Source organism: Triturus cristatus, chromosome 3_2 (genome assembly GCF_964204655.1).
Source record: "Triturus cristatus chromosome 3_2, aTriCri1.1, whole genome shotgun sequence".
NCBI lineage: Eukaryota > Metazoa > Chordata > Amphibia > Caudata > Salamandridae > Triturus > Triturus cristatus.
This window is the reverse complement of record NC_140584.1, coordinates 989,656,188-989,897,095: the sequence shown is the minus strand read 5'-3', so window position 1 is coordinate 989,897,095 and position 240,908 is coordinate 989,656,188. Positions and strand designations below refer to the sequence as shown.

At 45.3% G+C, this 240,908-nt stretch overlaps 1 protein-coding gene across 2 annotated transcripts; it reads right to left on the bottom strand.

The window, feature by feature from the left end:
• Positions 1-43,756: 43,756 nt before the first annotated feature.
• Positions 43,757-205,388, bottom strand: LOC146858945 (zinc finger protein 135-like). Of its 2 annotated transcripts, XM_085649596.1 has the most exons (7): positions 205,220-205,388; positions 140,607-140,733; positions 120,978-121,088; positions 105,299-105,391; positions 98,963-99,073; positions 49,649-49,744; positions 43,757-46,381 (listed from the first exon to the last, which is right to left on the bottom strand). In XM_085649596.1, the coding sequence occupies exons 1-7, from the start codon at positions 205,241-205,243 to the stop codon at positions 45,666-45,668; spliced, it is 1,278 nt and encodes a 425-aa protein (XP_085505722.1). In that variant the 5' UTR covers positions 205,244-205,388; the 3' UTR covers positions 43,757-45,665. The 2 variants fall into 2 exon arrangements, with proteins under 2 accessions (XP_085505722.1, XP_085505723.1); XM_085649597.1 differs by lacking the exon at positions 98,963-99,073.
• Positions 205,389-240,908: the final 35,520 nt, after the last annotated feature.

Here is a 240,908-nt window from a genome sequence, read left to right as displayed (position 1 = left end):
TACCTTGGCGAGAATTTTGGGCTCCGCATTCAGTAGTGAGATAGGCCGATAGGAAGTAACCCGGTCCCGAGGTCTCCCTTCCTTGTGGATCACCACGATTGTAGCCAGACGCTGGTCAAGCGGGAGGGAGCCCAGCGAGTGGGCCACCAGGAACATTGCGCGGAGGTGGGGCGCCAGTGTATCCGGTCGCAACTTATACAACTCGATAGGGATACCATTTGGGCCCATGGCCTTGCCAGAAGCGACCGAGCGTATGGCGAGGGCGATTTCGTCGGAGGTGGGAGCGGCGTCCAGCGACACCCTGTCCTCCCCGGAAAGGGACGGCAGCGCGATATCCCTGAGCAGGGCACGGGAATCCTCTTCAGAGCAGGAAGAGACCGGGGAATACACCTCGCGGAAATAATCCGCGAAACAGGAGACAATTTCTTCTGGCTCAGTTACACACACACCATTCGTTTTCTCAATCAGCGGGACCACACGATTCGCTCTCTCCTTTTTATCCAACCACGCTATCAGTTTACCAGCCTTATCACCCACATCATGCAGTCGCCCCTGTTGCTCTCTACTAAGGCCCCTGGCCGCCTCCGTGACGAGGGCCCTATAGGCCGCTTGTTTGAGTTGGAGGACATGTAGTGCAGCATCCGTCACCCCATCTTCTAGATTACCCTCCAACTCCGCTATTTCAGCCTCCACCCGGGTCACCTCCTCCCGCTCGCGCCTCCAGGCGTGGGAGATAAGGGATAGGGCCTCCCCTCTGAGTACTGTCTTGAAGGCCTCCCACAGGGAGATAGCCGAAGGCACTGACCCCACATTCTCCTCAAAATATCGCTGGAGGGATTTAATCAAGTCAGCGCGAATGGTGGGGTCGCGCAGGTACCAGGAATTGATTGGGACCACCCTGCCCTCACCCCTCGGAAAGACATCGAAATGTAACAGGAGCGGGGAGTGGTCCGAGATACCCCGTGCCAAATGGCGCACCTCCCCCACCCTCCCGACATAGGCCGCCGGGACAAGGACATAATCAAGCCGTGAGAGACTACCATGGGCCCCCGAGTGGAAAGTATATTGCAGCTGCGTGGGATGTTTTAAGCGCCAGCAGTCCACCAATCCCAGTGTATCCAAGAGGCCGGATAGCCACGCCTGTGCCCGGGGGAGGTCCCTAGGGGGTGACGATCCACAGTCCCAGAAACCACCGCATTGAAATCCCCCCCCACCACCAGAAGCCCCCCCGGAAGGCCAAGGAGGAGGCGCCCCAGGTCTGCAAAGGTGGTCGACTGCAGCCCCGGTGGGACGTATACTGACACAAAGACAACCACTTTGCCCTCCATTCTCCCCACCAAGACAGTGTAACGTCCCCTATCATCGTGGAGCACCTCATCAATTTCTAATGGGAGCGAGTTCTTTACCTCCACGCTATTCTTACTCTTTTAGAGGCCCATATAAAACCATTGATTTCACTTTGAATCTTTTTTATCCATTGGGACTTAAACTCCAATGGAATGGGGTTGAATAATAAGGTAAACTTTGGCAAAATAGCCATTTTAATAATGTTGGATCTCCCCAAGAAGGAAAGAGACGGGCAGCTCCATGATTTTAACAACTTCAGCATTTCCTTTACTTTTAAGTTTAGGTTTACTTGAGCAATTTCGTCGATTGTTTTTTAAAACTTCTATCCCCAGGTATTTGATTCTTTTTTGATTCCTGCTGATGGTAGTTCCATATTCCAATGCATAATCTCTGTCTTTTGGTGATTGACTTGGTATCCAGAAATTTTCCCAAAGTCTGTTAATAATCTTGTTAGAATGGGGAGAGATTTTTTTAAGTCACTAGAATAGACCATTAAATCATCGGTGTATAACGCCACTTTCTAAACCCATTATTTGGATTTTAAAGGGATAATTTCCTGGGATCTCCTAATCATGTTGGCCAGAGGTTATATGTATAAATTAAAAAGGTGGGGAGAGAGCGGACACCCTTGTCTCATACCTCTTCTAATTTGAATTCCTTTTGTTAGGCTACCGTTTTTTAGAATTTTTGCTACCGGAGCCTCATATATAGCCATTATAGCTCTCAAAAAATTCTCTCCTAAGCCATAATAAGTAATGGCCTCCTGTAGGAATTATCAATGATTAATAGGTTACCTGCACAACCTATTAAAACAAAAGTAATATGACATGTAATAATAATTGTAACCTCTTATATAATAGCGGTGCTGCCCTCAGCAAAACCTGACTAGCCCCTGTCAGGCAACAAATAAATTCAATGAAATTTCAAACAGATAACTGTCTGAACCTGTGGGCGCGCTTTTCACAAGCCCAATTCGGTGCTTAAAACTTCATTTGAATCTCAAAATATTCCCTCTACACTTTAAACATCAATGTGTGTTAATAAAACAAATTTTCTTCATTGAATTCTCAACATAATGTAAACAGTGTCATTCCATGAGAATGTATGCGGCCAGATAAAGCCGATGATACAAAAGAAAACGTAATTATATAATCCAAAACAGTGGAAGCGTCAAAACCAATTATCAACAGTTCATATCATTGTATCTGAGATGAACTGTTGATAATTGGTTTTGACGCTTTCACTGTTTTGGATTATTAAATTACGCTTTCTTTTGTATCATCGGCTTTATCTGGCCGCATGCATTTTCATGGAATGACACTGTTTACATTATGTTGAGAATTCAATGAAGAAAATTTGTTTCATTAACACACATTGATGTTTTAAGTGTAGAGGGAATATTTTGAGATTCAAATGAAGTTTTAAGCACCGCATTGAGCTTGTGAAAAGTGCGCCCACAGGTTCAGACAGTTATCTGTTTGAAATTTCATTGAATTCTCCTGTAGGAATTGCCAGTTCACTCAATCGAACGCTTTAGCGGCGTCAAAGGTGAGAACTGCAAGTGGAAGCTTTTCCTGGGTTGCAATGTCGATAGCTCTGATAAGTTTTTTTATTTATTTATTTATTTATTGATATATGTTTATTGATTTCAGAGATACAAAAAAACAGTCATGTAATGCAAGTTGGTACAGGGTAATAAGATCACACAAACCCACCATACCCTCCCCCCCCCCTCCCAGGCAGAACGAGATCACAATTCTAGTACATTCGGAGATTACCTGCACGCCAATAGAGTGTTGTATGCAAGGCAATAACAATGATGGCAATGAATAAGCTCTTACATGTAATCTGCTACTATGAACAGAGAGAACTAGCACACAAGATCCAAGGTAACATTCAGGGAGTGGCATAGACCGGAACAGTGGGCGGGCACCTCCACAGAATCTGTTGAGCTAGAGAAATAAGGGGTACAACAATTCTAGAGATTTACAGTAGGTCTGGGTGGGATAGCAGCTATGCTGTAAGCGGGGCCCAAAAGTCTTTGGGACGGGAAGTCTCTGGTAACTCCTCTTTATATATCTGCAACTGATTCCTACAATAGATCAAGTCATGGAGCCATTTCTTCACTGTAGGAATTGCCTTGGCACCCCAACACTGCGCAACGGCCATTTTCGCAAATCGAGTAGAGACTGCAACAATTCGCCTATTACAGGGTTTAAGGCGTTTAACAAAACCCAACAAGCCTATTTCAGCAGTGCAGTGCACGGGCTCCAGCACGATATCAGTAAGCATTGTCACCACAGCAGTCCAGAAAGCAAATACACCCGCACACATCCATGCCACGTGTGAGAAGTCTGCATCCGCCATTCCACACCGCACACAGTTGGCAGTTTCCCGCAGACCATACCTATGTAGTTGTGAAGGGGAGTAGTACACCTGATGTAAGAATTGATGGCTCTGATAAGTTGATGAGTGAGATCGTGTAGCTGTCTCCCTGTAATAAAGCCCTTTTGGTCGTTATGAATAAGTATGTCTGTTATAATTCCAAGTCTTGTGGCCAGTATTTGGGTAAATATTTTATAGTCCTTATTTAAAAGGGATATGGGCCTATACGACTCACACTTTAGGGGATCTTGACCTGGTTTCGGAATCAAGCTAATAGTAGCCTCATTCCACGATTTTGGGAGTGATAGGCCTTGTAAATAGATGGAGTTAAAGAGGTCCACTAGTCTAGGAGCCAAAGTTTATTTTAGGGCTAAGTAGAGCTCATTTGGAATGGCATCTGGGCCAGCTGCTTTCCCTTTTTTCAATCTTTTTATTGCCTTAAGAACCTCTTCAGTTGTAATTTCTGCATTTAGTGATTCACATGAGTCAGCCTCCAATTTAGGGATCTGTGATTCCCTTAGGTAGGAGTCTGCTACGGGCCTGAAGGTATTAGGTCCTCGTCATATAGAGATTGAAAGAAGTCTACACACGCCCCTTCTATTCCTAGCCTATTTTCTACCTTTCCACCTCCCAGGCCACAGTAAACTGCCATAATTTCATTCCTATTACAGTCGGTTTTGAGTTTCCACGCCAAAAGTTTCCATCTATTTTCCCCATACTCGTAGTTTGACAAGCTACTCGCCTCCCATCTTCTCCTTATCCTTCCTTCCAGAAAGATTGATAGATTGCACTTCTTTTTTTAAATTTCTTCTTTCGCCCATTCTTGCTCTTCCTTGGAGGTTGCAGCTTCGTATGTCTTATACTTCTCGAATATGTCCGACTCTAACTGACTTATTATATATCTATTCTCCTTGTTCCTTTTTACTGCTAAACCAATCAGGGTTCCTCTAACTACCGCCTTATAGGCATCCCAAACTACTTGAGTGGATACATCTCCATTATTGTTAACTTGAAAGTAGTTCTCAGTTGTAACCTTCAGATTTTCAATGATTTGTTCATCTAGCAGAAGTGTACGGTCTGAAGTCCACCTTGCTTCGCCCTGAATGAAACTTTTGACTTATCTCCATCCTAACTGGGGAATGATCAGAGAAGTCAGCAGGTAGATGTTCTATTTATATCACATTTTTGCTTAACAGTCTATCTATTAAAATAAAGTCCATTCTTTTTTCTTTTTTTGTAAATATTTTTTATTGAATTTTTAAACATAAAGCAACACACATTGGCATCCAGTTCAGCAGTATACCAACCCATCGAGAGTGCAACTAAACTTTCAGGACATTTTCGAAAAACAATTAGTTCCTTTCGGCTTCGCATGACAGTGTCCATCTCATTCTGCAGACCAGCGATAGATCGTCTAATCGTGGTCACTTAAGTCAGTCTGAAGTATCGCTCGGGGGTTCACATATATTTCCTCTATAGGCATTCCACCCACCCCACACCTGAGTCCATTTTTTGGGGCAATCTCTATGAATATATACAGTTTTTTCGACCACCATTGTGGAGTCCATATCCCGGGACCATTGAGCGAGGGTCGGTGTTTGCCTAGATCCCCATCCCTGGGCTATATTGCGTTTCGCCAACATGAGTCCCAGTGTTACCCAGAGTTGTGCCACCCTATTGAGATCTGTCAGTTCCCAGACGTTGAGGAGACACCTCCGCGGCTCCGGGAGCATCGGAACCTTGGTCACCTGGGAGAGTGTGCGCATTATTCCCTTCCAGTACAGAGTGATGACAGGGCATTCCCATAGGGTATGTATAAGGGTTCCCACCATACCACACTGCCTGAGACATAGTGGGGAGTCCGCTCGGTTAAGTTTAAATAGGAGTGTACGGGTGTAGTATGTGCAGTGCAGAATTTTTAGTTGGACCAGCCGCAGTTTAGATGATTTGCCCACTTCCCTAGGGGAGGAAAGCGCTGCCTGCCAGTCTGCTTCGTCAAAGTCCCCCAGCTCAGTCTCCCATCTACATTTAAGGGCTGCAAATGGTTCTGGCCGATTGTTTATCATTTTTCGGTATGTCAGGGAGGTCGCCCTCTGTGTCAGATGTTCCGTGAGGAGCCGATCTTCCGATGGCGACGACTCCGGAAGCCGGGTCCCGGGCGGGACCGCCGCCTGGAGTGCGTGACGGATTTGCATGGACCTGAAATGTTCGGTGTCGGCCAGGTCGAAATCTGCTTGTAATTGGGCGAATGTGACCAGTTCTCCCTTCTTCCAAAGGTCACCCACCCTGGAGATGCCAATTAGATCCCATTGATGGAACCCCTTGGTATTGCGCAGCACCCCCAACTGGTTCGCCTCCCATAAAGGTGTGGCCCGGGTTATTTTCCCGGCCCAGCCCAGAGCTCGCTGTGCCGCAAACCATATCTGGAGGGTATGCGTTGTGGGGCCCGAGGGTCAGTGGCCCCTCCTGTGGTTGTAGAGCGCTCCCATGACCCCCCCAGCCCCCAGCAGCTGCCGATCCATACGATACGCCGGGTCCTCCCCAGGCACATGCAGCCACTGATTTATCACCGTAAGTATAAAGTCCATTCTTGATGCGTGGCCGTAGTTTTGATTTTTTGTAAGTAAATATAGCGGTGCAGCTTGGTTCATTATTGCTGGCTACAGGGAATTCAGCTGCGCAAATTAAGCAAAGCGGTGGGCCTTTTTTAGCTAATGGTATGGGTGAAAGGGGAGTTAATGCTTTCCCTAGTGTCTCTGAGGGCGGGAGGGTTGTAAAAAAAAAACAACAAATGGGCCACCAAACACACACAATGCGATAACATCACTCTAATTCCCCCTGACCACAGAAAATTGCACTAACCACTTAACGGCGCCACCAGTTATGGCACCTGGCCAAGATGGGACCTATAAGGGGGAACAAGGGGCTATCATTTTTAGGTCTCGCTGAGCCAAAGGCTCGAAGAGACATTTTATATGTGGGATTTTCAAAGTGCTACCCACAGTTTTGGCTTGCCTAAACCTTGAGTGCACGATCACATGCACGTGCACAGCTGCTCCCACTCCCCCCTCCCTTCTCTATAGCTTTCTTTCACTTTAGCCGCTTTGACCCTTGCATTCCCCCCTCCCTTCTCACCCAGCCCTTTGATGCTCTGCTCGATTACTTTCACTTTCGCCGCTACAAACTTTTAAAGCCTTTTACCGCCTTTGATTTTCTTTTATTTTGCTGAGCCTTGATTCATACGCGCTTGTTACGATTTCAAGGGAAGTCTTACCCATCTTCAACTAACAGCATGCAGCCAAGCGTGAAGGATTATCGCTTGTACTTTCATTTCATATCATCTACAGCGCGTGTCCTCTAACGCATGTAAATAAATGTAAAGGCACGATCAGACAAATGGTAAGGATAATCGCTTGTGCTTCCATTCAACTTTGTCTTCAGCACGTTTGTTTGTCAGCGCGCAGCAGATTTTCATGTTTCCTCGCTCATGACTATACATCGACGCTTGGATCATGTTTCTCCATCTCTCCCTTCCTCTTATGTTGTCCTTAGTTAACTTTACATCACTCTCTGCTCCTTTGCCACACACTCATTTGTCCTCAGTGTATCGCCTTCACGCTTTGCTTCCACTGATCTCGCTATTCCCTCTTCTTCTCTCACTCATCCCGCAGACAGCCTTTCTCACTGCCTCCCGTTCAAGCTCATTGCTTTCAATTCTATCTCTTCGCTCTCGCCCACTGCCAGTTTGTGTCGCATTCACCCTTCCAGTTCCTCTGACTCTGCTTTCCTCTGATTCTCTCCTTGCGCCGGCTCCCTCTTTATCTCGCCTCTTTTTCTTTATCTCTCTGCCCTCTCCTGCTTCACCCCATCCTGCTCTATCGCAGCTGTTCTTTCCTCATTCTCCCCGTCCTGTAGCCCTGCTTCCCCCCCCCCCCCCCGAACGCAGCGTTTTTAGACGTCCTCGCCTTTCACTTTCCGACTTGGCCGTTCTTATTTCCCTTCCATCCCTACTCTCTGCCTTGCACCCCTCTCCCTCCCTTGCAATCCGTCCGCACCGAGGCCCTTTTCCCTCGTGCTCCTCCTTCCTGTTTCTCTCTGCTGCTCTCCTCTGGCTCGCGCCCCTGCCTTATTTATCAGCCTTCCACTCTTCCTCTGCCGCACTTCCCTTTTCTTCCGTGCTTCTAGGTCATTGTTTGTCCTGTTCGTGTCTCTTACTCTCTTCTCCTGTAGTTTCCCTATTCCCTTTCCTCATTGCTGGTCTCCCTCCAGCACCTCTATTTAACAGCTCTAAAACAAGAACACATCATGGGGGATGATCACAGGACTCGTGATGTGCGGAAGATGCATTCATTTTTTTATCTCCGATTTCAGAACATTTCACAGCCTTGTTTTAAAGTGTTACCAATTTGGATTATTTTGTTATTTCAAAAGAATAAAAAAACACCTCGAATGACACACAGATTCGGTGTAGTTAAACACCTTCCCAAAGTCTAAATGCTCACGTATTTCCTACACACACAAACATCTCTAGCAGATGATTCTCTGTAATAAATAAACTAATACCTTGAATTTGGAGATCGTAATTCCGCCGCAGCAGGATAACCCGCTGTGCTGCTCAGATACTGGGAGCCAAATCATTACCAGAGGCATTACAAACAAGAGAGAAGCAGCACTCGTCTCAGACTGCACAAGTGCCTGGACCTACAAGATCACCACCAAGACCTTCACCCCCCTCCCCCCAATACCCGACGAGTATCCGGCCGACGAGCGGCATACCGCTAATAGCGCCTACATTAATAAATGCCAACCTGAATATAATTGTTATTAGAGTTTCCTGGCCAGATAATGTGATAGCTGCCTATCGATATGCTCGCGAACAGTTTGTGCTAATTTTGACCAGTCTCTTGTGAAATTCACGATGCGCCGTTGCACTGTGGTATCAGATGCGCAAATGTATTCTACTTCGCACGCACTTCGCCCTCCCAGCTCTGAGTCATGCGGAAAAATGCCTGCACTTGTGTGGTCTGAGTACAGATTCATTTTTGTAATCCTACGCAATGCGCGGTTCGTCTAAAATTAACCATGCACTAGTCTCCGGAGGTGACGCGCAGCAGAATTCTATAGCGCTTAACAGTTTTTCCCAGTTTTTATTTAGCGCGAATTCGAACCGAGGGTATTGGAGCGCGTTACATGAGCATCAGTTGTATTACACAAGGAGACATTCATTTTTTTTGTAGGCACAGGGAGAGGAAGTGATTTGCCCAGAATCACAAGATTCTATCCGACGCCGAGATTCGAACCGAATTTCCCAGTTCCGAAGTCAGCACCGCTGGAGTATCCCAACGAATCCTAGTTAGATGTGGCAGAGATTTTTTTCTTCTTCAGTGTTGTGGTCTTTTCGAGGGGTTGCGAAAATGTGTGGGCACATTTAAGCCCTTCTAATGTGCAGTTCTTTATTTTTTGCAAATGGGTGACAATTATGGCAATCATAAAGTCGTTTGCAAACATTTCATTGTATTATTTCTCAAGTGTACACGACTCTGCTCTGAAAACAACTCACGTGATTACGTTCACGCAGATAGCCCAACCAGAGAAGATAAGCACATTTACAAAGATAACACAACGCTGGAAGCCGGGGCTCCGCGAGGAAGAGCCCTCCCTGATTTGTGATTGGTGAAACAGAGTGAAGGTGTGAAAGGTGCGCGCAGTACAGCTCGGCGTCCCCTTCAGGATGACCTGCGACACTTATTTTGTGATTGGCCGGCAAATGCCTGTTAGTTCTGGGAGTTTTTTAGGCTCCCTTCATTGTTTGTCACTTGTGAGAGCGGCGTGGTTGATTGTGGCTTGGCAGCCTGCGTGATCATTTCACGGCCGCTTTGATGTTCTCAGTGAGCCACGCGGCCACTGAGACCATCAAAGCGGCCGCGAAAGTGCTCACCATTTGCCAGCCTGAATGTCTCCAACTCCCCCCCCCCCCCCCCCCCCCCCCCCTGTCTCTTCACGAGCTGGAAAGGTCGGGCTTAAAGACTGCCTTTTTTAAAGCACCGTTCCTGAATGGAGGTACATAATATATTCTGCATATTATAGCGCCGCATGGTACAGCACAGAATAGCAGCACCTCAGCACTATATTATTTACTTTGGTACGGCGTAAGAATTACTCAGATGTGGAGCTGCAAATGGATTGCCCCTTCAACAAGCATTTGCAATGCAATAGGTCTCGCATTTACACGAGTTTAAGCAATTGGCAATGTAAATGGCAATGCCTTTTATTTATGTTCAAAAATCAAAAATAAAAGGCATTGTCATTTGAAATGTCAATAGCTCAAACTTGCGTAAATGCGAGACCTATTGCATTGCAAATACTTGTTTTAAGATCCGATAGGCATAGCGGGGAGAACCAATTGAAAGGAAAAATGCCCACAACTGGCTCTGCGCCTGGTCCGGTAAGCAGGCAGGGCGAGAATACCATTTTAAACCTACCCCCGGAGTGTGCATCCTATACTCTTATCTTGACAGGGGTCCCGTATCTCTCACCTGGACAACAGGAAAACTGCTAGAGCCTTATTAATAAATCTACCCATTGGTGCACTAGTAAAATCCAGTCCCAGATAAATTGACGTAAACATATCATCATGGCAGGGCGGGTGAGTTGGCTCGACAAAACACCTAAAAACGGAGAAGGGGATTGTGTAGTGCTGAATTTTAACAATAGGATGTGCACTGACTTTGCCACTGAGCCAATACAGGCCCGCCCCTTGGGTTTCTTCTACCCCTGATATCAAGGGGCTCTTAAGACCCAACAGCCCAATAGATACCCCCACCCACAGCCCCCCACATGGCTTCACCCTAACCGCTTTGAGGTACTTTCCGGCCTAACAGATATAGATTGACTACCCACCCATCCGAGTAGTTTAGATAAGATGGCAATAATAAGCGGTCAACCAGGGAGAGACCCTAATGCATTTGCTAGTATAGCAGGGAATAGGTTGGCTGAAAATTCCTTGGGTCTTTCTTCTCATAGTACAACCATTATCCATACTTATACATTTGAAATTGAGACCGGAGTTGACCCACCTATTCCATCTTCTACACATAATTCTGGAGGGGTAGGGCTTGACTTGGACACTGCCTGCCAGGCCTGTCACTACTATAACAGGGAGGACACAGTGACAAGGAGCCATAAAACCCGCCCTCTTAGAATTGTCTCCTGGAACATTGCAGGCATTCACCCAAAACTATCAGATGAGGATTGGCTAGAGTATATCAATACCTTGGATATCATTTGTGTTCAGGAAACATGGTCTAAGGAGAATATCGAGTTAGATGGCTATTGCTCTTTTAATGTCCATGCAACCCCTTCGCCAGCAGGAAGGGCAAAAGGAGGGCTGGTGACATTGATTTCAGTCAAATATGGGTCTATTAAGGCAAAGACTGCAATTGATGGGGGGAGGAGCCTAGCCTGCAGCCGAGATGGCCGCCTAGCTCTTCGGCTCCGCCGACCCTTTCGCCCTTCGTCGATATCCTGGCAAGAATCCTGCGCCTCCGAGCCCTACGCGTACCTGCGCCACGTTCCTGACCACGATACTTTGACTCCGGTCGAAAACGGAGCTGCCCCGGCGGAGTTGGGCCCCGGTTTCCATTCCGGCCTTCCAAGCGGTCGCAGCCGGGCCATTGCTTAGTGGGGACGGCCGGCGGCGACAACGATAGCAGCGGCCGCTGTGGAGAGGGAGGAGCCTGTGCACCGGACCTGGAGCGCGGCGCTGGGATTCTCACAGCAGCCTTTTCCATGCTCGGCTGCCCAGCGCGCCCCGCTCGCAACATTGTATCCAGCTCCCGTATACTGTATCCCGGCCCAGCTGGGAGAGGGCCGGGATCGCTTCTTTGTTGCAGCCTACAGCAGCGGACGCCATCTTCCGCATCGGAAGCCCTGGTCTCGCCGGTGGGTTTCCCTGCACCACAGATTCCCCTGTCCTTGAAGCCTTTCCACGACCGGCTGCCTCCACGTTTCCTGCACCGCCGGGGCCCCGCAGAGAGCTTATCACCTTCCAGATACCGATGGCCGGTGAAGGGGGCTTGCTTCCCGGGGCGCTCGATGGTTGCTTGCCTAAGATGGCGGACGCAACAGCACCCTCCATCCTTGATCCACCGCTGGGGCTTCGCGACATCCTGGCAGCTCTGGAGGACCTGTGGTTGGCCTTCCGCGACTCTGCCACTGGTTTGGAGGACCGGTTTGATCGGACTTTTTCAGCTGGCCATGATGATTCTCCAGTGCGGCATGTTAAGCCACATCTTCAGCCGACTGTCGGTGGATCACCCGAGTTGAGGTATGTGGCAGTGACGGGGGGACGTGTCCCAGTGCCCGCTGCGGTACTCCTCGGCCCTGCCCTGGAGGAGTCTGACAATCCTGCTCCCTTGGTATGGCCGGAGCTTGTGCCTCAGCCGCCGTTTTGCCCATCTCCTTTGTCCTTTGGTGCCACGTTTCTGAGCGTCCTCCTGGACTTGCTTCCTGTACATCGGCCGGCCGCTACTCTGGGATTTATGCATCGTCCTGCTCCCTGTTGTACTAGCCACCGCATAGCAGTGGCGCATTCTGTGGTCCTTTACTATCGAGCTTCGCTCCAGTTTGACTTGTCTCTTACCCCTCGATTGCTGCAACGGACTCCATGGTGGCCCATCCCGTCCAGGTTGGCTGTACTGCAATTGGATTCTGTTGGACTGCAGATTCGAAGGGGCCAAGGCTGAGGAAGGGGGTTTTTCTTGTTGCACATTGATACGTATATGGCTGGGACTAGGACTTGTGACTGTTGGAGGTACATGTAGCAGGGTGTTAGGTCGGGGCCTGGGGTTGGGTGACCGCGGGTAACGATTTTGCTTGTATTGAATAGATCCTTGGCCCTCCTCCGATCAACCGCGACATTCTTTTTCTTTTTCTTCTCTTTCTCTTCTCCTACATTTCGGGTACTCTTTTGGGGCGACAGACACACTGCTAGGGGGGGTAGGCCGTAGCCTCTGCATGCGTGTAGGGTGGGGGGTATATTTCCTTGTTGGTTTTTTTTTTCTATGGGCCTCCTTTTCCTTTCTTTCTTTTCTCTCTTTCTCTTCTCCCTTTCTACTCTTTACCTTTCTCGTTTGCTCCTTCCTTTCTTATTTCTGGGGTCGAGGGGAGGATTGGGAACTTGTGGGTAGTGCCTGGGGATCGTCATGTGATATGCTTCTTTCTATCCTGATTTCATGGAGTGCGATTGATTACCTTACGGATAATGCTTGCTGACTCTTCTGATGATCGTTGCCCACTATAGTCCTAACTGCATTGCTCTGATTCGGATCCTTCCAGACCTGTTGCTATGGACTTATTTCAAAACTTTATAAAACTTAAACCTCATCATCCTGGCGCTCGGCGGCACAATTGTGTATAAACGTAATCTGGTCTATTCGTGCTTGTACTGCTATGCTGCTGAATCGTATAATTGCTTGCTGATGTGCCCTTTATTGTCGAGGCCGGCCTGAGGGTTGTAGGCCCGTATCTGTCTGCGCATACTGTTAAATAAAGGTTTTCCAAAAAAAAAAAAAAAAGACTGCAATTGATTCTCCTTGGTATCAACTTATTCTGATTTCCAACTTGATTCAGGCTAAAATATTACTGATCAATTGGTATAACATTTTTGATCAAAACAGCTGTGATATTATCGACGCTCTCAAGGAAGAAATTAATAAGATAGCGGGAAGTGGCAGCCCCTGTGTATTTTTTGGGTGGGAGATTTCAATTGTACTCTGTCGGTATAGCCCAGACCAAATGTGCGGGCTACTGGACACTGAGGGTCAACCTGTCGCATTTTATTTATACACCGCAGGGTGAAGCCTTAAACGCCATTATTGTTGTAAATGATCTGTGCTTGGTTGATACCCTGGTCAGCAGCCCCCCAATACAGTACCCTACTTATATGGGTGGAGGAAGGGAAAGTGTTATTGACTTTATGTTAATATCTAGAAAGTTTGGTTTTCTTGTTGATAGCTTCGAGGTGGAGCCAAATAAGGCACGCGACCATAACCCCCTCACTGCCTCCCTATGTGTAACAGCCCAGGAGGAGACAGGAGATAGCTGCCTTCTCCGGTATAACTCCAACCAAGGGGTGAGATTGAAATGGAGCAACATAAATCCCCTCCAATTCGGGAGGAATATTGTCAAAGCTAACTTAAGTTCCATTCTGAAATGCCTACACCATGACTCCCCCATATATGGTTATACAGGGCTTCAAATTAATCTGTAAGGATGTATCCAAAAGCTTGATAAAGTCAGTAGGAGAAAGGGAAGCCCAGGAGACAAAATGGTTTAACGCGAGTGTTCAAGGGCTCAAAAGGACCTCGAGAAGGCACTGCATGCAATCCCCCTTGATAAAATCCTAATAAAAAATGCGAGACAGGATTATAAAAGTACAAATAACCAGAGGAAAGATGAATTGAGAAGGTTAGCCTGAGAAGGCCAGCGTGCTTAAAGACACCAAGAGCTTTTGGGAGGTCATAAATCGCAAGGGGTATGGATTCAATGATACCGGTGGAAGTTTGGGAATCTCATTTCTCAAACATATTTAACCTAAACGGTATTTCACCTCCGGAACCATGCGAAGACGCCCCAATAGATTCAATTGCCACATACCAACTTAGCCCTTCCCTGACAGTGTGTGAGGTTGAGGATGCCCTATTGAAGGGAATTTGCTTGAAAGCCCCAGGTCCTGATGGGTTCCCTTTAGATCCATTTAAAAGTAATCCTCAACTTTGGGCACCCCTGTTGACCAGTGTCTTTAGAGCAGTAATAACTGGTTCAATCCCATCATCTTGGAAAAAGCCCATAGTGGTACCAGTGTACAAAAAGGGTAACAAGAACGATCCGGCTTGCTACAGGCCAATTTCTTTAATTGACACCACCGTCAAGGTGTTGGGAAGGGTTATTTTCGAGCGCCTCGAGATCTGGGCAGATACTTCCGGGTTTCTGTCCCAAAAACAATATGGCTTTAGGAGGGGCATGGGGACGAATGAACAGTGCCTCAATTTGTCTCTGATTATGGGCGAGCACATGAGGGCAAGGAAGGGGTCTATCCACCTTGCCTTCATGGACTTATCCAGTGCCTTTGATACGGTTAATCGGTAGAAATTGTGGGCACAGATGGAAAAAATGGGCTTTGAGGATGCTCTCATCACCCTCCTGCTTAGGTTGCACACGTCCACCACTGTTGCCAAACAATTTGACCCTAGGGGAGAGAAGACTAGGCTCTTTGTCTCTACAGAAGGAGTTCGACAGGGGTGCATCCTGGCCCCATTTCTTTTTCTTCTGTATACAAATGGCCTAGAGTCATCCCGTAAGGGAGCAGGCATTAGACTGCCCTAGAATAGGAGGTAACCCGGTCCCCTTGTTGTCGTATGCGGATGACACAGTTTTAATGGCCTTAACTCAGGATTCCTGTATTTCTTTCTGCCACAACCTCTCCTGCCCTGAATTCTAAACATCAGGACTGACCGGGCCAAGTCATCCTAGTTGTACCAGATTGGGTGAGGAGAGTGGTTTCCCGAACTGTTGGGCATGACCATCTGTCCCCCGATCAAGCTGTTGCTTCAGGAGGATCTTCTGCTGCAGCAGCAGGGAAGGATGTGGTACCTGGGCCTATGTGTGTTCATGCTTGGAGTTTGAGTGGCAACAGTTGACCTCCTTCGACCTACATCCTGAGGCTGTTGATATCATCTTAGCAGCGACGTTCAACCCTAGCTCAGTTGGCACCTGGGAAACCTTGCAAACTTATAAAACAATTTAAACCTCCACAAAATCAGTCTACTCCTGCTGTTGGGACAAATTTGTGGATTGGTGTAGCACCCAACAACCTGGCCCTTTGCACACAAAGTTGTCTGAAGCATTATTGTTTATTCTCTCTAGCCCTGGCAAGACTAGGCTTGGTCCCTGTTAAGGGTTACTTGACAGCTCTTTTGGCCTTCTTGCGGTTGCCGGACCAGTCTTCATAATTGAAATTGCCTGATGCGATGAGGGTTTTGAAAGATTTACAACATTTCTTTCCTAGTATGACTTTAATTTAGTCCTCACTTTCTTGTGCACCCCTTTTATCTGCTGCACAGTTGTGCCTTGAGACTTCTGGCTTTAAGAACTGTCTTTTTCATTGCTATACCTTTGGCTAAACATGTGGAGAACTTCAGGCTCACTCCACCTTGATTTTAAGGAACCAGGATTCTTTTTTACCCAAAGTGATCCTTTTCATGTCAGTCAGGTTGTCATGCTTCCAGCCTTCTTTATTCCACCTAATCCCACTAAGGAGGAATAGTTGCTCCATCGTCTGGATTCTAAAACAGCATTGAGTTTCTATATCGATTGGACCTGGAAACGTAGAGTGGACAATCAGCTCTTTGTAGGGTTTTCAGGCGCAAAGAAGGGCAAGGCAGTGCAAAAACGAACCATCTCTCGATGGATTGTTCTCTGCATAAAGATCTGCTACACACTGGGGGAGATGCAGCCTCCAGAAGGCTTGTAGGGACATTAGACCAGGGCCAAAGCTGCTACTACTGGATTAGCAAGCAGCGTGTCTGTACTTGACATACATCCGGTAGCTACATGGACATTGGTACTTACATTAACAAATAGCTGGATTTGCCTGTTAAGGATTCACCACTACCAAAAGCTGCCAATGGAGTGACGCCTTGTGGTTACAATTCGAGTCCCTGCAGTACAGTAGGTGTTACCGGCCATAGACCCAAATACTCTGGTGAATGGGAGTAGAAAAATGATTGCAATATAATGTGCTCACCAACGTAATCTCCGTCTTAGCCCAAGTAAGTGCTAACATACCATGTCCCATCCATGCCTGTATCTCTACCAGGAAGTCAAAGATGGCATTCACACTCCACCTCTCCACGTGCACTATTACCATGGATTTGTTATAGGGTACATGTCAAGTTTTCATTGGTGTGTCCTCTGTAGTCCAGCCACCTGTAGTTATCTCTAGAGCGTAAATAAAGGGGAGAGTGGGTAAACCACCCTGTAGGCTATGCCAACCAAATCGGAAAAATTGGACACACAACCTTCGGCTCGACCTAAGGACAGAAAAACTAAGCTTGGCGAGGCCAGAGCAACTAGCTATCTTCACCAGATCAGTGGCTGATTGGCTGTGTCTGAGGCAGATGTTGAACAAAATAAGAGTACTGGTGGCCGTCCTTCTTCTCTGTCCCTGGGCAGCTATCTTTGAGGTCTCCGGGCTTGGTTGTGTGTCCAGGACAGAATCTGACTGGACTCTTTGATCGCAGGTAGCCTCAGATGGTTTGTCATTGCTGGTACAGTATGGCCTTCCTGCCTTTACTGATGCTAGCTTGCTCAGATACGGGTTGGCAGATATTCTGCTGCAGGATTATTCTGTAAAAGCATCAACACTTTAATTGTTGTTGACACCCCCCCCCAGCTCAGACACCCTGTTGAGAATCGGGATGATTGCTGGGCTGCTGTTTCTGCCAGGATCATCTTAATCAGGGCAGAACAAGGGCCCGAGAGAGATAGTGCTTCACTGCAGCTACTAGGTGCCTTTCCTCATCAGCTGAGCCGATTCGCTGTAGGGATGGATTTTCATTGGAGGGTGGGTGAGTTATTTCTGTACAGTGGCTATGACATTGCACGCCTCTTCTGACCCGCCTCTGCTATCTCCTGAAAACGTGCTGCGGTTTTCAACTAGAAGACGCGAGGCAGCGGGAGTCACCTCCACGACGCATGGTCTTCAGTCAGATCTTAAAGAGTTGTGTATTCTCAGGCCCTCACCCGAGGCATGGGCGTAGTTCGTGGTGTTTTGCTATGCAGAACTCCACGAAGTTCCGCGAGAGGCATTGTGCAGTGTGAACTGCAGTTTGTGCTGGTATTCCTGCCGCTTGGGTAGAAATTCTACCCGAGCGGCAGCTCGCTCTCACGAACTTACCGTTCGCGATCGCGGAAAAAACTCCGCTGCACATCGCGAAGTGGAGTTTTCTGCACTCCGCGAGCTCCGTGGAGTGCAGAAAACTCTGCAAATGGATGCAGTTCACCGCCCAGGCCCAGCGTGGAGTAGCTTCCTGGGCTCTGCTTTATGAACTCACCTCCACGCTCCATCTTATCTACTTGTGTCGCCTATATTTATGACACTCCTTTTCGATTGTCTAAACCCTCTGGTTCTCATTGGCTAAAGCTCTGCCATGAACTGGCTTCTCTTCCAAGCATCAGGCTGTTTGCCAGCAGCATCACCGAGAGGGAACCTCGCTTTTAAGGAGAAATAAAGCGCCCAGTAGCATCTTTTCTTAAAGCTTCCTTGTGCATTACCGCTCACCAAGCGGCCTGTTTCAGAACGGCAATGGGATAAGTCGGCAAAGGGCTGTTGGAACCACCACTTGCATACCCTCATTCCTTGCGTTAGCTCTAGATGGCCTCAAAGGGGCAAAAAAGCAACAAGTCCCAACTTCTAGCACTTTCAGAAGACGGCACATTAAATTACCCTTCAAGAATTCAGATGAATATCCTACACATTATATGCATGAACGACCGAGGAGCACATTTACTATTCTTTCCCGCAGCGCTGCGCCACATTGTGGAAAGAAATGCAGCTGAAATGCTCCATATTTGCAGAGATATGGAGCATTTTTAGTCTCTCCTTGCACTAACGCACTGTGTGCTGTCTAGCGCCAACGCAGGTACACCTGAACCATAGTGTACATGTGTTGCAGGATTGATTTTGTGCAGGAAAGCACACCTTCCTGCACAAAAACAACCCTTCAAGTCATTTTCCTTTCTATGTGTGCAGCAAAAATGAGAAGAGGAAGTAATCAGGAGAAATAAAAATATTTCTCCTTGTTACATTTGTCAGATAGTCGCACCATTTTGACACAAACTCAGCTTTACAAGTCTTTGTGAATCTAGGCTTGTGTCAAAATACACAGGTGGATGCATGGGAACGCCAATGCTTTACAACGCCAATAACTTTCTCACAGAAGCGAGACGTATTGGCTTTGCCAACGCTTGTTTTATTTGCTTGCTCTTTGATGGCTTTCCTTGTATTAGCCTGTCCATCTTGAATTCGCCCCTTCCCTGGAGCATAGCCTCTTTTCCATCGCTGATTGGCTTGATTGGCTTCAATCCTTTCACTGCTCATTTATAGGGAACTGCGTTTTCAGGTGCGCTGTCTCGAATATACATTTTGTATCTTGAATATTGGTTTAAAAACACGCCCATCTTGTTCACTGGTTCCTCTTACTGTCCTTAAATACCGGCGTTTTCCATTTGTGAATGCACTTAGTAGTCCCTTCTTTTGGAATTTCGTATCCTCCCATGAGGACTGGCCAATCTTGCATGTGTTCTTACTGTTCAGGTTATTTATACTTGGAGAGAACTTTTTTTTTTTTTTGTTGGTTTGCCTCTGTGCTTGTTAACTGTTAAGATAACTTGGGAAATGAAACTTCATTTGCTTGCGTCCATAATCACCTGTGCCTCGCCTCCCCTCACCACTCCCACAACACTGCACGACCCCTCCAAGGCTGCTGTTTTGCTTGTTTTTTGGTTACTTTAGGCATAATGTGCAATGTAGTGCCCTCATTTAATATCCCTTTGCGGTTCACCCCCAACCGCCTGCACGACACTGTGTGCCTGCCCACAAGATCCCTGCATTGAATTCTCATCTCATTTTACATTTAATGGTTTTATTTATATAGGGCTCAGGGAAATTAAACAATCGGCCCATTATCAACGGATGCTGAGCGGACAGCAGACTCGAACACAGAACCACAGATCACCAGACAGCAACTCTCACCGCGGCTCCATATCCTTTGCCTAACTGTTTCAGGACCAAGTACCAAATGTGGCCGAAAGAGATCCCAAAGGGACACTTAGTGACAGCCTGTGGTACTGCACCCCCACAATACTGCTTGTTTTCCATGCAGAACGTTGCAGGCTGTGATAATGTTTTCCATATCTTGGATATTAAAGTTAGCAAATCAGTATTAGAAATATCTGCTGTCATGCTTTGCATCAACTCATTGTAGATCATGGTCTTTTTGTTTAATCAGCTTGTTCAAGCTACAATACCTGTTAAAAATAAGTGTTTCAAAACGACACCATGACTGGAACACCGATGAAATTGAAAGCTTTCCTCCGCCTTACAACAGCGGTTAGTGAGATGTGGCCAACAAAGTAACATAAGAATAGTTTTGCTTATGGAAGAAAATACATTCTTTGCTGCTATTAAGCATTTTGCGTGTAAGCGTTATTTGCGCTGTAATTGCACATTCTCTCTGGAGAGCTGGGTAACATCAGTGAAGAGCTACATGCTGACCTAGGGGCAGATTTACAAGCGCTTTGTGACACTTTTGCTAAGAGTGATGTTTCTCTCCCAGCACGTGCAGTGGTTGATTAAAATACTCGCTCTTTGTGCCATCTCGCTCTCTTGCGTTGCAAAATGCTTCCATGTATTTCTCTGAAGCTACCAGTCCCTCCTAACAAACTACTCATAGGTGCAAAATCATTCTCACTGTAATCCAATTATGCCTTCAACTCTCGATAGCCAAACTCTACCTTCGAAGAACTGCTTCAAAATCTTTACCTACATCCCTCACTTGTTCCAAACTGTGTTAGATAGTGCCATAGTTAATCATGATTCACAAGGACCGCATCAACAAACCGGGTGGAGGCATCGCCATCGTACACAAAAGAACCCTCCACTTCACCACCCGTTCAGACGACCACTCACCCAACATGGAGCACTTCCAGGTTCAGACCAACCCGAACACCACCCTCTGCGGCAGCCTCGTCTACAGACCCCACCCAGACCCTGTTCACCCTTCATCGACTCCATCATTGACCCCCACGCTCTCGCCTCCATAGACTACATGCTTCTCGGCGACCTCAACTTTTACCTGGACAACTCCAACGACAAGAACACCTCGTTGCTGCTGAAGAATCTCGCCACCGTCTGACTCAAACAATTGGTCACCTCCTCAAGCCACTCGGCAGGACACAAGATCGACCCCATCTTCTCTGCCAGCGACAACATCACCTTGAGTCACACATCCGAGCTCCTTTGGACCGATCACCACTGCGTCCACTTCTCCTTCACCAAACCCACCGTACACCACCATGCCCACCGTTCGCTTGCAGAAGTTGGAACTAGGTTACCGAAGATCAGCTCTCCACCTCCCTCAGCAAATCCCCACTACAGACTTCCACAGACGTGAATACCTCAGCACGCAATCTCCATCAATGGATTTCCAACTGCGCCAACACACTGGTGCCTACAAACAATCCAAGAAAGCCAGCTGGTTCTCTCTCACCCTTCTTGTGTCCAGACGCACCAGTAGACTGTTCAAGAAGAAATGGAGGAGCAGCAAGAACCCAAAGGATCACTCAGCTTTCAAAACCACTGTCGCTACATACCACCCCCTCATTACAACAACAAAGAAAGTGCCCTACAAGAAAGGATTAACATCAATGCACTCAATAGCGAAGAACATTTCGCAGTATTCAAAGAATTTGCCAAACCCATTACAGACAGCAGACATCCAAAGACCTCTGCAACAACCTGGGCACCTTCTTTCCCCGCAAGATTAGGGAGATATATGATGGCTTTGACAGCCTCGAACCCCAAGACCCACTCACTACACCCGCAACAACTGCACCCAAAGACACCGGACCCCAGCAGACCCAGCTCAGATAGTCTTCACTGCCGACGACAACCTCAAGATCATGAAGAGCATCCAGTCTGGAGCACCTTCGGACCCCTGCCTGCACAACATCTTCAACAGAGCTGGCACCTCCATCACCCTCGAACTCTCCAGCCAAGGTCATCGAGAAGGCCATCAACGCCCAAATTTCGGAGTTCATTAAAGCAAACCACATCCTGGACCTCTCCCAATCCAGCTTCTACAGCAAACACAGCACCAAGACCGCCCTCCTTGCTGCTACAGGCGAGTTCTCCCACCGCACCCTATGCACAAGACTCCACAATGCAGGCATCCGCGACAAAGCCCTGGAATGGATTTGCACCTTCCTCACTGGCTGAACACAGATAATCAGACGACCACCGTCCCACTCTGAACCCACAGAGATCAGCTGCAGAGTGTCTCAGTACTCCTCCCTGAGCACCACTCTCTTCAAAATCTACATGGCCAAACTTGCAGCCATCGTCAGGAACCACAGACTCAACATCGTCTCCTACGGCGATGACACCCAGCTGATTCTCTACCTCACCATTGAACCCATAGTCTCCAAGAACAACTTCCACGACGGGATGAAGGCTGTCACCACCTGGATGAAGAACAGCTGCCTCAAGCTCAACTCAGAGAAGACCGAAGTCCTCATCCTGGGCTCCACCTCCTCTGCCTGGGAAGACTACTGGTGGCCCGCAGCAGTTGGAACCTCTCCCCCCCCCCCCCCCACCACACACAAAACCTTGGCATCACCCTGGACTCCTCAACCACCATGAACCTCTAGATCAACGCAGTCTCATCATCCCGCTTCCACACGCTACGCCTGCTCCGAAAAACTTCAAGTGGATCCCCACTGAGTCCAGAAAGATGGTGACCCACGCATTCATCAGCAGCAGACTCTATTATGGCAACGCACTCTACATCAGCATCACCCAGAAACTCAACAAACTGCAGAACATTCACAACGCCTTTGCTAGACTCCTCCTCAACATACCCCACCGCAGCCACACCAGCTTCATCCTGAGCGACCTCCACTGGCTCTGTCAAAAAAAAAAAACACCTTTAAGCTCCTCACACATGCCTACACAACGCAGGACCTGCGTACCTTAACCACTGCCTTGCATTCCACGCACCCACCAGAGACCTCCACTCTGCCTAATTGGCCCTTGTCACCGTCCCACGTATCCACAAGACAACTGCTGGAGGAAGATCCTTCTCCTACCTCGCAGCAATGACCTAGAACACCCTGCCTCTCCACCTCAGGCAATCACTGTCACTGCCTCAATTTAGGAAGGACCTCAAGACCTGGCTCTTCGAATGAACCGCAGTGCCTTCGACAGATCAGCAGTCCCGCCTCACCCCTGCGCCTTGAGATCCTTGTGGACGAGTTGTCATGCATTACAAGACACCTGATGAATTGATTGATACTACCAAATAAACCCTACTTATTTAAATGTGTATTCTAGAAACTCCTGCCATTTTCCATGTTGTTCCCAGCTATTATTATGAGATGGTTCCAAACAAAAGTAAAAAACATTGTCATTTACAACACCAGTAGCTCTAACGTTCACAAATGCGAGACCGATTGCATTGAAAATGCATGTTTTTTGCTTAAGCATTCCATGAAGAATGCATTTGTTTTCAATCTCTCTCCTTCTGTCCACTCTGTACGCCCCAGAATTCAGCCCCACCACCTACAGCCATCCTCCACTGTGTTTACCAGTGTCACTACAAATGTCCCTCGGCTCAAAAAACAAACTAATTGACAAGCCAATATTAAACATCTCTCATGTCTGACAGTGAGGGAAAAAAACTCCAGGATAATTGAAGCAGCAATCTCAAAAAGTGAATTACTCTTTCTTTAATGTGCTGAATGGCTAATCATAGACACCGCATTTCAATACTCCGCTGTTAACCAGCTGCAACTCAAGACTGCAACTCTTCTCTATACATCTAGGTGAAATTCTGCTTTTTCACCACTTTCCCTATATGCTGTATTTTTTCCTGACGCTCTTGCAGAAAACTATCAAAAGGCAGAGATCAACTACAGCTGCCAGCACGATTACTTTTGATGTGTAAACAGCTGATAAGCACAGAGGTTTCCCCGTGGCTTTCCATCATAAACCAGCTGAAGACAAAGCTGTAAATCACTGCAGTTAACATGTAATGAAATGGGCCTCACAACAAGAACTCTTCAAAACACTTGTCATGTCTCCAATTACAGCCTTGGTGCCTAGATCCAAACTGCTTACTGTGCAGATTAGTGCTACGATTCTTATCACAGGACTTTACTGATCGTTATTAGGACACCTTCATTAAGTGATCAATAAATCAGTCTTATAAAGTGCGACTACTCACCCGTTTCAAGGCGCTGAGTCTGCAGTTGAGTCGAAGATCCAGGTCTTTTGGTCCTTCCTGAATTGCGGCAGCGATGGTGATTGCCGGTGGTGCAGAGGCAGGGATTCCAGGTCTTCGCAGCGAGGTAGGATAAGGATCTTCCTCCAGATGGGGTTTTGGTGATCCATGGGACGGTGGCCAGGGCCAGTGGGGCGGAAATGTCTGGTGGGATTGTAGAAGACGCAGTGTTGAGGGATGCAGGTCTGGCATTGTGGAGGGCTTTGTAGGCGTGCGTGAGATGCTTGAAGGTGATTCTCTTGTTGAGAGGTAGCCAGTGAAGGTCTCTCAGTGGCCGGTGATGTGGTTGCGGTTGCGGTGTGGGATGTTCACAATGAGTCTGGTGGAATCATTCTTGATAGTCTGCAGCTTTTTTTTCTTCCATTCTTCCAGTTTCTGGGTACCACAGCCAACACCTCTAGTTGAAGCGCCATATAATCCTAGGCAGAGGGACAGGCCAATGGTTGCTTTTTCATTTTTAACTCCTATCTGATATCTTTTTCATTTTTCACTTAGCGCCACAGCAATGCGCTGCACTCCTCACCTTTGGGCTGCAAGATGAAGGTATTGGTGTGGTTCACAACTTTTCGATAAATGCTCACTGCTCGCAGTAGGACGTTGCGGGCTCTTTCAATGTTAAAGTGAGTCAATGTGTGCTTACATCCCATTAACAATTGCTTCCACACCGTGAACCTCTCTCAACCTTAAAAGAGCTGCTGCAAACAAGATAACATGTTTTTAGGTCTCACTTTGAGACAGCTTTGTTTTGCCAGCCTAATGTTTTTTTTTTTTTAAATTAAGGAAACAATATATGCATTTGTTTACAGGGTGTCTCTTCGACCATTGGGCTTTCACATTTTGCTTCCGCCCATCACAATACATAGCACGGAGTAATGGATCTGCCCACTTCACTGTATGTGAAATTAAATTTTGCTTCTGCACATTTGTAGCTCCAAGGATAATAGGTCAAACTTTGCTTTTATTTCATACATTTATTTTTGTAAAGGGTTATTATTATTTTTTTAACAAGCATATACTCCCCACATTCAGACTATGGTACTGTCTTTCTTTTTCTTATTTTTACATTTGTAATACCTGCTGCATATGTTTATAAAACAACACCTGCCCACAACGCAGCATTATTTTTATTTTATCTGTCTCCCCACATTGCTTCTCCACCATTGCTCTCCTACACTTGCTGACCTATCACTTTTTAAAATGTATTTATTTGATTTGACTGGCTCAGCAGGTGCTGTTTATTGATCGGCCACGCCACAGTACTGGAAGTATTTTCACACTAAATACATTTTTTATTTTCAGATTTAATTTGTGTGGGCCAACTTGGATCAGTTAATAAAATACTAAAACTTTGCACGCTTCATGACGTGGGAGCGGGCATACATCATTACGGATGTGCACACCAATGGAATGATAGTGGCCTCATCCTTTGCAATTTTTTAGGTCGTACCTAGCAGCGCACATGCGCTGCTCTGCGAGGCTTCTTGTATCTACTCTGTGTGGATCTGACTACTCCCACGTATTGGGTTCGCTTTTGCGTGTGTCTTTTTCTAATCAAAGCCTGCAAATGGCTAAAGATGGGTGCATGTCCCACCTCTTCTGAAAGGTTCACTCCCATGGCGTTTTGCCGCGGGAGCGAGCAGCAGCGCACAGGGTGGCAGCTGCAGTGCCTCCTTGTCTCCGTGTGCCCGCCCCCACAGATCCTCTGTGTCCCTGTGCCATCTTTGCCTGCCTGTACCACCCCCTCATGTCTCCCTTTGCCCGCCCCCACCATTCCTCTTGAGCTGCTTGTTAATGTTTACGTGTAACAGCAGCAGCTGGAAAGCGGTCATTTATTCATACACCAGGAGGTTCTTCTGACTGCTCCAGTCAACTGTGTCGGACGCCGCCAGTAGTTTGACATTACTGAAGATTGTCCGTCACAGTTGTGCATACAGGTGCGTCTGTCGTGCAGTGAGTGGCATGCCACCAGTAACGGCACGTATTTAACTACTGAGGAAGACAGTACGCAGAGGTGCCAGTGTCAGGGCAGCTGACGAGGAGGATCAATATGTTGCATTCGTGGTAATGATTTTAAGATGATGCATGGCTGTGTTTGTAAGTACACTGATAATGCCACAGAACTGCACACGATGGCAACACAAAGGTCCCTGGTTGCAGATTGAATGAATCAATGACCTGGTATTCACCTATGATACAGGGAAAATATCATTCTGCTAAAATGTGAATGGTCTCTGGCCATGAGACATCTCCACAGTAGTCAATTTTCTAACCGGTTAACTCTCAACCACTCAGTTTGGCCCTCAAAATGAAATTATATATTTTTCCTGTGCCTCTATCTACCACCAAGCCGTTCTGCCTATGCTGCAGGTGAAAGGGCGGGGGTAGAACTGGTCCACCATGTAGCAGAGAATAACACAAAGAACAGGCAGCAGTCACAAAGTATAGGGTACTGTCACCACAGTAATGAGGTGCAACTCTCACACCCTACTGTTTTTAGGTCTCGCCTGAGCCAGCTCATGCGCTGCTCTGCGTGACATTTGGTAGGTGGGTTTTCAAAGTGCTACCCCACGCTTTAGCTGGCCTAGCGCTTGCGATCACGCACGCAACTGCCAGCTTTCAGCGCCCGATCAGGCGCCATCTGTCTTTCCTCTCGCTTGCTCTCTGAACGCTCCTCTGCCCCTCCCCCGCCGCGTCTCTTGTTAATTCGCGCTTACAAGCGTTCGAGATTCTCCCAGTGGGTGCATCTTTACTAAACTGCACGCGATATCTCGAAAAGATGCTTACATTAACTGTTTAAGTTGCCTCTCTACTTTTTAGATCTGGAAAAAAAAACCTCCTTGTGAGGACTTTTACGAGGAAGTCCTGTTTTCTTGGCCTTTCAAATACGACCTTTGAGATGCATCAAACACAGCTTGTGTATATTTTTATAGCGCCTCTAACAGCACTTACCTTGTTAATTGCAGTAGATGGCTGAAGGTCTTAAGTCGAGTAAAAAGTAGTATTAAGTACAAAACTCGTACGATAAATACGTTCAACCCGTCTCTAACCACAATGCCACGGTGTCCGCTGCTGTATGTCTGACCCAAGACTTTCGTGGGCAGTGGCGCTACATATGCTGGGGCCCCTACAGAGAGCAGCGAGTCTCCTCTAAGACGTTGTAAATAAAAAATCACAAATACTCCGAGGTTCAGTGTGGACTGTGTTACGTCCTGGCTCGAGCAGTCAGACAATCACTCAGGTCTCGTTCGTTCTGATCCCACCTGACCAGTGGTTTAGTCGCCGCTGATTTTTCGAACACAGTGGTTGATCGGTACACAGATACTGCATGTAAGGATTACCACATACATAGTACCTTAAACGGACCAGACAACACTCCTCAAACTCGGTCATTGGAATGTATTTATTTATTTAATGCATTTTTATATAGCGCGCACTTTACCCAAAGGTATCAGAGCGCTTCACAAGAGAACCAAGTACGTTACATGAGGAAAATTTACATATTTACACAAATGGTATGAAGTCACCGGTCACCTGCGCTACGATGCCGCACCAATGGCGGGTTGCACTATAAAATACTGATATCCCAAATATGGCGCTTCCATGTAGCGTGGTCCCCAGCGCAGACCGTCCTGGGGACACGACGCGCATCCTTCCCGCTCCTCTGATGACGTTGCCCGGTGGCCTGTGGTAACCCTTCACCCAGTCATGGTTAAACACCCTTCTTTCTCAATCGGCTGTTCGAAGGGGCATGCCCGCCCGCGGTGCGGCTCGTCTTAAAGGGCGGTTCCTTCTCCTGCCGTGCAGGTTCTTCGGGCTGGCTTTTGAGGAAGAGGATCTCTGGTGAGCTGGCTGCACGCTGCTTGCTTTGCACGACATCTAATATGCATTTATTTGGGCACGCGGTGGTTGAAAAGTTAAGTGTTTTTCCTTGGTTGTAAGCAGTATACATTGCACAGGTGTGCCGTGGAATGACCCCTCCCCAACCCCTGCACCTCAGGACTGCCCCATTGCTCCAGCAATTTAGAAGCGATCTAAAGACCGGGATATAGGAGTGTTCCAAACCTCCACGCAGCATCAGATAGCTCCAGCGCTCCGAGACCCCTACGAGTGATTTGCCGTGCTTTAAACATGTTTGGGTTTATTGGGGCCTGTTAACTCCTGGACTGCAGGTGACTGTCGGAAAAGGTTATTTTATCGTTCGTGGGTGTTACTTGCTATTGAATAAAAGTGCTTTGTTGTGTCTTAATGAACGTGTGCGATGGTCAGAAAGTTGGTTATTTATTGCATTTTTTGTATTGCGCAGACTTTACCGAAAGATGTGTCGGAGCGCTTTACAATGGAACCAAGTACATTACATACAGAGATTGACATAATTACACATTACAAATACAATCGGGATAGTTGCAAAGTATAATAAAATAAAAGGTTCTCGTTGTTTCCATTTCGTTAGTGGCAGTCTGTTGAGCGGCCACGTCTTGTGAGGGAGGGAGTGGCACGTGATTTGACATTACTACGATGCACGCGTCCTTTTACGTGTTGTGTGCCGTTTCTATCCCAGGTGCCGAGCTCAGTCCAGCAGTGTGTGGGTTTACTGCGTGCTGTTGTGTCGGTCATTACAACTCGAAGGTTTCTGTCCAGTCTAGTTAGAAATGTGAAAAAACCTGTAACTACTTTTTTTTTAATGTGAAGTTGAAGCATAGTTCTGACAAAGCGGGTTAAGCTGAGACAGGCAGGAGCTGCTAGACTGGGCTCTTGCATGTAACCTTCTCCTGGCCTCCACCTGAAGCAGGCAGTTTACTTCTTCCACCCATAGCCCAGTTACTCTGCCGCTGCTCTGGGCATGTGTCGGGAGGTGCTGGGCATTGCTGTCAAGTCTCTTGTAACTACTGAAATGCGGCAGTGAATGTTTAGTGACTGGTCTTTAGAGCTTCCTGAAATGGGGTGCTATTTCGAAAATTTCAAATGTAAGCTTTGTGTTATGTTTTTTTATGACCATGTCGCTCACAGTGTATGTTTAGATTAAAGTTAACATGTACAGATAACTGTTCCAAGTTTCAGACATTCCCCACCTTGAGTATATTACTGATGAGTAACTGAGTTAAAGGTACAATTTTGGCGAGCGTTAGGAAATCCTGGTGTATTAGCGGGACTTCATAATGGATGGTTGAGGTATCCAGTGACAGGCTGAACTCAGGGCTGTCAGCAGAGGGCGATTTGTATTATGTAGCAGAACATGAGAGAGGGACTAACCAATCAGAAAAGCATACATAATCAGTCATATCACATCCATGCTCATTATTGATACCGATGCAGTACAAGTGGCATTCTTTTAACTGGTTGTAGAGCATCCTTAGATGCCTGTGGGTGGCGCTAAAGTACTCCTTAATATCCGTGGTTAGAGATGTAACCCAATTCATGTATGTCCTGGGAGATAAAGTCCAACTTCTTAGTGGTATTTAAAAACATGAGAAACCATTCACATTAAAACAAGCACTAGCAAACCCAATAGGTCTGGCTCTGCTACCACCTTTTTGGCTGTCAGTTCTTGGTTTGTGTAGAACTTCAGTTTTAGGGAAGCTGTCAAGCATTCACTAATATAAACAAGCATTGGCATAGCGAATAGGTCTTGCCTTTGGAACCTTAATAGTGTTTAGCCAGGCAACAGTTGATGTTGTTGCACCAAGGATATTGTGCTGGATAACTAAACACTTATAAGGTCCCAAAAGCGAGACCTATTGGCTATGCCAAATGCTTGTTTTATAGAGTGATTCATATTGAAGTTCTACCATTTCGAAGCACTGTTACCAACAGGTTTTTTTTCCCCCACATAATAATACTTGGTTTATCTAATATGACCATATAGGCCCTCAGAAGGGGCTCATCTTGCCAGTGGATAAATCTCAGGAGGCGAAGAGGGTAGCAACCAATGGCACTAGAGTTTAGCATCAGTGTCTGATGCTTGTCAGGCAATGGGGAGTGCACTAAATGGAGTCCCAGTTATTTCCCGAGCGATGCCTTCGCCGCCACCTTCTGGATGGAGGGGAAGTTGCTGCCTGAGAGCTTGGAACAGAGATGCTGGTGATGGAACAAGTGTGTGGACTGAGCTGGCAGAGAGAGATGGGTTTGCTGTTAATGTTCAACCACGCAGTCTCCCATCCAACATTAGAAAGATGTGAAATCCTTGGTAGGGGCGTCTGGTGAAGCCTGGACACTGACAGTAGTAGTAACGCTGGCCTTGGGTATCAATGGCGGCTCCCTTAATGACTGAGGATAGTGCAGTGTTGTGACAAGGATTTCAGAAGCTGCTTGAGATTTTGCATGAGATTTTTTGGGCGGGGTGTGATTATGGAGTATTGAATGCTGTGAAATAAGTGCCACTCCCCAAAAATAAGTGCTAGTGGCCCCCCCACTAGAAACCACTGGCTCAAATTAAGCACTGCTCATACCACTCTTTAACCGTGGCTTCTTCCTGGCTCCCACAAGTGGAGCACTAGGGGTGTTGAATTGCTGCTAATAAACCAGACAAAACACTTCCATGGTCGCCCTGTAGCTCTGGGCAGAGGAAATCCTTCTGTCGGTTTCAAGGTCGTCAAATATCATTATAGTAGAACATTAAATATTTCAAAGGCAGTATGTTTGATTTATAGAACAATCATCCCTTTTTAGCTCGAACTTCTCTTTGGCATTGGCTTTGCAAGCATTTGGAAATGAAACCCACTTTATATGGCACAGGGAGGTATTATCTTGCAGGAAATGATAATTAAACACATGTGAAGACTGCTTGAACAAAGGATGTCGTTACCAAATGCTTGCTGTTGTAGTTTTAGTTCAGCATAATGTATTAGGGTGGGAGCGGGAACTTTGAGAGATTCCATAGAAACATCAGTGAGCTGAGCTGGCAGGGAGTAAAGGAAGGGGGAGGGCAGGGCCCCCCTAGCGAGGGACATGTTTGGGTCAAGTCGAGAGTGAGCGAGCATGAAGCTGCTCCGCGACGCATGCTATATTCTCTGTGAGGTTTTAACTCGTCAACTTAGCTAACAAGCATTAGAAAAATCAATAGCTCTAGCTAAACACTTATAAAGCCCCAAAGGCGAGACCTATTGGCTATGCCAATGCTTGTTTTTTTTTCTTTTTTCCTCCGATGCTTCACAGATCAGTAGGAAACATTTTGCCATTACCTGTTGCTGCACAGCATCAATAAATGTGTCTTACAGATAGATTACAACTAGAATGTTGTGTTCATGTAGCTCTTACCTGTCAAATGTACCGCACGTTTGGAAATCTTGACTTGGTGGCAGAGTTTTTTCCTCCCATAGCGCCTGCTGTCTGGAATCGCTTTCCTCAGACTCCAAGATCCAATACCATTCTATCATCATTTAGAAATAATGATAGAACCCGTATTTTTGCCTCACTATAAAATATATGTAATGATACAAGGTGCCTAAAAGGTAGAATTCTGTTCACTTTCTTCCTAGCGCAGAGAATCCCTGCAGGTAATGTTGTATAGTTTACAAAATCAAAGAAAATGTCTAGTACGTCTTTGCATGTCTAATAATTTATATCCAGATGATACTGAGCATTCTCTTTGACTGAAAAATGTAGTTCATTTTTCGCCATCATTAATGTAGTGTACTAGAGCATATGTAATAAATGCATCAACAGGGTAGATAGCCTCTTTGTGCCATACTGATCTGTTCCTTTGATGTACAGTACACAGTTTACATTAATAATTGAGAAGCAGAGGCAAATATGATCTTGTCTTGCAGAATCATTTGGCCTATTGAAATTATGTCTCTTAACAACCAACCTAGCTCAATATTGTCAGTCACCTAAACATGATTTATTTTACTATTGTTTCTCTTTGTAGTTCCTAGCTCTCATGTATGTGTGCCAAATCCTGTTACACATTACAATATATTGTGAGGCTTTCCTTTGTTTTCATTTTTAGGGAATGATAGTTTCTGTTTGGAAGGCAATGTCTTTCCTGTTACTTGCATAATGTTGCTAAGTTCTTTCATGGTTTGCAGCAATGTGGACACAGAGCCGAAGAAATTAGATAACAAATGAAATGTATTTGAATGTATTATTTCCTTAATTCTATGTTACGTTATAAATGTGTAATATACAGATTAACAAGCCTTTGTGTTCCAGAATAGCATTTTCCATTTTATTTCAAATTCTTTATTTGTCTATGCCAAGAGAAATCCATCATATACTTTTCAATTAGTTTAAATTACCAATCTACCTACTCGTGATTTTCTCTAAAATGTTATTGTATTTTCATCAGCACTGTTTGTAGTGTGCAGTGCTTAAATTGAGGCAGTGGTTTCCAGTGCTCGCCACCGGCACTTCATTGTCAACACCAATGCTTAGGGCAGTCTTCCAAATGGTGGCAATGTCAGCCTATTTTAGAGATGAGCACAACCGTTGTTTATTAATTCAGTATACATTGCCAATGACTAATACCTGCCACCCAAGCCATTTATATAGCTCTAGGGGGTGTGGAATAGTCTAAATTCTCACACTTAAAGAAGTGTTATGGTTAGTAGTTGTGCTGGTACTGTCATTGGCAGTGCTGGCAGGGGCAATGGGTGGAGCAAGCTGCAGTGGCCTCCCGACAAAGGCCCTGGCACTAAAAGGTTCAAATAAACTTTATCTGGTTTGTGGCATAATAAACCTTAAAATATTCACATCGTACAATAAAACATTATTAAAATGCTTATGCTCACATGAAATTAAAAGAATGATGAAAAGAAATTCATATATTTGAAGTAGCAATAGTCATATATATCTATCAATCAATATCAAAAAATATAAGGAAATAAAACATTACATAAAATGAATTATTCAAATTTTAGAATAAAAGGTTCCAGTGATCTCGTTGACCCAACAGTGATCAATTTCGTTCATACTATGCAAGAATTTAACATTCCAGCTAAGCGACTTTAGTTTCCACATGGGTCAGAATTCCTTGTGCGTAGCACCTTTATAAAATTAACATTAATACATGATGGCATACTGTTGCATCCTTTAACTCAAGTAAATACTGAAAAGCCTCGTGGTGGTTATACAGGTTTTCTTTTACAGAAAGAGTTATTTTAAATATTGCCTCCTGTGAACTAGATAAAATCTACAAAAAAGTGACAAGTTCTGGGTTGATTGTTTGGATATATTGTTACAGGGACGTTTTGGGGTCAAAGGGATCAAACCTCCACTCTTCGGGAATGCTAAAAGATGGTAACTTATGAGAAAACAAAAACAGGTTAGCAGATGTCTATGGTAAGATTTAGGAACTAAGTTGATATATAATTGACACCCGAAATGATTGTTCAATGACATATATCTCGTAACATTTGATTTGTTTTGATCAAGCAGATTTCTTTTCTATGCACAAGCTCTAATGTGTGATCTTTAAGATCCCTTTTGGAATATCCTATTATATTCTTGGGGTATAACCAGAGGTCCCCATCGATCTGTTCAAGCCTCCTTAAAGCATTTTTTTTAACAAGCATTAACCAAGGAATTTTGTGAGCATGGTCCAGCACTAAGCAGTCTTTCAATACCATTTTTGTAAATTCTGTCTTAATTTTTGACCAGCCCGAATACGATAAGAGAAGTGGTTTACATTCCAATATCCGATAGAAACAAATTCCCAGTTCTCTATAAATATTAGTTTCCGGCAGTAAGTGAGGTACTGCTACGAGTCTTTTTAAAAACATTCTCTTGTTTTTGTATTTTATCATTATCTCCAACACTCCAACTGATTTAGCATTATATAAGGTCAGTATCTCTTTGATCGGCTCAGTACTTAACTTAGAGATGAACCTAAACATACCCTCATTATTTGTTAACATATTTGAGGTACTAATCTCTCTATGGTATTTCCCGCCCTCATCGGAGAACTGTGTCCCTAAAAAGCTAAAAACACAATTGTGATTTGAATATTGTTGCCCTTTATATAAAAAAAGGAACTAGACCTCTCCCTACTTTGGCCACAGCTCATAATTAAGGTTTTCCCTTGTCTTAATGTTCCTAGCTGATACCTGGGACATTTATTTGCATGTGATTAATATAATTTTACCTGCCCTCGTTCGCTCTCCTTCTTGGATTTCATGATAATTAATGATGTTGCCATGTGTTGTTAATCACTATTTATGTGGGAATGGTGTGAGGGGATAGATGGATATTTTTACGGTGAACTTCTATGGAAAAACGCTGTCTATCGGATTCTCAAAATGCCAATTTTTTTTTTTTTTTTATAAAGGGTTTTCTTAAATTAATTTTAAATTTGTTTTCTTCCATGTGTTGTGTAAAAGTGTTAATCAGATTCCGCTGACATTTTGGAGTGAAGGCCAATAGGGCGACATCATCAGCATACAAGAGAACTGGTATTGAGCTGAACGCTACCCAACCCTCGGGATATCAGCACCAAGGGATTGTAGTCTATCATTGACACCCTTTACATAGAAGGGGAAGAGGAAAGGCGCAATGAAACATCCCTGATGGACCCCCCCCTCCCTATCTTAAACAGTTGTGTTAATTCCCCCTGAGGCCCATATTGTACTTTCAATGTTAAAATACTATACAGATATGCCAGAAGCGAAATTAGATCCTTAAGGGCCCCTAGTGAATCCATACACTTCCACAATTTATTGTGGTCAACACGACAAATGCACAGCTAAGATCTATGAAGCACATATGTAAACTACCTTCTTTAGCCATAGTACATTTCCACACCAGGAGGTTTAAATTAAGGCAGTGTTCGACCATAACCAGACATTTCTTAATACCATATTGGGCATTTGTTAAAATATTATTTTCTTCAGCCCATACTTCCAGTCTTTCTAAAATGACCCTTCCCAATAGCTTAGCTGAGGAATCAAGCAGAGCGATGGGTTGATACAATTTTGGGTAATTCCTGGAGCTTTTCTTAAAAATAGGCATGATTAATGAATGACTAGGATAAAACCAGCCACCGCTGCATTTAAAACCTTGGTTAAGATGGGAGCCCATACTGCAGGAAGAGACTTGTAAATATCCATCAGGACACTATCAGGGTCCGGGGCCTTCCTCAATGGACTTTCATTCAATGCCCTCGAAACCTCCTCCAAGGTACAGACCCAAAAGTTGACAGTAATGTCAAATGAGTCATAATCCCTTTGTCTAGTGCCTTGGTTGAAGAGAAAACTGAAGCAAAATGGTCCATCCAGTCTACCGCCTTTATTGAAGATCCAAGGTTGGGCCCGATGCCCTCAGAAGAGGCTACTATCCTTGGTCTCTGCCGCCTCTACTAATTTTTCCCCTTCTTCTCCTTGAATTGTTTTTCCTATCACCTAATGCCTTCTTATATTTAGACCTACGGAACCAAATAGCCTGTAAGTCCCCAAGATTCAACTGTAATAATTTAATGAGATTATTACGGGCCTGGGTACAATACTGATTAAATCATCTTTTGTTCTTTGTCCCTTTACTCGTAGTCAAAAATTGGCTTGTGGAATTGGAGATAGTTATATGGGTTTCCATCGTCTCCTCATAGTTATCTTCTGAAACCAAGCCACTCATAAAAAAAATCCATATTCCTAAATATTAAGTCACTTAAAAATCCGGAGGGGTTCACACCTGTCAATTTCATTTTGGTACCACTCTGCCCTACTGCGATAATGTTTGATATTTTAGCTGTCGCAGATACTGGTTGCAGCTTAATTTGTATTATTAAAATCACTGGGTTATGGTTGCTAATGCAATTTCCTCCCACTTGATAACTGTAGGGTATAATTATTTCGCCGTTCGAGGTGGGAATATGATCAATATTGCTGTTACAACCTCTCCCACTAAAAGTTGAGGGTTTAGTTTCACAAATGGGGCTATAATAATCTGCCATGTTTAGATTATATTTAAGCATCAAATGGTTTAGAGCTGTTCCATATGAGCAGTGTTTAAACTGATCAATTTCTTGGTGTCTGTGAAGCCACACATTTGTTTGGAAGGAAAAAACATGTAGTGACATTAAATCACCAGCCTAAATCAGGTAGACATCCTTGGACTAATGATCAATGAAATAATCCATATCTTTTACCAACACTTTAATCACCTCAACCCTTGAGGAATTAAAGATAATGTTATAAAAATGTATTACTATAATATCAGGTTTGGCATTCTAAGTTAATAGCAAGAATTGATAATAAAGCGACAGTAGAAATGTTTTGCTTACTGTTAATGTTACTCTGGTAGAGACCAGTACGAGAAGACCGCCTTTGGCCCTACCCATATTCGATTGGCTGGCTGCAGTACAATAAGATGTTAATACAACATTGTCAAATGATTTAGTGAGCCAGATTTCTTGGATACACTTCATCTGGGCCTCATTCACAACTTTACCCAATGAACTAGATTTGGTTTATTGGCCGCTCCAGCAATGTTCCATGATTCTATAAATATTTAGGATAGACCAGGACCATCAATGGTGAATATGTCTTCACCAAAGGCTCCCTGGACACCATTTATCAGTTGTGCACTATAGGATGTTGGAACCCCCAAACTCCCCAAAAGGCTTTGGCACTTATTTTTCTGCAAATTAAGCTCTGGCAGTATAAGTTTAGTAATTTCAATAGTCATATTTTCCTTGCATCCCCAAGGTGCTCTTCATTTTCCTATATAATGTTTATTTCTCACTTTTATGTACTATTTAGGACAAAGCTCAAAATTATTCTTTAATGTATGCTTGCAAAACACAGTCTGTGATTTTATAGAGGTATCATCTTTCTAGGTGTAAACTGATGATATGCTGCAGGCAGTGCAGATAGATGGACTAGGATGGGGGTATCAGTCAATTATTGCCTAAGTGATGCCAGAATGAGAGAAATGCACTTTAAGCCCAATAGGTGCCAAGACAGAAATGATGTTTTTGGGCTCAAACATCAACACCATCTTTTAAATAGTCACAACCTTTGATCTATCACTCAAGATACCACACTAAGTCAAAACTCTGGGGTTTCAGTGTGACCAAGAGCTCTTACTACAGAGGCAAATATCAAAAGTCAACAAAAGCTGAGGGCAAAAAAATAAATCTTATGCTATTCTTGAATGTCCCCCCACCAGTAATCAAAGCTTCCATTCTCTATTTCAGATAAATTACGGCAATAGTCTATCATTTTCCCAGTCAACTTTTCTGCCACACTCACACAAGTACAGATAATATCAGACAATATGCCAACTGGAGACCAAAAGACCTATTTCTTCAAGACTCACTCACTTGCATTGGCTGCCGCTGGAGTGGAATATACAGTTTAATAAATTGATACTGGCAAGAGAAGAGGTTTGTGGTAAAGAGCTGACTACATCCAGAAGGCTCTACTGCAGGTGTCCCCAACCAGTCGATCGTAAACTACCAGTAGCTCGCAGACACCATCAGAGTAGCTAACAGCCTTGAATTCATTTTAAAATAAGCACAAAGTCATATTTTCCCTTTAAATTTAATGGAAGGCTGTGTTAACTTTATATTATCATCAAACTTTAGATAGCAAGGCCTGATAATGAGCAGTGCTCAGTCATATTTATGAGCCCTGCTGCGGGACAGAGGTGAACAGAAGCACGGAGGTATTTAACTCAATACAAGTCTTTTTCAATTCAATATTGGAGCTGAGAACAAAATCATGTTTTTGAGCTTTTAAATGGAAGAACATTTTAAATTAAAAGTTACCTTCATGCTTAACTTAAACTCTTCATTTTAATTTTCTCACATTTCAAAGGGTCATATTTACAAATAGCAGGCTTCTTGCTCCCTGTGGCCATTAGCCACTGTGCCATTAGTATAACCAGGGCCAATGGAATTATGCAATTGTGGGTCCGCATGTTTTTCGCATAATAAAAGACCTGCCGCATTTGCCATATAATCTGTCACCTTCTGCATAATCTACAGATTTTAACAAAATAAAATGTTTCTAGCTCCAATGGTTCAAAAGTTACTAAAATTTGAGTAACGCGTGTTCCAGCGCAATGGAATGCCATTTGCAAAGTTTGACTGGTCAAATTTTCTATTGCTTATTGGTATGTTTGCGAGTTAAACTGGTATGTTTGCGAGTTAAACTGGTACTATGCTCAGATAGTAAAACTATCAAACAAATTGTGCATCATGCTGCATAATTTGCATCTTCTTGTCGCATAATTTTGCCCTCTCCCGTCGAATAATTCCAGTGGCCCGAGTATAACTGAAAAATACAGCCATTTTTTTAAATGTAGAAATTTAAAGTGCAGGCAAATGTTCCATAAAATGAATGCAGAAAATCTTTCTGCACTTTAAATTTCTCCCATTTAAAAAGAATTATTGTATGTTTATGTTATATGTGTAACGGTGCCACATATTGTCGAAAGGCATGTCCTGTGCTGCAAGTATCTATGACACAGGCTCTCAGTCACCTTTACAAATATATCCTATTTATAAGCTCACATGTTCATACATCCCCAAAGATCACACCCTCACTGACGCACATGGTAGACCTGGTATAGTGCCTCTTGTTCAAAGTATTTTGTTCAAACTATAGTATCTCCCTCTGTGGACATTAGACTTAAAATCAATGTAGCTGGGCTTAGGGGTGACCTTCAGTAGCTAACGGTGGTTTTCACTGATCAGAAGTAGCTCTCACTACAGAAAAGGTTGGAGACCCCTGCTCCACTGAGATACAAAATACAATGCAATATGAAACCTGCAGTTGATGTTGATGCCCAGCATCTGCTCCCTAGGGCCAGCTCTGTGAAACAGAGATTGTATCAAGGGTAGATAAGAGCCAAAAATCCCTGCAGCCTTAGTAGCTGAAGAAAATTATCCTTGTATTAGACGGTGTCTGACAACTTATCTACGAGCGAGAGTTCTGTGGTATTTCTGAGTGAGACAGATCTCTTTGGAAGCAGTTCTATTGTTGGACAAACCATTAGGTGTGGGTGACAAATTCAGAAACACACTCCAGGTCACAAGCACTGCAGGTCAGAAAAATAATAATATACATTGAACCTTGAACTATTTCGCCAGCGTAAGTTTTTTTTTTTGTAGACATTATTGTATCAATCAACCATGTGGGGGCGTGGCCAGCTAAGATGGCGGAGCAGACGTAATCCTCTCGGCTCAGTCGCAAGTAATTTTAAAATATGTAAGAAATTACCTGAGAACTGGATTCAAAAGGGCCACAACAGAAGCACGTATACCCTCGATTTCAGAAGAAAGCAAATTCGGTAGTATCGGGAGACGCGAGCCTCCAATGCAGCAGGATAAGCGAGGGCCGAGGTTCGGCGTGGCTGGTGTGGCGAGGTGAGCACACTGCCGGTCGGGGAGTGAGGGAAGCAATGGCAGCGGAGAGCAGACACCGAGGGTCTTGAGGGGCATCGCCGCACCATAATCATTAACACGAGCACCACCGACACCACATCGCGGCAACTCTACTCTGCTTCTGAGCCCACATAAGGAGCAGCAAGTGTCAGCGAGAGACGGGGACGAGCACACATCGACGCAAACTGAGGACCCCAGGGGAGGGAATAAGAGCCGCGGGCAGGGTCGGGAGCAGTGGCGTGGATGGGGCACTCTACCCCCCAGCACTGATGCCGGGGGGGGGGGGGGACAGCCCGGTTCACAGAGGACTGTTGCAGTGGGCTGCCTGAACTTAATAAGGCACCCGACTAACACAAGAATTAATAAGAAATAAGGCTCTCTCGGGAATGAGAGTTAAAAAAACGTAAGGCAGAAGTTTTTCTGGACCTGGAAGGTTCCACCACTGAAGGAGGGGTAGACCCAAGTGAGAGGCCCAGCAAGCAGCGGTATCTGAGCAGTAATGATAAAGTAGGCCCTCTCCTGACCCTGAGATTGTGACCAACTGAAACTGTGAGAAGCACATGAGAGCACAGAGATAAGGAGCTCACAGGGCAGCCTGGGGCCTTGACAAGAAGAACTATACTCTGTTCAAACTTATCTGACCCAGCTCATAAGGGAGAGTCAGAGAACGAAGAAAGATGAGATAAGCTATCACCCAGGTGACCCAATATACAGAGAGAGGCTGTTGGACAACGCACATAGAAAGCTGGGAGAGCCAAGACGTGACTCCACTTGAGTGGGATGCCCTACACCAGACCACACACAGTCCAAAACTCCTGCCTCAATTATGCCTCCAAAAAAACAGCAAGGTAACAGGGTCTCCAACTACTTTGCCCCAGCAGAAGCAGACGAAAACTCCCACAGCAAAGCAGACGCCGACCCAATGGCCCTCAATCAAGAGATTCTTTTATCCTCCCTGAATGATTTCAAAAAGGAGTTACAGGAAGAACTAAAGGCTGATATGGCCTCCTCTATGGCTGCACTGAAAGCAGATCTCTCAGAGAAACTATTGGCCCTCCAGAATGGCGTAGACTTGGCAGAAAGCAAGGTAATGTACTTGGAAACCAAAACAGTGTAATTGGAACAAACAGCTGAATGCAATAAGGAAACTACGGCTTCCCTTCAGGCACAACTACAGGAGACTATACTCAAAAGGGAAGACTTGGACAATAGGTCACGTAGGAAAAACATAAGGATTCGGCACTTGGAAGAAGGAGCGGAGGGACCTGACTTGGAAGCCTTTGTGAAGGGACTATTTGCGGAACTACTAAACACCCCCACAACAGACATTAAAATCGACAGGATTCATAGAGTGGGGAGAGCGGCACCAGGGGAGAAACAGCGGCCAAGAGACGTTCTCGCCAAAATGCACTCATTTAAAACTAAAGAGGCAATGTTACAAGCGGTATTGAAAAAGGAGACAGTGTCCTTTCAGGGAGCCTCTTGTTCATTGATCCAAGATGTGCCCCAGGCCACGCTGGCTCGTCGTCAGCAATTCCGCTCCGTTACGGATAAACTTAGGTCTGACTATATCAGCTATAGATTGACTTATCCGTTCTGGATATCCTTTGAATCCCGGAACAGAAACCACCACTTCACAGACGAGTCCAGCGGGACCTGGCCCATGGCTCTCTCAACGATCCCCTAAGCAAAAGAGGCATTGAACGGAGCCTATCAGACAGGGACAGTATCAGGAGAAGGCAAGGTCCCAACGGGCAGCACCAAGGCCCATTCCACTAGCCCAGCGCTGGTTAACCTACGAACTCAACAAGAGACAATCCAATACCATAGACAATCAAGTCACGAACTCTTACATTAAGCTTGGACTCTATGAAGAGTTGCAACGTCACTGGCCCGATTCGCCCACCATGGACAAGGAGGTCGACTCGCTAAGCCTAACACAGGGACCTGATGTACCTGTTTTGTTATTTTTTTTTTTTTCCTTTATTTTGTTTCTCGGTTAACAGGTACTCAGGGGCTTTATAATGCAACACAAGGGGGTTTCTCAACACTCAATCGGCAGCAGGCAGGAGAAAAGGGCATAGGGGAAGGGGAGGGGCTGTAGAGGAGGGGTTTGGCTCAACAGGGCAGTCCCACACGGCCACAAGAACTTATAAGGAGGGAGGGTCCCTTACAACAGTGGATATGACATAAGGGGTCTTAACTACCCGAATAAGCGGCACAAACTTTGGAAATATCTCAATGACCAGTACTATGATTTAGTGGCCTTACAGGAAACGCATCTAAAACTATCAGATGACCATAGGTTGAAACACAAGTCATTCACCCCGATATACAAATTGTAGGCATGGACGAAACACAATGGGGTGGCACTATTATTCCACTCCACTACAAAATTTCAACCTAAAGATTAAAAAAGAAGATAAAGAGGGTAGAACCGTAATGATGAAGGGGGACCTACAGGGACGATTGTGTACAGTGATAGCCACCTATGCTCCCAACACAAATCATGAATCACACTTTAGCAACTTGTTAACCCTCATAGGGGGCTTTGTGGAGGGAGATTTCATCCTTATTTTAACCTTACATGGCATTCGGACAGCACACACCCGCATAGGAAGCAAACAGGTACATTCGCCAAAGGCATTAAGCAGGGCTGCCACGATCTAGGTTTGATAGATGTATGGATAACACAACACCCTCAAGATAAAGTCTATACGTTCTTTTCCCACGTACACTGCACATACTCCACGTTGGACCATATATTCTTAAGCCAAGCTTTGTTTCAGCATATTAGGCGTACCGAAATACAACCGATTACCATGTTAGATCACGCACCAGTTCTCCTCTCCCTCGATTGGCACTAACCCACGCAGAAAGGGAAACAGTGGTTCTTCCCTCAAGCATTACTTAGAGATCACCCCTCGCTAGATGAACTGCGTAGATCTATCAGAGATTTCTTTCAGGATAATAAGGCCCAGGACACAACGCCCTCAAATAATTGGGATGCCTTTAAGGCAATAATTGGAGGCCAGTATATGGCACTCAACTTGGCCCTAATTAAACAAAAGACAAAGGAACATCTAACCTTTGAGGAGGTATTAAGTGCTGCAGAGAAGGCCCACAACTGACACCTACACTAGTCCTCCAAAGGAAAGTGACGGCCTTGCGAGGGAAACTAAACACTATATACAATAACAGGGCGGAGCGGACACTTCTTAGACTCAAACACAACACATATTCATAGGGCAACAAAACAGGAACATACTTGGCCAGGCAACTCATGATACAGAGGGAGAGAGAATATATAGGAGAGTTGCAGCTACCCTCAGGGGAGTGTGTGTCTGCGGAACAGGAGAAGGCTAAGGCCATGGGGAAATTCTATGCAAATCTGTACACAGCAGAAATATCCGATCCGAGGGTTCAACAGGAATACCTACAAGAGGTACAGTTACCACGAGTGAACCAGACACAAAATGGCATTTTGGGAGACTCCATCATAGAAGAAGTTAAAATGGAAATTACCTCTCTAAAACTACATAAAACTCCAGGGCCAGATGGCCGCACTGCACACTTATATAAAATGTACATCCAGGAATTGGTCCCCCACCTGACTATTCTTTTCAGCCACATAGCAACATCAGGGAAGGTTACACCAACCATGGGTAAAGCGGTGATTTCGGTACTACTAAAACCAGGCAAAGAGCCTCGACATTGCAGGTCCTACTGCACCATTGCGCTACTAAATCTAGGCGACAAACTTTACTCTGGAATTATAGCAACACGATTAGAGAGCTTACTACCCGAGCTCATCCGCCCTGATCAATCAGGCTTTATTAAGGAACGCCAAATGCATGACAACATGCTAAGTGTAATCTACCTTATTGAGAAGGTCAATAAGAGAAAGGTCCCGGCAGTCCTACTGTGTTTGGATGCCGAGAAAGCGTTCAATCGCGTGGATTAGCCCTTTTTATTTAGTACCTTCAATCAATTTTTTTGTGCAATTCCTTCATTAAAATGATCTCTGCAAATTATTTGGCGCCATCCTCTAGAGTAATGGTTAATGGGGTGGGCTCTGACATTTTCAGCCTTTAAAGGGGGATCGAGACAGGAATTCCTCTACCCCCCTCTTTTATTTGCATTGAGCATAGAACTACTGGCGGCAAAGATTAGAGCTAACCAAGCCATCAAAGGCATTTTATTAGAGCGGACAGAGCATTAGATATCCCTCTTTGCCGATGATATTTTAATGAATCTTTCAAACCCTCCGAACTCACTGCAGAAAGAACTCAAACTAATTGAACCTATCACAGTCTTTCACAATAACCTGACCAAATCTTTCATTCTGAATTTGACCCTGAAACGGGGAGAAGTGGAACACTTAAGGCCCCTCACCCCCTTCAAATGGGCCCAAAAAGAGCTCACCTATTTAGGAATCAACTTAACACCCCAAATATCTAATTTATTCTCGGCCAACTTCCCCCCTCAATTACAGGAACTGCAAGGGGATCTGAAGCACTGGGCACCTTTATATCCATCTTAGATGGGCAGGGTTCAATCAATTAAAATGTTAGTATTACCTAAGTTTTTGCACATCTTTCAAAGTCTACCAAACCCTATAGAGAGGGAATACGTTAACTCCCTGCTATCCCTCTTAACGAGATTCGTATGGCAAAAAAACAAATCCCTGTTACCCTATAAACTTCTTAGATGGCCAAAGGACGAGGGTGGACTTTCCTGTGTTACCACAAAACCTCTCAAGTACGGGTCATAACTGAATGGTCACAGAGGGAATCGGACAAACACTGGCTACTTATGACTCGGGCGATAGCGGGCAGGATCATATGTGATCTTTTATGGAAACCAAAGGAGGACTGACCATACAACACCTATCTCAGCACCCCAACATGAACAACTTCAAAAGTTTGGGATGAAGTGGTTAGGGCAGCGGAGTGGACCACGTTCACCTCTCCTTATACCCAGATATATTTTAACCATGCCTTTCCCCCAGCTCACCAGCAAGAGCCAGTTGAGGTAAGGCGGGGGGCGGTTTGTCAGATTCTCTCACAGCTCTTCCATAACTGGGAATTCCTCACCTCTGAAGATTGCAAAAGAGAGTTTGGCGTAACAGATAATGAACACTATCATTACCTACAATTGCCACACTGGGCCCCACAACCAAAGGAAAGAGAAGCGACCACAAGAGATCTGACACAAATTGAACAATTCTTGAAAGGGGCAAGGGGAGCAGAGACAATCTCATTTGCTTCTACTATATACTCTACCCTTCCGTTGGCCACGCTACATGTCCTTTTTGGAATAAACACGTGGGCACGAAATACGAGATAGTTAGTGGAAGGTGCTATGGAAAGATATAGTACGACACATCCGCCATATGGATATGAGAACTGCCCACTATAAATTGCTTTATGACTGGTACCTTTATCCCTCGAAGATACATAAACATTTCCCCAGTACATCAGAGCTCTGCTGGCGGGGATGCGGGCTATGAGGGGACTCCCAGCATATATGTTGGGACTGCCCTACGATTCGGCCTTTCTGGGCTGAGATTCTGGCCCAGCTCTAAGATATGCTCGGCTACCCTCTACCGCTCACCCAGGAATATGTCCTTCTGCATGACTCCTTATGTCACCAGGCATGATCAGATCAAGCAGTAATTTGGCTAAGCCTGGGAGCAGCTAAGCTGAAACTTGCAGGGATATGGAAGAAAAGAGTCTCCCTCTCTAACACAATGGCACGCAAAACTCTGGCATGCCATCACAATGGAGGGAATGAGCTCCATCTTCCTGAATGAGTTTAAGAATTTTGAATATGTCTGGGGCCCACTAGTTTACGGTCTCCCGCTTATCGCTTGCCCCACTAAGACCCGTGCATTACACCTATTCCAGATTTGAGGTGACACATCACTATGGGTAAACCCCATCAATAACGTCGTAATAGATACCACTCCTGAGTACACTGTATTTATTTTCTTTTCTTATCTCCTCCTTTACTCTCTTGTACTTTCTGGGGGTTTATCTTGGAATTAAGGAGGTGTGGGGGAGGGAAGGATGGGAAGTAAAAGTGAGGCTTTTAATGGGAGTTAGATATGTTGATATTGTTGTTACAGGGAGCAAATTGAAATTGAAACGTGACATCCTGTGATATGACTAATGCTGTAACCAGTAGTAGATTCTCAACAGAAATTCATGAGACACATTTGAGATGCAACGTGTCTCCCAACATTAAATGTTTGTTGTTGTATTTTTCATAAATGGCAATAAAAAAGTTTCTTGAGAAAAAAATAATCCACATTGTGCTTCTTCTGCATGCACCTTGTTCCAACCCATGCATAGATGGTTGCACAGCATCCTTTTTTCCCCACTCTGGAAAGTATCCTTTACAAGACGTCTCACTGGATGAAGGCATTCTACTCAGACATGAGAACAGAGTTCAAATTATTTAGTTGTCCTCCATTTCAGGATTGTCTCTCACTATTCGAGCTCCTTCTCTCTCATGTGTGTTCGCTGATGTTTCATAAGGTGTGGAATCTGTCTGAAGTTTCTCCCACATGTACTGCATGTGTATGGTTTATCGCCAGTATGAAGTAACTGATGTGTCATTAATGTTTGTGGACGTCTAAAACTCTTCCCACACTGAATACATATGTATGGTCTCTCTCCAGTATGAATTCGCCGATGTCTTATCAATGTTTGCGATGTTTTGAAACTTTTCCCACAATCACTACAATTATACGGCCTCTCTTGATCTTTGTTCATATTTGACGAGAAGCGGACAACCTTCATGCAGTCACTGCATAAATTTGGTTGCTGATGGTTGCTTATTAGCTGATCTGAAATCATGCTAGTTGGCTGGTTAGAACACTTCCCACACTGGCTACAGATGCACATTTGTAATGCAGTGTTTATTCCTTGATTGCACTCCATCTTAGATGATTTGTTGAGACCCGTCCCACATTCGCTCACTGTATATGGATTCTGACATTTTTTGTTATCATTATATTCAGGAATGTTTGACTTCTGGTTTAAGCTGCTTTTATATTCGGTGTAGGCATATGAATTTTCCAGTGGGCACATCTTCTGATGACTCTTTGGTTTCAGACTCGTGCTTCTCCCAAAATCCCAAGTGAGTTTTCTTTCCCAATCATTTGCTTCCTGCTGTTTAGTAGAATTGATTGGTCTGTTCAGTCCTTAGAAAAGATAAGAAAGTAGCAATATTGAAACAATCACCTTATAAATATCACTGAACCTACTATTATTGAAAGAATTCAAATCTGTTTAGTGTATACAACAAATCCAGACATGAAGTGCAGTACTAGCAGGGGAGGAAAAAGTGAAAACGGGACAAAAACTGCTCCATACGAGCTGTCCACTTTAATCCATGTGCTCACCAATGTGTCTAAAAGCAATTATTTTTGCAAATAGTGTTCAGAACACATATTTGTGGGAAGTTTCACCTAACAGATGTGTGAAGTCACACAGTTTGGGAACTGGGAGGCCAGGAACACATCGAGAAATCGTAGTTCATTGTTTATGACAAAGTGACTTACAAGTGGATCTTTGCAAGTTCTTTTTCTTGAACATAAAATATTTACATATGAACAAATATCATTGTGCACCATGAAAATAAAAATGAAAGGTAAGGCATGCCGAATACACACACTAACCAATGAAAGGGCAGCAGAAAGACCCTGGCACCAGTGGGGTTGGGGTAAGCGAGTTACAGCTTCTAAAATGCAAAATGGGAGTGGTTTGTTCCAGTCATAGTGAAGTTTACAAAAGATCAGCAGGAGTGATTTCCAAGGGACAGATTCAGGTAAGTTAGACTACATTTTGGAGCCAGGGGTAAGCAGTAACCATTTGATATAAAACGATTTTCATTGAATATAAATATAGTTAACGGTTAAACAACCAAATTTAAAGGATTTAGAACAAGAAATACGTCACAAGTGATTGAGGAAATCAGCAAAATCTTGAGAACAAAGTTACTACTGATTTATGTGCACAAGATATAGTGCTGATGAGTCCTCAATCAGATAAATAAGATGTAAAGGATAGCAAAAGAAAACTAGAATGAAATGGTAAAGAAAAAACAAATACTTCCCACCAGGTATCAAATGCTATAAAACAGGGGTGTCCAAGGTAAGCCTTTGTTGGCAGAATTCACGCCAATGTTTCAGGATACAATGAATTTATATGGAGCTCATTTATTTAGTCCTTGATTATTCTGGAAAACTAGCATGGATACCTATGCTGAACAACAATGTCAATGTCGAATGACTATGGTGAAGAAACATCTAGGTCAGTTGCAATGGCACCTAAATACACAGATTTCTCAGTAGACTAATGTAATCTGAAGGTCACAGATTTAAATCTTGCTCGTACTACTCAACCTTTTATCTTTCTGAGGCTCATTAAATGAGTAATTTTGAATTGAATAATGGTAACACCAACAATAATTAAAGACCTGGATGATAAAGTGCTATCTAAGCGACCGTTTTTATTAATATTGTTATCAATCAAACCATTTACACATCCAGCTAAAACACTGAGCAGGTACTGAATCCAGGGTCCTTTCGGCTGGTATCGGCAGGAGTATTTTCATTAACCATACTCTCTAAGGCCCGCGGAGTGCCTGTTGTAAAAATAACTACATTGACTATATTGGTTTATAATTAGGCTGCAGTTTTTAGGCCACATGAGTTTACATGTGCAGTTTCTATCAAGACTGTAATGCACACACTGTATATGGTGTTAATAGTTACATGCTGCTCAATCAGAATGTTTACAACACTGACACAGAAGTAACGTTCCCATTTGTTTTAGAATGCAAAATTGATTCTTTATTTTTCTCATTTCAGTTTAAGGTTTTAGTATTAAATCATACTGGTGCACAGGCAAGAGAGTTCAAGGTGGGTAGAGGCACTGTGATAAGTAAATATACCCATCGCAAGGCTTATGTCTTTCTGCTACACACCAACTCATGATGATACGCCATCTTGGAGTTAAGATGGGGAACTACAATGTGTAGGGCTCCAGGGTCTGTGTGGTGTTCCAACTCTGGACCTAATGTAGATATCAACGGACTGGCTACTTCGTCAAAACAGGGATGGATATCCCGTCTGGCGAATTCTAAATCCCACAAGATATTATGGGATTTATATTTCGGCAGACAGGATATCCGTCCTTGTTGTGACTAAGCAACCATCTGCCGATATCTGAATCTGGCCCTCAGGTACATAATTCACCCTCTTTACACCACAGCTGAGAACCAGTCTCAAACAAAGGCCAACAAGTTCAAATCGTGGCACTAGGGAGGGCTGTTTTGCAACCATATAACACTCACTGACAACAATTTGTCTTCTTGAAGAGCCTTTAAGGAATCTGTTTCCAAACTGTCTTATCCAACTTGGCATTCTACAGTGAACTGACTGCGCAAAAGGATCAAATGGCCTTTGGTAAATAATGTGCTTAATAAACCTTTTAACATAACATAAATACACTGACTGTCTTTCCACGACATACTATTTTACAGAATGTGACTAGTGGGTTTAGATATCATGTGATATGGAAGGGTACATCGGATATAAATATTTATGTGTAGCCAATTTACCAGCCTTCGAATAACCACACATATCAGCAATGACAACCACAATGGACTGATTATTAAAAAAAGATCAATAGGCAAGAGTAACTCTGTACCTCAAACTGAAAGGCTTAAACAACTCTACATTTCAAGTATAGGTTTGCCTGCTAACTCTCTCGGCCCATTTTCAAAGGTCTTCCCATTAACAGCACCCTTTTTTTGCTTAGTCTCTCTTATCTTAATTTTTTCTCTCTCTGTTCCCCATTTTCCTGGCTTGATGTTAGTCAAAGCTGCCATTATGTGACTCATTCAGCGCTGAAGAAGTCATGTAGTTAACCTCATATACCACTGTACAAATGATTGAATACATACATTTAATGCATTCACTTTCTAGGTGAGCTAGTAATCGTTAGCCTTCATTGAGTATGCATGCCATTACACTTTCTACCACTGTGGTTTACAAATCGATATTACAAAACGTCACGCCTAATTGAGCTTCTATGGCACCAAAATGAATGACCCAGATAAAGCAAACATTGGAGAGGTCAAATCCTAGATCAAAGACATTACTGGCTCTTTGAATTCACTGAGAATAGAAAATAGATACAACAAACAACTCTCTTGCAAAAGATTACAATTTTATACAACTTAGATTTTCTATTGTTCTTATTATACAATATATGTAAGAAGCCCTTCCTGTGTGAATGTGAAAACAGAGAACAGTTAAAAGATAAAGGCAACAAGATGTCATCTTATAGTCCTTCTCCTTCTCACTGGTCAGAAGTTCTCACAGAGAAGATAGTTAACATTGAGGGAACTTTATTGATCATCAATGACATCCACAGAACTACTGTTAAAAGATATTACTCACCCAAGTTCATGCTCTCAATCCGTCCAGCTTCCCAGAAATATTTTATTTCTTCATTTAAACATCTGTGCACAACTGGAGGTCTAACAGTTGCATTATCTGATGGCGAAAATGAACAAAAATTATCATGTATTAAAAAAGCCGACCAATTTCAACAAGGTGATCTAACTTAAAAGATTTTAATGTGGCCTTCAGACTGTTCTATAGGAATGATTGCAGGGGATAGGAAATCCCCATCTACTCAAGTTAATACACAGAGCTTCAGTAGCATGATGTTGCATCAAGTTACATTGTATTTCAAGGTCACTATTTCATACTTTGGCTTGTTTCAACCGTCATTATTAATTAGAGGCTACATTATGCATTAATCCTTTAATGCAGTCACACAGACAGCCGCACTACATCATAAACAAGAAAAGTTCTAGAATGTAGAGAGTAGGATACAAGTGGCATGAGGCACAAACAGACTGCCTCTTTTAAATGCGGCTCACAGGCAGATAAGTAGCATATTTTATTATCTCCTTACTTATTGACTTAAGATGGCTTTTTCTTGATATTTAACCTTAACAACGAGAAAGCCCGATATCTATGGTTTTTTCTCAACATTCTTCTGCTCTCCTTGACTTACTTCCGTTTTTTATGCCTGCCATAACTTATACTTTGTTTTAGCCTTTAATCTACATCCCCCGTATTTCTATACTTTTTGTGTCTATGCCTTCTCCCCCCCCCCTCTTCACCCTTTACACCGACTTCCTATTAAGGTTGTCGATCTTAATTAACTCGCGCGCGCGAATTTCTATTTTCCCCTTTACTCATATAATGTCGTAACTCGACGGATAACCTTCTTTAATTCCAGAACAATTCCACAACCTTACCCGTATCCCTTTCACCGCCCCTTGCACCGGTTCGTCGCGCTCACCCGGTCCGTGCGAGCGCGTTATGATCATTCAAGGAATGCACCTTGGCAACGGCGCACGCTTCAATGTCTTCCCCCAGGGCTCTTTCCTTTAATTTGACGCTTCCTCGGTTGCAGCTGACCTCGAGGGAACGGGTCAGTTACTCCACTCGGGTCAGCTGCTGCCGGAGATTGCTTCTTTTAACGAACAATTTTACTCCTTGAGTTTAATCTTAAAGTCGTTTTACTTAAATCTGCCCCTATCAACCTGTAAAATATATATACATATCCTTACCATTTAAATTCAATATTATTTATAATATCCTTATAATTTTGAAGAGGTGAAAATTTTGAATTTCATATTCATCCTAATCTAACCAAAAAAAAAAAATATATATATATAATTAAACCTTTAAAAAAAAAAAAAAAAGAGAAAAGGGGAGATATACATGATATTAGATTTCCTTATTAAATACATATTGAATTATTTTATCTTCCTATCCCCCACACAATGTCAGACCTTGACTCTGACGATGCTACAGCCAGCTCTCCCCTCCATTATAATGATAACTTTAAGGAATTCTTGCAAAAGGAAATGCGTTCCTGCATGCTCTCAACCTTAAAAGAGGTGATGTCTACCAAAAGACCTTTTCCCTCTGATCTAGATGCTCGCTCCTCCGACACTGTAACCGAGGGCAAAAAAAGTAAAAAAACCAAAAACTGCGAACATCCCTTACCTATGAGAGGTCGTGGCACCTCAATTGATATGGGAGGTCCTAGTACCTCATTTACGTTGGGAGGCCCTCGCGCCTCGAATGGAAAGGTTGCCCCTCGCGGCACGAATCTGACCGGTGTCCATAGCGACACAACTTTGACTAATACGCTCGGCGACTCAAGCCGCTATGCTACTAAGGATGTCGCAGATACAAACTCTGACTCAGAGGAAGAATTTTTGGATAATCCCCTTGACGAGTTTGTCTTAGACTTAAACGACCCAAACCAAGACATAGATTTTAACTTTCCTGGTGAGGGTGAATCCCCCTCCTCCTCTGACAGTATTATTTTGAATCCTCTGGGGGAAGAAATGTTCTCTCCCCTAACTCTTTCCCATCCTAACAGTTCTAAATGGTTCCCTCAGGAACATGTCTCAAAGTTTATTAAAAGATGGTTAAGGAATTCTTTGGAAAGGGAGACAAGGAACACACTCAGATCAGAGTGCCCAAGACCTACTATTCACGAAAAGGTCTCGCAAACCCCCAACCTTGATCCGGACTTGATCAAATTCCTATTCAAGCTAGGCAAAGACCCTAGAAGAGGTCTGGAGAGAGCACTTAAGGGCTGCCAGGACCGCCTTTTGGATGTCCTAGGCCCACTCACCAGAATCCTCGACCTGGCTGAGGAATCTCACATTTCCAGAACGCCTCTTGACATTAACCTCATCCGCGGATGGAGTCAAAGGGCTATTGTCTTTCTGGGTAATGCCAATTCGAGCTTGAACACCGAAAGGAGGAGAACTATTCTTTCGAAAATCAACCCCAAGCTTAGTGACTTGGCCGTTAAGGAACCATCAGACAATCCCAAAGGCCTTCTCTTTGGTGAAGACGTCATCAAATCGATTGGAAAATATGTTTCTACTTTTACCGCCCTTGACAGGGCCCAATCCAATATGAGACGTGTTTTTTACACAAACCTTTTTGGTCAGGCTGGAAGAAGGGGCCGTTCTTCCGGCCGTGGTATCCAGCGGCCCTTCTCGTCCTACAGAGGTTCCGGTAGAGGCTTCTACCCCTCAAATCAGCAGTTTTTCCCTCATCGAGCAAGAGGACCACGCAACAGAGGCTTCAGGTCCCGAGGAAATCCAAACTCCTCCAGCCCTTCAAGTAAGTCTTCCCCTTCCTCTTCATCCTTCCTCTTCTTCCCAAGTTGGGGGCAGACTGAAACACTTCTATCATGTTTGGGCATCACTAACTCAAGACCCCTGGGTTCTTCAAACTGTCCAGGGTTTCAAAATAGACTTTATCGAGACTCCCTTCCAATCTCATCCCCCAAAACCCCTAACTCTTTCGCTCGATCACGAAAAAATTGTCCAAGAGGAAATCTCTTCAATGCTCACGAAGGGAGCTATTATACAGGTGCCCTGGTCCTCAAAGACCTTTATCAGTACCCTTTTCTTAGTTCAAAAGAAAGACAAAGGTTGGAGACCAGTAATAAACCTTCGAGAAGTGAACAAATACTTAATTTACAGACACTTCAAAATGGAGGGCATTCACCTCCTAAGGGATCTTCTTCTAGAAGGAGATTGGTTAGTGAAACTAGATCTCAAAGATGCTTACTTCACCATCCCTATGGCACGAGAACACCAGTGTTTTCTACAATTCAGCTGGAAGGATCTCCTATATCAATTCCAAGCTCTTCCCTTCGGTCTCTCCTCCGCCCCTTGGTGTTTCACCAAAATTATGAGGACTATCGTTTCTATCCTCAGAGAGAGAGGTATTCGCCTTATTATTTACCTAGACGACATTCTCATAATGTCCCAATCTTTTTCTCAAATTCAGAGAGACCTAAATGTCTCCATACACCTCATCGAGAGCCTCGGTTTTGTTCTAAACAGGGAGAAATCCATCCTCACCCCCTCCAAATCTCTAGAGTTTCTCGGATTCACGGTGGATACCTCCCGCTCTCTCCTCCTTCTCCCTTCCAAGAAAATCGCCAAAATTAGGAAGGAAATCAGATATGTCTTAAAGAAAGATTCTTTAACCCTAAGGGAATTAGCCCGCCTTATAGGCCTCCTCTCTTCCAGCATTCAAGCTATCTTCCCGGGCCCTCTGAACTACCGTGCTCTTCAGAGAATAAAAGGGAAGGCTCTCAATTCTGGTCTCTGGTACGAGGACCTTGTGACCTTGGACGAAGAAGGGAGATCAGAACTTTCTTGGTGGCTAGAGAATCTCGACGCCTGGAACGGGAGAGCGATTTTTGGCTCTGCCCCGGAATTCACCCTGGAATCAGACGCCAGCCTTCACGTTTGGGGCGCTCGCCTCCTCGACCAAGATACTGGTGGCGCATGGTCACTTGCGGAGTCCTCCCACCACATAAACTTCCTAGAACTCACTGCAGGTTTATACGCCCTAATGAGTTTCAAACAATGTCTTCAGGGCAGCTCCCTTCTCCTCAAAATGGACAACATTTCCGCAGTATCCTATATCAATCGCCTCGGCGGTACGAAATCAGCGGACTTGTCGGCTTTAGCCAAAAAACTCTGGATGTTCTGCTTAGAACACAAGATTTCTCTGAAGGCAGAATACCTCCCTGGCAAGTCGAATATCTCAGCGGACTGGAACTCGAGATTCCTCTCAGACAGGACCGACTGGAAACTCAATGCAAACATCTTCAATACTCTCTCTCTCTTTTGGGGTCCTCTAGAAGTGGACTTGTTTGCCAGCAGACTGTCTTTCCAGCTCCCAAAATATTTCAGCTGGATGCCAGACCCGGGTGCTCTGGCAGTAAACGCATTTCTTCAATGTTGGTCGAACCTCCAGGGTTACGCTTTTCCCCCCTTTGCCATGATTCAAAGAGTCCTCCAGAAAGTCAGATCGGACCAGTGCTCCCTGATTCTGATAACTCCATTCTGGCCGTCTCAGGTATGGTTTCCGACCACCCTGGAACTTTCTTGCGACTTTCCCTTCCTCATTCCTGCGAGCAAGGGTCTTCTCACCAACGCGGACGGAGAAGATCACCACCTAATCTCTTCAGGGAATTTGAACCTTCTTGCTTGGAAAGTGTCAGGCAATCCAACGAACTGTCTGGCCTTTCGACATCAGCTTTTTCTCTCCTCGGGGAATCTTGGGCACCCGGAACACACTACAGATATAACAACATCTGGAAGAAATGGGTTTGTTGGTGCATGGAAAGGAACTTTGATCCCTTGGAGGCTCCTATCGTCAATATGGTTAATTTCCTTGTCGAACAATTCGATAGAGGTTTAGCCTATAGGTCGATTAACTGCTACAGATCAGCTATCTCTGCTGGACATTCCCTTGTCAACGGTAAGACGGTAGGTAAGAACAATATCGTTTGTAGAGTGATGAAAAGTATTAGACTTAAAAGACCACCCAAACCAAAGTACCAATACATGTGGGATGTGAAAGCTATCCTAGATCTTTTCTCCTCTTGGCCAGATAATGCCCTCCTAAACAGGAAATATCTATCGTTTAAACTCGCTACCCTTCTTTGTTTAATCTCCTGTCGTAGAGTTTCAGATGTGAGATGCCTTGATATTTCTTATAGATCCTATGATATGTTTGGAGTTAAGTTTGACTTGTTCAGAAGGACTAAAACCATGTCTGATTCGATTTATTATCCCCGCTTCGACCTTTGTAAGAAATTGTGCGTCATAGACTGCATGAGAGAATATGACTTGAGAATGAAAGACCTTCGCCCTTTTGATGCAAACCAACTCCTTTTATCTTTCGTTAAACCCTTTAGACCAGTTTCTTCCTCCTCTATAGCTAGATGGGTCAAGTCTGTTATGAATGTGGCCGGCATTGATCTCTCTAAATTCCAAGCTCATTCTCTCAGAGGTGCTATGGCAAGCAAATCCTTTTGGTCTGGTGGCAACTTGGATCTTATTCTTAAAGCTGCTGATTGGTCTAATGCTTCAACCTTTGCTCGTCATTATTGTAAACCTGTAGAACATATGTCTAATGTGGTACTTCGTGGCTACCAACATGCATAATGTAGCCTCCGGTCTTGTAATGAAATTGCGATTCTCCTATTAACATGACCAGAGAATCTGGATTTCATTAAAGACACGGAGGCTATCATTATCCCACCCTTAGCCACACCCTTTTGAGGTTTGATTTACGATTTGTATGTTTACAATTTGCAGTTTGATTTGCTGATATCAGTTCATGCTTTGCAATTACATTTGCTTTTTATTTCATTTTTTGACATTTATTCTCTTTTCAGATAATTCTGGATAATCTCCATCCTCCAGTCTTCTTCGCTTCGGACCGATTGTTTCCTTCATCTTCTGGTTCATCATGGATCTCATCTTTGGACTTTTATCTACTCGTTTGCATTTAAAAGAGGCAGTCTGTTTGTGCCTCATGCCACTTGTATCCTACTCTGTACATTCTATAACTTTTCTTGTTTATGATGTAGTGCGGCTGTCTGTGTGACTGCATTAAAGGATTAATGCATAATGATAGCCTCCGTGTCTTTAATGAAATCCAGATTCTCTGGTCATGTTAATAGGAGAATCGAAATTCCAAGACACAAGTCCATGCGAAATGAGTAAGCAGTAGCATTCCATTTCATGAACTTTTTCAGCTTGCTGAGATCAGAAGGCAGAAATAACATGAAATGCTAAATATTGCAGACAGTCTCTCAGATGTTTTGAATAGCAGCCACAGTAGTACTCTGACACATATGGGAGTACTGTAAGGGATCATCAACACTGCTGTACATGATCTTAAGTGGAAGGAAGTCTTTAGGCTTCTTCTCTGGGAATCTGACATCGGCTGTGCCTTTCACATAATGTATTGTACCTGCTCTGCATTATATGCAATGCAGCTTCTTCATTCGGACTTTATATAACTAAATGTGGTGACATTACCAGTGATGTGGAGGTGAAAACAAACATACATTACATTAAGAAGCCAATTAATGTGACAAAAGGTACCATACTCCTATGTCCCAACCTCTCTTCCTCCTCGGTAACGGTCAGAGAACATGTGAACAAATCAAGCATATGCGTGATCACATCCATGCTTAGGCCCTCCACCCCTCCTGAAACACACCCATTTACTGCATCCCTTTTTTTTTTAAATTGAGGATATTGAACGATGTTTTTTGTAATGCAGTGGCCTCATTTGTTTTGCTCTTACTCATGGGCCTCACTCATGTACAAGTCATTAGAAGCAAGTAATGTGTCTGCCGATCTCATTTCTTGAACATCCGCAGATTTACCAACAGTATCAGAACCCCAGTCATTGCTGCCATATTATAGGACTGATTTCTTTTCAGCTTGGGGCTATGACTGTTATAGTGGTGGGCATAGCACATCCATTTCATGAATTGCAGGACTTTATATAATGTAAGCAAATAAAGATCTATTTCAAAGCTCACTATTCCCAAGATCTGTTTTGTCCAGACACCTAGCCCCAATATAGAAGTACTCTCAGTTGAAGGATGGATCGCTCTAGTGAGTGCTCTAATGGGGATACCCACACCTTACACAGTCAAAGGCCAGGACCTCTGTCAAGATGATCTCAAAACCCAACAGCAGAAGTCATGATGAAACAGTTTCCCTCCAAGGTTTGCTCCAAAGCCTAAAACCAACATTTGTCTTGATACAGACTTATAGTAGCAATACAGGGGGGCTTCCAAGAGACAAAGCTCTGCTGGTGCCACAGCCAAAGCAATTCGTTTTCCCTACAAAAATTTAAATTAAAATGTCTGAGGGAAATTCTTAGGATAGTAGTAGGACCTCATGTGAGCAAGAAATGGTAAGGGAGGCTAACATACAACACAGCTGTGGAGTATGGCTGTGTGAAAGCACTAATCTCTAAAGTATTTTGTGTGACAACCTCCAAAGTGCATTGTGACTAACCCCTATGCGTAAATGATGCCTCTCTAGCTAGGGTTTGTGCCATGATTCCGCTAGGGCTCACGTTACTGGTGATCGTCTTTGGTTGCATTCACAAACATGAAAGGTCTTGGGGCAAATTACTGCTCAAACTTTGGCCCCAAAAGCGACGGTGAAATCTGGGTCCTTAAAAGGTTGTGCAGATCTGCTCACCTGGTGAGCTTTCACTGCACTTACAATTATCTCATTTTTATTTGGTAAATGTGAATCATGATGACCACCTGTAACTATAAGTGCCTTAAAAAAGTTGTGTTGCTTCTGTACATAATACCACCAGGATTATTTGACCTACTGTTATTACACTGACTTAAGATCTACCTCGAACTATAAACAATGTTTATTGATACAATCTTCCAAAAAGATTAACAATATATCATGGTCAAATACTATAGGTTAACATCCAGTGACAAATATGACTGAAATACCATACAGCATTCGAGAAACGCATTTAATATATAATGAACAGATTAAAATTGTGTAGCCTTTAACAATAAGTTACCATTGCCGGCAGACATACATACAGTACAGTCTCCTGTGGATAATTTTAGTATTTCGTTTAAACATTTTCTTTAGAAAAACAGCACAATATTTTATTTTATTTGGACAAATGAACAGGACATGCTTAAGAGGATTTACAAAAGCAACACAATAAATACAGTTCGATCAGATCCATGATCTTCATACCACTTGCCTTTATAAGGGTTCAATGGTAAATAATCAGCATGTAAATTGAGACAGAATGTTTTCATATAATAATTTATGAACAATAAAATGTATGGTTGTTTGATAACTAGAATAGCTGAGTCACTAACTCATTTCATACTTTTTAGACAAACACAGTGTTCTTTATTCTGGTTATAACTCAGATCCTGCACACATGACTTAACCTGCAGTACGTCATAACAACCTGCAATTATCTCATATGCAGTTTAAAGGACTTCAAAGCAAAGCTCATGTTTTTACTAAAGGTGTATTGAGAAAATGTATGAAGTTCCAATTCATGTTTAATCAAGTCACTGAGAGCATTTTGATTGGATTGGCTTGTTTCGAACATAAACTTCAACATTTCACAACCTCAAGTGATGTAGATGAAATTAAAATTAAGCCTAATTCTAATGTTACAACTGGTGTTGGGAGGCTATTCCTTACTGAGACAAAGAACTTGAGAAGTTTATCCTCAGTTTTGTTTCAAAATTCATGATCCATGTAAGAGAATTGAGGGTATTTTCAAGTGAATACATCTGCAAGAAGGCATCTAAATTGTTTTTCCGGTGGCACAATAGAGTGCTCTCAGGCTGGCTAAGTGACATTTTATTTGACTAACCACGTGATTTGTGGCCAACATAACAAATTCTCGAAAAATACCATCTCAAGATAGGTAACAAGTTTAACCCTTTTGATTGAAGATGGACCTTCAGACAATTGGAAGGTTTCCTTTTTATGAAAAGATGCAATAATAACTATTACCATTGTAAACCTGTTTTTTCAGACAATATTTTTGGGAATATTTCTGTAGATCTTTAAGGTTTGTAATTGATTTGTTATTACTACATCATCCGCATATAATAAAACGTTTAATTGGTGCCTACTGACTGGTGGAGGAAATGTCTAGCTCTTTGAAAAATTACAGAAAGGTCAATAGTATAGAGGGAGAATAGCAACATTGCCAATATGCATTGCTGCATAAGGACATTCTGCTAACACTTGTTTATGAACCTCTATGTGAACCCACAAATATTAGATACTATGTACCCATGTATACACATAACACACAAACACAACCAAGCACACACAGAAAACAGCAGTGTCTTTCATCACTCACCCATACACACAAAGATCTTTGTAGCAATAAATGAATTGTACATTCACATCAACCAACAAGAACCATTACTAAACTAGACACTCTCATACACAACAAAGCAATGATACACATCAGATGGATGGAAATCCCAGAACCATACACTAATTGGAAAAATAATTAACCTGCAAACACTCCAAGGTAACCGTCAACTTGAGACTGTCACCCTTAAACATTTAAGAGTAAATTTCCCGAAAATGTTTTTCTGGGTCCAGTAATTAAATTCTGCTTAGGAGAAATAAAAAGGGAGATTTTCTGGTTTATATGAAAAGTGAAAATTTAAAAAAGGCATAAGCTCTGCCCTCTGCTTTATCTCATGAAAACAAAATATAGGGTTCAGCAGAGAAGCAAGACTACAGGTTCCTTAACCTGTTAGGATTACAAACATGGTCCTGCGCTTTTCCAGGATGCCACTGAATGCCAATGTTTTATCAGTTCTAGCTGAAACAGCACTTAAAACAATGTTTCCATCTCAAATCGGGTGCGGAAGCACACCTAGATGAATTTAAAAAATTGTTTTTTTACCAATGACATATAGTCATTATTGGTGCCAGGGTCCAGCATATGGGATCCACATAGCGCCACCTCAATGCAAAACGTAACTCTGCAGAAAGCAGAAGACAACACATAGTTTAGGATGCCTGTAAGTTGGCTAACGTTTCGTTTTAGATTACAGAACAGAACTTAAAACATTATCTTGCGTATTGGTGGCTGGTTGGTTCCTTTCAGGGAGCTTTGGTTATCTCAATACAACCAATGTGATTGTAGGCTTGTGCCTAAGGAGTCAGGAGGTCCACATCTACAATTAAAGGTGTCGTTGGTACAACAGACCCGTTGCCTGAAAAAAAAAACTCCCCACCAATATAAAAGTAAATGGGTCAAACATTGCCTCTATCAGCTGTCAACTCCTTCTACCAATAGTTTAGGTCCTTGTCCATCCATGACATGAGACAATAGCACTGCGTGCTGTTCATCGAAGGTGAAGCCTGAACTGGCTCAAAGAGCATCACCACTACTTCACCCAGCACATACATTGTAGACAGCAGCTAGAGGCATGGTGAACAGCCAGCTGTTGTGGCCCACATTCACAAAGACAATGATAGCATAGCTGTTGTGAGAGGTGCATGAGTATCAAAATACAAAAGGGGTCTAGTGGGAGTTCACAACCCAACTATCTATGTACCGCTCCCTATCAGTATTATTCACAAAAAAGTACGTCTAGTCAGAGAAGTAGAGGAAAGTCCGTGAATGTGAAAAATGCTTTTCATAGGACAATAGCCCTTAACCACCCGAAAGTGGGTTCTCTCCTCACACCAAGACCAATGGTACTTGGTGTGGGCTTCTAAGGGCAGACACATGTTGACCCTATAAGGGAGTATTTCCAAACTCCACCATCCCTACTTTTATATCTATTCACTGGGGGTGCCAAAATAAACCTAACATGGCGCCCACCAGGAGATAGTTTTAACCTACTACAATTCAATATATAGCACTCTGCCTCTCACCCATACCTGGCTCTCACCTTTAAAACAAAACACCAGGTACCATTGGTTCTGGTGAGGAGGAAACCCAGTGATGCCACCTTTGGGTGTGTGAGGGTTCTTGTCCTAAACAAAAACTTATTTTTTTTTCAGACACACTGACACTCCTCTACCTCTCTGAGAAGACATCTTTTTTTGTGATTAAAGGTACATAAGCATCCCATGCTTATTTTTGTAAAATATTACAGTGGTTATGTCAGTGTAGACTAAGAGAGTTTTGCTCAGCACCAGGAAGACCACATCCACCTTGAGAACGTAGATATGAAGGAATATGCATATAAGGGTCAGAAGTTTGTGAATCAGTAAAAGACCTAAGTTGGCTCCACGGACATTTTCAGAGGGGTCCGTTGTCATGCTAGTCCCTGCTTCCGGGATGAGGCAGTGTGCTCTCACCACACGGTAAATCAGGTTTGCCCACCACTCCAGGTCAAGATCAAATTCCTTGAAGGGTTCCAGAGAAGGTTCAGTGTCCATCTTACAATGCTCCTGTTGCAATAGCTACATTTGTATATAGCACATTTTGAGAAGGGTACATCGGTAAAATAGCTGAATACTGGAGTTACATTGGAGAAGTCTGGAAACAAATAGTCATGTTTAGGAATTGCTATGCAAGAAAGTACACTGTGTCTTAAGGAACTGCTATCATCTCTGGCAGAGGTGTCGCTCCCTCTTCTGTTATGTTCATCTGGAGCTAAATGTGAGCTAGTCCCCGGATTGGAACCACAAAAGAGATGCTTCATTTAACAACAGCTATGGGTTGAAGAGGATACTACTTGCCTCTTGCAAACAGCCTTTGGCACTCTAGAGAAGGGAAAATGAACCACAGTCCTCCACTGATGTGGGGGCCTGGCATCTCCACTGAAAGGCCCAACAACTGCAAGCAGTGGGCAATCCAGCAGGTACCTGGCAGAATGAGGAAGCTTAAATTGTTCAACTGCATCATAAAAGCAGATAGAACCAGAGCAAATGTACTTGAGAGTGTACTAGTTGAACTAGCTCAAGGTATAATGGAGGCAACAAGGTACAAGTTGACATCTTTGGAACCACAAAACCATGATACTCATGGAAGGTCATTGCTTTGTCTTTGTCCGCCAGGGCCTCAGAGAACTTGGGGGAGGTTGGCGAGTGATCTACCTTCACTGTCTACATCTTACACTATCAAAACCTTGTCTTCAGTGCACTGAAAAAGTACATTCCTATCAAGTAGAAGACCAATCATACTGCCCTGTACCTCCTTCCCAATTTTAATTAGTTAGCCTTCAAGTGTTCAAATAGCTTCAGCAAAAACTCGTAGCCAACACGTTTCATCAAAACACGTGTTGCCTAAGAGTTATTGCAGAAGCTATTTGAACAAGTGGAAGCGACGGAAGAAAAAGAAAAGAAGAAGAAATACTAACTTCAGAGTGACCTTTGAACATTTTTGGAGACAGAGGGTTGCTCAGGAGACTCATTGTTTATTTGGGGGCAGTTTGTCTCCAGCACTAGGAGTGACGGTGGCCGCTTTTTTTCCTTGGAGCACCCAAGAAAAACTTTAAGCTTTATGAGGGGGTACACTCAGTTTGCACAATTAATAACCTAGTCACATGGTTTTGTATATGAATGTGTTTTTTTAATTCCGTTAAGTTTGTTGGCCCACGTAAAAGTGGGCAATTAAAAACAAAAATCTCTTAAGAACTCCTGCAAGAACCAGACGCAGTGTTTGCGTCAAGTATATAAGCCATATAGAAAAGTTCAATTTTATGGCTGATATTTGCTAAACCAAGTAATCTTCAATTTCCCCCAGCTATATAGATCCTTGAAAAAGGTATTCAGAAACAATGGGTTATTAGTGCCATGCTAATGCTGGAGCTGTGGAGTTAGTCTCTTACATATTTCAATCATTCGGTTTCCGTAAACTCACAAGTGATGATTGTGGTTGATATGTCAGGTGTTTTCTCTGGTATTGCAAGGCCCAATGATTTAGAGTAAATGATTTTACCTGATACTACAGAGAAGTGATTTCATTCTTGAATTAGATGTGGAAGTGAGTGAGCTGGGTCACCTATTAAGCCTAGTATATCGTCTGCGCAGAGTATAATTTTATAGATATTACAGCCTTCCTCTAACCCACGGATCTCAGGATTGGCAATAATCTTTTGGACCAAGGGAAATATTGACACACACAAGGGCCTCCCTATCTCATAACCTGGCAGATTGATGTTTGGGTTTTGGTTTTATATGATTTTTGAGACTGGGTGCACAAAATGTGATAAAATATATTTTTTAATGGTGGGGCAACCGTTATTTTTTCTAACATTTTGTGAAAGGATCTCCTATCTAGCCTATCAAAAACTTGCTCTTCGATGTTTGCTGGATTCTTAATTTATGAGCCAGAAGCCTGCCAGCTTTCTCGCCTCTCTCATAGTAGAGCTGTTATGCCTAACAAAATCGTTTCAACTAATTTCTAATTGTCATTAATTATATATATATATATATATATATATCCAACTCGATTGCTTCCCTTTCCTCACCCTCCTTGTGGCAGAAATGAAAGCACGAACTCCTATGCAATTAGGCGAGATATTTATTTTATTCCTCACAAGTAACAGTCATTACGCGTTTCGGCCGATAAAACGGCCTTGATCACATGTGGAAATACATTGCAGTAACTTTTTATATACCACCCTAAAGTGTCACGTGACCCCCAGTTGACATGAAAAAAAGACTTTGAAACTCATTATTACGTTTGTTGAAAAAGCAGCACAATACATTTCAAGGTATCATAAATAATGCCGGCAGTAATTTACATTATGGAGTATAAAAACTAAGACCATACTAAATTAGGACCTTCTGGTGTGATCCAACCAATAATTTGATATAAAAACACCAATATGGCATGTATTCATATATGCTCATACAAATATTTAAATAAATACTTAGATAGGTATGCATCCATAAATATTAAATACTATAAAAAACCAGATTAAAAAACATTTAGATGAAATAGATAAAACCATCATACATTGATTTTCTATCTGCATAAATGCATCATCGAATGTTCAGACTCGTAACCTGATTTAATCATTTTAACAGGGTTCATCTGTATTTAGTACTCTTTGTAATGCCTTATAGTATTGGTCCTGAGATCTTATAAATAATACACCGACTGTAAACATAATATTATTTTCTATAGTCCACCTAAAGTGACCGATGCCTTATAGCTGGCAGTATTGTGTAAAAGGTGCAAATGAAAGTGCTATGTGCAAAACAGTACTACTTAATTATTATTATTTTTTTTAAATATTTTATTGATTTTCAACTCACACAAACCCCCACTTATAAGGCACATTGTCATTGGGAGGCACTTTCCTTGTTACATTGCAAAATTATTAATTGTCGACCATTTGGGTAGCATCCTCAGCTTAATCAATGCTACAATAAACTACCCATCGTCCTCACTTCCTGTTGATATTAACATCAATATTTGCATTCGATACCCTCCCAGTAAATCAAGGCTCTCAAACGTGGTGCCCCCTGCATGCTCTCGCCCCTCCCTCCCCCTTCCCCCTAACCCCATCCACCGGTGTGCTCCAAGTAAGTTAACCTAGGATAATCAATCGTCATCATCGTGCTAGGGTGTGCAGACGTCTGATTGTATTAGGGTCGAGCTCCCATTCCCGCTGGCTCCGTACCTGCTCCTTTTCCCCTGTAGTCCACCCAAACCTATCTATACTCTGTGTGCTCCATCATTGTCCCTAGAAGCCTCCAGGGAATCTGTATCCGAGTCCGGCTCTGGGAGCTTCAGCTAGGTTACCAATGCTTCCCATGCCTGTGCTGTTTCCATTGCTTTTTCATTATTCGCTCTCCTGGCCTGTTGTAGCCGAACCATACTCTCACTAGCTGCCCAGTTTGTGAACTCCGCCCTCCATCGCGCTACTCTAGGGCCCTGCTTTGATTTCCACTGCCTTGTCAGTTCCCGTTTAGCTAATAAGAGCCCCAGGTCAATGAACTTACTCGTGATCTTAGTTCACGCTGTGTGCGGAAACCAGTGCAGTATGCATGCCCCCATATCGGGCTCTATCTGCCTATCCGTCACTTCACCCAGTACCTCTACCACCTCCTCCCAGTACGTTCCAAGCTGCGGGCAGCTCCACAGCATATGTTGAAAGTCTGCCGCATTCATGTTGCACCTTGGACAACATGCTGAATCCACCTGAAAATATTTATTTATCTGCTCTGGGGTTAAATACGCCCTATGTATAATGTAACAAGCATTTGCAATGCAATAGGTCTCGCATTTATAAGAGTTTGAGCTATTGGCATTGTAAAATTACAATGCCTTTTATTTATGTTTTGGTTTTAAAACAAATAAAAGGCATTGTCATTTACAATGTCAGTAGCATAAACTCGCATAAAAGCAGTGTGTGGAGTGCAGCAGTGTGCGGCGTGCAGCAGTGTGCGGCGTGCAGCAGTGTGCGGCGTGCAGCAGTGTGCGGCGTGCAGCAGTGTGCGGCGTGCAGCAGTGTGCAGTGTGCGGCGTGCAGCAGTGTGCGGCGTGCAGCAGTGTGCGGCGTGCAGCAGTATGTGGCGTGCAGCAGTGTGCGGCGTGCAGCAGTGTGCGGCATGCAGCAGTGTGCGGCGTGCAGCAGTGTGCGGCATGCAGCAGTGTGTGGCGTGCAGCAGTGTTTCGTGTAGCAGTGTGAGGCATGCAGCACTGTGTGGCGTGCAGCGGCGTGCAGCAGAGTGCGGCGTGCAGCAGTGTGCTGCGTGCAGCAGTGTCGTGCAGCATGCAACAAGAGTAATGCAGCAGTGTGCAGCAGTGTGTGGCGTGCAGCAGTGTGCGGCGTGCAGCAGTGAGTGGCGTGCAGCAGTGAGTGGCGTGCAGCAGTGTTTCGTGTAGCATTGTGCGGTGTGCAGCAGTGTGTGGTGTGCAGCAGTGTGTGGCATGCAGCAGTGTGTGGCATGCAGCAGTGTGTGGCGTGCAGCAGTGTGTGGCGTGCAGCAGTGTTTCGTGTAGCAGTGTGCGGCGTGCAGCAGTGTGCGGCGTGCAGCAGTGTGTGGCATGCAGCGGCATGCAGCAGTGTGTGGCGTGCAGCATTGTGTGGCGTACAGCAGTGTGTGGCATGCAGCAGTGTTTCGTGTAGCAGTGTGCGGCGTGCAGCAGTGTGCGGCGTGCAGCAGTGTGCGGCGTGCAGCAGTGTGCGGCGTGCAGCAGTGTGCGGCGTGCAGCGGCATGCAGCAGTGTGTGGCGTGCAGCAGTATGTGGCGTGCAGCATTGTGTGGCGTGCAGCAGTGTGAGGCATGCAGCAGTGTGTGGCGTGCAGCGGCATGCAGCAGTGTGCGGCGTGCAGCAGTGTGCGGCGTGCAGCAGTGTGCGGCATGCAGCAGTGTGCGGTGTGCAGCAGTGTGTGGCGTGCAGCAGTGTGCTGCGTGCAGCATGCAGCAGTGAGTAATGCAGCAGTGTGCAGCAGTGTGCGGCGTGCAGCAGTGTTTCGTGTAGCAGTGTGCGGCGTGCAGCAGTGTGTGGCGTGCAGCAATGTGTGGCGTGCAGCAGTGTGTGGCATGCAGCGGCATGCAGCAGTGTGTGGCGTGCAGCATTGTGTGGCGTGCAGCAGTGTGAGGCATGCAGCAATGTGTGGCGTGCAGCGGCATGCAGCAGTGTGCGGCGTGCAGCAGTGTGCGGCGTGCAGCAGTGTGCGGCATGCAGCAGTGTGTGGCGTGCAGCAGTGTGCTGCGTGCAGCATGCAGCAGTGAGTAATGAAGCAGTGTGCAGCAGTGTGTGGCGTGCAGCAGTGTGCGGCGTGCAGCAGTGTGTGGCGTGCAGCAGTGTGCGGCGTGCAGCAGTGTGCGGCGTGCAGCAGTGTGTGGCGTGCAGCAGTGTGTGGCATGCAGCGGCATGCAGCAGTGTGTGGCGTGCAGCAGTGTGTGGCGTGCAGCATTGTGTGGCGTGCAGCAGTGTGTGGCATGCAGCGGCATGCAGCAGTGTGCGGCGTTCAGCAGTGTGCGGCGTGCAGCAGTGTGCGGCATGCAGCAGTGTGCAGCATGCAGCAGTGTGTGACGTGCAGCAGTGTGCTGCGTGCAGCATGCAGCAGTGAGTAATGCAGCAGTGTGCAGCAGTGTGCGGCGTGCAGCAGTGTGTGGCGTGCAGCAGTGTGTGGAGTGCAGCAGTGTGTGGCGTGCAGCAGTGTTTCGTGTAGCAGTGTGCGGCATGCAGCAGTGTGTGGCATGCAGCAGTGTGTGGCATGCAGCAGTGTGTGGCGTGCAGCAGTGTGTGGCGTGCAGCAGTGTTTCGTGTAGCAGTGTGCGGCGTGCAGCAGTGTGTGGCGTGCAGCAGTGTGCGGCGTGCAGCAGTGTGCGGCGTGCAGCAGTGTGAGGTGTGCAGCAGTGTGAGGCGTGCAGCAGCGTGCAGCAGTGTGATGCGTGCAGCAGTGTGAGGCGTGCAGCAGTGTGTGGCGTGCAGCAGTGTGTGGCGTGCAGCATTGTGTGTCGTGCAGCAGAGTGTGGCGTGCAGCAGTGTGAGGCGTGCAGCAGTGTTTCGTGTGGCATTGTGCGGCATGCAGCAGTGTGTGGCGTGCAGCAGTGTGGCGTGCAGCAGTGTGTGGCGTGTAGCAGTGTGCGGCATGCAGCAGTGTGTGGCGTGCAGCAGTGTGTGGCGTGCAGCAGTGTGTGGCGAGTAGCAGTGTGCGGCGTGCAGCAGTGTGCGGCGTGGAGCAGTGTGCAGCGTGCAGCAGTGTGAGGCGTGCAGCGGCATGCAGCAGTGTGTGGCTTGCAGCAGTGTGCGGCGTGCAGCAGTGTGCGGCGTGCAGCAGTGTGCGGCGTGCAGCAGTGTGCGGCGTGCAGCAGTGTGAGGCGTGCAGCAGTGTGAGGCGTGCAGCAGTGTGAGGCGTGCAGCAGTGTGTGGCGTGCAGCAGTGTGAGGCGTGCAGCAGTGTGAGGCATGCAGCAGTGTGTGGCGTGCAGCAGTGTGAGGCGTGCAGCAGTGTGAGGCGTGCAGCAGTGTGAGGCGTGCAGCAGTGTGAGGCGTGCAGCAGTGTGAGGCGTGCAGCAGTGTGTGGTGTGCAGCAGTGTGTGGTGTGCAGCAGTGTGTGGCGTGCAGCAGTGTTTCGTGTAGCAGTGTGAGGCGAGCAGCAGTGTGCGGCATGCAGCAGTGTGTAATGCAGCAGTGTGCGCAGCAGTGTGTGGCGTGCGGTAGTGTGCGGCGTGCAGCAGCGTGCGGCGTGCAGCAGCGTGTGGCGTGCAGCAGTGTGTGGCGTGCAGCAGTGTGTGGCGTGGTTTGTAAACAACAAGACAAGCGGACATCAAAGAAAGGGTGGGAGGGAATGAGCATATGGGGTGTGAGTTATAACGAAAGTTAATTGTTGTAAGAGGGGATGCAGGAAGTGAGGCCGAGCGTGCGCTGGCGAAAGCAGTCTGCTGCTTTCAAGTCCGAAGCCAGATGCCAGCTTCGCGCTTGAATGCCTCACATGCACTGGCCATAAACCGCATTCCTAAGGTCTTGTGCCCCTTACTAAATCTCTCTGAATGCGTGAGGCAGCCACGCACAGGAAGTAGCTGGTGGCAAATGGAATGCGCGTGGTTGTGCGCGTAACCGCCACCCGATCCGCCTGGGAAGCCTTTGGGAGCATTTTCTGAAGCCCCGACATAAGTCTCGCTGAGCGATCGCTTACGCGATAGCCAGGCGAGACCTAAGAATAGATACGTTGGAACCTGGCGTTCCGCGTGCCTTTCCATGCCCTTTCCACTATTTTAGTCCAGGTCGTCTCAGGGATATCCTTTCCCAGGTCCGCCTCCCATTTCTCATGCAACTGAGTCAGTGGCTGCAGTCCCTCCGTCACCAGTCGTCTACCCAGACATGTTACTGCCTTTATCGTCCCCGCTGCCATTACCACTTATTGACAAGTCAGAGATATCTGTGGCTCCGAAAGCCCTTCACCCCAATGTTTCTGAATCGCAGACACCAGTGCGGCAGGCAGCAAAAAGGCACTCCTAGGCCAACCATACCTATCCTGTAATGCTTGAAAAGGCAAGAGGGCCCCCTCCTCATATAGGTCCCCGATCATTTGCAGCCCCATCTCCTCCCATTCTGCTAGCGCTGACCAGTCTCCTCCATGCGGTAAGGCCGTGCACATGCCCAGGGGAATCTCCGGTGCGTATGGGTGAGTGATTCCACCCCTACGCTTGCATCTATTCCGACACGCTCTTAATGTTTTCTCCTCAGTCATTAATGAATCCACTCGCAATCGCTGATTGAGAACTATAAACGATAAAACATGCCTCGGTAGCCAACGGTCCTCTGAGCCAACCGGTCCCCTAAATTCCCGAGCCACCGCCTGCGTGAGCCACTGCAGCTGGGCCACTAAATAATACACTTCGAAGTCCGGGACGGCCCATCCTCCTTCCGCTCTAGGCCTCATCATCGTGGCCAGTGCCACTTGCCGCCTGCCACCCCCCCACAGAAATCCGCCTACCATGGCTCTAAGCATCTTAAGCACTGCACCCGGGATCCAAATCGGCAGCGTCCTGAAATAATATAAGAGTCTAGGCAGTGCCACCATTTTCAGTAATGCTACTCTACCCGCCACTGAAAGTGGCAAAGTACTCCAAAATGCCATGCTCCCTTTGACCACTCGCACTGCTCTGTACACATTGCCCTCCAAAAGGTCCGCCTGCTCATGGTAGATGTTAGTCCCCAAATATTACAGGCAACAGGGCTCCCATCTTATTCTCTCCAGTCTAGTAGGAGCGTCCATCGCCCGGCATGCCGGGAACAAGCAAGTCTTCTCCCAGTTCACGCACAACCCCGATACCTCCCCAAATATCTGCAACAGCTCCCTCGCTCCTGTAAGCTCCTCGTCGGGGCCGGCCAAAAACACCAGCAGATCATCAGCGTAAAGCGATATGTAATGCACTTCTCCCCGCAACTCCAGCCCAGCATAATGCCTCCCTGATCTAGCTCGCATCGCCAGTGGTTCAATCGCCAGTGCAAACAGGAGCGGAGACAACAAGCAGCCCTGACGCGTCCCTCTTCCCACAGAGCAGGGCGGTGACACCATCCCCCCCGTTCGTACTCTGGCCGTCGCTGAGTTATATAGTATTCGGGCCCACCTCATGAATGCCTTGCCAAATCCATCTTGCGCATTACCTGAAAGAGATATGGCCACTCCAGGCTATCAAACGCCTTTTCTATGTCCACAGAAAGAATCAAGGCAGTCGATGTCGGATCCTGGTATTCCTCCAAAATTCGCAACAATCGTCTCACATTAATAGCCGTGTTACGCTTGGGTATAAAACCTGATTGATCCCGGTGCACCAACCGCGACATATATGGGAGTAGACGGGATGCCAGGATCCTGCTCAGAATTTTGTAGTCGGTCGTCAATATTGAAAGCGGACGGTAAGCCTTCATATCCGTGGCTTCCCTCCCAGGTTTCAAGAGGGGGATGATAATAGCCTCCCTAGTCGTCTCAGGCAGCCTCCCTACTTTATGTGCTTCCTTATAAACCACCTGTAAGCGCGGAGCCAGACATTCCACGTACTTGGAATAAAATTCAATGGGAATGCCATCCACCCCAGGCGTCTTGTTACGGGCCATGTGCTTGATCGCGCTCTTGATCTCTCCCACCGTGATCTCACTGCCCAGCACGTCTCCCTGCTCCTTACTCAAGCTTGGCAGGGCCACCTCCTCAAGATACACCCCTATGCCATCGGCATCCCTAGTCAGTTGGGTACTGTAGAGCTCAGCGTAGTATTCCAAGAACAATCTGTTTATCCCTGTCTGCGTATTCACCACTTCTCCTGTTGGAGATGTCAAGCCCAATATCGTCGCTCCCATGGGCACCGGATTAGCCAGCCATGCCAACAAAGCGCTCTATTTGTCCCCCTCCCCATTCATCCGTGCTCTATAATTCTTATAGTCATAGGAGCGCAGTCTCTCCACCTGTACCGCCACTGCCTCTCTAGCCTCCAATACCTCAGTCTGCGCCCCGGGCCTCCCTGGTCGATCTCTCTCCGCTTCCCGCAATCGGCGTTCCGCTTTCTCCAGGTCGGCCAATAACGTTTTCCTTACTCCCACCACCTTGCTAATGCACATACCCCTAACCACAAGCTTAAACGCATCCCATTCAAATGATGCCGATGTCGCCGTCCCCTCGTTCTTCTCAAAGTATTGTTCAATTCCCGCCCCCAGCTCCTCGCTAAAGACCGGATCCTCCAGCGCCTCCGGTCTGAGCCGCCAAGTCGGTACAGGTGACCTCTCTCGGTTCCATCGTATCCGCACTAATAGCGTGTTGTGGTCCGAGATCGTTCTCGCTAAATACTCGCTACCTATCACCTTGGTGTGAACATCAGGGGTACATAATATTGCGTCCAATCGCACATGCAGGTCATGGAGGCCAGAATAATAAGAGTGATCACTCTCCTCCACATGCTAGGCATGTGAAGTGTCGACCAGTCCCCAATTAGCTTGCCATGCTCGCCTTAGAGATCTTATGTACTGGGGCACCAGGAAGCGGAGGGTGGGATCTATCCCTATCCGCATCTTCTATTGAGTTGAAATCTCCCCCCAATATTGCCGCACCAGTTAAGTATGGCACCAGGCTCCCTGACAAGCTCTCATAAAAGGAGGATTGGCCAACATTGGGAGCATACACACTGCACAGGGCCACTTCTACCCCATTTAGCCTCCGAATCACCGCTACAAACCGTCCCTCAGGGTCAATCAATTGTTGCGTTGGCTGAAAAGGGATACCCGCTCTGAACCACACAAGGGCGCCCCTGGCAAAAGCCGAGTAAGTCGTGTAAAATAATTGCCCCCTCCATCTCTTCTTCAATGCTGCTCCCTCAGATCGGTTGAGATGTGTTTCTTGAAGGAGCGCCACCTGCACCCCCGTCTCACTAGGTAGGCATGCACTTTATGGCGCCTGTGCATTGTGTGAAGCCCCCGCACATTCCATGTAATACATTTCAAATCATGTATCGACCCCATGTGTCAAACAATCCCCCCCTGCACACATTCCCCATCTAAGAGCACACCGGTGTCCCTAACTCTCCCCAACCGCCCCTCAACCCCTCCCCAACTCCCTCCCCCCAGAACAGGCGCTACAACATTAGAACCCATCCAAACTACTTCTCAACTGCTCCCTCGATACCCTTAGGGAGCTACAGCCACACAAACTTACGGGAGGTACGCCCTTAGCTTCAGAGATTCGGACACCTAATAGGCCTCCAACCTGCGCCCAACCCCAGTAATAACGAACCAGCCCCCTCAGGAGCCTCACATCAACTAAACTTCTTCCCCAAATTTTTCACAGCCCCTGCATTGCCCCCGGGTCGAAATAAGCAAGTCCTAGCCACCCTAGTCCCCATCTAACCCCCTCCCAATCTTCCCCCACTGGTTTACTGCCCTTCCCATGTCCGGCCAGAGCATACATCAACCATCCACAAGCTCATCCGCCGTCCCGGCATTTTCAAGCTTCCGGCATCCGATTGTTCATCATCCTCTTCCGAGGACCCCCCCCTTCCGAGTCAGTTTTCGCAGGGGGCGTACCCCTTTCTACTTGAGAGATAGCCGTGACGGCCTGCAAAGCGGCCGCTCTCTCCCTGTCCGTTTGTGTCTCTGTCGGCTTCTGAGCCGCAGGTTGACGTCGCCGGAGGCGCCTCAGTCTGCGCGGGCGAGGCCCCATCACTCCTGCTCCCACTCCACTCCCTGCTACTCCAATACCCGCTTTATACCTCTCCAGCCAGTCCCAGGTCTCTTCTGGGCTGTCCTGAAAGGACATCTTGCCATCCACTGTAATCTTCAAGCGCGCTGGAAACATCAGAGAGTATTAGATACCCTCATCCTGAAGTGCCCTTTTGACTGCCACAAACGACACTCTGCGGCGCTGGACCTCAAGCGTATAATCCGGGAAAAATGTCACCCTACTATTGTCCACTGTATATGGGCCCGCCGTCCTTGCCTTGTGCAGTAGGAGATCCCTGTCCTTGTAATGAAGCAGCCTGGCCACCACTGGCCTTGGCGGCCTCCCGGGTGCTATGGGCCTGGCCGGCACTCTGTGGGCCCTCTCCAGCGTAAAGAATGATGACAATCCTTCTGGCGCGACAGTCCCTTTTAGCCACTCCTCCAGATAGTCCACCATGCTGGATCCTTCCACCCCTTCAGGTAGCCCCACCACCCGGATGTTATTCCTCCGATTTCCCCCTTCAGCATCCTCTGTTCGCCTCTCCAGGGTCTGCAGCCTACTTTGAATATCTGTCATCTTCGCTGCCATCGACTTTTGAGCTGGTTCCAGGACTTCTATGGCAGTCTCCGCTTGTTTTACCCTGTCGGCCAGTTTGGCGTGGTCTGCTCGGAGCAACCCTAAGCCCTGCGTCACATGCGCAATGTCCAGCTGCAGGGCCTCCCTAGTGTCTGTTATGGCCTTTAGTATTTGATCGACCTGCTGCTGGGGCAACCCCTCTGGACGCTGCTGCAGACCCTCTCGCACCTCCCTAGAGGTAGTGTCCTCTTCCTGGTCAGTGGGCGCTCCCGCCTGCTTCCCTCTCAGTTTCCCCATGTTCCCTCAGGTCGCTAGCTCCGCAAATCCTCCGGGTGGGCGTCGATGCGTTGCGGCCTCTCGGCGGGTCCCCACTATGCGGCCACCCCTCGGGTGGGCAAGCCGTCCTCTCAGCAACTCTCTGCGCTCTTCACCTTCTATCTTCACCACCTTTATGGGTGCCTGCGGCCCCAGGATTCCAGTTCTCGTGCAGCCCCGCCTGGCCGCCCCACCTGGTTCCACAGCAGCTGCCCCCTATGTCCAGCCATCTCCACCGCACCGATCCACCGCAAGCTGGGCACCTCTCCAGCCGGCTCCGGCCACCTGCGCGGGCACTGTCGCAGTCCCCACCCCACAACTTGGGGCAGTCCTCTCAATGTCCGCTATTGCCTCCGGGGCCTCCGCAGTCCAGCTAAGCGATCAGGCGATCAGGATGAGCCCGTGCCGCTCGCTGACCTCCGGGGGGGGCCCAAGCTGCCCCCAGCTGCGCCAGCTTGTTCCCGCCGGTTACCATCATGCCACCAGTGCCGCCCTCAGGGATAGAAAGATGGGGGGGGGGCGCCCGCCGCTCTCCGCACTCTGCTTCCAGACGCGCTTTAGCACAACCTGCCCTCTCACTCCGCGGTCTCTACAGCCGCCACGCAATCCTCAAGTCCCACTCACAGCAGCAGCCCCCTCACCATCTGGAGTTCTTTGCTGGTCGCTCCCGCCACCATTTTGCGTCCTCGCAGCCTCCGGTGTCGTTCGTGCCCCAGGCGCTCGGCCGTCCGATGTCCCCAGTCTCTCTCAGTAAAGTTCAGTCAGGGCTTCCACTGGGGGAGTCTGTCCTCGTCGGTTGCCCCTGCCAGTCCTCTCAGGCCACGCCGCTTCCGCCACCAGTCGGAGCTTGGAGCCCTCATACCGCCATCTTGGGTCTGCTTCCCCCGGCTTAGTCGTCTCTCGACGGTGCCCCCGTCTACGCTGCCTCTATATCCGCTTTTCCTGGGTGCTAGTGCGTCGGATCCTTTTCTCCTTCTTCCCGGGGGTCTCATATATTGCCTCTAATCAGGATAAAAGACGGGGTCGGGCGCGGAGCTCTTCACTCACGCGTCCGTTCCCATCCGCCTCGTGGCCACGCCCCCAACAGTACTACTTAATGTGTGTGCAAATTATTAGCAAAAGAAATTCATATCAACACATCTAAAAACATATTTTTATGGGGTTTTATATTTTAATAAAATCACTTATTTAAAATATGGAACTATATATAATAGGTTGTGAAGCTGCAGTTAAATGCTTGTAACCATATGTAGCATCCTGTCCTCACTCAAGACATGTAGAGACTTATACTGACGCTGACCCTCAATGTATGTTTAAGTCCCATAAGCCACCAAGGGGAACCATATTAGTTATAAAAAAATTATTATAAAAAGTTATGGAGGTCCTCTGTGGTATTGAGTCCTGTTGGGGCTTTGCTATCGAACTCCATGATCATTCGTGTTTCTAACTGCCTTAGCATACGTTCTCTGTTGCCACCACGTCGTTGTGTAGGAATTGCGTCTACCCCAAAGTATTTAAGACAGTTCAAGTTGTTATTGTGCGCTATTTTGAAATGTCGAGCCACTGGATAATTGGCATCATTATGGACTATAGCACGTAAGTAACTATTTACCATAAAATACATGTATTAGAGGGGGTGTAACACCCTAAACATCCCCCCTGAAGCTATGCCCCTGGTGGCCAGTGTATTTCTGTAAGCTAAATAAGGAAGTGGTCAATGCTTAGTGAAGCCCTACATACGTCTGAGTAAAATATATAGTGTCTGCCAATTCACCATCCACAAATGTTGATACATATGTCTTTTAACTATCCTTAGAAGCATATATACATGCCAAGGTCAATTCACGTATCCTCAATTGCATGCCTGACCAATAAAATATGCCCATCCCTGTCTCAATGCATTTCAGTCATTTCAACTGGAATTCCTTTTCTAATGAATTTTGACGATCCCTTTGCCTTGGTGTGAGTTGATTACAGAAGTTGTAGGGGGTAGAGTGGGGATTTTAGTTTGTATGTATTTTTTGAGAGTAGGTGTGTTTCATGTAAATATTCGATCCCCACTTCTTTTGAGCTAAGCCATTTCAAAAGAGATTTCCTTTTTAAAGGTGCATTCAGTCCTTGTGCGTTGAAGGATAAAAATGTGAGTGGAGCCATCTATTGTATTTCTGTGTTCTGCTTCTGGGTTTTATTCGTTGTTCTCCCTCTGTAAATGAAGAGGACATGTGCTTAAGTCCATTAAGTGGGTGTCTGCCTTGTTGTGGTTGTGTATAATCTCTATACTCAACGGTACAACAATAAACAAAAAAAATCCTACAATAGATGATTTTTCCAACCTCATGATCACATTTTTGTAACTTAGTTGGCCGGTCAAGGCAAGTTATGAACAGGATAGGACAGCTTCCATCCTAATGTTGAAAACTAAAACAGCGATATGATTAAGCATTCACTGAAGACACAAATTCTCTACAGTCAAAATGTGTTTCTTGTCTTATGTTGACTACTGTCCGGACTCCATTTTGTATTGTCATGTCTCCACGTGCTTTGCACGAGAAGAGTCCTACCTCTTCGCTAGTTGTTCTTGTAATCTGCCTAGTAACAGTCTATAAATAGCTCCTTTGTCCGTCTGGCGCATGCCCAGACTTGACCACATCTGTTATCAGTTAGTCCTTGTTTGACCATGTTTTCGCGGGCTCAGGAAATTGTTAACTCCGCCCACATATTGATCCTGTATCGAAAATGTCCATAAATGGTAATGAATTCTGCTCTATGTTGTATCCACCCACTTATGAGCCCCTCTGTTGTGTATAAAAGGGGACCATGTACGCAAGTTCTTTGTGCTACCCTATGCAATACTGAAGAGTGTTGTGTGGGTTGTAGGACCACCCTTAAGGGTTAATAAACTCTGTCTTTGTATTTGCAGTTTCCGTGCCAACTTTCTTCTAGTTTTCGTACACAGGAGGGCGAACCCTTGTACTTGCGGGCCTAGCTGGGGCCTGTATTCTTCAATTGGCGCCCGTCACGTGGGGCTCATCGGCGACTCGGATGCTCGAAGGACTGGTCGTGACGAAGGTGAGGAATTTGGCCGGGGATGTGATCACTGCCAGCGGCGTCTTTTAGTCCTGGCATCCCGAGGTTTTTCTTCCTTCCCTTCCGAGCTGACCATCTGGGTGGCGCCGGTCCTCGACTGAGACCTCTTCTGTCGGTTTGCCGTGTGATAGCCGTTTGGGCGAATTTTGGAACTTGGCAGTTGGAATCTGGACACTCTTGATTGGTAAGAACCGTTGTACGGTACTTGCTCCGAGTTTTTGAAGCCTGGGTTGGCTATTTGAGTTTGATTTGTGATGACGGTCATATTTTGTATTGATTACTGTGGGAATATATGCGTTGCAACACATATAGGCAGGTAATGTGGAGATATTTCTCCGGAGTTGTTTAAATTTGAACGGCGCAACGTTTAAGTGCCATTTTTGATAATACTGCATATTTTGCATTATTTTTGCGCACTCCGTAAGTGGTGCTGCTGCTTTGGAAACCGGTTAAATCTTGAGGAATCTGCTCCAGCTCCCCCAGAGGGGACTCCTAATAGGGATATGTATGTGAAGCATGGTCTTTCCTCTATAATGTACAGCACAGTGTGGAGGAAATACACCAAAAAGGATCCTGAGTTACGATGGCCTTTGTATGGATCGTTTGATATGCGTAAGATTGAGTATGTGGAACAGTGTATGTGTAAACGGCGTGCTCGGCAAGACATGTTTGAATGTGTGCGGTTATGGGTGAAGGAAGTGCGTGAGCGGGAGAAACGTGAGAAAGCGCTGATTGATAAAGAGCAACGGAAAAATGATCATGTGAGAGCGCAGGAAGCGAAGCGTCGGGAGGAAAGAGAATTGGTGGAGAAACATGAGAAGGAACGTAGGTTGCAGGTATCGGGTCAATATGCTGTCCGTCAGCCGCTCTATCCTGTCCTTACTAATCTTGAAGATGATTTTCATTTATTAGATCGCTCTCCACCCTCTTACGTTGGCGCGTCTGCCCCGAGGTCACAGGATTCTGGATCGGTTCCGGATAACGTAGCCACGCGGTCCATGTTATCGACTGAGCGTATGGGTGAGCTTCGGAGGGTTTCTTTACGTGCGCTCACCAATAAAATATCTATGGTAGAATTATTGCCGTCCTTGGAAGGATGGGAGGATAGGGAAAAGTTATATTTTGCTGAAACGTTTTCTGACGAAGTGGTAGATGCTTTTCGGAAATATTCTGATGTTCTTGAACCTGAGGATGTAGTATCTGACTCTAAAGCATTACGAACGGGTGCTTTATCTCCTTCCCAGGTACCTGGTGCGGTCCGACGGCTGTTTGCGTTGCGGGATGAGATGCTTCGGCTGAAAGAAAAAGCGCGCCAACGGAGAGAGGAGGAGCGGTTAACTTCGCAGGCGGACGGACAACAGTCTTCTACCTCCCATTCAGATAAGAGTGAACTAGTGCATGTTAAACCGATGTGAGAGGCGGCACCTTTGTATGTTCCTCCTAAAGGAGCGGGAACTAATTCAGACACGTCTTCCCCCGATGCTAGGGGATATTTCGTGTATAATTGGGTTTATACTCCCTGGCATAGGGCTGATGTTATGGCATTAAAGAATGCATTGCCTGACCCCCGCAAGAATCCAGCGGCCTTTTATGAGGAGGTCGAAGGGGCCTTGAATTCTTGTACTATGACTTTAGCAGATATAGATTTGTTCTTTGGGCTTATCTTACCACCGGATATGTGGCGATCTGTGCGGAAGGTGGATGATCAAGCCGTTTTTAAGGCCAAATGGTCTGAGATTGAGGATGAAGATAGGGAAAGAAAGCCCGCGCAAAAACCGCCCCAGCTTATTTTAGATCTTCCCGCTGCTATCTTGACTAAGTTGAAAACGATTATTCCCCCTAAAAAGATTAACTGGAATATGTTAGCGTCGTGTAAACAGAAGGTTGATGAATCAGTTTCAGACTTCTTTACGCGCTTTGAGGAAACATTTCATGATTTCAGTGGTCAGTCTCTTACAGATGATACGGGTCGACATCTTTTCGTTGATAAATATGTGGCGAATTTATTACCGGGAGTAGCAGCTCGATTAAAACGAGTGAACGCTCTTGGTCTACCTCGTCTCCGGCATCCCTCCTGACTATGGCTCAGTATTATGAGCGTCAGGAACAAGAAGCGAAGGGTAATGAAGAGAAGAAATCGAAAGATTTGAAAACCAAGGTGATGTTAGCGCAAGTATATGGTCCGCCTCGTCGGGGTAATGACAGAGGTAGAGGAGGATTTTATGGTCCTCCTTCGGGTCGGTCAGATGTTAATAGAAATCAATGTGCGTATTGCAAACAGTTGGGTCATTGGGCCAGGGATTGCCCAGTATTAAATGCATCCCGTCAGGGGCATGGTCAGGGGCCGCCGAGAGGTAGAGGGGGCTTTTCGAATTTTAGAGGGAATTCCAATGATCGTGCTCGCTTTGAGCCTAACGTGCAGCAACGAGATAGACCTAATGTGTTTGATCGGCAGCATCAGTATCAAATGTCTGGGAATGACCGCTCTGGGTACCATGATTCGCAGCATGCGTAGGATTGCGTTGGGTGGGGGTTGGAACCAGTTGAAGTGCCAGTTGATCAGAAGGGTCCTTATGTTACAGCAAATGTTCTGGGTTCTACTGATCGGTTCCTAGTTGATACAGGAGCTACTCGCAGTGCGCTGTCCAAACAATTAGTTCCGAGGGCTCCCCCATCTGGCTTAATGGTTACATCGGTAGGGTTTGATGGTACACTCTCTCGAAGCCCTCTATCCCAACCCCTTGCATTTCATGTCGACCAACTTTCTGCACCCTGTCCGTTTTTGCTTGCCCTAACACGCCTGACAACATTATGGGTCTTGATATGCTTAAGTACTTTAGAGCTACGATCCGCTGCTCCCCTACTGGAGTACGTGTGATATTAAATGATAATCACCCCATGGCAGAACGGATGTGTGTGGTTGCAGAGGATACTGTATTAGCTTCTCTCCCTCGTACTTTGTGGGCCACTTCGGATACTGATGTGGGACAGATGGTGATTCCGCCTGTACACATTAGTGTCAAGGAGGGGGCTGTGTTACCACGCCTCCCTCAATATCGTATTTCCCAGGAGGGGGAGGAGGCACTTCTACAGATTGTGCAGGATTTAATTAAGGTGGGAGTAGTGGAGGAAGTTCCATACAATGTCTGCAACAGTCCTATTCTACCCATTTTAAAGAAAGACACTGATGCGAGGATTTATCGTTTTATTATTGACTTAAGGGAGGTGAATAAGATAGTGATACCTCAGTATCCAGTGGTTTCTGATATTACGACATTGCTTACTCTGGTCCCGCCAACGGCGACCACATTCTCGGTTATCGATTTGAAAAATGCTTTCTTTTCGATTCCTATTCATCCTGATAGCCGGTACCTTTTCGGCTTCACTTTGAATAATCGGTCCTACAGATTTTGTAGAGTCCCTCAGGGTTATACAGAGAGTCCTAGTATTTACAGTCAAGCATTGAAAAGACAATTGGATTCCTTTGTTCTGCCTGATGGTGTAGCCCTTATACAATATGTCGATGACATCTTGTTGGCGGCCGACACTCCTGAGCTGTGTGAGAAGTGCACGTTATCCTTGCTTTCCTTTTTGGCATCTCACAATCACAAAGTGTCGAAGAAGAAATTGCAATTTTGTAGACCAAAGGTGACTTACTTGGGTCACCTTTTGTCTAAGGAGGGGCGTGCACTCACACCAGATCGTATTCAAGCAATTTTGGACACGCCAGTACCTTCCACACAGAAGGACGTGCGTGTATTTTTGGGTCTTGCTTCTTTTTGTAGGCAGTGGATATTGGGGTTTTCATATATAGTTAAACCATTTTTAGCACTTTTGACAAAAGATACCCCAATTCCTCTTCCCTGGTCGAATGAGTGTGAAATTGCCTTTCAGCAATTGCGACAAGCCCTTTGCTCAGCACCAGTGTTAGGTACCCCTGATTATATGAAGCCCTTTACATTGTATGTACATGAGAGAGATGGATGTGCATTATCAGTTTTAGTGCAGATGCACGGCGATAAGCAGCGCCCATGTGCATATTTTTCGGCCGTACTTGATCCTGTTGCCCGAGCATTGCCTGGTTGTTTTCGCTCGGTTGCGGCGACAGCTGTGTCAATACGCCAAAGTGAGGGAATTGTGATATCTCATAAGCTGTTGGTATTAGTTCCCCATGCTGTTGATGCCCTGCTTAATCAGACAAAGACGCAGCATTTGACCAGTGCTCGTTTAACGGGATATGAGTTGACGCTTTTGGCTCCTCATATTACGTTGAAGAGGTGTGCAACGTTAAATCCAGCCACATTGTTGCCGTTCCCGGAAACTCAGTCTGAAGCACGGAAAGCACATGACTGTATCCTTGTGACTGAGGAACAGACAAAGGGTCGTATTGATCTCCAGGATACGCCCTTTCCAGATGTTGATGGAGAACTATGGGTGGACGGATCATGCCTGAAGCTACCAGATGGTACGACTTCAGCAGCGTATGCAATTACCACATTACAAACAATAGTGGAGACAGCACGCATACCACAGAAATCAGCTCAAGCAGCGGAACTAATAGCATTAACACAAGCATGTGAGCTCAGTACAGTATTGTGTGTGAATGTTTATACAGATAGCCGCTATGCCTTCGGATTAGCGCACGATTTTGGCCTACTCTGGAAGGAGAGAGGGTTTCTAACGTCACATGGAGCACAGATAATGTATGGAGAGTTAGTTCACAACCTTTTGACTGCATTAACATACCCGAAGAAGATTGCTATAGTCAAATGTAGTGCCCATAAAAAGGTGGTTGATAAAGTTGGAAAAGGGAATGCTTTGGCAGACCGGGTGGCACGAGAGACTGCGATGCAGCCTGACACTACTGCAATGTATGTTGTAAAGTCACAGGCAGAAAGATGGCACGATGCTAGGAGAGAAGTGCTAGAGATACAGAGGATCGCTTCCGATAAGGAACGGGAGCAATGGTCCAATGATGGAGAGTTAGATGATGAAGGGTGTTGGAGAAATAAGCAGATGGATAAATGGAAGTTACCCACAGCTTTCGTACAACCTATGGTTCAGATGGCACATGGGCTAGCACATGTCGGAGCTTCCGCAATTGTAAAATTACTCACACGAGTTTGGGAGCATCCGGAGATTGCTAGCACGGCAAAGAGGGTAGTGCAAACTTGCATGATTTGCCTGAAGTATAACCCAGGAAAGGGTACACGAACTCCAGAAGGAGGATTTGCAACACCTACTGCACCTTTTGAGGTTTTGCAGATGGATTACATTCAGCTTGAACGCTGTAACAATCTGAAGTATGTTCTAGTAGTGGTTTGTGCCTTCAGTAAGTGGGTTGAGGCATACCCTACGAAAGATAATACTGCAATGACTACAGCCAAGATGCTATTGAAGGAGTTTTTCCCTCGATATGGTGTTTGTAGATTGTTGTGGAGTGATAACGGACCTCATTTTATAGCAGACGTTATCAAGCATGTCCTGAAAGGACTGGGAATTACCCAGAAGTTTCATGCAGTGTTTCACCCTCAATCTGCGGGATTGGTTGAGAAATATAACGGTACCTTGAAGCTCAAGATCGCTAAGATCCAAGCTTCAACTTCTTTGACTTGGCCAGACGCTTTACCGCTGGCATTATTGTCAATTAGATCGATACCGCATTCTCGGACTGGTCTCACGCCATATGAGATCGTGTTCGGACGCCCAATGAATATTTGGGGTCCACCGAAACCGAAGTCAGTGTATGATGTACCTTGTGTAATGATGAATGATTATCTGGCACAGTTAACTGATAACTTGGTTTCTATTCATCAACAGGTTCGAGAAGCGCTCCCTGATCGGTCCACAGGTGAAGGACATAATCTCCGGCCTGGAGACTATGTTATGGTCAAGGTGTTTGAAAGGACGAATAGCCTGGAGCCGAGATGGGTTGGTCCTGAGCAAGTCTTGCTCGCAACGAGGACAGCAGTGCGAGTCTCCAATCGGAAGAACTGGATCCACTCCCAGCACTGTCGTAAAGTGCCGCCAGGGTTAGTTGTGCCTGCTGGATTGACCGACCATCGAGAAATCTTGACTGCAGAGAAAGGCCGTGCTGTGGAACTGAACGACACTGAGGAGCTCTTCCCGGACCAAGCGATTCCTGGAGCAAGAAGATATCATCTCAGACCGAGGAAGTGATTTTTTTTTTCCCAGTATCAGGACACGTTGTCAGAACGGCCCTTAGGTTAGTGAAACGGAGAGCCAATGAGGCAAGGTGGGGGATCAGCCCTGCATTAGTGTAGTGACACCCGTCTTGGCCCGCTGGTGAAGAAATCAACGGCTGCTTAAGGGGAAGAGTTCTGACAATCTTTTTTTTTTTTAGTTTCAGGAAGATATTGACGTTTACTACAAAATGGAGAAGAAGATTTTTTGCGCGACAAGTTTTATTATCATTGTAGCTATCATTGGTATAACCACGTGGTTTGGTGAGAATGTGACTCCTGTCCGTGAGTCGTTTGTTTTGACTACTCCAGTGCCTGAAGAGCACTACTTTTACACCCTTCCGTATCAAGAATTGAAGCATCGTCAGTCTTATTTGAACAATACTTTCATCCAGATGTTGCATCATACCCATGTTGCTACAAATGCTACGAACTGTTGGATATGTGGTATGATGCCGGCTCATCAGAAGAAAGGAGGAACGCCATTTATACCTCTTCCTTTCTCTCATAATGGCTCTTGTAGAGCATGGTATACTTTGCTTTTTGCCACACGGAAACCTACAGTGGGACGATTACTTTTTAGACTTAATAAAGAATGCCATCAAGATAAAGAAGGCTATCCACAAGCGAATGGGACAATATGGGAGTGGGAAGAATATCGACCAGATAATGAATCAACCCCCTACATCTTCACGAACACCAGAGACATTGTCGGAAATGAAAGATTCGTAATTCAAGTGGCACAAGCTCAAGCGGACCTGTGTGTCCAGAGTGTGGGTCATATTCCTGTTGGTGTTAGTGATTGTATTATTGTTCTGAATATAGACGGATTAAATAATAGTACTTTCTTAGCTTCCCATAATACGTACTTCGTATGTGGGAATAAGGGTTATTATCGCTTGCCTGCCGCATGGTCCGGAGTATGTTATGTAGCGTTCCTATTACCCCCTGTATTCTTAGCACCTGCATCCTATCGTAAAGATTTTAAATTATTGAACAATGTAACTGTAAATAGGTATAAACGTACTCTATCTATTGATGATGTTGACCAAACCGACACTAGCTTACAGCAGTATGTTGATTTTAACTTAGGATTGTTTTTCTTTGTTGGAGCTGCCCTAAATAGTAGGAAGGTTCTGTGGTAAATATTCAAATTACCTGTACTATTTTTATGCGGTAAAGTCTAGTAAGAATAACTCAGTCAAAATAAGAGGCAGAATCCGTGGTATTAGAGGTTCTGAAAAGGGCTTTATTCCTTACAAAGGAATCATAGTTCGAACTAGGCAATCTTATTCCATCACCACGAAGGTTCAGGAAGGGATAGGCAATACATTATTGACAAGTAAATATATATATATGAAAAGCATTGCATTAAGACAGATGCAGGAGGCGTAACAGCTGATAATACAGATAAGAATACACGTACGTAATGAAAATAGGCGTAAATACAGGCGTATACTAGAAACGTCATTTAAAATGATGTCACAAGTGGGTGGATCCATAAGAGAATCCTGCAGTGTCAGCAGAAATATTTGGCAGAGATGCGCGCGCAGCCGCATGACGTGTGATTGACGTTCAACTAGAGGGTGAAGGGGAATTGACATTTAGCTCTACATGTGGAGACAGAAGTCTGGGGGGTCAGGTCAACCTAATCCCAAATCGTATCTAATATCTTTGTTTAAGGAACTGTGTTATCCAGAAGGAAAGGTTTCTCGGACGGAATCTATTCTATACTGACTGTTAGTGCATGTACAAGTGTCTATGTGTCTACGTGAGATGCGAGGGGGCAGGAATCTTCCATGGTAACAGGGGCTATGAATTATTTGCAAAAAGACAGCGAGGCCAAGCTCTTTGCTCGGTAGCTGGAAGGATGTTTACCTAAACTACTAGACAGGAATGCATTGGATGAGGAGCGGAGCAGATAACTCGAAGGCTGAATACAGTTTTTGGCAGTTAACAGGCCGCGTCAGGCACCGTTAGCCGCGCAAGGAGTAGGACAAAGTTCATGGATACGGATGCAGGTCCAGGCTGGAGCATTTCAGAGGCAAAAGCATGAAATGGCTTGATGACAGAATTCAGGGCCTACTCGCCTGAACTGGAAAACTAGAAAAGTGAACCATATAAAGTCGGTGGCCAATCATACTTAGGAATGGAATATTTGACCCATTCATGGTGGATCTGAAAGAGGACATGCTGACGTTGGACGCACATGTATTTGCGTCTTCATAGCTGGAACTGGAGGGAACATACATGTACTTGTAGCATGTACATGGAGCCGTTGGGGTCTAAGATAGGGGACACAATTGACCATAAAAATTCATATTTCCTCATTCCCTCCTTGTCCCCTACGGACCCTTATGAAATATCCATCTTCATCAATCCATCAATCTGTTCATATAGCATCATTTGTTCTTCTTTCTTCTTCCGGGATCTTGAGTGAAAATTCGAAGGCGGGATACACGATGTGGCACACAGACCACAAATCGCTGGCCCACATTGTAGACACAAGCAGCAACTGAATAGAATGAGAAAGCCAATACCTAGGAAGGATAGGATCCTCCATCCCCAGGCTGACAACACGCTCCAGAACCAACCGGACCAAGTCCAGGTGCCTGGATTCTGGTGTATCTGGCTTACGATCTTATGAAGTCGAGTTATGGCTTTATATACTGATGGCGCGTTTTCTGGTATGAAAACACAGCAACTTGATCCGATGACCCTACAAGCTCCACCCCTATCGGCCAGGATGACGTCAAGGACAAGACGATTTTGAAGAACAACAATCCGCATCGCAGACTGCTCCTCTGTTAAGTTGCCTAAGGCGGAAGTAGTTTCATTCACTACTGCTTCAAGGGTTCTAGTTAATCTACAAATCAACTTACTATTAGTGACTGTACCTATGTAGGGAAAGAAACCTTTATTGAAATCTGTGTATTGCTCCCATGCTGTTTCGGTGTAGTCGACGATCGGGAGATCTCTCTGCTGTCTATTGTGTACTAAATGGGTATTCCTATGGTAATCAGGCGGGGCTAGGAAAACAGGTGGCAGAAGGAATGCAATGTAACAGGTACCATCCCAATCTAGGGGTAGGCGTATGTATGCGGTGTGACCACAGATGAAATAGGAATGACGAGAAGCTCTAAACGTAGATTTGCCTTTATCACTGAATTCTATTACAGTGGTACATTTGCTATGGCCCATGTGAATTGAACCATTCTTTCTTACACATAATTCGCCTCTAACTGGAAATACTGACATAGCGGGCAAGATTGGTATAGCTTCGGATTCAACATTCAAGATCATGAGATTAAGTGTAAAGTTACCTAATCCATATACTTCATTTTCTAGATCAGTTCCGGTTCTTTTGGGAAGTCCCTCCTTGTTAGGGTAGCAGACTTTAAGTAAAACTAGGTTCAGGTTTCCCCAAACCCAGTTGTCTTGATAAACTACTGAATTTGAATCTAGGGAATTAATCAAACTAAACCATGCTCCACAGGAGCCATTGTGGGTGAATGGATACGGGAAGAGAGGTAGAACTCCCTTGTATTTCTGATAGGGGGGGAGTTGGCCACATATCCAACAATTTGTAGCATTGCTGGTCTGATGAGAATGATGTAACATACTAATGAATGTGTTGTTGCGCAGCGCAAATCTATAGGACAACTCATGCGGGGGTAGTTCGCTAAAAGAATGTTCGGCAGTAACATTGAAAGCACGCTTGGAAATAGGGTAATACATGTGTAATAACATACTAGTAATAATAATCAGAAGACTTAGAAAAAACATAATTAACAATGTCACTATGCAGTGACTACGAAGTGATTTACAGTACGCATATTTTTTTAGCTGTTTCTGTCTATTTCTCTCTCTATTTCGGTCTAGAGGATACATGTCAGAGACAAATTCAACCGATTCACCTTGAAGAGGACTTAAACAATCAAATTGTCTGACTTGCTAGACCTTAGTTTCAGTTTATAGTTTTCTTTTTCAGTTTGTTCAACCAGGGGGAGTTTCGAGTCAATCTGTGAGGGAATGCAGGGCGGATAATTCAAGTCGGATGATAGTCCATGAAATTTTTTGATATGGCTCGAGTGCAACCACCCTTTTCGTCCCTCAATCTTCACAGCTGTCCTTGTGGTTAATAAGACGAGTTTAGGCGACTGCCAGCGAGGCTCCAGCGGGTTCCTTCTGTCGAAGTTCCTTATCAGCACCAGGTCTCCCGGAACCACGTCATGGGGCTTCACCTCAGTGTTATCGGGAAAAGCTGCAGCTACCTGTGAACGACAAGATTGTAGTGCAGACATCAAGGAAGCCAGATAATCTGTCAGCATATTACAATCAACATCAGTTATTTTACGGGGTATAGGCGTCCCCCACATATTTGGTGGTCTACCGAAGATCACCTCATACGGGGATAGCCCTGTTCGAGAGTGTGTTACCATTCTCATGTAAAAGAGCGCAACTGGTAAAGCTACTATCCAGTCAACACCTTTTTCTCTACATACTTTGGACAGTCTAATTTTCAAAGTTTGATTATGCCGCTCCACGAGACCTGCTGCCTCGGGATGTCGGACACAGTGGAATTTCCATTGATAGCCTAACAAAAGTGAAACATGTTTCATTAACTCGGATGAGAACGGTTGGCCATTATCTGAGTACACGACACGGGGCAAACCATACCGTGGGAAGAATTCTCGAACTAACTGTTTGGCAGTAGTCGGGGCAGTGTAATCTGAGACGGGATACGCCTCTGTCCATCGGGAAAGAGCGCATACAACTACGAGGACATATTTGAATCCTCGACATCGTTCCATCTGGATATAATCCATCTGGAGGACTTCAAAAGGGTGATCGGGGGTTTGAAATCCACCCTGTTCTACAGGTACGCCTTTTCCTGGATTGAACTGACAGCAAATCATACAGGTACGTACTTTCTGTTTAGCTGCTGTTCGCAAGTGTTTATTGAACCAAATGTGTTGAATACTGTCTAGCATAGCTTTCTCTCCTAGGTGCGCTGGACTATGTATTGTGTTAATGATGACTTGAACCATTGAGTCGGGGAGAAACCATATAGATTTTCCCTTTGTCATCCATCCTTGATCCGTTTGGATCCCTCCTAATTCAGTCCATTTCTTTATTTCTTCTGGTGTAGCATGTGTCTGTATGTCAATTACATCAAGGGCAGGATCCTTAACTGTCATGCAGCGTGTTGTTGTCGGAACTATTGTCTTTGTCGTGTCAGTTGTATGAGTCTGATTCTGAGCAGTCTGTTTAGCTGTTCTGTCAGCTAGGTCGTTACCCTGAGAAATAATGTCAGTCACTTTTGTATGGGCTTTACACTTCATAATCGATATTGCAGTCGGCAGATGTATTGCATCTAATAGAGCTTGAATAAGGGGACCGTGCTGGATGTGGGCACCGTGAGAAGTTAAATAACCTCTCTCTCGCCAAAGCACGCCGAAGTCATGGACGACTCCGAATGCATAACGTGAATCTGTGTATATGTTGACTTTCTTATTTTTGGCTTGAATACAGGCTTGTGTCAGAGCGATGAGCTCTGCTGCTTGAGCTGACAGGGTGTCTATACAATTTGTTTCAATAACTTCAGTGTCTGTTGTGACTGCATAAGCGGCCACTAACTCTCCTGTACTTGTTCTCATGCATGAACCATCTACATACAATGTCAGGTCTGGATCTGATAATGGAATATCGGTCAAGTCTTGTCTGGGTTTCGTCGTAATAGTAATGACTTCAATACAATCATGTGCCAATGGGTCTGTTCCACTTACTGGCAAAAGTGTGGCAGGATTTAATGTACTACAACGTCTGATTTCTATGTGTGGCTGGAACAATGTTAATTCATAACCCGTCAGTCTTGCTATGGTCAAGTGTTGTGTTTGGGTCCGGTTCAAGAGAACCTCTACTGCATGTGGTACTTGTACTGTCAATTGATGTCCTAACACTATGGCATCGCTTTGTCGGATTGCTAAAGCTGTTGCTGCGACTGATTTCAGGCACGCAGGAAGAGCCTGAGCTACGGGATCTAATGTACTGGAAAAATAAGCACATGGCTTATGTGATCCTGCTTGTTCCTGCGTGAGTACTGACAAAGCAGTACCTTCTCGTTCTGTAACAAAAAGTGTAAAACGTTTGCTGTAACATGGTGTTGCTAAAACAGGTGCTTGACATAAAGCTTTCTTTAAGCTTTCAAAAGCTTGCGTATGTTCCTGAGTCCAAGGGAGGACAGTTGATGTCGCTGCCTCCTGTGTTGTCAACTGAATGAGTGGTTTTGCTAGAAATGCATATTGAGGGATCCACTGCCTACAGTACGAAGTGAGGCCTATGAATGCCCGTACCTCCTTTTGTGTCTTGGGTATCGGCATGTTAACAATTAACTGGATACGGTCGGGTGTAAGCTGTCTTCCCCCCTTGGACAGCAAGTGCCCAAGGTACACAACTTGCTGGACACAGAATTGCAGCTTTGAAGGGGACACCTTGTGCCCCTTGTCGGCTAGGAAATGTAAAACCGTCAGTGATGCTTTTTCGCATTCAGGTTCGCTTCGGGCGGTGATCAGCAGATCATCGACGTATTGAAGCAAGGCAGTGTTAGCTGGCATGTGGATACTGTCAAGTTCTCTTTTCAATGCTTGGCTATAGATGCTGGGGCTTTCTGTGAATCCTTGAGGTGCGCGTGTGAATTTAAAACTTCGTCCATTTAAACTGAATCCGAACAAATATTGACTTTCTGGATCAATTGGGACACTAAAGAAAGCGTTCTTGAGATCAATTACAGTAAAGAACGTTGCTTCTGAATCTATGGCTGTTAGCAATGAAGAGATATCTGGGACCACAGGGTATTGTGGTACAATGCATTTATTTAATTCTCGCAGATCAATAACCAATCGATATACTGGTGGTGCCTTTGGATCAGTTCGTTTAAGAATCGGAATTATCGGGGAATTACATATATTGGAGTCCGTTTCTGCAACCACTCCTTGTGCAATGAGCTCGTCAATGATTTGCAGTAAAGCCACAACAGCATCTGGCGGTAACTTGTATTGTCGTATTCGTGGTAATACTACTGTTTTGAGTGTAACTCGATATGGTGTAATGTGCATACAACCTACATCAGTGGGGCCTTGTGCCCATAAATGTGCAGGTAGATTCTGTAACCGATGATCCATGTCTCTAGACACATAGTGACCTTTAAAGTCACGCAAAAATAGTCGTACTCCTTCCGGAGAACAACATATTACAGCTCCTAGAGCTTTCAATGTTTTTATACCTAACAAGTTTTTTGGGCATGATTTTGTGAGCAATAGATCTGTAGTCTGTGTTAATGGACCGACCGATAATGCAAGCGGTTGCGATACTTCATTAATAGTGGGCTTTCCTGAAAAACCAAGGGAAATATTTTGTGAGCCTGAGAGGGGTACCCCTGGGACTTCGCTGTGACGGATAGTGGTTCTGCTTGCCCCTGTATCGAGTAGAAACTTTCTGTCTTTCCCTAATACTTGACTCTGTACGTAAGGACCTTCTTGATCTACGGGGACCTCAATAAGGGGTGGGCCAACTTCCCTCTCTAGGCTATTTCATGTGTAGCGCTGATACTCTGGATAGTCATTTTGTGCATACTGGTACATCTGTTGTGTCGTGTTTTGTGTTGCAGCAATAGGCTGGGGCTGTTGTTGTGGTTGTTGTTGTTGTTGTTGTGGTGCGTTCTGTTGTGGAACTGGCATAGGCTGTGTATTCTGAGGTACTTGTTGTTGGATCTGATCCTGTCTAGGCGGACGTGGTCTCTCCTTGGTTCTACCCGTAGAGATATTATGTTTTAGAACTGCGCAATCGTGTATATAATGACCTGGCTGTTTACAATAGTTGCATGTTCCTCTAACAGGATCTACTGAATCATTGGACTGTGTTGTACCCCTTTTATGACCATCAGCTGGAACTGACTGTGCAACAAGCATTTTCATTTTCGTGTCCTTCATACGTCTTTGTTCATTTTCTTGTTCTTCTCTAATTCTATTGTGATGATATTGTAACATTTGTAACATCTGTGACGGTGTGTTACCTTGCCAGGTACTCTCGAATTTTAGTACTCTACCTTTAACTTGGGGCAGGGAATTCTCAACTAATTTTGTCACAAACAGATGTGGATACGACTCACTACTTGCTTTTATGCCACTATTAATACCAAAACATTTTTCAAATCGGGAATAGAAATCACTAGTGTCTTCATCTTGTTTTTGTTTACAGGCTGAAATTGCACCCCAGTCTTCCTTTTTTGTAGTTAATAAACGTGGTAGTACCTGCACTAATAATCCTGGTAACGCTGTAGTCTTTTTCCCCAAGCCCTGAACCTGCAGCTCGGGCTTTTTCTTCGTTTTCTAATGCTGCCCACTCTATCTTTTGGTCTCCCACCTCCCATTCCTTTTCTTTGAGTTTCTCGTAAATACCGGCAGGCAATAAAACTTTTAATATTTTCATAATGTCCGGATAAGTATACTCTCCCATGAGTAACATGTCTTTTATCTCACGGTGGAAACCTGCTGGGTCTTTGTCATGGCTAGGTACTACTTTCTTCATTTCTAATAATTCAATTTTAGTTATGGGCGTGTACACAAACACGCGTTTAAAAGTATTGTCTTCGCCTCTGATTGGGTGCACTTCGCGTAAGGGATTCTGTCTGTCTATGTGATATGTTTTTCTTTCCAACTTGGGGGGAACTGAAACATGTTCTGGGCATACGAAGACAGTGTACTGGTGTCGATGTTCTAGAATTTCTTTAATTAAATCAGTACCCGAACCTCTCCATGTATTCGTGAGTAGTTCTATCAATATATCAGGTAGGGGACCAGGATCGGAACGTTGGCTTCTATACAATATAACGAGGTGCTGTATCATGTATATACCAGCTAAACGCTGTTCTTCTGGGGTAAGATTCAAAAACGTGTGTGCTAACGCATCATCACTGTATTTTTCAGAACTGTCAGCCCATTGTACTGCTGACCTGGCTAATTCTTGTTCATCCATAGAATCGAGCATACGATACCCCCTTCGGTCTCGGAGTAATTTATCAGCAGCCTGGAATAAGTGTTCAGGGGACTTCGCATTTAGCATAGGGGCTTGAAAATGTCTGTTACATTCTGGACGTATCGGACGTATCGGGTCATTAAAGTATCGGGTATTGTTACAAGGTCTTCCCCTACCTACATAAGCAATCGTTTCTAATTGTCCTGTGGGCATTTCTGATTCTTCCTCCTCCTCTCCCTCTGATTCAGTTTTGTCTGCCTCCGATCTGGCTTTATGTGTTCGTTCTACTTCCTTGCGGATCTTTCGGCACATAGCTACTATACATGTCTGTTTATCGTGTTTTCCCTCTGATATATTCTGACCCCATCTGGTAAGGACTTGCATTTCATCCTGATCTACCTCGGACCTATCTCTGTCTCTGATCAAGCAGTTTATGAAGAAGCGTAACAATAGTCTCTGTACATCCACTTTCTGGTATTCCATGGCTTCGTCAATACTTTCAGGGCCTTGCCCTGTTTGGACAAGGCGATATATATTGTCTAAATGTTTAATCATTCCTGGTAATGTCGTTAAATACGTTGAAGCTCGTCGTATACGTAGTGATGATAGCAGCATTCTGTAATTTTTACCGGGCACTGGATCATATCTACAATCTATAAGATGTTCCTTAAACATGTCGGACGTTGCTATTTGTGGTGTACGTTGGTTTGCTAAATCCCTAAGAGACGCTTTACTTCGTAATGGTGGTGTGGCAAAAATTGCTGCCGCACCTCCTGTCGCACCTTCTGAGGTGCTAGGCATAAAAGGGTTTGTGGGATGTAAGGTAGAAACTGCGGATGCAGGAAAAGTTGGATTGTGCGGAGGAGTTTGTAGTTGCGGAGTTGGGGGCGGATGATCTCGGCGTTGAGCACCATCGACAGGTGGTGTGTGTGGCGGAACATTAACATATTCGGGAGCTACATCGTCTAAATAGGAGGAAAGGAAAATATCCTTTGCGGTCTTGGGATGTGCTTTAGTCGGGAGTAATGGGGGCGGCAAATCTTTCGGTATTTCCGGGGTGGCCTTAGGTAAACCTTCGGCCAAGAGAGGATACATACCATTCATAAGAGTGTTTCGTTGCCTGTCTACTTGTTCTGTTTTTACTCGGGTACCTTCCTCAATTAATATATTTTCTCGGGCTTTATTTGAGTTCTCCCTACTTTTCTCTTCCAGTCTGAGCGCTTTCTCTGTGCGCCTATGCGATTCTTTACGCCATAGTTCAATGGCATCTTTCTGTGACTGTCTGGCTTTCTTTTTCCATAATTCTTCTTCTACTCTCATGATGCAATCTGCATCCCATGTCCCAGCTGCGGGCCATCTCTGACTTTCTGCTAGATCCTTGGTGTAGTCCACCCATAAGTCAAGATATAACACGGCATCTAAGCCATGTTTATGATACATAAAATACCCTGGAGTATCCCTAGGTGGAATAGGAACAGCTTCTTCGAGTACTCCTTTTCTAGTTTTGATCTGTCTTAATTTTGAAAAGAACGGCGTTTTTAAACCTTGCTACTTGATTCTTACTTGAACTGGACTTGAACACAATTAATACGAAAAACACAATAATGAACACTCATTCATACCAAAATTTTTGAACACAGTAAAACATTTAATATTTACCATTTAACGAACAATGATAATTAAGAGAAAACTAACTACTGACATAATACTAATACTAGATTATATATATATGAACATACTGGATATACTGCTAAACAGTACAGATACACTGCTAAAACAGTGCAGACCGGATTTGTGTACCCAAACCCGTCAGGACCGGCACAAACCAATGTGCACGTCTAACTGCCTCCCCAGCAATGGTACTCACCGGGTAGCACGGAACGGAAGGCCTCGGAACTGAACTGAACTGGACCGGACTGGACTGGACTCGACTCGGAACTTCGGAACCTGGTGGGCCTCTGTATACCTCGGATCTTGCTCTCTCAGCTAGGCTCTGGTCGGGATACTTCGCACTTCTCACCGCCTCGTCTGGGTGTTGATCGCAGCCTCAGTCACCCCCGCTTGGCCGGAGGGAGATACAGGAAATCCTGCGGGTACGCGTTTTTGTCCGTTCAGCTGTGGCAGAGGACCGGGCCTGCAACGCACCTCCGGCGCGTGAGATGAGAAAGTGTCCCTGTTCGGGCGCCAATTTATGTGGTAAATATTCAAATTACCTGTACTATTTTTATGCGGTAAAGTCTAGTAAGAATAACTCAGTCAAAATAAGAGGCAGAATCCGTGGTATTAGAGGTTCTGAAAAGGGCTTTATTCCTTACAAAGGAATCATAGTTCGAACTAGGCAATCTTATTCCATCACCACGAAGGTTCAGGAAGGGATAGGCAATACATTATTGACAAGTAAATATATATATATGAAAAGCATTGCATTAAGACAGATGCAGGAGGCGTAACAGCTGATAATACAGATAAGAATACACGTACGTAATGAAAATAGGCGTAAATACAGGCGTATACTAGAAACGTCATTTAAAATGATGTCACAAGTGGGTGGATCCATAAGAGAATCCTGCAGTGTCAGCAGAAATATTTGGCAGAGATGCGCGCACAGCCGCATGACGTGTGATTGACGTTCAACTAGAGGGTGAAGGGGAATTGACATTTAGCTCTACATGTGGAGACAGAAGTCTGGGGGGTCAGGTCAACCTAATCCCAAATCGTATCTAATATCTTTGTTTAAGGAACTGTGTTATCCAGAAGGAAAGGTTTCTTGGACGGAATCTATTCTATACTGACTGTTAGTGCATGTACAAGCGTCTATGTGTCTACGTGAGATGCGAGGGGGCAGGAATCTTCCATGGTAACAGGGGCTATGAATTATTTGCAAAAAGACAGCGAGGCCAAGCTCTTTGCTCGGTAGCTGGAAGGATGTTTACCTAAACTACTAGACAGGAATGCATTGGATGAGGAGCGGAGCAGATAACTCGAAGGCTGAATACAGTTTTTGGCAGGTAACAGGCTGCGTCAGGCACCGTTAGCCGCGCAGGGAGTAGGACAAAGTTCATGGATACGGATGCAGGTCCAGGCTGGAGCATTTCAGAGGCAGAAGCATGAAATGGCTTGATGACAGAATTCAGGGCCTACTCGCCTGAACTGGAAAACTAGAAAAGTGAACCATATAAAGTCGGTGGCCAATCATACTTAGGAATGGAATATTTGACCCATTCATGGTGGATCTGAAAGAGGACATGCTGACGTTGGACGCACATGTATTTGCGTCTTCATAGCTGGAACTGGAGGGAACATACATGTACTTGTAGCATGTACATGGAGCCGTTGGGGTCTAAGATAGGGGACACAATTGACCATAAAAATTCATATTTCCTCAGTTCGACGATTAACGAGAGTTGTAGAGGCTGTAACGAATCAAGCTGCTGCTGCTCTTGGGAATCTTACGGAAGAATTGCAAATCACTAGAATTGTTGCGTTACAGAATCGCATGGTATTAGATGTTATGTTAGCAGACAGAGGTGGAGCATGTAGAATTATCGGAAGTAGTTGTTGTGTATTTATTACTGACCACACGCCATCTGTCTATAACGCTATTAATAAATTGCATAAAATTGCAGCTGAGATCCACACAGAAAATGGTACTTGGACCTTTTCTGGATGGTTTTGGGCATTGATCACTACATGGGGATGGAAAGTTTTAACTGGTCTCTGTATTATTGTAGCAGTTTTGTCTTCCTGCTGCATCTGTGTTCAGTGTGGTCCCTTAGTTTGTTCTTTATGTGTGTCATTTTGTATTCCTGATAAGAAAGCTATTGCCAATATCACCTATCAGAAAAATTTAAACAAGGAGGTGGAACAGATGATGAAAATTGACATATATGATGATTATCCTAATAAGCCGAATGTCTTCAGTAAATGCTGAAAGGGTCGTCTGTTGAAAACTAAAACAGAGATATGATTAAGCATTCACTGAAGACACGAATTCTCTACAGTCAAAATGTGTTTCTTGTCTTATGTTGACTACTGTCCGGACTCCATTTTGTATTGTCATGTCTCCACGTGCTTTGCACGAGAAGAGTCCTACCTCTTCGCTAGTTGTTCTTGGAATCTGCCTAGTAACAGTCTATAAATAGCTCCTTTGTCCGTCTGGCGCATGCCCAGACTTGACCACATCTGTTATCAGTTAGTCCTTGTTTGACCATGTTTTCGCGGGCTCAGGAAATTGTTAACTCCGCCCACATATTGATCCTGTATCGAAAATGTCCATAAATGGTAATGAATTCTGCTCTATGTTGTATCCACCCACTTATGAGCCCCTCTGTTGTGTATAAAAGGGGACCATGTACGCAAGTTCTTTGTGCTACCCTATGCAATACTGAAGAGTGTTGTGTGGGTTGTAGGACCACCCTTAAGGGTTAATAAACTCTGTCTTTGTATTTGCAGTTTCCGTGCCAACTTTCTTCTAGTTTTCGTACACAGGAGGGCGAACCCTTGTACTTGCGGTCCTAGCTGGGGCCTGTATTCTTCACTAATCTGAGCCCACGTGTGTGAGATGTGTGCTGCTGTCTGTTAATGCTGTATGTGAGACAAAATGGAAACTGCTATGGGATTTTCTTGCATCTATGATGGAATGTGACTTTTTTGTCTTCCATTGAGTATACACAGCAACTTTTTGAAAGATTGTTATAGTATTGCCTTTCAATATGATATTGTCCATGTCTCTGATTGTAACAAATATTTCCTCTTTGAGACAGTCCAAATAAATTCTTGTCAAAACGTCTGGGGAGATGGTTCATTGTTTTTGGAAGACTGCGTAGACACTATAAGTTCAGTCCAACATTATACTCTGGAGTTTTCAGTAAGGATCTGATGAGCTTCTGTACACTGGTTCCTAATTCGGATTCTGGAAGGTCTGACTATATACCTTGGATTCATTTAAAATATATATATATATTATTGTTTTTTCATTTGTAACAACATCAATTGGCACATTGTACATTAGTGTTCAGGATCATCAACCTTGTTACAGCACTTGTACTTTTTAGTCATTACAGTGTCACAGTTGCTTATACAGTGGGTATTAATGAGTGGTACGCACAATAATACTCATAGTATACATCAGAAACAACTGGACTATCATTGTTTGGGGTTTTTAGAGACATGTGAAAAGTATTCCACAATGGATAGGAGTTTATCGTACAATGGGTGACTACAAAAGGAAAATTATTTTTGATTTCTGACGAGGCAGAAGCCTGCCTTGGGGTGCAGTGGACTTCATTTTCTTTAAATATTGCCAGTTTTTTGGGCCTATACATTTCACATGGAATGAATTCCCAGATAGATCTTCCGAAACACGCTGTACTTGCTGTGGAACAGTGGCAGAGTTCCTTCAATGCTCTTTATAGTGTTCAGTAGAGTTCCTCCAGATTCTGCAGAAATCGTCCAGATTTAGAATGGCGAAAAGTACTCTTATAAACCAAGTCAATTACCAGCAATGCTAATTTCTTATATACACAGTACAGATCTAATCATAGAACTAATCTCACTCAAGTTCAGTGCAAAAAAATTTATTTTCTCTAATATGATTCCGATCAGGGGGGGGTCAGCTTCAAACACAGATTTCTTACATATGATTTGGAGATGTTGTTTTGTGGGTGTGTTTTTTGGGACAGAACTCTGATGCAGCTGTGAAATGCAATTGGAGGGCTAGGTGAGATGAAACTCAATTACTGTATGTTGGACCCTAGTCCTACATATGGTAAAATGGTAAATACAAATTTGGCACTGTCACTGTTAGCAAGGACATGGGTTGGCACACATTAGCTATAAGAAGGAGCCATCCTATGAAAAATGGAAATGTGACTTGGAGGGGTGGATACTTGCGGAGGAATTGTACATGGTAAGAGTGAACACAGATGACAAGAGGACTAATAACCTTAGATTTTGGAGGGAGAGGGATAGAGATAGGGATAAAGATAGATAATGTTTGCTGAGAGATAGGAAGATAATAGTGCTTTCCCACTAATGTGTTTATGCATAGTTTAGCTGCATTGTGCTCGTCCTGATGTGATCGATTACAATTTTATTTTCATTATGATGAAACAACTGTGGTCCTCCTTTTAGAAATGCAAATTCATTTAGTCCACCAATGTCGTTTTTTGCTTTTGTTAGCTGACAATTTATAAAATCATTATAAACAAAAGTAGTAGTGCTAGCGCACTACATAATAACAAAAATGTGGTGATGTCATGTAGTCAGATGACTGTCAGAACTTCCATATGTCATCTGAAGTGTTGGTAGACTTCTGATTTCCAATGTTCTGATACTGTCAGTTACCACCTGTGCCTTGGTCATACCAGGGACAGCTCTCTGTACTTTCCAATAAACCTTTGGCATCTACTTACTCTACGTTCCCTATCATCATTTCATTGGCGACAGAAGATGGGATTTGGAGCTACAATCTACTTTCATACTACAAGATGCGAGTCCACTGCAACTCTACTTTAATGTGAATTCCTTATGCCCAGGTACCGCATCTTCGCACTGTTTCCACTGGACTACTGGACTTTTCTTCCACAAACCAACAGTGAGTACATTTTTTTTTTATTAATGATCAAGGCACTCGAGTTTGGGATCGTTCATATACAGAGAGCCGTGCCCTTTTCAAGTTCAAATTCAAATTTGAATATTACTTTATTGACACTCTCATTATTTCCCCTACACGTATTGGCGCTCGCACCGCACTGGGAGGAAATGTAAAGTTTAAAGTTAATTATGGAGAAATTATACGGAGCCCAACTGTGAGACGCTCACGCGCTCTGCTTCGCTCGAGCCATCTCCGCGCTCTGTTTCGCTCAAGCTATCTCCCCGCGCGCAATTGAGCACTCACCGGCTCGTGAAACTGCCACTGTTCTCCTCCCACATTGACTTCAAGATTTATGACGTACCGCGTCAACACGGAACGTATTCACGTTTTGAACCTGTGGAGCGCAGCGTACACCATCGAAGCCACAAAAGTTATTTACTTTGCTTCGCGCTGACGCGCACAGCGTTTGCGTGTCAAATTCACCTAACAGAAGGAATCTCTTTCGTATCGCGCTGAAGCGCACAGCATTTGCGTATCAAATTCACCTCCCTGAAGTAATTTCTTTTCTATCGCGCTGACATCTCACAAACTTCAACTAGCTTGAAACATTTTCAGAAGACACTATTCATCATTAGTCCAAAGATGAAACCTGAAGAAGGAATGGTCAGAGAAAAACCAGCAAAATGAAATCCCAACAGTGCCAATAGCTAGACTTTATATCTTTATAACTTCCAGTGAAGAAACACTAAAACTGATAATTAAATTGCAAAAGAACAGCAAGTGAAAGAGACATAGCTGAGAGAGCAAGCAAGCTAGAGTGTAAGAAAGGAGAAAAAGAGAGACAAATACCCAGAAATATTGAGATGCTTCAACTCCTCTTGACTAAGCAGAAAAACATTATTTACTCACTTGTGGGATAAAGGGAGTTTTCTTTTGCACCAGAGTCTTCAAGGGGCATGAAACAAGCATCATCCTCTTCTTTCAATTTGAATGAAACTACTGAACCGATGACCAAGTCTCCTTCATTAAAAGAACAATCTAAGTGTTAATAACTCCGGTCTGAATTTAAGTGACTCTGCCTTTTTGCAAATTGTAACTTATTCTTCTGTTCAATTAATGAATGAAACCCATAGAAAGGTAACAGAGTTAGTTATTGAAACCGCATAAGGAATATGCAAATTAAGAGCACCTCCTTTATCTCACCCTTTTAGAGAATCGATTACTAAATTAGGTTGGATGGGCGTCCACCACAACAAATAAGGCCACAAACTTGTTGAGGTCAAACACCGCTCCAAATAGATAAACCTGGGCTGATCTTCTGGTAGCTACAGAACAGAGCACACAAGCTTAAAGTGTAAATCATTTAGCAGTTACAAAACAGTTTTAAAAGTCAAAATACAACACAATGAAAATCCCCCAAACAATTTATAAAAACAGAGAAATGTGTAATGAGTAAAATGACAAAGAATTCATGAAGGGTAACCAGAGATATAAACTTTTAAAGGTTTAAGGCAAAAACTGCAAAGAAAAAGTAAAGTACCAATCAGTAGTCACTGTTCATGGTTAAAAGTCACCTTGGTGTGATTTCAGGCTGACCATAATGGAGGGTGGGTTGGATACATCAAGCGGGTTTGTCTGGGTCCAAGATTGTACCTTCTGACTGTCTAAAATCAATCAATCATTCAATCAAGAGTTTATATAGCGCGGCTACTCAACCGTTAGGGTCTCAAGGTGCTAGGGGGAGGTGGGAGCTACTGAACCGTCTAGGTGTGGAGGTTCAGTCAAAGAGCCAGGTCTATAGATCCTTCCTGAATTGGATCATCGACAGGGATTGCCTGAGGTGGAGGGGCAGGGTGTTCCAGGTCTTGGCAGTGAGGTAGGAGACGGATCTTCCTCCTGTTCTGGTCTTGTGGATCCATGGAACGAAGGCCAGGGCAAGTTGGGCGGAGCGGAGTTGTCTCGCAGGTACGTGGAATGCGAGGCGGTGGTTCAGATATTCTGGTCCTGCGTCATGGAGAGCCTTGTAGGCTTGTGTGAGGAGCTTGAGGGTGATTCTCTAGTTGATTGGGAGCCAGTGGAGGTGTCGGAGGTGTTGTGTTATGTGGCTGCGACGGGGGATGTAGAGGACCAGTCTGTAGTTTCCTGAGCTGTTTCTGGGTGACACAGCGTAGAGTGTGTTGCCGTAGTCAAGTCGACTGGTGATGAATGCATGGGTGACCGTCTTTCTGGATTCTGTGGGGATTCGTCTGAATGTCTTTCGAAGCAGGTGAAGTGTGTGGAAGTAGGATGAGGATACTTCGTTGATCAGACGGTTCATTTTGAGTGAGGAGTCCAGTATGATGCAGAGGTTGCGTGCGTGGTCCATAGGGGTGGGAGGGCTTCCTAGTGCAGCGGGTCACCAGGAGTCGTCCCAGGCTGAGGAGGCGGGCCCCAGGATGAGTACCTTGGTCTTGTCCGAGCTGAGCTTGAGGCAGCTGTCTTTGATACAGGTAGCAATGACCTTCATTCCGCTGTGAAAGTTGATTCTGTCGTCTGTGGGTTCGTGGTGAGGGTGAGGATCAGCTGTGTGTCGTCCACATAGGAGACGATGTTGAGTCCATGGTTTCTGGCAATGGCAGCGAGGGGGGCCATGTAGACGTTGAAGAGGTTGGGGCTCAGGGAGGAGCCCTGGGGCACTCTGCAGCTGATCTATGTAGGTTCTGAGAGGAACAGGGTTAGTCTGACTTGCTGTGCTCAGCCAGTAAGAAGGAGAGGATCCAGTCCAGTGCCTTGTCATAGATGCCGGCGTCGTGGAGTCTCGTGATTAGAGTGCGTTGGGAGACAGTGTAGAAGGCGGCCGAGAGGTCCAGTAGGATGAGGGCTGCGGTTTCGCCCTGGTTGAGGAGGAAGCGGATTTCCCTGGTGGCGGCAAGGAGTGTGGTCTCGATGCTGTGGTTCTTTGTAAGCCAGATTGGAAGGTGTCCAGGACGTGGTACTCTTCGATGAACTTGGAGAGTTGGACGTTGAGGCTTTTTCGAGGACCTTGGCTGGCAAGGGGAGGAGGGAGATGAGACAAGTTCTTGAGGTCTGTCGGGTCGGTGGATGGCTTCCTCAGCAGGGGTGTTGATCTCAGCGTGTTTCCAGTCATTGTGGAAGGTGGTCGTTTCGATGGAGTAGTTGATGATGCTGCAAAGCTCGGGGGCGATGGAGGCTGCTGCTCTATGGAAGATGTGGTAAGGGCAAGGATCCATCTCCTGAGTGGATGCTCGTTAGGGTCTTATGTTTGTCATCTGTGGTGAGCGGAGTCCAGTTGAGCATGATCTGTTGGGGTGCGGCATGGTTGCGTGTGGTGGTGGCAAGCATTGTGGCAGGGTTTTGGGTGATGAACCTGTTGAAGATCTGCTGGATCTTTGTGGTGCAAGAAGGTGCAGAATTTGATGCGGAGGACTTGGGAGGGTGGGACATCTGTGGTCTTGCTGTTGTTCCAGGCAAACTCCTTGACAATGGTGAAAAGTTCTTTGCTGTTGTGTGCGTTGGCATTGATTGTCTTGGAGGGCCAAGACAATCAATTTGTTGCCAGGGTATGCTCAGACGTGAGTCCCTTGCTCACTTTGCCACTGGATTCAAGCAAGCCTGGCTGAAGATGGCTGAAATGCCACAAACCGGTCCTAGGAAGCTTGTTTCCGGTCCAGGGAAGACATGGCTTGGCAGTTCGGGCTGGACTGTTCCCATGAGGCACAGAGTCAGACTGATTTGCATATGGCCATGTCTGAACTGAGGTGGCAGAGTGGGCTAAAGAACGGTGATGGATTAAACCCAGATCAGTTGACTGGGGGTGAGTGCTTGCAATGTTTAACACTCCGTCCATCATTTCCTTTGGTTTTTGCTTTGTTCAACATAAGTTGGCAGGGTATGCTCAGACGTGAGTCCCTTGCTCACTTTGCCACTGAATTCAAGCAAGCCTGGCTGAAGACTGCTGAAATGCCAGAAACCGGTCCTAGGAAGCTTGTTTCCGGTCCAGGGAAGACATGGCTTGGCAGTTCGGGCTGGACTGTTCCCATGAGGCACAGGGTCAGACTGATTTGCATATGGCCATGTCTGAACTGGGGTGGCAGAGTGGGCTAAAGAACGGTGATGGATTAAACCCAGATCAGTTGACTGGGGGTGAGTGCTTGCAATGTTCAACACTCCGTCCATCATTTCCTTTGGTTTTTGCTTTGTTCGCCATAAGTTGGCAGGGTATGCTCAGACGTGAGTCCCTTGCTCACTTTGCCACTGGATTCAAGCAAGCCTGGCTGAAGACGGCTGAAATGCCAGAAACCGGTCCTAGGAAGCTTGTTTCCGGTCCAGGAAAGACATGGCTTGGCAGTTCGGGCTGGACTGTTCCCATGAGGCACAGGGTCAGACTGATTTGCATATGGCCATGTCTGAACTGGGGTGGCAGAGTGGGCTAAAGAACGGTGATGGATTAAACCCAGATCAGTTGACTGGGGGTGAGTGCTTCCAATGTTCAACACTCCGTCCATCATTTCCTTTGGTTTTTGCTTTGTTTGTCTGTAAAAGTAATATACATTACACTGCATCCCAAATGGTCTCCAATCAAAATCATATGAATTTAGTCTCTGCCCAATATATGACAGACAGTAATATCCGTGCGCAGATACCAGCATGAGTCAGACTGCAGGCTTCCTTGCTCAGCTTGCACACATGTTCACATGCATGTGTGCATGTGTTCACATTTATACTGCGTAGAGCTTCTCAAGCAGCTACCAAGGAGCTGAACGTACTTTAACATTTTTTAAAGGTGTCTACTGAATGTTACAGCTAATAGGCATTTTTAATAAGAGCTTACAGTGGGTGAGATTTGATGAAGAGGTCCATACACTGTAAAAGTCCAATAGAAGTGGATTCTTACCTGTGAATCCACTTCTTTGCAATGGCGTTCCAGAGTTGCCTTAGGTATAGTTGGCAACACTTTGGAAAATATCACAAGAGGACTGGTAGTTACTTGGGGCCAGCAACTTTAATGGCAATCAATCTGGACATCAATAGGTGGTAACTGAATGTGCTGATAAAGTTTACATTCCCTGATGATGTCACACAGGATGTGTCAGTTGAATCCAATGTGTATATACGTTCCCCATGTATGTGATAAAATAGCATAACTATTCTTTAAATAACCTCTACCTCCTCTTCCTGGGAATTCAGTGCTGTCTGGATTTACAAACCACTTACTACTGCTTACAATGCTGGCATTTTAGTGAATTCTTTTCATTGTAGACATCCCTTTATACTTTGCTGAACCTGCTTTCACTTGCTGTTAGATAGTGCAAAGCAGCCCTGTTTTCACGTTTTTTTCTCTTTTCTCTAAGTTCATATTTTATTGTGAGCGTGACCCATAACTCTCTAATTAATTTTTCAAATATTGCATAGCCACAAAACAAAAACACTAGAACTTATTTCACTGTGAATTCTCTACTGTTCTGCTGTTGCATATTGTGAATATGGCAATTAATTTTTAATAACCTCATTGCAATTAAACAAACGTTCAAACTAAGTTCATGAGTACAGGGCGGAGCGTCTAACACCTATTACTCTTGGCGAGTGATATTTGATATTCTCTACAACCCTGCCAAGTACCACACATCAGGCGTTAGTCTAACACATTTCAGTGTGGTGGTCCGCATCATGTACTGAAATGCAACCTCACATTTATAGCGCATCAGCTATCAAGCCGTAGTGCTGTTACCTGCACTCTCAAAAAGCCAGGCTGCAGCGCGGGCTCCGCTCTGCCTGTGGTAGGGTTGGGGGCGGCTGGCTCAGCTAAAGAATGGGCTGGTTTAGGCAGGCTGAGTGGCTGGCTACACGGTTACGAAAAAGTACATTCACCACCGCGGCAATGGATTCAGATTTACGGTCTGTACGTGTCATCACGTGAAGGGGAGCCCGTGCAGGGGGAGTCATGGCAGAGGGAGGGGCTGGCCCGTAAGACCGGCACTTCAGCTGTGCTCACCAATAGTGTCACTACCGGTCCTTCAATTCTCAAATAACGTGGTAGGCTGGTTTAGGTTACAGCTGCCTCAGAGGTCTGGGTTGTTGTGTTAAAGGTATGCCATAATTATATTGCACTTTAAATTCTGAAGCGCTTCGTACATCCGTTGTGACAGGGATGTAATTTTGGTGAATGGCAGCACTCTACTCTCTACATTTTGGACCACTGAAATATATTTGGATTTAGATTCTCTGCCACATTTGGACAAATATTACTCTGTATGCACCTCCAGGCTGAGTTATGTGGCAGCATATGTATCTTGCACACTGACTAAATCACATTTATGTAAATAGATGAGCAGTGGCAGTGTGGGGCCCTGAAAGTAGAGGGGTCTGCGTCATATGGCCCCGGCTGCTCCCTCCCCTTGTGACGGCCCAGCCCTTTAGCCCTTGCTCCGCAGATTGAAGGCAAGTCATATAAACTCTGCATTTTTTCATGAATCCTGAGAATCCATCGCTTTCCCCCTCTCTCATTGCAGAGAACAGGCACATGGAGACTATTGACAACACAACACAGGACTAGTGTATGGTCTGGATGTCCGCTTTCTCTGCTTATTGAAGAATCAGTCACCTTACCCTCAGATTAGAAATTCAGTATAGAGCTCCTATGGACATTGCCCAGAGCCCTGACACAAACAACACTGTGTGTATTCTTGTACTTAAAATCAAATTACCAATCTGATCCTCTGGACGAGGTACTGTCGCTTTAGTAAAGTAGCTGTGCACAAAGAAGGCACCACTCATAGTGATTTGAGTTGGTGAAACAAGAATGATCATGCAGCACAAAGTTACCAACATGAATCAAAAAGCATGTGGTTTGGAGGTGTTCGTATTGCAAGGCTTTACATTTGTCTGGCCTGGACAGGTTTTCAGTGGTTAACTACAGAAGCTGGGTTTTTAACCTTGCATAATAATCGCAAATTCACAGTAACGCACAAAAATACTAGTTACTGCTTTGATTTACTTGTGAGAAAGGGTCACAGTAGAATGCCACTCACACACACACACTCTGAAACCATAGTCGTTGAAATGTCACTCAAAAGTCAACTGAAATTATTCAAATGTCACACATAGCAATCTGAAACCTTGGCTGCTGTCTCCATATATAACTCGCATGTTAGGTGTAAGTATATTCAGGGGTTTCTTGTAAAAGATGAATCTGGTGAGTTCAACATTAATATAATTTATTCTGGTTGATGTTAAGATGGTAATTACCTTCGTTTCTCTGTGTTGACTGATGATTCTTCATAGATTTGTTTTTTTCTTGATCTATACCTAGCACCACATCAAACTCGTCCACAGCATCATCTGTAATTAAAAACAACATTTGTGACTTTCATTCTCACATTAAAGTGTATGTGTGGTGTCCTGAGCACTCTCCTGTGGCTTACATCTTACATGTTCTGGAATGTGGGGTGTGTTGCTAGGCACTGTGTTAGAACTGCTTCTGTGGCAGTTAAGCTGGTCCTTTGACTGGATGGGGTCTCTGCAACTCTTTGTCCCAAGACTTGGCGGTGAAGATGGTGATTTGATAAATGATAGGGAGCTGTTTGCTAGTGAGAAGTCAGTGTTTGCCTTATCAGTGAAGGTTTGATTTCTGAGAGTGTATGGGGAGAATATTTGGTGTGTGATGATGTGTTGTAGAAAGTTATCTCCATTGTTACTGGTGGTTGGTGTGAGAAGAAAGACTGTGAGGACGTGCTTAAGGGGTTTTGGAATATTAGAGAAGATCTTGCTGTTGTAGACGGTCTCCTTATGCGTGGTAGCAAACTCATTCCGCCACTTGCCTTCAGAGACAAGTTGATTGAAAGTGCTCATGCTTCACACATGGGGATCGTAAAAACAAAGGAGAGAGTCAGGGAAGCTTATTGGTGGCCAGCTATGGATGTGCATATGGAAAGACTAGTACGCGCTTGCTCAGAGTGTTACTTCGGTAACGATGTATCTGGTAGAGACGATTCTAGCCACAGATTCCTTAACGTAGAATTATCCCCAGGCGTGAGACTGGACCCGGAAAACTTTCTTTGCCCCAGCATCTCTGCATGCTGGGTGGCAGTACCACGTGACTCGCCCTGACGTCGTCCGCGGGCATGACATCAGCAAGGTCACATAACTTTTCCGCGCCATAACACGGAGCCATCACAAACAAAACTGTGGAGAGTATGGGAACAGTGTGCGAAAAAATCAGTGAAACAGAAAAGAGAGAAACGAAAGGCGAGGAGCATCACCAGTTGGAAAAGTGCCAAGCACTAAGGTACAAAAAGGGCAAGCGGGGAAAGCCATAGCAGTGAAAGAGCAGAGCACCGCTCCGAGGAACATCCTTGCAAGGCAAGGCGACATCCTCCCAGGAGGTAGAAAGCATGTGAAAAATGTCAAAGCAGAAGAGAGAGAGATAGAGAGAGACTGCAATTACAATCCACAACAGTTAAGGGCAACAAGCCCAGAACAGAGGAATAACAGCAATTCATCTCCAGACGACACCATCAAGGAGGGCCTTATCCCCTGAAAGGAGCGAAAAGACCGAGGTACAGGGAAAACAAAAACAATGTAGAGGACTGCAAAGGAATCAGAAACCCCAAACTAGTAAAGGGAGAAGAGTAAAAGTAGGTCCCTACACTGGAGAGAAAACCAGGGGGGAGGGATGCAGAAGCACACATGAACCAACCGACCACGTATCATAAAAGAAGGGGCGGGACAATCAAGCAGAACGAAGCATCCTGTCTGGGAGGAAGCGAAACGGACAGCCACAGAAGACAAGCCACCCGGAGGGAGGTGAGTGCAGAAAACCAAACTGAAGGACCTCCCAGAACGTGGAGGAAGGGCGGGCCGTGAAGGAATCTGCGACTAGAATCGTCTCTACCAGATACTTCATTACCGAAGGTAAGTAACTTGTACATCTGATAGAGACTACTAACCGCAGATTCCTTAATGTAGAATAGATACCCTAGCCATACCTAGAGGGGAGGAGAGCCTGCGAGAGAACCTCCCCAGTAGGAAGAAACACAGGGCCCCAGCAGGGACGTGCCAAGGGGACAAGAAGGGCGGCCCAGCCCCCACCAAGCAGAAGCAAGCAAGAACAAGGCGAAGGGAAGACTAAGAGACCCCAAGCCCATTCACGGTACAATGGCCACAAACCGTAGGGACAGACAGCCACCTAGGAGCATCCAGAAGGAAAAGAACGACCCCAACTCCAGGGAGAAGAGATAGAACCGGAGGCAGGGCCTGCCGTATGAAAACACACAACGACAGTGGACAGCTGAACAGGCATCAGCCGCAAGGAAGCAGGCAAGGCAGGAACGGCTCCACAGCCAAGAAACGCAGGCATAAGAAGAAAGGCACAGGTGCGCAAAGCCCCAGCAGAACAAGAGGCCGGGGCACATGGGAACACAATAAGGCCCACGGCGGCAGACCAGAACGAGCAGGCGTGCGCAGCCGGCAGCTGACAGTACCATGGAGCAGTATACCCAGGACAAGCCAGGCACAGGCCGAGGGCAGAGGCCAGGGAAATTCAGAACAATCCCCAAAGAAGGATCGTTCAAAAGACACACACAGACCCATGAAGAGAAGTGGGACCAGCCAAAAGAGAAAAGGGAAAGACACGGAGGACGGACCCAAGCCGTCAACCAGAATACAGGAAAGCCAGGAGAAATCTAGCCCCTTGGAACACCAGACAGAGGGTCAGGCCAAAAAGACGGATAGGAAGGCGGAAACGCTACAACACGACACTGAAGACAGCATGCCAGACTGGTCGAGCGATGTAGCGAACACCGAGAATGACAGAACCTGGGTCAGCGCAAGCTGCGCCCGGACACAACACAAGAGACCGCACCAGTGGTATACAGTGATGCCAGGAAAGGCCGGGAACCCGAAAAAGGGCGACCATACCTCCCCAGCACAGGACAGAGCAATGCAATAGCTACAAGTACCCCACATAGGGTATGATATGTCCCAAGAAAACATGAGAACACCTCTTAGGGAAAAAGCCTGCAGCAGAGGACAAGAACATAAAGGACCTGCAGATAGAACCACAGACGGCTTGCCAATCAGCCAAACAAAAAACACAAAGAAGGTTCAACCTGAGGACACATACGGGCGTACCAACAACCAAAGAAACACAAAAGCCGAAGGGGCTGAACCAACAGCCAACAGTACAAAGGGGTCAACCTAAGGACCTAAGGACCCCGAAGGCACGCTAACCCACACAGAATACGCAGACGGTCCAACCGAGCCACCAGACCCCCGAAAAAAAAGGGTGGGATAACGCCGTCCAGAAAGCAGTAGAGGACCGACAAGCCAAGTTTACGGAGGAGGAGGACGGAGCCCGGCAAGGAGCCGCTGAATGGAGGCATCCGCATGGGTGTTAAACAAAAACACCCCATCAAAGGGCTGGTCAACCAGACGCTCCCTAACATTCTCAGGAAAAACACTATCTCTCAACCAAGCATGGCGACGGAGAGCTACTGAACTTGCCATAGTGCGGCAGAGAGCATCAGAAACATCCAGGGCCGAACGAAGAATAAACACGGGCAACTCCCGGCCCTCCATCACATGGTGCCGCAGAACAGCGCACACACCTTCTTGAGTGGCACAAGACAGAAGGGACTCCACGGAATCCCACAAGCTGGAAGTAGCCCTGGCCAACACACAAAGCGTGTTGAGCGCTCGCAAAGCAGCACTAGAGAAAGCGAAGATGTTACACCCCCATGAATCCAGCCACCGGGCCTCCCGTGACTGAGGAAACACCACCAAAGGTAAGGAAGGGAAAGCAGTCTGCAAAAGAGGACCCTGGGTAGAAGGGTTTAAAGAAAGGCAGACTGGATCATGCGGGGCAGGACGGTGGTGGTGGAGGAGCGACTGGGGCACCGGATCCCCCGTGACAGGACGCCCCTAGGCCCTCAGAAGAGAATTATGGAGCGAAGCTTCGAAGGGAAGAAGCAGCTACCGTCCACCAGAGCCCTGATGGAGAACCTCAAGCAAATGGTCTATAGGGAATGGGGTGGCAGGGTCGCCCATGCGCAGAATAACAGCGGCCGTGGAAATGGCCCGGGCAAAGGCTGCACTCGCCTCCGTAGGGCGTCGCGAGGGGGAAAGCAATTCCTCCGTGGGTGACGGCTGTAAACTAAGCCAGCCATCCCCGAGCCCAGCTGGAGGAAGAAATGGCCAGCCCTGGAATGGTGGGAGATGCACGAACGAGTGGGAGACCTGTGGTGCCTCTGGGGAAGGCTGTGGCCGCAGGGACGTCCAAGAGCCCTCCCTGGAAGACGTGGGGGAAAAGGCCACGATGTGGCGTCCCGTCTCCGGGTAAGAAGAGACAAAATATCGACGAACCGCTGGAGAGGAAGGGGCCTCTGGAGACGAGTCAACGACCAGACGCCGGCACAGCGCCGTGGAGTCAGCCACAGGCGCCGGCGTGACGTTGACCGGCGCCGGAGGGGATGCCGAGATGACCTCCTGCACCCCTTGTGCCCTAGGAGAATGGGGCGGGTCCGGGTCGGCGAAAGAACGGCACCGAAAAAAGCAGCCGCCTGCGTGGAGAGTCGATAGGGACCCGAGGACGCACCCCGGCCCCTAGCCAGCCTCCGCGGTGCCGACAGCCGTCGGTGCCCGAGCGGCATCAGCTCGGCTTCTGGCAAGGCCGTCGCCTGCCCAGAAGACCGAGGAGGACTCTGGAGCGAGTCACGAGTCCCGGCGACCTCCCGCGAAACCACATGGACCCCCCTCGGGGGGTTTCGGTGAGGCAGAGGCGCCGTGGGCCGAAGAGGGGAACCCCATAGGACCACACCCAGACGGCACCACATCTCCAAGACCTGAAGCCGAATCAGTCAGCGCCGGAGCCGCTGGCGACTCCACGGAAGGCCCCACACGTGGCAAGGGATCCGTGGAAGCCTGCAGAGCTGCAGCATTGCATCCATTTGGCCTCCATTTGGGAAAACTGCGGGTAGGGTGGTGACGAATGAGGCCGCATGTCCCGCGGAGAACCCGCGCCCTCCGCAGAGCGGGGACCAGGCCTCGGGGATACGCTGTAAGACTTACCGACGGGCAAGCGACGCCCTAGGGGCCTCGGTGACAGGCGATGTCGAAATCCAAAGTGGCGATTCTTGGACCCTTCCACGGGGGACGGACGCAGAGACGACACCGATCTGGAAAACCGGGCCAAAAGGAGCTTCATCCGGCGCTCCCACCGGGACTTAGGCTTCAGATGCTGGCAAGCGTCGCAGTCCGTGGAATCATGGGTGCTCGCCCAAACACCACATGCAAATAGGATGAGGGTCCGTCACCGACATCTGACGTGCGCAAGATGAGCACGCCTTAAAGCCCAAAGGCATTCGCACACTGTCCCACCATGCAAAGCGTGAAAAGAAGGCCTGAAAAAAGGTCAGGGACACGATCCGCGTTGCACGCGGAAAATAAGAACACTGATGTCAGCGCGCCAGGGTGGGGATTATGTGATCTCGCTGACATCACGCCCGCGGACGACGTCAGGGCGGAGTCCCGTGATACCGCCCCCCCCCCCCCCGGCGCGCAGTGATGCAGGGGCAAAGAAAGTTTTCCAGGTCCAGCCTCACGCCTGGGGATAGTTCTACGTTAAGGAATCTGCGGCTAGTAGTCTCTATCAGATATGCAGAACACAACCCATGGTCTTTAGAGAACAAGCTTCTGGTCCATGGACAGACATTTCTATTGACATCTTGGGTCCTGTGTGTCTAAAAACTCAAAATCCCTATATCATCGCTTGCATTGACATGTTTTCAAGATGGCCTAACATCAAAATAGTTAATTCTGTTGAGTCTTCTGTGGTGATTGAGTTCCAACAGACAACGGAGTCCAATTCACGTTGAGGGTCATGGAAGAATTTTTGCAATCCAAGAGAATTAGGCACAAGATGGCTGCTCTCTATCACCCAGAATGTATTGGGGTTGTGGAGGGATTTATTGAAGTTCTCAAGGAGTCTATGCAGCAAGCTGTTGCCTGTGGTGATAGTTGGGAGTTGGCCGTTAAAAGAAAGGTGCGTGAGTATCGGTTCACTTCCCATTCTTCCACTAGGGTAGCGCCATTTCGCTTGTTCAAAGGAAGGGTTCCCAACATAGTAGTTACCCCTTTGTGGGTCACGTCTAAGAGGGTGCTTGTGGACAGTGAAGTAGGAAAAACTGGAGGTTGGATGGAAAAAGAAAGAGAGGTGATGAATAAAAGGAAGATTTGGTTTGATGAAAAGAAGGGTGTGAAAAATACTATCGTCAATGCGGGTGACTGGGTTAAAATTAAGTCTCCCAGGAAAAGTGGTGGTACTTCTAAATTCAGTATGCCCTTTGAGGTAATTAAAGTTTTCAAAAATGCAATAAAGACCAGTGACCATAGAATATGGAATTTGGGTAGAGTGGCGAAATGTCCTGTTAGATCTAACGCTGCATCAGCCTCTAATGCTCGTGCTGTGGCGCAAAATCCAATTCCAGAGGATGCCATGGTTAATTAAAGAAGTGGTAGGCCTTATCGTGTGAGGCGTACTCCTTGCCACTAGCAAGATTATGTTTATTAGGTATGCTCGCTAGTATATGATTTGTGTTGCACTTCAGTTGTACTCTTTTGCCGATTCTCTATTCTGTATCTTTATCCCTTGCTTTCACATTTATGTAATTTTGTTGAGGAAAGTTTATATAAAGTTTTGACCTTATTTTGAATGGTGGAGGGGGGAGGATGTGTGGTGTCCTGAGCACTCTCCTGTGGCTTAGATCTTACATGTTCTGTAATGTGGGGTGCGTTGCCAGGCACTGGGTTAGAACTGCTTCTGTGGCAGTTAAGCTGGTCCTTTGACTGGATGGGGTCTCTGCAACTCTTTGTCCTAATAAACTACTCTACAAGTCAGCCCTGGTGTCTCCTGCTCTTCTTATTGAAGGAACCTACTTCTACAGTCAGCTTTTTAATATCAGCTTTTTAGTCCTATTTATTTCAAAAATATATTCATCAGTCACTGTGATTTACTTGCAGAGTCATCTTAGAAAGCGAAGAACAAACTGCACTTTACTACAAATAGCACTGCTGAAGCTTAAATCCATTCAACTGGTTTCCTATTTTCCTCACTACTTGAGAGCTACAAGGCACATTCAAAATACGTATTACCACGTATGAAAGCATAAATGGTACTGCAAATGTTGCCTTGAAGAGGAACTAGTGCTCCAAGTCCTTAGGATTGCTCGCTAATGCTGTGTGTTCACATACTATTTGCCACCGTTCAACTGTGGCTCTCAAATATTCCTTGCTAATGATTGTTTTTAATGTATCATGCCACTAACAAAGTAGTGCCTCTGTTTTATATACTATGATATAGTGCACAACAAATAGCCATTGTCACCTCACTAACAGAGGCACAAATGTTTGTATATAGAGGTGGACGAGCCAACAAATTAAAAGAGAGAGTGGAGCCAGTTGTCGGTTCCGGCTGTAAGGGCCAGTGCATTAGCGGAGCCTTGAAAATATTTGGCATGTAAATCATTCAACAAACGTGTTAGAATATGATAAGGTGTCTTTAAAAAGAAGTGTAATTCTTTAACATGTGTTTCATCGTAGTATTCTATTGTATTGTACTGCACTTACATCAAACCATATCTCTACATTGAAAAGTATTAATTAAAATTGAGGGTTTTTAAACATGAACAGAGAATCAGTTTTACCCACGCCCTGATGACAATGCTATTAGAGAACCAAGAGGCAAGTCAGTTGTCATGTGTACCTTATATGTGGCCTAAATTCCTATTATAGATGGTGAAATATTATAAGCTATTAAATAAAACACGAGGCATTTTTCTGCAGCGCACATCCTGAAATCATGTATTTGAAGGTGCTATTGTATGTACTATAGAAAAAAAGGAGGCTTGGTGAAATAATATTTGCCAACGATCACACAATTAGATCACGCAGAGAAGCTGGGATTGATCTCAGATTTTCCAGTTTCACACTGTGCAATTCAGCTACCAGATGGGTCTTTCTTTCTGACATAATTTAATGCTTTGTCCTTAATGCTTGGATAATGAGAGTAATGCATGAATGACAGACAGAATCCACATTTTATTTTGGCAGTTCTACAAACAGAACATAGCTTCACGACAGACACAGACTACTTTACACGTCTGTGGTGCGAGGAGATTGCCTGGATTCACAGGATGTTCAGCCAAGGCCAGGATTTGAACCTGGTTCCCATGTTACATGGTCACCAGATGTAGCCATTAGGCCACATCATTTCATGTGAAAAACTCAGCTCGTCTGGGCTTAAGATTCAAAGTGGACCTCAAGCAAAATCAAAACCAGGCATCTAGCTCGAGCTTTCAGTAGCTTGCCCACCTCTACGTGTATACTGGGAGCACATTTCTTAAAGCACACTGGCTGATCACATGCTACGCTCTCACAAATAGGAACAGACCTTGAAAGGAGAAATCAGCTTGCCCTTACCAAATAGGTATGCAATTATGTATTCCACCTCTTATGATGGGAGAACTTTTAAGATGCTAATTCTTATTAGCAGAGACTCCGTAGGAAAGAGAATTTGAGAATACAATGTTGTCTCAATTCATAATTTTTACATACTCCATATTGTGCACTGCCACAGTAAGTGTGATTTTTGCTACAATTATTGTGCATATGTTCTGTAATATGATGGCCTTCCAAATTAAGCCTCTAATAATTCTAGTGCAGATTTTCTGTGAGTGTGTTCATTCTGGGGAAACAGTAAAGGCAACCCAGCAAAATATACTTATCACTGGCAGATTCATCTGTGCCAAACATGAATCCTTTTAAAGTACGTTTTGGGGAAGCTCACAAGACACTTGTACATTTCTCGCAAACCGAATGGTGACCAACACTAGCTTGGGGGCACAACAATAGAACTGCCTCCACCTTGCAATGGGATATGAAACTAACTCAGTGCAGGTCTTAAATTATTCTGGTGTGTGACCCATCAGACGTAAGCTCACATCTTCTGTAATAGGCCCCTCTTGCAAAAGCCTCTCGATTTACAAAAAAATTATTTGGGTACTCTTTATTTACAATCGCAGCTCTGGTCCAAAACTGCCACCACCAAAACGAACTCTCAAAGCTCAAAAAAGTAACAAGCATGCTATTTACAGCAATCATACCTTGTGTGGTTGGCCTACTAATGTTACCCTGAATTCCTTGCATTATCCTCGTCAAATAGTATCTCCTTGGTTAATGTCCAGGTTCTAGGCATTGGTGTTTCATAAAGGTACTAGGAACGGCTGAAAGTCCTCTCTGGGTGAAGTATTCAAACAATAGAACAAGCGAAATATGTAAGGAGTATTTCAAAAAGTATCCCTAAAAATCCAAGAACAAGTCTGAAGAAAGTGACAGTGCTCTATAACACTCTAACACGAGGCAGAGATACATGATGCACATAGGATTCCTTGAATGAGTCTCTCTTTCTGGTGATAAATGTCTTTGCATACTTTAAAATGATGCAACACTTTCCAAACTTTATCTTAAACAGTACCCTATGTTAGCCAAACCATGGAAGGATAGGTTATAGAGCCGAAACTCAACACAAGATGACACAATTGGAAACTGGCTTAGTTTCATTACAAATTCAATAGGTTCAAAAGTGGGGAAATTATTCAAATAGCCGTAACTTGACTGAGGTGATTTTTATTCTGCCCCCACCAAGATGTAATGCAAAAAGAGCAATTGATGGGCAGACTGCAGAACAATGTCATACATTCACCCCAGTACAGAGATCTGGGCCTAAATCCATTGGTTTTTGGCCACCATGCCATTCCAGTTTGAACCCAGCCATATGCAAATCAGTCTTGACCCTGTGCCCAATGAGAACAGTCCAGCCCAAACTGCCAGGCCAGTTCCTCCATGGACTGGAAACAAGCATCCTAGGACCGGTTTCAGGGTTTCACCCCTCATCAGCCAGGATAGCTTGACTCCAGTGGCATGAAGAGCACAGGACCCACGTCTTGGCATACCCGTCCCACTCAGGGGGACAAATGCAAAAAAAAAAACGGCTGATGGACAGAATGCAGAACAATGTCATACATTCACCCCAGTACAGAGATCTGGGCCTAAATCCATTGTTTTGTTTTGCTCCCCATGCCATTGCAGTTTGAACCCAGCCACTGGATTCAAGCTAGCCTGGCTGATGAGGGCTGTTAGCCCGAAACCGGACCCAGGATGCTTGTTTCCAGTCCAGGGAAGACATGGCTTGGCAGTTCGGGCTGGACTGTTCCCATGAGGCACAGGGTCAAGACTGATTTGCATATAGCTGTGTCTGAACAGGGGTGGCGAAGTGAGCTAAAGAACGATGATGGATTCAACCCAGATCTGTGATTGGGGTGAGTGTCTGAAAAATTTCAGCGCTCCGTCCATCATCTCCTTGTGTTTCCTCCAGGATGTAAGACACAGACAAACATAAAAGATTTTTTGTGGCCAAAGAAAAATCAACTAAGAAAGCTACATCCATAGTGGAGAAGGACAGCACAGTCTTTAGTCAATCACATAGGTATTCTTAACCAATCAATTTGAGCCAACGCAATGACTGCATAAGAGAAGCAAACACCCAAAGTCTGTAAATAAAGGCTTAAATCACTCTCCCAACTGACTTTCAGCTGGGATTACACATTCCCATTATGTGTAATCCAGAGTAGCCCCCACATGCAGTGTGCTGAAATTACTTATAAAAGCGTTTGGTTCAGATTGATCGCCCATCTAGACAGATAAAGTTAATTCAATAACCAACCCATTTAATTCCTGAAGGATCACCACCATAGCCCGAGTTGGTGTCACTTAATTTAAATTTGACAAGAACACTTAAATCTGAATCAAAACTATTTGACCAAGACCCAGATCAAGGAATAGGCCGGAGGAGGTGTGGCGGAATAACTGAAGGTAAATTAAAAGAAAAGCACCCAGAATTCCCTGCTGCCCAAATGCCAGCGGATTAATCTTAATTCACAAGGGAGCAGCAACACATCACACTGATGATTTTTTTCACAGATCTTTGCTAATGTATGGTTGTTGTATGGTAAAGCAGGACTGCTAGACCCAGAAAAAGCATGAACACCCAAAGCTAACCCTTTCCACTAAATTGAAGTGCAGTGTGCTTCCAGCAGATGCACAACCACTAAGATTAGCCCAACCCCCAGGCAAAGTATTCCCCTGCCATGGTGGCTCGAACCAATCATACTAGAAGAAGTGCATTCAAAGCCGCCCCTAAACTGATAAAACAGATAAGCAAGTCTTTAAAACTCAGATCCTCCTTCAAATAGGCACTATCCTCTCATAATTTCAAGAAATGAAACGGCAATGAGGGTATCAAGGAAAACACATGCTGCGCAGGCCACTGCCAGGGATCCCATGTGGGTAAATGCCCACATTCTTTAAAGTAAGTTGCACAGGAGCCACTGTGGCTTATCCTACTGCTCTGGGAGCGGGGTCTGAGATCAGGACAGAATAGGGCCTAGCAAAAATCGATCTTTCTAAGGACCCTTAAACATAGTGTGGAATACATAATTTAATGATGCCTTGTGCCTGAGAAGAAGCATGAACCAGCCAATAATCTATATAAGAGATAAACCTGCTTTTTTCAAACATGGATCTTGGTAATTAAGTAGAGAAAACAGCCACATAATTTTCTCTGATACCTTATTTCATCCTTATCTGCGGCAATGTTCTCCTCCGTAGGGTCTAATGCAGGGCACAGAAGTGAATGAAATGCCTTAAATATTATTTATTCATCTAATTACTTTGGGAGCTGTACTCCGTTGTATGCTTTCTCTTACCAAATACATTGCCATAGGCGGTTGGTTATCATTGCTGTGTAAACATGTTATATTCCTATTGAGTGGATAAGGCAGCCTAGTACCACTGATGTTGAAGAGACAATTCCAAGATGTCTCTTACAAGAAGAGTCATTAACCTTTTTCAATTTGACATCTTTTTTCCATGAAGATTTTGGAGCTCGCTGGCGAGTGTTTGTATTCACCCCACGGATATTTGGGTATTTTTAGAAAGTCATTAGTGATGTTAAATCCACCTTGATTAGTCCCCCATATATTACAATCCCAGATCCAGAAGAATATATCCTCTCCAGGATCTGCTCACTAAATTGTTGGACTTGGCTGCATCCCTTAACTGCATATAGTAGCACTGCACACTCTTTCTAGCAGACGTGTCAGACAGGTGAACTTCTAATAGTGTACTCCGTGGCAAATAATTTTTCCAAATGTCTTTTTTTGTAGGAACCTAGAAGTTTGACACTGCAATCCAAACCTCGCACTTCTGCTCCAAATGCCACAAGGCTTACAATTTTTTTGTGGAGTAAAAGCATTTAAAGGCTTCCTCAAAAATGTTGCAATAGTAATGAAAGCTTTCTTCGCTTGGCTAGCAATTGGATTTCCAAGACAAACTATTTGTGATTTGAATACATTTTTTGGAACGCCGCATGAAAGTTATAATATACTAAAATACAATCAGAATTTGACTGTCTCTTACTGCTGGGACAGCTTGGAAAGTCTTCAAACCAATATCATGCATGTTGATCTAAAAGGTAAGGAGAACCACTGCAAGCAAGAACCCTTGTTTCTCCTCTCTGTATAGGCTTGAAGTCCTGGATCACTTTTCTCACTGTGAAATCCTCTTTAGGGTGAAGTTTTTTTTATTAAGACACAATATAACTACCACAAAACAATTATCGCTGTTAATTATGGACAGTTTACTCTAGTGTTTCTTACAGGAGTAGACCGAATCCAGATGTAAACACAACAAACTGTAGCAACATAGGTATCGGCTTCAAATGCTTTTTCATAAGAAACATACAGAAACTAGATTTGTCATTTAAAACCTGGGTGAAATCCTGCCTGAAGTGCTTTCCAGGTTTTCTTTTCCACTACCACGTCCTCCAAGGCTATGAGGTTCATTTTGCACTAAGTTTTGCAATCAATGTCGATTAGACTTGGAGGCCTCAGGGGGTGACTTAATTTAATGGAACGACCAAGATTTTTAAATTCAAGCCAGAATAATGAATTGGGCAGAAAAATTTCATAGCAATGTATCAACAGATGCATTCGATAATTTCAGAAGTGCTTGAAAATCTGTAGTGGAACAATACCAGATCCCTGAACTTTACCATTGTTTGTTTCAGACGTTATAAAGGAACAGAATATCAAATCCAGCATTTGAGCAAAATCCTAAATCCTGTTCCTTTGTAGAAAATGTTTTTGGAGAACGGATCTGAAGTGGCAACTTTAAGGATGAATACATTTAAACAGTAGCTTGTGGTGGAATACATAACCAGATGATGGAAGCTGGAGGTCCTTCTGCATATAGGTTGCACATGGCTTAGATGCAGAGAGAAAGGAGGGAAAAGTTATTATTCAGAAGCATTCCCATAGTTTACTCTCCAATTGCTATAGGAATTAAGTAGTTGCTATCCAGTTACCTGATATGAAACATGACTGAAAAAACATCCTAACCTTGCAGACACAGTAGAAACGAGTTACAACACTAATAAAGTGTAGCTGAACTCTAGCAGTCTGCTGCACCAATTCCTGCCTTCCTCACACCAGAGAGTGGGGACACAAAGAGTAGTCAGGTGGTTTCCACAGCTATACACAACAGGTCAATGAAGTTAGCATTTTGGACACTGGAACTTAATAACGAGAACTTCATCTGAACGGAATCCAGAGTTCACCAAGGCAGCTAACATTAGTGAGTTGTGTTTGTTCGGCAGTTATAGTGCTGGTTTACTCTGGTGAAATAAAATAAACTTAGCCTCAATTATTTCCCACCTGGACAAAACTTCAGACAAGATTTTCTGAAGGTGAAAGTTTTTTTTCACTTGTGAATGCTATTAATCTAGGTAAAGTCTTCTGTTCGTTTTTCAACAAGGTTGTCCTACATCCCTCTGAGTCCACCTCAGTCTCTCTTCCCATGTCCTTCCTGCCTCTCTGTGACATTTCTACTTTGCTTTAGTATTGAATTAGTATTGCCTCCTTGCGTTTAGCCACATGGTCTAAAAAAAAATGTTCTTTTGAAAACTTTTTTTTAATTATTTTTTTTTTTTTTACAAAATTAATATTAACCTTGTCTTTCTATTTTTTTTTTTAACTGCAGTGTTATTAAATATTTGGATCAATAAATGAGGTTGTTTCTTATTTGGATTCTCAGAAATAGGTAACAATTATTTTAATTTCCTATATTTACATACTGCATCTCTGAACCCACACTACAGAGAATCTTGGCTTGAAAGCGCAAATTAATTCTCTCTGTAGCAGAAAGTCATGTTACGAAAGTAAATCAATGTTGCTGTGATAAAACAAAATAAAATAGATTGAACCAGAGCTGAATTAGGCAAGTTAATGGAGAAAAATAAGCTACGCAGAACATTAGTTTCTATCCAGCAACTACGAAGTGTACAACTCTTTCAAGGCAAGTTGCTCCTTGGAGCGAAACATCAAGGTATGTTTTGGAATTGTCGTGGTGGGTCTCAAGGGTGATCTACAACTATAGCCAGCATGTTGGTCCTCTATTGTTTAGGGTTGATACCCCACTAAAATATAAGGTACTTCCAAAGGAGAACCTTAAATGGAAGGTGGAAATGATCATCGACTAAGCTCAGCTGATCACATGCTAAACTGCAGACAAAAAAACACTAACAACATTTCAAACCACTTTAGGAAAAAAACTGATTTGGGAATTAAAGATTCAACATAGGTATTTTGTACCTGATTTCTTTGGTCATTAGAAACAGTTAGTAGCCCCCCTTAACCATGCAACTCCGATGGTATCTACACCAAGGTTCACCAATCTGTTCTTATAGTGCTCAAAACCAAATAAAACAGTGTGGGGGAAAAGTGGGTGCCTCTCCCACCTGTTCTTTGACCTTTATGGGTAGAACACCGAAAGATGTCAACTAGAATCAAATCGGGTTGCAGTCATTTTACAAACTAATATAACTAACAGTGGATTATATTGATGTCACAAAGTTCAGGGAAATAGATACATATTAAAATACCCAGTAAGGTGGTGAGGGCTATTAAATGAATGATAAATAACAATTCTTAAGAATGTTTCAATATGAAATTCCTCAAAACTAAATCTCGCACATATGCTCCTTAACTAAAACACTGTTTCTGGAATAATAGGGTATGCATTAATGAACAAGTTACTTGCTTTCGGTAACAATATATCTGTAAGAAATAGGAGTTAGTTATAGATTCCTTACCTTAGAATTACCCCCAGCTATGTGGGCATCGCTGCACACGTTTACGAAACACTACTGTCTGGACAGCCAAGTCCGGAGAGACAACCTTTTTGGCCGTTCTGTTATCCAGGACTTTCTGGTGTGATCTTGGTTCGCAGACCCACCACCGCTGTTGGTATTGCTGGGGTATCTAATCTAAGGTAAGGAATCTATAACTAACGTGTTTCTTTCAGATTAACAAGTTACTTACCTTCGGTAACGAAATATCTGTAAGAAACATTAGTTAGTTATAGATTCCTTACCGCCCTACCCATCCTCCCCGTTCTGCGAATTGATTTCTAGGGTTAAGGACATCCCTTCAGGGCCCTAAGTTTGTGCACCAGTGGTCAGTGTCTTGCATGACGCTGCGTTTCTGGTGCGGAAATTCGTGTACAGAACTGACGCAAGAACGGCGTCTAAGTAGCTGTCTGACGCCTGGGGGTAATTCTAAGGTAAGGAATCTATAACTAACGTGTTTCTTTCAGATATGACTACAATTACTAGAGACGACTTGTATGTGTGTATGTTATGCACATTAATATGTGTGCCTCTGTTTTAGAGAGAGAGAGTGCGAGTGTGTATGTAAAAACGTGTTAAATATAATGACATTTTTATTGTCAGATACTTCTGTAAAGTCGTTTCACTCACTCAGACAACAATCATCACTGTATCTTCTCTTAGAGTCCTTGCTGTTCACGGGATACACATCTTTCTTTTCTTTAGCTCTTGACAATAAAACAGAGGTAGCAATAAGGGGACCTGGAATTAAAATAAAAGAGAATTGTTACCACATAGCACAGAGTAAGATAAAATGAATGTGATTAGAATTTAATGCATGGCTGACATTTCTACAAATATTATTGTGAAAACAATATTAAGATCAGTAATGTCCATTGTTGATCATACATACTAACCATAGATGCCAGAAATTTTGCGTGACAGAAAAATAGAGCTACCTTTAGAGTCACTTCACAAGTCCTTCTTGTAGGCTCTGCCCTATTATGACTTTATGGGACTCCAGACACCTAGATAAAAAATATAATGGTGAACAGCTCGGTACAGTGCAGCATTTGATGTAGTTTCACAACTTCAGTTAACTGCTTAGAAGAGCAAGTTATAAAATGCTATTATTAAAATATGAAAGTCTTTCCATGCTTTTGGAAGTCTAAATAATGCCAAGTCAACTAAAAATGGAAGTTGATATTTCTAAGAGGATCAAGTTTGGATTCTCAAATCCCAAAACAAAAACCGAAGGGAGGTAGCCATCTGAAGGGGGGGGCGGACGAAGAGTGGAACTAATGAAGGCATTTAAGGGGGAAACTGGGACCCGACAGTCTAAGAATACTTTTGGTGTACCACAGCTGGTACTGATGTTTTAAACGCTCTAAAACATGAAAGTCTCTAACTTACTGGCTCTTATTTGTTAAAGTTATTTTACCATTTTAGGACCTTAAAATGTCTCCCATTATCACATATACAGTGCACCATTAGCCGTTTCAAAAGATACTAACAGCTGGCTCAAACAAGTCAACCATGAAAGGGGTGGGGGTGGATGTTGGCAATAGGAGGGAGCTTAGGAATGGCGGTCACCTCTGCAGGTAATACATAATGGATTTTAATCCTAATATCTCTTGACTATAAAGAGCATGGACTCGATAAGATGCATCAAGAGCTTAGTGTTGCCAAATGATACGTTGGTGAGATGAGGGCACAAAGATGCATATAAGTGGAAGGTGACAAAGACACAGTAGAGTACACTCTAGAGAAGAGGATCTATGCATCCTGTAGCAGTGAGAAATACAGAACAATCTGCTCTTTGTAGAAGTCTATCTGGAGACAATAGCTATTGTCATAATCAAAAGATAGAGGAAAAATGCTGAAGTACATAATCCTCTTTAAGTATAATAGTATCGCTGTCAAATTTCCTTATTGTAAGAACATTCTTAGCAAATGAGTGCAGATGTAGAAGAATGATGGTGGCACATTTCCTAAATTTAACAGAAACCTTAATGAACAAATAGAGCAAAATATGGATCACAACTCCCATCTTGTTTGAATGAGGGGTTTAGAGGATGGCTTGTATTACGGTTATTATTACCTGAATTTTTTTTAAAAAGAGACAGTAGGAGTATTTCTCATGTCCTTGAGAAGGCTTTCTAGAATTTAAACGGAAGGCAGGTGAATACATGTCCACAAGAATGGCTACGATAAACGTAGTTTACCACGAATACTTTTCCCCACAGGGAATAACAACGCAGTCGTTACAACAACCGCGTTGTAACAACGCATACCATTACTCCGCAAGTCGGAACAACGACTTGTGGAGGGGGCAGTAGGAGTTCGATTTAAAATCCAGCACCTTCCCTACTGTTGCACATACTGGAGTTGGAATAGCAAATTATACTATTCCAACATCCAGCACCCCCCCAGAGCAAGTCATTGTTACGACTTGCAGGGTAATGGTATGCGTTGTTACAATGCGGTCGTTGTAACGACCGCGTTGTAATTCCCTGCGGGGAAAAAGCATGCGGAAAAAAGAGGTTTATTCACAGCTACAACTTATACAAGAAATAAGCAAGAGAATAAGAAATGATAACCATAGAGGTCTTTATGGTTGATGGCAGATACGTTTATCAGACAGATAAGAGGGGCAAGAGTTATGAAGAACCTTATAGAACAGGCATATGGATTTAAAAATAAGGTGTTTGGCTGTCAGTTGAGTTCCTTAAGATGGAAGGAAATAGATGAAGATCGGGGGCAGACATACAATGGCGCTAGCTTAGAGTTTTGAACCATTTGAAAGTGCTGAATGAGATGGGTGAAGCAACTCAAGTATACAGAATTACAATAATCAAGTATAGAAGGGACTAGTGCATGAGACACTGATCTCCAGGTATCCAATGTGAGAAATTCATAGATCTTTTTCATCATTTTGAAAAGAGAGAACCAGATTGCTACAACTTGATTAATTTGAAAGGAGAAGGATAACTTGTGAATGAATCGGAATTTGCCAAGCATCGTGAGTGTAAGTTCCAATTCTATTAAGGACACGGAGGCAAGAATTATGCTTTTTCTCTCTCTTCGCTTTATTATCATGAAAACATCAAGCAGCCAGAAAGATACTCAAGTCATAGAAAATCAACAAAAAACTACAACTCCCTACAACCAGGGAGGAATCCAGGAATACAGTCCTTCAACAATGTCCATCATCCTTTGCACATAATCCTCTGTCAGTCTCTCCCCTTCCTCTTTCTTCGCGCGAGTTACTCCAAATCCTTACTGGTCTTGTTTTGAACCATCGTTTCCTGGAAGACAAAGACAACATCAGGGTACTGAAAAAACCCCCACTGTGTCATACAACTTACAAGAGAAAACGTTTCACAAGAACTACATCAAGAGCAATGAACATTTCTCAATATCACCATGACAAGAAATTGAGGGATTACTTACTACAATACGGGTGGGTTCGCAACGGAGGGCCCTGGGAGGGATAATACTTGCCTCCTTGTCCTTAACAGAGTTGGAACTTACCCTCACAATGCTTGGCAAATTCCGATTCTATGTCAGGACCGGAGGCTTCAGATTATGCTAGTTCAAAGCTTACTTACTACTAACTGAGCCACATCCAGGACCGGTTTAAAATAAAACCGTTTGAAAGTAGAGTCCGAAGACCAATCAGCCGCACGCATTAAAACTTCTAGGCGCGCCCCCAGCGCAAACGCCTTAGAGGCCATGGCGCGCCTGGCTGAATGAGCACCAAATTGCTTGGTGTCAATGTCCGCTTCTAGCATGACCCAAAGTACCCATCTGGCGATGGTGGGGGATGAAACAGCTTTGTGTGGCTTTTTTAATGCTATTAAGAGTTCACGTTCGCCTGGAGGGCAAATTTCCTGGGTCAGGCCCTCCTACCCTTTCAGGCAATCAACCACATAGTTTCGGAGTGTCCCGAAAAGCGGGATACGAAACCGTACAAGTATGAGATTTAGTCCGTCGTCCTACAGTGAAGACTACCCCATCAGGGGAAAAAGTTCTCACAGAAATGTCTAAGGCACAGACATCTGGAACTCTCCTGCAGGAGATTAAACATAGAAGCATAGCCAGCTTAGAAGATAACTCCTTTAATGAAAGAAACTTATTCGGTTGCCAAGACAAGAAAAGATTCCATACGATATTGACGTCCCACAGGACCGAATACCGGGTTCCGGAGGCAAAGAGAGCCTGATACCACGCACGTGGCAAGAGCCATCAGGTCCGGCCTCCAACTGAAGAATCGAGGAACCTGATTGTCCAGGCGGGAGGCAAAAAGATCTATTGAAAAAGGTCCCCATAGGGAGTTCACCCATTGGAAGATGCGAGAGTCCAATTTCCAAAGGCTGGAGTCGTAAAGATTTCGCGAGTGCCAATCTGCAACCTGATTGCTCCGGCCCGGAAGGTACTCTGCTGTGACCGAAATATGATAGTCTAGACAGAAGCCCCAAAAATTCTTTGCCAAATTCGCCAGCGCCCGGGAACGGGAGCCTCCCAGTGGGTTGACGTACCGCACTGTGGTGACTTTGTCCATTTTTAAAAGGATGCAGGATTGTACTCTGTCCTTGGTCCAACAGCGCACCGCAAAAGGCCCCGCTAGGAGCTCTAGGCAATTGATGTGGAAAATTCCCCGCACCCAGCCGGATCTGCTGGCGTCAGACTCTATGATCAGGTCTGGAAATGAGCCAAAGATCACTCGCCCGTTCCAAGCCTCCATATGGGCCAACCACCAAGCGATTTCCTCCTTGGCTTCTGCGAGATGGGAACCGAGTGATCGTGCGACCTCCCTCTCCTCAGATGATACGCCTTGAGGCGCTGGAGAGTCCTATAATGAAGGGTCCCGGGAAAATCGCCTGAATTGACGATGACAGAAGACCCACTACATGGGCCAGATGCCACAATGGCCTGGAAATCGTCTGGTGCAAATTGTGACGAATTTGCGCCATTTTCCGCGATGTGAGGCTTAAAGTCGCGTGGACAGAATCCACCACAAACCCGAGAAAGGTCACACTCTGGAAAGGTGTGAGAACTGACTTGGTCTCGTTGATTACGAAGCCCAGGTCCTGCAAAAGCGACACCGTCTGCTGGAGCTGAGTGGACAAGGTCCGAGGACACTGAGCCATAAGAAGAATGTCGTCCAAGTAGACGATCATCCGAATCCCTTGAGCCCGGAGGAACTCCACTGCCGGATGGAGCACCTTGGTGAAACACCAAGGGGCTGAGGAAAGACCGAATGGAAGGGTGGTGAACTCGTATACCAGATCCTTCCAACAAAACTGCAGGAACCGTCGATGCGGTGGGTGGATGGGAACCACCAAATAAGCATCTTTTAAATCCAACCGTGCCATCCAATCGTTCGGAAGGAGGACATCGTGGAGCAGATGGATCCCTTCCATCTTGAAGTGGCGGTAAACCAGCCACCCGTTGAACTCCTTGAGGTTGATGACTGGACATCGACCCCCATCGGTCTTGTACACTACAAAAATATTGCTGAGAAATCCGTGAGGGTGCAGAGTTGATCGGCAAATGGCTCCTTTGCTGAGCAATTCGGAGACCTCGTCGCCGATTAACAGTGGGCGAGGACGAACCTCTTGCTGGGGAGTCCCGTAAAACTCTGTATGAAACCCTCAAACGGTCTGAAGGACCCAAACATCGGAAGTAATGTCCGCCCATTCATCTCGAAAGGCCACTAGGCGACCCCTGATATGACTCTGTGACATTGGAAGGACACTTACCATTGGTATTTCCGCCACCGGCGTTGGCCTTGAAGCCTCCTCGGCCCCTGAAGCATTGTCCTCGCGTGGGATAAAAGTTTGTGTAGTTTGCGGTAGAGTTATACTGCCCGCGACCAGAGCCTTGTCCCCTTGAGGAGTTTTGCTGGAAACCACGGCCGGGCGAGCGGCCCCTGCCTCGCCCGGCCCTGCGGAAAACCCGTTGGTTAAAGAGTCTCTTAATACTGGACTGGGCCTTGTCCAACAAAGTAAATGTTGCCACAAACTTCCCCAGCTCCTTAACAAAGGGGTCGCCGAAGAGGCCCCCCTGAGCCACTGCCCCCACCTCTGAAGATGCCAAATCCCCAAGTTTAGGGTCGAGTTTAATCAACAGCGAGCGACGACGCTCGGTTGACAGAGCGCAATTAGCGGTGCCCATGAAGAGGATCGCTCGTTGGGCCCAATTAGAAAGGACTTCTGGGAATATGGGGGAACCAGAGACTTTGGCTTCCTCGGCCATGTCTAAGATCTTCGTCATTGGTCCTATAGCGTCCAGGAGTTTGTCCTGACAGGAGCGCCAGGACCTATCTATACCTCTCCTAGGATCCTTCATGTACTTGGCCAGAACGGTGGCTATCTTAGGGTCCAACTCTGGTGTGAAGGCAATCTTATCGTCCAAGGAGGGTCTAGGGCTCTCCGCCCATAGGCAACCTCGAGCCTCCTTCTCGAGAGGCTTGCGGAGTCGTCCCGCGACAAACCTGGCCACCTTGTCGCCGGGAACCCAGACGGCAGACTGGGGATGCATAATGTCATCGGGCTTAAGTATGTCCGAGTCTTCGTCTGTCACTGTGGAAGTGGACGGGGCAGAGACCAGACGCCAAGGCCGCGAGGACCCTGCTTCGTCGTCCATATCGTCGTGGTTGTCGTCATTGTCGGTCACAGGGGAAGGTGGGTCTGGGATATCCTGGGGGGTGGTTGACGGAAGAGGAGCGGGGATTGTCGGGGACACTGTAGCCAGAAACGCAGTCTTTAGACACGCAAAGGCATCCGCATCCACCCCCTCAGGTCGTTGCTTTTAAGGCGGGGGAGGGCCCTCCCCAGTACGCTCTACCGGGGGCAAAGGTGGCTGTGCACGCGTCGCCAATTTTGCGCATTCCTGAACTTTCCTATCGGAGAGACATTGCTCCATAGGGCCGACTACCTCATTAACAACCCTGTAAATGGAGGAGTCCCCAGCCTCATAAAAATCATCATCCCAGGGTAAGTAAACCTGGACCTCTTCCTCATAGTATTCCGATTGTGTCTCCATATTCACTGTCAAGGGAAAAAAGGGGAAGGAAAAACTGTGCCAGTTTGTACAAAGTGCCCAATGTAGCACTAGCAAGATTGATACACAGACTAAGTGGGCAGACTGACAGACTGCGCAGCTTTGAGCAGCCCCATGGGCCACAATAGGGCAGCACCAGCCCCAAACATGCTATTGCCTTCAGGAAGAACCCTGACCAGGCTACTGCCTCCCAGCAGTTCAGAAATAATGATGCGTGCAAATAAACGGAGCGTTTCCCGCTGTAAACACTGTGCGCGATCGCGCTTCAACTGCGGGTAAACCCGCAATCCGGACCCCCGCTGGGGCGTAGATAATGAAAAATATGGGAGGAATACAACCCGCCAACCGGGCGTCAAGGTGAGGTAGTTGGGGACAAGGCTCAATCGCTCCTTACTCTCGCTGCGCGGCTCCTCGTCTGAGGAAACCGCGACACGAGAGCAACGAGACGAGCGAGTCCCTCTAGCGGCCGCTAAAGCACCGCACCAGCAGGGGGGCCGGCCGCGTTAGGAGCGGAAAACGTTCCCGTGGCCGGCTTGGGAATCTGAAACACAATCAGAATGCCTGCAATAAAGAGCACTTACACAGTGCCCAAAGTCAAAATACTACTAAAGTTTCATCAAGAACTCAATCACCACATATACAGGAAGACTTAACTGGCTGCGAAGCAGCAAAGAAAGAGGAAAGGGAGAGACAGAGGACTATGTGCAAAGGATGATGGACATTGTTGAAGGACTGTATTCCTGGATTCCTCCCTGGTTGTAGGGAGTTGTTTTTTTGTTGATTTTCTATGGTTTGAGTATCTTTCTGGCTGCTTGATGTTTTCATGATAATAAAGCGAAGAGAGATAAAAAGCATAATCTGAAGCCTCCGGTCCCGATATAGAATTAGAAAACACGTTGTCGGACACCTAGGGCGTGTAAAGGTGGGGATCCCAGTTCAGAGGGCTTCCATGCTGTGGACCAATTGGAAGGTTGATTGCCACATAGAATGATTTTAGTTTTCTTGGTATTCAGCTTTAAAAAATGCAATATCATCCAACTGGCAAAAGAATTCCTTCAATATATCAAAGCAGATTGTGTAGGAGAGGAGTTGGCTGAGACACTCAGAATGGTTAGCATATCATCCACATATGAGAAAATGTCAAACCCAAAGGATCAAAGTAATGGAGCCAGAGACATTTAACAAAGATGGACTCAGTAAGGAGACCTGAGGAACTCCATAGCTGGTGGGTGTTGCAGCAAACAGAAAAGCAGATTACTATGACAATGATCTGGGATCCGTCACTGAGAAAAGAAGCTAGTTAGTTTATTAAGGGCTTTCATTCAAATGCCTAACTCATTATACCGAATAATGAGAGTAGTAGGCAGATGCAGTAATGTCGTTCTAAGAGCGAGAAAAAAAGATCATGGACCATATTCAGCCCTTTGTACTAGGTAAATTGCTTTCTAGACCCTTAGCCTGCAGGCTTTTAGGTTTCACGTCTAGCGTTGCACTGTGTAGCAGTGCTCGCGCAGCGCGAGACATTTAGTAGGTGAAAACGGGGATTTGAAGCTGACCTAGGAATGGCACAAGCACGAGCGTGTGCCTTTCCTTCTGTGGCGCGTTATTGGCTTTTGCGTGCGTGTTTTTTTTAAAGCCAGCACGCAGTAGGCCAAAGGTGGGCGCATTGCTCCGCCCATGGCCTATTGGTGTCTATTACGCGCTTGGTACGCGTAATAGACACCAATAGGCCATGTGGTTTCAATTATCGTGCCCAGACACGGGCGTGATAATTGAAAGCACATGCTTTGCTGTGGCGCGCGTGCGCACCACTCGTTTGGATAAGTACTGGTTTGCCAGGTTACAAATGTCGGAGACAAATGGGAGCACCTGGTGCTAGAACTACAGCTTTAATGGAGTGAAAAGCTGTTTCAGGAACGAATTCCACGTTTCTTCATTACCTCAGCGAGTCCTCGTGTCTGAAAACCCTTCAGCAGAGATTCCGATGTATAGGTTACATACATTCTGGCCGTCATAGCAGAGTTAAAACCAGACTTTATATTTAAGAGGCCGGTCCATCCTTTTGCCAGCAGTGCTGGAAGGTAAACCTGCTGACTAAAAACCACGGGGGCTCAGGAACAAAGAACCCACCTATAGAAAAGTGGGATTACGGCTTCGGCGCCGACGGTTCAAGACTTTACAGGAGGCCCCGCCCACCGCCGATTATCAGACTGGCACCCGAAGTGTCCTTGGGCCCCGGCAGCTGCTGGTGCTGCAGGGGCAGTGGGGTGGAGCGAGCCTGCAGGACAGCCAGGGTGGAGCCACCTTGCCTCACCTCACCTCAGCCCTGTCAGCCAGTGTCTCTAGGCGACGCAACCCCGCAGAGGAGTCCTTCTGGGGACCTCAGCTCAATCTGTCTCTAAGTGACCGAACCCCACAGAGGAGCCCTTCTGAGGACAAGGGTTTTTATAAAGGGGGGATTTTTGCGAAAAGAAGAACGCCAATCCAGGAGGTACCACGGAAGAAAGGACGAGAAAGTTTCTATGGATTGATTGTATATATGTGGTATTTGCATATTTGTGATTTCCTGTTTCACTCTGAGAAGCAGGCACACTTGTAGTGGCGACCAAGCACATTCAGGCACATTTGGAGGTGTTGTCAGACGACTTCCTTCCGTGCCAAGTACCAGCTCTCACTTGCCAACGGTCCACGCACTGACGTCACCTGGCGCATTCCAGCTGCAGTGTGTCACCTGCATGCTCAGAGCGGGGGTAGGGTGTGAGAGCATTCATATCTGCCAGTTCAAGGGTATGCTAGAGCTTCATTTGTAAACCAGCATTGGCATAGCCAATAGTTCTCGCTTTTGGGACCTTATAATTATTTAGTTATGCAACTGTTGTGTGTGTGTGGTTGTGGTTGAGTGTGGTTGTGTGTGTGTTATTGTGTTTGTGGTTGTGTGTGTGTGATTGTAGTTGTGTGTGTGGTTGTGTGTGCTTGTGTGTGTGTGGTTGTGTGTGTGGTTGTGGGTGTGTGGGTGTGGTTGTGTGTGTGGTTGTGTGTGGTTGTGTGTGGTTGTGTGTGTGTGGTTGTGTGTGTGTGGTTGTGTGTGTGTGGTTGTGTGTGTGTGGTTGTGTATGTGAGGGTGTGTATGTGAGGGTGTGTATGTGAGGGTGTGTGTGTGTGGTTGTGTGTGTGGTTTGTGTGGTTGTGTGTGGCCGTGTTTGGTTCTGTGTGTGTGTGGCGTGTGTGTGTGGTGTGTGTGTGGGTTTGTGTGTGTGGTTGTGTGAGGGTATGTGTGTGTGGTTGTGTGTGTGGTTGTGGTTGTGTGTGTGGTTGTATGTGTGTGGTTGTGTGTCTGTGGTTCTGTGTGTGTGTGGTTGTGGGTTGTGGTTGTGTGTGTAGTTGTGGTTGTGTGTGTGGTTGTGTGTGTGGTTGTGGGTGGTTGTGGGTGTGTGGTTGTGTGTGTGGTTGTGGGTGGTTGTGGGTGTGTGTGTGGGGGTGTGTGGTTGTGTGTGTGTGTGGTTGTGTGTGTGGGGGTGTGTGCAGGGGTGGGGGTGTGGAGGGGTGTGGGGGGGTGTGGTTGTGTGTGTGTGGTTCAGGTTGTGTGTGGTTGGTTGTGGTTGTGTGTGATTGTAGTTATGTGTGTGTGGCTGTGTGTGTGTGTGGTTGTGTGGGTGTGTGTATTTGTGGTTGTGTATGGGGTTGTGCGTGGTTGTGTATGTGGCTGTGTGTGGTTGTGTGTGAGATTGTGGTTGTGTGTGTGGTTGTGGGTGTGTGTAGTTGTGGTTGTATGTGTGGTTGTGTGTGTGGTTGTGTGTGCATGTGTTGTGTGTGTGGGTGTAGGTGTGTGTGTGGGGTTGTGTGTGTGGGTGTAGGTGTGTTTGTGTGTGTGGTTGTGGGTGTGTGGGTGTGGTTGTGGGTGTGGTTGTGGGTGTGTGCGCGGTTGAGGGTGTGTGTGTGGTTGTGTGTGTGTGTGTGTGGTTGTGTGGTTGTGGGTTTGTGTGGTTGTGTGTGCATGTGGTTGTGTGTGGTTGTGTGTGTGGGGGGGGGTTGTGGTTGTGTGTGTGTGGTTGTGGTTCTGAGTGGTTGTGGTTGTGTGTGTGCTTGTGGTTGTGGGTTGTTGTGGTTGTGTGTGTGGTTGTGTGTGTAGTGGTGTGTGTCATTGTGTGTGGTTGTGTGTAGTTGTGGTTGTGTGTTATTGTGTGTGGTTGTGTGTAGTTGTGGTTGTGTGTGGTTGTGTGTTATTGTGTGTGTGTGTGGTTGTGTATGTGAGGGTGTGTATGTGAGGGTGTGTGTGTGTGGTTGTGTGTGTGGTTTGTGTGGTTGTGTGTGGCCGTGTTTGGTTCTGTGTGTGTGTGGCGTGTGTGTGTGGTGTGTGTGTGGGTTTGTGTGTGTGGTTGTGTGAGGGTATGTGTGTGTGGTTGTGTGTGTGGTTGTGGTTGTGTGTGTGGTTGTATGTGTGTGGTTGTGTGTCTGTGGTTCTGTGTGTGTGTGGTTGTGGGTTGTGGTTGTGTGTGTAGTTGTGGTTGTGTGTGTGGTTGTGTGTGTGGTTGTGGGTGGTTGTGGGTGTGTGTGTGGGGGTGTGTGGTTGTGTGGTTGTGTGTGTGGGGGTGTGTGCAGGGGTGGGGGTGTGGAGGGGTGTGGGGGGGTGTGGTTGTGTGTGTGTGGTTCAGGTTGTGTGTGGTTGGTTGTGGTTGTGTGTGATTGTAGTTATGTGTGTGTGGCTGTGTGTGTGTGTGGTTGTGATTGTGTGTGGGTGTGTGTATTTGTGGTTGTGTATGGGGTTGTGCGTGGTTGTGTATGTGGCTGTGTGTGGTTGTGTGTGAGATTGTGGTTGTGTGTGTGGTTGTGTGTGTGGTTGTGGGTGTGTGTAGTTGTGGTTGTATGTGTGGTTGTGTGTGTGGTTGTGTGTGCATGTGTTGTGTGTGTGGGTGTAGGTGTGGGTGTGGGGTTGTGTGTGTGGGTGTAGGTGTGTTTGTGTGTGTGGTTGTGGGTGTGTGGGTGTGGTTGTGGGTGTGGTTGTGGGTGTGTGCGCGGTTGAGGGTGTGTGTGTGGTTGTGTGTGTGTGTGTGTGGTTGTGTGGTTGTGGGTTTGTGTGGTTGTGGTTGTGTGTGGGGGGGTGGTTGTGTGTGCATGTGGTTGTGTGTGGTTGTGTGTGTGGGGGGGGTTGTGGTTGTGTGTGTGTGTGTGTGTGTGTGTGTGTGTGTGTGGTTGTGGTTCTGAGTGGTTGTGGTTGTGTGTGTGCTTGTGGTTGTGGGTTGTTGTGGTTGTGTGTGTGGTTGTGTGTGTAGTGGTGTGTGTCATTGTGTGTGGTTGTGTGTAGTTGTGGTTGTGTGTTATTGTGTGTGGTTGTGTGTAGTTGTGGTTGTGTGTGGTTGTGTGTTATTGTGTGTGTGGGGGGTTGTGTGTGGTTGTGTTTGTAGATGTGTGTGTGTGTGTGGTTGTGTGGGTGTGTGTGTGGTATGTGTGGGTGGTGTGTGTGTGGTTGTGTGTGTGGTTGTGTGTCTGTCGTTCTGTGTGTGTGTGGTTGTGTGTTGTAGGTGTGTGTGTGTAGTTGAGTGTGTAGTTGTGGTTGTGTGTGTTATTGTGTGTGTGTGGTTGTGTGTGTGTGTGTGTGGTTGTGTGTAGTTGTGTGTGTGGTTGTGGGTGTGTGTGGTTGTGGGTGTGTGTGGTTTTGTGTGGGGGGGGGGGTGGAGGGGTATGTGTGTGGAGGGGTGTGGGGGGGTTATGGTTGTGTGTGATTGTAGTTATGTGTGTGTGGCTGTGTGTGATTGTGTGTTTGTGATTGTGTGCGGGTGGCTGTGTGTGTGGTTCTGTGTTATTGTATGTGTGGTTGTGTGTGTGTGGTTGTGTGGGTCTTTGGTTGTGTGTGTGTGTGTGTGTCTTTGGTTGTGTGTGTGTGTGTGTGTGTGTGTGTGTGTCTGTGGTTGTGTGTGTGTGTATGTGTGTGGGTGTGTGGTTGTGTGTGTTTGGTTGTGTGTGCATGTGTGGTTGTGTGTGTCTGTGGTTGTGTATGTGTGTGGTTGTGTGTGTTTGGTTGTGTGTGCATGTGTGGTTGTGTGGGTGTAGGTGTGGTTGTGTGTGTAGGTGTGGTTGTGTATGTGGTTGTGGGTGTGTGTGTGGTTGCGTGTGGTTGTGGTAGTGTGGGTGTGGTAGTGTGTGGTTGTGTGTGTGTGGGGGTGGTTGTGGTTGTGTGTGTAGTTGTGTGTGTGCTTGAGGTTGTGTGTGTGGTTGTGTGTGTGGTTGTGTGTGTGTGGTTGTGTGTGTGTGGTTGTGTGTGTGTGGTTGTGTGTGTGGTTGTGGTTGCGTGTGGTTGTGGTTGTGTGTGTGGTTCTGAGTGGTTGTGCTTGTGGTTGTGCGTTGTTGTGGTTGTGTGTAGTTGTGGTTGTGTGTGTGTTATTGTGTGTGTTAATGTGTGTGGTTGTGTGTGTGTCATTGTGTTTGGTTGTGTGTGTGTGGTTGTGTGTGAGTGTGGCTGTGGTTGTGGTTGCGAGTAGTTGTGGTTGTGTGGGTGGTTGTGTGGGTGTGTGTGGTTGTGTGTGGTTGTGTTTGTGTGTGTGGTTGTGTTTGTGTGTGTGGTTGTGTTTGTGTGTGTGTGGTTGTGTTTGTGTGTGTGTGGTTGTGTTTGTGTGTGTGGTTGTGTTTGTGTGTGTGTGGTTGTGTGTGTGTGTGTGTGGTTGTGTGTGTGTGTGTGTGGTGTCTGTGTGGTTGTGTGTGTAGGTGTGGTTGTGTGTGTGGGTGTGGTTGTGGGTGTGTGTGGTTGCGTGTGGTTGTGGTTGTGTGTGTGGTTGCGTGTGGTTGTGGTAGTGTGGGTGTGGTAGTGTGTGGTTGTGTGTGTGTGGGGGTGGTTGTGGTTGTGTGTGTAGTTGTGTGTGTGCTTGAGGTTGTGTGTGTGGTTGTGTGTGTGGTTGTGTGTGTGTGGTTGTGTGTGTGTGGTTGTGTGTGTGTGGTTGTGTGTGTGTGGTTGTGTGTGTGTGGTTGTGTGTGTGTGGTTGTGTGTGTGTGTGGTTGTGTGTGTCTGTGGTTGTGTGTGTGTGTCTGTCTGTGGTTGTGTGTGTGTATGTGTGTGGGTGTGTGGTTGTGTGTGGGTGTGTGGTTGTGTGTGCATGTGTGGTTGTGTGTGTGGGTGTAGGTGTGGTTGTGTGTGTATGTGTTATTGTGTGTGTTAATGTGTGTGGTTGTGTGTGTGTGGAGAAGTGTGGCTCAATGGTTAGAGCGGCAGACCTCGATGCAGAGCACTGGTCCGGGACCAGGGTTCGGTTCCCGTCGCGGCAGGGTCTTGGGCTATAAATTCCGCGGACTGGATATTCTCGCCTCAGTGCCTATTCTAATCATGGGTCCCACGCTGCAACTCTGGGCAATAGCTTGCTTAATCTCCACAACGGCCCCCCGCGGCGGGATGCCTGGCTTTCACCTTGGGGATGCCCAGTATGGGTTATCTCACAGGGAAAAACCAGGACGGGTTCCCAAGGCAAGCGCCAAGATGCCCAAGGATAGTTGAGCGCTATATAAGAACATATAATAATAATAATAATATGTGGTTGTGGGTATGTGTGTGGTTGTGGGTGTGTGTGGTTGTGGGTGTGTGTGGTTGTGGGTGTGTGGTTGTGGGTGTGTGTGGTGGTGTGTGTGTGCTTGTGTGTGGTTGTGTGGGTGTGTGGTTGTGTGTGTGGTTGTGGTTGGTTGTGGTTGTGTGTGTGTGTGTGGTTGTGGTTGTCTGTGTGTGTGCTTGTGTGTGTGGTTGTGGTTGCGTGTGGTTGTGGTCGTGTGTGTGGTTATGGTTGTGTGTGTGTTATTGTGTGTGTTAATGTGTGTGGTTGTGTGTGTGTCATTGTGTGTGGTTGTGTGTATGTGGTTGTGTGTGTGGTTGTGTGTGTGTGGTTGTGTGTGTGTGGCTGTGGTTGTGGTTGCGAGTAGTTGTGGTTGTGTGTGTGGTTGTGTGTGGTTGTGGGTGTGGTTGTGTGTTATTGTGTGTGGGTGTGTGTGGTTGTGTGTGGGTGTGTGTGGGTGTGTGTGGTTGTGTGTGGTTGTGTTTGTGTGTGTGGTTGTGTTTGTGTGTGTGGTTGTGGTTGTGTGGGTGTGTGTGTGTGGTTGTGGGTGTGTGTGTGGTGTCTGTGTGGTTGTGTGTGTAGGTGTGGTTGTGTGTGTGGTTGTGGGGGTGTGGTTGTGGGTGTGTGTGGTTGCATGTGGTTGTGTGTGTGGTTGTGTGTAGGTGTGGTTGTGTGTGTGGTTGTGGGGGTGTGGTTGTGTGTGTGTGGTTGCGTGTGGTTGTGGTAGTGTGGGTGTGGTAGTGTGTGGTTGTGTGTGTGTGGGGGTGGTTGTGGTTGTGTGTGTGGTTGTGTGTGTGCTTGAGGTTGTGTGTGTGGTTGTGTGTGGGTGTGGTTGTGAGTGTGAGTGTGTGTGTGTGGTTGTGTGTGGGTGTGGTTGTGAGTGTGAGTGTGTGTGTGTGGTTGTGTGTGTGTGGTTGTATGTGTGTGGTTCTGAGTGGTTGTGGTTGTGGTTGTGGTTGTGTGTTGTGGTTGTGTGTGTAGCATGGTTGTGTGTGTGGTTGTGTGTGTAGTGTGTAGTTATGTGTGTGTGGTTATGTGTGTGTGGTTGTGTGTGCGTGTGGTTGTGTGCATGTGGTTGTGTGTGTGTGGTTGTGGTGGTGTGGGTGTGTGTGTGTGTGTGGTTAGGTGCGTGTGGTTGTGTGTGTGTGTGTATGTGTGTGGTTGTGTGTGCGTGTGGTTGTGTGCGTGTGGTTGTGCGTGTGGTTGTGTGTGTGTGGGTGTGTGTGTGTGTGTGTGTGGGGTTTGGTGCGTGTGGTTGTGTGTGTGTGTGTGGTTGTTTGTGTGTGTGGTTAAAGTTTTAGTCACTACTCAAAATGAAATCCATTCTATCAGCGTTGCCAGTGCTCCTTTATGTTTAATGCCCTAAATGAAACACAATGTTATAAGCATCAAAGGGCTGGTCGAGAAGGGAGGGGGGAATGCGAGGAGGGGGTGGGGGGGGGGGGGAATGCGAAGAGTCAGAATGAAAGTGACGAAAAGGAACCAGAATGAAAGTGACGAAAAGGGAGGAGGGAGATGCTAGCAAAGCATCAAAGGGCTGGGCGAAAAGGGAGGGGTGAATGCAAGGAGCCACAGGGAGGGGTGAATGCAAGGAGCCACAATGAAACTGACGAAAAGGGAGGAGGGAGATGCAAGCAGAGCAAGGGAGGGGGGAATGCGGGGAGCAGCTGTGCATGTGCATGCCATCGTGCACTCAAACTTGTAGCCAGCAAAAAAATGTGAGTAGCACTTTGAAAACTCACCTACTAAAGTCTATTGAGCAGCACATGCAAGCTGACTCAGCGAGACCTAAAAATAAATGTCAGCGCTCTCATCTGCAGCTTGCGCCTCACATTGCCCTGCCCAGCGCTGCCAATAATAGTAACAACACAACTACTAACCATAACATTCCTAGAAGTGACACAATTCAGACCATTTCAGGCCCCCAAAGCTATAAGAATGGCTTAGGTGGCAAGCCATAGTCAGTTTTAATGTATATTGAATTTAAAATTAACTGTTGTTGTGGTCATCTCTAAATTAACTAGACAGCGCCACCTTGTGGCAGACTGTTGCAAGCCCTGGTGTTGACAATTTAGTTTGAAGCACATGGAACCACCTGCTCGAATTAAGCACTACTCCCCACACGTTTCCACAGGATCTTTGAAGCTCCTGTGGCACACCTGTAGATCTAGCTCTTTGAGACTGAAAGCGGCTGAGGATGTGCAGGCTTAGACGTACACTCATTTGACAGTCCCCTCTTTCACCCAGCTACAAGACCCTCGTTTCACAATTGCGCAATAAGGGCACCTTTTGCTCACCTGGCAGAGTTTAGTGCACAGGGACAGGCCGTGTGAGTAGCTGAAGAGCTTGTGTAAAGAGGGAAGCATCGGGGACGTGCACAGACTTGAGGATGCGTTGGGCACTTGTACAGAACACATGAGGAGCTTAGATTAAATGGCAGACCGTGTGAAGAGCTCATGGTGTATGGGTTGAATGTTGGAGGATCTTGGTTCCAAAGATGAAGATGTTTCAAGTCCTTGTTTTTTACTGAGCAGCGGGTAAGAAGAGCTTGGAGCACAAACAACCTTTGGGTGCCTTTAGCCTCCAACATCTTCAATTCATAACCTTTTACTAGCCCAGCGCCTTGACGCAGTCAGCTCAGTTTACACTAAAGCATATCTCTACCCGTTTATACTGGGTAGTGTGGCTATGCTAGATTGACATCAGTTCATCCAGGTGACTTCTTGTCTCCTCTGTAGGCCTGAACTGCACAGTCCCTCTCACCCGGCATGTCCTCACTCTTCACAGTCCTTGGTCTAATGAGTCAGGATGAATTATAAGGGACGAGCCCCAGGCACAAGTAACACACCACCAGAACCAGCCCGGTTGGGCGCCAGCCCTTGCTCTTCAGTTCAGGCTGGAGTTGTTGTTCAAGCTTTTAAAGGAATTTCAGAACAACAATGAAGCTGGACCATATCCTCACTCGCCTCCCCGATAACTCCATTAATAAACAGCCCTTAGCCTTTTATAAACATATTTATTTATATAAACCTGTGCTAGCTTTCTGTTACACCCTGCCCTCCTTACCCCCCACGCACTCCAAGCCATGCTCACCCCTCGACCTACAACCAATATGCAGAGTTAACGAAGGTCACCGTACATTTTTGCTAGGCTACAAGCTCCGCCTTGCGCGCCGCACAGGTATGGAGAACTTGGCTTATTAAGAGAGATGGGGAGGGGAGCTGGACGCACTATAAGGGGGGGTCGTGGATTACTATGGGGGTCTTATGAACCTATATGTGGAATATCTGTCTCCTGGGAGTCGTGTAATATGACGGGGAAGGGGTGAGAATATTCTGTGCTTGTGGGTTTGGTGACAGAGCTGGCTGGTGCACACAGCACAGTGATGAGCAGCTTATTGCACCCCCTTCCCCACCCGTGTTCATTGTATCAACAGGGAAAGATTTTAATGTTTTTAAACCGACTCTTCCTTGCTTGCCCTGTCCCCCTTCTCACCACTTCTGGCCTGGTACCCTCCTTACCCGTGAGACGTGTAGCCTCCACACCACCCTATCTCCCCCACACCCCCAGTGGGTACCTTCTCACCCCTGCCATCCGAGGGACTTGTGCCTTTTTCACCAGCTTCAGCCAGTGGGGCTTCTCGTAACCCTGGTCAGGTGCCACCTGTGGCATGCCAACTGCTCTTTCACAGGCTGGTCTTTACCCTCCCTTGGCACCTACAGTGTTTCTTAACCCATAGAAACCCTGGTGTTTCTCCTTCCCTTTTACATTGTTTTTTACTTTTGTTTTTTCATACCAATGGCAATAGCAGTATGCAAATATAACTACTACACTGCAAAAAAAAAAGAGAAAAAAGTAAAACACCAAATTTTCAATGCCAACAACTCTACAAATGCGAGACCTATTGCATTGCAAATGCTTGTTTAACTTTTACTTGAAAAAAATGCAAGCAAGGAAAACACCTGACAGTTTCCCACCCTGTTATTAATGATATCTTATTGCATTCTGCATTGTCTCAGGAAGCAGTGCTGGAGGTGCGCAGGGGAAGCAGTCCTCAAAACAGGATTGCGCTGAGTTCCTTGCAACAAGAAAAAGATGGCGGCCATCGGGAATTGCCAGTGGTGTCAGGATATTGACTGCACACACACACTTAGACTATGTGCTATGTGGCAGCATGCTGCCAATTAACTATCATTCCCAGCAGGTCCCAAACTCTTCAACTATCAGGCCGAAGGTTTGTAATGTTTTACTGTACAGCATTCTTTCCCGCGCAATCATGATATAGTGTTGAAGCAGCCCGGACCTCACTACATGGACTTTCCTTATCAAGACCTATTGTGTCCTAACGGATTGTTTTAAAGGACATTAGGAATACTGAATAGTGTGTCGTTCAAAATAGCAAACTTTGATCCATTTATCTGAACTCTTGAGACGAGATTTTACATTCTACCGTGAACTACTTTGTGACAACACACGAAGGATTCGTAGGTTGGAAAATAGCTATGCATAACATACAGATACCGACGAAGGTCATGCACACGTTCTACTGAAGCCAAGTAGAAACTATAACTCATCTTACACAAAAGCGCGTAGAGTGACGAATCTTGAGGTCATTATTCTATACATAGGGAGGAGTGCTAGTGTACATGTATAGGTATATTTGAATATTTGTATATTTAGCCTTTATGAGTTACCAGTACAGATAGAGATATTACTAAGCTATAGCCATTCAAAATTACCATAAAGTTTAGACCTCTTAATGGCAATTTACTTCAAGTATCTCTTTGTCTTGTAGATCTCTACAACATCCGGCAGCCCTCAGCCCAGATGAACGGCGGAGGCCTGTGTCTCTGTTTTCCCTCTTAACCCATTGCCCTTTCCCCCTTCGATCACTGGCTCTCGTATTCATGAGCAAGGGTTGCTTGTGGGGTGGTGAAAGATGGGAAAGAGCCCTGCTACCGTTTGATCCTGTGCATCCTGACCTATTACAGCCTTACCATCGGCTGACTTTCTGTAGAACGACTACACAGTGTTCAACTGTCACTTCCATTTATATTTAATTTTTTACAAGTGGTGGTTTCCTGTTGAACACTTGTCCAGCAACAAATTGATTACTGTCTCTAAGGGAAAAAAGAAACTCTAATAGCCACTTGTTTCAGACATTGACAGTGCGACTCCTGAATGATTCAACTTATCATATTTATCAGCAACATATTTGTTTGCCAACAGTAATAAAGTTTAACCTATTTTCCGTTTGAAGTCATATTTTTCATGCTTTCTGTGATAGCGACAGTAAAGATAGGTGGTCAGTACCCTCGCCGTCATTATGCAGATCTAAAGATTCCAAGGGTAGAAAGACAGACTATTTCATATCTCCTTTTATACCTCTCTAAGAAAAGATTATAAAATAAATGGGTCACAAAGGTTAAAGAAGAGGGGGAAAGGGGGAGAGAGAGGCCGAGCGAAGGAAAGAGGGGGAAGAAAGAGTGAAAGAGCCAAACAGAGAGAGAGAGAGAGAGAGAGAGAGAGAGAGAGAGAGAGAGAGAGAGAGAGAGATGGGGAGGAGCAAACAGATTAGCATGTTGTAAGGCAAATAGGGGCATCAATAACATAGGACTCAAAGTTCTTTACAGAATCTGTAATCGAATTTTGTCCCAGATTTTCCAAACTGCAGTTACTTTACCTAGTGCAATCAAGGCCTGGTGGATTTCATTCATCACATTCCTGTAAAGTTCCTTCTGCCATTCCTGTAAACGTGTCCACTCCTCTTCAGAGAAATAGGCAGAAACATCACGAGTTGTAAGTGTTTTCTGAAACATCAAATTTTACATGGAATACTCAAAAAGGGCATTGACTTTATAACACATACATGTAATATATCCCACACTCACGCTACTTAGGACCCAATTTAGGAATAACTCAGACTCTGGTCTGTATCGTAATCTGTGAGACCAAGGTGAGAAGGTATCAAAAGCAATATGGCACTGTACAAATCTAAGTAAACATAACATAAAATAAAATAACATAAATCATGAACGTTTACAGGTAACCCCCTCCCCCCCCTCCCCGAACAGTGCTGGGTCCAAGTGAGTGGTACTTGGATACCTACACAAATTAAATCTATCACCATGATGTCTTTCAATAGTACTGGCTATATACACATTATACTTTAACACAAAACAAAGTTCAGGTTTTTTTCTTGGGCACCAAAGGTTTTACAAATCTGGGGTCCTAGCTTCTGTTGCCATTCATCTGATGAGTCAATTGAGACGATGAAGGGGTTCCCATACCTCAACAATGCACCAGGGAGGGCATTTTCTTGATACCACTCCTCCAGCTTGTTGATAAAGTCTAGAAGCTGTTCTACTGTCAAAAAATCTTTCGGCTGATTCTTACAAAAAAATGGGCTATTTGATATATTATTCACTACACAGCAATGAGAAGTCGGTGGTCTCGTTTAGATGGATGGTGCCTGAGTGGATATTTTGAGACTGAATACTTAGAAAGGAAATGTGTTGTATGTAACAGGTCTTGGGGAGAGGGGTGCCACTGTGTTCCTTGCAGGCCCACTTTTAGGACCCAGATTACCACTGCTGCTTGATCAACTATGGATGCTGCTGTAGAAGCCAAAGATGCTGCACTGTCCCGCAAATGGCTGACTGAGGAAGTAGGTCTGCTTGTGTGGTCCCTCTTTCTAGACAGTGTTTGCATCCCTTTACAATTGGTGACGCCTCGGATTATGGGTCATCTTCTCACACTGGTGGTTATTATTAGCATAATGACAGCCACTTATTGCTTAAGATTTATACATCATCTATACTTACATCAGCATAATGGTAATCATTACTGGCATATTTCGGCACTCCGGTCTAACTGCAGGCCGTTCTGCGATCATGTTGACCACCCCTAGCTTGTTGGTGGTCACTCCTGAGTCCTATTCTAATTATGACCATCATGGACATATCTTGGGCATCCTTGGTACATTGTCACCACCAGTGGTATATTGTGGCGATATCTGGCCTCACTAACAGCTGCCTCCTGACCTAAAGACTGACTTTGACATATGAGGGGCATCATTGGAATGATGGTGCACTACTCTAGGAAAATAGAGGCCCTGGCATAATGTTGGCCATCGGTGGAATAGTGTGGCTATCTTTAACATTATGGTGTTCACTCATGGCATAATTGTGGCCCTTGCATGATACCTGGCTAATTGCGTGCCTTCTTAGCCATTGGGGTAGCCCCTCCTGCATACGATCAAAATGCATTGGTGTGTGAAGTAGTATATACCCATTTGAAGCAGTTTTACGTGTGAGACCTTATTGAAAATCACAAGCTGATGTCTGGGGACTAAACTTACATTTACTGAACATGACGACTGCTATTTAGAGCCAAAATTATCTTGTTTTCAAAAAATATTTTTTAACTAGGGAAGTATGTTTAACAAAAAAGAAACGTGCATTTCTGAATTTTCAGAAACTAATCATCAATGCTTACAGACAAAATAATTGTCTTCCCACAATATATTTAAAGGTGATAGTCAGAGGCCAGGCTGGCCAGTGCCCAAGATGAACACATACTTTGGAGGCCTCAGCTAAGGCCATTCCTTTGCCAACCTGACTTATTATTGAGCTGGAGCCCAGGTCACCCAGTACTGAGTAGCGAAAGCAATAAGATGGCCCTAGGTCCAATTTGAGTCGTAAGTGTTGCTCTGCCAGGACGAGAGTAAGGTTTCTCACCCGCCCCAACATCCCCCACGCAGCAGCACAAAAGAAGCAACTGCACCAGCAGTGGCGTGGCAAGGCCAACTCTTCTAATGCTCATGCCAAAGGATGCTATGTAGCTGGAACAAAGTATAGGATAGAATGCTGCGGAGGAACCAGACATTTGAGACATGTGTTAGGCTCTACTGATGGGGAGAGTGGGCGGGGAAATGGCTAGGAAAGGTGGTAGTCTCACTATAATGGGCAGTGTACAGTCAACTGCAGTTCTCAGGGAGGACCACTTTCAGTAGCGTACAAAAACTCATAATCCTGCCAGAGCAAGCCCGCTGTGCTGGACCCTCGGACAATGGTATCTGATACGATAGAGGGCCTTTCTGCACCATGGAAGATGATGTTAGAAGAAAGGCTTCTTTTTTCACTATGTGCAGCTCAAAGGAGGCCAGCCAGCCTAAAGCTGGCCCAGACAACGGGGGGTCTGACAAAGGCATTTAGGAATTCCACCCATAAACCCGTTGCCCCGGTGGCTGAAATAAATAAAGTACAAGCTAGGGGTGAAGCCTTGTATGGGCTGAAATCTGGTGCCATCTCCCATCTAGCAATATAGTAAAAACTGAGAACACCTTCGCCAGGCAGCTATTTGGCTGTTCCCCCTGCTCCCCCTTTGCACCGCTTCTTCTGGACCTTGGGGTTAGACCAATTGCAGACAAAGTAGCCCTCAGACTACTCTTATTCTGGCGGCGCTTGTAGGTTACCCCACAACTGGCTGACTACAGAGAAGAGCTAGAGAGGTGTTGAGTTCACAGGGTGCAGGAAAACTACAGTGGTTGGCTTTCAATAGGGACACATTTGTGGCCATGAGAAGGGGCAATCTGTGGCATAATGCAGAAGTAACCTGCCCTACAATATCTAGGAAGGATTTGATAGGGAGCTATATGGAGAATAAACTTGCCCGTATTCAGGGGAGCTCTACAATTGGCAAGCTCACCACAGTGTTTTTAGAAATTAAAGATCAGTACAGACTAGAGCCTGTACTGGATGATATCCAACCGTCCCTTGCTAGGAAGTTATACCTGCAGTTTAGGTATGGGGTACTCTCACTGTGTGCTTTTACAAACAAATGGGCAGGTACACCCATTTTGGGTTGTTCGGCTTGTAGCAACGCAGCAGAGACGGAATATCCTGTAATATTTTTCTGTCCAGGCTATAAGGAGGCAAGACACGGATGGCTGATTCAGTTATGTAGAAACCTGGGAACCAAGCATTGCATAGAGGCTTTTAGGATACTGAAATAAGATACTCACCTCCCCAATGTATTTTAGGTATCACGCTTTTTAGGTCTCGCCTAGCGACGCAACGCCTGCGCTGCTCGCCTTGGCGAGATCTATTGTCGTCGACTTGGTTGCCGAAGGGGGACAGAAGATGTGCACTTGCCCAGACAGCCGATGTGCACGCTCACGGCGTCTCATCTCTGGCGACGTCAGCTTGAGGCCGGACAGCAGATGTGCACGCTCACGGCGCGCTTTCACTTTCCCTCCCTCCCTCCCTGTCAGGTGCACAGCGAAAGGGCAGAAATTAATTTTACTCCGTCACGTTCAATGACAAAGCTGACTTCCAGACAAAACTTTTTTTAAAGTGACTCACTGCAGGCTACCGGAAACAGCAGGCAGGGCTCGGACTGTGTCTGTGCAAGTCTGAGGACAGGTCGGACCTGGAAGCAGGCTGGTGGCGTCGTGTTACACAACAGCCCACGCTGCGTTTGTAAACGTACATTAGCTTGACTGTTGATTTTCCATCGCGCACGTAGTCTATTCTTGAAAAGTAAGAGACGGAGAGGAGAGCCTTTTGGAAGTGAGTCCAACTCCATATTTTTGTAGTTTTGATTGAACCAACGGGATAGGATTTCCTCAAAAGCACCACCGCCCTACGTTGCCTTTGGAAAAAAAGTTAGCCGCCATACGCGCCCATTTTTAAATTTTTTCGCGAAAGCGACACGAAGGTACTGGAGCACTTTACATGAGCACCAGTTACATCGCACAAGGACACGTTCATTTTTTGAAGGCACAGGGAGAATAAGTAATCTGTCCAGAATCACAGGTTGTTGAGCCGATGCCAAAATTCGAAGTTGCTCAACATCTTGTCAGGTCGGACTTCTTTAGCCAATATTGGATTCCTAGTCAACTGCTCATTCGTAGCATGCGGGGACTTACAGACCCATACAAAACACGGGGAAGCTAAAATACAAAATAATTGCCACCTAAAGCCCAGATCTGGACTGACGGAAGCCGTGGTGTCACCTGGCAGCACTTTCAATCTCTAGACGGCTCTTCCCACCCGCAGGGACCCCGCTTAGAGTGCCGATTATCTGCTCTTAGCAGGGGACCCCTGTTTACACTCCACTACTGCCCCCTACAGGTCTCTTCGCAGTCTCTCCCTACTGTTTACTCCTTCACAGTTTTTTTTAAGATCTCCTTGACCCCAGGCCTGTTCCCCTCTCTCAGGCCAGGTGTCTTCGAACCTCCACCACAGGGTGTAGCTCTCCTCCGCTCTTGGCCCTCTTCCATCGGATACCACTCCGGATTTAACACTTCTCCCCCAGTACAAATGGGTTTATTCTGTCGTGGCACGAGGTAACCCCACTACTCCCTAAATCTCACCCTCTTATTTCAGGTATACCCCTTCCACCCTCCATTTCTATCCCGTAAACATCGTGTCTTCATATAGGGCCTCCTCGGGACTGCCTGTCTCTTCACCTTTCAGCCCTACGAGCCCCCACCCCAGCCCATAAGTACTAGTGGGTACCCTTTCTTACCTTGTAAATGGCAAGCAACAGCGTAGCAGCTGTGCTAGTTGGACAACTTTAAACAAAAAGTGGCAAAACCAAGAGGTCTGGCCTTGGCAAGTGTACAGTATTGGGTTTTTTAATTTTTATTTTTGCAAACATATGCAGTAGACAATAAATAATAAAAACACTGGAAAACATTGGAAAAGTCAAAAGGAGTCCCGAAGCAGCCCAAACACACCAGCCTAGCACCGAAGTGCACTGCTTTCCATGTCTGTGGACGTGATGAGGAACAATGCATTAAATATTTTTTCTCAACTGAAGACAAACATCTCTCAGAGATGTTCAATAATCATGGCCACGTTCTTCCCTGTTTGGGACTCGTCACGGTATACAGGTGACCTACTTTCAGCCTCATCACGCTCTTAAGCTCTCGAGTGACTGGCTAGAACAAGCATTTGCAATGCAATATGTCTCGCATTTACGCAAGTTTAAGCTATTGGCATTGTAAATGACAACGCCTTTTATTTATGTTTTAAAAACAAGAATAAAAGGCATTGTTATTTGCAATGTCAATAGCTCAAACTCGCATAAATGCGAGACCTATTGCATTGCAAATGCTTGTTATTCTCTATGTGGTGCGTACATAGAGCTCTCCTGAAGCTTAACCCACAGGGTTTGGTTGATTACCCTATAATATTTTTAATTGGATTTGGAATATTTTTAATCTGTATATCATTTTAACATGTATTTTTAAATTAGAACATGATGTATACTTGGTTTTATGAATATTTTATATTTGTGCAATTTTTTTTATCTGACCAGGCTATGAAGGCCCAGATGTCAGTAATTTGAACCCTGGTTTCTGGATAAGGGCGCAGGCTTATGCAGTCTGCTTATATGAAATGATGTTGTAAGGCACATGCACTTTTCACAAGCAATCACAAGGGAGGGCTAGGGGGATCGAGCTCGTGCCTAAGTGGATTACTTTGTGCTTTTCTTTTCTTGTTACTGCTTTTGTATTGCACATATATTGCACACACACTTTAATGAGCCTTGTATTGGGCACGCCAATCCCAGGCCATGGGATCTGGGCATGTGTCATTATAGATTGTTTTTATGGAATATAAATGTGATGCACATGCACTTTTATGAGCAATTTTGGCCCGCGTTCAGATGGACAGACTCCTTTTTATTATTTTCTCTTTTAATGAAATGTATTGTATTGCACATATACTTTTCTGGTCAAAACGACCTAAATAAAAGTTTTCTTGATGATAATGATGAAACAATAACATGAAGGACAGAGGCAGCAATGCATTCAGTAGAGGAAAAGTTGCAAGCAGCGTACTACACTATTGTACCCCAAGCCGAATACTTAGGTAAAACATTGAATTCAAGCACATAATTTATACAAGGGAAGAAGACATTCAGCCACATTTTGACAGTGTTTAGGGAGCTATATAGACTGTTGCACAAGGCCCAAATAAAGTTTAAAATAGGCTGACTAACCTTTAAAATAGTACGCCTAGTATCAAGCATGCATGTCTTTGACAATATTTGTTAGCTCAAGAGAATTAAGGAGCAAGATCTCACTTCACCTGGAAACACCGAAATTCCAAACAAGAGTAGCACCGAAGCAGTCATTTAATAGTGTCCCTGCAAGCATCTGGAACTCTACCAGTTCACTTAAAAACACTACCTGAAATCCTAGCTTTCAGAAAAGAGCTAACACCAAGTTATACTTGGAATGACTATGCCGCATGATTAAACAAGCATTGGCAAAGCCAATAGGCCTCACCTATGCCAGAGCTATTAGCTTTAGCAATATGTTTAACAATGCTGTACACCAGTTTGGCTAAAGGTTAGTGGTGTGGGGTGGAGTGTGGTACATTGAGGTAGAGTGGAGTGGGGTACATTGGGGTAGGGTAGATTGGGTTAGTGAGGAGTGGGATAGAGTGTGGTAGATTGGAGTGGAGTAGAGTGGGGAAGACTGAAATGGGGTGAAGTAGAGTGGGGTAGATTGGAGGGGGTGGAGTTGTGTAGACTGGAGTGGGGTAGATTAGACTGGGGTAGACTGGAGTGGGGTAGATTGGAGTGGGGTAGATTGGGGAAGAGTGGAGTGCGGTAGATAGGAGGGGGGAGATTGTAATGGAGTGGGGTATATGGGGTAGATTGGAGTTGAGTAGAGTTGGGTGGCATGGGGTGGAGTAGAGGGGGCAGATTGGAATGGGGTGGATTGGGATCAATTACATTAATTTGTAGTGGAATGGGCCGTATTGTGGTGGAGTAGTGTAGATTGGAGTGGGGTAGATTGTGATAGATTGGAGTGGGGTAGATTGGGGTAGACGAGTAGAGTGGTGAAGACGGGAGTGAGGTAGATTGGATTGGCATGGATTGGGTTAGAAAAGAGTGGGGTAGATTGAGATGGGTAGGATGGACTGGGGTATATCGGAGTCAATTGGGTAGATTTGAGTGGAGTAGGTAGACTGGAGTGGAGAGGGGTGGATTGGAGTGGGGTCTATTAGGGTAGACTAGAATGGAGTGGGGAAGATTTGAGTGGAGTGCCTGCCACAGAATTCTGCCTGACGTAATTCCACTACCAGACGAGTTCACTCGGAGACCCAGACTCTGGCAAACGTGTTCAAACTTGCAAGGCCTGCAAGCCTTAAGACCTTACAAGCGCCTCATATTGACTTGAGGAAGCCAACAACTGGTGTCATCTGCCGCTGGATACAAATAGAGTTGGACCCAGAGTGTGAGCTGTTGCTGGGGGCGCGATGGAGGTTCTGGCCATAACCGTGTCTGCCTGCTCCAGGGAGCCGGGGTGGGACTAGATGTGCAGCCGTGCGCATCGAGGCATTGGCCGGCCTTAGGTGCAGCGGTAAGAACACAAGGCCACAGATTTTGCAGAAGGTAGGCGGAGGTTATGTGCTATTTGGTGAGTTTTCAGCCAGAATTGATTGACTTCACTCGGGAGCCTGAAATTGGAAACAACAAATCTGACTGTATTGCTGGTTAATGCAGAAAAGTATTACCCAGTATAGCTCTGAATGTTAGCATTTGTAGAATAAGGGCAATGTTTATTGACATTATAAAATTCTAATACATTTTAAAAAGAGATTCTGTGGTGGAGGCGGCCGCTGAAGAGAAAAGTCTACAAGTGATAAAGAGTTCAAGTATAGGACTATAACATAACATCGGTGACAGTCTACTGGCCTACTGACTCATTTTCCGGAATTTCAGATGATTATGGTGTCTTGATGGAAGTATAATGCCCCAGATTGGAAAGTGTACAGCTAAAACACATAGTTGACACCCAAGCGGAAAGTAGTGTGCGTACTGGTTGGAAAGAGTGCAAAAGAGGATATACACTCATGATATCCTCTGTACAAATAAATCTAATCGTTAGGATACCGCTGGGCAAGTCAGGAAGAACCGGTAGAACAGTAGTGGTCCGCAAGTCAAGGAAAGGTAAAGGGACACATAATGAATCTGGTTGACTCTTGTCTGAGAATGCCCTAGGGGATAGCACTGAAAGAAGGGAAATAGAGGAACCCAGTGTTCCATGTAAAGTAATGATTGCTGAGGCAGAATCACCAAAGGAGTAATCGGTGGTAGAACCCATAAAAGATTTTGTGAGAAAGAACTTTAGGAACAGAGTTGTAAGGGATGAAAGCTTGAATTTATCACTTTCCTCCGTGAGGTGTGGCCATGTCTCTTCGTTTTTCTTGGATGTGCCAGCAATACATCATATAAGAGAGCCAGGTGTACAACGATTGAAACTGATACTGTCATCATCGCCTCAGGGAATTAACTGGGAGGAGTCTGCAATGTAATACACTGGGAAGTATTGTTAATACTTTAGGTATTCAACAAGATAACCAAAGTTTAGAACATTATCAAAACACTGTTTATCAAAAGACCAGTCATAGGGCCAATATATCCCAAAATGTTATTTCAGAGATGCATTGGAGGTGATTAATACATCTATATTGAGCAATGAAAGCAAACCTCTCCATCAATATGGATAGGGACATGGATATGTTATCTAGCACATCTATCTAGCTCCTTTTCCTCCATGCTGGTTGTAATGGTTTTGATGCAAAAGACATTGCAAAGTATCTTTGAGGCTATAGTTTTGAATACCAATACTTTAAAAACGAACAAGACCTGGCTTTAGCTGTTAAACGGCAACAAATAAATAGCTGCATGCCAAGTTTGGTAAGACTGATGGAATATGAGGAACGTGAAGAACATAATTCCAAGGTGGAGAAGAAAGAGACAAAGGGGGAAGAAAAATCTATTAAGTATTACCCTCAGTAAATATATCCATACATCCAATGCTAATAAAAAGGCAGGGTTGTTATCCCATATACAATAATACTATTTTTGGGAGTTTGAGGCAGAGAAAGAAAATAAAAAGAGGACAAAAGAAAAGCATGGAAAAGTAATGACGAGCTAGCAAAAGCAAAGAACATTTTAATCCTCAATAGTCCAGTGTAAGAATATAAATAGTTAGGATAGGGCAAAGAGATATCGAGTGCATAGCACTTGCACAGGCTGAGTGAGAGATCCAAAAAGAGGTACAAAAATAAAAGCAAATAAGTAACGATGTGACAATAGAAGGGAAAGGATAAGAGTGGTTGAGTTTGACCAATATGGAAATAGGACACAAATGGGTAAACAAAAAGGTGAGGCGTTGAGAGAAGGGAGAAGAGGGGGCAAAACTGAAAAAAGGGCGGTCTCCCCAGACATCCCTGAAATCAATATTCCAGAGAAAGTTAGAAAGATTGTCTCAAGGAAAAATAACTGAAGAAATATTGAACCCCTACTAGGTAACACAGAATGTATGAGACAAACAAGAATTGGCAAAGCTAATCGGTTTCGGCAATGCCCGAGCTATTGACCTTTTCAATGTGAATGTCTTTTAGCCATGTTGTCTAGCAGCACATCTGCTGTTCAGCCTGGCTGAAAGTCACTGAAAGCCCAGAATCACAGAATGTAGAGCCGATGCCGAGTCTCTTCGCCTCCCATGTTGAGTCTATTGTCCTGACCCTCCTAACACAAAAAAGCGCTATGACGTGGCCTGTGCTGGCCGCATCACAGGGCTATTATCAATGACTTTCAGTAATGCTAAACAGCAGCTGTGCAGTAAAACAACAAGGCTAAAAGACATTCACATTGACAAGGCCGATAGCTCGGGCATTGCCAAGATCTATTGACTTTGCCAAAGCTTGTTCGGTGTTTACCAGGTCTTTCTGAACAAAAGTGAACGTGATAGTGAGAAACAGTTGAGGAGCTTTGAAGTGAAGCAAGGATATGGCGGCCAGAGATGCTGACAGGGGAACCAGGTTCGAATCTCGGGGTCGGCTGAACAGTTTGTGATTCTGGGCAAATCACTTACGCTTCCAGCTGCGTACAACAATGAATGAGTCATTGTGTAGTGTAACTGTTGAGCACTTGAAAAGCTCCAATACCAATGGCTCGTGTTAGCACTATTGTAAGATGGAGGCTGGAACAAGCACTCCAATACCATTGTATAGTGCAAAACAAAAACAAAATATAAGCAGCACCAATGAGTGAAGTAGTGGAGGAAGGAGTCAAACAGGGAAGCAGGAGGGGATGGGGAAATGAGCAAGCAACGACAGGAGAAAGTGGGAGAAGCAACAATGAAGGGGTAAAAAAACAAAGACATTAATTTAAGCAGAATTGGCAACAAAAATGAATTTGTCATTGTGGAATGTAACTGGTGAGCACTTAAAGCGCTCCAGTATCATTGGTTCGCGCTATGGCAAGATGGAGGACGGAGCAAGCACTCTAATACCATTGGACCGTGCGAAAAAAAAAAAAAGATGATGTTCGTTTTTTAACAACTATATAAAACTGCATAAAAAAAGTCACTGGTGCTAATGTAAAGCACTCCAATACCTTCGGGTGGTGTTCGCACTATATATAAAAGTGCACAAAAAAATGGTAACTGGGACTAATGTAAAGCACTCCAATACCTTCGGGTGGTGTTGGCGCAACATAAAACTACACACAAAAAAGTAACTGGTGCTTATATACAGCACCCCAGTACCTTCAGGTGATGATGGTGCTACATAAAATTGCACACAAAAAATTTGTAAAAAGCAGACTCGGGGGAGGAGGGGATCTGAGGGGAGAGGGGATCTATACAACGGGAGTTTAGCGTGGGCAAGCAGCGATGGGTGATAGGTTGAAGGGCAGCCAACAGCAAATGCCGGCTGCCACAGGGAGATTAAGTGATTTGCCTAAGTTACCGTGTCCTCATGAAGAGTAACTGATGTTAATGTAAAGTACTCCAATATCTTCGGGTGGCGTTAGCGCTATATAAAACTGCACACAAAAAATATGAAAAGCATTGTCGTGGAATGAGGGGATTGTGCAACAGAGTTCAGTGGGACAAGCAGCGACGGGCGGGAGGTGGACAGGCAACTAATTTCCCCATGCCTGCAAAATGAATGGTTCCTGGTGCTAACGTAAAGCGATCCAGTACTTTCGGGTGGTGTTTAGCGCTATATAAAACTCCACAAAAATAAAACTGAAAGAATCCCAGTGTTAGGCTGGTTTACAGTAGTGAACATGAGGAAATATATCGCATTGGCAACCACATTAAAAGGACTACTTTTGCCATGGACACTGAGGGGCAGGCAGACCTTGATGACATCAAGACCCAGCCTGGCTAATCTGATGAGAATTAAAGTTAAGCAACAATGGATGTACAGACACACTTCACCAGTGAATTCTGAAAAAGTAAGAAAGTGTCCCAACGGGAGAAATTTGAAGAAATAGAGTTCCACCCTATGAAATGAGAACCAACAGTTCAATCATATTGCACAGGAGAAACGTGACTATGCAATTACTTCAGAAGACACAGGTACTTTAGAAGTTCTGACATGCCCAGCGATAACGCATACCTGATTCACTTAAGGTCTGACTTTCCAGCTATACACACCATTGCGGAACGACCACATATGGTGTAAACACTCACACAGAGCTAATACCCAGACACACGGAAAATAAACAGAGACTACACGTGTGCTAACTAATAGCAAACATGCACACATGCTCCAATCAGCACGTCAGCTATACAGTAACAGGACATTGTAAGGCAGAACACCACCACTCACTACAACGAAACAGACTACAATTGGGGTTCAAAGCAGTGACAGGGTCGGGTAGGGGTTGATTTGAAGACCATGCAAGCACCGGGAGATGCAACTGAGCAAGCAAAGATGGGAGGGAAACAAAAAGCAGCAACCAAGGTAAAAGCAGTGACGGGGTTGGGGGGGGTGATTTGTGGATAGGGCACGCACCTGGAGGTGCGAGGGAGCATGGTGCGACAGAAAAGAGGAGGTGGGGGAAACTAAAAGCAGTAACGATAGGAATAGCAGTGATAGGGGAGGAGGTGATCTGTGGACAGGGCATGAGAGCGGGTGGGAGGAAATGGAGCTGGTAAAAGCACGAGCACTGTTTAGAGTGCTGAAAAAGAAAGAAAAAAGTAGTATAGTATATGGTTTATTAGCCATGCTAACAGTATTTTCAATACGCATTTGTTTTCTAATTGTAGCATGAATACCTAATTTTAGAGCGTGATAGTTTAAATAAATATTCTAAACTTCCTTCGTGTTTCTTGTTTATATTATTGTGGACGAGTGAGAGAGCAAAAGACTGTGTCCTGTTACCCTGATCCCTGAGAGGGTCGAGAGTGTTGTGTTCTGGGGTGTCAATTCACTTGTTTCTCGGGGGGCAAGTGAGGCACTATAGCTAATCAGACTCAGGCTGATAGAAACTGAGGTAGTATGGTGGCTCAGTTTCTACATGCCAATCTTCTATGGTCCCAAGCATAGTTCTGTTTCTGAGTAGAATGCCTGCAACATATGGCTGCAAGCAAGCTTTGCATAGAGCAATAAATAACACCTCATGTTGCTAGTAGGGTTGGGAAATTAGTACAAGGAGTATTTGGATACCAGCATGTGGTGTACAACTGTATAATGGAAACATTGGTTCTGCCGGTGTAATTATTATTAACATTTATTTACATAAGAGTGATTCACCTGTCTGACTATGATGCTAAATGGGAGATGCTTAAGGATGATTTGATTAAAATCTTTTAAATGTATTCAGAGCACCAGCTTGTATTGTTAGGTGATTTTAATCAGACTAGCCCCTCGTAAGATGGATGAAATGTATGAAGAAATGTCCGCATTCAACGTAAGCCTGGCTATTTATCCTTAAAGTGCTGTGACTCCAAGGGATTTTTCACTAATAAACTTCCTCTCCTCAAATGGGTTAATTAGCGTAAATGGACGTGTACCTATGGATTTCCCGGCAAGGAAAACCTTTCCGTATGGCAATCAGAATCTATTATATTTTTTGTACATCTGGGCATATAATTAGGTTGACCAGTTTGAGGTCCTGTAAAGTGAAGAGTGTGATCAATGTCCCTTACCTGCAGTGATAGAAATAGAAACTCATAAAAAAAAAAAAGGTTAGCGAGTGCTCCCTCTAAATATATGTTTCCCTAGACGTCTCAGATCGAGGATAACAGAGAGGCATTTAAACCTATTAAAAAACATTCAGCAGGAGTATAAAGTGATCTGCGAAGGAGAGATACCTGTACATTTCGTTAGCTGGTATGAAGATATTATTAAATAAGTGTTAGCATGTTTAAAGGCGGATATTAAGGTGATAAATAATAAGATAAAGGGTCAAATGTTTGAGAAGCGAGATAGAAACCTGTGGTTGGAAACAAATGCAGGCGCCTAATAAAGCAGATGAAAAAACTGGAAAAATATATAAGGTTCTCTCGAAATATGGGGCGGAAAAGCTGCCTTGCTGAGAGTTTAAAGGGCTGATAGGTTGTAAGAAGCAGATTTATTTTTCAAGAGAAATGCTGGAAAACCATGTCTTAAGTCATAGAGCAAATAACATAGGAGATTTGGGAGTTGGTGCAACATGGTTTAGGCAAGGAAGATGGAAAGTTTATGTTTGGTGGGGGAAGATAAATGGGCTCTCTTTAAACAGGAATTATATAATAAGGGTGCTATGAACAGGCACAACCCACCATATTCAAGATAAATGGTGAAATAAGAAAGCAGTTCTCAGTAGAAATGATTAAGAACACTATATCAGAATTAAAACTTACAAAAGCAGTAGGCCCTGATAATTTACCGGCGATAATAATCACAAGCATTGGCATAGCCAATAGGTCTCGCCTTTGGGACCTTATAAGTGTTTAGCCATGCAACAGTTGCATAACTAAATACTCATAAGGTTCCAAAAGTGAGACCTATTGGCTATGCAAAGCGGCCGCGAAAGTTAAAGTGATCGCGATGGCGATCACGATCAAACATCAAAGCGACTGTGCGGCCGCGAAAGTGAAAGTAATCGTGGTAAAGCGCGGCGAGCGCCCGCGCACATGCACTGTAGCTCTAGGCTGGCATGGTAGCCATTTTTGGAGCCCTCTCAATAAGTCTCGCCAGACCAGCGCATGCGCTGGGTCAGGCGAGACCTAAAAACAAATATTGACTGGTGGTCCTGTTTATTTTATCAGATGTTTAAAAAAAAACGAAAGAACGGAATTTTTCCGGATACATGGAAGGGAGTGGCAATCAAACCCATAATTAAACAAGCATTGGCAAAGCTATTAGGTATTGGCAATCCAAAATCTATAGGCGTTGTCAATGTTAATGTCTATACGCGATGTCAATGCTAATGGGATATCATCGCAGCCAAGCACATTTGGTGCCAGGTGAGGCCTGCCCTCCTCGCAGCATCATCAGCAGAGTGTGTAATGTGCCCTTGCCCAACTGGGGGCCAGAGCACTGAAAGCAGTGCAGCAGACATGCATCGACAGCAGTTGTCCGCTTACAAATGGCATCATATAATAACAATGTAATAACAATTTTGTTTACATTAGTTGGCATAATGTAAGTGATTGTTTTTTGTTATTGTGGTCTTCCTGCGAGCATGGAATAATGTATATGTTCCTACTGAGTATGTTTGCTTCCACTATATATTTCTTGTTCCATCACGTGAAAGATTAATAAAAGGTATATAAAGGAAACGTATGTTGGTAAATAGAACGTAGTCACTGTTGTTTCCATGCGACGGTCTGACCTTGATTTGATGAATGCAACAATAGAAAATTAAGCTCACAGGCGTGATAAAATAATAAGTCATGGGGAGGTGTAAATATAAACTCGCACTTTTGTGTATTTCATAGATGTTTTATGTGAATGCATGTCTGAAACGTGAAACCAATGTAAAGCCTTTTTTTTAGGCAGTATTTTGAAAGTGAATCAGAATTAACTTGAAACATGCTGAGGATGGAACGGTTCCTTCCTCAGCCATGTTGGTCATGTGCTCAGGACGGATCCATTCCGTTCTTTGAACAAGAGAGTTTCCCCAGCCGCCCGAGGCATGTTTTTCTACAGTGTAATGACGATCAGCACGCATGGGACCAAAAATGCAGGTGCCCTCCTAGCAAAATTAGGTCGTTTTGTGATAGAACATTTTGATGTCTTCACAGTACGTTTTGGGTCCTTCCGTGTTGCAGGCACTTGGCCCACCCACACAAGTGAGGAACCACTTTTATCTGGAGACCTGGGAGAACCCTGGGTGGTAGGAAACTTTTCCACACAGAAATGTGAGGAAAATTTGATTTTTGTAGCAAAAATTGAGGCTTGGAGGGGATTTTGGGTAAGAAAATGTTGGGGGATCAAGGCAAGCCACAGCTCCCTTGACACCCCCCCCCGAACCCCAGAGTGTTTCGTTTTCAGAAATGTCTGGGTATGGTAGGTTTCCTTAGATGGTCACCGAGCCAGGGACACAAAACACAAGTTATCCCCTAGCAAAACCAGGTTGTTAAATGATTGATCCTTTTGTTGCCTCCACAATACATTTTGGGGCCTTCCCTGTCGCGGGCACAAGGCCCACCCAAACAAGTGAGGTAGCATTTTTATTGGGAGACCTGGGGGAGTGCAGGGTGGAAGTTTGTGGCTCCCCTCAAATTTCAGTGCTTTCCATCACAGACATGTGAAGAAAATGTGGGTTTTTTAGACAATGTTTGAGGTTTGCAAGGGATTCTGGGTAACAAAACTTGGTGAGAGTCACACAAGTCACCCCATCCTGGATTCCCCTGGGTGTCTTGTTTTTTAAAACGTACAGGTTTCCCTATCTGCCGGCTGAGCTAAGGCCCAAACTCCACAGCTAGGCACTTTGCAAAAAAAGGGTCCATTTTCAGTGGAAAAATGTGATGTATCGACATGGTGTTTTGGGCCTTTCCTGTCATGGACAGTAGGCCTACCCACACAAGTGAGGTACCATTTTTATTGGGAGGTTTGGGGAAACCCAGAACAAGTTTTATTACCAATTGTCTTTCTATGCATTTCTACCTTCCAAATGTAAGGCAGTGTGTAAAAAAGAAGCCATTTTGAAAAATGCCCTCTCATTCACATGGTAGTATGAGTATCCACAAATTCAGAGATGTGAAAATAACTTCTGCTTTTAAACTCCATATCTTGTTCCTATTTCGGAAATCCATACGTTTCCTTGGTACCTATTTTTCATTCTTTATTTTTTACCAAATGAATAGCTGTATACCCGGTACACAATAAAAAACCATTGCAAGGTGCAGCTCAGTTATTGGCTCTGGGTACCTCGGGTTCTTGGTGGACCTACAAACCCTATATATCCCCGCAACTAAAAGGGTCCAGCGGATGGATTGGTATATTGCTTCAAAAAATATGCCATAGTTATAAGAAGTTACAGGTGAAAACGCAGACACAAATGCCTTTTTTTAAACTCAACTTCAATATTCAACTTCAACTGTTACTCTCCATTGGATATCCTTGAAGGATCTACACAAATGACCACTAGCTGAATTCACAATTTTGTCTTCTTTGCAGAAATGTATAGTTATCCGGAATCCATTATTGATTTCACACCCATTTCTACCACTAACTGGAAGGAGGTTGTGGTGAGGCCACTCCCATCATGGAACAACCCGACTACTCCAGCATGTCGGCCGAGTGTATCCCGACCGGAAATGGGGGATGCGGTCTAGCAGTTTCGGCAGCGGCCCTGGTAAGAGAGAATCCAGGAGGCGGAGCCGAAGGCAGGGCTCTTATGCGAGAAGCGAAAAGCAGCGAGTTACACTCCTAATATAACCCCTGCTCATCCCCTTGGTAGCTTGGCACGAGCAGTCAGGCTCTTCTCAGAAGCAGTGTGTAAAGCATTTGCACATAACCAACAGTAATACAGTGAAAACACTACAAAAGGACACCACACCAGTTTAGAAAAATATCCAATATTTTATATATCCAATACAAGACCAAAACGATGGGAATCCACCATACAGTACTTAAAAATATATACTTTGCAAGATATCCTTAAAATTGCAGGAATACCTAAAAAACACAGTTTGAACGAGTCGGTAGCTCCAGCCAGGGCTACCTCAGTGCCTAAAACAAATGAGTGTAACAGAGTGTTCCAGACGACCGCGTCGGTACTGGCCAGCAAAAGCATGGACAGACTCTGTAACAGTACCTTCCTTGTTGCGGCTGGCACTTTGGTGCAATTCTGCCGTTGCAAAATGGAAGCGGTGCGGTGCCCTAACGATGCAGTGCAGGCAGCGATACAGTGCAATCATCCAGACGGCGTCGGTGAGACCAAGGCTTACAGTGCAGGGTGAGGCAGGGCTCGATGTGGTGCTGGCAGGCTGCGGTACAGGCGACAGAGTTGGTTAGCGGGTGCTGGCGTCCGTCAGACAAGACTGCTGTGAGGGATGAGGCGGTGCGTCGTGAAGCTTACGAGCGGTGCCCCCAGCCACGATGCGGTCATGGGTGTTGAGGTCAGCAGCAGCGACGGCATCGGTGAGACCAGGATGGCAAAGTGAAGTGAGGCAGTGCGGAGTGCGGTGCCCACAGGTCACTGTGCAAGCAGCGGAGGTCGTTGTCGGTGAGACCAGGGTTGCGGTGCAAGATGCGGACAGTGCCTTCTGCTGTGCCATCAGGACACAGAGCCAGCGACGGAGTTGGTTGCTTTTCCCTTCTCTGCGGCAACTGAGACAGCGGTTCCAGAAGCGGTACCCAGAGTTTGGTGAAGTCTTTGCAGTCCTTTAGACCTCAAAAAAGAGGCAAGCTCTATTTCAAGCCCTTGGAGATACTCAGCACAAGTAAAGAACGTTCAGTCCAGTCCTTTCACTGCCCAAGGCAGAAGCAGCAACTGCAGGCCAACCCAACAAAGCAACAACACAGCAAAGGGGCAGTACTCCTCCTGGGAAGCTCTTCCAGCTCTTCTTGTTGGCTGGTTCCTTGATTCCAGCGAGTTCTAAAATGTTGGGGTCTGGGCCCCAATATTTATACTCAAAACCCCTTTGTTCTCTCAGAGTGTCTGTGCTTAGTCCAAACCAGTTCTGTCCTCTCTGGCCCAGCTTCCTGGCAGGAGGTGGAGACAGCGTTGTGGAAGCAGACCAGGCCCATTCATGTGAAAGGAAATCTCCTCCCCCTACTCTAAATGCAAGCCGGGTCTATTCAGCCCAACCCGACTCATCCAGACTCTCTGGAGCCACTGCACATCCCCAGCCCCTGTCACTCCAAAGCCAGACAGTCAATATATATCCTAGCTGAGGCACACTGGATGGCTAAGCAAGAAAATACCTACTTTCTATAAGTGGTACTTTCAAACACAGAATGTAACAAGCATTTGCAATGCAATAGGTCTCGCATTATAAAAGTTTGAGCTATTGGCATTGCCACTAATAATGCAACACCAGTAGCGCAAACATTCAGTAATGCGAGACCTATTGCATTGCAAAAGTTTTTTTTTGTTGCTTTTTTATATAGCGCGACTTGACCCAAAGGCGTGCATTTATGTTGTATTGAGTTCAGTGCAATTATGTTATTATGTGGCACAGAGTGGTATTATGCGGAGTGTATTTATGTTGCATTAAGTAGAGAGTAATTATGTGACGTTGAATTATGTAGTATTGAGTGGTATGTGGAGTGCATGTATGTTGCATTGAATACAGTAATTATGTGACGTGTAATTATGTGGTTCTGAGTGGTATTATGTTGAGTGTATTTATGTTGCATTGAGTAGAGTGTAATTATGTGGTGTGTAATTCTGTGGTACTGAGTGGTATTTTGTGGAGTGTATTTATATTGCATTGAGTAGAGTGTAATTATGTGGCTTGTAATTGTGTGGCACTGAGTGATTTCGGGGTGTATTTATGTTGCATTGAGTAGAGTGTAAATATGTGGTATGTAATTATGTGGCACTGAGTGGTATTATGTGGAGTGTATGTTGGAGAGCGAGAGGGTTAGAAAGAGTGAAAGAGAGAGAGAGAGGGGGAGAGAGACAGAGAGAGAAAGAGAGAGAGAGAGAAAGGGAGAGGGAGAGAGATAGAAACAGGGGGGAGAGAGAGAGAGAGGAGAGATAAAGAGAGAGCGGGAGGGGAGAGAGAGACAGAGAAAGAGAAATAGAGAGGAGAGAGTGAAAGAGTGAAAGAGAGAGAGAGCAAGAGAGGGTGGGAGAGACTGAGAAAGAGAGAGAGAGAGAGAGAGAATGAGGAGAGAGAGGGGGAGGAGAGAAAGAGAAAGAAAGAGGGAGGGAGAGAGAGAGAGAAAGAGAGAGGAGGGAGAAAGGGAAAGAGTGAGAAAGAGAGAGAGGGAGAGAAGAGAGAGATAGAGAGGGGGAGGGGTATTGGGGTGATTCCCACTTCCGAAATGAATAAAGTAAGGCCCTGAGAAATGTGGGGCAGAGGGGTCATTATGTCACAATCCTCACCTCACACTGTGTTTCAGGTCTCTTGTGCTGTGACATTTAGAGGCAGAGGATGTGGCGCTGCGGTCAGAGCTGCAGTTAAAAATGTTATGCTACAACTCCTGCTTTGTAAAATTAGGATAAGAGCAAACTTGGCACCTCGCTGCTGTCCGAAGTATCATCGTTTTGAGTTTAACAAGGGTCAGAAAGTACTTGAGACAAGAGCAGCTGTTTAAATGCAGACAAACATCGATGAGCTACAGCTCCTAACAGCCTTCCAGCAGCGTTTGAGCGCTATGTACCTGGGATCAGACTGGTCGCTCTCGTCTGGCCCAAAGTAACCGACTGCAAACGGAGTGAAATGTTGACATTAATATGATGCCATCCTTCTGATAGATACGTATCCACCTTTAGAGGCGCAAAGGGCTTGTGACCTGCTGAGTGGTGCTCAGACCACACGCTGCACCTTAAACAAAGACTGCTGCAGCAGGGACGCCCCCTTCGAAGGGGGTGCCAGTGATTGCACAGGACATCCTTGGATCACAATATTTGGTAGCCCTTTTGTGGTCAGGGTAGATATGCATTGTATTGTTTGTCTGTCCGTTAATCCAGCGGATGGCACATGGTTCTGTGCTCCGAATAAATGTCGTCTGTGCTGGTGCCATCTCATGCCGCCTCTTATCAAAGGAACCTGCTGCTGGGACCTTCTGGCCTGGAATAAAGAGCGCGACTGCGTGTATTAATACCAGAGCTTGACCAATGGCCACCGAGAGTCAGTAAGGAAAGAACTTCAGCCAGTGACAACCATTCTCTGGAAGCCCATAGAAAATGATATTTGTTACAAGTGCAAGGAGAAAGCCTCAGACCCAATGTGAGCAGGCTGGTACATGAAGGACAGACGCGTTATACGATGATGCAGAGTTCTGAATGAATGTTATTTAGTGGCCAATGCCACACATCGGCTGGTATCTACAACAAGCAGAGAGCAAACAGTGGCACCCCGAAAAACACTCCTGTCCTGCAGATCCAGCAGAATGCTTGAGAAGCATGCAACACCAACATCAAAACCGGGTGACTGCTCACAAGCAAAGCTTTCCAGTGGGAAAGACACACAAAATAAGCACTGAACGCTCTGCAGTTACTGCCCATGTCACTGACACCAGTTTGTGTCAGAAGTTTTTCACTACACGTGCACCCCAAAAATAATACTTATTACCGAACATTCTTAGTTTGTCCAGGACATTAAGAACACCCAGAACTGGATGCCTGGAAGAGAGGGAAATAAATGGGGGAGAGAGAGAGGTAGATAGAAAGAAAATCAGGGACAGAAATTAGGAAATCCAGATAAGGGGGGGGGAGATAACGATAGAGACAGACAGAGAGAGCAAAAGAAAAATGAAAGATAGGAAGAAAAACAAGCATTTTCAATGCACTAGGTCTCGCATTATTAAAGTTTGAGCTGTTGGCATTGCTAATAATAATGCAACACCAATAGCAGCTCAAAGATTCAGTAATGTGAGATCTATTGCATTGCAATTGTTTTTTTTTGTTTTTTTTTTATATTGCACGAACTTGAGTGAAAGATGTGTATTTATGTTGCATTGAGTAAAGTGTAATTATATGTTGTGTTATTATGTGGCACAGAGTGGTATTGTGTGGAGTGTATTTACCTTGCATTAAGTAGAGAGTAATTATGTGACGTGCAATTATGTAGTACTGAGTGGTATGTGGAGTGTATTTATGTTGTATTGAATACAGTGTAATTATGTGATGTGTAATCACACAACCACACCCAACCACACCCACACAACCACACACACAACCATAACCACACATACAACCACACACACACAACCACACATACAACCACACACACAACCACCACAACTACACACACAACCACCACAACCACACACACAACCACACATACAACCACACACACCCACAACCACACACAACCACACACACAACCACACACCCACACACAACCACACACACAACCACGCACCCACACACACATAACCACAAACACACAACCACACACACAACCACACACACACACACACAACCACACACACAACCACACACAACTTAAGGGAATCGGGTAACGGAAAGAGAAAGAACTCTATCCAAAATCACACGTTTTCAGTCCAGTCAGAAAGTATGACTTAGCCCCAACGAGTCCTTGTTTTGTAGCTAAGCAGATACAGTCAATTATTTCAGTAAGCCTGACGAGAGATTCGAAACAGAGAAGTATAGTGCAATTATTAGGCACGCATTGTTTACCTTGTAACCGCGTAAATATTTGCCACACATTTTCATTTTTTTTACCTTGTAACCGCCTTCATTTATTTTACCTTGTAACGAAGTAAATATTTGCCGCGCATTTTCATTTACTTTGCCTTGTAACCGCCTACATTTATTTTACAATGTAACCGCGTAAAGATTAGCCACGCATTCCTCCCAATTAAGCAACAAAATGTATTGCAGCCGCAAAACCCCAAGTAAAGTGATCGCAAAACTGAAAGCAAAGCCACAAGTAAAGCGATCGCGAAACCGAAAGCAATCGCTTTTGGAAGCAGAGACAGCCGCCAATGGAGCGCGCGCGCGCACCACAGACAGCCATATGCTTTCAATTATCGCGCCCGTGTCTGGGCACTATAATTGAAACCAGATAGGCTTTAGTGCGCGTAACAGACACCAATAGGCCGTGGGCGGAGCGATGCGCCCGCCTTTGGCCTATTACGTGCTCTGTCTAAAAAATACAGCCACTAAAAGTCCAATAATAGAAGACATAACAAAAAACACACGCACGAGCGTGTACGATTCCAGGGTCCATTTCTGAACCCCCGTCAAAAGGACTCTCGCTGCGCAGTGCAACGCTAGGCGCGAGACCTAAAAAGATATTGACACACCAGAATATCTAAGCATAGAAAATACTCACGTTATAAAAATATGTTCACAGGTTTATAAGTATCATTTTTTTTTTTTAATGGAGAGGTTGAATTTGATCTTTTCAGGGCTTTTCTGATGAGTAAATGGAATCTCTTTATGATTCCAAGTATGTAAATATATAAGAATTAATAAAGGAAATAGAGAAATATGGACTTCGATCTGATAAAACGATGTAAAATTCAAGTAATCATGACATTTTGAAAAAGTATTTGAGGAAACATAAAGGCAACCTCAGAGTATTATATTTCACAGTAAATGATTAATCAAAGAAAATAGAAGGACTTTCTACCAACTCGGATACTTCGATGCACCTACCGTGTCTGGCAAAGCCAAAGACCACAGAGCCTACAAAAATACCATGCAACCAACAGCAACGTTCCCCAAAGAAGCCTAATCGGAAAAGCATAAACAAACATTGGCAAAGTCAATAGAGCTCACCTTTTGGCTTTGTTAATGCTGTTCAACAACTGAACACCCAAAACAAAAAGACACCTCAAAGTGCGACGTGTTTAAAGCCATCCCAAAAATAATTAAATAAAGGGTATTTAAGGAGTGTTTGTGTTTTTTTAGAGCACTGAGCGGGGCAGCTTCTTTTAATAAAAAAAAAAAAAGATTTACAAGTCACTAGGAACAAAGTGATTCATAGAATAATCACAGCAGAACGTGAAACAAACCGTGCACATGAAGGGAGTCACTACAGATCTCAGTGTAATGCAAGGTGTTGGGAATCTCCACTAAACATCGTAACATGGAGTCGACAAAAGCACTGGCCTGTGTAAGCTACTATCGTAATGGTGTCTGATGAGCCCCATGGATCACAGTGAAGATGGTGTCAGAGTGCCACTGACATTCCCTTGTCAACCTCTGCTCAATGGGTAACCAAGAGATGCAGGAGGAGAGGGAGATGGTGAACCATCAGCTCCCACTTCTTCACCATGCTTGGGTCCATGGAGAACCTGTGGAGGTGACGGATCAGGGCCTGCCCTAATATTACATTTTAAAGATTTGTTTTTCTAACGACCGCTTAAAAGAGATGAAAACGAAACTCGTTGTTGGTGCGGTTATGTCCCAGTATTGGCCAGGTTCCGCTGGGTGCATCTTATGTAGAACACCATGGAGTACAAACTCACAGCAAGAGGGTGAAGCTTGCATTAGGTAGCTCCCTGCAATGAGATATTAAAGGATCTAAACCATGGCTATCCAAGTTAGGTCCAGAAGGCTGGTTCCTTGTTCACATTATCGGTATACTGATAACTACTGGCTAACTAAATAAGTTAGATTTAGATTAATTGCAGGTAAGAGGGCAATATACAATGACATACTGGGGTTAAGGCACGGATCCAGCCCTCTTAGACCTAAAATGGACATCCCAGATTTTGACAGTGTATTTGAACCTCCTCAGTAAGACTTAGGTACTCATGTAAAGCTCGTATTAGGATTTTTGAGCTTTAGTAATGTTTAAAATCTGTTACCATCTTATTTCAACATTGCAGTAATGGTCAAGGAAGCCAGTAGCATTTATAGAATACCGGATGGACACCCGCATCACCTAAAAAGTGGAGTCCCAAAAGATATCTGCAGGTGTAGATGCGTTACTTGGTGTTAACCAATATATGTAAACCACGTAGGCCTTCAATCAAATAAAATGTAGATTCCAAACAACCACAGCAGGTGTTGACGTGACTTTGGACATCCTCTCAACAGCGGATGGCACAGAAGTGACTGGGCAAAGTATGATCCACGTCTACAAAGGCATACAGTAAACTGCAACAGTCATGCCCTTCACTGTGTTGAGATTCCATTTCAACATAAAAGTACATGCTTTAACTTGGAAAGGCCCTAATTTCAAGCGATAAAATTGTCTCACAAGAGGCACAGGAAAAAACATACAAGTTTCCGCAGGGCTCAGGAAATATTATCAAACAACCACAAGCACATTCCATCATAAGATATTGTATAGCTGTGGTCAGTAAGAAACTCAAGCAAAACACGATTCTAGGATCAGGAAAATGAGGTATCTGCAAACTGTTTTCACAACTCTTTGCCTAAGCTAAATTACTTCCCATATGCGCCCCACTCCTTACACCTGTCCTGCAAAACACAAGGCTGGTGCACCACTTATCTGCACGACTTATACAACTGGAAGCCAGGTGCTTCAGTAAGCACCATGCTTGGTGAACAAGACCAATCGAGGTACTGCCTGGTCTGGTGCATATTTGTACCAGGAATTGCATCTGTTACCACTGATGATGAGAGGGAGTGAGAGATTCGAGTGGGGGAGATAGTGTTCCCAAGTAGACTATATTCAGCAACAAATGCCTGCTCCAGTGCTAAAGGCTCGAGCAGAAGGCGAGGGCCAATAACGGCCTCCACAGCCCACTGTGGCAGACTACAAAGTTATTAGAATATTGTCATTAATTTTTTTTTTTTTAAATCGCACATCTCAGAAGCTTTCATCTCTGCTTTTATCAGTGCGCCTTCTATGCTGTTCATTCTTCTACTGTGTTCTCTCCCCCACAGCCTCTGTCGCCCTCACTCCTCTGCATAACTACCCTTTTAGTGAGGCAGGAGAGAAGAGAGAGGGAGTCAGAGGATGTGAAATGCAGCATTGACATGTTGATAGTGTGGTTATGCTGGTGTTTGTGGCCTGCTGCTGAGCCCATGTCTTGGTTGGAGGTCCCAACATCTCAGTTTTCTAATTAACCGTTACTGCCCGCACTGTCAGATAACGATGCTTGCAATAATAGCTGTTAATAACTCTTAGTTAGGGGCCCGGGCCGCGGGCAAGGACGTATAACAGGGGGGTCATTAAGAGTAGTTATTGGCCTGCAGGTAAAGGAAACAAGGCTATTGGAATCCTTAATTATTTTTTTTTAAATGATCGTAGAAGGAGCAATTTCATAACGGAAGACTGGGAGTAACACACAGCTCCGTTCTCCGGCAGCGCTCTCTCAGCCACTTCAGGACTAGCCTGTTGGCACCGCTGTCTGGACTCCGCCCTTCGATAATAAAACAACAGAAGTACAATCAGTCAAAAAACAGGGGGCCACAGCGCACTGGAGGGACACTGGGACCTGAAAAATACCCCCTCAGCTGAACTATAACAAGGGCTACCGCCAGCAAAGGGAGAGGTCTGATTAGCTGACCAGCTCCCAGCGTTCCATTCAGGGTGCCAATACGATTTAAACTGATTGAAAATGTAATTATACAACATTATGACCCCTTGCTGAATATCCTGATACTCTGTAACCTGTATCAGCATCTCGCATACAGCTTCCGGCTGCGATTTACAGATTTTATAATGACTGCTCTATAACTTAATTATTCGGGTAATTACTAAAGAATGGTTATGTTACATTCCCAGTAAAGTAGCATGCAATGCTGTACGTGTGTGTGTGTGTGTGTACAGTCACAAGTACAGACACCCATCCAAGCAGGGCAAACCAGAATTCAATTAGTTTGATTGAGTATAATAGGTCAACATACAATGTTTGGAATTACTACTTGGCATCCAAACATGCGTTGTCAATTTAGGAGTAAATTGACTTTTCCAACATTGTAATATTCTGCGAGCATATGAAAGTCAATGAGAACAGAAGGCCTCGGCCAATGGCATTGTCTTCTGTCATGTCATGGAAGACCCCACAGCTTAACATATGTCGAGTAATGTGCAGCGAGTTCCTTTTTATGCTTTACTAAACAGTACTCATTGCCCATATGAATTTCGTCTGATATTCTAGATTTCCAACAACAGCAAATAGCAAACGCATCATCCTCATTATGATAATACCTCTCTACTTATAGAGCACTCGGTGAAACAGCATTTCAGCTTCAAATCACAGTAAACGTTGTGAAGCACTGAACACTCAGTGGTACTCATTTTATTCAGCAAGGAAGGATGTACTGACTGGACCTAATAAATATGTTACATTTGCTAAACTATTATCTAAACTTCTGCATGTAACTTGGTTTCCAATCATTAACCACCTTGGCACGTTTAATGCAGTTCCTACTAGCAAATTGCTTAAAATCGGGCTCTATTATGCAAATTCACATCAGGAGAATAATTCCTCCTGCTGTCTGTGTATAACAAAAACAACTACCAGGGCTAGTGGGCCCGCGAGGACCATACATTAAAAAGCACGGATTTATTTATTATTATTACTTTTTAAATATGAAACACAAAGGGTTTAATCTGATATAACAGCGAGGCGTTTTTTTCCCAAGTATAAAAGAAACGGAACAATTACATTAAAAAAAAAAAAGCATTTACAATGCAATGGTCTCGCCTTTTGCATAAGTTGGAGCTATTGGTATTGTAAATGACAAACTTTTTTATTTATGGCTTGGTTTTGAAAACAAATAAATGGCATAGTCATTTACACTGTGTTCTGCTTGGGTTTTCGGATCAGATAGAACCCGCTCAGCAGAGCCTCTCTAACCCAAACCAGAACGTTACCCCCTCCCTAGGGCCTATTTACACCTAAATAACCACATATATGTACCACCTAAGGACAGGGAATTCCTACTATATATACCAAGACCTACAAGTCACAGCCTCGCGGTCCCAAACGGACCCAGGACTTCCTGCCCAGACGGCAGCCACAGCCTCGCGGTCCCAAACGGACCCAGGACTTCCTGCCCAGACGGCAGTCACAGCCTCGCGGTCCCAAACGGACCCAGGACTTCCTGCCCAGACGGCAGCCACAGCCTCGCGGTCCCAAACGGACCCAGGACTTCCTGCCCAGACGGCAGCCACAGCCTCGCGGTCCCAAACGGACCCAGGACTTCCTTCCCAGACGGCAGCCACAGCCTCGCGGTCCCAAACGGACCCAGGACTTCCTGCCCAGGCGGCAGCCTTAGCACGAGTTCATCCTATGATTACCACGACATACAACAAGGGAATCAGTGTTACTATATATCAGATCACACAAAGACAGCTAGTTGAGCACAACTTGTTCCCCAGTTCGAGGGGCTCCTTTCTCCCTTATTCAGTTACCACCTACCTGATCAGGATTAACATCTGTTCATGTCAAGTCACAGCTGACTAGAAGAATAGGTTACCCTCTTACACAAGAACACGTAGCACATATTGCTTTACTACAAACTGAATACTTTATTTAGTTATTACATGCACACTCACGGAACATAATACATATCACATAACCTGCAAAGAAAAGTGAAAGATTAAGTTGTACACTCTAATAGTAAGGGGTTGACATCACCTTGGTCGTATGTAGCCTGCACTCAATGGTCATCTAGGTTCCCTTCTCGTCTGCGCTTCGGCTTCGCCTGGAAGTCACACCTCCGCAATCACGGGTTTACTCCCGTCTCCCTCTCCGAGTCACTGGGACCTCTTCCTCATCGGCTACTCTCTTCTCTTTGGAATATCTATTTCTCGGCTTTTCTCCACCTCCAAGTTTGTCATCTGTCTTCCCTGGAATAAGTAGCAGCTTTACTACCAACGGCCAGGTGCCGCCTATGGACTAGAAGCAAGTGCCAGTATCTGCCTCAAACTTTTACTAATATAGATGTGCATTTCCTCATGGAAAATTCCAGCCCGTAACCTGCCGCCCACCAAATTCTTGTACCTCCCCGTGCCAAGGACACGTTCCCAGCCGGCCGGCCTGATGTAGTGTCTTCGGCATGAAGAAAAATACAATCCTTCGATAAGGGCCGGCCTGAACCGGTTCTCTCCAAGCGAATAACACCTCCTAACTAAAACACTGCCTATGACCTAGAAACATCCCAAGCTGCCAGAGCAGGAGGAAAGATGGAGTCTCTCCCGTTTAAGGCCTACCAGGCCTGAATTCAGCACGGCTCCATGAAATACCCTCACTACAGAACAGATTACCCCTAATGCTAACGAATCTATCCCCTAGGATATGTATGCAAACCCTGATCTATGGGGAAGAACACAGGATCATGTCGAAGTGCCTAATAAATAGGCTCTATACACTACTCTAACCCTTAGACTTGAATGGAAAGAGACTGAAGTCACCTAAATCACCCTTCAACACAATAAGACCGGAAAAATCGAGCAGTACACACTGCCAATAGCTTTAGCTCTCGCAAAGGCGAGACCTATTGCATCTATACACACACACACACCGAGCCACACACACACCGAGCCCCACACACACAATCCTTTGGTGAATATGTAGTGTTGGAAGGGGTCCACAGCGGTGGGGAAACGAGTGGGACAGAGGGCAAAAGGGGCACAAAAGGGGAAAAAACGAGTGGCGCAGAAGGGCACAAAAAACGAGTGGAACAGAGGGCACAAACAACGAGAGGAGCAGAGGACAGAAAGGCACAAAAAAAGAGTGGGAAACGAGTGGCACAGAGGGCAGAAAGGCACAAAAACGAGTGGAACAGAGGGCAGAAAGGCACAAAAACCGAGTGGAACAGAGGGCAGAAAGGCACAAAAAAAGAGTGGAACAGAGGGCAGTAAGGCACAAAAAAAGAGGGAAAACGAGTGGCACAGAGGGCAGAAAGGCACAAAAACGAGTGGCACAGAGGGCAGAAGGGCACAAAAACGAGAGGAGCAGAGGGAATAACGGAACAAGAAAAGAGGGAAAACGAGTGGAACAGAGGACAGAAATGCACAAAAAAAGAGGGAAAAACGAGTGGCACAGAGGGCAGAAAGGCACAAAAACGAGTGGCGCAGAAGGGCACAAAAGAGCCACACACCGACCCACACACACACAATCCTTTGGTGAATATGTAGTGTTGGAAGGGGTCCACAGCGGCAGGGAAACCAGTGGGACAGAGGGCAAAAGGGGCACAAAAGGGAAAAAACGAGGGGCACAAAAAAACGAGAGGAACAGAGGGCAGAAAGGCACAAAACACGAGGGAAAAACGAAGGGCACAAAGGGCAGAAGGGCACAAAAAAACGAGTGGAACAGAGGGCAGAAAAAACGAGATGAGCAGAGGGCAGAAAGGCACAAAAACTAGTGGCGCAGAAGGGCACAAAAGAAGAGAGGAGCAGAGGGCAGAAAGGCAAATGGTGCGGTCTGCACATACTGCGTGACCGGAGCACGGCTCTTCAAAGGCCGACATTATGTAACAGGCAGATACTATCTATGTATATCTTCTCCCCCCGCCCATGTTCTGACATCTCAATGACTTCACAGCGCATCAGCCTCGGTCACGCGAGGACGGTGGGCCGGGCGGCAGCCTCCAGACAAGAAGCAGTGATAAAACATGGTGAACACCCCTGGGCAGCAGACAGCATCACTAGCGAGCAGAGAAATCCACCGCAATTGGTAAACACATACAGCCCTTTCGCAGGACTCTCACCCAGGGGAATGTTACACAGACACAAAGGGTAGGGCTCCGACGCCACCAGACACGACTGACTCTTGGAAAATTACTGACGAGCCAAGATTTAGAGTGGAATGAATGAGAACAGTGGAGGGCCAATCTTTGAAAACAAATGATGTGCCCTCCAAAGAAAGCACTCAACAAATGAGTTACGGTATTTTTTATTGCTAATTATACAACAACTTGTAAATGGGACGTATTCAGTCATTTACAGAATTTCGTGATATTTATAATATAATGGAGAACACCTTTTTTCGACATTAAAAGAAAAACTGAGAAGGCCAACTGAGGTTTGGACATATAAAAGAACACAGAGGGCAGAAGGGCACAAAAACGAGGGGCACAAAAAAACGAGAGGAACAGAGGGCAGAAAGGCACAAAACACGAGGGAAAAACGAGTGGTACAGAGGGCAGAAGGGCACAAAAAAACGAGAGGAGCAGAGGGCAGAAAGGCACAAAAACGAGTGGCGCAGAAGGGCACAAAAGACGAGAGGAGCAGAGAGCAGAAAGGCACAAATAACCTGCCTCGACTCTGCGGCCCTGTAGAAAACAGCGCGTTCGAAAGACTCGCCACGGCGTGCGCGCAACACTCACCCAGTCTGTCTGTGATTGGCTGCCCATGAAGCAGGCGGCTAGTGATTGGCCCACGCCTGCTGCCGGGGTCTTGTAATTGGACTGTAGAGTCACACGTGACCAGGGGGAGTGACGCGCTTTCTGGGAACCCGCCAGGTAGGACTTCAACAAAACAAACCCAAGGAAAGAAGCATGGAGGGTCCGGAGCAGCGGAAGCAGCAGCGGAGGGGGTGAAGAGCATCACCGGAGAAGGGCAGTCCAACAGCAGGTGAGTGCAAGGGGGAAGAAACAGAAAATTATATTTGGGGAGGGTGAAAGGGACCTGCCGGCAAAACTATTGTTTCCGTGATGCCTCTCAAGGGAGACAGACCCGGGCACGAGCCAATTCTGGTCCGGGCACACCGTGAAGCGCGTTCACAGACCAGAATCGGCTCGTGCCTGGACCAGAATCGGCTCGTGCACAGGTCTGTCTCCCTTGAGAGGCATCACGGCAACAATAGTTTCTCGTTGGCGCAGCGCTTCGCGCTGCAACGCCAGCGAGACCTAAAAATCACCCTCACTAAAAGATGCATTTTAACATTCTGAGTTAAGGCAGACTAAACTTTATTTTCCTACCTTGCTCCCAGGGTTAGTTATGTTTATAAGATGTTATAAGCAAACTCCCTATTCTATCCTATGGGCACAGGAAGCCTTGCAATTGTGAAAAACGAAATTGGCAGTATTTCACTATCAGGACATGCCACATACATCAGGGCATGTCCCACCTTTCACATACACTGCCCCCTGCCCACAGGGATACCTTGGGCCTACCTTAGGGGTGACTCGCATGTAAGAAAAGGGAAGGTTAGGGCCTGGCAAGCAGGTAAACTTGCCAAGTCAACATGGCAGTACCAGACTGCACACAGGCTCTGCAATGGCAAGCCTGAGTTACATTTACAGGCAGCTTATGTGGGTGGCACACTTAGTGCCTCAGGCCCAATAGCAGCATTTGATTTACAGGCCCTAGGCACACACAGTGCACTGCACTAGGGACGGACTAGTAAATCAACTATGCCAATCATGGAATCACCAATTCATAACAACAATTTACAACAGGAGCACTTGCACTTTAACACTGAACAGCAGTGAGAAAGTGAGCAAAGACAGTAAACCAGCAAAAACAGAGTCAAAACCATGAGGTCTGAAGGCAAACAGACAGGGGAAACATGCCAAGTCTAACACGGTCCATTAAGCAAGAAAGAAGTTTCAACCTGCCAAGAAGAAGCTGCAACAAGCTAACTTCACAAACACAATGCTGTCCCCGGTAAAGCTGAAAATTACTCACCAGAGCAAACAGCATTTTTGTGCATCCCCACAACAAGCAATGGAGTTCATTAAAAAGTTGCCCAAGAACCCCAGGCAGGCGGGAGCCTCTGCACCTGGATGTGTAGCTGTCTCGTCAACATCAGATGTGGAATAAACATAGAAGAGTGCACCAGGCACTGACCGGGGCGATGCCCACTCGCGACGCAAGGCTGCTGTGGACATGTGTGGACAAGGCAAACAAACACCACATCAGGCAGAACACTCTTCTTGAACAAGGGAGGAGACACTTGTACAATACTGCACTCCCACAGAGACGCACTGAGAGGTCAGCCTTGGGCCCAATATCAACACGAGCACAGAATCACTGTCAGAAAAATGGACACTACGAATGCATCAGAGTGCAGCCCCGGACCTCCACCACCATCGTCGCACTGTACGGGGGGCTCTGCACCACCCTTTGAGTGAGACAACCCGACATGAGAACCCTCCAATTCGATGTGGTGTTATCTCTCTCGCTGTTTCTATTAAATCACCTCCCTTCCTTTCTTCAACTCATTCTATCACTCTCTTACGTTGATACTCCTCTTTTTACAATGTTTCTTTTGTTTGCTGTTCTAATGCTGCATCCCACAGCACTTGTGATACCTGCCAGTACAGAACAAAGCTGCTGGAATACTCCAACAATGGGATGCTTGGCTTTTTCAGGGCAAGTTGGCCCACTAGGGGGAACGGGTGGGGAGGGCACATTTCAAAGTCATTTGGGGAAGCTGACATGGGTGGGGGGGGGGGTGGTAGGACAATAGGCGACACACCACATACAGAGCAACGGAGCAGGAATGCAGATCTACACAACCAGATAAGATTAGTAAGAGACCCAGGAAGGGTGCAATGGTAGAAATCTCAAGGAATACAAGATCACATGGCAGGTAGCACGAAGCAGGCATTCTGAACTTACTAACGTGGAACACCAGGGGACAGGGGGACCCACAAAAGAGACGACACCTGCTAAACTGCCTAGATAGGCGCAGTATACATATAGCCCTATTGCAGGAAACACACACGGCCCTGGCGACTGCTGCCACATTTGCTGCACGTTAGGCAATGCATAGATACTTTTCCTCCTATTCCTCCTACTCAAGAGGAACAGCCATCCTTGTACGGAAGCAGGCCCCCTACGTGGTGGAGGGAGCCCTAAACAACCCATAAGGAAGGTATAACATAATCTGGGGAAGCCTGTCCTCCCACTTGATTACATTGGTTAATTGCTATGTACCCAACAATGACGACAAGATGTTTTTCACCACTCTGTAGTGGCTGGTCGTCACGATTCGATCCTCCTGTGTAATCTGGGGCAGAGATTTCAACCTCACTATACAACCAGCCCTTGATCGCTCTCACCCCCAGTCACAGCATCACAAAAGGGCTCGGCACCAATTACAGTCAATCATGGAGGAGCATTGCCTGCTCGACACCTGGCGATTCACTCAAACGTATAGGGAGGGCACTTGCTACTCCACAACTCACTCAAGCTGGTCCAGACTGAACTTCTGGTTGGTGTCCAGGGGACTCGGGTCTTGGATCGCTCACACTCAACATGTAGCCAGAACATACTTAGACCACTCCCCTGGTTGTCTGCGGCTGTGCTCACCGGGAAACCTCACCAACCACACATCCTGGAGGCTCCCCACGCAGTCGCTACTAGACACCCCCTTTAGATTGAAATTGGGAAGGGAACTGGAAGAATTCCTCAAACGTAACATAGAATCCGTGCCCACCTTTGCGACGGTCTGGGAAGCTCTGAAGGTGACTATACGGGGCACATGTATTGCTAAAACAGGTGAAATATCAAAAGACATCAGGAACACCGTGAGGGACCTGGAGAGGAAGCTACGGGATCTAGAAGCTTAATTGGCTGATACTGGAGAGGAGAAGGTGCGCGCAGGTATCAGGGAAAAACACACAGTATCAAAACTCAGCTGAACGGGAGGGACTATTCCAAGGTGAATACCACAGAGCCAGGAGATATGGAGAAGGGGAGAGGCCAGGGAAAGCGCAAGCAGAGATGACGCGCAAACCCCGTTCTTCCAATTATATCAGGGAGATCCGAAGTGCAGACGGGACCTCCCACAAAAACACTGAGGAGATGCTGCAAGCCTTTTTGGTGCATTACTCCTCGCTTTACACAACGCAGAGAGCTGGCCCTTTAGACATAAATCCTTATCTAGAAACAGTGAAGCTGGGATGGCTGAGTGACAACCAATGCAAATTTATTACAGCTGACTTTAAGGACGACGAAATAAGAGCTGCAATTATGCAACTCTGGTGAGGCAAGACCCCGGGACGGATGGGCTGCCGGAACAATTCTATAAAACATACATAAACACGTTGGCTCCATTTCTTAAAAAACTTTACAAAGGGGCATTACAGCTCGGAACTCTCCCGAATACCATCCGAGAGGCCCTCATTATATCCCTTCCAAAGCCAGGCAAGCCCCTCGATAGCGCAGACTCCTATCGGCCCTTGTCCGTAATAAATTGGGATGTAAAAATATTGGCTAAATTATTGGTAAATCGCCAAAGCCTGCTGATGGAATGGCTGGTACGACCGGACCAGGCGGGATTCATCCCAGGGAGGGCCACCTCATATAACCTAACCACCTTGTTCTCAATCATATAAAACATAGGTCTGGAGCTAAATGCAGTGGCAGTCTTCCTTGACGCCACTAAGGCCTTTGACTCCCTTGACTGGGAATATTTGCTGTCTGTTTTGCAGCATATGGGCTTTCCCTCACGATTCTGGGCATGGGTACGGCAACCTGTGGCAAAACTACTTATCAATGGAGCGCTCTCCCCTGCAATTGACATAACCCGAGGCACAAGGCAGGGCTGCCCACTGTCCTCGTTCCAATTTGCCCTTACGGTGGAGCAGTTAGCGGCTATTCTACGGCAACACTATCAGGAATGTGCATTGAGATATCCTACTAGGCACCTCTTAGTGTCACTCTACGCGGATGACTTTACACTCTATGTTAGCGACCCCCAGGAAAATCTCAATGCGGTGCTGCGGAAATGTATCAGATTTGGAGAGTACTCAGGCGTCACAATAAGTTGGAAGAAATCTCAGATCTTCCTTCTCATTTCTAATGGTGTGCATCGGAGTTGAAATATTTGGGGATAGTGGTCACTCGAAACAGAGAGGAGTTACTGAGAGCAAATTATGGCAGGGTGTTAGACTCCATAACCGATTCCATTACCCAATAGATTGCTATGCCCCTCTCCATGGCAGGACGCATAGCGCTCATGAAAATGATAATTCTGCCACGACTGCTGTACCTATTTATAAACATCCCCAACGTCCCTGAGCGCCAATTTCTTCAGGACCCTGAGGGCACAGTTAATTCGCCTTGCCTGGGGGCTGGGAAGAGCAGCCTAGAATCCAGTGGACCACTCTCACCTTACCTTTTTCTAAATGGGGCTTTGAAGCACTGGATCCAGAAATCTACTACCTGTGTGCAAAGGCACACTATGTGTTGTATTGGTTTTACCCTCCAACATTTATGCCACATCTCGCAATGGAGCAGGGGTACATGACTCCCACGCAACTAACTGGATTCCTTGGAGTCGACTGGGAGAGGGCAGGGGTAGGGATTCCACGGTGGCCTGCACGAACGCAGCATGGAAGAGCATTGCACAGCAACTGCAGACCCCTATGGTGTACTCCCACGTGTTACCATTAGATCATCAAAGCAATCTCCCGGTAACCCACAAAGGAATCTGCAGCCGCATACTGCACCGTTACGCTATACGCACATGGGGGGATTTTGTACCTCAACTGGCGGTTCCGTGACAGAGGGGAATTCTTTGGTGGAGGGCGGAGGGGCACGGCTCCTCGCCGATGGAACTGTTCCTGTACATTAGGTTGAGGAAGGATGTTGTGGTGCCCACCCCGGCTTTGCCGGAGGAGCCGCCAACTTTAGATCCATTGCATGCCATGCTTCAAGCCGCTAACCCTTCACATGCGGTGACGCGACTGTACCAAAGTGTGCTTACTGCACAGGAACAGCCCCAAGACAGGTCACAGGAAAGCTGGGAGGCAGAACTAGGCTTCTCACTGGAAGATGCACAGTGGATTTACTGCTGTCAGCAGATCGGAAAGAAAACAGCGAGCAGTAGGTTATAGATTATTCATTATAAATATCTGCACTGGATGTATTACACCCCGGCACGGCTGTGTAGGTATGGCCAGAAACCCACAGATCGCTGTGAAAGAGGTGGTGCACAGGAGCGGACTTCCTCCATCTGGCCTGGTTCTGTAGACTAATTCTCAATTACCGGGAGGAGGTTGGGAAAGCCATATCCCAAATGGTGGGAACACATATAAGCCTTAGATTAGAGTGGAGTGCAGCTGACTGGAGCTGAGTGGGCTAGATTGTGGTAGAGGGGAGTAGCTATGGGTGGGGTAGGTTGGAGTGTGGTGGATTGGTGTAGATTGGGGTGGGGTAATCTGGGGTAGATTAAAGTGGAGTGGAGTAGACTGGAGTCGAGTGGGGTAGATTGTGGTAGAGTAGAGTGTGGAGTGTGATAGATTGGGGTAGACTGGAGTGGAGCGGACTAGATTGGAGTGGGGTAGATTGGGGTGTGGTCGAGTGCAGAGGGTTAGATTGCAGAAGAGTAGGGTAGAAATCGGTTGATCGTTGTGCGGTAGAGTGGAGTGATGTAGATTGGGTGGATTGGAGTGGGGTAGACTGGTTCAGACAGAATGTGGTAGAGTGGAGTAGACTGTGCTAGATTGGAGTGGGGTAGTCTGGGGTAGGTTGAAGTTGGGTAGACTGGAGTGGAGGTGGGGTTGCGTGGGGTAGATCTCACTCTTTATATTTAAGGTTTTTATATAGCAAAGCCTTGTAACAACATAACTGGTGTATTCCTTGACTTCTCAGAATCTAGTAGGAGACCTACCAGATCTAAAGCAGTCTCAGACTTCAAGGGTGAGCCAGAGAGACCCCTATCCGTTATTCAGAATGCAGGAGCCCAAATCTATCTCCATGGATCCAAGGGCAAAGGTACATCTATTTGGGGAAAGACGGGGAAAACCCTTGCAATAGTGGTGCCCTCTGTGGAGCCCCCACTTCAACCAGTAGGAGTCACAAACCTGAGGAGTCAAAACAACTTACTAAATATGCACACATCTGTGCGTTACTCTAAATTTCCCTCTTTAGGTAGAGAAGGCATCAACCCTTTCAAAGTTTTGTTAAACTTAACAGTTGAAAAGGAAGTCCAATTTATTTGGTTAGTACATCCCTCTACCATAAATAGGCATGAAAGGGAAAACCCACTTCCTACCCACTTCTCTGAGGCTGCAAAGTCACGTTCTTGGTAAGAACATATTGCCAGCATAGCACAGAAACCTTTTACTCATGGGTACCATTTGTTACAGCAAATCTCAATAAAAAGTTATTTACTTGTTACAGTCCAGATAATGCATCTGCATGGTTTGTGTCTTCCCACTTAAAGGCACTATTAACATACTAGGAAAAATGCAGTTGTTCCAGAGACTTTCCCACAAGTCACATGTTCTGTTATATTGGGTCTACTTATGTTGCCAGGGCAGAGCAGGCCAGTGCTGGCAGGACACAATCCTTGCCCAGTCTTAGTTTAACAGAACCTGAAGGTCACTGAGAAATGTTAGATGAAGTAATACATGTTTAAAAACTGCTTTTTTGAGGGAACTGAGGGAAGAAAGTATCCAATAAAAATCCCTACCACCTACCCTTAACAGTACTCGAAATTTATTATATGGCGAAAGAGGGATGATTGAAAATTGGTAGTAGGTCAGATGAGACTCAACTATGGTGCTCTGTCCATATCAGGTCCTGTTTTTCCCTAACAAATAACATTTAAATAGCTAGTAAATGAATAGTAAAAATATTTCAAAATATATCAGGAATAATTCAAAGCACATTTTTTTGGACTTGATAAGTGTGATGCAAACAAGAACTGAAAAAGGAGCAAAACAAATCAGAACACTTTACTTGGTGATGTGCAAATGACTTCTATTTACCGAAACTTGAGTAAAACCGCATGTCAGTGGGAAATTTTGTGGCCATTTCAGTTAAAATCTGCTGATTGCAAATGACAGTGTGCTACCAATTCATGTTTTAGTTCTGCATTTGTTAAAAGTGATAAGTTTTCAATATGATTTGAGAAACAGATCTGTCCCAGCCCTGATGACAATGCTATTAATGAACTAAGAGGCAAGTCGAGGGTCATGTGTATCCTATGTGGGGCTAGATTTTTATTATATATGAAGCAAACATATAGTCTATGAAATCAAACAAAAAGAGTGTTTTGTACAGCAGACATGCTCAATTCACATATTTGAAGATGCTCTCATATGTGATAATGAAGAAAATGACGGCTCTGTGAATTAAAATATTTGTCCAGGATCACATAATTTATACCAGTTTATGGGTCAAGAGAATTACAATTAGGTCGAGTAGATTATTTAAGTCACTAGACCTGCAGGTCTAGTAATATTTTTATGATTTTTCGAGGCCAGCCATGTATATAGCGCGCACCATGGAACAAACCATTTCTAAACACTGATGTTACAACACTGCCTGGACATTTTGGGCAGGAGGCTCAAGGATGTTACTGGGAGCAGGTGTAAATTATTGCTGAATTTTCATGTGTAAGTAAAAGGTTTTTCTGGAGAAAACCTTTGTCAATCAGGTATTCATTTTCATAAACTGTTCATTGCAAGAAATCTTAGAGTGAAAGGTAGGGACCTTTTTAGTAATCCATCTTGTTTCTGAAAATGTTTTTTTTGGGAGGCAAGGGGAAGGAACATTTTATTTATTTCACAGTGTAATAGTGGGCAAATATTGTACAAGGGCATTAGACAAATAAATTGTAGCTACAAGTGTATGGTAATTTCCTAAGTTAAGTTTGTACTCTTGCATCACATAATAGGTCTCAAATGTTAATAATTTAAAGTCAATACATCTCCAATCTTCAGATCTCCTTGTTTCCAAAAGGAAATATAAACTTTACACAGAGCATGTAATGATAAATAGCCTTTAAATGTTATGTAATTTCTTCCACGATGCAGCTAATGAGTTTCATCCCGTCAGTAAGGACTTTTAAAGGGTATAATCAGTTGAAAATTCAGGATAGCATTTACCAACCACGTGTTCTATAGTGGCAATTAAACTTATTTTTATGCTTCGGTATGGCCTGTCACACAACTGGTAAGACATGTAAGTTGCATTTAGCGTTTGGGCACACTAGTATAGCAAAACACATTGTAGTAATCCAATGTTATTCTTAATATTTAATGTGCCATGGCTTGGTGATTGGTATGGTGCGGGGAAACATAGAATGTGGAACTTTGGGTGATGTTGGAATGTTAGGGTCTCAGAGGACCTCCTGCATTGAGCTGGCTGTGACATTTCTCTTACTCTATACATACTTAATAAATTTGTCTTTGAATCATCTCTTTTTGGCAGCTTCATTTACACCATTTGGCGATAAGTTGAACCCGGATTTCGCATTAGATGCCATGTGCGACAGAGTTTGCTGCAGACCTAAGGAATCCATCGGCTCTGCTTTCTGACTGTGTGCAGTGAGATCAGCCAAAAGAAAAATTGTTATTTTAAGGGGAACATCCCAGACTCACCAAAAATTATAGCTGGCATGCGAACGTTGCCATCACTATGCTTGCCATTTTGAACCTTGCACATCGCATACTTATTTACATACCTGGCAAGGGAATCTTGCTAGTGTCTTCGCTTGCCATTTGGAACAGTGTGCATCGCCACCTCCTGTGCGGCGTCATCCCGGAACTGCTCGCAGTAGTACAAATCCCTTCGAAATAAGATGCACAGCGACGTCCAACGGATATCAATCTTGGCAAAGTTGGGAAATTCGCTGCAGTAACGTCAGGCCTAACTTCCCATGCATTAGCCGCATGGAGGAGTTTGGCGGTCATTTTAAAAAGTTGGGAAGTTCCATTTTGTAGACAATGGTGTGTACAACATATTCAGAGTCGTTCTTATAGTTGCCTCTCAAAGTCAAAGACACACAATTGATGGACGGACTGTGGAACAAATCAGAACATTCACCCCCAGTCAAGAGATCTGGGTCCATCATTCTTTTGCTCACCATACCACCCCAGTTTAGACCTGGCCATAAGCAAATCAGTCTTGACCCTGTGCCTCATGGGAACAGTTCAGCCCGAACTGCCAATCCAGGTCCTCTCTGGACCGGAAACAAGCATCCTAGGACCGGTTTCGGAGTTTCACCCCTCTTCAGCCGGGATAGCTTGAATCCAGTGGCACCGTGAGCCCGGTACCCACGTCTGGGCATGCCCGGCGCACTTAGGGCGAGGAAGCAAAAGACACACAATTGATGGACGGAATGCAGAACAAATCAGAACATTCACCCCCAGTCAAGAGATCTGTATGCCCAGACGTGGGTCCCGTGCTCTCCATGCCACTGGATTCAATCACGGAGTCCCCAAAACCGGCTTGGCAGTTCAGGCTGGACTGATTCCATGAGGCACAGGGTCAAAACTGATTTGCATATGGCTGGGTTGAAACTGGAATGGCATGGTGAGCAAACAAATGAAGGATTTAGGCCCAGATCTCTGTACTGGGGTGAATGTATGACATTGTTCTACACTCCGTCCATCAACTGTTGTTTTTGCATTTGTCACCCCGAGAGGGACGGGTATGCCCAGACGTGGGTCCTGTGCTCTCCATGCCACTAGAATCAAGCTATCCTGGCTGAAGAGGGGTGAAACCCCCAAAACGGTCCTAGGATGCTTGTTTCCAGACCATGGAGGACCTGGCTTGGCAGTTCGGGCTGGACTGTTCCCATGAGGCACAGGGTCAAAACTGATTTGCATATGGCTGGGTTGAAACTGGAATGGTATGGTGAGCAAAAAATGATGGATTTAGGCCCAGATCTCTGTACTGGGGTGAATGTATGACATTGTTCTGCATTCTGTTCATCAACTGTTGCTTTTGCATTTCTCAAAGTCAGCAGTTCAGTGCTGGACAAACTGTGGTGAAAGTGAGCAGCTTGTTGACGGGCACACCTTCAGGCAGTGATTGCTAACAGTAAGTGCCACTTTCGGGTATAATCTGGAGCTACCTGTTCATTCCTCATTCTGAGAGCAGCTCAGTGACAGGCACACCGTATTTTTCAAACCTGCCTGTCGGTCGATTTCCACATGTTCTTCACGGTGATAGGCACACCCTTATGTGCTTACCTTTGAGTACATTGGTGACAGGCACACCTTTTGTATAGTTGGAATTCGTTGTTACCAGTTTGCCTGTCAAACTTCAATTGTTCTTCACAGTGACAGGCACACCCTGGTTTCCTTCACATTCTGATGGCCATTGCTGATGGTACTTTGGCCTTCCTGCTGTGTGCTAGACATGCGTTATACACTGTGAATTCATGGTACAGTGGAACTTAGCAGCTGCATAGTATTTTTACTGTGTTTTTTTTAGGGGGTTGTCTCTTTAAAGCGACTGGATATACAAGTGTATCCAAACACGTTGCATTTCATACATTTTAAATATCTTTTCTGTGTGCGAAGATGCAAAATATTACGCCACCTCTGGACTTTTTTGCTCCTCCCCAGGGGAACCACCCCTTAGGTGGACAAAGTGGAAAAAGGTATTTTCCCATTACATTTGTGTCTGTGGTGCCATAGGCGCTGAAAGAAAAGCTTCCTTGCTGTTACACTGTTTAGGCCCAGACGGCCAAGAAATATTTGAACACCTCCTGGACAGTGAACTTAGTGAGGCAGACAAGCTAAGTGAATTAGATATTTGTATTAAGAAGCTTGATAAACATTACTTCCCAAAACGGAGTACAATTCTTGAGTGAGCCCATTTCGGAAAACGAATACAAAGAATTCAGGAGTCTGTGGAAAATTATGTCATGAGTTTGAGAAAGTTAGCCGCCACTTGCAAGTTTGAGGAAAAGTCAGAAGGACGTATCCGTGACTAATTCATGCTTGGTTGCACTACTGAAAAAATAATGGCTGAGTTGTGGCAGAAAGACGATCCCAAACTTGATGAGGTACTTATGATCGCGAAAATAATTGAACATTCTCTAGCATGTGTTGATATCATCAGAAAAAAACATAAGTCTCCAAGTGAAAAAGTTCATGTAATCCATAAAATTATGACTAAGTTTGATGAAGTCAATTCTTTTAACAAAATCGCAGGGTGGAAGTGTTTTAAATGTGGATCTTTTGGCCAATGATAGAAATTGCACAGCTGTTGCACCTTCCCTATCTAAGAAGCCGTTTAGCGGGAGGTGCTTCAGGTGCGGTGCCTCCAGTCATTTAGCTAGTGATAAGAATTGCCCTGAACTGTATACCAAGTGTCGAATTAGTGCCAAGGTTGGCCATTTCGCCAAAAGCTGTAGGTCCCAGAGGAAGGTTAAGACTAAGAAAGTTAAATAAGTAATGGTACACAATGAAAAAGATGCTGAGGACGATGTTGATTATGAGGACTTGCACTGTGGGGAGGTTGTTCTTCAGGTTGGACAACGGGAGGCAAGAAGCTGCGGTCCTGTTGACCGAGTAAATGTTAATGGGTAATGTGTGGAAACGCTGTTTGACTCCGGTAATAAGATTTCCCTTCTCCTTAAAAACCTTTATACTGGGAAGTTAAGCTTTGCAAACCAGATATCCATCCATTAGCTTATGGTGTACAACCTATTAGGTTGTTAGGTTATTACAATGTTGAAATAGAATACAAAACTTGTTTCACTGCTGGAAAGATATAGGTTTCTTGTAAAGGTGACCATGTCATTAGTTGGTTTCTCCAGAGGGATTTAAGCTTAATGTTTGATCCCAATAGTGAACCAAGTATAATTTTAAAACAACTGCCGGAGGTTATAGACGGAATCAAAAGCAATGACATTGGGTTTTCATCAGAACTACGGCATGAATTCAAGGAAATGTTTTAGGAAAGGTTAGGACATTTGCCAATTAGGAGCATAAGATCATTTTGAAGAAAGATGTTTCCCCTGTAGCATGTAAAGCACGCAGTGTGCCTTTAGCTTTAAAACAAAGCATGCATGAGGAACTCAAAGAACTAGAAGATGAAGGGATAATTGTTAAGACTGGGGGCCACTGAATGGGTTGTACCTGTGTGTTAGCACGCAAAGCCTCAAGCAACATACGTCTCTTGTGTTGATCTGAGAGCTCTTAATAGGGGTGTTGTTGTTGAAAAATACCTGCTCATGAATATTTCGGAAGTGCTTACGCAGATGGGAGGAGCTAGTGTTTTTTCCACTCTAAATCTCAAAGCGACATACCACCAAATTTGGCTGGAGAGAGATTCCATTAATCTGACCAAATTCATCACACCGTTTGGTTTGTTCAAATTTAGGAGACTGTTGTTTGGTCTAGATTCTGCCCCAGCAGTTTTTCAGACAGCAATAGAGGATGTGTTAGGTGAGATTCCTGTGGTCAAAATATATCAGGATGACGTTTTGATTTATGGATCCAACCAAGAGGAGCATTATCTTAGGTTAAGAATGGTTTAAGAAAGATATAAGCGGAGAGGTTTGACACTGTGAGAAAGCTAGTGTAGATTTAATAAGAATGATACCAACTATTTAGGGCATAGACTGACTGCTGAGAGAGTAAGACCCAAAGAACAGTTGCTTAAAACCACTGATGATTTTCATGCCCATGAGGATAAGGAGGAGCTGTTAACCTTCTTTGGCATGGCAGAATATTATAATAAATGTGTACAATCCTTTGCCAGCCGCACACAAAATTCGAGGGCTCTGTTGAAGAAGGTTGTAAAGTTCAATTGGTCCATTACATGTGAACAAAAGTTCAAGGATGTTAAGTCTACATTCAGTAAAGTCCTGTCTTTGCAAAGCTTTGATGTACATGATGACATTATTTAGCTCATCGATGTCACCTCTAAGGGGTTGGTTGTGGTGCTGAAACAAGCTAAAGATGGTTTGGAAAGAACCATCATGTTTACATCAAGTAGTTTGGTGGGGACGGAGAAAAATTACTCGGTGATCGAACGGAAGGCTCTCTGTATTTACTGAGCCATAAAGAAACATAAGACATTTCTCTGTGGAAAGGAGTTCGAAGTGAGGACTGATCATAAACCTCTTAAGGATATATTTTATAAGAAAAGTCTTGATGTGGTTTCTGGCCACCTTTGTAAATGGGTGGTGGTCCTTCAGGATATCAATTTCAAGGTAGAGTAAATCCCTGGAGTGGGAGAATAGGATTGCAGATTGTCTGTAACAGTTGAGTCCGCAATTAAGAGGACATGATCATGACATGGCTGCAGATTTTTAGGAACTAGATGAGTTCTGTATGAGTTTGTGAGGTCACAGAAGGTGTGGTCAGTGAAGATGAGTGGAGGTGTTGCTTGGATGAGGATAAAATACTGAATGAAGTAAAGATTTTGGTTAGGAAAAGGTGAAACTCAAAAAAGTGCATGTGAGTGAGGAGGGCTTAAAATTTTGGATGGTGAAGGATGAGTTATCACAGAGCAGCAGTTTGCTGTGGCGAGGCACTAAATGAATCCCTCCAGGTCAACTCCAAATTAAACTCATACAGATAAGTCACTGTAGTCATTTAGAATTACAAAAACAAAAGAGAGACTCAGGCTACACTTCTGGTGGCCCAGTATGGAAACGCAAGTTGATTGGGCTGTCAGAGACTGTTTGGAGTGTTGCTGAAGTGACAAACGTTACAAGACAAGAGTGCAGCCGATGGTGGTGAGAGATGCCCCTGTGAGAGTGTGGCAGGAATTGGTTCTGGATATTCTAGGACCAGTGGCGGTTCTAGTGGACATGTTCTCACGATGGCCTGAGATTTGCATTACGCAGAGTGTGGAAACAAGTCGTGTGGTTGTTTTTTTAAATTAGATTTTCAGCAGAGAAGGGTTTCCAGATTACATGTTGACAGACAATGGTGACCAGGTGGTGTCCAGAGACATGGCTGAGTTTCTAGCTTCATGGGGGATAAAGCATAAAAAATGCTGTCTCTATCATCTCGAGACTAATGGGATGGTAGAGATATTTAATAGAGTGCTAAAAGAGTCCATCCAGGTTTGCAAGGCACAGAAAACAAAGAGTGGAAAAAAAAGAGTGGACATTTTTTTTGATGGAAAACACCTTACAGGGTACCGATATGGAGCCCTTTGAGTTGTTTCGAGGCAGGAAACCCAACACCATGGTGTCACCCTCGTGGATGAGGAATGACAATGGAAGTGTGTGTGTGAGAAGGGCGAATGGCAGGCATATCAGCATACAAAGGTATGGAAGAATAAACAAAGGTTTGATGAGTGTAAAGCGGTGCATTCCACTGCTGTGTGTGTTGGGGAAGTAGTATAGGTGAAATTTCCACAGAAAAGTGGAACCTCAAAATTTTCCTCTCCTTATCAGGTTGTAAATGTATTTACTAATTCGGTTAAACTGAGTGATAACTGCATTTGGAATCTTAATAGAAATGCGTACAAAGGGGAAAGAAGATGGTAGTTCCAATGACTATAGAAAAGCAAGGGAGCCAAGGCGTAGAGGACGCAATAGAGTCTCTCCCAAATTCATGAAAGATTATGTTTAAATATATAAGGACAGAGACCATTGAATCGTTTTTATCTTTGCAATACGTTTTTGAGTGTCACTATGTATTTATATTGTATTTGTGTTCTATCAGTAGAGATGTGGGTTATGTGTAATGTGTGTTAATTACCTTATTCTAGTTTCTTTTTTTTTTTTTTGCCAAAGGGAAGGAGGTGTGTAGTAATAACCCAATGTCATACTTGGTACTTAACCTGCCATGGCTAAGTGATTGGAATGGTGTAGGGTAACATAGCATGTGGAACTTTGGGTGAGGTTAGAATGTAAGGGTTTCAGTGGACCTCCTGCGTTGAGGTGACTGGGGCATGATTAATAAAGTCCTCTTTGGATCAACTCTCTTTGGCGGCTATATTTACATCACACATATTGACAAAAATGCACCTAGATAGCAGAAAGGCAACATGGACCACCCTGCAAAACTATTAAAAAAATTAATAAATATAATAACAAAATATAAATTAAAAACAGCACGACAGTACAAAAGGTAAAGTGTACAGCAAAGGAAATGCAGGTGTCTCACAATAGATCTACAGCAAATTTATAATTTTATTAGCAAGCAACGAGCGAGGCAGAATTTGCAGATGTGGTCATGAAAAAGAAGGCTGAGTTCAGCTAAAGGAATGAGAGGAAATATCTGAGGGTATTCTCCCAAGAAAAAGGTGCCAAAAAAGGAAAGTACAACTGAAGAAGATGAAAGAGGGGGGCGTGTAATAGCAAAAGTAAGGAGGAACAGTGATGGGTGGCCAAGGTCGACAAACCCAAGCCTCCCAAACCTGCACCGTACCCCCTGCAAAGGAACTGGATCAAAGTCACAGAGGAGCAGCTCAACTCCAATCTCAACCACGACACCTTCACCATCGAGACCGACGCCAATCTCGCAGCCAAGGAATTACACAAATGGATCTCCAAATGCGCAGACGAACTCGCACCCCTATGCAACCCCGACAGACAGCGCCCCAGAAAGGCCACCTGGTTCACCACCGATCTCCAAGAAGCCAGACGTACCTGCAGATGCATCGAGAAGAACTGGAAAAACAGCAAAAGACCACACCACCTACAAAAATGCTATGACGGAATACCACCAATGCATCAGAACCACCAAAAGGACCTTCATTCAAAACAAAATCGTTGCCAACTCCGCCAATTCCAACAACTCTAAGGAACTCTTCAGCGTCATCCAGGAATTCACCAACCCCCACTGTGAAACCACGAACATTACCCCGTCCCAGGACCTCAGCAACAAGCCCGGACGTACTTCCATCTGAAAATCAAGAGCCTCAATGACAACTTCAGCAACCAGCAACCAGACACCTGACCCCGCAACCATCCCCTTCTCCAGCAATTCCAGCCAGCCCACCTTCTCCTCCTGAACACTGGTCACGACCAACAAGACCACGTCGACCATGAAAGGCATCCAAGCGGGGGCCCCCACAGACCCCTGCCCGATGCACATCTACCACAGAGCTGCCATCGCTCCAGAGCTACGACGCACCATCAACGCCACCTTCAAGACCGACACCTTTCCCGACAACTAGAAACCCGCAGAAGTCAGACCCCTTCTCAAGAAGCCCTCAGCAAGCCCCACGGCCCTCAAGAACTACCAGCCCATCTCCCTCCTCCCCTTCGCGGCAAAAGTCACTGAGAAGACTGTCAACGCACAACTAACTAGGTTCATCGAAGAGAACTCCATCCTTGACCCCTCTCAATCCCGATTCCGCAGCAACCACAGCACCGAGACCGCCCTACTCGCCATCACAGATGACATCCACGCCCTCCTCGACCAAGGACATACCTCGACACTGATCCTACTCGACCTCTCAGCAGCGTTCGACAAAGTTTCCCACCGACACTCGCCGCTAGACTCCACAACGCCGGCATACAAGGAACCGCCCTCGACTGGATCCGCTCGTTCCTCACCAACAGATCCCAAAGAATCAGTCTGTCTCCCTTTCTCTCTGAACCCACGGAAATCAACTGCGAAGTACCCCAGGGATCATCGCTCAGTCCCACTTTCTTCAACATCTACATGGCTATCACGCTGCCATCGTCAGACATCACGGTTTCAGCATAGTATCCTAAGCCGACGACACCAAGCTCATCCTCTCCCTCACCAAGGACCCCACCACCACCAGACTCAACTTCCAGGAGGTATGCAGGACGCCGCAACAGCTGCCTAAAGCTGAACTCAGAGAAGACATAAGTCCTTGTCCACCTGGTGGTCCACCACCCTCGGCAGCCCCCAACCCCACGGACCACCCAGTGGCGTAACAAAACTTGAGGGGGCCCCTCTGCAGGATACGTGGAAGGGGCCCCTTCGGACTCAATCAGGAGCCTTCCAGCCAGGATATTGTGCTGATGGGGCCCTTGGAGTCCCCCCACACCGCGGGTGCTACGGGTGCCTATGTTACGCCACTGGCTGGTGCTCCTGCTATCTCCTCCTTTACGGACACGCTGCTGCTTGGTCTTTGCCCTTGGAGCCAGACATGGCCTCATTCCAGTAGCGCCTGCTTATCTCGTCTCTTCTTGTGACACCATACTTCCAGCAGGAACCCAGGCATTTCTAAATGCTTCTGCTGGCACAATGCAAGCCCTTCACTGCTGTTTTCTTACACTCTAAGCTACGACTGATTTGGATGGAGAGGCCATGTAGGAAGCTGGGGGCATATGTATCAACATCTCCATTTGCGATTCTCAAATAGCGATTTTTTGAGAATCGCTATTTGAGAATTGCAAAACGGGATGTATCTAAAAATTCGCACAAATTTTGTGAATTCTTAAAATTCCTTAACTGCGATTAGCAAATTGCGAAATCGCAATTAAGGAATACCTTCCCATTCATTCCTATGGGCCAGGAGGCCCATAGCAATGAATGGGAAGTCTTTCTCAATTTGCGATTCGCTATTTGCTAATCGCAAATTGAGAATATTTTCAAAGGTGCAAGGGTGTCATGATGACACCCTGATGCACCCCTGAAATCAGCATGTGTGCGCCACATAGCACTTTGGAAAATGCCACAAAGTGCATTTTTCAAAGAGATCGCAAATTACCACCAACTTGAAGTTGGTGGTAATTTGCGATTTCTTAAGGAGAAATCGCACAACTTGGGTGCGTGTTACATAGCATTTAAGGAATCGCAATTTGCGATTTCTTAAATGCTTACGCAAACTTAAGAAATCGCAAAATTAGCGATTCCTTAAGAATGCGCTGCTGAAATGCCTCATACATCTCATTTTGCGATTTTGTATTCGCAAACGCTGTTTTTTTGCGATTCGCAGCGTTTGCGAATACAAAATCGTTTGATACATATGCCCCCTGGCTCTGTATATACTATACCAAAGTGAGGTATAGTGTACACAGAGTCCAGTGGAACCCCCAAGGTAGGCAGAGGTAAAGTTAGATAGCACCTTACTCTCTATGTGTGGTATTGTGGTCGAACAGTAAGGATTTATCAGAGGACAGTGTTAAGTATTTGTTGCACACACTCAGTCAGTATGTGATTTCACACACTCAAAGACTGAACTTCAGACCAATTGTTTTGTATAAAAATATTCTTTTAGTTATTTTATTTTCTAGAATCAAGCAAGCCTGGTCCAGGTAAGCAATAAATACTTGACAGCAATAAGGCAGTTTGAATTGAAATTGTATATGCACTTTGTTTTAACTTACAGTATTGTCACTGAGAAATGCAATGCTTTGTAGAATACAGTACATTTACTTTGAATGGGCTTTTTAGTAAAATTACAGGTAAGTTACTTTTAATATTACTTTTCTTACACAGTATAGTATACCTGGATACTACACTGGGACATTTCTTGAAAACAGATAAGTAAAATCGTGTTTGTTAGTTCGTACAATTTTAAAGAATTTCTTTAGGTTTTACCATCTCCACATTCGGAAACTTTTAATAGAAAAACAGTCAACGTTATCCTATGGAGGAAAATAGTGTTAACAGTTCAAAGGTAAGTACTTTGTTGTGGGAGTTGGTATTCTGGGGTTAGACTCAGGGGTCCCCTAGGGTCAAGGATGCATTCTTGTTGCACCCTCAGCAGTACTAGGGCGGCCGGGTGCAGAGTGCTGAGGCCCAATATTATTCAATGGGGGATAGGGGGCCTCCGGTTGGTGGCTGCTGACGAGCAGGCCACTGGGTTGTGGGAGCAAAGCATCTGGACTTAAGCTCAGGGCAAATGGGGGTTTAGGCCAGCATAAAAGATGCACCCTCAGCGGCACTGGGGCAGCCGGGTGCAGAGTGCTGTTTTGCCATCGGAAGCCATGCAGCTTTCAATGGGGAGTCTCCCGGGGCATCACTGCTTCTCACCTTTACACAGCTGCTGCACCTAGACATCATTGTTTCTCTCCTTTAAATCCCTGCTGCATCAGGGCATCACTGTTTCTCAGCTTTAACTGCTACTTCACCACAGCATCACTGATTCTCACCTTCAAACCACATGCCGCACCAGGGCATCACTGCTTCTCACCTTTAAACCACAGCTTCACCAGAGCATCACTGCTTCTCAGCTTTAAGCCGCTGCTGCACCGGTGCATCACTGCTTCTCAACTTTACACCGCTGCTTCAACAGGGCATCACTACTTCTCCCGTCTATACCGCTGCTTCACCAGGGCATCACTGCTTCTCACTTTTACACCGCTGCTGCACCAGGGCATCACTACTTCTCACCTATATACCGCTGCTGCACCAGGGCATCACTGCTTCTCACCTTTAAACCACCGCTGCAGCAGGGCATCATTGCTTCTCACCTTTAAACTATCACTGCACCAGGACATCACTGTTTCTTAGTTTTACACCGTTGCTGAACCAGGGCATCACTGCTTCTGACATTTAAACTGATACTGCACCAGGGCTTCATTGCTTCTCACCTTTAAACTGCTGTTGCTCCAGGTCATCACTGCTTCTCACCTTTACACCGCAGCTGCACAAGGATATCTCTGCTTCTCACCTGTATACGACTGCTGCACCAGGACATTACTGCTTTCCACCTGTATACCGCAGCTGCACCAGGAAACATTGCTTCTCACCTTTACACCGCTGCTACACCAGGACATCCCTGCTTCTCATCTGTAAATTGCTGTTGCCCAGGGCATCGCTGCCTCACCTTTGTCTCATTGCTGCAACAGGGCATTGCTGCTTCTCAACTGTACGCTGCTGCTCACCAAGGAATCACTGCTTCTCACCTGTATGCTGCTGCACGTGGGCACCACTTTCTCGCCTTAATACCACAGCTGCAACAAGGCATCACAGCTTCTCACCTGTACACCACTGCTGCACTAGGGAATTACTGCTTCTCTCCTGTACACCAATGCTGCATTAGGGAATTACTGTTTCCCACCTATACACGACTGGACTGCTGCCCAGAGCATCACTGCTTCTCAACTGTACACTGCTGCTGAACCACACTGCTGCTGCAGAAGGGAATCACTGCTTCTCACCTGTTTACCTGTTTGGCCATGGGCATCGCCGCTTCACCTGTGCCTCACTGCCCCACCAGGGCATCGCTGCTTCTCACCTGTATACCGTTGCTGCACCAGGGCGTCACTACTTCCCACCTTTCTCCTGCTGCTGCATCAGGGCATCACTGTGTTACCAGTGTGTCTCTGTTGCACAGACTATCGCTGCATCACCTGTGTGTCACTGCTGCACCAGGGTGTCACTGTTTCACCAGTGTGTCTCTGTTACACAGACTATGGCCGCATCACCTGTGTGTCACTGCTGCACCAGGGTGTCACTGCTTCGCATCTGTCTGTCAATGGTACACCAGGGCATCACTGTTTCACCTGTGTGCCACTGCCACAAAAGGACATCACTGCTTCGACTGAGGTGTCCTGCTGCACAAGGGCATCAAAGATTCACCTCTATGTCCTTCTTGCACCATGGCGCCACTGGTTCATCTGTGCGTCACTGCTGCACCAGGACACCAGTACTGCATGTCGGGATCACATTTTCCTGCGTGTCAATCCTGCACCTTTGTAGTACTGCTTCAACTGTGGGCCACTGCTTCATTAAGCTTCACTACCATGCCTGCACCATCAATGGTGCATCAGGGCACTGCGTCTGTGTCAAAGAATTGCTGCATCTTTGAGGTACTACTGTTTTACCAAAGCAAAAATGACCTGCCTCGTGATCCTGGAAGTAGTGAGGATTTTTCGCAGCACCTGTGCACCAGTGCGCCACTGAAGCATCACTACGCGCCAGGCGTGATTGCTGCATCAGTGTGCGACTGGTGCACTGGGCACTACGGCTGCATTTTCACATTGCTGCTTCTCCGGGGAATGGCTCATGTACCTGGACATCACAGCTGCAAATGTGCACCAGGCTGTTACCGCTGCAGTTGTATGTCATATCTATAACTGAACTGTACTGCTAAACTTTGACATTAGTGCTGTAGATCAGCATCATCGATGCACCTGTGAATTCTTACTAATCTGCATATCGTTGCTGCACTTTCACATTACTGCAAAACCTTTGTATCCCTGCAGGACCTGTAGGGACATAACTGCTGTCCTGGCGCACCAGTGCTGCACCTATGCATCACTGCTGCACCAGAGCATCGCTGTTGCATTTGTGAATGCCTGCTGCACCAGTGCATCACTGATGCAAACATGTGCTACTGCATCTTGTCATTGCTATCACTGGGCTTCTGCTGCTGGACCTGGGCTTTACTGCTGTACCAGACCTCTGATGCATCGCTTGTGCACTCATGTTGGACCAGGGTTTTACTGGTGTACCAGACCTCACTACTGAACTGATCATCGCTGGTGTGTTGCTGTTGGACCAGGGTTTTACTGCTGTACCACACCTCACTACTGAACTGATTCATTGCTGGTGCGTTGCTGTTTGACCAGGGTTTCAGTGTTGTACCAGTCCTTGATACTGAACTGCTGCATCGCTGGTGCGTTGCTCTTGGACCAGGGTTTTACTGCTGTACCAGACCTCACTACTGAACTGATGCATCGCTCATGCACAGATGCATTTTAGTTGGACCAGAGTGCCACTGATGTACCAGGCCTTTCTATTGAACTGATGCTTCACTGATGGAGTGATGTTTTGCTATTGGACAAGGGTTTCACTGCTGCACAAGTCCTTGCTACTGAACTGATGCATTGCTGGTGCACTGATGTTGGACCAGGGTTTTATTGAACTGATGCATTGCTGATGCACTGATGTTGGACCAGGGTTTATTTTATTATTTTTATTTTATTTGTGGGTTTTATATAGCGCCTGAATCATCCCATACGGGGTATCTCTGCGCTAGGACAGCCTGCTGACCATCAAGAGAGTGAGATTAGAAAAGCTCTGTTTTCAACAGTTTCCTGAAGACTAATAGGTTAGTGCATTGACGTAGTTGTAGTGGGAGGAGATTCCAGTATCGAGGTGCCAGGTGAGAGAACGCCTTCCCTCCCATCCGCGCCAGTTTGATGCGAGGGGTACACAGATATGCTAGATGACTGGATCTCAACAATCTAGTGGGAGTATATCTGACTAATTTATGAGCCAGATAGCCAGGACCCAAGTTGTGTAAGGATTTAAAAACCATACAACAGATTTTAAACCCGACTCTCTTTTTATAGGGAGCCAATGAAGGTCGCGGAGTAAAGGAGCTGAAGGAGTCCTGGGAAGTGCATTGTTTACTAAACGGGCCGCAGTGTTCTGGACAACCTGTAATTTGTTGAGAGATTTTTCTTTGGCTGCAATCAATAAGGCATTACAGTAGTCTAGTCTACTGATAATCAACGATTGAGCAAGGGTTTTGCGGGTGGTTAGGGGAAGAAAGGGACAGACCCTTCGCAAGATGCGGAGAGAGTGAAAACAGGTTCTGGCGGGCCTGTTCACATGTTCTTCTAGAGTTGGACCCTGATCAATACGCACTACTAAATCCTTTACTACATCTTTAGGGGACGGGGCAGAGCCCAATTCCTCTGGCCACCAGCTAGGGGACCATCTAAGTTTTGCCTCTCCAAACAGCATTATTTCTGATTTATCGGTATTCATTTGTAGGAAGTTCTCCCTCATCCATTGCGCAATACCCTTCATACCTTCAGAAAAGATAGCTTGGGTGAGTGGATTCGATTTATCAAATGACAGCAAAAGTTGCGTGTCATCAGCATAAGATATGGGGGTAAATCCAAGCCTTCTGAGGAATCCTGCCAAGGGGGTCACGTAGATGTTAAATAATGTGGGGCTCAAACAGGAGCCCTGTGGAACCCCCTTGCTAATGCAGGTAGTTTGAGAACTGTAGGGACCAAGATTCATGGTTTGTGTCCTATTAGTTAGGAAGTCAATTAACCAACTCAGTGTTTTGCCCCTATGCCCCTAACACCTATCTCCTTAAGGCGGGTGATAAGAACCTGATGGGATATGGTGTTGAAGGCAGCCGACAGGTCAAGCAGGACCAGCATCACTGCCTGACCATTGTCTGCTGCCATTCGGATGTTGTCTATGACCTCCACTAATGTTGTTTCAGTGCTGTGTTTCGGGCGGAATCCGGACTGTGATTGATCTAGACAGTGGGTGGTTTCAATAAACTCGGAGAGATGTTTATTAATATGTTTTTCGAGAAGTTTACTATTAAGAGGAAGCAAAGAAATGGGTCGGTAGTTAGTGATGTCCTCTGGTGACAGCTTCGGGTTTCTCTTTATGGGAACAACCTGAGCTGCTTTCCACTCCGCTGTGAGGACGCCTTCATCCAAAGATTTATTGAGGATAGAACAAATAGGACTTGCAAGAGAGGTTGACAAAGTGGCTGCGATTTTTGCCGGCATAGGGTCTAAAGGTGAGCCTGATTTAGTGCTCTTTAAAAGAGCGTCAACTTCTAGGTTGGTGCATGTAGGGAAGGAGTCTAGGGTTTGTAAAGCCACCTTGACGGGGGTTAAATTTATGAGCGGACTAGGGCAGGGAACAGAAGTAGAGGTGATTTTTGATATATTGCACTGATGTTGGACCAGGGTTTTACTGAACTGATGCATTGCTGATGCACTGATGTTGGACCAGGGTTTTACTGAACTGATGCATCGCTGGTGCACTGATGTTGGACCAGGGTTTTACTGAACTGATGCATCGCTGGTGCACTGATGTTGGACCAGGGTTTTACTGAACTGATGCATCGCTGGTGCACTGAACTGATGCACCGCTGGTGCACTGATGTTGGACCAGGGTTTTACTGAACTGATGCATCACTGGTGCACTGATGTTGGACCAGGGTTTTACTGAACTGATGCATCACTTGTGCATTGATGTTGGACCAGGGTTTTACTGAACTGATGCATCGCTGGTGCACTGATGTTGGACCATGATTTTACTTCTGTACCAGTCCTTGCTACTGAACTGATGTTTTGCTGTTGCTGATGCACTGATGTTTTGCTGTTGCGGATGCAGTGATGTTTTGCTGTTGCACCGGGGCTTCTCTGCTGTACCAGGATTTGCTTCTGAACGTATACATTTGCTTATCTAATTTTTTAAGACATAATTGTTGCACAGAACCAATGATTCATCACCAAAGCAACATGATGTACAAGCAAGCCAGAGCAAAATCAGAATGTAGTATTTTGTGTCTATCAATCTATCTAACTACGTATCTGTTACACGGGCATGTCACGAATGAACTTAACTCTTGCACAGTGGCATCAGTGGTACACTTGTGAGTGGGGCTTTCACTTTCACACTTAAGTGCATTGCTCCTAAAAGTGGACAGGTATCCGTGGGCGGGATCGGGATGGAGTGAGGTGTCACCGTGATCCTTCAAAGCGTCTCTGTGAACCCTAGAAGTAATAAACTTCCACCAAGAAGAAAGCCTCCTCACAAGGAGCTGGGTGAGGTAAGTCACTAGGGGAAGTGGCACCCCGCCAGCCAGACCCAGCCAAAGGAGACACTTGCCCCAAAACGTCAATGTCACGCTCTCTCTGAACAGGAACACAAGCAACCCCAGACCAGATTCAGCACTATCCCTAGACACGGAACCCCGCTGAAGGAGATTCACTTATCAAAAATATGGTGGGTTGAAATGTTTAAATTAATCAAAGAACCCTCGAAGCTACTGATAGAAACACTGTGAGGATTTCCTCAAGGCATGGAAATTTAATTGAAACAGTTAGTTGTTAGTTTTATAGTGAAAATTAAATCAAATGGGATGTTTAACTCCATGAGATCAGTTTGATTAGGCAGAGTAATGTCCGTCCTGATGTCCAACCCCTCCCCACCCCCCCCCCACCCTTTTGCTGGGGCTGCGCTGGGCATGGGAGGGTTTCAGAGCACAGAGACATTATTCTATGCAGAGACCAGTCACCTCATTAGCATGAACACTGCCACCTGGTCCCAGCTAGTTGTTTCCGACTGGCTCACCTGAGGCCTGTTGCTTCGGTGGCTGGGAGGGCCGGGCTGCAGAAGACCACGGGTAGCAATTCTTAAATAATATTCTCACTACCTGGCACCCACCGGCTGCCTGACAAGCAGGTTACGCTGCGCATTACAATACTGGCCCAGCCTTGCCCCACCCTATGTCTCACCCTGAGGCTGAAAACCACGCAGCTGCGTGCTGCGCAAAATTGCATCATGTACGCGCCGGGTAATTTATGAAGCGCGGCGTCGGGAGTTATTTTAAAAGTACGTTCTAGACAGCCTCTGCTGTCTGCAAATGTACTGGGTGCCGAGGAGGCCCCGGGAGCTCAGGGCCCCCCGCAACGCAGGGGCTGCGGGGGCCTGTGTTACGCCCCTCGGACCACCCCGGAAACCTTGCCATTGTACTCGACACCTCCCTCTCCATGAACCAAATGGTCAACGCAGTTGCCGCCAGCTGTTTCAACACCTTCTGTATCCTCCGAAAGTCCATCAAATGGATTCCCACCCCCTCCCTGAGTCAAGGAAGACCGCCACCCACGCACCCATAACCAGCAGACTGGACTACAAAAACACCCTCTACGCCGGGATCAACAAGGAACTACTCTTCAAGCTCCAGACCATACAGAACACCGCAGTCAGACTCGTCCTCGGCATCCCTCGACACAAACACATCCCCCAACACCTACGGAACCCAGTGGCGGCTGGTGACATTTGAAAGTGGTAAGGCATAAAATGATTGGCATACTGCGCTGCAGCGATCGAGTGTAGCTAGCGAGCCCAAACAACCTAAGGGGAGTTTGAGGGGGTTCTCCCCGCCTAAATTTTTTTGAAAAAAGAGTGAACAAATGGTGCATTTTCAAGCAAATTTGAGAAAGCAGGAAGGTTAATAAAGCAATTGTGAAAGTGCAGTTATTACATTAATAAAGAGATGTCATATGACATAGGTAGCTGCTTATTCAAACTTTCTTTCACCCCATAGTCCAGCAGGGTCTTGATACAAGACAGATAAGAGAACAAGCATTTACAATGCAATGGTCTCGGCATTGGTAAAGTTAGAGCTATTGGCATTGCTCATGACATTATTTTTGTTTATGTTTTTGTTTTTAAAACATTTAAAGAAACGGCATTGTCATGAGCAATGCCAATATCTCTAACTTTAACAATGCCGTGACAGTTGCATTGTAAATGCTTGTTTCTTCTGCTCAGGATGTCCCCATTAATATTAGACATACACGAAGGACTCTTTGGGTGAGAAATAACTGTCAATCGTATTCATTAGGTTGTTAAACAGGGAATGAAAGAAGATAAGAGAAGGAATGAGAGAAGGAAGGAGTAAACGAAGGGGTAAACGAAGGAATGATATATGGAAGGGATAAAGGAAGGAATGAGAAATTGAAGGATAGAAGGAAAGAACGAGAGAAGAACGGAGTGATGGAAGGGGTGAAGAAAGAAATGAGAGAAGAAAGGGGTAACGGACAGAACGAGAGAAGAAAGGAGTGACGCACGGGAGCCCCATTTGAGCAGACACTTCCTGCTACACCGCAGGCTCCGCACATGTCCCGGGCAAGGATGCATGGCTTCCTGTGGGCCGCGGCGGTGATTCTGTTGCTTCGGCAGTAAAAGGGGTAGGCTCCCTCGTAATTTTAATATAAAATAAAGGAGGAAACTCACCAGTACACGCCGAGATATGGGGAAATCCAGGAGCTGGTCACCGGCAGCTGCTGCTTCTTGGGGACGCAGTGATCAGTTTCGGCAATACGGCGGCAGAACAGCCGTGGGCGAGCGCGGCGCAGGAGCTGCACAGGGGGCAACGTGCTGCTACCAGAATTCTCTTCCGGGGCAGAGGAGGGGGAGGCAGGGACGGGGCAATCCACTACGGGGGAGCCTGCAGCTGTGAGCAGGCAGAGATTGGCTCAAGCAACAGGGATAAGAGCTGGGCAGAAATATCTTTAATGCCCTGTAACACACGTCTGACATGGGTGTAGGTAGACACAGGCGGGGGCGGAAGTGCTTGAAGTGGTTTGGAATGAGCCCCTGTTTGTGTTTGCCATAGTCATTTGCAGCTTCACAGCTGATCCATGGTGGGGTGGGGTATAGCGCCTCCTTGCACTTTATGGCTTCCAGGGCTCTAACAATGGCGCCGGTCTATTCACATGCATCGGCTGCAGGTGTGTGTGCTTAAAACTGAGCCCTGAATGGAAGAGGGCTTCTGCTGTCCACGGTGACTGCGGGTGGGGTCTCCCGGCAGCCTCAGTAATGCAGGGGTGTCACATGGTAACTGACTCGATCAGTCCAGAACCCCCAAACCATGAGAAAACCCCCAACCACGAGAAATGGCTACGTAGATGGAGGTGAGCAAAGAGGGCGGGGAGCCTGAGGGTAAAACAGTCTGGCTGAAGGGACAGAAGAAGACGGAGTGGCGACGTGTGTGATGGAGTTGAAAGTCCGCGTGTGTCGAAAAAAGGATATTGAATACAGAGACTGTGTGTGTGTGAGAGAGAGAGAGAGGAAAGAGTGCTACGGGGAGAGATAATAATGACATGCTTCAAGGGAGGGAGAAGGAGAGAGTGATTGCGTAAGGGGGTGGAGTTAGAGTATGTGAGAGCGAGGACCGAAGCGAATGAAGAGAGCCAGAGTGAAGGAACTGAGTGAGAGACAGGAAAGAGCAGTAAGCGAGAGCGAAGGGAGAGCGAACGGGATTAAATGCTGAACGAGATTGTAAGGGGTGACTATGACTGAGAACAAAAGCGAAAGAATGTGGGGGAGAGAAGGGAAAATGGGTGAGAACGAAGGGCGAGTGAAGGCAGAGAATGAGTGAGAGCGAGTGAGCCGGGCCCCAACCCGGGGCTCCTCCACGAATCCCACCCACCTCGCAGAGCCATCATTGCCCTCGGGCCCCTCCCCTTGGACGCGGCAGTTAAGGGAACAGCGAGGATGACCGGGAAACCAGTGCCCGCAATAAGGGCAATTTCACACCGAGATTAGACGCGCTGCAGCAAGAGGGCTCCCCGGGGAGGCGCGGCGAGGGCACGGGGAGGGGAGGGCAGCAAGCGCCGGGCCCAGAGGCTTGTGGGAGTGAGGCACGGGGAGAGTGATCCCAGCATACCAGAGTACTGCAGACTCAGGGGAGAAAGAGAGCATACTATACAAGAGTACCACAAGCCAGGGGGGCAAGTGTAATCACCGGCAGCTGCTGCTTCTTGGGGACGTAGTGATCAGTTTCGGCAATACGGCGGCAGAACAGCCATGGGTGAGCGCGGCGCAGGAGCTGCACAGGGGGCAACGTGCTGCTACCAGAATTCTCTTCCGGGTGGGCAGAGGAGGGGGAGGCAGGGACAGGGCAATCCCACCGCATACTTGTGCAGCAGATAAATTAGAACCGCACCAGAGGTGAGCAGGGTTGCACGCAGGGTCCGACGTGTGGCAGAGAGGACGAGCACACCACCGCCTTTCTCCAAGGCAGGCAGAGCAGAAATGCCTCGGAGAAAGGGAGCCTCATTTTCGGATTTGGGGGCGTGTTTTGCTGTTGTCTCCTCCCTGAGACTTCTCGCAAAAAACACGCCCCCCGATCCGAAAAAGACGGGGCTTCAACGGAGTGACTGGACCTCTTCTCCAGTGGCTGGCCAGCATTTAAGAGGCCAGCCAATGGAGAACAGGATAGAAGAGGGGCGGGTGCAAGCCCCTCTTCTCAAAGTCACTCCAACTCATTAAATCTCGGAGCGAGACTGCGCAAGCGCAGCCTTTCGCAGCCGAGACCTAAAAAGCAGTGTGGTCCTCGACCAGGAAGACACTGATATTTTGTTGGTAAGAAGTCAAAAGATTGGTCAAATTGAAAACCTGAAATGCAATATGCAATCCAACAATTTGCAAGTACATCTCATCTATGTTCAACAAGCCATGTTTTACCCATGATTGGAATTGTGAATCACCAAATAAACTGAGCCACTGCAATCAACATCAACCAAAACTGTGGCTCAAGGTTACATATTGACAGAAACAGTGTAAAACAGAAACACAGTCTAAATAACTATGAAAGTGACACATAAATATTGACCATGCAACTCAAACTCAGAAATTCCAGATCCAAATTTACTGCCAAAGCAGGCCTCCCACGTGTCATTTCATCTGGGCTAAGTGCAGTCTACAATTCATGACTTGCCAAAGCAAATTAACATTCTCTCATATTTAAAAATTCCTGTAGCAGACAAAATTTTAAGTTACCCCAAAGTGGGACAAGATATTACATTCCAACATTCAATTGTCTGTTCCAGTGTCTGATTATAGTAGAGATAACTGTGTATGTATGCTCATACCTATATCTGTCTTACTTCCTATGTCCCTCTTTTTCTCTCTCTAGCTCAACACACTCTCTCTTTCTGCCACACTCTCTCATTCTGGCTCTGCTTAGCTCCATCTCTCTCCGTTTCTCTCTTTGTAACAAGTGCAAGATAAAGTGACAAAGGAAAAGCAAAGCCATTGTGATCAGGAAGTGAATCTTTGTCCCCACACAGAAGGTAATAGAAAGTAAAGTAGCCAGCAACTCACTCCCCCTTGCCTAGAAATTGATGGTAGTCATTTGCCATCCATTCATTTTCCTAGCCCAGTATTAATGCTTTCGTCTCATAAGAAATCAAAATCATAGATACACCTGACATTACTAGGATGTGCAAATTTCCAGGCAGTGATGTTGTGGTTGATTACGTTAGATAAAAAAATTAAAATGGGAAGCATCCTCGAGTTTATGCATATTTCAAGAATACCCCTTAAAGATTTGCTGTCACTAATTGTATGTGCTTTACATTGAAGCATCTTGGGAGTGTGTGAGTTGTGCGGGGGGAGGGGCTGCTCTGTTTTCTTTCCTATGACCTAAACCTCACATCCTTAAGTTGGCCCCAGCCTGCCATGCTCTTTAAAGGAATCTACTTTGCTTTTCATCAGATAATTTGCTTTTGTTTTCTTAGTATATACAAGCACTATATACTGGTAGCTTTAAAGCGCAAAGACAAAGGGGGACTACCGCCCCTGGCAACTACTGGTAGCCTGGTGTCTTCGAATTGGATAATTCTGGCTCTTGACCCCCTGGGTCAGGTCTCACCGGGAGCAGCTTCTCATCCAGTCTAAGTCAGGGACAGGCAAGAGCAGAGCCTGGCACCAACTTACCGCCTGCAGCACCATGGGAGAGCAGACAGAGGTTCCTGGCCTACCACAAACCCTCCTGTCCTTACCACATAATCTGACACCATGCCCCCAAGAGCCTCCCCACTGACCTCGTCAGCCGGCTCTAAGTGAGCAGAAAACGTCAACAGATCTGTATCCGGATTCAGGGGAACACCCACCGGAAAAACATCCAGTATTCTTGGATCCAACTGGTCATTTCCTAATTCCAAACATTATTAAATTTTGATCCAGAGATACCAGCTGGATCAGACATTCCAGCGTTCATATCTTTGCTTCCAAATCCAGGAAATTCACAATGAAGGCCTAAATTAGATCTATAAGGTGACAGCAGGCAAGAAGGCAGTAAATCTAATTAGGTTTGCACAGCCTTATCTGACCTTGAATAGCTGTTTACATGATGTAATTATAACACAGGAACAAAAGACAGAGCTGGGGTTGCAAATAGTGGTGTAAAGAATAGAAAAAGGAGGGAGAGAAAGAGAGAGTGCGAGAGAAAAGAGAGAGAGTGGGAAAGAGGGGGAGAGATCGAGGGGGAGAGACCGAGAGAAAGAGAGAGGGAGAGGGACACACACATGCGCACAAACACACACACGTATATAAGGTGTATCCATAGTGAGTGGGCAAAGCCAGGGCTTGTAACTGCAGATAGTGTTGTTGAAGGCAGGAAGAAAATTTGGCTAAGTAGGCAGCTACATGCACAATCACAGACACACAAGCGCACACTGTTCTGTACATACAGTATCATTGTAGTGCTAGAGCAAACAACGTCAAAACAAAGAGAGTAAAGTCTATGGAGTCATAGCAGGTAATAAAATGGGGGGAAAAGGTGGCCCCAGTGACTCCCTATTTTTGACTAATACATATATATTTAGCTTTGTTCCTTTCCCTATATCATCAACACACAAGCACAAAACAGATTCGAACATGCCGGACATACTGGCAGCATCAGGAGCGAAGAGAGAGACTGTGACTCTGTAAGAATTTGTGGTCAAACAAGGTGATGAGCCCAACAGTCCTCACGTCTCATCAATCTACGTCTACAACACTGTGTAATAAAATACTAGCATTCACAGAGACAGTGGAAAGCGAACGTGGGTATCTAACTAATATGCACATGCCCATCATGAATACTGTGCTAAATGTGTGGAGGTAGCCAATGAACAAGGACCTATACAATACACCTGCGATCACGGATAATTTTGAGACCAGCCATTCTACAAAAGCTTCTCAAATGCGGGCAGGGAGCGGTAAATTAATTGGATAGCCATTCCAAGTTAAAAGAAAACAAGTAAGATCGGTCCCATATTTATGATGCCAGAAGAAAGCAGCAGTTTGTCACTTAACGCTACTTACGGTCAATAATCTTGCTGATAACTTCACATTTAGATTAGATCGTAAAGCACGAGCCCTGCAGGAAAAAAAGCGTGCCACACAGTTTCTCTGACAAGAAATTCAGAAGACCGAACGAACCCCTTTGAATATTGTATTCACAAGATAATTAAATGCCATGTCATCTTGAATAACGTTTGTTTAATTATTCCCCTTAGTTGCTCACTGTTTCAGTGTATTTGCAATCGAACAGTGTGGGCTTATTGGCGTGAAACGGTGCACAGGACATGTTCCGAACCCAGTGCACAGAAAACAAGTAGCAAACAACACAATACTAAAAGTTAAACATCAAGCGTGGCAGAAGGAGTGGCTGCCACTTACAGAGAAAGCGACGCGTCGCATGCGAGTGAAAGTAAAGCATCATTCGATTGATAGGTCAATTTCTTTATACAGTGCAGAGAAAACAAGTAACACGATATGAAAGTTAAACATGAGGCATGGCTAAAGGCACGACCGCCATATTAACAAATAAAGCGCGTGTGACACTAGAACTAAAGTAAAATATCGCGCACAAGACATTTTCCATATCTAGTGCCGACAAAACAAGAATGAACGTTAAACATCGAGCGTTGCGAAAGGTGCGGCCGCCATAATTACAGTTAAAAAGCCACATGGCGCACAGGACATTTTTCATATTCAGTGCAGATAAAACAAGGAACATAACAGAAGAATAAAAGTTTGTTTGTCCGCATATCCCTTAAGGTGCAAAGACTTGCCATACACATTGTCACAGCCCAGGGCTTGGCAGTGGTGTCACTTGGCGGCAGTGCTCGGGAGTCAGTCGGGGCTTGGGGGGGGGGGGGGAGGGGGGGGGGGAATGGCAGGGTGGGTGTCGGGGGGGGGGGGTGTCGCAGGGGGGGTTAACGGGGGGGTAGTTTTAAAATAAAATAAAAATCCTACCTGACCAGGCCCACGCCGCCTCGGGCCCTCGGGCCCGTTGGTGCCTACAGGAACAGCCGCATCACTGCTGGCAACTGGCAGCCCCTCTCAGCCAATCCTGGCGCTGCTGGCGCCAGGATTGACTTAGAGCAGGGTTACTCGCCGCCCGCCTGCCCATTAGGAGACCGAGGTTTGAGCCTTTGCTCAACCCTCGCTCTCCTAATGGGCATGCGCCATCCTGAGCAGACACTAGTGCGCATGACTGAGCACGGCGGAAAAATTCGCCAACCTTCACAAGTCATGCGCACTTGTGCTGCCTGCCCCTGGTCTGACAATGCCTGTCAGTCAACATGACGCCGGACCGCCCACCCCTTTCAGACCTCTGAAGGGGGTTGGCGGTTCGACGTCATGCTGACTGACATGATTGTCAGTTCTCCCTTGGCGTCTCTGAACTTAAGTAAACTGAGAGTTTACTTAAGTTCAGAGACGCCGAGGGAGCTGCGGGCGGCTTGTGAGGCAACGCCCCAGCCCCCTAAAGGACGCACCGCCACTGACGGAACCTCCACTGGCTCCCTGTTGAGAAGAGGGTCACTTTCAAGATACTCACCCACGCCTACAAATGCCACAACACCGGGCACCAATACCTCAACGAGAGAATCTCCTTTCACGAACTCAAAAGAAACCTCCGATCCACCAACCTCACCCTCGCCGAAATTCCCCGCATCCACAAAGGCAGAGCAGGAGGAAGAGCCATCTCCTACATCGCAGCCAAGACTTGGAACGAGCTTCCGATCGACATCCGACGTTCCCCCTCCCTGAACATCTTCAGGAAGACGCTCAAGACCTGGCTCTTTGACTGAACAGAGATGCCTATCGCCTCATCCACAGCGCCTTGAGATCCTCACGAGTGAGTAGTGCGCTTACAGTTCCCTGATTGAGTGATTGATTGATTGATTGAAGGTATGCATGATAAAAAGTGAAGAAAGAAATAACACCGAGCTAATAGCAGTAAAAGGATCAAGCATGGCTCGTGTTTCGAGAAGAATCATTTTAGATAACTGGGGAAATGATCCAACTGAAATCACCTGACAATCTTTTTTTGAGATTTTGCTGAAAAGTAGGGCCCATTCAGTTAGTTAAAAGGCTTTTTCACCTGTTCAGAGGGTCTGAAGAAGATTCCAAGGAGAGAACCACCGTACAAGTGAGGGAGGGGACGATGAGCATGCCGAAAGCTAAAATAGGCAAGCACAACTAAGACACATGCAAGCTGACATTAAAGTTCGCTCCGAGTACACTAATGATAATAAGAATAACTCACTAAATGGCTGCAATTCAATGACTAATAAATAACGTGCACCAGCGTCATCCTTCCAAAAGCCACCCACTCGAAGCCAATACAGTAACGCTCACCTTCTCTGAACTCTGGCGGGACATTTCTCTCCGGAGTATGAAGTTGTCTTACCCTTGGGATAAAAAAAAAAATGCACTGGTATTAACCCAGCAGCACCAGTTTAACCCACCACAACATGTGACCTCTCCCTACGTGCCTGTTACCGGAAGTGTTTTACATTCCCACCATGTCAAATTTACTGCGCATGCTCAGAAGTGAAGATACTAGCCTGTAGCAGATACCGAAATACATATGTGCTCGGAATGCCATGTCTTTAATTGTGCATTTTAACGAGTGAAAAGCCTCGTTTGCATTAGCGAAATTGTTCCTCGTCGTTATTGTTGTAGCTGTAAAGTGATAAGAAATTAATGTTTCTTTTTAAACAAAACATACATTAAACTATTCCCGTGCCCAATTTCTGCTACCCTATCTGCGCATTTTTTGAAGCAACCCTCTCTGTTTACCCCAACAGGCTACTTGAATGTTTTACTCTGTCTTCTGAGACACGGAAGTTTTTTTGGTCCACTGAATTATATGACCTATAGTTTCACTTTTGACATTAACAGTACAGGATACTGATAATTCCTGCAGAGCAGGTGATGTAGCCCGGTGGTTCTCAACCTGTGATCCAAAGACTTCTCAAGCGGTCCCCAACTGTTTAAAAAAAGTTATATAACATTAAAATTAATACCTTAAAATTAATAAAGTATAAACAAATCTAGACGTAAAACTGAAAATGTGAAAACCTTTTATAGATTTAATTGTGCATTAAACAAAACGTACTATTAGGGCATTTGTGTGACCATAATCAAAAATCTCGGGATTTGTTTCGACACCTTGACCTTTCACTCCCAGGTGAGTAGAACGGTGAGCTCCTGCTTTTGGGTGATCCGGATCTTAAAGAAGATTCTAACTTTGCTTCCAAAGGATCTTGGGGCACCAGTGGTCATTGCACTTATCTCACGTTTAGACTACTGCAATGCGTTATACTTAAACATCAATCAATCTTCTTTAAATAGGCTTCAAGTCATCCAGAATGTCCTGGGAGTACCCCCTTATGCTTCAGTTAGAAAAGGACTGAGATTCCTGCACTGGCTGCCAATAAAGAAACAAGTGTTGTTTAAAGCATTGTGCTTAACAAATAAAGCCCCTCACTCTACAGTTTCGAACTATTTGAGGTCCTCCATGTATTGGTATGTGCCCAGGAGATCTTTGAGATCGTCGGAACAGTATAAAGTAGTGGTTCCACGCTGCAAGAAAGTTAGGTGGGGTGAATGCGCCTTTACTGTAGCGGCTGCTAAGTTGTCGAAAGCTCTTCCGGAATTTATCAGAAGTCGCGTTTGAGCTTTCGTAAGCAAATTAAAACCGGGCTATTTACAGAGTAGATTAGTAGGGACTGTGTAGGTCATCTGCCTGTTTATGTGATTCACTTCTCTATTTGCCCTTCCTCATGCATAGCGCTTTGATACCGTTTGTTCTAATGTACTAGCACAAATACAAATAACATTTGCTTGGTGTATATATATATATACTTGTATGTATATATATATATATTTTTTTTTTGGGGGGGTATTCTTCTGTATTATTTTGACATTCACATCTTAGAAATTGCTTAGGCCAGAGGTTCCCGTCTCTGAATAATGAGTCATTGGGGGACCCCGGATTCTAATAATGATTCAGTGGTGGTTCACAGAAGTAAAGAGGTTAAGTACTGGGGCTGTAACCTAAAATGTTTTTGAAACCAACAAGGAGCACCATGACTGCTGGCTTGTCCCACACCAATCGCAATGTTGGATGAGGGGCGGATCCTTTCCCCTCTTCTATCTTATCTTTAAGGAATAAGCACTGACAGGTTGTTAAATGAGATATAGTGCTTTTAAGGCGTATCCTAATAAGCAGGGGACCTCGAAAATCTCACGATTGTCTCTCCAAGCTTTAGGCTTATTGGATGGATCCCCCTGTTTTTGAGAATTGACACTATTTTCACAATGACCTTAGATATATGGACCTAAATATTTTTTCTTTCATATGAGGATGTATACTTCATATCCTCTTTGTGCCCTGAAGAAGTCCACAAGTATGTCGAAGAAACGCGTTGGCTGACTTTTTAAATATACAATGATGATACAACAATAAAGAGAAGAACTTCAACTATTACCAGAAAATTGTCGATATCTTTGGAATCAGAATTAGATTTGTAGAAGTGGTGCACCGCTGCTTGCTTTGTTTACCTCAAAAGCCAGGACTGTCATTGACATTGACCCACTTGGCAGATACTACAAAAATTCCGTATGGTTGTGCTGTGGCTAGAGGAGAGTAACCACCAATATAGCAGATTTAGCCAAAGTGGAGCCAGTGGTTCTTACTTGGGCTTAAAAGCAAAAGCAGAACCATCAATAGATGTGGCATGTAAATTATACAACAAGTGTCATGTAAAAATATCGAAAACATGAACTAATACATGTCCTAAGAATGGTACCCTGAGTGAAACAAGAGATTTCAGTTTGCAGTGTGCATCATGTATATAGCTATAAAGGTTATATATGAAGCAACATCTTTACCTATTACACTAGGGGTTCTTGACCTTTTGATGTTTGTGGACCCCCCACTTAATCATATATATATATATATATATATATATATATATATATATATATATATATATATATATATATATATATATATATATATATATATATATATATATATATATATATATATATATATATATATATATATATATTACCTACTGGCACTCGCCAGTAGGTAGTTGTAGTTAGGACCTTGTTTCTATTCAAAAAGCGTTTTGTCTTTTGACAATATCTTTGGCGTCGTTTGACGAATCTTCACGAAATTTGCAAAACTAATGGGGTGGTCAGGTCAGCTCATGTGTTGAAGGTTTCAGGGTGATTCGCCAAGCGGGGGCTGAGAAAAAGTGGGGGTCCCAAAATGCATTTTCTCCATGTCAATTTCCATAGGAAACGTGAGACACGGCTGCAGCCCGAACTGCTGAACGGAATTACACCAAATTTGGCAAAAAGGTAACTCTTGGTCCAGAAAGCACTCTTTTTGTTAAATGCTGTAAATCCGTTCAGTAGTTCCTGAGAAATGTAAACATTTCTCAGATGTACAAATATGGCCACGGAGGATGTACAAAATCCTCCCATTCTCGAGCCTGAGATCTGATTGGCTGCCAACAGTTCCAACAAGGAAGTATTGGCAGCCATGTTGTGACTTGGTTGAGCCAAATCACAAGGAAAAAGGTCAAAAAAGGATTTTAAAACAAGAAAAGAGGGCAGGGTGCAAACACCCTGATCCCCCCACCAAAAAAAGCATTTTTTTAAAAAGAAATCCATCAGTAGTCGCGCTGGGTGTGCAAATCCTGATGAAAATGTTTAAAAAAACGAAGCAGGGTCTCCCGCCCTTTGTTTTTTTAAGCCCCCGGGTGGAGCAGGTCCCAGGGCAATTGGAAATAGGTATCCTGCAGCCCCGTGTACCTCCACTTCCCCGGGGCTATATTCATTAAATGAGGGGAGCATGCAGCCCCCCGCAGCTCGGAGGACATCCACCTCCCCAGGGCTTTATTTTTTTTAAAAAGGCGTGAGGGGGACTCATGCCCCCTCACGTAGCCCTGGGAACCGTCACCTCCCCGGGCTATATTCATTAAATGCAGGGGGCCACCCGGCCTCCTGCATCCCCGGGGATCGCCACCTCCTGAGGCTATTTATAACAAGCATTGAAAATGCAATAGGTCTCGCCTTTGATTAAGTTAAAGCCATTTGCTTTGCTAATGGTATTGTATAGCAAAGCAAATGGCTTTAACTTAATGAAAGGCGAGACCTATTGCATTTTTAATGCTTGTTTTTGTTATAGGGGCGAGGACATAAACAACGGGAGGGTGGAGGTTGGGAAATAGTACCTGAATTACAACACAAGCAGCAGAGGAGCACTAGGAAAGAATCAACTGATGCTAGATTCCGAGGGCAGACTGAGGTGGTGCTGAATGATGCTGAGGTAGTGCTGAGTTGGTGTGCTGATGCCCAGGTGATGCTGAGTGATACTGAGGTGGTGGTGAGTGATGTTAAGTTATGCTGTGGTGCTGAGGTGGTGTTGCTGCACTGGTGCTTGGGTGGTGCTGAGTTGGTGCTGTACTGAGGTGATGCTGCGTTAATGCTGAGGCGCTGCTGCGCTGATGCTGAAGTGGTGCTGCTCTGATTCTGAAGTGGTGCTGCACTGATGCTGAAGTGGTGCTGCGCTGATGTTGAAGTGGTGCTGTGTTGGTGCTGAGTTGCTGCTTAGGTAGGCTGCGTTGATGCTGAGTTGGTGCTGCACTGGAGGTGGTGCACTGATGAAGGGGGGGAGATGGTGCTGTGCTGAAGTTGAGATGGTGCTTGACTGATTTTGAGGTGGCGATGCACTGAGCTGAGGGTGCTGAGGTGGTGGTGCACTGCCTACTTGTAGGATATATTGTTAAGTAACCTCACATTACATGCCGCATTTGGAGAGCATGAGGAGGCATCCCTGGATATTGATTTTATTTCACCAAAACTAAGATTTAGAAAGCATCAAAAGTTGGAAGCATGCAACTTCAAGCTGCTTCCATTTTCATGAAACTGAGCAATAACAGCATGTTTCCCTCTTTAATCGTATCCAAATAATCATGATGTTAAAAGCACAATGTGATTAGGTTGCTCCTATTGTCGTCGTTTTCTTAAACTACACCTGCATTAAGTTTATTATTTACGGTTTGGGCATTTGAGCTAATGAAGCCAAAAATGTCAAAGGATGAAACCCATTACAGAACCAAACCCTGGAAGTTGAAACCTCTTGAGAGGTGGACAACTATTTTTTTTAAATATAGACAAATAATGTATTATGTAAATATTCTATGGAAAATAATGAGCCCATCTTGAAGAATAAATCATAGGAAAATGAGAGGATCTGTCATATTTCTAGGAAGAATCATTTCCGTGGCACGAGGCTCTTATGGTGCCTTGTCCAGCAGTCTAGGGTTTCAGCAGACTAAGCACATGAGTCTTTTAATAAGACTGATTCTGTGCAGGCAGTTGCACACCAGAGGAGGCAGGCGTGTCTCTACTGATAGATTATGAGCAGGCAGGGCACAGTGCGTGCCTGAGGGGGGGGGGGGGGAGGCAAAAGTAGAGGGGGCAGAGTCTGGTTAGAAGAAGGGAGGGAGAGAAGCAAAGCAGAGCGAGCGACAGAGAAGCTAAGAGACATGGGGGAGAGAGACTGCTGAGTGGAGACAGAAACAGGCAGAGAGGGAACAGAAACAAGCACAGATGAGCGACATGAGATAAGCAGGAAAAAAGGTACAGCAAAAAGGCAGTGTGAGAGAGGTAGGTTGAGAGAAGTGATAGAGGAATAAAAGGAGAGGAATAGCGGTTGGGCAGGAGAAAGAAATAGGCAAAGCATAGAAAGACAGGAAGAAAGAGTTACCCTGGGTTTGACGACTGGTTGTTGCAGGTAGAGCGAGGAAAGAAGACAAGGTCGGCAGAGAATAGAGGAACGTGGAGGGGTAGAGGACACGTAGAGGAAGCTATGAATTAGAAGACAGGCACAGTGAGGGAGAGACAGGGGAACCAAGATTTCCCGCGAGACCAAGGTAAATAACAAGAGAGACAGATGACATTAAGCCATTAAGAAAAGAAAAACAGGCAGCAACGGTGAAAGGTGCACAGGGAAGGGGGAGCTAGCTAAATCTACAGAAAGTGGTGACATGAAGGAAGATGCACCTGCAGATAGGCAGGCAGGGAGTCATGCATTCCTAGAATGAGACAAAGCCTGGCAGGCAGGGGAGGGAAGGACAGACAGGGAGGTGGGCCACAGCAGTCACAGAAATAGCACGGACAGATTATAGGAGAGGCGTGAGAGACGCCCTCAAGCGGGTCTGCGGTGGGTTTCCGATTAAGATAGGGAGTGAGCCAGCAGAGAAGAGGGGCAAGAGACGGGCATGCTCGTGGGAGGCAGAGAGTGGACACTAACAGGCATAGATGCAATAGAAGGGGGCGGAGAGAAGTGCGCCCAGCAAGTAGAGGCACACGCACATGCTGATAGCGAGGGGTTTATAGACAGGCAGAGTGTAAACAGGTAAAGGGCAGACAGGAACAGAGGTGAAGAGATGCAGGCAGACAGAAAGGCAGTGAATAGAGATAGGTTTTGAAGGGGAGTCGGTGCAGAAGAGGGACTCTGGTGGACAGAACAGGGCAGAGAGGATCAGGGGTTTCTGTAGAGGTTTGCTGTTCAAACCTTCCACATAAAGACTGTGAAAACATCTTTAAAATGTTCAGTGCACATAAAACAACCAACAAAAATGTTAAAATCTTAGAATTAAGATTACTGTGTTAACATTATAGCTGCTAAAAAATGTGAATTAGGATGGTGCATCCCAAAAACAGATCGTGGACACATCTACTGCCTCCCTTTCATCACAAATAATACAAGGAGAAATTGTTCATTTAAATAAACTTTTCTTTCAGGTCATATATCACATACAACGAGGGGGTTGGAAGAGGATGGGGTCATTCCAGCAATAGATTTGATGTACATTTTTTGAAGAAAAACCATTGACAGATGGACAGACCCCTCTCTGTTTCTGACATGCTTGTCTCAAACCCCTACAGTGATGCATATTAAATACACACTGTAAATATGGTGTGCTCCGTTTACCCGCTAAAATTGGAGAACAAAGGGTAGGTGGGGGCACTCATTCAAATTCATGTGGCCTTGTCTCCCGTCAAGTGGGTGCAGTTTAGGCGCGTACCCCCACCACTTCCGTCAAACAAAGGATTAAAATAAATAAATAAATATCGTAAGCATTTTGGAATATGCCAAGGTAATCTTAGACATTGCTCAGGCATCGCGTCGCGCTGCTGGGGATGAACTCAGCTTTCATCCTTAGCTCTCGGACAAACCTACATAACTTTCACAACCTCTGCAGCACTGAGTGCAGCGAAGCGAGCAACACAAAACATGACAGATTCAATACACATCAGAAATTAATCGGGGTGTAGACTTTTTAGTGCACTTTACAAATTAATGTCTGCGGCTCGAGAATGGTCCAGAAAAGCTCTATTCCACGGATGAAGGCAGAGCCCTTTTTAGCTTTAAAATACTAAGAGTGGCTTGTTACATGGTGATCAATGAAATGGCATTTACATTCAAGAGGAGCCGAGATGAACTCGATATATCCGACAGTCATTGTTACTGGCTGGGACGGGGCTAATGCCTCCAGCCACGTCGTCCAAGGTGGCGGCCGGATGAAGGCGGAAGCTGCACGCGAGCCAGAAGTATAAAACAAGAAACATAACACTTCAGGAAAACTTCTAAACGAGCCTCGATCTCTTGTCTTTATGGGGCCATGTGTTTAAACACATGGCCCCATAAAGATAAGAAAGCTTTCACGTCAGAAGGAAGGCAGACGAGCCCGTCCAAGTGGGACAGCTCAGAAAGCCAAAAGTAAACATCACAAACACCTCTTTTCCAATTGCTGGCCCCTATTTAGCGTAAACGGTGACGCCAGCCAATGGGAAAGCGGGGCGGGGCTTAAAGCCCTTTACAGAAAATGCCCCAAAAACATTAAATCTCGCCAGCGAGACTGCGCATGTGCGCAGCCCACGCCAGCCAAGACCTAAAAATTAAGTGTGGGGGGCTCGATTCCCCCCACACTGCCCCAGGAACCACCACCTCCCCAGGGCACCAATAAAGAATATGTGGGGGTTCGTTGTGGACCCCCGCACCAGGGGACCACCACCTCCCTGGGCCTAAAGAGAAGATGGTCTCCTTCCAGGAGCTCTCCGTGACCATGGGGTCCGCCACCTGCCAGGTGCCTACCCACGGGACATTGCAATTTGCTATGGCATGGCGGGAGCACTGCTACTGCCAAACCATAGCAAACTCTGATTCGCTTCATGGAAGTAAGCGCAGGAAAGCTGCTCTTGCTTCAATGAAGCGAAGCAGAATCGCCCTCGCCAAAAGTGGCCCTTGAGGAGGGCCACTCAGCGGCTTCCCCTTTTTTTATAAAAAAAAAAAATGGCCAAGCCCCAGGGGATGGGTTCCTCAGGACTGAAAATGGCGTGTACCCACTCCAAAAAAAAAAAACTGTCAACAAAAATGGCTGGGCCTTGCGGGATGGGGTCTCCAAGGCCAAAATTGGCCTGGGGAGGGGGGATGCACTGCCCCCTCCGCTTTAAAAAAAAAAAAAAAAAAAGGCCCAGCCCGGGGAATGAGATCCCTGGACAATATATTGGCCTCGGGAGGGGGGCCACGCGGCCCCCTTCCCTTTGTATTTTATTAAAAATAGGTTGATCCCCAGAAGATGGGGTACTTTGGGCCCAAAAGCACCAAGGGCAGTGGGGCCATCCAGCCCCCTTCCCTATCATAAAAAAAAATAGACAATCGGCAACTCCCAGGAAGCCCCGCCCCCTTTCACCACTACTCTGCAAATGCACCTCCTGCCACGCTCTTGGTTGGGGGATGACATTCCGGTCACTACTGAGGGTCCTTAGGGGCCAGCTAGCCCGCTAGGTACCTCCAGTAAGCCCCACACAGTGGGATTGTTGAGAGGTGGTCTGAGGCCATGCCCCTTTTTACAACACTCTGCAAACGTGCCTCTTGGCGCACTGCTGGTGGGGGGATGAGGTCTTCTTGTGTCCTGAGGACCTCAGGACTAAAGTGCGCTAGGAGGCACATTTGCAAAGTGGTGGAGAAAGGGGGCTTGGCCTCCGACCACCTCTCAGCAATCCAGCTGTGTGGGGCTTACTGGAGATAACAGATAGGCTAGCTGGCCCCTAAGGAACCCTAGCAGCGAAGGGGACTTCATCCCCCAAACAAGAACGTGCCAGGAAGCACTTTTGCAGAGTGATGTACAAATAGGGCGATGCCTGCTATCAGAACTCAGCAATCCTGCTGTGTGGTACTTAGTGGAGGTAATAGGAGGGGTAGTTGGCCCCCTATAGTTAGTCTGACATTTCACTCATACAAAACCAGAGAAATTCAGCCGTCTAATTCGCGCCTCCGCAATGCACTGCTTATGACCTCACATATTAAATCACTCGTAACATGGTCAGTGACATCACTGATGACATCTCGAATGACATCACAGATGACAACAGTGATGACATCATCATCAGCATCTCTGACGCACCCACTCACACAGCTGTACAATCTTTTATACACCCACTGCCGCTCTCACACAACCATTCACAAACCCATTCACAGAGCCATACCAGTACTTACACACCCACTCACTGATTCATTGATCTAGCCGTACATCTACTCACTTACCCATGCTGCCACTCATAGACGACTCACTCACAAATACAGCTATTGACATAACTACTCATACAGGCATACAAGGGTTGACACACTGAGTGGGCCACCCATAAAACTACTCACACACGTAGGAACTCACCCATACAGTCAATCACACAGCCACTTACTCACCCAAACAGTTACACACCCACCCACCTACTTACTCATACTAATAGGAACACATACTACTCAGCTCTACAGTCACTGACAGAAGCATGCACTCATCTATATAGCCACTCTCACATTCACTTACTCACGCATACAGTCACTCATATACTCCGTCACACATGCATACTGCCTTTCACATACTCAGTTACTCACCCATACTGACACACGCACTCAATCGCCGACACAGCTATACAGACGCTCACTCACTCATACAACTTTACACACACACAACAGTACCCCATACAGCCACTCACTCACCCACTCACTGATCCCTACAGGCAGTCACACACCTCCTCACCCACAAACACAGACAACCATAGACGTAATCAGACAACCAATTAGTCACCCATTTAGCCATTCACGTACCCACTAACACACCCATACTTAGACATTGACTGACAGACAGATACACACATTCACACAACCAGTCACTCACCCATACATTCACTGAGACACCTAATCACTCAATCATATTTATTTATTTATTTATGTTATAAATGTATAAAGCGCGCAGCTACCCAACAGGGTCTCCTGGCGCTGGACAAAGTGGAGGCAAGGTAACTTAGGCAACAGGCACGAATAGGAAGAATAGGAATCAAGCCATGTCGCTGAAAAGCAAAGCCTTTAAGCGCTTACGAATAACTAACAGAGACTGACAATTCCTACGGTCAATTGGGAGAGCATTGCAGAGTTTGGGGCCCAGATAAGAAAAGGAGTGCCCCCTCATACTGACAAGGCAAAACCTGTGGACTGAAAACAGTGAGAGACTGGAGTATCTCAGCTGTCGGGCTGGCACAAAATGTGTTACCAATCTTTGAATATAGGAGGGAGCAAGGGCACATTTAACCCGAAACATGAAGCATAGGGCCTTGTACTCAATGCGCTTATTGACTTTTAGCCAATGGAGTTGGTGAAGCAGAGGAGACACAGAGGCGCATCTAGGCAGATGGAAAAGAAGACGAGCAGCTGCATTTTGAATGACCTGCAACCGATGCGCTGAGGCATTGTCTGCACCCAGATACAGCACATTGGCTTAGTCCAGCCTGGATTTCACCAGAGCCTGCAGAACCGATCTCTGATCTGCTGGTGGAATAAGACAGAGAATTGTTTTGATCCATCTAAGAACAGCAATGCAGGAAGCCATAACCCTGGATATCTGAGGTTTAAGGGAAAGATTTTTATCAATAATGAAGCCCAGGTTTTTACCTTTGGGGACAGAGGCTGGCACAGGGCCCAGAGTGTCAGGCCAATGTTTGATTCAGAAAAAGTGCTTTTCCTATGTTAATTCCCATAGGAGTTTTGAACTCACCTATAGCCCAAACTGCTGGATGGAACTACACCAAATTTGGCAGAAAAGTAGATTTTGTTCCGGAGATCACGCTTTTGGTTTTTTGGTGTAAATTAGTTTAGTAGTTTTGGAGATATTAAAGAAAATCCAGATTTGGATATCAAGAGGCGTGGATTGTCCGAGGATCAGAAAGTCCCTGTGCTGATATCTGATTGGTTGCCAACACTTTAACTAGGAAGTGTTGGCAGTTATCATGGGACAAAAAAACTTAAAACAAAAGAAAAGGGGTCAGGGTAGGAATACCCTGACCCCTTAGCTCTGATCCTGGTATCCCAGAGCGACCTGGTGTCCCAAAGCGACACCGTGGCGGATTCACAAATCCAGGCTTGTTTACATTATGCCCCCCGGGTGGGGCATGTCCCAGGGTCATGCGGCATTAAAGAAAAAAAGGAGGCGGGCACATGGGGCCCCCACTCCTGAAGCTCTTTGAGCCCCAGGGACAAACACCTCCCCAGGGCTTTATTTACAAAATGGAGGGGGTGGCGTGGACCCCCTTCATGGGCTCTATTGGGCCCCATAGACCACCACCTCCCAGGGGCTTCTCTTCAAATATTGGAGTAGGACCATGCAGAACACCCTCAGTGGGATCTTTAGAGCCCCGGGGAGCACCACCTCCCCAGGGCTTTGCTGCCCCCTGCACCCCAGGGACCACCACTTCCCCGAAGCCAGCTATTAAAGTATATGTGGGAGGGGGTCCATGCGGCCCCCTTTCAGGCCATCCACAGGCCCGGGGACCACCACCTCCCCAGGACCGGCTCATGAAAACGGAAAGACCGCCACCCCTCAGGGCTGGCTCCTGCTATGTCCTGGGGTACCCACCTCTGGTACAAAGCTGTTTGCTTTTGCTTGGTGGTAGCTTTGACAGCTCCCATCAAGCAAAAGCAAACACTCTGCTTCTAGCGGGCAGGAGCTGTCAAACCACTCCTGCTGTCTGGAAGCAGAGGTTTAATCTCTTTCCCTGCCAGCAGACATGCGGGCAGAGAAAAAGGTGAAACTAATCCTCTTGCATGCTGGGTGCTGCATTTCCAGCAGCTCCCTGTGTGCAAGAGCAATTCCGGCTCCTGCAAGAGACAGGGAGCTAGCTGGCACCATGGTCCCCATCCTGCACACTGGGTGTCCTGGGTGGGACCAGGGCACCAGGGACATATGACCCGGCCTGGGGAATGAGGATCACCGGCCAAAGTTGGCCTGGGGAGGCAGGACGCGTGGCCCCCGCCCCCATTAAATTTCATCCGTACCCCAGGGGATGGGGTCTCCAGGGCCAAACTCGGATCCCTATTATGTTATGCTTTTATATATATAAACATAGCAGGTACCCCTGTTGAAGTTTCACTTCACCAAAGGACAAATTACCCTAACTCCTGTGCTTGGTGAAGGTAAAGCAAGTGTGTTTTCTCTGCATTTCCGTATTGAAAAACGATCTGAAATACTTTGTGGAGGTGAGTGCATCATTGACCCATTGTAGCGCAATCTGAATATGACTGTGAGGAGTGGGTTCTTTCTTTTCCTCTCTTGTTGAGAGCAGAGTCCATTGTACACCCTTTAAATTACTATGAGTATGCAAATCGGCAAATCATTTGGAAGCTTCGCCCATTTGGCCTCGCCTACCTTAGTAATATGCAAAGGCCTTCCTGCGTTTTGCCAGGATTTTGGATAGCTTAACAAGCAGCCACCCCCCCCAGCTCATTTACCGCCGATTTTGGTGGCACATTCCTAATGCCATGGAATTTGAGTACATCTTCACCAAACAAAGAAGCACTTACTTCAACTTCATATAGTTAAGAGGAATGACCCTTGTTTGGTGGAGAGTTATATCTTTGTAATCTTGTTGTCTTCTTTATAGGAGGATTCATGTTATCACATATTTCTGGATAAAGACGCACCAAGAACATTCACATTGCCATAACGCACACAGGGTCACTGGTGACATTTCCTTGTGCTCCATTGCACAGCTGTAGTGTAGAATTCATACTGGATATTTATCCAAGGAGGTAGCCGTTAGTAATTAACCAGTTGAAAGTACTTCAGTTGGATAGATATTTTGTGCAAGACTATGGACTCTTTTTGGATTAAAGAGCAGTTTCAGGTCCTTTGTGGCTGAGTCACTCACACATCGACTGACACACTCGCCCAGACACTGATACACCCAGTTACAGACCAACTCAGATGCACACACACACCCACTTACAGATGCACTGAGACACTCCTGCACCCACTCACAGACCCATACAGACACTCACCTAGCCACTTATAGAGCCATTCAGACACTCAAGCACCCACTCACAGACCCACTCAGACATGCACACCCACTCGCAGAGACACTTAGACACTCATGAACCCACTCACAGACCCATACAGCCACTCACACAGCAACTCACAGACCCACTCAAAGACACACACACACACTCACAGACCCACTCAGAGACTAACACACTCACTCACAGACCCACTCGGACACTCACACACTCACTCATAGACTGAGTCAGACACTAATGGAGGCACTTGCAAACCCATTCAGACACTCACAGACCCCTCAGACACTCATGCACCCACTCAGATACTCAGGCACCAACTCACATGCCCACTCAAACATGTACACCCACTCGCAGAGCCACTCAGACACTCATGAACCCACTTACAGATGCATACCGCCACCCACTCAGACACTCACACACCCACTCACACACTCATTGAGACACTCATGCACTGACACTTATGAACTCACTCACACACTCACTCTCAAAGGTTACAGTTTACAGTTAGGAAATAAACTTTTTTTTAAACCTTAGAAATTCACTTAAAAAACCAGAGGTTGCAGGGTTTTTATAGTTAGGACACAACATTAAAAAACCTTAGAAATTCACTGAAAAAAACAAAAGCAACAGAAATTATAGCTAGGAAATGGAATTTAAAAGAACCTTAGAAATTCACTGAAAAAATCAAAGGTTACAGGGACGTTATAGGTAGGCTCACATTTCACTTGTACAAAAGTACAGAAATTCAGCAGTTATAGCTACCTAAGCTAACTATAACTTACGCCCGCAATGCACTGCTTATGACCTGACATATTACATCACTCATGAAATGGTCAGTGACATCGCTGATGACATCCCAAATTACATCACTGGTTACATCACTGATGACATCATCACATAACCACTCACGCACCCACACAACCTCACATACACCGACTAACCTACCAATATAACCGCTCACACACCCACTAACTCATCCACAGAGCCACTCACACACAGCCAATCACATACCCCCTCACTCATACACAGCCACTTACACAGCCACTCACCCATACACCTACTTACATAGCTACCTACTCACTCATACACTCACTCACACAGCCACTCACTTACCTATATAACTACTCCCACTTATTCACCCATGTAGCCACTCACACACCCATTCGCTCACCCATACAGCATCTCAACAGAGCAATTTACACACCCAAACAACCACTTACATACCTGTTCACACATCCATAAAGGTACATACATGCCTACTCACTCATCTATACAGACACTAATACAGACACTCACAACAAATGGAGGTGCACTGAACATAAAATAGAGAGTCCAAAGTGTTTTTCTGTTTCTTTGTTTGAGTTTTATTTCATAGCTGATAAAAACACAACAACAGCCAACGCGTTTCGTTCCTTTAAAGACAAATTTTAACGGAACTTCTTCAGGGCTCAAAATGACAGCAAGTCAAGTATAGGCTTTTTATTTGATGATTGGTAAATAAGAAATAGACAGCAAATCCCACATCAGGACATCCAAAATATCAGAATTAATCTTCGGCGGTCGCAGAAGGTATAAATGTGTCTAGAGAGCCAGTGATTCAATATTAAAGATGAGGAGGTCCAATATAATGATGGCTATCAGATTTCTTAATAAAAATCTGTACGATAGCTTCAAATGGTTGTGTAAGGCGGAAAGTCTTAATTTACAAAAGTAGACGCTCAATTTTTGAACAGCAAAATATCGATCAAACACCTTGATACGTGATTCCTGCTGAGGCACCACTAGGTGAATGGTGCTGGAGTTATTGTGCACTAACAGCCAGATAAGGCAGCAGCATTATTAAAAGTGAGGTGCTACTATTTAAGTCCATCACCTTTGGTTGTTTTTGATATCACTAATACAGACACTGACTGTGCAATACAGCTACTCACACACCCACTCACTTACCCACATACCCACTCAAACAGTCACTCACTCACCCATACGCTCACCAGTCACTCACCCATACAGCCACTCACACACAACTCACCACCTATACAGCTACTCACACACCCACTCACTCACCAATGCAACCACCCACTCATTCACCAATACAGCCACTATGTCACCCATACAGATACTCACACCCACTTATTCACCCATATGGTTACTCACACAGCCACTTATTCAACCATACAGCTACTCACACATCCACTTATTGACCAATACAGGCACTCACACACCCACTCACACATTGATGCAAACAGTCACTCAGCCATTTACATAATATATGCTAGAAATAGTATCACTCAGTAGTATACAAACTATACTAATTTAACTTTAGTGGTACCTTGGTATATATTTTTAACACTCATAAACTTTTTTAAATCACTCTCAATCCATGGATTATGTCATCATTGATGTCATTTGAGGTGTCATCGGTGATGTCATCAGGGATGTCACTGGCCATGTCATGAATGATGTATTATGTGAGGTCATAAGCAGCGCGTTGCTTTGCAGGGGAGTAAAATATAGTTAGCTCAGGAAACTATAACTGCTGATTTCGAGAGCCGATGAAGAGGGAAAATTCATTATTTATATAATTTTTCCTTGTGGTCATCTGTCAAATCCCCCCACAAAGTGGCCTCACTGCCTCACTGCCATTACCTGCATGAGTCGCGGCTGCAACAGATATCTGCCAAATTTGGTGCAATTCTGTTCAGCCATTTTTTTGTATAACTGTCTAATTTTCCGTATGAAAAATGCATATGGGAAAAAGCATTTTGGGATGCCTCCTCCTTTTTCTCTGCCCTACTTCAGAGCTCATCCCAAAACATTCCAGGGAGGAGCTGGGGTGATTGAATTTTATTTTTTAGAGTTTTGTGAAGATTTGTCAAAGTTACTAGCAAACTATAAAAAGGCTCTTTCTATGGAAAGCCTGACCTAACTATAACTACACAGTGGCAACCTCCAATGTGTAAGGCCCTGCACCCAAGCCCCAAACTCCGCAGTAGCCAAACCCTCCACCATGCATGGCCTTTGGCCTAGCCCTGCGACTAACCCCCCTCCGTGCAAAGCCATTTCTGTAACAATACAAAACCACACTGTGATATGTTTAAGGTGAAATCGCTGGTAACACTTAAAATCAAACAGTAACAGGTCTCCTTCCATATTTATTTATTGTAGTCATAGTTTATTTTCTTTAGCACAGGCTCCACTCTTCTGGGGTTTAGAGTGCTGTATAAGGAAACTGTAATTCAAGAGTAAAGAGGCATCAATTGATTTGTAGGATAAACATGAATTTATACAGGGAAAAATTACTGGTCATATATGCCCAAATTCAAGAAAATAAATGTGTGATTTGTGTTCCATTTTTCTGTTCTTATTTATTGAACTGCTCCCAAGAAGATACTTGCTTTAAAAACAATCACAAGATATGCAAGATTCCTCGCTCAGTTACATGGGCATTGGGGCTTCAGCCTCTATAATATTGTAGCAGTGCTTCTCCTGAGCGTCCTGTGAATGAGGACCAAAGACTTGGGCCCCACACCGCAACTTTCCTTTCAGTTCAATAAAGGTTCCTTTGCTTCTACTTCTACAAACTGTGACCACAGAAGGGGTGAGGATCACAAGTGATGCTGTGACAGAGGGCTATCATTGTGGTGGCAAACAACCCATTATTCTAGAGACCAATGGCACTGGGATTCTAATATGTGCAAGTGAAATGACATGGCCGTCCATTTACCACTTCACTGATTAATATTTGATTGCTTCCAAGAATAAAGGGCAAAATACACAAACTGAAAGTTGATTTGTAAACGTTTTTACTTAGATGCCAAGTGGTTTATAGTCTTGTTTGGCACGTTCAGCCAGTCATTGCTTTTCAGGCACTACGATCAGCTGTGGTTTCTGTACGAGACTAGGGGCGCATCACCCCCCTGCCCACTGCGCAGGAAAAATAAAATGGCAATGAAAAGATTGAATTGCCATTATATTTTTCTGGTGTGCACACTGCAGTAGCCAACCTACCCGAGCCCAGAGACAAGCGGGACGTGTCTTCTGTTGCAGATTGGCAGCAGAGGAGAGTAGCAATGGCTGGCTGGATGCTCTAGAGTGCGCATGTCACTTTGGCCGGCTGTCAGCGGTGATTTCTGCATGAGTGCGGGGGAGCGTCACCCCCCCCCCCACCCGCTGCGAGCCACGTTGGAAAAAATTAAATGGCGAGGAAAAGATTTCATTGCCATTTTATTTTTCTGACGTGCGCACTGCAGTTGCCAGCCTACCCCGAGCCCAGAGACATGTGGGGCGTGTCCTCTGGTACTGATTGGCAGCAGAGGACAGGACCAGTGGCTGGTTGGATGCTCCAAAGTGCGCCTGTCCCTTTGGCCGGCTGTCTTGTGCCGGCCAAAGTGACATGTGCACTTTGAACTCTCCACACATCTGTCTTATACAGCTGGGTGAAGACCAAACACAGGCCTACATGGCTTGGAGGAGCAGTCAGCCAGCCTGCTCCATCCAAACAAGTCACTTCTCTAAAGCTAGTTAACAGCATGAGAGCAGCGTCTGCATTGGTTAGGGGAGCTCAACTGCAGAGTCAGAAGTGTACTTTCAGCCGTGGGTACGTACCATTTATTTAAAATGTTATTCTAGTGCAGGCTTCTCCAACCAGTAGCTCATGAGCTACTGGTAGCTCTACGGCTACCTGTAAGTAGCTTTCCTTTGTGCAGTCCAGCCTACGAATTGAGATTCTTTGGCTTGGTTAGTTAATACATTTATAACAAAACTGGAAAGTTTGTATTTGAGATGTAAATGTGCGTATTTTCAGAACTTACAGGCCGATGTGTGAAGAAAAATGGTCCAATTTCCAAAATATATATATTTTTTTTAACACACTTTATTAATGACTTTGACAGTTATATAATGCAATGTTCATCCTACAGAGGCAGTCTTTTGTTTTTGTAGGAAATTCCACTATACATATTACATGCAGCTACTGTATGTGTCATTCCATGAGAGATAAAAAATCAAGGACAATGATCTCCAGTGACATCGTGAATACCAATACATTAGAGTCCCAGCATATAAAATGACAATATAAAGCTGTTATAGTCCAATTAACAAGAAAAAAACCTATTTAACCATGCCCCCCTCCCTCCCTAGCCCACCCAGTCCCTACTTCTGGTCAGTCTTATTTCGGCTTCCATAACAGTCAATATATGACGCTAAGGTATAAAACTCGAAGGGCTGAAGTGTCCTTGGGTTAGAAAGCATGTGCCTGGGTCTCGAAACCTATAGCTAAGAAGTCACATGAGAACCTTGTGTGCTAACAGGTTGGGGTATCCTGTGGGGGTAATAAGTCAAGTGATTCTAGTTTAAGCAGCATAGCCTCCCAGTCCATCGAGATGGGCTGCTTCCTCAGTCCTCTCTCTTCCTCTCTGCGAAGAGATGCACTCTCTGCCCTCCCCCATTGAAGCATGTCAGCCTGCCACGTGGACGCCGCGGGACCTCTGGGAGATTTCCACCGCATGGTAAGGGCTCTCACTGCCAAGACAAGGGCCAGATCTAAAAACTTTAACTGTACCTTTTCCAAAATATATTTAAAGCAGATATTTCAGTGATAAATCATGCAGCATTAGGAAGACTTATTACTAATATTAAAAAATTGGTGCCAATGGCATTGTGGCCATGGTTGTTATGTATTACCCATGTAGAACAATTTCACATTGACAAAGCATGTTTTTCATTATGGTGGGCATCCATGTCTGATGAACTGAGGTGACCACTGCTGGTAATCTTGCATATGGTGACTATTTTTTTAATCGTGTCTAATGGGGTCACTAATATAACTTGAATATTATTAGTAGCTCATGATGTTTTTATTTAACAGAAGTAGCTCTTGCTATGGAAAAGGCTGGAGACCCCTGTTCTAGTGGGTTTTGTTTGACCTTTCGAGGGAGGGGTTGTTTTATTTTGGGCTTTTGGTTGGAGGGAGGGGGTGTTTTATTTTGGGCTATTGGAAGGAGGGATGTTTTACTTTGGGGTCTTGGAGGGAGGGAGTGTTTTCTTTTGTATTTTTTGGGAAGTGGTGGGGCACGTCATTCACCCCACCGCTTTCAAAGGGTTCCAGCTGCCACTGTCTGCAACACTCCCTTTTTCTGTTCTCGTTCCTTCACTTTCTGTTCTTTTATTACTAACATTGTAGCATGTTTTTCTCATCTATTTAAACTGTCCCACATCACTTGTCTGGCCTTTTTCTTAAACAAACATTGCTGTAAATATTGAATTTTATCCAGATAAAATTAACTGTTCAGCGGCCATATCAAATCCTCATTTCCCTTAGTATATCTATGCCACAACTTTCCCATATTTTGTCATGATCTTCCATGCAGGACTACCCTCAACCAGCTTTGGTTGGGGCTCATTCAGGCGTGGACTCATGAAACAGCAACAACGACACCGTGAAATATATTTCATTAGTTTGCTCATTGTGCCTTAGAGTCAAAGACCATCTAAATTTTAGCGGCCGGCCAGAAGGTTGTAGGCCCCTACCTGTAGATATTTGAGATTGCAATAAACGGTTTCAAAAAAAAAAAAAAAAAAAAAAAAAATAAAGACCATCTAAATGAGAAAATGTTCCAATACAATCAATACAGGCCTATTTATCAGGTCCAATCTGAAACCCAACCAATGTAATGCAATAAAATTCTCAATACCAAAAGCTAATCAATAATTCAATACACCTATTACAAAATAACTCAGAACAATCACACCAACTGTTTGCTGAAGAATTCCAACTCTTTGTACTCTGCAATTCAGCCACTTCTCGCTTGACCAGTTTGGAAACACTGCCAGGGAGATCCTGTTGCCAAGGGACAGCAGTTCAGGACTTCAGATGGCAGCTGTGAGAAACCAGTCTCTACTGTCAGGGGCCCCCACAAACTATTAGTCTTGGGTCATGTAACCTCAGCAACAGGCACAAATGCTGTTGGATATCCCACGTAGGGGTCCCTGTTCGGGCACCAGTTGTAGAAAATGCACCCCTGCGACCTGGATAATTCAACTCTTGTCCACTTAAATCCAAAGAAGTACAGGTAGTCACAGGTAAAACAGAGCAGTTTAATCACGCTTAAGGGGGCACAAACCAACACAGGAAAAACATGTCTGTGAAGGGAATGAACAACTAAAACAATTCTCCTTTCACATTTATACTAAATTTGAAACAAGTCTGCCTGCAGACTCCACTTCCCTCCCCGAGTCCATTGGAAATTTCCTTCCAGTTATACATACAAAACAAAATAGATAACCACTGAAGGAGCGGAGTACAGAAGATTTTGTGTGTACCCCGTTCAGACCAATCACCCCCCCATAACAAAGTAATATATTAATTTTGTTTGCTGTGTATTAACCAAAAACACACATTACATGTGGGAAATGCTCTGCATTAACAGGTTTGATGATTAATTAATGGTGTAAAACGCATGATTAATCTATTTTGCGCATTTAAGTAGTGTAATAGTGCATGTCTTTGTTGTAGGGTACATTGTGCATTATATGTTGCTTTTGCTTCATTTTAATGGCTTGCAGTGTGATGCTTTTCTGCTAGGTAACAGTTTTTAGAGGATAAATATTAGCCCTGGCGGGTGGGGGGGGCAGAAAACACTTATTTTCTGTGTATTCACATTTTCTTTGTGTGTGTTTATCGTAGTTTGGCTGGTGTCCTGTTTCAAGAGGGCTTCGTTTTTCCCGGTTCTGCGCATTAGAGAATGCTTGCATCATCTGGCTGGAGGAACCTCGTGCATGCCTTGTGCTCCACTGAACTTTGCAACTCCAGCTGACTATGTTCGAGGCCATTTGGTGTGAATGCCGGCGAGTGGCTGAGAGCCAGAATGATAGCACGAGAACAGCTGAATGCCTGCCAAGGAGAAATAGTTGAATGCCTGCCAAAGAATGACCACGTGGAAACAGCTGAATCCCTGACACTGAACAGTTGAATCCCTGCCAATGAACCTTTGAATGCCTGCTAATGAACTGTGGGACAGTTGAATTTGTCTCACACAACAGAGAAAAACTTTATAACAAAAATAGCTCTACTGTACGCTAGATATGGGAAAATCAAAAGATGTCTTAATACTGCCCTCACACACTTGGTAGTGTCATGCTTCATCATTGGGACGCATCATACATCCAGGTGCAGACCAACACTCTGGATGGAGCGCAATTTTTTAGTAAGAAGATGAAGAATAGTGGTGAGGGTAGCGTGTAATAAAGAAAGGCAAAACGAAACACCAAAAGTGTAACTCAAATCAAAAAGGAAAGCAAATCTTCTCCTGGAAGAAGGGACCAAGAGAGGTGCAGATATAATTGTAAAACTGCCTAGGGGTTAACCCGCAATTTTTTATTTTTTGCCAACCTCTGGCAGGATTAAAACCAACGATATGGGGTATTCAGGGAAGGTAACGACCCTTCTATCCCCACTGCAAATACCAACATGTTTCTGCCAGCTTTTTTTGCGCCAAACCAGGTCGCTCTGGCATTCGTCAGGGTGTTGGTCCCTATTTTCTGGTCTGTACCCCTATTAGGGTATTCATTACCTTATTACTCTGTATGTTTGGGCTTTGTCCCAACGTCACTCTTTTCTGGAGATTTCCAAGAGGATTCACAATTCTACAACGAGAGAAAAACATAAAAGAGGGAAAACCATCCATGATTTCCACACTTATCGTTATTCTCATTAGCCTTTTTCTCTTTTCGAATTTCCCATGCGTTATTTAAGTGCCTCATTGCAACCTATTCATTCAACACACACCTTAACCCCTAAACGTGAGGACACCACACCACACGTGAACACAAACTACTCAACAAATGACGTGGGTGCACAATCTGGATTTAAAATCCACACGTATATTCACAATACATATACTTGATAGCGGAGATATACCCAGCCATAGCTTTCTCAAGTATCCCAGTGAGTAATATCAATTGCCAATACCTCCTCGCAAGTCCAAGTTTACTTGCAAGAGTTTACGAATATTTATTCTAAACTCGGGACTTCGGGGGATGGTGCTCTTGTCGTCACACTCTAGATTCGTATGATCCATCGAGTGCAGAGGAGAACAAAGTAGAGAAAACAGGGCAGCAATATTAGTACAATACTTCTCCTATATATATGCCCCGCCTATTATTCATCAAACTCTGCTTGATTTAAAATGTCGGTATTCATCCTTCGCCCAACACATTTCGTCTGCTCTTTAGTTAAAAATACAACTCAAAGTTTCACTGATGTTAACGTTAGATATACTCTGAGAGCAGCAATATATCCAGGATTTTTTCAACCACATAAAGCAATGTCTACTCACTACTCCAAAGAGACACTGTCTCCAATATCCCCTCACACGTCCTCCGTCGACATGGATCTTGCTGTGTTTAGCCTCCATATAAAGGGCCAACAAGTACGGTATCACCGTTACTTTCAAACGCGCTAACATATTTCCCAGGAGGCACTGCGATCCATAGCCATAGAAAGAGGCTCTAGCTATAACCTGTGTATTAGAGACAGCTCGCATGGCGGCCATTACTAAGTTATCTTACCAAAATGTAACAAACGCCTCAAAGGGCTTTACAAGAAGATTCAGCTATGCCCATATACATGTGTTCCAAATGTATGTACAACATATATTTCCATTTTGTATGTATAATGTCTAGAACGGATTTTACAGGACCTGCTCTATCTAGTATGTCCAACAGGGCGGTCATCCACTCTCGATCTATCAAGTGTCTGTTTTTCTCAGATTCATTTCTTCATGATTCCATACAATTGGAACCAGGGGATACCATCATTTAATCCCTTTATGTTACTTTTCAATCTTTCCACCCATCTCTGTTCTCTCAATAAGAGGAAGCTCGAAATATCGCTCATGTTTGGTGGAATAAAGGGTTTATCCAATACTATCCATCTCAGTTCCTTTTCATTATGTTTGTACTCATTAAAATGGGCCGTGAGTTTCGTATTGGTCTTACCACAACGTATCGTACTCATATGCTCCAATATGCGGGTTTTCACTTTCCGAGTTGTCATGCCTACATATTGCATCTCACAGGGGCATTTGAGTAAATAGATAACGTTTTCTGTGTTACATGTGGAGTGTTGTCTCAGTTCCCAAGGGCGATTTAAACCAATGTCTATACTTTTTTCATTGATTGACACTGGACACGCTCTACAGTAGCCACATGAATAATGACCTACTACTTCTGGTAAAAATTGGTTGTGCAAATTACCAGGGTCCCTCTGTGACCTGGGACGCGTGTTCACGATCTTGTCCTTGATGCTCGCACTCTTTTTAAAGGAGAACAGGGGGATAGGTTGATTCAATCCATTGGAATTCAAGATTCGCCATTTCTTCTGTACGATTTTCTTTAGATGGTTAGATATTGTATTATATGTGGTCACACATATACTCCTTTCTATTGTCTCTCTTACATTGGTTTCCAATAGAGACTCTCTATCACAGTTTCTAGCTCTTTTCTGTGCTTTCTTGATTACATTCTCGGGATAGTCTCTGTTTCTAAGTTTCATACTGAGACTCTCTGCTTCTTTTTTGTAATCAGCAACATGTGAGCAGTTTCTACGGAGACGCAGAAACTGCCCATAGGGTAGATTTTCCCTCAGTGAGCGAGGGTGAAAGCTATGGAAGGATAATAGATTGTTTCAGTCCCTCCCTCTGCTTTGATGTTTAAATCAAGAAAGGGAAGAGTATCATTTGTTATCATAGCCGTAAAGAAAAGAAACGGATTTCTTTGGTTGAGCCAGGTTAAGAAGGTTTCCGCAGAGGCTCTACTTCCCCTCCAAATGATAAGAACATCATCTATATATCTGTGCCACTCCCTTATATGATTAAAAAAGGGATTGATAGATGGAAAAATCTTTCTTCTTCAAACTTAGAAACATAAAGGCAGGCCAGACTAGGGGCACAAGAACTCCCCATGGATGTAGCATGGGTTTGTAAATAAAATTGATCTTCAAATTTAAAAAAATTCATTGTAAGTGCCAATTCCAAGAGGCAGAGTATAAACGCCCTTGGAGTCTGGAATTCCCAATCTTCTGCAAAGAGAATGTTTTCAATAACCCTCAGGGTTTCTCGTTGGGGGATATTTGTGTATAGAGATTCTATATCCAAACCAATCAAAAGGTCTCTGTCTCTATCAAATTCCAATTTCTTAATGAGATTTAGTACTTCACGGGTGTCTTTTAAGTATCGTGACGACAAGAGCACCATCTCCCGAAGTCCCGGGTTTAGAATAAATATTCGTAAACTCTTGTAAGTAAACATGGACTTGCGAGGAGGTATTGGCAATTGATATTACTCACTGGGATACTTGAGAAAGCTATGGCTGGGTATATCTCCGCTATCAAGTATATGTATTGTGAATATACGTGCGGATTTTAAATCCAGATTGTGCACCCACGTCATTTGTTGAGTAGTTTCTGTTCACGTGTGGTGGGGTGTCCTCACGTTTAGGGGTTAAGGTGTGTGTTGAATGAATAGGTTGCAATGAGGCACTTAAATAACGCATGGGAAATTCGAAAAGAGAAAAAGGCTAATGAGAATAATGATGAGTATGGAAATCATGGATGGTTTTCCCTCTTTTATGTTTTTCTCTCGTTTTAGAATTGTGAATCCTCTTGGAAATCTCCAGAAAAGAGTGACGTTGGGGCAAAGCCCAAACATACAGAGTAATAAGGTAATGAATACCCTAATAGGGGTACAGACCAGAAAATAGGGACCAACACCCTGACGAATGCCAGAGCGAGCTGGTTTGGCGCAAAAAAGCTGGCAGAAACATGTTGGTATTTGCAGTGGGGATAGAAGGGTCGTTACCTTCCCTGAATACCCCATATCGTTGGTTTTAATCCTGCCAGAGGTTGAAAAAAAATAAAAAATTGCGGGTTAACCCCTAGGCAATTTTACAATTATATCTGCACCTCTCTTGGTCCTTTCTTCCAGGAGAAGATTTGCTTTCCTTTTTGATTTGAGTTACACTTTTGTGTTTCGTTTTGCCTTTCTTTATTACACTCTACCCTCACCACTATTCTTCATCTTCTTACGTAAAAATTGCGCTCCATCCAGAGTGTTGGTCTGCACCTGGATGTATGATGCGTCCCAATGATGAAGCATGACACAACCAAGTGTGTGAGGGCAGTATTAAGACATCTTTTGATTTTCCCATATCTAGCGTACAGTAGAGCTATTTTTGTTATAAAGTTTTTCTCTGTTGTGTGAGACTTAAATATTGGTAAGGGAGTCAGAGAAGACTCAATCCCTTGTCTCTTCTATTTTGTGATATTTACAGTTGAATTTGTATCTATCAGCTTGTCAAACATAAAGTGATTCACGGACATCCTGGGAGTTGAGAACTGTATTGTCATGACCGGACATCCTGGGAGCTGAGAATTGCAATGTCATTACCAATCAGAGCAAGGGAAACAGCAAGAGTTGAAACATTTGAGGGTAGAGAGCCAGCAAACACAGTATAAATATCAGACCAAAATTGGGGTTTAGTGTCAGAGAAGGCGGAGGAGAAAAGCTGTTTTGGAGAGAAGCTATTTGAAGAGATGCTGGGAGCTTGAAACTATGCCAGATTGCGCACCAATGACCCCTGTAGGTTCGAGATCGTTGCGGGACACTAGCCTGGGTGAGAGAAGTCGTCGAGGAGGCGAAAGGGTTAATTAAGTAAGTTGGGGTTTTAGTGCTGGGTAGGAAGGTTTTAGTGTAGTAAATCTTTAGAATTAAATGCATGTTTTAACTATGGTTCACTGATCCTTCATTTTGGAACCCTCTGTCAGTTACATGACCAAGGATTGATTTTTTAACCATTTTGAGAATAATGAAATGAATGCAAACCTACATTTTCTCTTCATGACGTTTATTAAACAGTTTCTTGATTTATGTCCCGTATAAATGTCAATTCTCAGTGAGAATTAATAGTGGGAAAATAAATTATAAATTTCTTTATGCAAATTATTTACATAAAATCTTTTAAATGATTTCAGGTGTTTGTGATTCTTTTAGAGTCAATTAATTATGCAATTCAATGTATTGTTGTAGTGAGGTTAAGCTGGTCTTGACAATCCCCATCAACCAGTTCAACTAATTGGTCCATCGACCAAGTGGTGGTGTGCCTTGATGTTAAAGTTAGGATTCTATAGGCGCAGATGTATATAATGTATAAAATGTAAAGGAATTACTCCCAATAGGTAACAAGGTACCCCCCCCCCACATGTCCAGCGCTTCTTTTTCTCCTGTGCACAGATTCGAGTGAGACGTATGAGTTTTGGTGTTATGGGCTCCACAATGAATGCGTGTATGAATGAGTTAGTGTGATGACGGGTTTGTGACGCAGGGAGGATATGTAAATTTGCCCTTTTCGCTGGAGCACCACACTACATTTTCAAGGTGAGTAATGTGAGAGAGACTCACAGGGCTTGACTTACTGCAAATTAGATGGAAAAAGTGTGGCTTTCCATCTTAGAGAAGCACAAATGATTAACAGGGTGTAATTATTCTAGCAACCATTCAGTACTTTCGAAGGTCATGGTGAGCAAAAATAGAATCCACAATTCAGCATGTACATAGAAAAACTTCTCAGACAACGATGTACAAAGTCAGGCAGATACAAAAATGTCTCGACTCATGTTCATATCTTATAACCTTTTCCTCACTCCCACGCATGTTTAGGGAGTTCTGACATATTCAACGTATGTTGAGTCACATTTATAGAGAGGCAGTTGGATAGATGACATTCCTTGAGTTCCCTTTCAACTCGTTCATCTAGGTTTGGGAACCAAACTCGATCTCGAAGAGCTCTCTTTGTGGCAACTATACCATGATGTCTTTCGTGAGCCACCTCAATCATTCTTTGTCGCCGACACTCTGGAATTGGTATTCTTAACCCTCATAGTATGACGCCTTTCTGAGTTATGGAAAGTTCATCTTTAAAATTCTTGTATTTTTTATATTAACTATCATTGGTCAGGGGCTGAATGTGTCAATGCCATGACTGATGTGTAATTGTCTCTTTACATTTCAGCATGTCACTATCATGAATTGTGGCAGTGAGGATCTGGGCTAACGATATTGCAGCTGGTGTATTTGTTTTTACAATGAAATTTATATAGGCTTTAGCCGTCTTAGATGGAGTACCTGACCTTGTATAGGCACTCTGTAAACATAGTCAGTAAGATTCTGATCCTTTCCTGGATGATGCACAGTGGTATAATTTTACTCTTGCAATTGTAATCCCCATCTTTTAATGCGAGGATGCATATTGGCTTTTGGATTGCCAAATATAGTCAGTAAAGCTTGATGATCAGTTATCAATCTAAAAGATTTTTCATACAGGAGAACATGGAGGTATTCAGAAGCCCATACCACAGCCAAACTCTCTTTCTCAGGTTGTGAGTAATCACCTTCTGTCTTGGACAAGTTTCTACTGGCATATGCCACAATATGCCTTTGTACATTTGTATGTCCTCTGTGCTGGACAAGGATAGCGCCTAACCCAACAGCGCTAGCATGAACAACAACTTCTGTATGAAGCTTTGGATTGAAGTAGGCCATTTCAGTAGCACTTCTAATGGCTTGTTTAAATTTCTTAAACCTTTTTGTGCATTCTTGCGACCACTCAAATGAAAGGTAAACAGCCTCTACAACAAGGTTTTTACCACTTTGTACATTTACCACACATTTTTTTACCAAGCATGGTTTTAGAACACATATACTTTTACAACACATGCCTTTACCACGCATTTAAGGTAAGTTCAGGTGTTTGGGGGTCTCCCTCCACAAATACATTGTTGATATATATAAGTAGATATATAAACAATGAGTGGTAAAGGCATACATTGTAAAAGCATATGCGTTCTAAAAAAATGCGGGGCGAAAAATGCGTGGTAAAGGCATGCAGAGTATTTCCCTGCATTGTTCCATCATACAACCAAATGAAACAGTTTAATTTGTCAACTCTCCTAATGGGGCACTTACAGTAGCAAAGTCTCTTATGTATTGTGAACAGTAACTGGCCATGCCAAAAAAATGAACGTAGCATAGAAACTTCTTGTGGGGGGGATCAGCATTTGATAGTGCTTTTTACTTTTGCAGGATCTGAAAAGATATGGGCAAAGAATTTCAGCTTCATCTTGTGGAACTAACATTTGTTTGCATTTAATGTCAAACCTGCATTTGTTAGTGAATGACTTACTTGTGTGAGAGCTTTATCATGCTCCTACTGAGTAGTTTAAAACAACAATATGTCATTGCTATAATTGAATGCATTCACAACAAGTTATATGATACGTCAAATTATATCTTGGAGAACTTCTGCAGCCGATGACACACCAATACCAAAACTGAGCCTCTTGATACAAAACAGACCAACATGTGTAGAGAACGTCGTAATGTACATGTAATCTTCTTCAAGTTCGAACTAATGATAATCTTTTGTTTAAATCAAGACGAGAGAGCACCTTTTGCACTGTTTAGCTCAGTGACGGCTGGTGGAATTTGTAAGAGGTGAGGAGTAAAACCAATGAATGAACTTTGGCACATGAGCAAGCGTGGCGAGCCACCTGGATGTTACCCAGGAGGGTTTGGAGGGGTTCAAACCCCTGAGAAAAATTTTAAACATTAGTGTAAAATGGTGCATTTTATAGCACAATTTCTGTAATAAATGGACCGAAACACAGTTGTTATATAGCATTCAACATTCAGCACTATGAGGAGTCCCTAAGAAAACACATTTTAGCTCATCAGTAGGCAGCTCACAATGAGGGATCCAAATGTCATGATACAGTTTTCTAATTAATTTGCATGTTTTATTACTATTGATGTGATATACATTTAATAAACAATTACAAATTATCCAATGATGAACACTTTACTCTCACAGAAATCTAGACAAGAGTCAAGGCAGTCTGAAGGCATTCAACACCATAGTGGAGAGATACATCCCCTCTTTCTTACTACCTGCTGCATCTTCTTGTCCATTTTATTCGACATGAAGCAGTTTACTTTCATCTTCTACAAGATGGTCCGGGATTCAGTTGAATTTTCTAAGGGTCTGTGCCACAGTGCACAAAAGTAGGGGTGATGAAGTTTGTCGAACTTCACGTATGTCACTTTGTGGATTGTTTTTTAAAAATGCAAAGAGATGGTATCTTTTTGGGGAAACCTGCCCCAAGAAATGTCCCCACACAAGTGAGTGTTGTGAATTAGTCCTGCAGTAACATGTTTTCAAGTCTTTTCTACCCCCATTTATTTTTTGGCAAACTTCGTGAGTGTGAGGTTGCGAGAAGGACAAATAATTTAGAACTTGGCAATGCGGAATTAAGATGCCACGCACACCTCATGAAAAGGCAGCTTTATATTTTGTTTCACAATTTACAGAAGGTTATTTGAGGAGACGGCGGCCTCTCCCTATTCCAGGATAAAGAGGAAATAGGAGGTTAAACTGATGACAAAAGAACAACATTTTAACACTCAACCTCTTAGCATCCAATGCCATGATTTTAGCAGGGACGAACTTTTGTAAAGGTTCCGAGCGGTGCCAAGAAGTCAATGAGCTGCGCTCTTAATGACGTTATTCAGTTTTAGGTGGAATATGAGAAGTTAATCTAAATTAGAAATTTGGAATGTTAGGAACTCCAATTGAGTGCACCATGCTTTTACGGGCCGGTAAAGGCCCGCAAAACAACATTCCAATGTTGTTTTCAAAGGCCTCTCGGAGCCCGATGGAATTTAAATCCCTCGAACTCTGAGAGGCCTTTGTTTTATTTGTTGGAACATTCTGTACTCTAGTGGCAGAATATTCTAATAGCCAATATATATATTTATTTATTTTATTTATTAAGGAGTTTTATATAGCGCTAGCCTGGCCCGAGGGTATCGGAGCGCTTCACAACAATTTTTGAGCAAGATTCATACAACAAAGCAGTATTCTACATATAGGTACGGAAAGTCCAAGTGTGCTGAGCAGCATTGAGGTAGTGTGTGTGTCCTGAGATAACCTCATAGAGTTCACGTTTTCTTGGGGTTGATCCAATAAAGCAGTATTCTACATAGGTTCGGAAGGCCAAGTGTGCTGAGCAGCATTGAGGTAGCCCTTGAGTCCTGAGATAACCTCATAGAGAGCACGTTGTCTTGGGGTAGAACCACTAGGGGGAGCAAATAGGAGTCAGATAGCAGGGATTAGGAAAGTGTTAGAGCTACAATGACTGGGAGAGACGACGAGCAGGCAATTGTGTTGAGGTGGCGGCTATCCATTCGGGAGGGAGCGGTGGAGGAAAAGGACTGTTAGATGTTTTTTGAATTTTGTGAAGGACGAGATGGTCCTGATGTCGGCTGCGATGGCGTTCCAGATTTTGGGCGTGTTTCCGGCAGAGGACCGTGCAGCAGTTTTTTGTTTGCGTGTTTTCATAGGGATGAGAAGTAGGGTGCTAGAGCTTCTGAGGTTCCTTGTCTGACCAGCCCTCTTGAGTTTAGCAATGAAATACTCAGGTTTTCCTGTGTGCAGGGCTTTGTGTGTGAGACAGGCAGTTCTGAAATTGGCAGACAGTTCGATTGGGTGCCTTTTTAGTTCTCTGAGTGCTGGTGAGATGTGGTCGTATTTCCTGATTCCAGTGACCATTCTAGCTGCTGCATTGAGAGTAGTTTTGAGGGGAGCAAGATGAGATTTTGTTGTACCAGTGAGGGTGGCATTCCCATAGTCAAGCCTGGATAGCACCAGTGATTGGGTGGCTTGTTTGAGGTCATTGATTGAGATGAATGGTTTTATTTTGTTAAGTAGCTTTAGGTTAAGGAAGGCACTCTTTGCGGAGTTCTTGATGTGTTTGGCCATGTAAAGTTTTGAGTCTAGGGTGATTCCTAATGATTTAATGGAGTTGAACAGAGTGTGATTGCCGTTAAGAGCGTCCAAAGCTTTTAGCCATTCTGCAATATAAGGGTTCTCTTCTTTGTTGGAGATGAGGAGTATTTCAGTTTTGTCTTGGTTGAGTTTTAAGTGGGTAAGCGACAGCCAGTGTTGGATTTCTTTAAGAGTGACATTCAGTATGTGAATGTTATCAATGGGGGAGGTTTCTAGATAGATCTGGGTGTCATCTGCATAGAGGTGGAAAGGTATGTTGGCAATTTTGAGTAGTGTGGTGAGGGGCTCCATGTATATGTTGAAGAGTTAAGGTGAGAGCACTGAGCCATGGGGGACAAACTGTTGACGGGGTGTAGGTCGGAGGTAAAGTTTTTTTTGTGAGCGGCTGTGTAAGAAGGAGGAAAACCATCGAAGGACCACCTCACTAGCTCCTACCCTTTCTTGTAAAGCCTTGATGAGAAGTTGGTGATCGTCCGTGTCAAAGGCTGCCGATAGGTCTAGGAGAATGAGGAGGCAACATTGGTTGGTATCGAGGGACTTGTGGATGTCGTCTGTGATGTTAAGGATCGCGGTCTCGATGCTATAGCCTTTTTTGAAACCCGATTGGTGGGGGTCAAGAAGATTGATGCTATCCATGTGTTGAGTCAGTTGTTGGAGGACACATTTTTCAAGGATTTTGGCTAGGAGGGGGAAATTGGAGACGGGTCTGAAGATATTCAGTTCCTTGGAGTCAAGGCCTGGATTTGTTAGTAGTGGCGTGACTTGTCCAACTTTGAGGCATTCAGGTACGATGCCGGATCTCAGGGAGCTGTTTATGATCTTGCACCAGAATGGGGCTATGGAGAGTTTCAGTTTTTTGGTTAGTTCAGTGGGTATCGGGTCAAGAATGTGAGGGGCTGGTTTGGAGGTGGAGATCAGTTTGAGGACCTCATTTTCCGGGATTGGGTGGAAGGACTTCCAGGTTTTTGTGGGGTGCTTGGGCGTGCTATCTACTGTCACTGGGGGCAGGCTTTTGCAGACGGGGTGATGCTGATGTCCAGTGAGATCTCAATCTTGGTGATTTTTTCATCGAAGTAGTTGGCGAAGTTTTCACACAAGTCCTTGGAGGCCTGTAGGGAGGATTCCAGGGATTTGGAGGTTTGTTGCTTGATGATTTTGAACAGTTTGTTGGGCCTGTTTTTTGCGTTGTCCAGGGCGGCGCAGGAGAAGATGGATTTTTCGCTGCTGATGTGTTTTTTTGTAATTCCTTCGGACTGCTTTGAGTTGTTCAAGTAGGCTTGATGAGGGGTTGCTCCTCCATAGTCTTTCCGTAGCTCTTAGTTGTCTTCTTTTGTTGTTTATGTCCATGTTGAACCAAGATCTAGAAGGGATGTTCCTGTTTTGTTTTAGTTTCAAGGGGGCTACTTGATCTAGAATGAATGACATGTTTGAGTTGTAGTGGGAGGTGAGTTCTGTTGTGGAAAGATCATCCATGGAGGCAGTGAGGAGAGAGTTAAACCTTCCCTCTTTGTCAGTCATGTTAATTTGAGTGAAGTTTCTAGTCCATTTCGGGGGTTCTTGGGTGGAGGGTTTAAGTGTGATTGGTTGAGTGAGGTGGAAGAGGATTAAGTGGTGGTCGGACCAGTCTACGGGCAGGGTGCGGTCTATCGTGACAGTGTCATGCTGGGCGATGATTGCGTCTAGGATCGCACCTTTGTTGTGGGTTTCCTCTAAGCAGTGTTGGGTCAGGTTGTTTCTGTGAAGCAGCTCCTTCAGGTTCTGGATTAGTAGGTTGTTTGCTTCATTCCAGTGTAGATTGAGGTCGCCCAGAATAAGGTTGTTCACGTCCCGGAGAGAGCAGTGGGCAATCAGGTCGGACAGGTGTTCAGTGAAGGTGGTGGTGTTGCCTGGGGTGGTAAACAAGGTGGCAGATAAGTGTTTTGTTGTTGCTGGTGTTGATGTTAGCGGTTAGGCACTCAAAGGTGTTGTAGTTGAAGGAGTCCATTTCTGTCCCAGAGATATTGTTTTTGTGGATGATAGCTATGCCTCCGCCTCTTTGATCTTTTCTATCTTTGGTGGTGATTACAAAGCCTGGGGGGAAAAGAGTATCCATGAGTGTTAATGAGGAGTCATTAAGCCATGTCTCGTGATGAATGCTATGTCTATGTCGTGGGTGAGGATGGATTCCGCTAGCTCTGTGGCATGATTGGTGGCTGATCTGCAGTTTATGAACATGCAGTTTGTGGGGACGTCTCAGTTGTGGGTTTTTTCGTTTGGGGGACCGTGGGGATGATAGTGCGTGTGGCCTGGGGTCTAGGGGATTTCGGAAGGGCCTGTTCTCATCCCAGTCCGGTGATCACCTGTATTTTGGATTGGAGGATGGCAGTAATAGGATTGTCGTATGAGGAAGCGAGAGCTGCCGCTTCGCTCGCAGATGTTTCATCTCCAGTTCTTTTCAGTCTCTGCGTCTGATTTACGAGGGGGGTGGAGATCCTTTTCGGGAGGGGAGCATTGGAAAGCCTTTGTTGAGCGAAACAGGGGAAGGGAGGGGAACAGAGTGGCTTTAGGGGTGTGGCGAGGTTGGTGAGGATTTCACTAAGACCCTGGATTATAGTTGTTATCTGGCTTTCAAGCAGGGTGAGTCGCTGTCCAGTCTCTATGTCGTTGTGGGTGTTCTGGGTGGGAAAGTAGAACCTGTGGGGGGAGCCTAACGTTGTTGAGTTGCCCTTTTGTGGGCGAGCTGTCCGTGTGGGACCTATGCGGGGTTGGGGGTGCGGGGAGGTGGGGGCCAAGTTGGAGCGTCAATGTTAAATTACGTGAGGGACTTGGGCGGGTGTTGGGAGTCGCATACTGTAAATAGAGGTTGTTCGAAATGGGTTGGGAGGGATTGAGGGCGGGTGCGGGGGGATGCCGTAGGGGTGTAAAGGGGTCTTTTTTGCTCTGGTGGTGTTGGGGAGGTGTCTGACGGCGGGGGGCAGGTGTTATTACTAGGGTGCACCAGAAAGTAGGGTGAGTTCTGTAGGCGGGTCGGATTCTTCCTGGAAAGGAGGATGTGCGGGGGGCAGGTGTTATTACTAGGGTGCCCCGGAAAGATGGGTGAGTTCTGTTGGCGGGTCGGGTTCGTCAGGGAGAAGAGGATGGGCGGGCAGGGGAGGAGTGCGGGGGAAGTCCGGAGGGATGGGAAGAGAGCATCAAATGTTTCTAGATTGTCGTTGTTGGCTTGTATCAGGACTGCGCCATTGGAGTAGATGGTTGCAGTGGTGTTCCCATTACGCCTAGTGTGGTTGGGCACTGAGAAAGTCAGTTTGCAGCTATGGGAAGTGTTGGTCATTTTCGAGATATTGAGTTGTGATCTGAGAATGGAGTTCCATATTTCGGGATCCATTTTTATTTGTCCTTTGGGGGTGCAGCGATAGATGTCCGCGAATAGGGATTCAGGATGTTGTCTGATCAGTTTTTGTTTAAAGTTTTTTTTTGCTTTGGGTGAGAGGTTAGGGGGGAAACTGATCGAGAAGGAGTTTGGGCCGTGTGGTTTTAAGTGGGCTATATATAAGGCTATATTATAAACATTTTCTTAATTCTACTTGTGGCTCATACGGTGATCATCAAAACAAGGAAATCATGAATCGGAAGTGAAAGAATCAGATGCCAGCATTGGAAAGAGGTCAAAGATCAGTAATGATTATATACCATAGACTCTTCCCCTCCATAACAGGGCATGGCTAGTTGCCAAGGGCTGCAGCTAGAAGGTGGGTGCTTGGAGGCCAGAGGGGCTTCTCCTGTCCCTGGTCTACTCGCTCTGGGGCTGGCTGTTTTATTGGTGTCCCAGCTGCCCCCACACCATCAGGTGTCTCTTGGGCACATGACACTTTGTGAAGGTGGAGGGCGGAGGAAAGAGTTTGTGACCTGAGCCAGGCAGCCTTTAAACAGGGCCCAGCACACTTTGTACAAATTTACTTTACATAGTCTCAAACAGTCACTATAAGACATGAGTACATGGGGTTAATGCAAACACTGGGAAGTTCTACAAAACACAGCTTCAACCAAAAAACAAAATGAACTTGATCTCACAAACATTTGGACTAGAAGTTGTTTTATGGCACATTAAAAGTTAGCATGTGTCATAAGGAAACAAAATCCCTCTGAGCCAAGGCCAGCATCTGTGGGATTCAGAGGACAACAGAGCAACTTGGCAGCGGTACCCAGGGGGCGTGGATTGAGATACAGGTGACTCCCTTGCCAAGTCTGTGGAGCAGGGTGAGGATTAGGCTGTGTTTACAGAGGGGAAGAAAGCAGAATCTAAGTGTGCATGTTAGTTTGGCTGTTATCCAAACCGACATGCGCACTTACAATACCCTCCACTCCTCCTCCCTGCTCCATGGCTCAGCCCTGCTCTAAGACTGACTTAGATGCTCAGTTTGCTGAGCTGGCAGCCTACAGTGCAAAAAATAAAATGGTGATAAAATTGTTTTATTCTAATTTTATTTTTCATGCTTCGATTTGCTGGCTCTCAGCAAGTGGGGCAATGCCCCTCTGCCCTAACAGAGGAGCCACAACTGGTTTAACTGTGTTATCATGTCAGCAAAATGTAGACCTGGATGTAGTTCTCTTTCAGTTGCCTTGTTTGCCTGATGCATGTCAACGCATATGCAGACAGCTCTTTCACTGTCCTTTTTGGGCACTATCACTATGGGAGAAACCCATGGTGTCGGACCAGTAGAACGCTCAATAAAT

Excerpts from the sequence above, each read along its gene's own strand:
- LOC146858945 (XM_085649596.1), bottom strand. The coding sequence starts at position 205,243 with ATGTCCCGCCAGAGTTCAGAGAAG. Across the intron at positions 105,392-120,977 it reads CAGTGATGATTGTTGTCTGA|ATGATGCTGTGGACGAGTTT; the intron begins GTGAGTGAAACG and ends TTTTAATTACAG. Across the intron at positions 49,745-98,962 it reads AAACTCCCTTTATCCCACAA|ATAATGCAACTGTTAGACCT; the intron begins GTGAGTAAATAA and ends TTTCGCCATCAG.